General features: G+C 41.2%; 1 protein-coding gene and 2 long non-coding RNA genes across 3 annotated transcripts; 1 reads left to right on the forward strand and 2 right to left on the reverse strand.

The window, feature by feature from the left end:
* Window positions 1-17,069: 17,069 nt before the first annotated feature.
* EGFL6 (EGF like domain multiple 6) lies at window positions 17,070-115,787 on the reverse strand. Its single transcript, XM_067566168.1, has 15 exons — window positions 115,665-115,787; window positions 115,074-115,220; window positions 113,911-114,004; window positions 109,792-110,121; window positions 83,625-83,734; window positions 78,885-78,977; window positions 75,598-75,717; window positions 58,148-58,267; window positions 53,749-53,883; window positions 51,449-51,571; window positions 35,613-35,927; window positions 23,555-23,638; window positions 21,327-21,425; window positions 20,063-20,328; window positions 17,070-18,181 (listed from the first exon to the last, which is right to left on the reverse strand). Exons 4-15 carry the CDS (start codon window positions 109,869-109,871, stop codon window positions 18,071-18,073), a joined length of 1,656 nt encoding a protein of 551 aa, XP_067422269.1. The 5' UTR covers window positions 109,872-110,121; window positions 113,911-114,004; window positions 115,074-115,220; window positions 115,665-115,787; the 3' UTR covers window positions 17,070-18,070.
* Window positions 115,788-119,849: 4,062 nt separating this feature from the next.
* Window positions 119,850-122,826, reverse strand: LOC137165057 (uncharacterized). Its single transcript, XR_010923277.1, has 2 exons — window positions 122,755-122,826; window positions 119,850-120,678 (listed from the first exon to the last, which is right to left on the reverse strand). It is a non-coding gene; the product is annotated as an uncharacterized lncRNA (long non-coding RNA).
* A 556-nt stretch (window positions 122,827-123,382) lies between these two features.
* On the forward strand, window positions 123,383-217,810 carry LOC137165058 (uncharacterized). Its single transcript, XR_010923278.1, has 3 exons — window positions 123,383-124,066; window positions 216,002-216,116; window positions 217,246-217,810. It is a non-coding gene; the product is annotated as an uncharacterized lncRNA (long non-coding RNA).
* The last annotated feature ends 70,548 nt before the right edge of the window (window positions 217,811-288,358 follow it).

Raw genomic sequence — 288,358 nt, forward strand, 5'->3', positions numbered from 1 at the left:
TTCTTTTCGTCCATGGGTCCAGCTCACAATGGAAACTTTGTGCTTTGCTTTCCTTACAGTGTACACCTCGGCCTTCACCACAGCTTCTACTCCTGCAGATTACTACCTTTCCCAGATTAGAAGGCGAAAAAAAAACTCGGGATGACATGTTCAATGAACTAATGAATGCCTCTGTTCATTGAACGCTGACACAGAGCTCAGAGCCGGGAGGATGTCATTGTCAGAAAAACTAAACATGGACATGGAAAACAGAAAATCAGCCCAGTAGCAGGAGCATGCAATGCAAAAGGAGATGTTGCGTATTATGAGGGATCAGTCTGACGTGCTGAGGCATCTGGTAGAGCAGTGGCAGAACAAACTCCCTCTGTAGCCCCTGCAAAATGCTCAACCCCACCCCCAAGTGCTCTAGGAGGAGGTTGAGCAGGGTGCAGTATGTGCTCCACTCCATGCTAGTGGAGGGCAGCAGAAAGAGGCGACGGCCCCTTTAAGAACTGGGAATGTGCGTGCTTTGCTGTTTGCACAGTTACACTTTGCTCTGGATTCCCAAGCAGCCTTATGAGAATGTTAAATTACCATTCTTTCCCCCCCTGTAACGGATCACCAATAAAACTGTACTGCTTTAAAAAACATTACTCTTTATCCATTGAGAGCTCGGGATTTGCTGGCAGGGAAAGAAGCTGTGGCGTACCGAGGAGGGGGAGCGAAAGGGGGTCATGCATTACTGCAATTCATTGCAAAAATGCATTTTCAATGCTTCCCTGAGGCACAGCACTCCACGGTTGGCTCTCATCGTAGCACTGGTATCTAGCTGCTCAAAATTTACGGCCAGCCTATCAGCCTCCATGACCCAACCCTGTGGGAGCTAGTGGTAGGCAGGATCCCCCATGATGACTATTGGTATTTCAATATTGCCAATATTTATTTTTTGGTCAGGGAAGAAAGTGCCCGCCTGCGTCTTCTTGAACAGACCAGAGTTCCTAAAGATGCGCACATCATGCACCTTTCCAGACCACCCCACACTGACATCGGTGAAACATCCCCTGTGATCCACAAGGGCCTGCAACACCACTGAGAAGTATCCCTTTTGATTAATGTACTCTGTCGCAAGGTGATCTGGTGCTAAGATAGGGATATGCATCCCTTCTATCGCCTCACCACAGTTTGGGAACCCCATTGCGGCAAACCCGTCCACTATGTCCTGCATGTTTCCCAAAGTCACTATCCTTCTTAGCAGAAGTCTATTGAATGCCCTGCACACGTGCATCACAGCAACTCCCATGGTGGATTTACCAACTCCAAATTGATTCCCAACTGACCGGTAGCAGTCTGGAGTTGCTAGCTTCCACAGAGAGATGGCCACTCTCTTCTTCACTGTCACAGCAGGTTTCAAGCGAGTATTCATGCGCTTCCGGGCTGGGGACAGCTCTGCACAAAGTTCAATGAAAGTGGCCTTTCGCATATGGACAGACAGACCAGTGGCAGAGCCAGGAACACAACTCAAGTCTCCTGAGTACCAGTACAGTATGCTAGCCAATCAGGGATGGTGCTAGGGGAGATTTGCGGGTGCTATAGCTACCCCAAAATTTGCCTTAGCTTCCCCATAGCCACCCCAGTGCAAAGGTCATCCATTATGCAGAAGTTGTTACCAAAAAAGGGAAAAGCAGACAAACAGACCCAGGCCCTCCCAGAGCCAAATGGGCCTTCTCCCTCCCACTTAATCATTAAACTATCCAGATTTATAATAAGGACCCTTGGAGGTTTGAAACCCTCGGTATCTATCACCTGGGACTTACACACTTGGAGACTATAAACTGATTTAAAACAAAGTGAACAATTTCTCAATAAGACAAGGAACACAGACCAGACTCCCAATGGGCCTGAAGCCCCAGGACCCAAACAATACAGTGTACAATGAGGGGTTGGGATAAGGGTAACATGTAAGCAATTAGCAATCAAAGTCAATAACTCACCATCTCAGGTAAAGACACAAGCGGGGTGGTGGGTAACAACAAGGACAATTGGAGGGGAGGACAGGAACTACAGCAGGAGCTACGGCAGGAGACACAGCAAACAGGAACAGACAATGACTGGATACAGGAACACATTCAGATAAGGCCTTTTGATCTTCCTGGTCTGACGTGATAGGGGAGAACACTGGCTGTCACCTGGGAGGACAGCCCTGAGCCAGAGCTGTCCAAAATCTTATATACCCATAGTTGGTCCAATAGGGTGGCTGCGATTTCCCACCTGAGTACACTTGGAACTGAAGCTGCACATGGCACCATGGTCCTGTTGCACACGGCATGTCAATCCTGGTGCACACAGCACCACATAGTGCACACAACTCTAAAACTACACATCCATTCATCATTAAGGTTTCCATCTTGTGTTTACAAATTTTCCCACTATTACCGACATGTCATATTCCTAGCTTGAACCGAGTCTCTTAACGATGGTACAGAAAAATAAAAGAAGTTTGTAACAAAGTAAGAGTGGTATGGTATGTCAATGCCACCCTTACTTCTGTGCTGCTGCTGGTGGTGGTGCTGCCTATGGAGCTGGACTCCTGACTAGCAGCTGATGGTCTGCAGCCACCCAGCTCTGAAGGCAACATCTCTACCAGCAGTAGTGGAGCAGTAAGGGCGGCATATCAAGCATGGGGAATGGTGGGGGGCATGGAAATAACAACAAACAGTGGAGGCATGCTGGGAGAGAGACGGGGAGGTATATACAAAAAGGAGGGGGCTCACAGATGGGGAAGGGGAAGCATGCATAGAGGGGATCATACATAGGGGAGGGGGGATTGTCAACAAGGGGAGGGGGCATGGTTAGGGTAATGAGGAGCATGGACGAGGGGCAGAGAGCCCCAAATAGAGGGCGTGTGTATGTGGGAGGAGTCCCAGACAGGCAGGCACCATGTGAGGAGGGGACTGGCACACGGCGGAGCAGTAACATGCACGCTGCAGGGTCAGCACAGTGATGAGGGCTGTGACCGAGCTGGGAATGCACGGGACGCTGCTGCTCTGAGCAGGTGGGCAGGGGCCAGTGGACGCTGTGAGGGGTCCAGTCCTGATGCCATGGCTGTCCGAGGGCTGCTAGTGGCGGGACCTCCAAGTGCTGAGCTGAGCTGTGCTGCTGGGTGGTGGCTAGTGTGAGGGGCTGACCACAAGCCACAGGTCCGGAACACAGGGATGCTCTAGAATCCTTCCTGTGAAGAGTCAGAGAGAGGCCAGAGCCCTCATGCTCCTCCTTGGCCCTGTATGGGGGAAGGGGTGTCTCAGTGCTCCTGTATGTGTGCCCACAAGATGTATAGCGCAGCGCCCCCAATTTTCTGTCTAGCTCATCTCAGCCCCTCCACTGGGAAGAGGCTGGCACCTCCCCTGTATTCAATGGACTATCCTACCTCTCGTTTTATATAGTTATGTAGCACCAATCACTGTAGTATCCAGGATTTCCTTTTACGTGCTGGAGGTTCTAGAGAGCAAACTCTTTTGTGCTACTTTTTCTTTCTTCAGGCCTCGCCAATGCCTCAAGATATATGAATATAATTTTCTGCTCTTTACACAAGTTCCACAGTCATTCCCAGTGGGGAAGTTTTGGGAGTGGCCTTTGTGTAGAGAATTTCAAACAACACAACTGCTAAATGGGTTTATACTTTTAAAAATATGTTTATTTTATTTTCAGTTTAATGCCAGTGGAAATGATGTGTAGCAGTGACATTTTTACAGAGTACCATTTACGTTTGTAAGGTGTATTTTGAATAGATTTACAATAGAAATTATGCATAGTTTTGAGATTCTCAAAAAATACAGTCTATATCGAAGTAGAAGCTGTAGTATGGCTATATAATCTCTGCAAAGGTGTAAAACTTCAGACAAGTTTTGATGCAGGATGGACCAGTAATTAGGGCGCTGGTCTAGGACTCAATTCTTTAGTCTGCAAGTCACTTAGGCCACATATACACTACCACTTACGTTGGCAAAGCATATGTCAGTCAGAGTTCTGAAAAAAACACCTCCCCTGAGTGACATGAATTTCACCAGCATAAGTGGAAGTGTGCATAGCTCCTGCTGCTCATTGAGGTGCTTTTACTAAGTCGACAGGAGAGCTCTGTCCCATCAGCATAGAGCGACTACACAACTGGTTTTACAGCGGCGCAGCTACATCAGTATAGCTGTGCTGCTATAAGTACGTTAGTGTAGACATGGCCTTAGTCTCCCTGTGTCTCAGTTTCCCATCTGTAAAGTGAGGATAATAGCCCTTCCCTACCTCACAGAGGTGTACTGAGGACAAATACATTAACGACTGTGGAGGTGCTCAAATACTAAGGTAATGGGAGATGATATGAGTACATAGACTAATCAGCAATAAACAGCAGTAAGATTTAGATTTTTAAATTATTATTATAATGAATTAAGTTCTTAGTATTTAATGGATGATACCTGAGAACTCTGCCTAATTTTTATTTTTCCATGATATTTTTGTCTGTTACAGATTGGGCATGTTTGTTTCATGTTCTTATTACATCTCATATGGTTTTTAACATGGTTCCCTATATACACGTATCCCAAAACAAAACTAAACTAAAACCAAAGCTAACAAGTTTTATGACTGTTTGCATTCATATACATATAGCTTTTTGGAATTGGACCAGTGTTGCTGTAACAGTAATGCTTCTCTGACTACACAAGACTTGAGTTATTGCCTACTTGGTAAGGTATCTTCTCTGGCAAAAAAACATAGGCTTTACTCCTTGAGCTAAAGGAGAAACTCCCTACCAGCTTTTATAGTACTAAGTTTTATATTATCTGTGTACCATCTACAAGAAGGTAACACAATCACACACGTGAGCAGGTTTGGCATTCCATCAGGTAGAGGCATATGTTACAAAATGTTGATTGTATCATTTTTTTAAATACCGGTACATGTTTAATGTCAACAGATATAATTGTTGGCAAGTAATGTTGTGCATATCCTCTGGATGCCCTCTTTATCTGCTGAATACTTTGTTTTCCTCTTGTGTTTTCCTGTCCATTTGCTGAGAATTTATTTAAGGTATTATACATATTCAGTTTGCATTTACAGAGTGCTTTAAATGATGTTTTAATCACTGTACAAAAAGTAAAATCATTAAATTAATTATAGAGCTCATTTATGTCAATTAAAATGTTTGGAATAAATAGTCCAGACTTTAGCTTGCATTGAAACATAGAGGCAGAGGGCACATAGTTGATCTAATGTCATTGGCAACTCCATTATAAAGTCTTGGGGCAAAGTTAATGAGGTCTCTGGTGTTTACTTGCCACCACCAGTCTGTTTTTTGGAGTGGAACAGTTCTGCACCCTAGTAATATAGTCTTGGTTTTTAAATCTGTGTGTGCAAATTGGGATTGTACATGAATACAGAATAGATATGTATTTGTGCAAATTCTGAGTTGTGCATGAAAACAAGGTACACAGAGAAGTGCTGGCCAATGTTTCTGTATATGGGTTTCTAAATCTGACCCATATATGGTAATTGAAGGACGAGATCACGTAGATAGAATGGATTATAATTAGTTAGTGCAGGATCTTGTATGGTAGGTTAAAAATACCTAACTGAAGGATATCAACAATGTGATCAAGTTCCAGAGGGCCATGTTAGTCTGTATACAGCAAAAACAGCGAGAGTCGTGTAGCACCTTAAAGACTAACAAATTTCTGCGGGCATAAGCTTTTGTGGGCTGCAACCCACGTCGTCAGTTGCAAGCATCAGATCAAACATTGTCAGATGTGATCAAGCATTTTGGTTGGGTTGTGGCATTTTGATTTAGATATTTTGACTGAAAAAAAAATTAAACGGATCTAAATAAAGTCAAACAATAAAGAGTCAAAATGATTTATGGCAGAAGTGAAAAGGCATGAACAAGCAGTGTAATATCAGAAGGAGGGGAAGAAAGATTGTATGCAGTGTTGTTGCAGCTGTGTCGGTCCCAGGATATTAGAGAGACAAGATGGGTGAGGTAATATCTTTTACTGGACTTCTATTGGTGAGAGAGAGAAGCTTTCGAGCTTACACAGAACTCTTCTTCAGGTCTGGGAAATATACTCAGAGCATGACAGCTGCCAGAAGACGTCGTCCTTATCAATGGATTAAGTTGTAATTCAAATGTAAAATGGTGAGGCAAGAGAGGAGGAGAGTGTCATCTTTTTATGCTATAGAAAGCGAAAGCCATCACTGAAGGTGGAAAGTGCTATTGACAGGTGAGTTGTATTTTGTGCTAATGAAATGAGAAGCAGAGTTTTACCAGAGCCGAGACACTAAACAGTTTTGAAATACTGCATCTTGGATTTTGGGTTGAGCCGTGAAGTAGCAGAGAGATATTTCTGCTATTTACAAAACATTTTAAACATAAAATTATTTAAAACAAAATCTATGGGAAATTCTGCCTCAAGCTCTCTTTCATAATGGTTGCTTTAGAAGAGGAACTAGACTTTGTCTATCCTTCCTGCTCCCCACTTTTGGAATCCTATTAGTGCTGCCTCTGCACAACAGCTCAAAAACATTTCATTCTGATGGGAAAGGCCTATTCACAGTCATTTCCTGCAAATTCCCAAGACACATAGACAAGATGCACGATTCTGAACTTTTGTGCTCTACTGCACAGGTAATGATATAGCAGCTGTTTTCCATGGAAGGGGATCAGAGAAATTGCATCCTCCCTGAACACACTAAGAGGTGTTGACTGATGATTACTTCCTAGAAAACCCTAGATCAGGAGACAGAAAGTCAAGTTCTGCTCCGAATGCCAGTCTAAGTCCAGAATATCTCCAATGAACCCAATGGAGTTACTTCAGATTTACACCAATGTAACTGAGAGCAGAATTTGAACCTGTAGCTTTAACAGGGAAGACCAAAGGACAAAGTTATGATGAATGAGCTAGCAATACTGCACCCTTTCTGAAAATCACAGGAAAGGCAAAACTATAAAATGTCATTCTTAAAAATGCTGCAGATCTGTTATAGGGAGCAAATTCTTCACTGATGTACACCTCATGCAACCACTCTGAATGAGTTTGCACAGGGTGGAGGTCAGCACTGAATTTGCACAGGATGGAGGTCAGGATCTTTTAATTAAATGACATCATTTGTACAGAGGAAATGATAGGCAACAATAGTCCAGAAATACTACATTATCGGGGCTGGAAAAAAAGCAGCATTTCAAAATCACATTTGTTTCTGTAAATAATACCAATTTAGATGCAGGATTTTTACTCATCTCTTGTGGCTTCTGTGCCACAAGGAAAAACTACAGAGCAGGAACACTGAAAAATATCAAGAGGCAAGAATGGTTAAAACTAGACATGGTATAGCTTGATCAAAAAACCAGGGCCTCTAAACCACTCAGTAATAGGAAGGATATTCTGTTGGAGTAAAATCAACAAGAAGAAGCAAGTACTGCAAGTAATCTTTGGAGGCTGAGGGTGAGGGAACTGCTATGGAAATTTTTTGAATTGATTTGAAGACCTGTTTCCAAATATTTTAATTCCCCTTTAAAATATGAGGTCCCAATTGGCCAATATGTTTGTGCCTTAAGCTATCACTGGCAGGAGTTGCAGAGGGGGTAATTTCTTATTTTACAATTTTATCTGTTTCCCAATCCACCTGACACTAGCCAGATGAAGCATATGTTCTCCTGACAGTTAGAAGCAGTGTAAATCAATAAGAAGAAGGTACAATGATTCCTTACTAACACTTCAGCTCTGCTTCCAGTTTGAATGCAAGTGTGCAGTGCTACATAGCCAAGCACAGGCCCAACAAACCTCAAATTCACTTCCATCTTCTCCAGGGAGACAGCTGAACAATCAGAAGAAGGAAAAATACAAGATGATGCTTTAAATATAAGTTGATTATATTTTGACTCTTATTTATTAATTCACCAAATTCAGTAGTAAGAGAATACACCATTATAAGTGTTTGTGGAGTGATGTGCTCATACTAAGAACACATTCTTTATCATATACATGAATTTACAGACAGGTTACCATATTTTTCCCATGGTCCAATATTTATGACCATAATAGTGTAATTTCTTTTCCTGTGGATTCTCAGGCATTCTAAGTGATGAAGTTCTCCAATGTTTTGTTTGTTGTAAAAATAACCTAACAAGATTCAAGCAAATTAGTTAGTGCTTGATATGTTGTCCAGACTTGTCCTCTTTCAGCGTGAGTCGTCACCACTATGGTCCTAGAGTTATGATACGGTTATAGCACTGCTGGGAGAAACTAGAGTCCAAACAATGCCAGAAAATTTAGATAATTTTAATCTGAATTGGAGTAAGCATGATAGATATTTTGCACCTGATGTTACTGTATGCCCTTTATGGAACCAGTTCTATTTTACAATATTTAAAAGGACAAAAAGGAAGTTTAAAAATGCATGGATGCAAGTCTTGAGTTTATTTAGGTGTGTGATGTTTTGAAACATCTATTTCTTCCTGGAGAATGAAAATGAGGGACATATTCTTTTCTCATAGGGTACTTGTGATTCCCATTAACACCACAAGCATGCACATTGAGAAGAAAGATCTGCTTGGGCAAAGTATGATTTGCCATTAAAAGAGTTTTAGAGAAATTACAGGTAAGAACATGGAAAACACTTCCTCATGTAGTTATTTATATTTTTACAATTCACCAGGCCTCTTTGTTGTGGCATCCTTTGAAAAGGCATTGCAGCTGTTCATAACAGCAATGATGACAGGAAAAATCTTATCCTTCCTTGTAGTGGCTATACAAAGATGACAACAGAATAGAACTAGATGTGTCTTGGGTCCTGACTCCTGAAATATCCTGACTTCATGAAACAGAGTGGCTCAGGGCATGCTCTATAGCACATCTTACTTCTACTCAGTGTAATACTGTGTACACCTTGAAGTGCTTCCTGCAGACTGCACCATGCATGAAGTTGAGTCAGACTCCTGACTATGCCTTCAAGCTGGTATATCATAACCACAAGCAGAGTGAAGTGCTAACAGGTGTATAAACCAACCCCATTTCTAGCTCACAGAAGAGCACTAGGCAGTTATCTTGCCTTGCTGGTATGCTAGTGGACAACGAGGCTCCTTGCAACCTTTTTCCTCTTTGTCAGACCCATGCAACAGGTCACAATTTATCCTCAGCCATTGTGCGTTTTATATATTAATGGATATTACAGATTTCCCCAGGAAAAAAATAATTTACTGGAAGAGACAGTAGTTTACTGGCTACAATGAACTCTGTAGTTTACAAAGAGGTTTGAGAAAAATCAATAGAGATAAGAAGTTAACTTATTTTCCTCGTACATTTTTTATGTTGCTTTCATGTTTTCCATAGCAAGGAAGTCTGTTGAGGGTTGAGAGGCCACTCTAGATAGAAACTGAAACAGAGGGTGCAAAATCATGCATGAATGATATCTCAGTCAGCCAACAATTCAGTTGTTTACACTGTATCGGTTTACACTGTGTCAATTCTCCTTAGAGTAGGTTTGCAGTGAAGATAGCTTCAATAACTCATAGGCATAGACAATATTCAGAAGTAGTTAATTTGCACAGAGCTGCAATTGTACCTCTATTCTAAACTACATACCTACAGAAATCACATCACTGAACTACAGCCACCTCTGAGATGGACAATAGCAGGCAGTGCCCAACAAACAGAGAAGGGGTAGTTTTGGCCTGGTAGTCTTACAAAATATTCTATACTATGAGGGTTTTAATGTCCAAGTACAGGCAGCTGTTTTTGGGTGAGCCCATAGCAGCAATGGCGAAGAAGGCCTTTTTCTCCGTCTATGTCTGCCCTGTGATTATGACTTTCTTTCTTTGCTACCAAAATCCATGTTTTTGTCACCTCAGGGTTAGACCACTGCAATGCACTCTGCCTGGACCTACATCTAAAATCAAGGGACGCTTGTGCAGCAGGTAGCAGTTTGTCTGATAAGCAGTGTATCTCCCTGACGATATGTAACACCAGTGTTTTGGGATCTGCATTGGCTACTGCTGGTAACTGAGTGGAGTTTAAGAGGTTGGGTTTTGCTTTATAGAGACCTTAGTGGCCTAGGACTATATGAGAGACCACCATTTCCTCTGTGCTGTGTAGCTGCAGTTGCAGTTAGTGGAGATGCTGCAGCCGGAGTACCCTCGGCATTCTCTTCTCAGCTTTGTCACTCATTCCTTACCTTGGTTCAAAAAAGCCGAGATTTTCTGACCATTGGGACATGCTGCAAGGCCCATCTTTTCATGCAGACTTTTTGAGGAAGGGAAGTGGTTGGAACATGATAAGGGCTGTTCTTGGTGTGTGAACTCTGATGCTGTTTGATTTGATATTACTGATAGTTATTTGTTTTGGGTAAAGAGCAAGTTTCATGATACTGAATCTTTAAAATTATGATTAGGGTTTGTAGATCTCCAGATAAGCAATTTTTTCTTTGTTATAAATCTACCGTTATGGTCACAGCACACAAACAGAGAAATTAGATAAAAACATGAAATACTCTTTATGGAAGGTTGCAATATCACACTATTTTATTACTTAAAATGCAGAAACTTAAAACAGAAGACCAAAAACCAAGAGAGAAAAAGCCAGCTGCTCCATAAGGCAGAGATGCACAACTCAACCCACTTTGCTTGCTTTAGGCTGGCTCTTCGTAAACTGACTTTGATCACATGCTTCTTTCAGAGTAGAGCTGTAGAGCCCTGTGCAAGACTATTTTTTTAAACCCCGCTCCTGTCCTACCCCGCAATACCCACTCCCCACCTACTCCTGCATTGTTACTTGCATTTTTATCCTGATCCCACCAGCAAAAACCTTAGATCCCAGAAATCCCACAAGAGACAGATTCCCTCATGCTACTAAAAAACAAAACAAAACAGGTTGGTTAATATATTATATCTATAAATGGAATTCAGACACAATTTTTACCACTAAAAGAATAAAACAAATCTTGCTGAAACGATGTAAAAAAATAACTGTTATAATAGATATCACATCTCTTTCTATCCCTCACTTAAATGTAAGTATTAAAATCTTTATTTTAAAAAAATGACAACCTTGCTTTACATGGCTGAAATTCTATTTATGACAAACTGACGAGAGTTAGTATTTTTCTCGCAAATTACCACAGTCTGCTTTTTTTGCCCATTCAATCCCACCCACAACAAAGTACATTTTCCCTGCTCCCGCTATTCAATACATAACTTCAACTAGCATCGTTTGTTGTTGTTGTTGTGTTTTTTTGTGAGCTGAGGGGGAAAATATAATAAGAGAAAATGAAAGTGTAAAAATCAGGGCCAGGAGATTAGGACTGTGCATCTTGGAATCTACTCAGGAACATAACATTCTGCACACCCTTTCTTCCATTGTGCAAATATCAGCCCCATCCCTGAAATCCTATACTTCTATAGTAGTCGGCCACTCATATAAATAGTCTATGAATACAGAATATTTGTAGGGCTATCCCACCTATAATGCTAATGGCATAGCTTATGGTGTTTGGGAAAGCATTTTCCACCTGCTGGTAGATTAGGTTTTGTTTATCACTTTCCAGTAAGACTTCCCCATTGTGACACCTTATTTCTAACAGATGGCTCAATCCTGGCAAGGTAAAGAGTGATCCTGCAGGATCAGTCTCTGAAACAGAACAGGTTTCACAGCTTCCTCATTGTCACAATGCTGCTTGATGTTTGTTAGTATTGTTACTTGTCACCCTCTCCACTTCATATGTGTATTTTGCCACGTTTTTTTCAAAATCAGCTGATCTCAAACCTTGGTTTCAGAGGAATAAAATAGCACAAGGGACTACTCCTGTTTTTCATGTTTGTTAACTACATAGCAGAAGTCAGATTCATGGGCAGCAGATTTATTTTAAACTAGATGACTGGACACTCTTAAGAGGGAAACTCAGACCTAGCAAGCTATGAAAAGAAATGAAAAATGGCCAGTGGAAAAGGCATCCATATGGCAACATTTGCTTCCTAATCTAATGTCTTATTCAATTCTTTCTGAAGAGGTGTCTGGTATTATATTTACAATCTAGGGTTTTTATTCTGTCAGAATGATCTTAAATTCATATTGCTTTTATGGTTCCCTGCAGAAACAAAATCTGCCCATGATCAAGATATATGTTCTAGTTCATGAAAAAACTCACTACATTACTGCTAGCAAGTTAGGAAAAAGTGACATATTCCTAGCACCAGTGATTTATAATGACATTAAATGAGGACCAAAGTATAGCAGAAACTCCCCTCTGCTTATTCATTCTCCCTTAATGATATGTGTAACAGAGTCAGACAAATATCATTTTCATAGACAGTGAAAGTCCAAGGATTAGGCCACCCCGTCATACTCTGACAAAAGGATTTTGCCTGGCAAAAGCACCTCCATTGATGTCAACAGCTTCCAGGCACATTAATTCAGACAAATGGTTACTGGACAGCTGTTCCCTTCAAGAATAAGTTTTATGCTTTAGGTCCTGATCCAGCATTAATTGAATTCAATATGACTACATTGGGAATTGGATAAAGCCCTGTATTCCCCTAGTCTTACTTTGAATTACAGCTACATGTGTGATCAAATACAACTTTTAATGTGTGATATTACTTGATCACTGACATTATCTTACACATTTAGACTATTTACTGCCACATATGTCATCTACTAGAGGAAGGACTGTAGTGGGGCTCAATTTTAGCTAGCTCTAGAAATCCAGTTCAGATTATCCTTCCCCTTGCTGTAGGAGAACAAAGGGAACCTCTTCTAAACCGTCTGACCCATATGTGAACTTACTTACCACTTTTCCCTGTGGCAGTTATGAGTAAGGCTCAGATTTGATTAGTGTGCCTCCATATGAAAGTAATTATGCTTTTATTCTTGCTCAGTCTAGTTATTTATAAAAATAGTTTTCTTGATTGGCATATTTGGTACTTTGAAAGAGAAGTATCTTCAGTCTATAGTTACCAGAAGGTTGAACAAGGGCCTGGGTTAAGGATAGGATTAAAATAAATAAAATGTTAAGGATTATAAGAGAGCATTCCTGATCCTATTATCACTTTAGATTCTGCGAGTGCCCCATGGATATATGAAGTACACCTGGGAAAGCTGGGGTATAAAATAAACAAATGCGTTTGAACCAAGATACAACAAAGGAAAGGTTCACATCCTGTAAGTTCATGGTTTGGATCCATTTCTCTAAATAAAGTTGTTAATGAGAGCATCGATGAGAACAAAAAAGTTATTAAAATGGAATTTCAACCGTGTATTTCAAATCTAGGTTAAAATTCAATGTAGTATCAGTCATTCACAAACCTGTCACAAGCAGTTTGGGATTTTATTTTCAATTAGAGTTACTAAAGCTTTTGGGGGGTAGCCAGTGGGACAGTTCCATCATTTAGGACCCGACATAGCTCCCACCGAATAAATGGCATAACATTTCATCCTGCTGCAATGGTGCAATGACCAACCTCTGATTATGAGAATGTTTGGGAGACACATCACATCACAGTATGTATATAGCTAAATCTGCCATTCTATTTCTTACTTCAGACAACTACCCTATGTGGACACCAGTTAAAATGTTAAAGCAGATTTGTCAGATTTTGCTGAACAGGTTAAGCAGCACATAGCACAATTATACATAGCCTCTTACGTTGCCATATCACCTCTTTGTTCTAGAGACAAATGACTAAAATCCCCAGACTCATTCCACACAGTTTACTAAATAGCCATTATAATATTGTATTACCATAGCACCTAGAAGCCCTAATCCTGGACCAGGGCCCCCACTGTATTTGTACAGCACCTAGCACAAAACAAAACTTGGGTCCTTGCCCCAAAGAGCTTACAGTCTAAGTCAGTGGTTCCCAACCTGTGGCCCACGGGGTCTTTCAAAATGGCCCGCTGCTCCCTCCTGCTGCCTTCAGAAGGAGCCGCAGGCTAAGGACCCAGGCGGAGCACATTGCCATGGGGCTACAAGACCAGTGCAGGCTCCTTGCCACATCCGAGGGGACAGGAGATCAATGCTCCCCTCCCCCTGGCTGTAGCAGGTAGCATGGCAAAGCGCTCTGCCTGGGTCCCGAGGGGTTGGGCTCCCTTTTGGAGCCAGAGGGAGGGGAACACTGATCTCCTGTCCCCCTGGCTGCAGAAGGGAGCCACTGCCTAGACTAGGGATTCAGGTGGAGCGGACAGGGCTACATGACGTATGCAGTTTCCCTGCTGCAGCCAGGGGGACGGGAGATCAGCAAGGAGGCAGCCTCCTTGCTGAACTCCTTCTGTCTGGCTGCAGTGTGGGGGAAGGAGGAAGGGCTGCTGATGGAGATTGGTGGCCTTCAGAGTTATAAAAATGATATCTGTGGCCCTTCAGCCAAAAAGGTTGGGAACCACTGGTAAGTAAATCATATAGTAACAATGTAGTCATTCATTACCTGGATTAATTTTACTTTTACACTCAGGTCTCTGACTTTCTGTGGCCAATGAGGCATATTCCATTTAGAATACTGCTTCTGAAACCTATTTAACTATGATGCTGAACTGCCTGTCCATTGCCTGCCCATTTTGTACCTATTCTATGACTGGATTAATAATTTAAATTTTCAAGGCTGTCAAACAGTGATCTTTCACAAACACTATATCCACTTAAAAAGGGATATTGAACTGTTACTACCTGCACAGAGTCCCACTTCTCTTGGTTAAATTCCCAGCGCAAAATATGATATATGAATGCCTTCCTATTTGGCTACAATGTTTTTAAATGGCAAAGCATGGAAAACTCAGAACATGACAGACAAGTAAACTATTTTTAAAAGAAAACATTAAGATTCTCCTTAAAAGTACAGGACCTGTGAAGTTGAGTATATCATCAGATGTCTGGTTGAAGGAATGCCAACCAAGGTTATTAATTTCACAGACTTGAAAACTCCACAATGGCAATCTGCAATCTGATCAAGGCAGGATTTCAAATGTGAAACTGGGAAAGGAAACCTCAGTAAGGCCCTAAATAAGAGAAACCTACAAGTTACGTATCACAAGTGTGGTAAGTAGAGCACTGGTGGCTGCTGCAACAGTGTTAAGGTGTTGTGTTACTTCAGAATCAAAAGAAAGTAAATAAAAGAACTGTTCACCAGGCAATTTATTTGTGAGAACTTTTACCATTATTTATAATTTTGAAGCATCTCATTATAGATTAGAATAGAATTTAGCTTTCCACAGCCTCTTGCACATCACAAGACCTTCACCATAACCAAGACACCAGAAAGTGCTCTATAAATCTATTGGAAATTATTAGGGAAGCAATAGCATAAGAGTAGTTGTATGCACTCAGTAATGACTCATACAGCTTTGGATATTCCAAACTGTTTATTTACAGAAAAAATATTTATATGGAAGACCTGCATCATCTTCTATTCCTGATCTTGCGCCCAAATAACATTATGGGATCAGCAACTCAAGGGCAACTTCAGAAACGTACGTTTATCGTGTACAGTACATTGGAACTCATGACTCTTTGGTGGATGGAAAATTGCAACCCATTTTAGGAAGCTATTGAGATTGTAACACTATCCTTTCTGTTGCTCTCAGTGGATCCCCAATATTACTGCATAGGTTTACTTAAATGTCATCAACATTTAAAAGGCTTCTAGAATGACTGTAATCCCGCCACTTTACTAGATCTTATATTTTCCTCCTATATTTATGTCCATTTTAGGTATCCACGGAATATTTAATTGAGGGCAAGGAAAAATACACCATTAAGTAAGCTGAGTGTATTTAAAGCTTGTTAGCTTTGGGAGGAGAAAATTAACCTCAAGTGTTTGATTTCAGTTGGTTGATGCTAAAAAGAATGGTATGGGTAACTTGTAATGGGTGGATAACCCCATACTGGAGAGATAAGGGGACAGGAACAACTCTGGGCCCAGGAAGCCTCACCCTGACAGCTTTGCTGCTCATGCTCCAGTTGGAGGAGGGAATTAAAAAGGCTGGTAGGTGACGAGAGGCAGATCTGCGCTCATTGCTACAGAGGGATTACATCAGGAGGGCATTCTCAGGGGGAGATCTGCTGTATGAAGCTGGGGCTTCTAGTCTGCTGAGGCCCATGGACCAGATTGCCAGGGACAACCACAAGCCATGATGCATCCCAACCAGGGTCATAGCAGCACGAAGAGACCCAAGAGACAGCATTAGCCAGACTGCAGGTAGTGGATGCCTGCCTTCTGGTGTTCACAAGGGCCCCTGGGTCAGAAGCCATTGGAGGGGGAGAGCTTGGTTCTCCTACCCCCATATCATTAGGTGAGGCTGCTGTCACAGACTCTCACTGCTAGGCAGGGAGGCTTGCCCTGCTCACAGTCTAGGGTTGCCAACTTTCTAATTGCTGAAGACTGAACACCCCAGTCCCGCCTCTTTCCCCGAGGACTTTCCAATTGAAACCCTATCACAGCTCCGTAAAACTTCAGATGATACCACTAAAGAAATTAAGATGACGTTTACAAAAGCAGGGCAAATGTTTCATAACCTCATGCCAGGATTCCTTCATATCAGTTCTTCACATCAGCTGTAGAGTCAGGGGAAAGCCTTGAAACCTGAACCTTGCTGTCTTGCATATATTCTTATAGCAAAAACAATGAGAATTCTGTAGCACTTTAAAGACTAACAAATTTAATTTCAGCAGGCATGAAATTAAATTTGTTAGTCTTTAAAGTGCTACGGAATTCTCGTTGTTTTTGCTGTATACAGACTAACACGGCTACCCCTCTGGATATATTCTTATATATACGTTTGGCTTTAGGGCAGAGACTTGCTTAAAGGAAATCAAATTTGAGAATAGAGGACATGCATTTGTCACAAAGAAGAGCAATATATAATCAGATACTTGTGTTAGGTCATTTTTTGTTCTTTTTGTTTTGTAACATTTGACATTCCTTTTTCATGTATGTATAAACTTTTAAAGACGAACATATATATTTATAAATTAGAGGAAATACACTGGGATTATTTCCAGCAGCAAGGTCTGTGATGCAAAAACCTTACTCAAAACTAGCATACTTTTCACATATTTTATTAGCAATGAATACACATATAAAATACATTATTCGACTGGAAAACTTGTTTCCATCCATTAAAGGAAAAGACTGCTTCCCTCTGTCCTTATTGTAGAGCAGATTTTTGACCTACATATTAAAATATCGGAATTTAACTGAAATCTGTACAGTCTAACAAAATCAGCTATTCTCTCCTCCATGTTCATGTTAATTGCCGTCCATTTAGAGACAAATAAACATGTGAATGGAGGAGAAAACGGATGCCATATTTCCTAGATATATAAACTACAGACTTCCCATTTTTATGCCATGAAGCCATCAAAAATATTACTTCACTTGAAAAATACATTGAGTTTGATTTCTTCACTGTTTTGCATCTTTGTATAGTCATTTAAACCAGTGCAAAATGAGTACAAAGTAGTTGTAAAAATCAGAATGGTAGGGTTTGACACACTTTTAACTCAGGGATAAATGACTACACAAGAGGTAAGACAGTAAAGAATCAGGATCATTGAACTTCCTAAAAGCACTTTAAAAAGCCATATCAATGTTACACTTTCAGATAAAAATGTTATATTGTTAATAATCAGGACAAGGCACTTAGGGAAAAAGTTGTTATAGGGTCACGTAAATGTCATTAGAGGCAATAAATCTCTCTTAAATACTGCTCTGTGCTCTTTTGAAGTGGACAAAGTGGAATATAAGACATCAGGACATCATTCAAAAGGAATTTTATGTAAATAAAAGCACATATACTGTAGAAAAGCAAGACAAATAGTTCCATACTTTATAAACCTTACCTTGAATTATAGTACATAGTAGTGCTAGACTCAAAGCAAGTTTTAGCATATCTGATATAAAAATATGTACCTAAAAGCATTGTGCATACTTTGTGCATGTCAGTTTTTCTGTTTGCATTGTTGCATTAAGTTCAAGACATATTTTTCAGATTTATTTTTATCCAGGTCATGATGTAACAAAATACAGTACTATAAAGCAAATATTAAAATAGGAGTAGAAATAACATGCTCAGATATCCTTTATCAATTGATCTTCAGGGCATAAGCCTGAAACCAATTTTACAGTGTCCACTCCAATTTCTCCAGTTTTGCCCTTCCCACGTTCTGATTCAAAAATGATCTGATGTAAGAAAGAAACAACATTAATTATGAGGAGGTAGCAAATCTGAACATTTAACAACTGTTCAAGAGGAAAGATAGTTAATTAACTAGAATGAGATGATATCAACTGAAGGGTTGTATTCTTATCACTATCTAGGAAGACTAACCTCATTAAATCCCTGATCTTTTTATAACTCTTACAATATCTGAACTAGAGCAAGACTGATTGTCCTCTACGCTAATCTACAATACCAAATTGATTCTCAGAATGGAATTTACTATTGTTATAGTATAAACAAAGTGGTTTCTCTCTCTAAAAACCAAGAATATATTATAATAAAGTAACAAATATATCTGTTGCTGATATATGATGTTTGTGTATATTCTTTTCTCTGGGGATATTACAATTGTGAGTTTGCCCTCTATTTATATGATTGGTTACTGAGTCCAATATTTGTTTTAGGTATTTCTTAGTGCTTATCTATAGGTTATCTAAGCATTTAGGCCCAGATCCTCAAAGGTACTTAGGCTCCTAACTTCTACAGAAATAGTTCCACTGAAATCAATCAAAGTTAGAAACCTAAATACCTTTGAGGATCTGGGCCCTGATTCTCATTTACACTAAAGCTCCTTTACATTATTCTGGTAGTGCCAAAGGGCCTGGAAGTGGCCACCAATGACATTTATGCCCTTATAAAAGCCCTCTCCTCTTCCAAAGCAGTATAAAGGGACCTTGACATGAATGATAATCCGATCCAAAAGTGTCAAGAGGAAACTTTAATTGTACCTGTTGCAATCCTCAGAGCAGATTCTGGCCCCTGCTTGCCAAAGCAGCTGGAAACCCAGCTTAACTGGCTATCCACAGATTCTCCTTTTTTTTTATAAGGGAATCCCAGGGTGGTAAGGCCTGGCAAAGTGGCTTTGCACCATCCATTTCCTGTTCATATTGGGATAGGTGTGTATTCTGGTAATCCATAGCTGCCAGAACAGTCCCTTGGAGATGTGGACTTTGGGCTGCTCTAAATAATTCCCAGGACTATCCCATCCCCTGGCTAGTCCCAGCGACCAGGAGCTGCAAAGCAAGGATAAACTCACCTTTAAAGTCACATCCCATCTGGTATGGCATGGAACACAGCTCATATGGACCAGAGAATCTGGCCTCTAGTGTATTTGTGTCATATGGAGAAAGCAAGTCTTTGTGTATGTAATATCAGGACTGGAGGCACCACCACATGTATCATGAAGTTAACTAATAAGCATGTCAACACACATTGGATACAGGCTCTTGGCTAACAATGAGGATTGCATCTGCATTAGATAGCTTTGTTCCTTCTCTGATTAAAGGGCATTTGTGCAAACACCCAAAACCCAGGTTATTTGATGATGAGGATCATTCAGTACACCCCATCAAATTATCAGGAAACATTGCAAGCTAACCTGAAAGCTCTAATCCTTCACTACCTATGCCATAGTTCAATCTTTAAAAGCAGTTGTGGTGGAGGTAAAAAAAAAAAAAAGCATACTCTCTCAGTGCCTTTTTTTGCAATGAGACATATATCAGAGGCTTTGACTACTTGTGATCATTAAAGATCTGATAGAACTTTCACAAAATGATAAGATTCTTCTCCTTAACATCCTGACAGACTCAGGCAATTAAATTCTCTCTAGCTAAATTGTCCCTGAAGTTTCAACAGAATATTATCCTTTATTTTGTCTCCTCGAAAATTATTTGGTGGTGTTGCTAGCATAGAATGGCTCCCATTTTCTACTTTAGAGGTGGCTTTCCGTAGTTGGTAATTGGTATACCTACAAAACAGTCTATAGGATGCTTAAGAATCAGTGAGGATGAAATGCAAGCTGTTGTGTTAGTTATTGCAATTTGTTTTCTGCTTTTACTTACATTCTTAGTAGTCTCTTCTCCCTGAAGCATTTCTATTTTTCCAGTCCTCCACCTTTCATCTTTTCCTCTGCTCTGCTCCCAGGCAGGCACACTTCTGTGGCTGCCCAGGAACACTCTGAGTTTTCCCACCCTCTCTCCAGCAAGGCGATAATTGAAAATCAAACAGTAGCTGCCCTTCGGCTCGAGGCCAGTGAGGAGAAGTTTCAGACGCCCAACGTTCTTTTTGTGCCCCACAAAGGCTGGAACGGTCATGTAATATCCATCACCTTGTGAGGGGAAAGAAACAGACATCTTTGTGTGTTTTGTTGCATTTTGTGAAATATTTTTCTTAGTAAACTGAATATCAGTTTGCCAAGATAATAATAAGTGGAAGCTTCATCACTTAAATAAGTAAAATCTGGAAAAACACTGTTGAATATACTATGTAGGGAACAAGGATGGATTAGATAGTCTAATTTTTCATCTATAACTCCATCAGTTCTTTGAACAATCTTGCATTTTGTTTTCATTTCAAAGGAAATAAAGATTCAATACAGCACTTAAACTCTCTCTGCTCTCAGAGTCTGAAACATCCAAAATTTGTTTTGTGTAACTCAATATATTCTCCTTCTTAATACTATGGATTATATTTATTATGGTAATATCTAAGATCAGACAAGTTTGGAACTCCATTGTGCTAAACACTATACAGACAGTAATTAACACTCCCTGTCCAAAAATGCTTTACACTGGAAATAGATGACAGACAAAAAGTAGAGAAAAAGACAGAACACACGAGCAAAGCAAATACAGTGATAGCGAGCAAACATCACATTAGTTCCATTGTTTTTAGGAGTGTTTTGGGAGGAGGTGTTGCTGGGAGGGAATTAGATAAATGGAAAGGCACAGGAAGGGAGAAGAGACATGGAAGGGAAAAGGGTGAGGGGGAAAGAGGGAGGGAAGGAAAAATGAGAGTATGAAGGATAGGTGAAGAGAGGCTGAGGTGAAGAGAGTATAAGGGAGGATACAGGGGATAGTTGGACCAATCAGTGCAAGGGAGAGAATGTCCAGAGTGAAAATTGTGGAGTGCAACAGGGAGTACATCTACATAGCACTTAAACATCCAGAGCTGGCTCTGGTCAGCTGACTCAGGCTCGCAAGGTTGTAAAACTGCTGTGTAGACATTTGGGCTCAGGCTGGAGCCTGAGCTCTGGGACCTGTTGCTAGGGTGGCAGGAATAGAAACTATCCACTTAAATCTTAGCAACAGTATGTATTTTAAATACCATTCTCTCGATCAGCAGGATTCCAGTCAAAGTCATCGTCAGTGTCTTGTTTCCAGTTACAAATCCCTTGACTGAAGCTGCAATCAACTGAAAAATTTGAAAAACATCATTGGAGGAAAAAGAAAACAAGGCAATACGCTGTATTATGATATGACTCTCAGTTACGAAGTTATGTTTGAATAGTTAATAATAAAATTAATCAAAATATGCATTCAAATAGCATTGACTTAGATTAAACCCTAAATAGCATTTAGACTCAATGCAGCAATTCCTACCTTAACTCATAATATTATCTGCTGTGACTAGTTACTGCAAGAGCCTCCCACCTGGACATGATTTCATACTGTTTTTAGTTCATTGGCTGCCTGCTGGTTTCCTGGTGTAGTTTAAGGTGTTAGTTGTGAGCTGTAAAGCCTTGAATGACCTGGGAGCTGCCAATTTGAGGAACTACCTCTCTCCTTATATGATATTGCAGCAGTTGTGGTCAGCTGATCGGCTCCAGCCCCTTCCATTTAAAAGAGAGCCATGACATCCTTTGTGAGGGTCCCATGAGTTTGGAACTCCCTCCCTCCACAACACTTAGTTTGAAATAGCCCGAATCTATTGACTTTTAGGGCATACTGAAAAGACCCTATTGTTTGGAGCACAACATAGATACTAATTCTGTATTTGTGAAAATTAAAAGAAATGAAATAAATACTGCACTATACAATGCAGGAACAAGCACAATGGGTCAGATTAAGAATGGTGTACCAGCCATCCCTAGTCATCCTTCTGAGTTTCCCTTGCTTTTGTGACTTCAAACCAAACCATTCCAATTCTTTGAATGTACTATATTGTGGGGCTAAGATAAAGGATTTACATGGCATTCTATCGTGTACCGTTACTGTATATGTCCATTTTCACATGATTACAGCTTTCTGGAGGAAAAAATTATCCTTTGGGCTGAAATGTTTCATGTTTGTTCTCAGTTTTTGTTGGGGTTTTTGTTTGTTGTTTTTAAGATTTGGTAAAATGTCATTGGATCATTTTTGACTCTCATCCTACCCTTAAACTACTCAAACTTCAGCTAGCCCCAAATTCTCAAGTATGGTCCAAGTCAATGGCCCAAATAACCGGGCTGGGTGCTTAATAGCTCCACAGAAGACCTTTCCTCAGCTACAGAACAGGGGCCAGGGCAGCCCTGAGTATGTAGCTGCCCCTGTGCATCCCCTTTAATTCTACCACATGGGTTCTGGCTTTCTTCACACCTCTCAGGATCAGGCCCTTAGATACCATCAACTTCCTGAAGTTCCCACTGTGGCTCACATCATATTTCTAATTGATAGTTGGTTTCACCTTCCTCAGGAGTGCTGAACAGGTTAAAATCAGGTGGTCATATCACACATGAATCATTTTATTATACTTACAAAGTGAATGGGCCCTGTTGACCCTGGGGTCCTTTCCATCTTTTCTATGTTCTGCCTAGTGCAGAGTTGCAGTGCCATGGATTATAACTCCCAGCAGCTACTGTGTTCTCTGCAGCCACAAGCTTTGTTTGAAAAAGGAAAGGTAGGACATGGCAGACACACATATTCTTTGTTTAAACAGGTAGATCTTGGCCTTTGTGTAGTTCTTCTACTGTTTTTACAGCAAACTTTTCTTGAGACAAAAATTATGAATTTAGCCAACATTCTAATGTCTATAAAATGTAACAATGACTTACTAAACACCATTTATTTATAGTGGTGCTATTTCAGATATGTGACAAATCCTGATGTATTTACTCAGTCTTGCTTAGGCAAAACTCCTATTGAAATCATTCTGAGAATTGCCAGAATAAAGACCAAAAGTACAAACACTGTATGGACTTTGGGATTTGGTCATTCTGAGTGCAGTCCTCATCTTAATACTGTTTAATTTTCAAGATGACCAACATTATTCTACTTTTCAAGTTTCTTAAAGGTAAATGAAATGAGATTTAATTGTAGGTCAAGATTCAACCTGGAACAATTTTTTACACCTGATTTATGAACAGTTAAAAGATGAAGTTTCATAGAGGACACAATAACAAACTCGTAACTAGGAACTGCCAGAGCAGCTTAGCTAAGCACTGTCTCCAGAATGTTAATCAGACTTTTGTTTTACTTTAAAGACTTTTCAACTTGCTACGAAACTCAGCTAAAAAAGGGTGCCAAGAAAACACACGCTGCACAAGAAAATCAATACTGTAGCAATGAAAAATAATTTACCTTCCTGTTCTGGTTTTGATGATGGAACTTTTCTCTGTGCCAGGACAGGACCAAAGGCAGCTGCTTCTTTAACCTTAGGAACTAATTAAAAAGGCTTATCAATGTCAAATAATTTACAGGGAGCAGAGAATTAAACTGATGTTTCAGCATACCAGTTGTCATCATATAGGTATCATGATGTAACATATGTTTATCAGCAACACTACCGAACCAACATCTAGCCACCGGTTTGGTGCGAACTTTGAACTTAAAAAAGCCCCAATCTTTTAATTTTGATCAAGCTATTGAATGCAATTTGTTTAAACTGCTTACTACCAGCACCCTATATTTTATCCTATGTACAACGGAACTGAAAGAGCAATACAATCAAGTATCCAAGAACATGCAGCTTTTTGGTCATAATGATCAGTTCTCTTTTGCTGCAATGTTTAGCCCACTGATTTAAGCTCACAAGAAATGGAATACAGCAAAGTCAATGACATCATGATTTGGCAGCAAACTGTTTGAAAACAGTAGCCATAGAAAACTCAAGATATTAATAATTTCATGAAAGCCATAAAATATTATAAGCTCAGTTGTGCTTCGAATGCGCAGCCCTGCATTAGGGTCAGTGGGAAGTGCACTGCCATAGGAGGCAGAGGCACCACCTGTTAGCAGATACAGTATGTGTTCCCCTCCAGACCTGGCTGGCTCGTGCAGTGGGAAGGCAGGGCCATACCACTGCCTTCTCCTTGGCCTCTTTATGGTGTCTGGAATCAATGAGCAGGTGCAATCTGAGCTATTTTGAACTTCAGGGCTTGTAAACAAGTTCTCATATAGAAACTGGTTTTAAGCCAAACTTGGAAGAATTGGTACAGGTTTACTGCAGCATTGCGGGTAGGAGATGTGTTCTCTGTCAGCCAGACTAATGTTATTCCAAACACTGGCCAGACAACAAGTCATGATGCTTTTCTCAGCATCAGCCCAAGAGATCCATCCAAACCCTCTTCGACCTGTATGATCTACACTGGTCTGGGGAACTGGAAACCTGAGATTGTTTTCAACTGATTGTCAGCCTGACACAAGTATTTTTGACAGTTTGAGATAGTCTCTCACTTTTTTGCACTATTTTAAGTGATTACTAGAAGAGGAGCCTGTAGAAGACAGATAGCATAGAACTCTCTATATAGAAATAGTACAACTAACCACAAATGGCATGATGGAGAATTCAGCTTCCAGTGATGAAGGATATAATTCTTTGCAAATGCATATGATGACAATAAAAACTTGAATGTACCACTTTCCGGGGAAAAACCTTGATTTACTGCTTATTAATAGTGTTGGCTTGACAGTTCTCTAGGCGGGAGTCCACTATTCATCCACAGAACACATACGGCATAGTGAGGAGAAGTTCAAGTTTCCCTCACCCTGCCAGATAACAGGAGCTACAGAAATTATAAATGATAAAATCTCTTATCCATATCTCAGGATTCACCTACACTGTAATGTTTTTAAAACCATTCCTTTCCCATACATGAACAGGACCTACAGTTTAGCTGTGAGTTTGCTCCAAGTATGTACCACTAATTTAGGGCCTGTTTCAGCAAAACACACGTGCTTCAGTTTCACTGAAATGAGGATACACCACCTCCTTAAATGAGTGGAGCCCCTCATGCATTTAACTAGCTTCTGAATCTTTCTTTTACTGCCAAAGTTACAAAAAAGATTTTCCTGTACATAAGTCTGTTTGAGGTTTGTGAAAAGCTGTTACTAAAAGAACCAATCCCACAATCCTGGGCACCCAACAGGACACACACATGCACGCACGCATGCGTGCCCTCAAGGCAGTTTATAGAGGTGCTGAACTGAGCAAAGAAAAGAGACCTTTGAAATGCTATGTGCTCTTTGATGGATTGCCAAGAGCTTGTCTTCTCTTGTTGCACTTTTCAGCCTTTCACCAAGACCATTGCTTAAATCACTTGGATAATGAACTTTCCTCAGGCTAAAACTAATATATATATAATTTTTTTTCCTGTTTCTTTACATAGGAACAAGTACATAGAGACTGGGTATAAGGCCTGCAAAAACATTTTACTGTCATTCCACATATCTGGGCCCACCATTAGCAAAAGGAGCTGAGACTCTAAGCACACTTGCCGAACTGAAAAAACAACTTCAGTATGACCTGTTCTGGGAAGAGTGAAGTGATTTAACTAAAGACAGAAGCTACCAGAATGGTTTGTTTATTGAATTACATTATGCTTTCACTTGGGAGACATATATGCAAGTGTAACTGTGTGCTGCCAATGCTCCAAGTGAAGAACTGTCTTGCAAATACAGTGTAACAAGGAGACAAACTCTGTCTCTACTTTTGTTTCCAATGGCAAGTGCTACACTCAGGATCTCATTCTCGAAATGTCAGGTGCCTTCAGGGCATTACAAAAAGGTTTCTGACCTTCAGATATATTAGAGCAGTGGTTCCCAACCTTTTTGACTCAAGAGCCACAGATATCATTGTTACAACCCTGAAAGGCTATTAGTCTCCGCCAGCAGCCCTTCCCTTGCCCCACACTGCAGCCAGATGGAAGGAGTTCAGTGAAGAGGCTGCCTCCCTCCTCATTGATCTCCCATCTCCCTGGCTGCAGCAGGGAAACCGTACTCGTCCTGTAACCCCACGCGCTCCACTTGGGTACCTAGGCAGTGGCTGCCTTCTGCAGCCAGGGGGATGGGAGATCAGTGCTCCTCTCCCTCTGGCTCCAGCAGGGACCCCAGCACCTAGGGACCCAGGCAGAGCACTTTGCCATGCTCCCTGCTACAGATGGGGGAGAGAAGCGCTGATCTCCCGTCCCCTTGGCTGCAACAAGGAGCCTGCACCGGTCTTTTAGCACTCTGGAAATGCACTTCACCTGAGTCCTTGGGCAGCGGCTCCCTTTTGCAGCCAGTGGGAGGGGAGCTGTGGGCCACTTTGAAAGCCCTCATAGGCCACTTTTGACCCCTGGGCCACAGGTTAGGAACCACTGTATTAGAGCATGTAAAAGGAGAAGGACAAAAAGCTGCTTGCAAAACGTTTGTACGAATACAAAACTTACTAACTAACAAAACTCTGATAACTTACATGGCTGCTGTTATGTCAGGAGAATTTATCCTGAACCCTTTCAGGGTAGGTGGCAATCTCTGGAACCAGAAGAGAAATGGTCATGTTCTGCATATGCCCAGATGAATGCACATTCTTTCTGAAGTGCCCAGCATGGCTATTCCTTTTTCAAGGTCCTTGCAGCCCTCAGGGTAGGTGTTCAATGTTGTTATTGTCCATGACATTTTTTTTAAATACAGCACCCAATCTTGAGTAAGGCCCCTGTTCTAACAGGACACCATGGCATTGTAGAGATAATAGTATTAGTACATGAAGGACTCAGAGTTAAGAAGAATTATGATTTCTGCACAGTGGAACAAACAATCAGCTCCACCAAGACTTAGGCTATCCTGAGGATTTTATTTGATCAAAAATAGTAGGAATGACATAATGGAACACTGGAACAACTCAGAGAAATTGCATTTATGGAAACACCTTCTTTAGCAACCAATAGTGAGAAAATGGTGCAGCCAAAAAGGGAGATGAAACATTCTGCCATTGTATAAAAAGGCCTATACAAAGTCCTGCCAAGGGAATTTAGGAACCCTGCATGTGGTCAAGCAAAAGGCCATTTGGAGAAAGTCCTGGGGGTTCAGTGCTTAGTGGTGGTGTTGCATGTTATAGTGCAAATGAAGTAGGTTTGAGAGCCATCTCATAAGCCATTCTCTGAGGCAGCGGAGCTCTGAGTAGTTGTGTCAATGAAGGTGACAGGATGGTCCTCTAGAGCAGTGTTTCTCAACGACCAGTCCATGGACTGGCATTGGTCCCTGAGATCTCTCTGACACAGTTGAGGAAGGCAGCAAGCGGTCCCTTGTTTCAAAAAAGGTTGAGAAACACTGCTCTAAAGGGTTAATGCTAGCTCACTTTGAGCACATCCTTCATTCTAGTTCCAGCAGGGCCTTGGTGCAAACTTTAGAGACAACTTGGCTGGACACTTAGGGATCAATGCGATAAAGAAGACAAAAAGCAGTGGGGAATTTTCAGGACCCCATCTGGAAAAGCATAGGTTGCCCAAAGCTACAACAGGAAAAGGCCAAAAGTAAAATACCCTGGGGGAGGACTAACAGTCTGAGCCCCGCCACTGAGGGCTGACCGCCGAAGAAGTCATGGAGGTCCATTAAAGTCACGGAATCTGTGACCTCCATTACAAAATTGTATCCTTATGTATAATATATGATTTTAAAAATATATATATGCAGTTTTTTAATTTGATCTTTTATTTAAACAGAGTATCATTTTTATTTTTGACGGCAGCATATTTTGTTACTGTTTTGTCACACTAAGATCAAATAGACTGCGACTCTGACTGTGTATTTTGTATGGTAGATAGAGGAAACATTTATGTTAAATACACATTGGGAGTTAAACCAAGAACAAACATATGAGCAAATTATGACCGGAAATATACAACCGAATATGAAGGCCCTCGACCAAAGCCTCTAAACTGAGACTTTGAGGGGGCAGCCTGGAATGTTGATGGCTGCTGGTTTGATTGTCTATGTCGCTGAGGTCTTTGTCTGTTATGAGGTGCATCATGTCGCCTATATTGTGGATGATGATAGTATCTATAGTTACAAGGTTGATACCTAAATGGATTTCTCCTTGTCACAGATGTATATATGCCGAGGGTGCAGAGCGCAGCCCTAGAGTCTTTCCTGGTGTGCATGACCTTGTCCATTTTCTAAGTGAAGAGTTTCACCTTGTCAAACAGAAGATCCTACATAATGGCCTTCAGCTGTTTGGGTAGGGCTTGTGGAGTGGAACAACGATGTCCTGCTCATAATGACAGCGGTTGCGACGGTTCTGGCTGCGGTGTCCGTGATGTTGAGGGAGGCTTGTAATGCACTCCTCGCAACCAGTTTTCCCTCTTTTATGAGAGATTGAAATTGTTCCTTCTTATTAACCGGAATGTGTTTGTAACAGGGTGCTGGGGGGGTGACCCTCTGGCCAGCCCCCTGTCACTCCAGCCTCTATAGCTGAAGGGCAGCAGAGCTGGTTAACTGGGTGGTGGCCTGATTACCTGAGGTGAGACAGCTGTCCTACGCAGGCTGAGCAGTTGCCCAGGCTTGATCAGGCAATGGGCAACAGCTGCCCCACTGACCCAGCAGGGTTTATATGCTGGGCCAGAAGGGATGAAGAAAGGCAGAGAGAGAGAGGAAGGAAGTGCGGAGGCTTCTCCTGTCTCCCTGAACAGCCCCAGAGACTGCTAGCTGAAGCAAGGCACTGTAAGGTGGTGGGAATTCACGTACACCTTGTAAAAAAAAGCACTGGTTACTGCAAATCGAAGGGTCTTTGAGTCCTTTGTTGGCCAGAGGGGAAACGAAGCAGAGAGGCTCAACAGAGGAACCCCTTACACTGTTCAATAAATTCTGACATTTTTGTATAGCTGTTGTGGTTGTAATTGAACAGTAATGCCACGTAATTTGCCACTCTTAACTGCAGGGTTGTTGAAGTGTATACCTTTCTGCCTAGTAAGTCCATTCTTTTTTCATCCTTATCTTGTAGTGTCGACTTTTGATTATGTTGCTTACTCCTCTGATTAGCTGCCTCAACAACTAGGGCGTTAGGTGCTGGATGAGTAAAAAGGAATTCCGTGCCCTTGGAGGGTGCGTAATATTTTTTTTCAGCCCTTTTGCTGGTGGGGGAAATAATAGCAGGGGTTTGCCAGATGTTATCGGCTGGTTCCATGGGGGCATCATCCCTGGGGAGAGAGATCTTTAGCAGTTTGTGCTGTGATTCAGCAACTTCCTGGAGTGGGATCTCTAGATTGTCTGCCATTCTCTTAAACAGGTCCCGGAACTGCTTGAAATCATCAGCAGTAGTGGGAGATGGAGGGATTATGGCCTCATCTTGGGGGAGGAGGAAGAGTTATGTGCAGGTAGTGTTGTTTCCTGCTGCATACTTTCCTCCCTGTCCCCCAACAGTTCAAGTGGTTCAGCCACTGTTGGGATGGATCTTGCTGGTGACTTAGTTCTGTGTCTGTGAGAGTCGATGGTCTACTGTAAGATATAGAGTATGTAGACCAAGTATCCCATCTGGGCCACTGCATACGGTAGGGAACTAGTGGCCCAAACCATGGGGGTCCAAACCATGGATGTATTGGAGGTCTAGGATGTGGCTGGTGTTTGGCTGTCTGTGCCTTAGGTGAAGAATATTGGGAAGAGAATCTAGCCTCTTCTCTGTCATCATCATTGTCGCTAGAGAACAATATGGGAGAGATGGACTCATCCTGGGTGAAATGCCTTGGGGAGGTATCCATGCCGCATAGAGGGGAGGATGTTAGGAATTCCTCCTCTTGTTCATGGTGCCAATGCTTTTCTGTATGTTTTCTTGGTGCCAATGTCGTCGGCGCTGAAGTCGGCATTGGTGCCAAGGTCAGCTCCATGCAGCACGGTTGTCAGTGCCATCGGTACTGAGGATGTCATCGGTGCCAATGTGATTGGCTTGGCAGATGCTGGTGCCATAACTTTTGTCGATGCTGGGGTTTCTATTGGTGCTGAGATTGTGGTGGTTTTTGCCATTTTGCAGACCGTTGGTTTTAATAGTGCCATCTAGGAGTAGGACTATTTAGATTTTCCTCTTGGCTCTGTGCCAGAGCAATGAAGATCATTTGGTGTTGCAGTAGCTGGTGTATCTGAGGAACCTAAAGCCTCTTTGGTACTGGGTATTTTACCTGTTGTGGGTGGTGACCTCCTCTTCTTGCCATGGTCAGTGTCAGGCGGAGTTGAGTGTCTTTTTTCTGCTAGGGTTTTCCTGTGATGAGGATTTACCTTGACCAGGATCAGAAGCAGGTCTAAATGATCTCTCCATGAGCATGAGCGTCAGCTGCAGGTCTCTACTGTGCCTGGCTCTGGCTCTTAAGTTTTTTCAATGGGAATATTTATATGAAATGTGTCCTTCACCCAGGCATATGATGCACTCTGTGTGCCTGTCAGATGATGGCATAGTGTCACTGCAGGAGGTGCATCATTTGAAAGCCAGGCATGGCATAGGCGCACCGTCCTGGGGCAGGGGGAATACTAACTTAACCTAAGGGGAAAGGTAAGTGGAAAAAAAATATTTTTTTTAAACAGGTAAGAATTAGAGCTAACTAGACTAACTAAGAGTAAACTAACTAAAATTTCTATAGAAAACTAACTATTAAGGGTTCGATGACAGAGATAAGAAGAACTGCTGGAGACTCCATCTCGGACCATGGATGGTTGAGAAGCAACTGAGGGGATCGGGTCACGCACGCCAAAAAAGGGGCCAACAGCACCATGAGATGGGGACAGCGCATGTGCGACCCAGATGAGCACTGGGGGTAAAAATCTCCAATCAAGGACGTGCGAATACCTAGAGTGGATCACCCACAGGGACACTACTTGAAAAAGAACATGGGCATTTGCAGTCTCCATATCTGCTCGATGCTGCATGGTGAACACAAATGGCTGGAGAGTGAGGTATCACCTCATGAGCCACTTATTGATGTCTTTCATAGACTGGAGCCACTTGAGTGGTGCATGGTCTGTTACCATGATGAAGGGGCCCCCCAGGAAGTAATACTGCAGGGCCTCTACTGACCATTTAATCGCTAGGGCCTTCTTCTCGTTGGTAGACTAGTTCCGCTCCTGTGAAAACAGCTTTCAGCTAATGTACAGGAGTGGATGTTTCTCTCTGTGAATGGTCTGGAAGAGGACAGCATTGAGTCCTACTGCCGAGGCATCCATCTGGACACACAGCTGCTGGTAAAGTTGGGGCTGCATAGGATGGGTTCATGACACAGGTAGTTTTTCAGTGTCCAGAAAGCCGCTTCGCAGTCAGATGATCAATGGACTCGCTGTGGCCAATCCCTTGGTAAGGAGCTCTGTCAAGAGGGCAGCAATCAAAGCAAAGCTGGGAATAAACCAGAGGTAATATCCGACCAGACCCAGGAATTGCCTTAGCTACTTCTTGGTGGTCGGAGTCAGATGATTTTGGATAGTCTGAACCTTTCCAATTAGCGGGTGTACCTTCCCTCGTACAAGGACGTACCTCAGGTAGGTTGTTTCTTGGCAGCCAATCCGACACTTCTTGGGGTTGGCCTTCAGACCGGTGCTCCGGAGGGCCTGCAGGACAGTTGCCACCTGATTCAAGTGGTCCTCCCAGTGGCAGCTTTAAATCACAATGTTGTCAAGATAAGCCATGGCATACTCCGTGTGAGCCTGCCGTAGTCTGTCCATCAACCACTGGAATGTTGCAGGGGCTCCATAGAGGCTGAAGGGCATCTGAGTGAACTGGTAAAGCCAGCAAGGGGTGGAGAAGGCTGTCTTTTCCTTTGAACCCAGCTCCAGTGGTATCAGCCAGAATCCTTTAGTCAGGGCCAGGGTGGTGATATAACAGGCCTCCCCTAAGCGGTTGAGGAGCTCATCCACCCGAGGCATTGGGTAAGCATCAAACTTTGAAATGTCATTGACTCTCCGAAAGTCAATGCAGAATCAATGGGTCCCATCTGGCTTGGGAACTAGCACTATGGGGGCGCACCACTTGCTTTGTGACCTCTTGATGACCCCCAGGCCCAGCATCACCCAGACCTCTTGTTCCACCACCTCCCACAGCCAATGCAGGAACGACGTGATTTCATGGTGGATCTCCTCTCCCCGGTTGGTCTGGATGACGTGCTGGGTCCCCCATGGCCTGTCCTGGCACAGCAGTGAATGTTCTGGGGAAGGCCTCCAGCAACCACCAGGCTTGTCTCTGCTGCTCAGTAGTGAGGGTATCCCTGAGCAGGGGTTCCTCTGGTTCAGCAGTGGTGGGGACCTGGAGCCCCAATTCTGGCTTGGGGGGGTATGGAGAAATCAGAAGCTCCTTTCATTTGAGCCTTATGTGGTAGACTGGGTGCTTTTTCCATCAGTCCAGCTGGCGGACCTTGTAAGTAACAGGGCCGATCTGGTGGTTGACCTCATATGGACTTTATCACCAAGCCAACAGCTTGGACTCTTCCAAGGGGAGCAAGATGAAGATCAGATGCCCTGGCTTGAAGGTCTGTGCTCAGGCTCCCCAGCTGTAGGCTCTTGCTTGGGTCCCCTGGATGGCTTGCAGGTATTCTCCCATGAGGTTCCTGGCCCGGGTCAGCCTCTTGTACAGTTGTGTGACATACTGGAGGTTTGTAGGCATCACCAGCTGGCATTCCAGGCAGGAGGTGCAATAGTTCTTGACATCCTGGTGCACCCCTGGCTAGAAGAACCAGGCCAGAACCCGGGCTAAGGTCTTCTTTTGCCCCAAATGGCCAGTGGCTGAGACGTCATGAACCATTCTTAGTACTGCCCGCTGGTGGCAGCGGGGCACAATTAGCTGGGACTGGGGCTCTTGGTCCAAGGGTCTTGAAACTCCAGGTGCAAGTGCATCCTGGTTAGTTCAAAGTGAGGCCACTGCATGGCATGCCGTGACTCTGTCGCTGTCCGATCAATACAGCCCAGCTGGTCATAGGCCCAACTAAGGGTGGGATCCTCCCTCTGGTACCGATTGAAGTTGACCTCCTCATCCTCCGGTCAGGCCAGAGCAGCCTCCCAAGGTTTGCTGAGTGCTCGGGACAGAGGCTGGTGAGTCTTCCAGATGACTCCCCCGCAGCGCCTCGTCTTTGCCCTAGGGAAGTTCTCCCTCAAGGACCATCTGCTGGGATGGGTCCCAGAGTGTAGGACCTGGCTGAACTCTGGCCAGTCCTGCCTGAGGATGACAGGGTACGGGAGAGTCTTGGGGTAACTTCCAGGGTCATCACCCAGGTTAACCCATCTACGGTTAATGTTATTCGGCCACTCGGGTATGTCCTCACATCCCTGTGGATACTGTGCAGCCGGATCTGTCCCCGGTCGGGGAGAGCCGCTGATGCACCAGAGTCTGCCTGCAGCCGGAGTCGACTAGGGTGTGCACTTGTCCCCCATTGAGGCCTACAGGGATCATCGCTTTGGTGTTGGTATGGAAGTGGGCTCAGATCTCTCTCATGCACACCTGCCCAAAGGAATAATCCATGGTAGGACACTGCCACTGGAGGTGCCTGAAGTGGCCACAGCTGAAACAGGGCCCGATCTCGGCAGGATCCCTCTGATACCAGGATTCAGATACCTCACTGTGGTCTGAGGGATCCCTTGGCAAGGTTGCTCTCCTCCCTCCATTGTGGTTAGCCTGTGTGCCATGGGGCTTCAGGGCAGGTCGTGGCAGCCCACCGCTACGACGTCCTCCATCGCAACCCGATGTCGGGCGAGGGGCAGCCTTAGGGCTGGAGGGTCTTCCACCCACCAGGAGAGAATTCCGGGCTGTGGTTCCCAGTGCCACGGTAGTCTCTGAAGCCAGGAAGTCCTCCATAAGTCTGACGGCCACCTTCAGGGTGGTGGGCCAGTGTTGCAGACTTTATGTTGGCTCCGCTGCACAATCCTGTGTAATATTTGGGTTTTATCTTCTGACTGAGCTGAAATATCCTCCAATTATCACTGAACCTTGAAAAAGGGTAATTTTAGGAGAGTAGTGCCTTCGGCAAGCAGACTATTATTCTTAAATGTATTCCAGGTTAATAAACATATTTGTACTTGGCTTTATTGCTACCGCAATAAAATACTTTTTGTTCTGGCAGCAGTAAACATAATCTTTTCCTTAAAAAAAAAAGCATTAATATTATTTGAAAGGGTTTCTTTGATATTTTATCAACATTTCCAGTGCTGGCTAAACTGAATATGTCTTCATAAATAATAGCATGGGACATAAATGTATAATTTTAATCAATTTGGGACATCTCTTTTAAGTTACTATGTCCCCACACTTGGGAGCAGAGAAAATATGGATAAGCTAACAGCAAGATATGATTTTTATAACATCTGTTTATTTAAGCCACCAGCCTGAAGAATCTGAGCTAGAGATATTATTACAAATATTATTTAAAATGCATTTTAAAGCTCCTTCAACAAAGAAGATGAATTTCCACTTAAATAGTGATGGGGGGAACACTTGTTTTCCAAGGAAGTAACTGAAATGAAACGCTTTGAGTGCTTGCTGAGGAAATATATTCAAATCTCCCTGATGTCTGACTAGTGTTAGAAATTCCCATCCAAGCACTACCAATGTCTTCAGCTGGTCATCATCCTTTTGATAAATTTCCACATTCAAACTAAAGACCTCAGAAATTCTGTGATGTGTAGCTAGCGACTTTTATATGACATGAATAACAATGATTCATGTTGAATAAGCCTTCCTATATGAAACACAAGGACTGGGTTTTTTTCTGTTCAATGTCTACTCACCATCTAGGATGACAAACATGGATATTAGGAAGCTAAGTTAATTTAGAATTTATTCTTAATAAAGCAGCACAATTTGCCAGGGGCTTTTGCAGAGAGGATGGGGGAAAAGCTACTAAACTGCATTCCTTTGTTAGTCTGCTTTGGCTGGCCTTAGTTACAGTGGGAGGCCATAGACTTACTGGTTATCTCTAAAAGGAATTATACTATATAGCTTTGTGAAATAGTCCTACTCAAGAAATGTATCAATAAAACAGCATTGCTCCATGAGAACTCACTTTCTCATTCTTTCTTTCTCCTCCGCTCCTAACCTTTGTCTCTCTCACTGTGCAGCCACCCTGGTATATTTAAGTTTATCTGTTTCCCTGAGGCATTCTTAGAGCACTCATCACTGCAGTATGTAGATGCCAATGTGCAACTAGTGTCACTAAAGCATATTATTAGTGCCATTGATTTATGTCTCCACTAATAGGTCTATTTTTAAACACCTAATTGTCTGATACCCTCTAATGGAGATTCAAATTTTTAATCTTGAGATTATGTACCAGTTTACTTTTCCTCCTTTTCAGGTAAACACATGTAAAAGTATATAATATATATAATATTTGATTGTAATCTTGTTAATATTTATATGTAGATTTAAATGAAAATCAGTACAGATTTATTTACATGAATAAGAAATAATAGTAATACTTACTAAAGACATCTCCTCTAAGGCTTTGTTCATGGCCAATCTGGTTTTCAAGGTCCTCCTGTTCTTCCGCCTCCTCTTCCTCCTCCTCTACAGCATCTTCAGTTTCTTCCTTATAGGTCCTTCCAATATAAACACTATCTTCATAGTCAAAGGATGGCAAGTGAACCTTAGAAGCTGGTGTTGTGGCTGGTTCTGGGATCACATTCTTGATCTCTTCATGTTTTTTCACACTGCTCTTGTGTGCAAGAAGTTTCTTGATTGTGTCCTTGATGGTTCCAGGGATTCTTGTGACTTCCTTCACTGACTTTTCAGGGATAACTAGAACCAACAATGAAATGTAAAATATATGCCTGAAATAGCTAGACCACCTCAGAACCTTAGCACTTTTAAACAGATACCATATAATCTATTACAATTTTCAAAGAAACTATATGGCCAAATTCATTCCTGCCATATGCAGGTGGAACAGCATATACAGAGCTGAACCCACATACACTAACAGTGAACTTGGCCCATAGTACATACAACCTTTCCCTCTTGTTTGATTACATTTTAGTGAAAACTTCTTAGGCTTATCTGCTGCAATTTAAAAAGCAATACTCCATAGTGATGGGTGAACCTCACCAAAGTTCAGTTCAAATGGGCACTCAGAAGTTCAGGAGCCCTCATCTAGATTATCTTAACTTCTTGCTTTTGCAGGAGCAGACTAGAAGTCTTACACAAATATTCTGTCTCCTAGGATTTCCAGTATTTCTGCTGCCAGCTGGCCACAAAATACCACAAGAACATCCAGCTTTGTGGTATTTTGGAACGTCTGCCTTTGTCCAGAATCCAATACTAATTCCACTGACTATTGGAAATGAAAAGACATGGGAGGGTGAGGGAGTGAGAAAATGTTAACCAAGCTTTTTCAGACCTGAAAAAGAATAAATGGGATTTGAATTTGGGGTGGTTATGCCCAATCCCTACAGAGTAGATTATAATTAAGCCAAATATCATCTATACCTAGACAGAAAACTACAAAGAACATCACTGGTAGAATTCCTAAGAGATGCTTTTAAATTTAAGCAGCAGCCCAATTTTTCATGTAATGTTTTTCTTGTCAGTGTTTTGACCAATAAACAGCACTATAATTTATTTCTTAATTTTTCTTTGTACATTTTATTCTCTTGTCTCTATGACCCCCAAAATATGTTGGGATTGCACAAGTAAGGGGCTGCTTCCTTAAAAGCCCTCTTCTGAATTTCCAGGGGAAGGAGCAGCCAGGATTGCTATCACAGTGATGGTGGGTTGGAAGAGAAGGGCATATATTTTCCTTTTGTGAGTGATGACAAAAGTGAGAAGCAGGATTATGATAGAAGGGGAGGTTGGGGAAAGATTTTGTCTCGGGGTGGAGTGGGCTGGCTATTGTATGTACACCTGTGGATTTGTTAGGTTTTGTGTGGTGTTTTTTTGATTGGTTGAGTGTCTTTTTTCCCCTGTTCAGATATTAGAGATTACTGTTTTCTCCACCTTACACTAATTAATTGCCTTTATTCCAACCTTGGTGACAGGGGGGTTCTAATGGATTAGCTGACATCCCTCCTATGTATGTGTTTACCAGGTAGAGGAGCTTTCACCTTGCCTTACTAAGGTAGGTTTTAGATGTTAGATCTCAGAATAGAGTGTCAGAGGGTGGGCCTCATCTTTCATTCATATGGTTAAATTAAAGATAGGTTCTATCTAAAGTACTTATATGGCCCCTATTACTGCAGCATCTGAGAACTTCACAATCTTTAATGTATGTGTCCTCACAACAGTCCTGTGAGATAGGACACTGCTATTATCTCTATTTTACAGATGGGGAACTGAGGCACAGAGAGGCTAACTGGCTTTTCCAAGATCACAGAGAAGTCTGTGGTGGAAGAAGGAATTGAACCAAGACTCCCAAAGGCTAGGCTAAAGCTCTACCCATCAGGCCAGTCTTCTTACTTGATAATAAAACCTTGACTGTCCATGATTTGACAAAGGATGAAGCTCTGACTTTGCACATATGGAAGAGACATGGCTGTATGGCAATGCAGGACCAATGTTGGCTTGCTGATCCCAGATGGGTATATGATACAACATGAACTCAAGGGAATAATTAAGGAGATGGTGTGGGCTGCACTGTTTACATCTGTCCAAAAGTGCAGGAAACTACTGCCCGAAAACTAGTGTTTCTCCATGCAATATGCAAGTTCCAGGAAAGAATTAAAATGAGAACAGATCTGGTGATGTAGATCACTCACTGCACCATGAAGTTCTGGCACAGGCTAAGGAAGTTCCTACTTGTGGCATCAGAGGCACGGAGGGAGACAGTGCCTAAGGAGTTTTAAATTCCACACAAGTCTTCTAAATCAGCTCAGGACTTCATGGCTGCCATGACAATCATAGGGTTATCCCATGTCATTGTATGCTCTATTTACACTGCTGGCCCCACTCTGAATCTGTTTGGGTTAGGAACACATGTTGCAAGCTTGGATGTTATTTCAATGACATGCCTTCTCTAGTTTGAGTTCAGGGCCCATCTCTCCTGTTGGGATGGGGGATCTGTTTTCATGCTCCGCCCCTTAGAGATTAATGAGACCCCTGAACATTGTAGGGAGCTCTAAAGGAGAAGATTTTCTTGCACACAGAACATTATCATTGGGTTAGCAGAACTTTATTATGGTCTTTTAAGGCATTGGGGGGGGGGGGCGGGGGGAGGGGATGAAGTTTCTTTTTGGAATTTGAGGAGCAGGGAGAAATGGATATTTTTCCCTTTGTTTCTGCAGCTTAGTGGTTGTATATCTGGGGAGGAATTTTGGGTTTGCTGTGGTTTTGGGATTGTAATGATTTTTAATTGTGTTTTTAAATTGATGGCAAGGACATCTAGAATCTGGGACAGGTTCTCTTTTCTATGTGTTTCTTTAAATAGTAGCAGCAGAAAAATCAGCAATTAAAAATAAAATAATTAAATGTGTAACATGGATAATAGGGAGAAAACTACTGAGATCACATCAGCTCCCGTTTAGCACAGAACTGTTAGTTTGAATTTGTCCCTTTTTCTTTAAACCAAAAGTGGCTACATTTTCATTTTCAGTGAACTGTCCCGTGTGAACAAAAGCAGCTTCTCCTGGGGGTGCTTAGTGGCATATTCAAGTTTTATGAGGCTGCAGTTGCAGGTATAAAGCAAATCAGTGCCAGTAAAAATAAATCAAAATCTCAGATTTTATTTTTCTTTCCTTTGGATAATACTTTCAGGTTCATTTGCCAGACATCTGCACGTCACAAATTTTTAATGTGCTGCTTAGCAAGCCTTCCCTCTAGAGGATGGAGCTACAAAGAATTCACGGTATAATGTAGCCGATATGGTTCATTGAATCTTTACTCCGAACTCAGCAAGAAAAATTAACAGGAAAACCTCCTTCCCAACAAATTTCCTCTCAACAATCAGTAACATGAAACTCCAGGCTTTTAATAAAGAGGCTATGGAGATTTTCAAACCAAGTCTGACTGCCCAGCAAACCTGAACATCTGCTTTCAGTTTCTGCTTTGAAGTTTTCCTATTGAAATGAAAAATTCTTATAACTCAACCTAATAACCTTTCTGGTGCCATAAAACCAACCTTCCTTATATTTGCAGAAGAAAATAGGGGTAAGGAAGCCAGCCTATAGCTGTGATAAAAATATGGGGATAAAGGTGCACAGTTCACATACCTTTTTGGTTTGTAATCGTATTATGAAAATCTGCACGCTCTCATTTTGGAATCCTGGGTGGATGGAGGTTGGGCTGTGGGCAGCTTTTTGGAGATATCACTAATCCTTTTCCCATTCTGATTCCTGTTTTTAAGTAGTCTAAGGTGCTAAATTTAAGCCTTCTTAAGTCTGGATGTCAGCAACATCTCGGGGGGTCTTCCTCATACCTAGCTGGAAAATCTTATGCTCTGGCAACATGTTCTTGTATAATCCACTGTCATCAGAGTTTGCTAACTTCCACAGGTGGCCATCACAGGAAGAAACAGCCTGAGCGTCCATGAGAACATGGGACGCAGTGGAGGAAGCCAAAGGCCAAACTGCATAAAGCTAAGGTGGAGAGGCTGGAATTTTTGAGAAAACCCCTCAATATATAATCCTATATTTATTGAACTCAAATTTTCACTTATTTATCTACTTGTGATTTTAGCGACGCTTTAAAACAACAAAAACAAATTTGATCCATTTCTCCCCTGCCATTCTTTATAAACCTCCTATCTGGCAGTATATAGATTACTACATGTCTGTCATTCTTTTACAGTGTGTTTATAAAGCCCATATGAAAATGTATCAGCTTTCAAAGATACTTTAATTCACAGAGAATTAAAACAAAAGAGCTATGCAAGCAAGAGAGCCAGTGGAGGCCAAGGGCTAAAAGTAAGTCTTTATTATCAACAGTTTCTGTGCAAGATTAGGAGACCAAGAAATTGGTGGCTAGTGCTGGAGTTAAGTAGGTTGAAGTGGAAAGAACTTAGAACAATTACTAGATTCCAGCTCTTCATGCACTGTGCTATACAACGGGGGGATGTTGTTCTTGAGAGCAAGAACAAAAAGATTAAGATGTAAGTTCCTTTCTCTCACTTAGGCCCCTGTGAGCATGTCTGAGAATCGGTACATCGGAACCAACTGGTCCCAACAGAAGAGTGATTCCCATCAACTCTTATAAACTATATATTGCTTCCACTTTGACACCTAACTTCATGTTAGGATTATCATCTGCCAGGTTTTCTAAGAAGTCAGTTTATTAAACAATTACACACACACACACACACACACACACACACAAACAACTATAAATATATAAAAGTGAAAGAGTGACCATGCACATGTGAGAGCATATATCCATTTCCTAGCCTTATGGAAAAATCCTATAGAACTTATTAGGGATGCAACCAGTAGAGTTCCAGAGTAATAACTCTAAAAATCTATTACATTTAGTAGAGAATGTTGCCTATACAATTTTGAAACTATCCTATAAATTTATAAAATTACATAGGTTAGTTTACAAATCCTAAAGAAAGATTACCATTCTCCTTTAGGAATTATTGCAAATAGTCTGACAATGTACAAAAACTTTATATCATTTCATAAACTCCCATTAAAACATTTCAGGAGTTGATCCAAGAGCTAGCTGATTTAAATTTTAAAATATATACAGTTCTGACTGAAAAAAGATGTTGACAACCCAGATGAAAAGATGGTACAGGGATTTGGACAAAGAAATTGATCTGTGTGAGTGGGTCTTTATATCATAGAATCATAGGGCTGAAAGGGACCTTGAGAGGCCATCTAGTCCAGTCCCCCGCACTTATGGCAGGACCAAGCATGATCTAGATCATCCCTGACAGGCGTTTGTCTAATCTGCTCTTAAAAATGTCCAAAGGTGGAGATTCCACAGCCTCTCCAGGTAATTTATTCCAGGTCTTATCTACCCTAACAGTTAGGAAGTTTTTCCTAATGTCCAACCTAAACCACGCTTGCTACAATTCAAGCCCAATACTTCTTGTCCTCTTCTCAGAGGTTAAGGAGAACTATTTTTCTCCCTCCTCCTTGTAACAATCTTTTTATGTAGTTGAAACTCGTTATTATGTTTGTTCCTCACTCTTCTCTTCTCCAGACAAAACACAATTTTTTCAAAACTCCCTCGCAGGTCATGTTTTCTAGACCTTTAATAATTTTTGTTGCTCTTCTCTGGACTTTCTCCAATTTGTCCACATCTTTCCTGAAATTTGGCACCCAGAACTGGACACAATACTCCAGTTGAGGTCTAATCATCACAGAGTAGAGTGGAAGAATTACTTCTCGTGTCTTGCTTACAACACTCCTGCTAATACATCCCAGAATGATGTTTGATTTTTTTGTAACAGTGTTACACTGCTGACTCATATTTAGCATGTGATTCACTATCACCCCTCATATCCTTTTCTGAATTTCATCCTGTTTACTTCAGACCATTTCTCCAGTTTGTCCAGATCATTTTGAATTTTAGTCCTATCCTCCAAAGCACTTGCAACACCGCCCAGCTTCGTATTGTCTGCACACTTTATAAGTGTACTCTCTATGCCATTATCTAAATCATACTGAACAGATACTAGAACAGACAATACTGAACAGAACTAGACCCAGAACTGATCCCTGGGGGACCCCACTCAATATGCCCTTCCAGCGTAACTGTGAACCACTGATAACTACTCTCTGGGAATGGTTTTCCAACCGGGTATGCACCCACCTTATAGTGTCCCCATCTAGGTTGTATTTCCCTATGGGAAAGGAGATATACATCTTCAGTGTATGTAGCACATAAAGAAAAAAATGTATAAGTTTCTGTACAGATAGCATCTGACTCCAATTAAGGTACATAATATTTTTGCTACCAGGGAGGTGTTTTCTTGGAGGTGCTGTGGGGAAAGGGGAACATACTTGCACATATTGTGGATGTGTCCAGGAATTTGGCAGTTTGGGTAAGAAGTTGTTAGAAAGGTTTATTTTATGACAAAATGCCAGCATTCTAGAGATCTCTTGACCTGCTTACCTAATGCTCCAGTAAAGGACCTGCATTTTAAACAGAACTACAAATTAATTTCTTTATATTAGCAGCTAGAATCTGTTTTGCACATTATTAGAAAAATGTGACCTCTCCTCTGGAATTGTGGTATATTAAAATATGGACTGTCCTTGTAATGGAAGAGCTTTCACCCCAAGTACATATACAAGACAAGTGCCAAAATGAGGATAAGGATTTAGGAATTTGGTCACACTTTCTAGTGTATTCAAGGAGCAGGGGACACAGCCAGTATGCCAGAATCTTTAGTCAGGTTCTTTGAATATTAACCTGATCCTGAATAAATAATGTAGTATGTTAATTATAACTTCCCCTTAATAAAAAGTTTCAAAATAAATAAATTCCCATTAAAAATCTCACCATCTCAGTTGGGGAAAGACAGTGATACCTAGAGAAACTGTGACATTTCCACAATACTGGATTACATTTAATGTATGCCTAAAGCAAGCAGCAAGACATTCAGCAGGAAAGACATGAGAGAGCAAATGGATCAGAGTTACTGAATAAAGGATGGTATTAGTACTGGGTTCCATTTTAAACTGAATTATAAGAATCTCACAGTGATAGGGTTAGAGCAGCTTCTTAAGCTTTTGGCAATCAGCCTGTGCTTTGTTGAGGATTGGTGAGCTAGTAAAAAAACAGAGCCAGACTTGGGTTTTACATGTTCTGAGATGAGGAAAATCACCCTGAATAAGGTGATATGCTAGACAGAGAGGAGACAGGGAGAGTTGTGTCCATGTGCTACTATTTAGCAACCTAACAAAGAACAACAAGACAAGAACCCAGAGGTCTCAAGCTGGGTAATACAAAAAAAGTACCAGGACTGAACTCTTTTCTTACAGCGCATGACAGAATGCTGTATGAAACTTCTAGTTTCAAAATTAGAATGGCCTTTTCCTTACTACTTTAATAACTTCATACAAAGAGTGAATTAAAAGAATCAGTTTCTGTTTTCCCAGGAATCCTTATTGCTTATGTAAACTCTTGGGATCCTAGTCTCAAATAAAAGTCCGAAGCGCGCACACAAAAATGTGTGATGGAAAAAAATGTACTTTGTCAATACACAATCAGAGGTCAGGAAACACAAGGGCCTGACAAAAGCAGTGGACTGGAGTAAGATGAAGGCCAGATACGGGAATGGCTAACACCCCTTTAGGGAAAGGTAAAAGGGTTACACCTTTTGTAGGTTCTCAGAGGTAGTTCAGAAACACACTCTAACATGCCTTTCAAATCTGCTCACTGAGAGGCAAAAATAAGCCTGAAGTACCACAGACAGTATGTGTATATGCAGTATTCTGTATGCACTTGTACTAGCTATTTTCCATTCTATCTATTGGTTAAAGTAACAGAATCCCACATCTCAATTTTACATTTACTAATCTTTTAAATTATTCAGTGATGTTAGGAGGTTTAGCCACAAGATTTGTTACATTGCTTTGTGAATTGGGAGCATTTAGCAACTCAGTATAAATCTGTCTAATTTGCAGTCAGTTGCTACCCAAGTCTCTTTTAGCACCAATGCTGCCTAGGTTTTCCCTACCACTGAGTATACTTTAGATTATTTTTCTCTATCTAGAGTTGCCTCTATTTTTTCAACTGAACTCTTATTTTATTCCTTTCTGCCCATGTTTCTAATTTCTCTATTTTTATCTGTGTTATTTATCTGTTTTCTCTGGTGTTCACACCTCCTCCTAATTCACTATTATCTGCAAATTTTAATAATGTGCTACTTCCCCCATTCCCCTTCTAAATAATTAACAAACTTCAGTAAGTTAGGACAGAATATTAGAAATTGTATTGTAGTGAACAGTCCCAGACTGGCAGAGAGATAGAGTGGATGATCTAACAGGATATTTTCATTTCTAACATTGATAATTCTATACAACTAGCCATTGTAGTATGTGCAATAAAAGACAGTTACTTACTTTTTTAACTGCTGTTCTTTGATATGTGTTGCTCACGAGCATTCCAATTATGTGTATGCAATGCTGCGTGTACTGCTACCAAAAGGCTTTTCCCCTAACAGTACCTGTAGGGTAGAAGTAGGTGCCCCCTGGAGTGGCACCTCCATGGTTCAGTATATAGGGCCCTGCTGACGCATTGCCTCCTCAGTTCCTTCTTGCTGGAATGCTCCGACAGAGGGAAGGCGGGTGGGTCTTGGAACGGACATGAGCAGCACATCTTGAAGAATAACAGTTACAAAGCTAAGTAACTGTCTTTTCTTCTTCAAGTGCTTGCTCATGTTGATTCCAATTAGGTGACTCCTAAGCTGACCCAAGGCGGAGGGGTCGGAGTTCACGGAATCGCTGACTGAAGCACTGCTTTGCCAAATGCTGCATCATCCTTGGCCTGGTGGGTGGTGGCGTAGTGTGTGATGAACATGTGAATCGATGACCAGTAGCAGCCCTGCAGATCTCTTGTATAGGGACGTGTGCCAGGAATGCTGTCAAAGAGGCTTGTGCCCTTGTCGAGTGTGGTCAGGGCTGGGGCTGGCACTTTAGCCATGTCGTAGAAAGTTCTGATGCAGGAGGTGATTCAAGAGAAGATCCTTTGGGACAATATAGGTAGCCCTTTCATCCCATCAGCCACAGCAATGAACAGTTGGTTTGACCTTTGGAAGGGTTTGGTTCTCTCTATATAGAAGGCCAGTGGCCTCCTGACATTTAGGTAGTGTAGGCTTCGCTTCCTACTATTGGCGTGTGGTTTCGGGAAAAAAACCCAGAAGGAACATACCCTGACTTTTATGAAATTGGGACACCACCTTGTTTAGGAAGGCCAGATAGGGTTGTAGCTGCACTTTGTCTTTGTAAAAGATTGTGTACGATGGTTCAGATGTTAGCGCTTTAAGCTCCGACACTTCTGGCTGAGGTGATTACAACCAGGAATGCTACCTTCCATGAAAGATACAGGAGCAACAGGAAGCCAATGGCTCGAAGGGAGGTCCCATCAGCTTAGTAAGCACTTACTTAAGGTCCCAAGCTGGTATCGGGCTTTGGACCTATGGAGAGAGTCTATTCCAGCCCCTTGAGGAAACAGGATACCATCAGATCAATGAATGCCCAAATGCACCTAGGTGGAATGCGGATATTGTTGCCAGATGTACTTTTATAGATGATATTGTCAGCCCTAGCTGTTTCAAGTGCATCAGATAGTCTAAGATGAAAGGGATCGATGCCTGCACCAGGGAGGTGCCGTTCTACACTGCCCAAATGGAGAACCTCTTCGACTTTGCTAGATACGTTGCCCTAGTGGATGACTTCCTGCTACCTAGAAGGACCTCCTTACCCAGTTCCGAACATGAAGGCTCCCTGGGGTTTAACCATGGAGCTTCCATGCTGTGAGATGCAGAGACTTGAGGTTGGGATGCTGCAGCCGGCTGAAGTCCTGTGTGATAAGATCCAGTACCAATGATAGAGTTATGGGAGTGGCCTGTGACATCTCCTGGAGCTCCATGAACCAGTGCTGTCTGGCCCCGGTTGAGGCTATCAAGATGACTGACGCCTTTTCCCTTCTGATCTTGAGCAGGACTTGTGAACCAAAGGGAATGGGGGGAACGCGTACATTAACCTGTGTCCTCACAGCAGAAGGAATGCATCTGTGATCGAGCCTGGGCTGTGGTTCTGGTAGAAGCAGAACTGCTGACACTTCCTGTTGAATTGAGTTGCGAATAGATCCACTTGGGAAACTTCCCACTGTTGGAAGATATTGTTCAGAGTCTCTGGGTGGATGGACCACTCGTGGCTGTGAAGTGACCTGCTGAGACAATCCGCCGGCACATTCTGGAACCCTGGAAAGTAAGATGCTTCCAAATGAATGGAGTGGGCAATGCAGAAGTCCCACAGCTTGAGGGCTTCCCGACACAGAGAGAGGAGCACGCTCTGCTCTGTCTGTTTATTTTATCCTTTGGGTAACAGACAGAGTCGACTTGGGCACATTTAGTCGAAGACCTAAGTTGTTGAAGGTCAAGCGCACTAACTTGACTTGCGCATTTACATGATCCCTAGAGTAGCTCTTGATCAGCCAATCGTCCAAATACGGGAATACTGCCATCTCCTCAGGAAAGTGGTGACCACTGCCATACACTTGGTGATCACTTTAAGGGCTGTTGACAGACTGAATGGGAGGACTATGAACTGGTAGTGGGTGTTGTTTGTGAACCTGAGGAACCTCCTGTGGGATGGGACTATTGATCTGTGAAAATAAGCATCCTTTAGGTTGAGAACGGCATACCAATCTTCTGAATCCAGGGAAGGGATGATTGTGAAATTTTGTTTTCTTCATGAGTTTGTTGAGGTTTTTCAAATCCAGAATGGGTCTGAGCCCCCTGTGGCCTTTGGGATTAGGAAATAATAATCCCGCAGGACCTCTTCCACAGCTCCCGATCGTAGCAACTCCTGTACTTCCTGGACCAGGAGTTGCTCGTGAGAAGGGTCCCTGAAGAGGGACAGGGAAGGGGGGGTTGGGAAGGTGGGTAGGAGGATAATTGGAGAGACTATCCCAATTCTACCATGTGCAGCGCCCATGCATCTGAAGTTATGTAAGATCATGCTCAGACGATTCATAAAACATGGGGATGAATCCAGGTTGCTGACTAGTGTGTTGCCCGCGGGTGCACCTTCAAAATGACTGTTTTGAGCTTGATGGCTGTCTTGCTGAGCTCCAGCCCTGGTTATGTTGAGGCTATGCAGTCCTACGCCTATTGCTCCTAGCCCTCTTCCTAGGGTAGTCCTGCCTCTGTGGCTGGTAAAATCGTGGGGTGGGTTGAGGTTTAAAATATTTCCTCTGAGTACTCGGAATGTGCAAGCTCAAGGATTTCAGGATCATGCTAGAGTACGTTAGGCTACGCAACCTGGAGTCAGTCTAATCCCAGAACAACCTGCGTCCTCAAATGGTAAATCCTGGATAGTCTGTTGCACCTCTGGAGGGAGGCCAAATACTGGTAGCCATGAGCATCTCTGCATCGCAATCCCTGAGGCCATGGTGCGTGTGGTAGAGTCTGCCACATCCAAGGCTCTTTGCAGTGATTTTTTTTGCCACAGCCTTTCCCTCTTCAATAATTGGAACAAACTGCTGCTTGGAGTCTTCTGGGAGCAACTCCTTAAATTTCATAGCAGCCTGCCAGGAGTTGAAATTGTATCGGCTAAGGCTAGCCTGCTGTTTGTCTGTACAAAGCTGGAGCCCTCCAGTAAAGTATACCTTTTTACCAAAGAGCTCCAGTTTTTTCGTGTTCTTGGACTTAGGCATTGCAGCCTGTGTCCCTACCTCTCTTTGTCATTCGCCGCTGCCACCACTAGCGAACCTGGCTGTGGGTGTGTAAAAAGGTAGTCATATCGAGTGGATGGAGTCAAATATTTGCGCTCTATCCCCTTAGCCATTGGAGAGATAGAAGCAGGAATCTGCCACAGTGCCTTGTCATGGCTTGAATTGTTTTAATTAAAGGGAGGGTTATCCGAGAGGGGCCTTCTGGAGTTAGGATGTCCACCACTGAGTCCTCCAACTCCTGCACCTCCTCATCCTGGAGACCTAGGTTTTTCCACCCTCCTTAATAGCTGTTGGTGGGCTCTATTATCCACCAGAGGGAGAGTAGCTGATGTCCCTGCCACTGCCTCATTGGTGAAGATGAAGAGGATGCTCTAGGAAGGGATGACTCCTCCTGCTCCAAAGAGCCCTGTGTGTCCCTTGCTGCCTCCCTCTCAGTACCGTGGTCCTCCCCAGTACCGGAGTGCATGCTGGGATCTGCTCTCTCCTTGGTGCTGTGATCTTCTTCCCTCTTTGTGCCTCAGGGAGACGGTCTTGGTGCCCATGGTCTCAAGCAACTCGCTTATGAGGCGATGGAATACAACTTCCTTGAGGAAGATCCCTGGCCCTGATGATAAGCCCAGGGAGTCCAGAAAGGCCACAGGGGGAGGGAGAGCTGCCACTGGGCCTGCCAAGGTCCCATAAAAGGGTTTTGCCCTTGCTTCTGCCAATGGTGGTGTCTTTGTGACCTGTACCAGCTGTGCCTGGATGCATAGGACTCTGCCTCTGAGCCCAATGACTGGGACTCTGACCACAGAGACCACATCAGGGCTGAGCAGGATGGGTCTGAGGCGCAGTACTGAAGTGATGGCAAACAGTGCTGAGCCATAGCGGGTTTGTTTCTGGATGGCACCACCGTGGGCTGTGGTGCCGGAGGACTTACTTCCTGTTCTTCCCTTTTGGTGGGGGACAATTGACCCATCATGGCTATTAAACCCCAGGCACCTCAAAGGTATCCATGGTGGACAGAGAGTGTAGCTCCCTCACATGGCTCTCCCTATCGGGTGAGTCCAACGGCACCAGACTCAATGGCTCCCCTTGCGGGCCCAAAGTTGACAATGCCGGTCCCAGTGGAGAAGGCATGGGATACACCCAGGTCTATCCCTTTCTTGTGGTCTTCACTGTCAGCAAATGTCCCGTCAGACTTCTTCCGCGGCACCGGCGAATGAGAGTGGTGCTGGAGCTCTCTCGGTGCCGAGTCCCTTTTTGGTGCTGTAGCCTCTTTTAAGGAAGCTGGTGCACCCCACACTGAGGTGTTGGGTGCTGAGTCAGAGTTCGGTTGAGGAAAAAGTGCTGCCTTCATAAGGAGGTGTTTGAGTCTAGCACTTTTGCCTTTCTTTGTTCTTGGCTGGAAGCTCCTGCAGATCCTACACCTGTCTGCTTGGTGTGCATCTCCCAGGCACTTTAAGCAGGATCTGTGTGGGCATAGACTTTTGGCAGGTCCCAAGGTACAATCCTTGAAACCAAGGCATGCCCCAGTCCCAGGGAGAGGATTGGGGAGGAGGGAATCCCCCTAAATGAAACTTATCTACAGCTAATAGCTAACTCACAACTATTTACAACTATTTCTTTTCTTTTTCTGCTTGAGGAAAGCTTACCAGACAGAAAGGCAAGAAGCTCCAATGACCATCATGGGCAGTAAGAAGGAATTGAGAAGGTAATGGTCAGCAGGGCCCTATATATAGTGCCTTGGAGGTGCCTCTCCACGGGGTGGTCTGATTCGACGGGAATTACTAGGGAAAAAACCTTCAGTAACAGCGTGCACAAACCTACTTGGAATCAACATGAGCAAGCACTCGAAGAAGAACCACCGCATAAGCTCAAAATTCTTCCTTTATTCTCATTTAAGTAACTTGTAAAATGTAACAGGGCGATGCATATTTATAGTTGAAATATTTGTTTAAGTAAAAATAACTGATGCATAGACTTGGTAAGAAAATAGGTTCCCCCCCATGAAAAATTTCAGCTTTTCATAGAAAAATTGAAAACCTTTGATACAGAAATTTTCAGTCAAAATGAAACATTTTGACATTTCTGTGTCTATTTTTTAGTTTTGTTTTGTTTGTGGAACCAAATAGAAGTATTTTGCTTCAGTTTGGTTTGATGTTAAACTGTATTGTAAGCCAGACTATGTCTCCCATGATGCACCAAACTATCCCTCTTGCTGAACCACTGTGGTGCATCATGGGAGATGCAGTCTGGCTGGGGAACCTGGCCCATAGGGGAGAATGCAGGCATGAGGCACCTGAACTACAACTCCCATGAGAGACTGAACTTCCAAATCTAAGTTTTCAGGTTTCGGTTAAAGAATTTTTGGATGTTTGTTTTTTTGATAAAAAGTCAATATTTTCTACAGAACATAGACACTTCTCATAAAAAATTTAATTTAATCAAAACCCCAATTTTCTGTGATAATAGTTTCAATGGAAAATTTTCAGCTAGCTATATTTATGCAACAGTGTCAATTTTACTTTTGTCCTTGTATTCAATGTACTAAAAAGGTGCCCAGTGCTACTATGATAGGTACTAGGCATCATTAAACTATTAAAAGTGTATGAAAACTTCCCATTAGGGTGGTCACATGTCCTGCTTTTCATAGGATTGTCCCAGTTTTGAGCCATAGCCAGCAAGCTATATTTTCACTTTATTTGTACTGCATTTTGATCTTATACTTAGAAGATGTTGCAACTCTCTCTCTCTCTCAAACAGTGATGACAAAGCAGGAATAATATTAACACTGTAATCTTAACACTCTTTCGATATTGATTACATTCTGATCATTTACAACTTTAAAGATGTAGTTAGTGTATAGTGTTCACTGAACTTGAAAACTGTTCTCCATGGTCATACATCTTTGTGCGAACATTAAGAGCCAAATTCAGTCCTGAAATAGTGTTGTCTTTATTGACTTCACTCATATTGGGTCTGAATTGAGTATTGGATGCAAAAAGAATTCTGGTGCATAAATTGTCATTATGTACGTCATCTAGAACATGATAGATGCTAGCCATGCTTTTTAAGGCACCATTGCAAGGTTTCCAGATGCCACAGTAATGAGAATAAGAACCTGGATAGACTATCACAGAACATTTTGGGGGTGCTAGTATAATATAAATTAATAATAGTAATTACATAGAATCATAGAAATGTAGGGCTGGGAGGGACCTTGAGAGGTCATTTAGTCCAGCCCTCTGTGCTGAGGGAGGACCATACCCAATCGCCTAAAGTTTAAAAGGATTAATTGAGCAGGACCCATGAAAAGGATTACCATGACATACGAAGTAGATTTACAGTAGATAAGGACTTGTCAAATATTTTCACAACTTTCTTCCTCTGATGAATGGAAACATTTTCAGATCTCCCATGAGGAAGATATATTGATTTAAGCTGTAGGAGAAACCTTCCCCAGAAAATAAAAAGGTGCACTTTAAACAAAGACAGGAGCAGTCTTTTTATTTTCCCTGTTTTGGAGGGTCATTTTCATTTAGGAGTCATCATACACATCTCTGTGGACAGATAAGCTACATGACAAAACTATAAACAAAAACAGTTTAGCACAAAAGCAGGATCTTCCCCCCTCACACACACACAAACTCATTATGCCTGAACTTGTTTGCCACTCTTCTAGAAAGGTCTGAATAATCCTTCAAGAGGTCAAGCCTTTGAGAAAAAACTGCAGCAGACTTCTTTACAGAGACAAGATAGATAAGACCAAATTCTGCTCACCATTTCTCCTGTGTGATCCCACTGGTGCAACAGAATATAGTTTGGCCAAAAGAATATTTTTATTATATATGCAATAAGAGTTTACTCTTATAATGTGTGTGTGACTTCAGTGGGAGTTTTGTCTGGCTAAGGAATGCAGGACTGGGTTCTAATAATCATCCCTTAGTTACCCGAGAAGAATAAAAGCAATGCATCTCCTGGGATCAACAGTTACTTACCAGAACATTCAAATCCACTACGTCTATAGCCCTGTTTACATTTGCACTTGAAGGATCCCTGAGTATTGAGGCACTCTGCATGGACGTTACACTTGTGTGTACTTGCAGCACATTCATTTATATCTAGAAAACGGATGCTTCAGTGAAAATTTCATTCAAACCATAGTTTCATAACAATCTGCCTGTTGCAGGCATCTGTTTTCAGACAATTTAAGTACCAGTATTAGAACAAGAATGTCCTGAGACCAACAGTAACAGAAGAATCCACCCCAGATTTTTGCTTCCCTCTCAGGCCCACAACTTTTGGCATGTGTGTCTAAGCATAATCTGTAACACAATAAATTTAGGGCATGATCCTGCTCCTGGTGAACTCAATAATGGTTTTGCTAATAACTTCAGTGAGCGCAGGATTGGGCCCTGAGATTGTAAATGTTGCTCTGCTAACAAAATACAAAGGACCTATGAGAATAAGCGAGACTGTGATGAAAATCAACTATTTAGGACCTAGTTCTGCCCCCTTTGCATGGAATAGCCCCTCACTCCAAGAGCAATCCATTGCAAGTAAGAGTGGCAGAACTGTGCCAGTAGATTGTAAGCACCACAGGGCAGGGACCTTGTGTTCAGGTATTTGTTTGAGAAGTGCCAGGCACGTACGTGATGCTGTTGGAAATCTAATTGATATATTCAGTAAAGCATTGTTAAATTAACATCAGAACATTTTAAACAGTGGCAGTCACTGATTTAATTGTTTTGTTCCATTTGATTTTGCTGCTGAATGGCACCAGAGCTTTTCTGGTTTCTCCCACGGAGGGAACTAAGTTCTTATGAAGCCAAAGTTTTGCATCCATTCATACGTTACCCAGCCATGATTCACACCCAGCAGGTGAAAGGTACAGATGCAAAGCATGGTGCAGCAGGGACACACGTGTAATAGAAGAGAACTCTGCATCAAAAGGCTGATATATTTGTCGATGAGATTCGAACCCGCAAGCTTTAGGCCAGGTCTACACCATCAACTTAGATCACTATAACTACATTGCTCAAGGATGTGAAAGATCCATACCCCTGAGCGATTCAGTTAGACTGACCTAACCCACTGTGTAGAGAGCACTATGTTGACAAAAGGGCCTTCCCTGTTGACATAGTTACCACCTCGTGTGGAGGTGGATTAGCTACACCAAACAGAAGAAGCTCTCCTGTCAGCATAGTAACATTTTCACTGAAGTGCTACAGAGCCACAGCTGCACCAGTACAGCTGCACCACTGCAGCATTTTAAGTGTAGACCTTCCCTTAGAGAGTTGTAACTATTAACCAGGTCCATTAGACCTCACCATTTTCCCTATGTACGTACATATGTGGGAGAAAAAAAATAAAAGCTATCATTTTCAATTTTAAGGCTCCTGGGATTTGAGTACAACAGGAAACCAAGACTCCACTCTCCTAAATCTGCCTTAAAAAAATCACTCAAAAACAAGACAGAAACATTAGTTCTCTTTTGTATGTGCTCAGTGTAATTCCAATTCTCTCAGGCCCTGATGTACTTAGAGCAACATTTTTCAATGCCTGCTACATCAGCTACAATTTTGCTCTTCTTACACAAGATGTGGGACCTCTAGTTAATGGACTGCAACAGGGGACTAGGGATGGCTGACATTTGTTTTTGCATCTGTATATGTTAAGATGACTTAAGAGTATTTTCAGCTGTATTTGTCTCTGCATCTGAGTCTCAGAGATGCAACATGGATCTTCAAAGTAATTAAAACCTGCTCTTTCAGCCAGTTATTTTTCCTTATCTGTGCTATACAAACAAATCTCTCTTTCCATTGTGTGGCAACTTAATGAAAGTGTAGGAAGCTGAACCTCACTTTGCTGATCAAAGCCAAAAAAGTGAATTTACCCCATTGATTTTAAGCCAAACAAGTGAGCTTTCAATTAGCATCCTTAAATCAAAAGTGAACACTCCCTTGTTCCCTTGTTGCAGACTTGATTACAAATGATTGGACATCTTTTCTAAAAGTGTCTAGAAAGGTTGGCAAGATAACACAATATAAATTGCAGCTGCCATTGTAAATTTTCATTGATATCACTATATATAGTTTTTCTGTCAATAAGTTGCAGAGGTTAGTCAATGTCCCAAAGAAGGTTCTAAATGATATCTTATATCTGGTTCTGAGCTGCACTCCCATGCAGAATCCAATATACATGTTTAAAGCAAAATCCACTGATCATCATGCAATAACAGGAAAGAAATACATTGGAGAAAGGGAAGAGATAAAGCAACTGAGCACCTAAATCTTACCTACACAGTCATAATGGCCACGGACATATTTCAGTTCATAACCAATCTGACACTTGCAATAGTAGCTTCCGAATGTGTTGACACATCTGCGGTTGTAAGAGCAAATAGCTTTGCCAGTAGAGCACTCGTCAATATCTAGGGCATAAAAATGGAAATTGGTAAGATCAAGCAGAAGGCAAAAGGAGGAAGCAAATGCTAGCTATTACTTGCACAGGTGTGCTTTGGTCATGGCTGTCACTGGAACCACACATTTCAAAATGACCATGTTTTTAAAAAACATCCCAGGACTTTTATATTTGGGGATTTCTTTGCATATGGTTAAACGGATGTGATGGTAACAGTTGAGCCGTGTTCACTGAGAACCTTGAGAGCGGCCAAGTCAAAAATTTACGTTGCATGAAAGGCTGGTAGACAGCAGGAACCATTAAAGGCAATGGGTTGTCACGTGGTCATGGAATGTGTGTGTGGGGGTACTTCACAAATTCTGATATTTCTCTGCTTTAGGGGGAGTCAAGAAGGAAACAACAGAGGACTCTTAAGTGAAGGCCTTTTGCAGAGTTGGGAAAGCATCAGTGAAATAAAAACAGCAGCAGTTTTCTTTCCTGATTTCCTGCACTGCTGCTTGCAGGGGTAAATCCTTTGGCACTGGCAGAAAAGTTCTAAATATAGGTAGAACTCTCCCATATGACTCCCAGGGGGTAGCACACAGCTGTCAGGGGCATGTGACTACCCTGCCATTACTGATAAATGGGAAAGGAGTCCTGGGGTGGAAAATGCCTGAGAACCACTGTTTGAAAGGTACTTCAGTGATTTGGAGTAGTTACATGTTAAGTTGGTTTTAATATTTTTTTCTTAATGCAACATTTTCATTAAAATAATGCAACTGGTGACATCTAGCTTTTTAAAATGTATGATATTTGCTTTCCCTCTCCATCAGGCAACCCCACATGACCAAACTGTGACTTTAAATAGAGTTTGCCATGACAATCCACTATCCTTAACTATTATTATTACTTATGTAGCTTTGTGAAGTGTTATACTACATGTATCTGACTCCACAGTCAAATATCCAAACCTGATGGTGTAGGCACTTGCTTGCATGTGAATAAAAATCAGAACTGCAGAGTCTCTGAACAAGTCTCCTGGTAGAATACGTTTTACACAGTCTCTGCGAAGAGTTTTGGTGGAGGAGTTTTAGCTGCGGGAATTGCACTACAGTCAGTTTTGGATCACATTGTTAAAATTCTTTGCAATTCTTTAAATATCCCCATTTTATGTCCACTTACTAAATTTTCAAACTTGCTTAAAGTCAAAATCTTCCTCTGAGCTACACTGTGAATTCCTTGCTCTTGCACTCTATTGCCTAGTCGGCATGCAGAAGACCTACTGACAACTGAGAGAGTACCAAGTGTAGAATAGCCACAATGCAGATCAAGGAGGATTCTTACATTATGGGAGTAATTATTATATAGCTCATTATCTCTAGATCATTTCCAGCCTTTATTCCTTTGGATTCTTGGGTAGATGTTGCCAGACAACTTGCAGGTTATGGCCCAGTTTTTCAAAATGTGGCCTACACAGCTCAGGTAAAGCTGGTATACACAATTAATTGTGAATTCAAACATTAGCTGGTAGATAGATAGCTACCTGAATTGTGGGCACCCCTTAGGTAGTTAGCTGGATAATTGCTAATATTGTACCTGCAATGAATTTCTGAGGGTCAAAAAAAAAAAACCCCGAGTGCACTTTAAGTGGTTACCGACTGTACATCCAAAAATGCTGCGTGGAGGCCTAAGTGCAAATCTAGCCCTATAGTTGCTAGATATTTTTAAAATTGTGGTCAGGTCATTATGGCCAACTAGAATGCGTGAGATGTGCTTGTTCTTCAGGTCAAAAAGAGTGCAGCATTTTCAATCCATTTTACTTATTCTAAACATTTCCTGTTGGGCAGTTTGATAAGGGGGATCGTCAAATGCTTGTCTACTGTAAGTACTTATATGACTCCTATTTACTTTGGTATCTGAGCCCCTCACAATATTTAATGTATTTATCCTCACAATACTCCTGGGAGGTTGGAAGTACTATTATCCCCATTTCACAGATGGGAAACTGAGTCACTGGGAAACCAAGTGACTTGCCTAAGATCACTCAGGAAGTCTGTGACAGAGAAGGGAATTTAACAGAGGTCTCCCACATCACAGGTTAATCCACTGGACAATCCTTTCTTTTGCCCACTCCTTTTCTATTGGAGCATTAGCACCTATCTAACCTCCTCTTTAGTGTATTAAGTTGTACACTGAATATACCGAGGTACTTCTTAAGCTAAACAAACATACGAAACAATCAAAATGGATGTGTGAATAACTTAGAAAAAGATTTAGGAGACGCTCTAGACTCGTCTGTTTTATTTAAACAGATGCTTCCTGAATGTCTGTCTTCAAATAGCTCTTAAATAATTCAAACAAACGTTAATAACAAAACTACAGTGAGAGGGTGGTTAGGGAATCCTGCTGATACACCCAAAGCAGGACATTTACAATCACATTCATTTCATTTTCAAGGAAAGAAATAGTATTCCCATCACGACATGTTTATGGTTTGGAAGCTGAGCCAAATGTCCATATGGGTTCACTCTATAGCTCATAAAAATGATATAACACTCAGGTCATACAAAATTTGTGTATGGCATGCTGTTGCAGCTGTGTGTCAGAAGGACAGCTCCTATGGTAACTGTCTCTCCTTAGAGAAGTGTCTCTAGGTTGATGTGCTCAATGGATCTGTTGCTTGAAAGGTTATGCATAATTTTTTTGCCAATACAGTTAAAATTCATTTCCTGTGTGTTTGACATGTCAGACCTCTCCAAGATCCAGAATATTCTTTGGGCTGTAGAGTTCATTCCTACAAAACATATTCCTCAGCAACAGCTGAAACTGAATAGCTGCAGTATTCCCCTGCTCTTCTGGGATATTTGTCTCCAGAGCTGTTCTATATCCCAACCCAAACCATTTGTAGTGTGATCAGATACCATTGTGATGGGAACTGTGTAAATGCACAAAATAATCATTATCATCTATATGCTAGAGACATTTTCACATGTAATATTGTAAGTGCAAGAGGAGGTATTTCCATTGTACTTTAGTCAACCACAGGAAATACATGTTTTGAGTAGAGCTAGGTGAAGTTTTTTTGAATGAATAGTTTATTTGACAAAATACGCAGTTGTAGTCAACCTGAAACTATTCGTAAATGTCACACAAATAATTTCAGCCATTCACAAAATGGCCAGAGGAGGAAGAGGAGAAGAAGAAAGAGGAAGTAGGCTGTTGCTTACTCTTCCCCTCCTCCTATCATAGTCTTTAGCCCACTGGTTAGGCCTATCCCCTGGGATATGGGAGATGCATGTTCAAATCCCTCCTCTGAAACAAAATCAAGCTGGATGGTTTTTTACCACAAATTCCAAAAAATTCAGATTCAATTTGACCTGAATCAAATTTGTTTTTTCAATTTTTTGGAACTGCCACCTAACTGAAAAAAAAATCAGTTATTGCCCAGCTCTAGCTGTGAGTTTCAATCTTCTAAGTTGTCTGACTGGAATGGAAGTTCACAAACTCTCTGTGCATTTTGGTGATACACAGAACTAGTCTTGGAATGCTGAGTGTATGAAATTGTAAAGTTTGCATATGCCTGGTGCATCTAAATCCTCTTGTGGGAGTTTGCAAATCAGTTTGTGCACCTAATGATTTTTGTTTATTGTGTGAAATGAGTACAGTGTTCTGAAAATAAGTTTATCTGATAGTCTCAAGCCAGTGGCACAGACAGACCTGAAGGAGTTCTTTTGCCCTCCCTGTAAGTGGCATATGTATGAAGCTTAAGATTTCTGCTGTGTATCTAGTGCTGGCTGTTGACTTTATGTTCCCTCTTAAAATGAAATAAGTATTGTTAGGGTTACCTTAAGTGAAATAAAATGACCTTTGAATGCATGGATAGCCTAACTGAAACAAGTGGTGATCTTCTTCAGACTGAAACAGTGCGGAAGCCTAGCAGTCAGCTCTCAATATGCTATGCAACTAGCTTTGCCTGAGCCCTGAGCAAGGAGCTGTGCATCGTTGTGACAAAGTCACAATCTGCTTCCTATTTTACCCCTGCACTGTGGATCATTCATCAGGGATGAGACTGACCTCTGCATCTTAAGCACACTACTATTGTGTGCTATGTTCTGAAAATAGTAGGGATAATTTCTTTGTCACACACTGGAAACAAGAGGCCCTAACCTTGAGCCTTTGGGGAGGGGTCAGTAGTCTAACCCCAGCCCCTATACAAAGTTTTTTAAGACTCAGGACTCCATTTTGAATCAGCCCTGAAAAAAAAATTGAAAGTTGGAAAAACACACCACACATACCTATACATGTCCTTCCATTTGGTCCCAATTGGAGTCCAGTTGATGGACACAAACACCGCACCTCCTCTTTGACTTCTTCACATCCATACTGGCAGTTCACCATAGCACATGTCCTGGAATCTGAAGACAAAAAGATACCCTTGTTGGAATCTAGACTGGAACGAGACCAGCCCTTTTACTAACCTAGCTGTGCCATACATTCAGCAGAACAGAATAATCTCACTCACTGTTCTCTGTATCTGCTAATCACATTGTTTAGTAAAAATAATACTCAGTGGGTACATTTGCACAGGAAAACCTCCCATTGTGGTGAGTCTTAGAGCCTGGGCCAAGTGATTCAGGCTTACGGGACTCACACTATATTGAAGGGCTAAAAATAGCAGTGTAGATGTTCAAGCTCAAAAGGTTTCAGAGCCCGGGCTCCAGCTCAAGCCTGAATGTCTACACCGTTATTTTTAGCCCCACAGAATGAGCTGGGCAAGCCTGAGTCATTTTATCTGGGTTCCGAGGTCTTTTTTATTTTTGCTGTGTAAATGTACTCAATAGGTAAAAGCGTTACCTAGGTGTCTGCCATAAGAGTATAACCCATTTTTTTCTTTCCTCTTAATTTCTCTTATTCCTCCTCTCCTGCCCCCACCCCATGTTTTGCAATTTCTCACTTATCTCTTTTAAATTGTAAGCTGCTTGGGGGGCAGGAAACATGTCTTATTACTTGTCTGCACCGTGTTGTGCACTACAGAAACAAACAACTCTACCCCAAGGAGAAAGTGCTCCTGAAACGAATGGAAAAGTCTCATTTTTAGCAGTAACTACTATAAATGCATAGGAAGTGTTGTTATGTGGGGGGTTGAGTGAAACCTCATTGAAGCAACAGCTGTCCTTCAATCACAATATAATGAAAGAAGCAATTGAGCTGCTTTATGGAATACAATAGCTGAAACAATCGGAGTCACTAGGAGCAATAGGAACCCAAAATACAGCCACATGCAAGGCTGGTCAGGAATCTGAACTATAGGGGCAGCGGGATTTGAGGAGGAGCTGAGTGTAAATGCAGGGGGCGGGCTATTGCTTGAGGGAGCTCTGTGTATGTGAAAAAAGTAGCAGAAACACACCACAGAAGCACACAGAGAAGGCAGCAAGGAAATGACAGAGACAGCAATAGAAGCAGTGATATAGTTACTCCATACACACTGTGGAAGTTCTACATGGACCTGATTTCTTTTATTAAAACTCTTCAGACACTTTGCATCAAAAGGAAAACTTGAGGAGCCACACACACCCATGCAGGCACTTACTAACAGGCCAACGCAGCCCACAGGTTTTCAAAAAACACGAATAAGTGCCAACTCCAAAGATCAAAATGCAAAATATATTAAGTACAGAAAAATAAACCAAACGTCATCATCTCAGTAATGAAAAGTTCCAGAGGGGTAACCGTGTTAGTCTGTATACAGCAAAAACAATGAGAGTTCTGTAGCACTTTAAAGACTAACACATTTAATTTCTGCAGGCATAAGCTTTCGTGAGCTGTAACCCACTTTGTCAGATATTACAGATGTTACAGGACTCCAATTACCAAAGGACATCCTGTCTCCCCTTTGCCCAACAAGATCAGAACTTTATTTAGGGCCTGATTGAGCCCCAGTTAGCGGTCTAGCAAACAGGTCTGGAAAGGACTGGTATAGCTCATTTGTCAGACCATCTATTCCTGGAGAAACTCCTTTCTTCAAAGCTAAATTGCCTCCACCACTTCTGCACAGGTGATTGAGGCCTTCAGACTGCCCTCCTGATCTGACCCATGGTATTGCCAGAGAGTTTAGAGGCCCTAAAATAAAGTTGATCTCCGCTCATCTCTTTTGCCTGTTGTCTTGGCCTTCAGCTCCTGTGACCCCACTTCCTACTGTCCCTTAGAACCTCCTTCCCTCCTGCTCTGAAAAAGTTCCGAGTAATACTAAAAATTGATTTTGAGCATAACATCAGGATCTGTCCTTACATACACTGGGCTTGAAAGACTCGAAGGGGTATCTCAAGCTACCCCTCTTTCCTTAGTGTAGACAAAAAGGTCACACCAGGCAGCCTTCCATTTTCCCTGTTCAGTTGCTGATCTCACAGTTGCCAGCTCTCCTCCCATGACCCAGAGTCTGATTGTCCCCTTCCCCACCGGACTCTCTTCTCCCTTAATTCATTCCCTTAATTCATTACAACCCTCTGTCTGCGAAATCTCTCATAGCCTCCTTCAAGGCACAAATCTCTTTTTCTACACTCTTACTTCATCACTTTCCTCCGATCACTGCTTGAAGAGAGTTTGCAATCTCTTTTGCTGACTTCTATAGAGCTCTTCCTTGTCCCCTGGAATCCACCTGGAACATGTAAAAAAAATCCCTAATCTGTCTTCCTTTGCTTCCACCATGCTGCCAACAAAGGATAAAGTCCCACAATGGTTTCAGCACCTCCACACTGAGACAGGAAGGCAAATGCCCAGGCACTATCCTGATTTCCCTCCAAGAGTCCTGGGTTTAGCTTCCATAAACCTCTCCCATTAGCAGTGGAGGAATCCACATATGGAGTTATACGAATCAGACAATGGTCGGAGACTTCCATAGGTTGCACAGAATAGCCTGCACATTGCATCCCATCCTTTATATAGATCCTATCATTTCTGAACCCTCATTGCCCTCAAAGTGAACCCGCTGCATGGACCAGTCTTGCCTGACAAGGGCCCTTTCCCACCCACCCCAATCTAGGACTGGAACCACTGGATGACAAGGCGTCTGCCCTGCAAAAGAACACATCTTTCAGACCTGCTTGCTGGATGAGCTGCTGTAGCATCTTTGCATTTTGTCTTTCCCTATCTGTATCCCTCAACCCTTCTCCTTCTGTTCCACCCTTCATTTAGAAGTTAAAATCCCCTCCCGGTATCACTAACTTAGATGGAAACAAATAGGGACTCACATCTTTGAGCAACAAGCCCTTTTCCTTTAGGCCACCAGGCTTCCCATATACATTTATTAGTCTGTAAGAGATCCCTTCTTTCACAAATTTCACCATTATAGCTCTTCCAAGATGAATCCCTCTTGCCTTGGGCTTGGCCATCTTAAATGTAAAGAAAAGAATTCCTACTCCATCTGTAGTGTCTTCACCAACAGACCAGAAGGACCAGCCTTTCCTCCACACCGATGGGATGTATTTGGAGTACTCAACTGTGTGGAGCCTCGTCTCCTGAAGCAGTAAAACCATCAATGCCTTGCAAATGGGGAAGGACAGCCGGCTTTCACAATCTGGAGTGATGGGTCTGGATACTGTTCACTTTCAGAGTTGCTGTTAACAAAGGGGCCTTCTGTTCACTCAAGCAAATTCAACTCAGAAACTGAGGCCCAAGAGTTTGTAATGGCTAACAATCATATTAATTAAATTCAAAGCCACTAGTGAGAGGAGAAGCTCCCCTCCCCCCATCATCATCTTCATTTCCCTTTCCCTCCCCTCCTACACACCCCATAGCACCCAGGGATGCAGCCTTGGGAAACCTAGTTGTTCTTTGCACTCTAATTTATGGTCAGTATTCAAGGATACCCTCCTTTTCTCTGGAACCTGGGAACTCCCTATCTCAATTCCTTCCCCCCGTTGGACTTAGTTCCTTCCTTATACCCCCTTCTGAAAATCCAACCTCTCCGTTGCCCCCTAGTCCTGCCCATTTGCCTTTGGAAATTTGTCAGTGCTTTTGATTCAGGAGACATCAGCAAATCCTCTTAAAATGACTGCTTTGGCTCTAAGGAAACTGATATTTCCAACCCACCTCCCTTCCCAAGTGAAAGCATAAGACCAGGAAGGGATAAAGGAACTTTACCCAATTCCCCTTGTGGCAACACCTTGCCTAGAGCTAACTCTGCTTGAAGGTTCTGACTGTCCTCAACACCCTCCAGTTCATGTCCACTAAGCTTACAGTCGGCCTGCTGATTCATTGCCTCTGTAGGACTCTTTTCAGCACTGGCATCTATACATCCCTTAGCTGTCTCCTGGGCCTCCATTTCCTCTGCCAAACTGAGCAAAGTAAACCTATTTCCCAAAGTTAGGTGGGCAGAGGGAGAATAAGACGGCACAGAGGCTAGTACAGGAGGGCAGACCACTGAGCCAGTCCCCCACTCACTGCCCTACTCTCAACCGTCATTAGACACGGAGATGGCTCCATCCCTTCTCTGTCAGGCTTCCCCCACCCCACCTTTACCAAATATCATGAGGCTTTAGGAACCTTGCCTCAATCACTGTCACCACTTCAGAAGCTACAACCCTTTTCCGTTCCTCATCTTTTGACAACTGTGCCACTCCCTGAGGCCTCTCCAATCCCATGCCAAGGTCACCTTTCTGACCTAGTTTCTTCTCCCTCTCCTGGTGTGGCATATTCTGCTGCTTCCTGTGCTTAGCCCATGCCACCTTTATGCTACAGTACCACCCTCCTCTAGAACGGGAGGATCTTTGGCAAGTTCTTCCCCTCCTCCTCTAATTGCAAAAAGGGGGTGGGGGTGGTACCATTGCAGTAGCACTGTTTCCCTTCCCCTCTTCCTTTCTCTTGTTCTCAGATGGCATATCTTGCCTCCTATTGACTTCCAGAGGCAAACTGCCATCCCCATTTCTCTACTTCTCTCTATCACCCACCTCCAAGCACTCCCTTGGGACATCCCCCAGATGTGGGAGGGTGGGGGCACAGGGAGGCGGTAATGTGGACACACAACTGCTAAGTAGCCAGGCTTGTGACAGGTTCACGGCTGCCCCACATAACTAATGTACCCCGATTTGTATGCTTCCATGACAGAACTGGGTGAGTGGCTGTACAATGATCTAGACAAGCATACCTGAATCTGTATTCCTCCGCCCAAAGTCCCAGTCAACTCAGTACTCTCTCTTCTGGGCCCAAGAGAGTCATCTGTCTATTTAGCCAGTCCATGACCAAGTCATTGGGCACTAGATAGTTACAAAACGTTATGGTGACTTTCTTAATACCTGGTCTCATCGGTGAACCACTACCACCTGCTGCCACTCCCCCTTGCCCTGCACCCTTGCGTACGTCCTCCAAACCCTTTCCATTATCTCATTTGACCAGAAGCACAAATACATTTCCCTGTACCCAGGGAGTTGGATCATTGCTATCATGTGCACTGGAGAGAACTGCATGCCCCTCAATATCAGAGTGTTCACCAATATCAGAGTGTTCACCCCTCTGCAGCCTGGGGATGACCCATCGCTGTGAACCGTAACCGCACTATGTATTTCTCCACTATTTCCACCCTGTCACTCCCACTTGTTCACCCCAACACCCTCCCCGGCCTCCCCACCCCCCAGATCAATCCCAAACCCCGCACTCACCTCACATCACCACCCACAGCAGCAGTGTAGGATTCAAAGGGCTGTTTGCCAGCCACCACAGGTCCAGTCTGTAAACTGGAAGCTGCTGGCTTTTTCTTCTTGGGTGGCTGCGCGACTGACAGGGCTTGCCCTTCCTGCTGCTGCCAACGTTTTGGTTTGGGCATAGACACTGCCGTGCCAGCTGGGCCCACCGCACTTCCTGTCGATGACCACAGCTATTTGGTCCGGTTCTCTGGGGATTCCTGATCTGCAGAGTCCAACTGCTGCTTCCAAGTCTCCTTTCCTCTCCTTCTTGTCTGATTCTCCCCTTGGACATCTCAAGCTAACTGCTGCACACTCCACCATAGCTCTCTCCCCTGGAGCGGGGCTGGGCAGAGACAAAGTAGCACTGTCCTGAGGTGCAGATCCCCTCTCAATCCCCAGTCCCCCATCGTCCCCCGCACCTGCTGGTATCTCCAGCTCCATGCAAAGGAGAGGCCACTAGAGCTTACTCCTCAGACCCAGCAATACTCCAGGGTGAAACTGCACCGTCTTCCTCTTTGCCCATTACTAAACTCCACACCCAATGCCAGTCTCAGAAACATGTACTGGGAGTCCCAGTAAGGAAACTATGCTACCTTTTCCTTCTAACAGCGCTTGTTCTGCCTGCCCCATATTGGGAACAGCTGGGTTCTGCCCTCCTTGCTAGTGCCTCATCACCTTGTGCATGTGACAATGACTCTGCTGCCCCACGCGCCTGACTCCATATCACTGCCCACTGTTTGGTGATCCCTCTGGCACGGCCAACAGTGCCTGCCATCTGGGTCTCTACCAGACCGTTATGGGACCGTCACTCCTCTTACTCCTCCTGAGATATGTCCGACTTCCACTCTGGGCATCAGCCATAGGCAGGTGACTCACCTTCCTTGCTACCCAGTGCATGGCTACCAGTGCATACTCTGCCTTGGCCAGCAGGTTTCCCACTTGGCACTCTAATGTCTGGGTCACTTGCAGTCACCACTGCACAGTCCTCCAGGGCTGCCTGCTGCCCATCTGGCTGCTACCAACCCTCCTGCTACTCTTGTTTCTACTCCCCTACCAGCCATTACTAGAGCTCCCTTTGGCTGCTCACTCTTCCTCGCTGGCCCTACCCTAGGCACACTCTCCTGCTCCTCCCTGGCGGCTGCAGCTTTACCTGCCATTCTCTAATTCCAGCAGCCACTGTGTCCTCTACTTCCCATATCCCTTGCTCACTCCAGGCACTCCAGGGTCCCCACTATCCCCTCCTGCTCCAAACTATGGCAGGATTTTAGAGAAGCATGCTGCTCTCTCCACCTCCTCTGCTTCTCCTATTACTAGAGAAATTCTCCAGTCTCTACTTTGTATTTCTGATTTCAACTCTGAATAAGCAAAAATCACTCCCCCCACCCTGCAAGATGGATGCCGCAAACCCTGAGCATGCTCAATAAGAATTTAGGATTTTTAAATGGTGTGTTTGTGTGGACTAGCAGAATCACAGCTCCAGCTTGGTCAATGACAACAGTGAGCATGTACAAGATCGATGGCTGGCTACTGAGCATGTGCAGTAAGGGGTGACAGAGAGGTCAGCTAGCTGGTCAGAGCCCACTCAGACCAGTCACAACTTGTTTGAAAGGTCAGAGCTGTCCGTCAGAATTCTGAGGTAATGGGCAAGACTGAGCATGTGCCAGCGAGGGAATTGCTTCTCAGAATAGCAAGGTACAAAAGAGAGAGCAAGAGTCATGATGTAGTATAAAAGGCCAGCTGCCAGCAACTGTTTCGGCGTCTGAGAAAGAGAGAGGCGTTCAGGGGGAGCCGGGAAGCCAGCAAGAGAAGACAAAGAAAAACTGCTGAGAGAGAGAGAGAGAGAGAAGAAAACTGGAGCAGAGCTGCCTGATCAGGAACTGAACAGCAGCAACAGTGATTCTTTAAGGAAACATCAATGGACTGAGGGCTTGTCTTCACTTACCTCGGAGGTTTGGCGGTAGTCGACCGGAGTTACACAAGCTACGCAAAAAACGTGCGTAACTGCTGTCGACTTCTCTGCTTCTGTTCTGGGCCCCGTCTTCACTGCACTGTGCCGACAGGAACCGCGTTCCCGTCGATGCGCGCTACGCCACTTGAGAAGGCGGTCTTAATATGTCGATTTCTCGATCGACTGAGCAGGTCTTCACTGACTGCTCAGTCGATCCAGGGAAGTCGATCTGATGGCGGCAAATTTGCTGCCGTCAGTGAAGATATAGCCTTAGAGTAAGCTTAGTATTCTTTTTAATTATAGTTTAGTGTAAGTATAGGATAGTATATAGGGTTTGTGTGTGTGTGTGTGTTGATAAGAATGCATAAAATTCTGTTATTAACTGCAACGTATCTATGTAAACTTTAAAAAACACTTTAAGAACCATTGTCAGCAGTTTGTTGCAAACTGGCTACTTGCAATAAATTGCTTCGTTTAGAATCACTTAAACCATATACTATTGTAGTTTAGATGCTCTTTAACTTGCAATAAGGGATTGTCTCTCAGGGGTTTTGTGCCTTGTTTAGGATTTTTAGATCCTATTGTAGTACAATTAGTTACACTAAAAAGATACTTTGTTTTGGAAAGAAAACTGTCCGTGTCAATTATTTTCTCGGAAGATTATATCCATGTCCTTTAGTGTTTCCTTTAACAACCCTGAAACATTTCTCTTGAGAAAAACAGACACAAAGGACAATGGTTAATATATCAACGTCCCACAATTCAGCTCTCTCTGCACAACACATGAGACACAGCCCTCACCTGCAGAGCAGGAGAAGCCACATAGACAGCTAAGTGCCTTTCTGCAGAGCCAGCAGACTTCAACATCAACTTCCTCCCAGCCAAAGGCAATCATGTGGGCCTGAAACCCATTAACCCACCTGCTTGCACCTGTTTGGGAGGGCCAGGCCTAATTAGAGACAAAGCTCAGCTGGGGAAGAGCTAGTTTAGTTGGGGCTTTTTGTCCATTCCCCGCCAGTGTAGAGCTGGGAAAGCCCCATCCCTCTCTCCAAAAACTAGACTGAGAAGAACAGACAGGCTACTCAAGGGGTGAGTTGGAAGCTTAAATAGACAGAGAGGGAGCTGTAGCCTGTCTGAACTCCTGAGTGAGATGAGGAGTGTGCCAACCCCCAGGGCTGTAGGGTTAGTCAAGTAGCAGAAGCCTGTGGTTAGATAGGATGGCAGGCAAAAGCAGCAAAGACACACTTATGGTGAGATGGCTGCCAACTGAGCTCAGCCAGGTTGAAGGGTTGGTTGTCTTCATATTTCTGTTAGGCTTTGGTAAAGGACTCTCTGGCCCCAGAAGGGCCAGGATGCTTCTACAGCTAGAGAAGGCCAAACAACAGTGAGAGACACTGAGGCATAAGTTGCTGCAGCACTGAATCCAGCCAGGAAGGAAGCATGTTTCTGTTACTCAAGCTATGTCTACACTGCCGAGGGAAGTCAACTTAACTTTAAGTCGATTTTCAGCAGCCAATTTTTAGAAATCGCAGCAGCGTGTCTACACTACGCTGTTTGTGCAGGTTTCCTGTGTTTACACTGACCAGCCTTAATTCAAATTGCAAAGCAGTGCAATGTGGGTAGCTATCCCACAGTGCAACTAGTCACAGTGGCTGTTGGGGCGAGTGTCATTGTCCCATGATGCAATGCTGCTTTCCCCCCCTTCCTCCCCCTCCTAAGCAAACAGGAAAAGTATTTTCGCACTGTTTTTTACTCCCCGCGACCACCATTGCAGCAGAGACATGGAGCCAGCTCAACTCTGCACTATTATTGTGAGTGTGACAAATACATCGCGGCTTATCATCGATTATTTTCTAAATAGAGCAAGAAGCCGAAGCACAGACAACACTGATGCCACCGAGGCTGCCCTGCTAAAAGCCATCGAGGAACACAATTCCTGGTTGTTGCAGGCTGTAACGAGTCATCTGCAGTCCATGGAGCGCCAGTTCTGGTGCAGGGAAACAAGCATAGACTAGTGGGACTGCATCGTTATGCAGCTATGGGATGATGATCAGTGGCTGCAAAACTTTCGTATGCAAAAGGCCACTTTCCTCAAACTGTGCTCAGAGCTGGCCCCGTCCCTGAAGCGCGTGAAAATTCGCTTGAAACAAGCTCTGATGGTGGAGAAGAGAGTCACCATCACTCTCTGGAAGCTGGCAACCCTCAACTGTTACCACTCGGTTGGGAATCAATTCGGAGTCGGTAAATCTACAGTGGGCACGGCCGTGAATCAAGTGTGCAGTGCCATAAATAGACTTCTGCCACGAAGGCTAGTGACTTTGGGAAATGTGCAGGATATAGTGGAGGGGTTTGCCACGATGGGCTTCCCAAACTGCGGGGGGAGGAGGGGCACTGATGGAACGCACATCCCTATCTTAGCGCCTACCCACCTAGCAACAGAGTGCATAAACCACAAGGGGTAGTTTTCCATGGTCCTGCAGGAGCTTCTGGATCACAGGGGTCATTTCACTGACATCTATTGGGGTGGTCTGGGAAGGTGCATGGGCTTGTGTATTTTGTAACTCGGGACTGTTCTTTAAGATGCAGGTGGGCACTTTCTTCCCTGACCAAAAAACTCACATTGGGGGTGTGGAAATTCCAATAGTGATCCTGGGGGATCCTGCTTACCCCTTGCTCCCTTGGCTAATGAAGCCGTACACCGGTCACCTTGACAGGGACAAGGAGTGTTTTAATAAGAGGTTAAGCAGTTGCAGAATGGTTGTAGAATGTGCCTTTGGGCGTTTAAAGGGTAGATGGAGGAGTCTCCTCACTAGGCTGGACATGAGTGAGAAGTACCTCCCTTCCATGATATGTGCTTGCTGTGGTCTTCATAATGTGTGTGAAACAAAGGGTAAGAGGTTCCCACAGGGTTGGACTGTGGAGGCAGAAAGACTGGCCACCAATTATGAGCAGCCAGATGCCAGCACTACGTTGAGAGCTAACCGCGGAGCGCTTTGCATTAGGGAAGCTTTGAAAACCAGGTTCTGCAATGAGATGCAGGACTGATTTCTGTTCCTGTATGTTGTTTGCCTTTGGTGAACCCTCCCCCTCGATATCTATGCGCAACAAATCCCTCCTGAACAAGATATGATTTAATAAAGAAACGTGTTGAAATTATGCAAAACTTTATTTCTTAACATTCAAGTCATGGGGGTAGGGGGAGTGTTCAGTCAATATCTCAAGGGGTAGGGTGGTAGCTTGCTGGCCAGCTGTTAGTGTGGCCGCTGCTGCTTTCTGCTTGCCTCGACCGGGGTGGAGGTGAACACGTTCTACAGCTTGGACAATCTCCTCCGAGACCTCTTGGGGGCAGGGGACGGGGAGGGCGGCAATGCCCTTGGTTGAGGAGCATTATGGAGGGGCTGCAATGGGACTCTGTTATGCCTCCGCTCCTCCTGAAGCTCCACAAGCCACTGGAGCATCTCTGCCTAGTCCCGCATGATTCGCAGCATTTCCTGCGTGGTACTGCGATCATGCTCCATCATTTCTTGGCGACTCTCCCTGTCCATGTCCATCTTCTGGGACAAGGTCAGCCTCCATGCTCTTTGCTCTGTCTCTGTGGCAGCTGAGGTGCTCATGAGCTCATCAAACATGTCATCTCTTGGTTTTTTTTCCCTCTGTCTAATCTGTGCTAGTCTTTCCGCAGCATTTCTTGAGGTAGCCACTGTTAGCATAGTGAAGAAAATGATACAACTATAACAATGTAACAATGTAGATAATGATCCCCTGATACAATATAGACAATGATCCCCTGAAAAAATGTAGAAAATGATCCCCTGATACAATGTAGAAAATGAACCCCATGATACAATGTAGACAATGATCCCCTACTACAATATAGGCAATAATGGCTATGTAGTGCACAGGGCAAACACAGAGCCTCATTCCATTCCTGACGTCCCAGAAGAGTCTGCTCACTGTGCCATTACAGAGAGGATCAGAGGACAGCGTAGTGGTGGTGGGGGGAAACTCTAATGGTCTTTTAAACACTTACAGAGAGAAACTGCGGAGAGTGTGTGTGTGTGGGGGGGAGTCTATGCTTAAAACACAGATTTGCTGGACACAGTAGGGTACCAGCAGTGTTCTGCCATGGTGCAGGATCCCTTGAGATGATAAAAGTAGCATTTCTCATCACATAAATCAACTGTTCCTTGGCTAACACCACAGTACAGTCACCGAAAGTGCCTGAAATCCCCTTCATGCCCCCACCCCAATGTAAAAGGACAGAAATGCTAAGAAGAAGAAAAAAAACTCACCAGATGTGCCTTCCCTGGGATCATTAGTGCTGTCCTGTGTGCTGCTGGACTGCTCTGGGGATCAGGAATATGTCCTAAATTTCCGGGAGAATGGACACCCCACTCTCCTGCACCCTGCTTTCCTCAGCCTCTGCCTCGTCCACGGAGTCCTCATCATTGTCCATGGACTCTGACCTAGTGGAGGTATCGATGCTGCGGGGTGGCACCATGGTGGGATCACCACTGAGAATTGCATGCAACTCATCATAGAAGCGGCATGTTTTGGGTGAGGAGCCAGAACGGCTGTTAGCTTCCCTGGCTTTCTGATAGAATTGGCGCAGCTCCTTGATCTTCACTCTGCATTGCTGAGCGTCCCTCTTGTGTCCCTTCTCCAGCATGCCCTGGGATATCTTCCCATAAATGTCCAGATTACTTTTGCTGGCTCTGAGCTGAGCCAGAACAGACTCCTCGTCCCACAGCCCGATGAGATCTAAGACCTCTGGTCGACTCCATGCTGGAGCGCGTTTGGACTTTGCAGTAGCCATGCGAAGGACAATGACAAAGCTCTCTCCTTGCTGGCAGCACAGGAATTGAAAATTCAAATCTTCCTGGGGCATGAGGGGAGGGGACTTTTCCTGGTAGCATGACCACTGAGCAGCACAGCGTGACTGTCCAGAGGGGTCAAAACATTGCATTCTGGGATACATTCTGGAGGTCAATAAATTTGATTTAAGTGACGTTGTGTCTACACTGACACTAAATGGATTTAACAAATTTGATTTAGGCGCAACGCCAATTGCAGAGGTGGTCTTATTAAGTCAATTTTCCAGGCACCTTAATTTGAATTAACAGTGGTGCCAGTGTAGACATGGGTGTAAGTAGGTCGATGTAAGTGACTTTAAGTCAACCTAAGTTGCCAGTGTAGACCAGGCCTCAATGGGGAGGCGGGCAGGGAAGGGAAACAATAACAGAAAATGTGGAAATGGCAGAGATGCTAAAAGACTCTTTTGTTTCAATTTTCACCAAAAAGGTTAGTAGTGATTGGACAGCTAACATAGTGAAAATAAGGTAGGATATGAGGCTAAAATAGGGAAAGAACACGTTAAAAATTACTTAGAAAAGTTAGATGTCTTCAAATCACCACAGCCTGGTGAAATACATCCCAGAATACTCAAGGAGATGACTGAGGAGATATCTAAGACATTAGCAATTATCTTCAAAAAGTTATGGAAGATGGGAGAGAGTCCAGAGGACTGGAAAAAGGCAAATATAGTGCCAATCTATACAAAGGGAAATAAGGACAAACCAGGGAATTATAGACAAGTCAGTTTAACTTCAGTACCCCCGAAAGATAATGGAGCAAATAATTAAGCAATCAATTTGCAAACACTTTGAAAATAATAAGGTGATAAGTAACAGTCAGCATGGATTTGTCAAGAACAAATCACGTCAAAACAACCTGACAGCTTTCTTTGACAGGGTAACAAGCCTTGTGGTTGGGGGGGGAGGGGGAGTGGTAGATGTGGTATATCTTGACTTTACTAAGGCTTTTGATACTGTTTCAGATGACCTCATAAACTAACTAGGGAAATATAACCTAGATGGAGCTATTATTAGGTAGGTGCATAACTGGTTGGAAAGCCTTTCCCAGAGAGTAGTTTATCAGTGGTTCACAATCAAGGTGGAAGGGCATATTGAGTGGGTCCTGCGGGGATCACTTGGGTCAGGTTCTGTTCAATATCTTCATCAATGATTTAGATAATAGCATAGAGAGTACACTTATAAAGTTTGCAGATGATACCAAGCTGGGAGGGGTTGCAAGTGCTTTGGAGGATAAGATTAAAATTCAAAATGATCTGGATAAACTGGAGAAATGGTCTGAAGTAAATAGGATAAAATTCAATAGGGACAAATGCAAAGTACTCCATTTAGAAAGGAACAATCAGCTGCACACATACAAAATAGGAAATGACAGTCTAGGAAGGAGTACTGCAGAGAGGGATCTGAGGGTTATAGTGGATCACAAGCTAAATAGGAGTGGCCAGTGTAACACTGTTGCAAAAAAAGCAAACATCCTTCTGGGATGTATTAATGGGAATGTTGTAAGCAAAACACGAGAAGACACATTCTTCCGCTGTACTCTGCGCTGATTAGGCCTCAAGTGGAGTATTGTGTCCAGTTCTGGGCACCACATTTCAGGAAAGATGTGGACAAATTGGAGAAAGTTCAGAGAAGAGCAAAAAAAATTATGAAATGTCTGGAAAATATGACCTATGAGGGAAGACTGGAAAAAATTGGGTTTGTTTAGTCTGGAGAAGAAAAGAGTGAGAGGGCACATAACGGTTTTCAAGTACATAAAAGTTGTTACAAGGAGGAGGGAGAAAAATTTTTCTCCTTAACCTCTGAGGACACGACAAGAAGCAATGGGCTTAAATTGCAGTAATGGTGGTTTAGGCTGGACATTGGGAAAAACTTCCTAACTGTCAGGGTAGTTAAGCACTGGAATAAATTGCCTAGGGAGGCTGTAGAATCTGAATCATTGGAGATTTTTAAGAGCAGTTTAGACAAACACCTGTCAGAGATAGTCTAGATAATGCTTGGTCCTGCCATAAGTGCAGGAGACTGGACTAGATGGCCTTGTGAGGTCTCTTCCAGTCTTATGATTCTATGTGGGGGTAACGATTTTGCCACAAAAGCACTTGCAGTATGACCCTAGGAAAAGCTAAGGGAAGAGCTCTTAGGTAGAGGGCTGGCTGGAAAAGGTCTTGGAACTGGGAGTAAAGACACCATTTCCTCCAGTCTGATTCCTATGCAATCAGTGAAACAAGACTTTAGGTACATTCTTTATCAATAAATAGGATTGCACTAAAGAAATACCTGATTCTGTCATCAATTTCTCTCCATAATGTAAACAAACTGAAAGACTCTGAATGTTGGCTAAGTGCTTGGGTCAAAAAGGGTACAGTATGAATAAAAAAAGCTTGCTTACTGGCATAAGAAATATTGTCACTCTCAGAACTCTTTGCAACAACACAATGTGTAAACAAGGCAACTGCAGTATATGGGCATATGTATACCTATAAATATATATCCAATATATATATTGCACATGTTTGAACAAACCACATTAAGGAGTGTTTTGTCTGTGAAGATAAATGATACGTAGGAAGAGCTTGGTGGATTCACAAAATTATTCAACATTTATATGGATGAGAATATGCATAGCGGCAATAGATAGATAGGATAAAAAAAATTGGATGGGTTACAAGTCATTTTACTTCAGTACAAAAGCTAACCTCGTTGTGACACAGGATTAGGAATACATTTCCTAATTGTTTATTATATTTTTTCTTCACCTTCCTATGAAACAGCTGGTACTGGTATGTCTCAGACAGGAAACTGGATTAGATGAACTGATCTAGTATAACAATTTCTATTTAACTCTGATTACTTAAATTTAGGTACTAGGTTATTAATTGTTTAATGCATAGGTTCTCTGACTTTTTTTCTATGGATCACTTGATTAATTGATAGATTATTTCATACTTACCTTCCCCGCCTACCTCCCTAATTCTTGGATCCATCTGGGCCTGTTTCTAGTAAAGAAAATGGACCCAATCCATGAAATTATGGAGGTTTACACCAGTAGAGGATTTGTCTCAAAAGGAGGAGGATTATGATAGAAATATTTCCTTCCCCAGACAAACTGGGAAGAGCTTCACTGACAAGTGACTCTGTAAACCTGCACTTTGCCAATGGTACCCGGAGTTCAAACTTAACTGATGTAACAAGTGAATATGACCCTAAGGCTTTACAATCTTGGCTTTGAGCATAATTGTCTCACAGAATCAATACTTCTTTTTATAAACATAGTAGTTTCAGTTAAAAAATGGCCCAGTGGAACAGCAGAGGTGAGGTAGGCTAATTAGGTGTAGTGGAGGACAAACCGCAAAGATTCTGCAAATTAAAGATGAGACACAAGTTTTGGATGCTTGCTTGAATTTCTCAAGCCTATAAAACTGGACTGGATAAGAACAAACTGTCCAGCAAGCACTGACTTTACTTTTATGAGGAAAATTTAAAAGAATTAGTTAGCGGTATTAGTTTGCTCAAACAATAGCTGAGGGTACGTGTTACAGGATGGCTGGCTCTTATGATTAAAAATAGGTCCAGCTTCCCTGTGCCAGAGTAGGTGCTCCCAGTTGAGCAGGTTACAGGAATGGGGCTGCACCTGAGCTGTAAAAAGTCAGAGGTTGCTCAGTGAGGGCAGAGCTAGAATGGGGAACTGCAGAGAGAGAGCGTCTCCAATAGTGGTCTCCAAAGAAGGATGTTGGGCCAGGGGAAGAAGACCCAGCTAAGACACTACTTCAGAGAAACCAAGGCTGGGTGGAAGATTGGTTTTGGGATTTTTTTTTTATGTTGTAAATAAAGAAAACAGACACCAAGAAAGGCTGTGATTGAATTAGAAACTATGTGGAGTTTGTTCAAGGCGCCCTGAAGAAGAGGAAAACCAGGGCAGGGCACAGCAGAGGGGAGCGACCACTGCATTACAGTATGTCTACTCTGCAGCTGGGAGCACGCTTCCCATGTTGGATTGTCAGACATGTGCTAGCTTGAGCAGAGTTGGTGTATGAAAAATAACAGTGTAGCACTGGCGGTGGCTAGGACTAGTTGCTAGGGAATGTATCAGGAATTCTGGCTGGATTTGTACTCTGGCAGCTAGCCCTAGCCTGAGCCGCCACCCGCACTACCCCTCGCTACGCTGCTATTTTTAGCTACTTGAGCTAGTGCACGTCTGTCTACACAAGCTGGGAAGCACACTTCCCACTTCAATGTAGACGTACCCTGAGAGTGTAAACACATGATAATTTATATGAAAGGTGTAAACACCAGGAAAAGAGAAATGATGCAAAGTGATACAAAAGAATTGAACAAGGAGTAACAGGATAAAATTCCGCATTTACATGGGGAAAATGTAGGCCAAATATTAGGAAAAGTTTCTTAATGGTGGGATATATTGGCATGGAAGTGTTCCAAAGGAAGTACTGTGAACCCCACTGCTTGGGTCATGTCAGACAGAACTAGAGAGAGCATTAGATGGTAATTTCTAGGATATTAAATTGTCACTTTCACTTTGGGATGGAAAAAGGCCATTCTAAAGTGAAAGGACATAGCTTTTCCATGTTTTAAGAAGCTTAATGAATCCTGCGAAACTCACTAAAAATTCATTTTGAATTCTGGACAAATATTTATAGGTATAGTTTACTGGAATACGTTCACTCATCCTAAACAATAAGGTGCACTTTGCAAAATTGTAGTTCTGTTGCTCCCAGGATATTAGAGACAAGGTGGGTGAGATAATATCTTGTATTGGACCCACTTCTGTTGGTGGGACAGACAAGCTTTTGAGTTTTCATAGGTCTGTAGAAGAGCTTTGTGTAAGCTCAAAATCTTGTCCCTTTCACCAATGGAAGTTGGTCCAATAGAAGATATTACCTCAACCACCGTGTCTCTCCAATAAGGTGCACAGGCAGGGTTGTGGACAGAAGCTGTGCAAGCTATCTGACATTTGACCTAGCACAGGTAGAACTGGCTAAGGCTTTTATTTTCAAGGACTAAAATTCCCCTAAAACACACAACTGTGACCTAATTTAGTTTAATCCACCTGTTTAAAAATGCTGTCACAGGAGAGTACATCCTTTAGTGCTGACAGCACTAGGGACCCGAAGGATATACCCTGTCACAGATAAACTAGCTGCCCTCCATTATTACACAGAAGTAATTTGTGATATCGATTGGATAATCTGTGTATCTAATTTACTACCTGTTCTGTCATAGTAGTTACTTACTTGCACACGTGCCATCTGGCATGAGCATGTAGCCATTGAGACAATAGCACTTGTAGCTGCCATGGGTGTTCATACATCTGTGCTCACAGGGACGTGGTTTCAATCCACATTCATTTGTATCTGCAGAAACAATTTGAATGAAATGAGTGCAGGGATTTTTATTGTTTTAAATATGTGATTATAATATTGCTTCATGCCTTAAATTCCCCAAAGTAAAAGCCCTGGGATAGAAAATGAGCCACCCTTTTGCAAGAAAGGAATTCAGCAGATCATCTCACTACGTGAGTGCTACAAAAACTAACATGGAGAGCCTGCTGCAAAGGGGAGAAAGGAGAGAGAACAGCAATTATAATATTTGCTAAGAGCAGGGTTTTTATTATTCTAGCTAGAGATTTTAGTCTCCCATCTGACATCCATACCAAAAAAAAAAAAAAGTGAAAACATGAATAACTAAGGATGTCAAGTCAGTCACATAGCATGGGATGAAGATGACTAAAAGATTTCATGGGACAAGCATCAGCTGTTATGTCATGGCAAGAGTGAATCTCTAAGGCAGGCAGATGTGATTGCATGTTATGAATTCTTTTTTTTTCTTTTTAAAAGAAGCAGCTCAATTCTTTACCAGTCTTCTAAATTCCATTCCCAAAATCCATTCTGTCAATAAAATCTGAAAAGCAGCAGTGTAGCTGAGAGTAAACAGAGTTTACCACTTCTCATTTGGGATCTGGGAAAAATGGAGCTTAGGTTAGTTTATCTACTTCTTTTTCTTTTTTGCTATGCCTGAAAAGGGCAGGAAAGAAACAATATTACTTTTGAATTGCCTGGTAACCGGCTTTTATGTGAACAGCATCTGACAAAGTGGGTTGCAGCCCATGAAAACTTATGCCTGCAGAAATTAAATTTGTTAGTCTTTAAAGTGCTACAGGACTCTCATTTTTTTTTAGTATCTGTTCTTGTGACTTTCAAACTATTTGGCAACTGTCCCTCTTTCACTATTTTGAAACTTGTTTATCAAATACTCCACTTCATTAACAAAATACATGGCTGCACATAGTCCATTCAACATGTGTTTAATGATACACATGCCCAGTAATGTGATTTCAATAAAATCTGTAGCCTTTTATTTAATTTTAAATGATTATATAGGACAGAGCATATGAGTTAATTATAACATCACACAATAAATGAATGATGAAATGAACCAATTGGCTACAGGACACAAGTCTCAGAGGGCTGAGTGTGCTCAGTTCCAGTTCTAATGGTTTCAGCATCTGTTCATTGTTAGTATTGCCTGCAGGCCAGAGGTAAATCTCCAGGGCACAAAGAACAAACAGTTTGGTAGTGATATGTCTGCAAAAGTATTTGTCAGAGCCCCCCCAGCAAAAAGAAGAAACATGACATTACTCAAAATGTTATTTTTCATGCATTTTAAAGAGGGACACCCACTTGGAAATTACATATGAAAATGTTGTAGCTACTGTAATTCCATGTAACAGCCAAGATTACTGTAAAAAAAGATTATCAGAATTTTTTTTATTCAACTAGACAATGGAGACATATTTCAAAATCACTTAAGTGATTTAGGAGCCTAAGTCCAATTGCCTTTCAATAGCCTCCCAAATCTCTTTTGAAAAATAGGACGTAGGTACTTTTGAAACTTTTACCCATTATGTATAGTCAATTTAATTACTTCCTCGGTATAGTCAGTTTTTCTATATGGAATTTTCTGAAGGATTTTTAAAGTAACTTCAGTAGATTATTTGAAGAGTGCCATCTCAGCAATTGGACTGTTTGAATATTAACCATCTGCAAAAAAATTAAAGTTGTCAGTGTCCTTTTAATTTGATTGCTTAACATTTTAAAGCAGAGCCTAAAAACACTTGTGAAAAAGTAACAGTATATTGTCTCTGTTCAAAATTTTAAAAGGCAGCATGTTAACTTATGAAGCCAAATCTATGCACTCAAGTTTCTGACTGTACAACTTTGGATATCCTAATTTTTGAGTTCTCAAAAAATTCAGATTAGCATGTACAAATAAAAGGCATTTGCCCATGTCAATTGTGAAGTGTTTATCAATTCAGTTTGGAGAAAGGCTCATGGTCTGGAGTGGGATTTCTGAATTCAGTTCCTGGTTCTTCCAAGGAGTTCGTGTGTGACATTGGGCAAGTCTGTAATCACTCTGTGTCTTGTTTCCCCTTACATAAAATGGGGAAGATAATTTATTTAAATAATAAAAAGATGCCTATACAAGACTGTAGGAGCCCTAACCTATAATATAATAAAATCCCAGCAGCATGAAAATAATTTTGAACAGGAACTTAACAAGCCAACCATCTAGAGAATGCATTTCCATCCTTTAATTGTTGTGGGAAGCATACTCTCAGCCTTGTCCCAAAATTTTCTCAAACAGATGTCTTTTGGCGTGTGCCTGGAAGGTCACCAAATATGTGTTATTTTGGACAAGTAGGGGAGCAAATTTATAATGCTTCCTTTCTCCCATACTTTAGCTATTTTGTCTATTCTAGCTGTAAGCTCTTTGAAACATTTTTTACTATGCTTAAGCACTGTGCCCAGCACAATGGGATCTTGATGAACTACTGTGTTATAAACAATTGGAAAGCTGTTTTCATATGTCAGATATTCTGAGTGAGCAAAAATACAGGTCAGCCGACAATGCACACTCCAAATCCTGGATGCACAAACTGAAGAACATTGAATATCATTTCTTCAATATCTTTACAGTATATAAAATCCACTTAAAGTGGAAACACAGTCCAATGGCTTGGGCATTAGCCTAGGACCAGGGAAACCTAGGTTCAATTCCTTGCTGTGCCACAGATGTCCTGACACACCGTGGGCAAGTCACTTAGCTGTTCTGTGCCTTAGATCCCCATCTGTAAAAGCGAAGAGCACTGCCCTGTCTTCCAAGAGTACCCTCAGTATAAATACATTGATTGTGAGGCATTCAGAGACTAAAGCGATGGAGGCCGTGTAAGTACCATAGATAGATAAGCACAGTATCTAGAAGAAAGATGCTTTCTTTAGTGTTGAGGGAACAGATAAGTGGAATATTTTCATTGACGATTACCCACCTGTTTTAGTTTCCACATTTATCCTTTAATCATCTGTGACAATTCAGAATTCCTAAGTCAGTTAAGATGTACCTGCAAACAAATGGCAGATCCCCCCCCCCCACACCCCTTTCCTTAGGGAGCTGAAGACAAGGAGACAGACTGTCAATGATCAAAGACTCTCTTTTTGGAGAAGAAATTATAACGTGTACACACCTTGACTGCAGGTTTTCCCTGTAAATCCAGGAAAACATTTGCATTTGTTTGGTCCCACACACTCGCCATACTTGCACCCATGTTCACAGGTGGCTGGAGGGCAAAATAGAGAGAAGTTAAAGGTGTTGTTTCTGGGAGATAGAGACATTTCTGCAACACACGAGAATCTAATGTGAACTAAAGCTGTCATCTTCTGCATCCCTCCCTAATACCCAGAGGACATTTAATTGAAAAGGACAAAACTCAAGGCAGCACAAGTAGCTTGCTTTGTCTGCACTGGTAAATTTTTGTACCAATCTCACAGGAGGAAGATGTTGACTGAGCATGAGTATGGGAGGGTAAAGAAGGAATTTGGCACTGATGTGGAGTAGAAGAGAATAGCATTGCTGGGAAGTGGGTTGGTGCTGGCTAGGATGCCCAGATAGCAAGTGTGAAAAATCAGGAGAGGAGATGGGGGGTAATAGGCACCTATATAAGATAAAGCCCCAAATATTGGGACTGTCCCTATAAAATCGGGACATCTGGTCATCCTAGGGCAGTGGCTTCAGGGTTGAAGGGAAAAGAAGGGGAGATGGTGCTGCTGCCGCCATTGCCTTAGGAAGAGCTGGATGCACTGAAAGGAAGTCCATAGCTTTTTTACTTCCTCCCCTCCAGAACAATCCCCTCACTTTCCCCCTGCCAAAAGTGGGCTTGCATCAGTAAGAGGCTGTATCAGTTTCCTCTTCTAGCATGTTCCCTGTTCCTCTGCATAATGGAGCTTGCCAGTAGGCGAGTGTGGAGCCACTGGAAGAATAGAGCTGCAATGTAAGGCAGCTGCCAGGGTTCTGCTAGATCATAGTACACTTTTCTGCTCATCCATTCAAACAGTTTACTTGCTCTGGGTGAGCAGGTGAATGGCAATATGTAAGGCTGGTAGAAGCTTGGAAATTTGGAACTAAAATGAGCATCCTCTCTTTAAAAAAAAGTCAAACTCATCCATACTGGTGCATTATCTTAGGACTGTTCATAAGCGCCGTACTATTGATATATATTTAGCTTTTTAAAACCGAAGATTCAGTTGTAATGTCTATTATTTATAATAAATAAGTCTGAGCTTTTCTCCCTTTTTCTCCCTTTTCCTCTGAATTCCCCCTCAGTGTCCTTTGTCCATGCCCCTCCTTCCTTCCTTTTTCCACCCATGCTGGAGTTCCACTTAAGAGAGAGAGAGGCTTTATTTCTATAGTTCCAGAGGGGTAGCTGTGTTAGTCTGTATACAGCAAAAACAACAAGAGATCTGTGGCACTTTAAAGACTAACAAATTTAATATTTGCAGACATAAGCTTTCGAGAGACTTCAGCTCTCTTCTTCAGCTGAAGTCTCTCGAAAGCTTATGTCTGCAAATATTAAATTTGTTAGTCTTTAAAGTGCCACAGATGTCTTGTTGTTTTTTTTATTTCTATAGAATACTGCTGAATTATCTTATTTTCTAAGCCATTCCAGAGCAGCTTCAGGTTACCGTCGATATGGAGGATCAGAATCTCTGCCTTTAGATCTCAGACAGGTCGCTTGGGAATCAATGAGATTACACAGAGATTGAACTGGCACAGAATTTCCCTGCTGTATCTGAACAATTTCTAATTATGGGGTCTGACCTGCCACCTGAGAATGGCAGTGGCTATCTGACAATGCCCATGAAGAGCAACAGTAGCCAGGTGTTTAAATACTGTTTGCTTTACCATTTGATGTTAAAGTCTTCTCCCATAGTATGAACATAGTGGAGAAACTAATTATGTCAAGATAGCTTCAAATACACTTGTGCATCCTGGTATGCAAAAGGAGCAGAAATCCAGGCCTGGATTCTAAGTTACTAACTAAATGCTTTAGTATGTCTTTGGAGTGGGCAGTTGCCTGTCCCATCTCACGCTGAGGGTTACATTTTTCTTTTAAAAGAATTTGGCTAGATTCACTGGCAGGAGGAAATTTAAAATGACTCCTTCCATTAGCAAAGTCCTCCACACAAGAGTGACTCATCATAGGTCAGGCCAAATAGCTCTAATTCCTGCCAGGAACTCCATAGAAGCTCACAGGAAGGAATCATTGTGGGGTGGTAGTAGTGCAACATTATAACCACCCTTGCAGTATGGGAAGCCATCAGAGACTCAGGAGTAAATCTAGAGTAAATCGCCTCTAGATTATGGCCTCATCTTCATCTATTACCTTGCCTCTGGCTTGCACATGGTGGTTACTAAATTGTGCTTTATATCTTTTTCTTGGAAGGGGCTTCTTTTTGGAGAAACATGAAGCTCACTAGAGCGGATTAGAAATTACTGTACCTCTTCCACCCATTAAGCCTGAACATATTCATGAGTTTAAGCCTTTTAATTCATAGCCCATTATTTTACTAGCCAGTAGATAAGTGACCTTCTTTTTAATACTTCCAAACTGTTCTTAGGGCTTGGCACTTGTTTTTTAAAACCTGCTCACATGAGCAGGAAATTCAGTGTGGTTACTAACATCAGTAAGTGCTACAGAACATGCATAAGGGTTGTAGAATAAGACTGAATGAACCAGTACTTTAATATACCAGTACTTTAACTGTTTGTAATATTTCACTAACCATTATGACTTAATTTTCAGTGCAATCAATATACCATTAAGCACTGCAGAAATGGATTTTTGGTATGCATGAACTACTGGGTTGCAAAAATATGTCAATTTTTGTTGTTCACGGTCTAGATCTCTCCAATCTCCCTTTTTACTAAAGCAATAAAGAGAGAACATACATTTCAAATGTGTGTTCAACATTAGGCACCTACATTTTTACTTAGACACTTAAATAAATACCTTGATTTTTTTCAGAAGCCTGGCGTACCAGACTGCTTAGGTGCCTAAATAAGATTTAGATGCCTAACTTTGGGTACCCAAGTTTGAAAATTTTGGCCTAATTAGTACTGTGCTCAGGAGAGTGGTTATGAGTAGTCTGGGGGATGCAGCTTTTTGTTCTGTAATTCCTAATTTAACCAATTTGTCACAACTTTATTGTAAAGCACCTATTTCCCCAATGCTTTACAGGATTCTTACACTGCTACAGAGCTGGCATTTTATTTTCCAGAGGAGCTCATAAATGATATTTAATAATCAAGAATCAGAGCATCATATCTTGAACATGACACCCTAAAATATTTTACAAAGGCAGATATTCTTCAGTATGACAGATCAAGATTAAAAAAAAAATCATTTAAGGCCGATACATAGATACAAGTAACTCCTGCTGAAGTCAGTGGGAGAATGTTATTATTTGCATTACCATAGCACCTAGGAACCTTGGAGAGATGCACGTGTGTGAAGTTTACAGGATTTGGCCCCAGTTCTTTTGTTTACCTGTATTTCCAGTTAAAGTCATAGGAAAGCCACAGTTCAAAATTTGCCAGAATTAGCACAATGAAATTTAGGTATCTTTATTAAGTTCTTTTAAAATTTGTTAAACATTTATTAAATGTATTAAATCACTTTCTACCTCAAATTAATGAAGAATTTCACTACACTACCTAAATTGACATAAAGAACCCATAAATGAAAAGTTGCACACTGTGAAATCAAGTGAGTATTAAAAAAAAAAAAAAAAAACTCACCTAGAGTGAGGAGCCACTGCATCTTTATTTACAATTTAGATTTACATCATGGTTGACTCAAACCAGAAATCTGCCAGGTGAAGAATTTCAAGAAATTGTGAAAACTGGAGACCACTAAGAGATCATCTGAGTGCTTCTGGGGAAAAAAGTGACTAACTGCATTTGCTCATCCAGATTACTTTGCGTATTGTCATTTTTACCTGTGTGTATGCTTTTGCACCTGAACTAGGGTTATACATAGAATGCAAAATTTTTAAGGAATCCTTCTGCTCAAATGTTTTTTAAACTGGCATTGCTATCTGAAAAGCATATTCATGCAAATCTAAGGAGAAAAGGCTTTTTGGCATCACTCCCTTTTAGACAGAAGTCTACTGAGTTTTACCAATTATATTCTGAACCTTTATTAAACTTCAACAGGTAGTCAATGTTAAGCTTATCTGGACAATGGATGGAGCAGCTGAGAAACTGACTCTACCTAAAGTTCAAAGTTTTATGAGTTCACTGTGCTTTGCCTAAATACAGTGGTGGAGATATTTCATATTACCCTTTCCTTAACATTTGTGCACCCTTAACAGATTGCAAGTCTCTTAAAAGCCATGGATCCTTCAGTCAGCCAACTCCGCATGGACTAGAATAATGGCTGGCAACAGAAGTTATATTCAGATAGACTTGTCACTTGAATTGTATTCAGTTTTTAGAAGGGTGAAAACTATTGGTTCCCAGAGAATCTGAAGATAAAGGATGCTACTTAATGAAAAGCATCTGCCTGTAAAAATAGCTTTAATAGCTACAATCTGCATTTTTTTTGGATCTTGTTATAATTTTTGATGGCTGTTATCGGTACAGGCAGTCTCCATTTCTTATATTTCAGTTTATGTTATGCAGAAGGTCAGGCTAGATAGTCCTACTGGTCCCTTCTGGCCTTAAAAAGTTATGAATCTGTTTTATTGGGTGACTCTGTTTATCCAATTCTGCATTTTCTCTAAAATGTATTTTCTTCATACTCCCACAGTATATTTAATCCCCACATTTCTGCTTCCTATGATCTCTAACAGACCCATGAGGATCCACATGATTAAAAGCTATGCACACAGTCATGAAGATGTCAGTGTTCATTTGCTAATGTTACCTTCACAGTGCCCTTTGTTCTTTTTCCAGCCATAGCAGCACTCGATCTTAGAACCGTAGAGACAAATCCCAGGCTGGCTCACAGTCATCAGCTGCCTGAAACCTCTCGAGCTGTGCATGAAGCATAACATTAGTTGCAGCAGAGGAACACATTTGCATCTACTGTCATACTGCTTCCTTTGCATGTTTTAATCAAATTTCATCCACGCTCACACATTTTAAAGTTCCTGACATGTTTCACCTCAGCAGGGTCGTGGAAGGGAGGCAGAGTAGATGGTTTGGGGGTTTTCAAACTAACTAACATACAGCTTTTCTATTAAAATTGCAAGGTAGAAAATAGGGCCAGATTCTCCACTGGCATAAGTCAGTGTAGCTTCACTGGAGTCAATGGGGCTATTCCATTTTGCACCTGATGAGGAAATAGCCCACTGTGACTAATTCTACAAGGCTACTGACCAAATTCCATTACTTATGGAAAATCAGTGCTGCATAAATCCTTAGTTAACCATGCAGCAATGGATGACATGATCCTTTGGGGTTTTGGGTTTCCCCTCCGCCCATTAACTTTCCTCCGACCCCTGTGTTTTTCCTCCCAGTCTTGTCCCTAAAGCCTTCTATCATTTAGCCACCTATGCATGAAACTCTCTCTCTGACCTGAAATCCAGATCTCTACCCCTTATTCAAGCCCCTCTTTAATACACTTCTTCAACAAGGTCTATAAATGTTAGTTCTCTCTCACAGAAAATGTTATCTACTTAGAGGGAGTTCAGTAGCTGGAATTTCCAGGTGTGTTTGTGGGTATTTACAGGGCAATTTGTGGGAACATACAAGTCCTATACTGATAAGTGGACTCATGAATTTTTATACTTCCTCTGATACATATTAATGTCATTGCTTTATCTCCTGATGATAGTGTCATTACTTCCTGTCACCCTGTATTGATTTGTAATCAAACTTTTATTAGAGCAACAATGGAATTACAACACTCATTACACATTTCTAAGGCATTCATCCCCATGGGAACCATTCACATAAATTCAGAGAAAAAGTATACTTCCAAAGATAGGAAATGATATTTCCCTCAGCACAACTGCCTGCTGAAATGGAACGGTCACCAAAGGGAGGCCAGCTAGGAGACAGGTCACCAAAAGGAATCCAAGAGCTCATAATTATGAGAGATCCTAAACAAAGGGTTGCATCTCAGAGTATGTCTACACTGCCGGCAGTGCAGGATCGATTCTGCGGGGATTGATTGAGCGGCAGTGGAAACCTGCTCAATCGAACCCAGAAGTGGATGCCATCAATCCACCCCCACAGGAAGAGTAACACTGCGTCAACTGGAAGGCGTTTCCGATCGGTGCAGCATAGTGGAGACGCCGTGGTAAGAAGAAGTTGGGAAGTTGACTGCTGCTGAAATCTGCCAGCAGTGTAGACCAAGCCTCACCCTGAATGGGGCAAGATTTCAGGGTCTGATAGAGCTCTGTAAGGTTTATTCTATTTAGGTTTTTATAACATGCTCATCATTATAGTATCTGAGTGCCCTCCAGCAGTGCATTAAGGCACGTGACTCATCTGTCATGTGGTGTTTGTTCTCTCATCTTCTCCCCACAGGAAGAAATCTGTGCAATTAAGTGTCTTCATTTGGTAAGGTGTATCTTAAAATATTACTATACCTGTTGCTACATGTTTATTAGAAAAGGAAGATCACAGAAATGTCTTGTTGGTCCTTAGTTCTTGGAAGGTCAGGTTTCATTGAAGCTTAATACTATAATGGCAGTAGATAGTAGCACCTGTGGCTAGTTGCCGTTATTAACTTCACAATTTCACGTTAAGGTTTCTGATGTCATTCCAATAGTCAGTTCATGATTCCTAGCCTCCAAATTTGGGGCTGTTTGATTTTCATTCAAAAAGCCTTTGCATTTCCCTTTCTTTAACAAACGTTCCATTGTAAAGCACCAGGGGCAGATTCTGATCCAGTGTACATCAGTATGGTTCCATAGACTTCACTATTAAACAATAAAAACTATTTATAAAACTGGAATGCAATGTATATCAATGACGTTCTGTGCCTTAAAACTGAGGGAAGGCATTTTACGCTGCGGAAGGTAGAAGAAATCCTGTTGGGGGTATAATTTCCATTTTAAAAAATATTCTTTAATTATGGGTGAAAAGCTTTCTGTTAGAGAAGAGTCTTTCAGAATGCCCTAGGTTGGTCAGACTTGGAATTAATCCAGTCTTCCCACAGCAGTCTGACCACTGAAGTTCTCCTTAAACTCTTTCTCTCTTGTGCTTCTTCCTTTTCTTTATTTGCTGATGTCTCTCACAAGACACCATTCTTTTGGCTTCTCCTGGATGAAGATGTAGTAGCTGATGTTTCCCATTCATTTCACTCTACATTGGATCTGAGCAATTGTGGGTGGAAGTTCAGAGTATGCACAGAAAGATACTCTCCAAACAAGGTTCTCTCTAACCGAGGCTGGGTAGAGTGCCCTCCCTTCAATCCGAAGTTAATTGAACTCTGCTGGTTTATGCTGGTTCAGCATCTGCCTTTAATATAAAAGGGAAATGCAAGGTACATTGAATGAAAATCAAAGAGCCCCAATTTCGAGGCTAGGAATCACAAACTGATTACTGGAATGACAACTGAGACCTGGACATGCATTTTTAAAATGAATCGAATCTTCAATATTGGAACATCTAATCCCAGTAAAAAGTTATTTCTACAATAATACATCTCTTTGGCCATATAAAACTTGATGGGCATTTGTGAAGCGCTTTGAAATGCTTAGTTCAGAGGAAGCCTCAGATAATCCACCATGAAAGTTATAATTATACCTGTTCGACACTAAGGATGTAACAGGATAAACATTTAAACAGTGAGCAGCAGACTCACCGTTTAGCAAGTTCATCAGACGTTTAAATGAGGGGGGAAAGGCTCATCCTTGAGAGCTTGAGCTCCCCCCCCAGCTGCAGCAGCTGCTTGTGTTGCAGGGGTGGGGCACGCTGGGCTGCCTCATCCCCGAGAGCCCAAAGTTTGTGTGCTGGGGAGAGGAGCCCCTGGACTCAGTAACTGAATTATTTATTCATTAACTGAGCAACTCAGTCATTAACACATAAATCATCAACTCTTTAATTCCCCCAGTCATCAACTCATTAACACATCAACTCAGACTTTTTATGCATTTTAACCATTCTATTTTAACTTTTAAACAATAAAAACTATTTATACAGCTGGAATGCAATGTGTGTCATTATTTAAACTTACAAAGGTAGCAGGTCATTGCAGTAAATCAGCAAACACTTAACAGGCTGACCTGCACACCTTTCGGTCTCCCCTCCAAGAGCCAAATTCACATGATTCTGCCCAGCTTCCCTTCCCTCCAACTGAATGTCACAATGGAAGGAGCTCACAGGTATTCTATATTTAGAACATTTAAATTGATTGCTCATTAACCAAAATTTTACATCCATATTCCACACTGAAGTTAATGGTGGCATATTAAGGTGAAGGTTAGACAGGGAGTGATTGGCAGAGTCAGAAAAAAAACCCCAATAGTTAGGATTACTCATGTCAAATACTAACCTCTGTCTTCTGAAGCCTTCTGGACACTTACCATTCATGGCTTCCAGATATGTCACTAGCCTGAGAGTAACTCTTAGAGAGACACATTCTGAAATTTTTAAAAATGTTGTTTTGATGATTTTTTGGTTAACTTTTAGATGAAATATCTTCTGATTTAAGTGTGAACAATGATCAACCATTGAGAGTCTTGCAATTCCCTTTAACTCCTTTTATTTGAAGGTGTTGGCTTAGTGGTTGGTATTTACACTTGAGCAGACAATATTGTCTTGTACCAAATTTTTTCCCGTTTGAATTCTATATTGAGATTTTTATTTCTATACTACACATGAACAAACTTGAAATGTATACACTTGTAATTCCTTTGGAACATTATTATCCTCATGTATAAAGAGGGCAATGTTAAAAAGTGAGATAACCTACCCTGTACCTCATTTCGCAAAACCTAAAAGAATGTGTTGCTATTACAGTGAGTCAGAAAGGGTTAAGAAACCAGCAGACTAAAGCGCCCTAAGATCAACCTTTTAGAAAACATAGTAGAGAAGTACTGAAATGGTAAACAGGACCATTACTTGTAAATACTAACAAAACCATGTTAGATAGATCAGAGTGTTTGAAATGTAAGTCTGTATTATCAGAGAATTAGAAGCAAATACTAATTATATGTGCCTGTGTTTACCTATATCTGTTAGAAGCTTCACAATGCGATCTCATTAGCTGGTAGATTATAAACTTCTATTCCTGTCTGTTACTACATTCTATTGATTCAGAGATCGAAAGGGAATATTAGCAATTAGATGAAAGGTATGGTGTAATAATATCATTGTCTTTATTTCTCTTTGAAGTTCGTAGTGAACTACCTGTGAATCTTTGAATGGTGAACTGCCTAATGCAAATCAGTGCAACTAATTACCTGTGTATACATAGGAAATAGGACCTTTACGTCAAAACAACAATGTATATTACCCATTCTTCATCCAAAAATGTCTGCTATGTTGTCTGCTGTCAAGAAACTATCATAGTCTACCAGAGATCTATTAAAGAACTCTAGGGCCTGATCCTGTCATCTCAGATCTGCTTGAACTTTGCCAGTCAGAAGGCTGAGGTCTTCAGCTCCATTCTGGATTACCCAGCAATTTCTCATGGAATAATTTAAACAAACTCTACACATAATCCAATAAGCAGTCTAATTAACTGATTCTGGAAGGATTTCTTTTCTTTCTTTCTTTTTTTTTTTAAACAGATCAGCAGCTCACCATCTCTGCTATAAAACTGACCATAGAACTTTATTCATATGTGCATGTATAATGATCTTTTAACCATAACTTTTCTTTTTTAATAAATCTTACGTTAGTTAATAAGAATTGGCTGTAAGCGTATATTTAGGTAAAATCGAAAATATTCATTGACTTGGTAGGTACTGTGTCTGATCTCTTGGATTAGTTGAACTTTATATATGGTGAATAAGATTTTAAGTAATCCTCACCCTATTTGACTTGGCTATCTGGGTGGGAGCCTAGGGTTGGATTGTTTTAGGGGAGCTATATTTTTGCCTTCTGGGTAACCAGTAAGGTATTGTAGATTGTAGAAGCTGTTTTGTTATTGATTTGGTGAATCTAAATTACTAGAATAAACCACTAGTTTTGGTTATCATCAGCTCCGTTCTTTGCAGTTTGGCTTGATTGAGCAATGATAGTGAGGCCCCTCCAGACACCATGGTCACTGTTACTATTGGGTTATTATGACACAATAGCGAGATGTATTTCCAAGGAAAGAAAACATAGTACACACAGTGCACTTGGTGACTTCATCCCAATGGGTGCTATGACATAAAGCAAGTTTTTGATGTTTGAATTATATATTGAGATTTACAATACTACCGCACTTACGGAAAAGATAGAAATTGGCAGACTTGTAACTCCTTTGAGAAGTGTTATCCTGATGTATAAAGAAGACACAGTTAAAGCGGATCATAACATTACCAGTTTTTTATTGTTGATACTTAGATCCAAGGATGCAAATCTTTTTTAACAAGACATGTTACTAACCTTGTCTTGAAAAACAGCGTAACAGGGATCAACCTAGTGTTTGACCTGTGGTAGGAGGAGTCAAAAGTATTGGGTTGTAGTTCTGTTTCTGCAACTGACCCCCCGTGAGACCTTCACCTCAGCGTGCCTCTTTTTCTAGGTCTATAAAACACAGATAGTAAGGATGTTAAGGCTGGAAGTTCTTCAGTGTTCGCAGAATTTCAAAGCACCTCAAATACACTCATTGGTGTTTCATACACGCAAAGGGTCGTATTCTTAGAATATTAATGAATTGTTGTTAGAGTTAGATGGCTCTGCACTGAGTAATAGTCGTGTTAAAAAAATGGAGGCCAAGGTCTCTCATGTCATTCCCTAATCATATCACAATTTGGGGCTGTTTCATTTTCATTCAAATGTAGTTTTGCATTTGGTATTTTTTTTTAAAATGATTTTTATCTGAACATGTAGCTCTCGGTGTAAATAAGCACAGCTGCTTCCACTTCAACGAGGTTCAGAGCCTTAAAATCAAAAGAAGACACACTTCTGCCTTCTTCCTTGGATAGGGAACCCTCTCTTCGGGATATCTTTTACACTTTAAAACAACATCCTGGTTCTGGCAAGAATGTTTTCTGCAACACACCCTATGGCTGGTCAGACTTTCTGTCAAATTTTATCCCAGAACCATCTTCTCCTTCATCAAGCAGGCATGATTTTCATTTTTTCCTGGGCTCTCTTCTTCTTCTTCCTTAGTCAGCTGCATTGTCTTACAAGACCTCAGTTTCTTTGCTGCTCATGGATGGAGAGATGGTTTCCGATACAGTACAGGTTCCAAGACTTAACTCAAAACCTTTCTATAAAAGAGCACTGCTTCCTTTCACTCTCTACCATCCTTCCCCTTGACCCATGAACAAAACTGCTCTAGGCAGTCCTTTGAGAGAACATTGGTGACAAAAGTGAAGGTCCAATGTTAGGTCAAGTATTAATCACTGTACAGTGAAATTCACCCCTAGACACAGGGCCATCACAATGTGAAGACCAAGACTATAACGGGGTTCCAAATAGAACTAGATAAGTTCATGGAGTATAAGTCCATCAGTAGTTATTAGCCAGATTGGCAGGAACTGCTGTTTGCTAGAAGCTGGGAATGGGTAATGGGATGGGCCACTTGTTGATTATTTGTTCTGTTCATTCCCTGTGAAGCACCTGCATTGGCCACTGTTGGGAGATGGGATACTGGGCTATATGGACCATTGGTCTGACCCAGTATGGCCATTCTTGTTATATTAGGAGGAAACGTTCCCATATTAGTCCAGAAAGGGCCAATTCAGTGGTCTTCTACATCATTCTGAAGCAGCTGTTACTCATCACCATTGGAGACAGGAGAATGGATTAAGCTGACAATTGGTGAGATCCAGTCTAGCAATTGCTACATTCTTAGGAGCAGAAATATCCATTTAAGATGTTTATCTTCTAATGGTGTAATTTGTTGTCACTCCATGGAAGTGAACTTGAACCCATTTTACCCCAAAAGACGATCTTGTCCTTAGTGATTTGTTGGAGAAAAGAAAAGTTTCTGTTTATTCATCAGCAAGTATTGATGCCTCACAAGGTTTGGAAAACTAAAGAGCCACACTCTGATGCCGGACTCAATTGGTTTGCATGCAGAGGTTAAATCCTAAAAGGAAAAGGATATGACTACCATTATTCCAGCCATATTCTCTTTGAGAAACGTCTAAAATGGATACAAAATCCCAACATAAAAATATTTACGCTTATTCTAGTCAGTGTTTTTCAGACAAAATCATTCAGAGGGGCTAAAAGGGGCCAGTTGGGAGAGAAGTTTAGTGTGAGTGGACAAGAGGCGTAGAAAGAAGAAATAGGAACAAATACATAGCCATGAACATAGGGACTAATTCCATTCCTCCTCTCTCTCTCTCAGGTCCCACGTAGACCTCACTACACTAGTAACCGAGCTCTGAAGCCTTTCTTCCACGGGCACCTGCACCTTCTCTTTATTCTATTCTCCATTGTGTTTCAGGTTTACCTCCATCAAGAATGATGTCTTGCTCCACGCTGTGCAAGTCCCTGTGCTACCCAGAATGCGGGGTAGCAAAGCCCAGGCCATGTGCTGACAGCTGAAACAAGCCATGAGTTAGGCAGTACTCTGCCTCCGAAGTGGTGATCAGACCATCACCAGTTGTCATGACCCTCCCAGGACCAAGTCTCAGTAATTTCCCTCAGCTGAGTGACGTGGGAGCCGCAGGAGCAGCTGTGGTTGGACCCAGCTTTGGGGGCTCATTCGGTTTGGGGGGATTGTAGGCTATGGAGGCTGTTATGGAAGATTATATGGTTCAGAGGAATTAAGTGGTTATGGGAGCCGTTATGGTTATGGGGGATTGTGTGGTTATGGGGGACATGGGCATAGGTATCTCATTGGATACTGTGGGCCATGTTAAACCGGGAAGCAGGAATATCTGTGGAAAAAGGAAGAACCAGGAAATGAACAGCAAGATACAGATTCACACCTGAACTTTTGGGCATGGCTTTCAGAGGTGCTGTGTGATATTCTTGGCAAACTTGAAGAAATGCAGTAAATCATCTCAGTCTCCATTTGCTCTAGAGTACTGCAAGCACCATTCTGTCCGTGTCACCAAGAGACACGTCTCAACTCATCCCTCTCCTTTGAGATTCGTCAGGATCAATAACCAATTTAAAGTTGCAGTATTAAAAGACCTGAACTGCTGAGAAATAAAACTTTTGCCATTAAGCAATAAAGCCTTTCACCACCAGATCACAAGCTTCATTGAGAACAAATGCCCTAATATTGCCAATGTTCCTTTCTAAAACATCTACTTAATACTTTTTTCTTCTCTCTTTTATTTTTAATTGGAAGGTCTAGCAACTCTGATCCTTTGAATTCCAGTGACAGCATTTCATGTAAGACTCCAGACCTAACAGAATAGGAGAGGCTCCAGGCCTATTTTTCTGAAGTGCTGAGCACACAGAACTCCCATTGAAGCTAATGGGAGCTGTTCATGCTCAACATATTTTGATAATAGGCCACAAGCTTTACTGAGTTGTGCACCAACACTGGAGGATACTTTTGGCCAAGCAATGTGTAAGCTTTTGGTGATATTAAAAGATAATGAATGGAAGAGCAATTAAAGCCAGAAGACCAATAGTATGATGTCCTATATATTTGAATTTGAAATAAAAGGGAGTAGAAAATTGTCTAAACAAAGAAAGCAGAGTAGCAAGACTATATCAGTAGTTTCATGAAGGGCCACATCCTATCCCCAGCTCCAAAGTGATGTATTTCTCACACAGTTGTCTTACTTCTTTATTGCAGCTGTAGAGTCTGACAATCAAGTCTGCTCGCCAACATTTTTAAATTACTTGTTTCACCCTGGTCAGTCTCAACTAAAACAAAACACAATAAAAGCAGAAGTTCAAAAAGCTTCTCCGTCATGCAGTTGCTGTTAGAAAGTTAAAAAGCAGAAAGAAATGATACGTATTCATGGATTGGAGATAACAGAGCCTAATTTTCACTGACACTAAAGCCTTTTCACACTCCTCTTGCACTGGAAAGAAGCATTAAAGTCAATGTAAATTTAAGTAACATATATCTTACGGCTTCTACTCCATTTACACTTTACAGAGTAGTGTAAAAACCCATGGTGTAGTTAAGAATCAGGCACAATGTACTGATAATTGGGGAAGCACATAGACAGGAAGTCACTAGAAGAAAGACCTATCAAGATAAAACTTGGGAAACATTAGGAATGTTTGCAGAGGTGCTGATTAAATGCAGCTCTCTCTCTTTATTTCATATAGAGTTCAGTCTACTCAACATTTCTCAAAACCAGGCTTATGTGCTCAGATGTGAATCTGTATCTTGCCATTCATTTCCTGGTTCTTTCTTGGATAGGCCTGCTGGGTTTAACATAGCCCCATGTGACCAGATAATCTCCACAACCTATGGCCCCTTGTAATCACAGAACGCCTCCTAACCATATGGCCCCATAACCACAAAGACATGTAGTTCTCCATGATGTTATAAGCCTCCCATCATGTGTGCCCCCATAACCACCTCCGATGTCAGCTGCTCCTGAGGATCCCACTATGCTTTCCTGAGGGAAAGAGCTGAGACTTGGTCCTGGGAAGGCCATGATAGCTGCTGGTGTTTGGATCAGCACTGCCTTACTTATGTCTTGCTGGAGCTGTCAACATCATGCTTTGTGGAATATCATGCCACATGTTTGTGAAGCAAGACATCTTTTTGCAGTGGAGATAAATCTGAAACACACAGCAGGCAAGACAGTAAACTTAAGGTACATGGGTCAGTGGAATAAACATTTTAATAATAAGCTCTTTTTACAATTGAGGTTATCTGGAGACCTAAAGAGAGAGATAAGGACCTAACAAGCTCTTTTGAATCCTTGTTACTCTCTTCGTCCTAAAAAGTCCTGTCTCTAAGAAATATAAATATAAAATATTTTTCTATCAATGCTTGTGATTTTCAGTCAATTAAAAAAAATAACAGAACATGGCTGGGATAGCATTAATAATGTTAGTGTTCTTGTTAGGATGTAGCTTCAACTTACAAATGAATTTAGTCCAGCATCAGAATGTGGTGCTTTGGTTTGTAAACCTTAATGAGTCACCAATATTTGCTGATGAACTAAAAAGTATTGTTTTTGTTTTTTAAAATCAAAACATTAAACACCACTTCCTCAAATGGTGTAAATTTGTGCTGTTCCACTGACTTCTCTGGAGATACGCTAAATTATACTAGATAAGGATCTGCACCTATAATTACTTCTGCACATGAAAATGTAGTAATTGCCATGCTGGAAGAGATGAGTGGCCCATCTAATCCAATATTCTTTCTCAATGAGTATGGCCAGTTGCTTCAGAAGAAAGCAGAACAATGAATTAGTCCTTTGTGGAGCAAATATAGGGAGTTTCTTCCTAAACCCTAAATTTAAAATTTGTGGTGAGATTTTACCTAAGGGATTTGAATGCCCAAGTTCCAACTAAAAATCAATAGGAGCTAATGTCCCAAATGCACATTTTGCTCTGAAAATCCAAACCTAAACTGTTTAAACATGAAGAAACCAATGCCTGCAACTCAATAATGGGAAAAAAAATTGAAAAAACCCCAAACTCTTCACATTGTTAAGAATAGAGAGTGTAAGAGCAAGATTCAGTCCTAAATTAAAATGATCATTAACACATCATCTGAATGGTTACAGAGACAGAGAGTTGAATAAGACTTATCTAGTTCAGATAGGAGAATAAGTTAAAGTAGTTAGAAGACCCCTGAGTCATGAGTGTGTTTAGACAGTTTTTTAGACTGCCTGGAGGACTTGAGAAGCCCTTTGTTCCTGAAGGCCTAATTAGTTACAAAATAAACTTTGCCTAACTCCTTCAAATGATGTAATTTTTTTCCTCCATGTTTTTGACGATTGATCTGTTCTTAACTTTAAACGGTAATACATGCACATTACACCCTCTTACATCACATCTTACATTACAGTAGTCTTTCATCTTAAAACTTTATGGGCCAGCTACATTCCTGGTATCATTCTACTAACTACATTGGTGCCGTAGTGGGATATTCGGAAGCCTTGAATGGTAACTGTCCAGTGCAGTTCAGGAGCAACGGTGAGCATGTGACGTGAGCAATCACTATTACTGGGTTTTATTTCTGACTCTGCCACGTGCTCCCTGAGTAACCTTCATCTCAATGTGTTTGTTTACCTCCACGTAAATCAGATATTATAATGATATCATGCTCAACGATCAGAGGCTTTCTCAAATCAAAGGACTTCAAAGCACTTCAGGCTCATTAAAGTTGTATGTGTCCACAGTGTTGAGTTATTTTAATAGAAGATTTTTTGCCTGGGATTAGATACCCCAAATTGTGAGGTTCTCACAACAAAATTTTTTGGTTATGCAGGTGACTGATCTCACAAACCCGTCTCTCTGTCCCTGCCTCCTGTGGGCCTTCATTGAAAGCCTACCTCAGGGAAAGTGGGTCAGGAACGCACTGGCCCCCTGCAGAATCTCAGGCTCCCCAGGCCCTGGCTGATTGGGAGTGGGGGAGCTGCCCATGCGAGCAGCCCGATTACTGAACACCCCAGCCGCCTCTGGTGCTGCACATGCCAGCCCCACATGTCCCCAGAGGTCTGCCCGGAGCCCCTGAGGAGGCTGTGCAATGCAGGGTGCCGATTCCTGCTGGCGGGGCCAGCACAAACACCAAGGCAGTGCATCCCGCTACCCTGGGTAACAGTTATTCAGGAACAACAACTGGGTGCTGCAGGGAGGGGCCACCGCTTTGCCCTCTTCCCCCAATCTCTGCCCATGCTTTGGAAGCTGTTGTGGTCACAAAAATCCACTGGTGGCCGCATTTGAGAAACACCGTGCTAGATGCGAAGTGGCATTTAAGTAAGTGCCAAAGGCTTTAGGTGGATGAGCGCCGGGGGTGGGAGTGAGGGGGTAGTGGGACTCTAATGGAGAAAATGCCATTGAAACGCAGAAGAGTTAAATCATGGATTTAACCACTGGTAGCTACTAACTGGAGGGAAGGCTACAGGAAACCACCTTCTGCACTTTATCCCATGAGTGGGTTGCAGCCCATGAAAGCTTATGCCCGCAGAAATTGGTTAGTCTTTAAGGTGCTACAGACATGACTCTCTTTTTTGTTGTTTTGTTTTGTTTTTATCCCATGAGAACTATCATGGCAGAACAAAGGCAAAGCATTAATCCACATACGGTGCGAGACAGTGAGACCTCCCCGGCCAGAAAACACAAGTTATTTTAGGAAGGAGGTTCTAGACATTTAGAGAGCAAGTTATGGTTATGATGGTGCTGTATCAAATCCTTTGGGAAGTATCATGCCTGATCTTTGCACCAAGGAAAAGAATGATCCCTGAATTTTCATAAATTAGATTAGGAACATGAGGCATTTGTATGAAGGGAAGCTTGCCATTGTGTCCAAAGAATTGGAAAGATGTAGGATAGGTGTGTGGACTCTCAGAGCTGTGATGGAATGGTAGGGGTCAACAAAGAATCTGAGAAAGGGAGAGAGGAAATGGGGTTACATTTATCTTATTGAAGGAGTCATCCAAGTGTGTGCTTGGATATAACCCAATCAGCGATAGAATCGCTACAGTTTGCTTCCAAATGAAGCTAGTCAATGTGTCTTATTATACAGGTTTATGTTCCTATGATAGCAGCTGATGAGGATGTGATCAAGTCATTCACAAACTCGAAGAGACACTCAACACACCAAGCAGAGATCATCATTGTAATTGGGGACCTGAACATGAATGTTGGAAGCATAAGTTCTCAAAGAAGTAATGGGAAATGACTGTTTGGGTTTACAAATAAGAGAGGAAGGCATTTAGTTGAATTCTGCTCTAATTACCTGGTCATTATAGACTGGATCTTCACCCAAACAGCCTTGACATTTATACACATGGGAGTCACCTTTCAGAACAAAAAAGAACTAAATAGACCACATAATGCTACAGTAATGCTGGAGAGAGTGTCCATTGGACACTGACTTTCCTTAGTGAAGGCTGAACCTCAGACCATCAACTGTTAGCCTCAAACATAAAACTTAAAAAGATAAGCCAGGCAAGCCCACTGTGTCTAGACTTGTCCAGAATTAACAAATTACATGACTTCTGTCCAGAATTGGTTTGAGGAACTGTCACAGGTGAAAGAGGAGAACGTGAATGAACTTTGGAAAGAAGTGAAAACTCTCATGGCTGGAACCACCAAAGCCCACATTCCAAATGATCAATGTCTGACCACGCCATGGTTGACTGAGAAGGTATTTTGAACTGGCAGAAAAATGATGCAGCGTGAAGGAGATAGTTTTGGAGACTGAAGAATGTAGGACTGAATAAAAGGAATTGAGCAGATAGATCCAAAGTCTAGATTTGGATCATAAGAAATATCACCTAATTAGTTACCTTAAAAGAAAAATCTGGGCCTATTTATAGAGAAGACAAGTTGACTTGACGTGCAATTTTTTTTTTTTTTAATTAACTAACTCGTTCACTTTTTTTAAAAATTTTTTTTACAAATCCCCAAAGGTTCCCAAAATCAACATGTCAGTACCAACTGCACCTTATAAAACTGGGAAATATTCTGTGATTATGCAAATAAAATGCATGCAGCTGATCTGTTAAAGATACCACCTTGGACAAGATCTTTCATTTATTCTGACTTCAGAAACAGGACTCAGATGCAATAAGCATTTGAATAGTTAAAGCATATTTCTGATGATGGAAGAATGCATGAGTTTGATCACTGAGGTCCTCACTGTGTCCCTAAAATCTGTGAGCAGAGGGACATCCTGGGGCAGAACTCTCCCTTCCACAGAGAAGAGAGGCTCAGTCACCAGCTCTCCATGCGACTGGCATTCTGTGTAGCATACTTTGTGAATGTCTGTAGTTTTCAATATTCCTCACTCCTCCTATCTCTGTATTCTCACATTTATTAACTTCAGAATTTCATCAGTCATCCATGGTTGCTTAGCACTATGTCCTTTCTCTCCAAATACCAATGTACTGGTTGTATGAAAAGTTATTAAACTTTTTTCCAGTTTTCCTCTACCGTGTCTTCATTGGTGTATTCGTAGGAGACATCAAGTCTTTGGTTGACTTTTGAAATTTATTCCATGCATTTTTGTTGCTGGAGTCCATCCACATCAGTCTGTGTTCTTGTGTGTCTGCCAGGTAGTTTACATACTTTTTTAAAGCTTTAGTCTAAGCCTCACAACAAGCAGATTATGATTACTATTGTAGTCTGCCAATGGGAACATCCTAGCATCTAAAACCAAATCAAAGTATTTTTATATTAAAATATTATCTATTTGATTGCTTCTTGTGTAATACTGAAACCACAATATTGCAGATGAATAGAACAGTTCCTGCTTACGAATTCAGTTCGAGAGTCTCCTCTTTCATTCTTATGTCCTACTACATGGTCTTCAACTATGTCAGCCACTCCATTTTTTCCTATCTTAAGCTGAACTGAAGCTTTTTCTTTGTTTTATTACTTTTTCCAATTTGTCATAAAAAATTTGTCCAAACATCTTTACAGTCTTCTGTGGGGATGTAAACTTTTAGCATTCAAATTCCAATGGGTGAGATGTTGTGTCTCCCCAAAAGTATTCTATTGGATACTGGCCAAATTCCTGATATGCTATTAGCTAGGTTTTTCTTTAACATTATTGCAATTCCTTCTTCAGGCAGTTCTCCACCAAAATAAATCATATCCATCCTGGAATTGTACGCCCACTACCTATCCATCTCACTTCACTAATTCTAACGACATCAAGTTTCAAGGGCTTAGCTTCTTCTAACATGTTTTGAAGTTTGCCTGCTTGATACAGTGTTCTTACATTCCATGTTACAATTTTCACTACTCCAAAAAAATGTTTCTCTCTCAATTTTCTGGTAGTTGATTTTATATAGGATACCCACCACCCATATCACTATACCCAATGGTACATTTTACACTGTCTTGCCTGGGTACAAGGCAACATTGACTGCCAGTCAGATCACAAGGCTTTCATTACAGACTTATTCATATGATTTTCCCTGTCTAGTGGTGATTTACTAGGGGATAACATTTCACAGTTAAGCTGCCAACTCTCTTGTGTGACAATGTGATTCATCTACTTTTCCAGCATCTCTTCTGGCAGGGTAATTGAGTGCCACTGCGGTTTAATGGTGGGCTCAATTTGCCATTTCCAGTACTGTCTTTGGGCTTTTGTGGTATTTTATAGGGGCACCATGTTAGTACTGTCTGCAGATTCTCTGCAACTGCTTATTTGGCAGGTCTCCCTGTTTGTATCGTAACCAATCTCCATATCTGAAGGTCATTCCATTATCCACAAACTGAGGATGTGGTTGGTGGCAGATGATGATGCCTCTGGGATGATTACTCAGACCTGAACAAATTAAAAAAAAACATGAAAAGAGGCAAAAGAAAAATGGCTAGAACAAAAATGCAATGGAATTGAGAATAGGAAATCAGACACCACCACAAAGATTCATCTTACTGTAAAAAAGAATTATGAGTCAAAATGAAATTAACTGCATTAAAACTAAGGAATGCAGAATGTCTTGAAAACAATAGCACCCTGGAAAGATGGTTGGAATACGTGAAGGAACTTTTTGATTATTCTGAAAAATTGGAAGGTATAGACATTGAAATGGGAGAAGAAAAATCCCTGCACATTACAATGTGGGAAATAAAAAGATCATTAAAAAGAGTAGAAAGCAAAGAAAAACACCTGGGGAAGATGGTATGGTGGTTGAAATGCTACAGTTTCTGAATGAAAAGATGGAAAAGTCTTAGCAGATAAGTTTTAAAATTAAATATATACACAGAAAACTACTAGAGGACATTCCTCTCCTGAAGATGAATAATGCCAGGGAATGTGAACATCTAACTAAGCCTGATAAGCCGCATACACAAAGTTTTTTGAAAATCATGGATTAAAACTAATTTAGTTTCCATGCAGATAGCCCTGTCCTCCTACTGCCCCCTCATAGAACTGTATGAAAGGCACAATAGTAAACTATTCCAATGCTAAGTAAAGCTAGGAGTAGCCTATTTGGTTCTAGCAGGTTCTATTTGGTTCTGAAAGTCAAAAAGGAATCCTACAAAAAATGGAAACATGGATAAATTGTTAAGGATTGATACTAAAGAATAAAACAGGAAGTTAGGGACAAGAATCAGAAAAGCTAAGGATCAAAATGAATTACACCTAGCAAAGGACATAAAAGACAATAAAAAAAGATTCTAAAAATACATTAGGAGCAAAAGAGAGACAAAGGGAAGTGTAGGTCCTCTACTTATCAGTTATTAGCTCTCCTTTCCTTGCTGATGTCAAAGCGGCTGAGGTGTTTTGTGGCTATTTTGCTTTAGTCTTCACTAAAAATGTAAATTGTGACCAGACATTTAACACAATTAATATTAAAAACAATTGAGAAGGAACAGGTTAAAGAATATTTAGATAAATTAGATGTATTGAAGTCAGCAGAGCCTGCTGAAATTTTCCTTAGATTACTTAAGTAATTAGCTGAAACAATATCTGGACTGTTAGCAATATCTTTGAGAGCTCAAGGACGGTAGGTGAGGTCCTAGATGACTGGAGAAGGGCAAACATAATACCTATCTTTAAAAAGGAGGGGGGAGAAAAAGAGGACCTGGGAATTATACCAGTCAATCTAACTTCAATTCCTGGGAAGACACTGGAACAAATTATCAGGCAATTGATTTGTAAGCATCTAGAGCAGGGGTGGCCAACCAGTCAGAGACGAAGAGCCCAAAAATAGCTATAGATACTGCAAAGAGCCACATTTACCTTACCCTCCCTTGAAAATTCATGCTGCTCTGTCAATTTCGGTGGCAGCTTGTCAATTTCACTTTTGAAAGTAAAAAATGTTTGGCACCCAATACAATGCGCGGAGCCGCATTTGATAGAACAAAGAGCTGCATGCGGCTCATGAGAGCCGCATTTGTATGAGCAAACAGCCGCATGCAGCTCGTGAGCCATGGGTTGGTCACCCCTGATCGAGAGGATATTAGGGTTATAAGCAATAGCCAGCATGGATTTGTCAAGAATAAATCATGTGAAACCAGCCCAACTAGTCCCACATGATATTTTCACAAGCAAACTAGAGAAATGGGTCTAAATGAAATTACTGTAAGGTGGGTGGGTGCAAAACTATTTGAAAGGTCATATTCAAAGAGTAATCAATGGTTTTCTGTCAAACAGGGTGAAAATATCTAGTGGGGTCCTGCAGGGGTCAATCTTAGGTCCAGTACTGTCCAGTCCAGTACTGACTTTTAAAGTCATTAATGACTTGGATAATTGAGCAGAGAGCATGCTTATAAAATTTGTGGATGGCACCAGGCTGGGGGGGAGAGGGGGTCAAGATGTTGGAGGACAGGATGAGAATTCAAAATGACTGATGAACTGGAGAATGGATCTGAATTCAAGATGATGACATGCAATAAAGACAAGAGCAAAGTACACTTCACTTAGGCAAGAAAAATCAAATGCACAACTACAAAATGGGGAATAATTAGCTAGGCTAGACTATGAGTCAACAGTGTGATGTAGTTGCTAAAAGACTAATATAGTTCTGAGGTGTATTAATAGGAGTGCTGTATGTAAGACAAAGAAGGTAATTGTTCCACTGTGCTTTGGTGAGGCTTCAGCTGGAGTGCTGTGTCTAATTCCAGGCGCCACACTTTAAGATGTGGAGAAACTGGAAAGAGTGCAGAGTAGAGCTACAAAAATGATAAAAGTTTTCATAAAATTGAACTAAGAGGAAAGTTTTTTTTTTAAAATGGACATGTTTAATCTTGAGAAAAGAAGACCAAGGGGGAACCAGATAAGTCTTCAAATATGTTAAGGGCTGTTATAAAGAGGACTGTGATCAATTGTTCTCCATGTCTACTGAAGTAGGACAAGAAGTAACAGACAATCTGCAGCAAGGGAGAATTAAGGTAAGTATAAGAATAGTAGGCATTGGAAAAATCTTCCAAGGGAGGTTGTGGAATCCTCATCATTGGAAGTTTTTAAGAACAGGTCAGACAAACAGCTCTCAGGGATGGTCTAGGAAAACTTTGTCTTGCCTCAGCACTGGGGTCTGGATTAGAGGACTTTTTGAGTTGCTTTCCAGTCCTACATTTCCATGATTCTAATATAATATATATCCAAAATATATAACTGTCTAACTTTTCACATGTGTAGAAGGGGCCTGAACTATGGATGTTGTAAGACAGTTGGATTGTAACAGAACAAAACTCAATCACACAATACCTCTGAAATTGTAAGAAGTGACCTCCCCACAAAAAGTCATTGTGATCCACTGAAATATAGTAGAAAAACTAATCAAATGTTTTTAGAAAAAATAAAACTTTGAGAGTTCACCTGCTCCCCTAAACAGATAGCTGATCTACCACTTTTTCATTGAGCTAAGTTGATTGATATGGTAGGACAGACACTCCCGATAGGATAAATACAGCAACACTGATCAAGGGAAATACTCTACATACAGTAGTTGAGGGATGAAGGCGAGCAAAGCACATCCTAATTTTAACGTAACTCACCCCATAGACACCCCTTCTCCCAATATTTTTGTATTATTTCATACCAGTGACAAAGGAAAACAGCAAATTCTACATCTGAAATTGCATCCGTTTCTCATAAATCATACGCTGACAGTGTGAAACAGAAGCCTATTTGTGGTCCATTATTCTATGTCAGCAGCTCTTGTCAGGCCTGACGTACTCATTATGTCTAACACACTGTTGTCATAATTTGTATCACATATAAACTGGTCACATGCTGGTCCCAAACATTTTTGCATGGTTGTCAACTTCTGGCATTCAACTCAGATCAGTGAGAGGTTGTGTCACCATCTGCCCTGTAAGCCTGAGTGCCTTAAATGCTCTGCGACTGAGGCTCAAAGACTGAACATCAACAACCAGCAGACAAGCATGCAGTTCCCTGAGTGTGTGTGCGCATGCATCCATGGTTCAGCACTCCAACCCAGCAGCCCATCTACAACCCAAGAGCCCCACTGTGGTCTGTGCCAGCCAACTGGCCCAAACACACTCCAAGTCCCGAATTTTCCCAAAACCATTTGACCTGAGGAATCCTGCCCTCTCCTGGAACACTCAGATAATTATTAAGGTATTTTGCTCCTTAAAGAGGCAAAAGCACATCACTTAATTACTTTAACTGGATTTAATGTTGCTTCAATTCAAACACAGCACAGTCTTGGTTTAGATTAAAAGTAAAAAGTTTATTAACACAGAGAGGTTTTAACTGAGTTCAAGTACAAGACAAAATGGTTGCAAGCAAATAAAAGTAAAATACACTTTCTAGTGGCTAAAATTTTAACTCACCAAGAGACTTCAACCCCCTTAGTTGAAGGATTTACCCTTCTCAGCTTGTAAGAGCTCTGGGCTCCTTGTGTCTGTCCAGTGACAGATGCCAAGTTGACATCTTCTCTCTCTCCTTATATCTTCCCAAACAAACATACTATTTTTGCTCAGGATGACCACATGCTGTTCTTCCCTTCCTGTGGGCTACCCATTCCTCTGCTGATTCATCTGTAAATAGGGCTTCCATTGTTTTTGGTCACACCTTGCTAAATTTCACTGGTAACAAGTAGTGAGCTACCTTCCCTCCTGTCTGGGAGAAAACCTGTTTCTCATTTTGTTTGATCATTGACTTTAAAGCATAATATCAGGGAGTATCCATAATTCCTCATATAGCATTAATATTTACATTTTACAATATTAATCAGCTGTGTGTCATGAGCTTTTGTAAGAGACCTTACTTGATACACGTTAATAATACAGTAATATTGTATACAATAAGTTGATTCGATTACTTATATTTGAGATTCAGACCCCATCTTTATAATTAAGAGGCTATCTCCTCCACTTGCTAACCTGATGGATTTGTTTACTTTTTAACATAAATGTGCCTTCATTGTCTCTGCCTGAGGATTATGCTGGTCAGACAAATGACTACATATTCCTTTTTCTAGGGCAGTCTGGGCTTATGCATTGCTTGCCAAACATTTTAAAAACATAATTCTATCACATATCCATAATGGAGTACACAATCCACATATACATCATGCGAGAATATTAATAACAATTATTAGTTTTCCACTAATGTATTACATTCCACGTTTTGGGTATATATCATAACAATGTGTTAGATATAGTGAGTATGTCAGGCCAAATGAGCTGCTGACATAGAATAGAGAACCACCAATGGGCCTCTGTGTCACAATGGTGTGTACAGGATGAGTACAAAGTTATAAATAGGTGCTATAATTACATTCTGAAACGTGTTTGGCAAGCTATACACAAAGGAATGTGTTTACACTTGTCTGACCAGCTGGTCCACAAGTAGAGACAATGAAGGTATATTTATATATAAGGTAAACAAAGCTAATAAGGCAGGGAGAAGACAGCCTGGCTTCTACACCCCATCAGTAGAGAGAAACTTCATCTGGGCTTACTTCTCATATGTATTCTCATTAATACATTTCAGAAGTTTACTGGACTTTAAAGGGGAGAGAACCCCTAAGTTATCCTTTTACCTGAGGAGTCGAAACCAAGCACTTTGAGCTCAATGTGCTGGGTCATGGCTAAAGAATGGGCCAGCCATGCTGGGAGAATGACTGTGGTGAGAAAAACTTCTTTGAACAAAAGACTCTAGTTTGTAGTGTTGAGTTTCAGCCTTGGAAGTGTATTTCTATTTTTATTCCTTATATTACTTTAACCTATTTCCTTTTGTCAATAAACTTACTTTACTTTTACTATAAACCAGCTCAGCGCTTTGATTGAAATCGTGTGCTTGTTAACACTAGCTAAAAATAATAAGCTGTGGTGTACTGTCTTTTTAATGGAGCATCAAATTTGATACGGTTTTGTGAGCATTACAGTAAGAAGGAAGTGTGCACAGCAAAGAGAGACTTTATGGGGGAGAACTCAGCACGGGAAGTGTTGTTGAGGTCTCCTGCAAAGAGTAACTGGATGGTGGAAGACAGGATGTGAACTGCATGCCTGTATGCTGGCTGTTGGTTCAGAGCTGTGAACCATAGCAGCATAGCATTTAAGGCATCCAGAGTTGCAAAGCAGGTGTTGACTGAACCCCTTACTGGCCTGAGTGCACTCTATACCATCACAGACAATATAAAACAAAGCTAAACCATTCAAAATATTAACGACTATCACCTGAGCAGTCAAAAACGTTCTTCAGTACAAGAACTTTGCAAGACTATAAACCTGGCAAGCAGACATTTTATCAACAAAAAGAAAAAACAGAGTGAGAAAAAGTGAAGACACTGTCATTTATGATCTACTGATCACCAATTCAGCATAATGCCTGTTTTCAGAGTCATCTATCCTCTGGGTTAATTAAAACAAACAGTTGTTAAAATGAACTAAACAACAGAATTTGTTCAGGAATAAATCCACCTTCTTTAAACCATAATTGGTCTTGATATTTTGATAACAAAACCAATTAAAATGAGCTGAGATACTGTGCTTCAAAACATAGCTGCTGATCAGATTTGGTACATTATTTCCCCGAGATCTCTTAAAGACAGTTATGGCCTGCATCTGCACGCACAAACACCAACTTCTACTAAAGAATCTGGGGTAAAATCCTGGTCTCCTTGAAATTAAAGGCAAAGCTCCCCTTGACTGACAGGAGCAGGATTGCACCCCTGGTTTTTAATTTTCCCTCAAAAGTGAGCTATGCTGCTACCAAATAACTCTGATTTTTTTAAAAATAAATTCTCAAGTTTAGTAGCAAAACTCCCAGTGACTTCGATAGGGCCAAGATTTCATCCAAGGTGAGGAGAAAAACAAGTTGTCTAACAAAGAAGTATGGGTGGACTACGTATACCAAGACTGAAGGAATTATAAAACCAAAATTGAACTATGCACACAATGAAAAAATAAGGAAAATCACGCCAGACCAAATTCATCCCTGATACAAATGTACCATGTATTCCATGGAAGCCAACGGAATAGTACCTGGGATGACTTTATATACAAGGAAAAATATTAGAAAACAACATTTAAAAATTGACTGCTTGTCTTTATCCTCATTTCTAAATGCACATGGCAGTGCAGTCCCATCGACAGGTTGTGCTTTTTGTCGTATGGAGGAATATATGCACACGTGATTAACCTTGTGCTGAAACGGCTCAAAGTTTTAAAATGCAAATGAATGATTCTGATTAAACTGTAGAACTCTGCAGCTAGAGCGTTGTGCAACTGAATCTATAGGTAGCACTGCACACTGAGGAAGTGACCCAATCAGTGTTAAGGATGATATAAGAAAAGAAAAAAAATAGAGTTGGCTCTCTTACCGAAGACTATGTTGCTGCCTTGCAACAGACACTGTAAAGCATACCTGTTATTTATGGGTGTATCTACTGTATACATACACTTAAGCTCTGTATCATATGAAGGCATGTGTTTGTTTTTCATGAGAAGTCATAGCTCAAACAAATCTGCAAAAATCCCTGTCATTTATCTTCTAGTGATCATATTCCCAATTTTGCCCTAGCCAACTCTGGCTATGAAGTACGTGAAGCTTCTGCTTCAGCATGAGCACCTTCAGAGCCCCAGCAGGAGTTCTGGCTGAGTCAGCAAGAATTTGCCTAAGGCTTCCATCACTCCCCCCCCCCCCAAAAAAAAAAAAAAAAAAAAAAAACCCAACAACCACCAACCAACCACCCTCTCTGCAGCATGATTATGCCTCAAAGGCACAACTCAGCCCTGGTTTTTCATCCTTTAAATAAATTGTAGATTGTTTTCATGCTCATCTCCCACTAATCACATTATACAAATCTAGTTCTTTTAATTCTTTCCCTAATGTCTAGCCATTCTTTTCAGCGCGTAGCCATTTTTGTCACTGTTCTCTGAACTGTTTCCAGTTCAAATATATTTCCTGGTAATGAAAGACCTAGAATTGAACCCACTATTCAAATGGATTCATTCTACAGTCCTTTTGCAGACAACATTCCTATCTAAATCAATAGGAGTTTTTCCTGAGTTAGTACTGCAAGACCAGAACCTAGGGTGAAATCCTGGCCCCACTGAAGTCAATGGCTAAACTTCCATTGACTTCAGTGGGGCCAGAATGTCATCCCAAATGTGTGGATTAACCAGAACTTTAAAGAAAGGAACTATTTTAATCTGTTCCACAATATGATGCCTCTGATCACACAGCGCAAAAATCTTATTGGTCTTTCCTTCTTGTCTTAGTTCTTTGCAGAGTTGTCTCTTAGCTATTGTCCATTATGACCTGTACATTTATTTTGGTAGCACTTCTTCCCAGGATTCTCCCTTTTCAGTGACTGATTATTTTTCCTTTTATATTTCCAGTTTTTCAAAGCTGATTTGAATTGTTATTTCCTGTCTCTATTTCTAAGATCTCTTGGACACTTGGTATTTTTTGTCTTCTTAAATTTAGTATGCTCTGCAAAATGTATTTAACATGTAGTTTAACCCTTCTATCCAAATGTTTAAAGTCTCTTTTTTTCATTAGGACAAGATGCAACTCTGATCTTTGCCAAAACCCACTTGGAACTGCCCATATCAACCTGTCTTATCATACCTACGTATTGGCATGGAACAAGTATCACTCAACTTAAAATGTCCTGGCTTAATGTTATATAATTTAGTTTTATACAACACATCACTGGTTCAGCTAAAAATCAAAGAAACTTTGTCTATTAAAATAAGATAGTGCTTTCATTTTGCAATTTCACGCCTCTGAAGAAGCTTCAAACACAAATGCATAAAACCTCAAGAAATAACTAACATGAACATAACACTTGTTATGAGTGCTTCACTAGAAGTGCAAAATGTGTTTTCTATGAGCAGATCTGGAGTTTATAAACTTGGGTCCCTGTGCAGTTCCTGAAAAACTGAGCACTTGACAGCTCTGGACATGCTGGAACAGCATACTTCCACTTGCTGATAAGAAACATACCAGTTCATGACCCTATTATTAAATAAATAAACCATGTTACATCTTGAAAACTTATCTCTAATTGCTATGAATTCTCCTGTTTAATAGTTATTATTTTATTGTGATCTTTATGGCTTTTTACTTAATTCTGTAGCATTCGGAATGTGAAACCCTGGAAAAGTTTGTCTGATTAGGACTAATTTTGTTAATTCCCTCTCAAAATTGTATGCTGGATCTTACCTTGTTGGATACCTTTTTGTTGGATACAAATGTTTTAAAACTTTACCATATGGTCATTAAGAGTGTTTATTTCTACAAGCAAATAAAGACAAGGACAATTTATATGCCCTTCTGTATTTTGCTTACCTCCTTTTTATTCATCTATATTTCCTTGATTTTTTTTAAGTTTTAGAGCCAGAGCCATCCCCAGTGTAACCCCATTGACTTCAGTGGAATTACTCCAGGGAAAGTTTAGTCTATAGTCTGTAAAATAGAGGGAAAGTCTTAGTAATTGTATCTTAAGTAGCGCTATACTCAGCTTTATAAAATCAGAGCTGTACCAACAAGCAGTTCTGAATTTAACATGCTGCACATCTATCTGCATCAACCTACTGGAAAATGTTTGAGGGTTTGATGCATCCAAAGCTTTGGAGAAAAACACATGAAGATATAGATTCCTATGGAAGTCTATTAAATCTACATCATAGGACCATGCAAGAATCTCTCTGGCTAGGCAGGAAGAGCATGAACAGGAGAAGCTGATAGCTACCACCACACAGCTGCTTGCACCCTCAATCAAAGATGAAGAGGATCATTGCCCTCCAGAACCAGTTGTTGCAACAGCCACTGATAAGAAACTGGTTAAAGAAGGAAAAAGCAAAATCAGGTGTTCAAATCTGAATTGAATAACATATAATAAAGTTAGTGATGGGCTTGAAACAAAACTCCAGGTCTGACCACCCATGATGTTGAAATTCCTAACTAGAATCCACATTTCACCAAACACACACACACAAAAACCATAACACCCACCCCATTAACTTTATAACGGATCAGTCTGCAACTCTAGACTCAAACGCTTCAAAACTTTGCAGTACTAGGAATCTAATTCTAAACTGTTCAACTTGCAGTTCTCTCTAATTGCAGCTCATATATAATATACGTTTTAAATTTATGCCTAGATAGACTGTTACACTACAAATATATGTACCTTTGTACTTGCATTCACACACACATAACAACACACATCCAATAAATTGATGTATGTTGTTAATAAGGATCATCATATGGAGGAATTGGGTGAAAACAAATTAATATACATTTGAGTAGAACTGGGAAGATACTGCAGAAAAAAATTGCAAATATTCATTTAATTTAAAAAATCCATAACCCTTTTTTATTAGTTTTCTGTGATCATTAATATAAGTGATTTTTTCTTGCTCTCAAGAACGGTTGCAGAAAGTAAAAAAAAAAAAAAAAGTCTCACGAGGGACAGGTGTCTGTGCCAATGTTCACAGGAAAAGCGTTTCTATCGCCACCTTGAAATCTCTGATTTCCCTCCTCCCAATTTTGAGAGAGTCACTCACCCATCAGAGCAGAAACAATAGGGTGACCGATCGCGCATCCTCGACAGCGACCAGCCGAAGACACAGACAAAGCAAAGCAAGCAGCTGGTGTGGACAACCCGCCGGGTGAAATATGCCCCTGGAAGCGTTCATCAACCAACACATCGGTAACAATCTGCGCCTGGTCCCTGATCACAGGCAAGCCCAGACAAAGGGCTGACACTGGTTGGCACATCCCGATTTCTGCTCCGGCCACTGCAGAGAGTTTTGCCCCGCTCCAGCCCGGGGTTCGAGCCGCACTCCTTCGCTTTGAAGAAAGGGGGCACCGGACAGGCGGATCATCCCCCAACTTCACCCTCCCCCGCCCTTGCCTTCGCGGGGCTTCAGTGCAGTGAGGAGAGGAGAGCGGTGCCCCGGCCAGGCGCGTCTCTACTCACCTGGCGGCTGTGTCCGCGGATCCACGGGCAAGGAAGGGCAGCAGGGCGGCGAGCAGAGCGCTGCAAGCGACCGGCCCCATGGCTGAGCTGCCAGGAGAAGGGACTGGGAGGGAAGAGAGTGAGGCCGCCCCGCGTCCTGCTGCCTGGGTGGCTTCGATTTGCCTCCCCCTCCAGCGCCGGCTCGGGATCCCCCGGCCAGGGACAGCCCGCCCGGGCGGCTTAGCGGAGTGCAGAGAGGGACTGCAGTGCAGGGAGCTCCGCCGGCTGATTGCCAGGGGGGCCAACCACGCTGCTGCTGCTGCCCCCCTTCCTCTCCAAACGCTCCGGGATCTGGTTAAATAAGACATAGAGGTAGGCAGGGGGCGGGTCACTCGCTTGCACGGGGGGACCCGCCTACAGCCAGACACATCTCGGGCTTTGCACGCTGCCTTGCTGCCCGCTTCACAGCACTGAGCTCTGGACCAAAGCAAGTGACATCAACTGAGCTTGCTGTGCAAGAAAAGCCGGGCCCGGGTTGGCTTGGGCCCAACCAATCAATGAATTAAAAACCAAACCAAAAAACCCCACAACAGTGACAGCCGCACAAGACATTCCAGGTCATTGCATTCAGATAAGGATGCCCAGAGGAGGGGAAGAAAAAGAAAGGCAGGCTGTGTTTAACACAACTTCAGCTGTGAAGTGGAGGCTGCTGGCACCTAATCCAGGAGGTAAAACAAGTGACATGCACTGACACAACCCATTTACAAGAAGCGTTTAATGATGAATTGTTAGAGATGGACAGAGAAGTACCAATCCCCATAAACATTCCCCCACCTTTCGGAAGAATTTCCCCCACTCGTCCTTTTCTCTTGCTTGTGTTGGCACCCTGCATAGTGATTGATTTTACTGGTGCAAACAAGCCAGGGAAATGAATTTCAGGCATAAGTGTATTTACGAAACGTGAGTTGCAGGTTTGCATTCGTGAGTATTCTTACCTCCAGCTGCCCCCCATCACTCCTGCCATGGCAGACATACTTATTGTTACTGAACATGTTTATTATGGCAATGCATAACCACCAGACAAGAGCGGGACTTCAAAGTGGTAGGTATTGTACAAATAGAGTGCTAGCTGGTCCATGCCCTGAAGAGCACTCCTTTCTTAACACAGCCCAGATATTTCCATTTTCTTTTCTGGATAACTTTGGAGATAAGAAGCTGTTGAGCTTTCTAACAAATCTTGGCATTTGTTATGTATCTAGTATTCTCCTGAGGCATTTTTTTTTCTTCCAAAGACATTTAGACACATGTCTATACTTTTGGTAGATTTCCAGCTTTCAGATTCCTATGCTAAGATGGAAATAACATTTAAATTAAGGCATGGTAGTTTGGTCTTTAAATTGTACATTTTCAACTACCAAATCTTGTTTAAGCTAGTGAAAGCAGCTGCCACCTTGCCAATTCATGACCTTATTTCCTTCTTGACATCCCCTTTGGCTTCCGTGTTACTGCCAACGTATGAGAATTGACTATCCCCAGTATTTCTTTGCCTTCTAACACAATGCGTGAGTTGAGAGCTGCTGGAGTTCTCACTGGATTTATTTTTTTCATAACTGATTATTGGCCCTGACTTTTGCAATGTGTTCAGTCTTGACTTGAGTGTTGGTTGAGCAGTCACTTAGAAGAGCAGTGTTGTCAGCAAAATCTAATTTTTCTAGTGTCCTGTTGTTGATCCATGCAATGCCTATGTTGCAACTTTTCCATAGTGGAGTCCCAAGTTCTCATTTCCCCCTCCCGGCCCCACCCCTTCCCGTCCCACCCCTTTCCCATGTGACGTGAGCCCAGCGTGAGTGCCGCTCAAAATCATCTTGCGTGCCATGTTTGACAAGCGTGCCATAGGTTGCCAACCCCTGTTCTACACTTTCTCTCATAATGAAGTCAATGACAATGCCAAACAGAAGAGGTGCGAGAACACATCCTTGTTTGATACCAGTATCTGTGTTAAATCATCAACATTCTTTGTAAACAAACAAGTTTGCATCAAAGAAATACCTGCTTCCATCATCTATTTCTCCTCCTTATAGAAACAAACCACAAGATCCTGAATATTGGCTAGCCACCTGGTTCCAAAGGGACTTAACAACATAGACGACACAAAGAGCAGTCCAGGAGAGACAGGGAGGGTGGAGCCTTCATAGAATCATAGACGATTAGGATTGGAAGGGACCCCAAGAGTCATCTAGTCCAACCTCCTGCAGGACCAACCACAACTAAATCATCCCTGCAAAGGCTTTGTCGAGCCAGGCCTTAAAAACCTCTAAGGATGGAGATTCCACCACCTCCCTAGGTAACCCATTCCAGTGCTGCACCCTTCTAATGAAAAAGTTTTTCCTAGTATCCAAACTAGATCTTCCCCACTGCAACTTGAGACCACTGCTCCTTGTTTTGGCATTGGCCACTACTGAGAACAGCCTAGCTCCATCCTCCCTGGAAGCCCCTTTCAGGTAGTTAAAGGCTGCTATCAAATCCCCTCCCTCAGTCTTCTCTTCTGCAGTATAAACCCAGTGCCATCAGCCTCTCCTCATAAGTCATGTGCTCCAGCCTTCTAATCGTTTTCATTGCCCTTCACTGGACTTTCTCCAATTTGTTCACATCCTTTCTATAGTGTGGGGCCCCAAACTGGACAATATTCCAGATGTAGCCTCACCAGTGCCGAATAGAGGGGAATAATCATTCTCTTGATCTGTTGGCAATGCTCCTGCTAATGCAGCCCAATATGCCGTTAGCCTTCTTGGCAACAAGGGCGCACTGTTGGCTCATGTCAAGCTTCTTGTCCACTGTAACCCCCAGGTCCTTTTCTGCCCTAAGCAACATTTGGCAGCATGGGAAGGATTCAGATTCAGTTTCCTTACCGGCAATATCTATGTACAGGTTTGGTCAGTGAACAGAAACAATGGACTATATTCTGATCCCATTTATAGCTGTGCTAATGTAGAGTTACAACATTAGGTATCTTGAGTAACTGATGCCAGAATCTGACTTGATGCAATGTGACTTATTTGAGTAACCACAACAGCTCAAACTTTAAATAGCCAAGTGTATGCAATGCTGTTCACAAACAATTCAGAAAGGTAAAGTATTCTCAAAAAGATGTGTGAAATACATTCATACAGCAAATTCAAGAGAATTGTAATCCACTATGAAATTTACAGAACTGAAAACCACTCCATAAATTTGTGGAGTAATTTATTCTTTGTGAATTATTCACCCATCTCTAATCACGATAATGTATCTGACTCAAAAGAGGGTAGGCAAAGCCCTGCCTTAAGGACCTTGGCCAGTAATAATATTTTGCACTTGTATAACACCTTCCATTCAATGATCTCATAGCTCTGTATAAACAATTAAGTCTTGCAACAATCTGGGGAGCTAGGTAAGTAACATTATCCTCATTTGACAGAAGGGGAAGGTAAGGGACATGTCATTTAACTTGTGCAAGATCCAACAGGACATCTGTAGCATAGATAGGAATAGAACCCAAATCTTAATAGCAACTCCTGTTCCTTAACCACAAGATTAGCCCCTTCTACTCTTTGTAAGTACAAGCGTTTTAAGCAGAAATGCCTGTTCATCTCCGTCTGCCCTCTAGCCAGAGTGATCATTAAGTCTCCCCACCATGCTCACATCAAAACTTACCAAAAATATAATATTTTATCCAAACCCCATAAAACTGTCAGACATTTTTCTGTATCCAGTCTTGATGCTAAATATCCCCTGGACTCCCCTGCTGATTTTTGTTTTGTCTCCTGTGACTGCAGACTTCCTCCCAAAATAGCCTTGTGCAGACTCTATATCATTTCATCATGGAGGGGCAACGTCAAAACTTTAGAATTCCTTATTGAAAACAGTATTTGTAACAAGATGTAAAATTGAGCCCCAATATAAAATGATCCATAAGTGTTTTAAAATGGGTAAATGTCATTTGTTGGGGAATGTATAGGACTGGTAATGGGGTACAACCCTTTCATCTCTAGGTCACTGGTTCAAATACAACTCTGGACAGTTCACATTTGATAGCTGGTCAGTGGCCATTGTGAAGTGTATTGACATCCATGTTGATTGAGTGTATGTTGATTGACTCACCTAGGAATGGTTACTTCAGGTCAGGTTTAAGGTACTTTTGGTGAGACAGACTGGGAAAACATGCACTGCCAACATGAGTGTCTTACTTGGGTGCCTGTGTGGTTGACAAAGAGAGGAATTCAGTCAGTTCAGTACTGTTCAAGGGCACTACATTTCCTTAAAATATATATTATAGAGACATTTCATCATGCATGGACACTTCTACACTCAGTTAATGCAACCTTTGACAAGAGACGTACCATTAAAATAATGATCTGTATTTTACTGACTGAAGGTGAATTTGATTCTGAATTTTAAAATTACATGGTGAGTTATGCACTTTAATTCTTCCCTTCAAAACCATTTTAGATTAGTATAATCTATTGATAGGTAATAACCAGACTATCCAAAGGTATGTTTTATGCTTAGTAAAATAATTAGAGAAACTGAAATACTAGATTTCACATAGGATGTTGAGCTTTTGCCAGTACATTAATATTTGCAATCCTGTCTCTTTTTAAGGATTCAGTCCCGGAAGGTGCTGAGTGCTTCCACTCAGCATGTGCCAGATTAAGCCCAAAGGCAGGAAATCATCAGAGTATCATCCACCTCTCACACTTTCTTAGGACAGGGTTAAAATGAGACGGTTTAAACAGTGAAAGAACCCAGTGAAATGGGACATAGATTTTACTCATGCTTGACATCTGAGTTTGGATTTACTCTAGGCCTCCCTTATAACACCCATGTTGCAATGGCCTTGCTTTTGAAGCGACCAAAGCCCCATCTACATTGTTGTTATCTTTATTGAAACTATAACTAAGTCAGAGAATTAGGTCACAACATATTTCTCCCTTAACTGGAAGTGGTATGGTGGTAAAAAAGAAGTGAGTAAACTAACTAAACCAAACTCCATATTCCCCAAATAAGAAGTAGATAAACTTTGTTTATCTGTGTTTACCCTCAGCAACACGGCTGCTAATCTGGTTACAAAACATGATTAACAATTGTAGGAGGCTACCATGAAGCCATGTCCCTTTAATATGTTCCGCAGTACCACCTTAAAATATGTTGTAACCAGCTCCCCGAACTCAGTTATAGTTGTACTGTAGACAAGGCCTGAGAGTGTGACATCCTCAAGCCATCTGTCCTCTATTTGGCCAAACACTCCAGATCTAAACACAGACCTCCTGCTTTGCTGTGGGGCCAGCCAGTCAACGAGTTTCCTTTCAGTGGAAGTCAGAACTCACACTCCTCCATAGTAAATGTTTACTCAGCTAACCCAGAGATTGTTTGGGGCCTGTCCATATTGTGAAATCAGACTGAAGTTTATTCTGAGGACAAAAGGAAAAAGTGAGAATCCAGCTTCCATCAGCTCCTCCACCTTTTCCTCTTTCTTCCTGTATCCCCCACTCAAATGCCTTGAACTAACAAAGGTCAGCATGAAGCAAAGGGCAATTTCCTTCCAGGGATTTGGGGCAATTGGTCATCTGAGGAAAACTTTCTGAGTTTTGGCATGCATACTGCAATGTCATTTCAATGCAAATGGAAAAGGTGACAATATTCTGAGAAACAGGGGAGCTGATATCAGTCTTCTATCCTTCCTATTTAGGATGATCTCAGATGATTCTACCATATCTGAGCATTATATGTGTAACAGGTGTGCATCTCTTTGGAATTGTTCATTAATGTCGTTACAGGAGTAACAGGATGTTTAATTTCCCCCTTGGATGGATTACTAGCCCATCAAAGCAGAGCCCTTATATATAAATACTTACCCAAAGCTGACTATATCCCTGTCTGATTTAGCCAGGATGTCTCACTCCACCTCTGTCTGGGCTATTATTTCTTGTTCCTTCCTGACCTTCCACACTGTTGAACTCTAAATGGTTTTAATCTCTGGTGTATAGAAAGCAAGAAAGCTGAGTGAGGTGATGATGATAAAATCTCCACCCAGACCTTTCACTTTTTCCTCTCCAAACAAAGCACACAGGCATAATGTAAGTTCCCAAAGTGACAGATTTACACTGCTTACACATTCTATGGTTTCCTTCCTTTGAGTAACAAAAGCATTGTACTGACAGCATGCAGAACACAAGAATCGACAATACTGGGAGGTTTTCGCAATAAACATAGTATAACCGTCTTAAATAATTAGCACATAAAATGTCCAACCCAAACTTCCTGGATTCCAGCCAGCTCCACAAACAATACACAAGACACATACATTTAATAGTCTAGTGCTTAAAAAGGCACTATTAGTCAAGTTTAAAATGATGGGACAAATTCTGCACTTTCAAAATTTGGCTGTATGATTGGGCAAAATTGGAACTAATTTACAGCAAATTCAATTAACAATGTTTCCTTTTCAAATAGTTACAAAAATAAGCGATTTTTTTCGCCCCACAACAGACATACACATTCCGTTTTGTACCAATGGCAGCATATAATTCTAAAATTCACTACTGACGGTCAGTAGGATCAGCTGTTGTAAATGCCCAGCGGAATCAGCCACACAGAAAAAAAGCTAACAAATAATACATATTCATTTTGGCAAGAAATTCAGTGAAAGATCTCCTACACCTACAGAGGTGTGCGAAGGAAGTTTCTCTGCAGCAGTTATATGTGGTTTTTTCCCCCACACTGCAGGTATCCTTAGTTAAGAATGTCCTATTATACATTATGAAATGAACCCTGGACACAAACTGAACTTACCAATTGGTGTCAATGATGTCATACCCATGCCAATTACACCTAATAATTGCTCACATATGACCTTTTTGCCTTATTTTATAAAATATTTTCTAAAACAACAATAGGACATGACTGGCAATATCTTTACAAAGGATTAGGGCACTTCTGGGGCCTCATATGTCTATCAGTTCATCCAAGACATGCACTAATCCCTGGGTAACAAACTATTTCTTAAGTATCCTGGCCATCTGATGGGTCTCTTTCTCCTCTCCCAAACATCAGTTTTACACCAGAGTATCTCCATTGATTTCAGTGAAGTCACTCCTCATTTACACCACCAGGTTCAGAGAGGAATCAGGTCCAGGGTTTATTAGGCACAGACCCACATTGTGGAGTTCAAGGGAGTGCACTCTGTGGCTATACCCCCTTCAAGGGATCAGCATGAGCTCTTTTGCCTGGTCAGTCAGCTCTGGTGGTCCAAGCTTCATGTACACTGGAAGATATGACAGGCCCCATACCTTGCTTCCACATGTTCCAGTGGGCATTAGCAGGGAGTACTCTGTCTGCTAAGGGGAGGCAACTGTGGGACTGAAACTGGGGCTGGCCCTGAGTGAGGAGCTATGGGAAGGCTCTTTGGATGCTTCCTTCTACCCTTTCCTTGGTACTCACACAGGAACCATTCACAATACAGACCGGAGGAGAGTGGTCCATAAGGTCATATTTAATAAGTCATCCAAAAATCTCTCTTAGCTTTTCTTTATTCAGTGATAGAGCCCATCTTTCCAGCTGCAGTTTACTTCTGCCCCAGGGCCCTACTGTTAGCCCACTTTTCATTGATCTACTTTATTGGAATCAGCGATGGCAAATCAGGAAAACATGGTCATGGAATGAGCTCCTCGTTGTTTCCTGAATGTTATTTATGACATTACTGTGGACTTCAATGAGAAGACTCACCTGTGTAAAGTTAAACACATGCATAAGCCTTTGCAGGATTGTGACCTATAGTGCCATTAACTTCAGCGGGAGTCATGTCTCTATAAAACTGCAGCATCAAGCCCTGAATCAAGGAATATGAATAATTGCTGACTGAGCTGCAGTAGTGCCTATCCTGAAAATGGAACAAATTCTACACTTAAGGACTACAGCCTGCTCATGTTAAATCAGTGGGAGTTTTGCAGTTGACGTCAGTGGTGTTCATGCCCCATTACAAGAAATCTCTTCTCCCAGGTCTCTCTGAGCTGTAGGACCTCACATGAAATGAAAACCTGCTTGCCTCACTGACACAAAGTTGTCCTGGAGTTCAATGGAGTCTTGCATGAGTAAAGCAAACAGTATTTGGCCCATGGGATGTGGCATTAACTTGATTTCTCACTAACTACTGAATAATCTGTCTGTGTTTCACTTGTCAGTCACATACTGTCACTACCATCTTCATATACATAAGGTTGCATTCAAAGTGGGCTCAGAAAAATTCCCTGGTCAATACACTAATGTAATGTGAAACATGTTTTCATTTGGCTTCTCTGTGATAAAATTTACAAGTGATTTAAAATACAGAGAAGCTTTTTATACTTTTCTCTTAAACATTTAGAAAGACATTTAATCCATAAAAGATTTAAAACAATTTTTAATGTACAGATATTTCATTGTGTCTAAATCCACAATTCTCTCACTGCAGGAATGCCACTTTACCACACAGTTTTTATACGCCACAGGCCAATCACCAGAGCAGTCCCCTTTTAAGAATATATAAAACTGCTCCTGTGAGTAAGGCAAGCAGTGTCAAACCAAACATTATCCTCAGCTAAGTATTATACTTGATTTTGTTTCTCATGACAGTGGCTGCCAGCAACAATCCCTGCTGAAATGGTTTATCACTAGTGGAGATGGGACACAATCGTTTTCAGAACCATTACAGAAAAAATTCTTGAGACTTCAAGAAACCAAGATCACTTTAGGTCCAAATCTCAATCACACTTTCCAAAAATGTCCTAGGGGAGATTTTGAGAGGTACAAATGACACGCAAGGTTAGATTCATAAAGGGATTTAGGCAGGGCTGTCCAGGGTGAGGCAAAAGGGAGAGTTTGCCCTGGGCCTCCCCTTTAAGAGGGTCCCCAAACCAAGTGGCGTTGTGACCTGGCATATGGCGCTGCAGTGCTACTGCCTGATGGCCCCTCCATTACGACAGCTTCCCAGTCACTTCAACCCCCTAAATCCAAAATTTAGATCTTCAAAATCCATGCTCATTTGCCATCTAGCCCTGTAGGCATCTAAATTCTCTAGGTGCCTAAATTTCTGCCAATATAGTCCGAGTGCCTAAAAATCCGCCAGTAGGAATGTGCACAACTACCTAAATCCTGATGGTTGGTGCCTAATTAACACCTACTAAGCCCCAGCAGCATCCTCAAACTAGGTAAGAGAGAATGCCTATCTTGCCTGATTGAGTAGGCATGCCTTAGATCAGCAGTTCTCAACTGGTGGTACACGTACCACCAGTGGTACTTCGAAGAAGGCTGGGTGGTACGCGAGCCGTACTGCGCCGCCGAATCTGCCGCCGGAAGTGCCCACCCGCAAAACCCTGCCGCCGAAAAGGGGCAGAAGGGTTTCGGCAGAGGGCATTGTTCCCCCCATGTAACCCGCTGCTGCAGAAAGTCCCCCACCCTTCCCCCCCCCCCCCCCCCAGAGTGGTACTCGGGTCAGGTACAGTCAGGTCAAGTGGTACGTGACCTGACTGTACCTGACCCGAGTGGTACTCGGGGAAAAAAAGGTTGAGAACCGCTGCCTTAGACTATGCCCACTGGAGCAGGGCTTGCATCAACACAGCTAGAGAAGGCGGTGCCCCCTTTTTATCTAGTAATTCAGGGGTTAGAGCATTCACTCAGGATCTGGGCAAACCAGGCTGAAAAGCCCCACTCCACCTGAGCAGAACAAGGATTTGACCTCACCCCACCCTCCAGCTAAGTGCCCTAATCACTGGACTATGAAAAGTTCTGGGTCAGTTGACACACACTCAGACTCGCTACTACAGTTTTTTCCTTCCCACCTCCCAGTGTAGACATTGTGTATCTAGCCCTTAGGTGCCTAAACTCCTATTAACTTTCAGTGAGAGATGGGCACCTAGAGTACCATTTGTGCCTTTAAAATCATCCATCTACCCTCATCTCAAATAGCCATTGGTTCATAGGAACCCTTTCCTAACAACCTTTCCCAGAAATTGGGAGGTTTCCTTGTGTAGATAGAGCCTAACTAGCTGTGCACATTTTACCATTTACCATACTTAACTTAACAGGAGGCTGGACTAGATGACCTCCTGACATCCTTTCCAACTGTAACATTCTATGACTCAATGTTGGATGACAGTGACAACATAGCAGAGGAAAAGCAAAAGAAAAATAGCAATTTTTAAAAAGTAGCAAAAATGGCTCTAAGACCTTCCAGCACTCAATATTCTTATTATAGTTTACCATTGTTACTTTTTATTAAAAATTGGCTGTTTTAAGATTCCATTAAGACAGATGGGGGAAGTTCTCATGTCTGTTAGAATACCATACAAGTACTTTCAGCAGAGACAAAAAAGCGCATGGATTTACCACAGGATGGTGTTTTCCACAGGCTGACAGGCCCAGAAACTCAGGGTCCAGTGATTACCTCTGTGGGTTATTCTGCACGACACTAGGAAAGGTAGTGAATTTGTACTTGCTTAGTGTTCCCCCCAATTTTCCAGCCCTGCTCACTCACAGCAGAAATGACAGAGAAATTTCTCTCTAAACTGACAGACTATGTCAGAAGCTCCCAAAAGTAAGGGCTATTCAGGAAGATATTGTATGACACTACTCTCAGGTTCACCTAGCTCAGTGACATGGTGCAACGGTTTTGACTGAGCTATGCTTTTCTGTTCCTGACTGTCCTCTTCTACTTCTTTGGAGCCCATAGTCCACAGAAGTGCTTCATTGGGTCTGGGAGGAGGTGGGAATGGAGTCATGTGGAGCCAGAATTCTCCCCTTCCTTGCTTCTCCAGTCCAGGCTGCAGCTATCCCTTCCACATTCACAGGACAAAGGGGAGCATTGAGGACTCGTTATTTTTCCTCTTGTTATTCCTGAAAAATGCAGCAAGTTCAATGTGAAGAACCTAACACTAAACATTCAACATATAAAGCCCCACATTTGAGATATCTCCCAACAGGTTTTAAAAAAATTGATTCCTATGCAATCTCTCCAGACAGCACAGATTGCCAGTTCCAGCAGCTTTATGAATGAATGTAATAAGAGACGGCTAGGTGGTTTTGACTGAGAACTTTTATGAGGCTAAATTTCTGGCTTTTGACACGATTCCTTGGTTTCAGCTCCTTTTGCCAAAAAGCTGTGGACTTTTTTTGCTATTTCTTTACACATTGAAATGTAGGTCTTTTGCTACTTGACTACATACATCTGTAACAAGAAAATTCAAGTACTGTTGATCTTTTTATAAGAGTTTTTCCATATGTTAGTCTAATTAAGTAGAATCTCTGTCTTAGGCGTCTTCTTTCCAACAGAAGATGATGTCTAAAGCCCATGTAGTGAAACTACACCTTTAAAATGAAAGGGTGAATAACATACACCTTTAGGTTACTTTAATGTGTTAAAGAGTAAATGATTGCCCTGTAATTCAACTTCTGGGAGCTTTAAACTTTAACTTACCTCCTTTTGATGTTTTGAAATCAAATGGGTAGCACAGCACATGGAAGAAAGGTGAAATTCACCCTGCCCCACAAGGAAGCTGGGTTTTGTACAGGGACTAAGCAAGGATTGGCTAGATGGAATTTACCCCAGGGGTCCTGCAGGCAACATGCCACTACAGTTGCTGCTTGTTCAGTGTACTGGATGAAATAGCCACCATGGCCCAGAGTGATCCCTAGAGAGCAGGGGTGGCCAAACTGTGGGTCAGGAGCCACATGTGACTCTTTTACAATTAAAGTGCAACTCACAGAGCCCTCCTTTCCACCCCCCACCATTCTCCACTTACCAGGCTAGGGTGGGGAGCTCAGAGCTTCTGCCCTGCAGCAGGGTGGTGGGGCAAGAGGATTCTGTCCAGCAGGAAGGGGGGTCTTGGGGGAGTCAGTAAAGTTTGGCCACCCCTGCTATACAGGGTTTGGGCCACCATATCTGTGTGAGCTTGCCTCCTGTGGACACTTCTCAGTGGCCAGGGGGCCCAGCAACTGAGCAGCCAGACTGCTTACCAGTCAGGCAGCCCAGGAAGGGGGCCAGCTGCTGCCTGGCTTCTTAAGTAGCCTGTCAGCCAGGTATCCCGGAAGCTCTAGCGCTGTGGCAACCCACCTGACAGGATACAGAAGAGCCAGGTGCTTTGAAACTTGGGGAGCCCCACTTCATGTCCGCCACCCAGTAGACTGCTGGGGAAGTCAGAGAAAATAGTCTGGTTCCCATCAAAAGTTTTAATGGAATAAACTTGTTGTTCCCAAGGAACATTCTGATTCCAGCATGTCAGCATTTTCCGTCAGAAAATTTCCAACCACTTCTAGTTATGGTTATGGGACATGGATACTGGAGTAGTACCTAAAGGCCCCCTCAGGCCCCATTGTAATAAGCACCTCTGAAGGGGGTTCCACTCACCACAGGTGTGCCTCCTCAGGTCAGAGACTGGGAATTAGCTCTCACCCCACCTGGTGCCCCCCTTCCATCATTTGCTCACACTGTGACCCCTCTCTCTATCTGTGCCTCTGGGTGCTCACGCTTCATGATTCAGTCCTCTGGCCAGATCATTACATAGTTGTCCTCCCCACCCCTTCTAGGATAGCAGCATACCCCCCCCCCAAAAAAAAAAAAAAAAAAAAAAAAAAAGCTGCCTGCAGGCCAGCTGAGACAGTTTTCTCTTCCAGTTTCTCAGCCTATGCCACCACCCTGGCAGCTAGGAGGGAAACCTAAGCCAGCCTAGGGACCCTATGATTAGCAACATCAGCATGCTTACTCATAGACCCTGTTGATGTTTCTTTGGGCTCCTTCCTAATCCTCTCCTCACCCATCTTTGGGCTTACTGCCAGAGCTTCCTCTACTCCCCCTTGCTGCTTCACTCCTCAGGATCTTTTGTAAGTCTCCCTAGCATAGGGAAGGACCCCCAGGCTTCAGATCCTGATCCTGATCCTCCTCCACCTCCACCACCTTGTCTCTAACCAACTCACTTTCATTCTGAGTGACTGTAGCACTCCTCCTCATACTTCTTTCCTGGCAAATTATAATGCCATACCAGCATCTTCCCCAGCTGGGCTTCATTTGCCATTAGGCTTTATCAAGCCCTAGTTCCTCTCCAGCTGAAGCATCTAAATCTAATTGACTCATGCTGGCACACATTAAGCCTGTCACAGCACCATAGAAGCATATAATAAATGACCTGCTTCCAAAATCAAGACATTTTAAACAATAATAAAAATATAATCTTTTTGTTTTTCTTTTGTTCTTTATAAATATAATTTCAAGCTTTTCTCCACAGCTGAGGGTTAGATTTTTTTTTTTTTTAAATGAAAGCTGAGATACTTAGTCATCTGACTTCAGGAGCTGGCACTTTAAGAAAAACAAATGTTATTGGGGTTGCTGCACTGGCATGGAAAGGAAACTCAGCTAGGATCTATTTTTGCAGCAGAAGACTGGCGAGCTACAGGTGCTCCTTCCACCAGACTAGAGGTGGTTGTTTTTTTGTTTTTCTCCTGTTTTAACTAGAGTTGATTGCTAATTAACTCCAGGTAGCTAACGTCTTTGTAAATGTCACTACTTCAACAAAAGTTTGATTCAAGACAACTAACATAAACCACAAATGTTTGTGGATTATCTAGATTATCATTTACAAAGGTCTTCACTAACTCCAGTTAACTGGCAATCAATTTGAGCCTCAACAAGAGTAAAACCTGTAGTATAGAGTAAACGTACTCTGAGCCTGGGACAGAGGTGACTAGCTTACACGCTGTAGATGCAATTGCCCTTGTTTCCTCAGATGTTATTACACTCCTTTCCTGTGATCTCATCTTCCCCCATGACTGTTAGGAGGACTCAGATATGCACCCCCATCTCTGCTCTCATGCCTAGTTAGTTAATCCTGCTGCAAGGAAAGAGGGATGAAGCTGTTACCACCTTGAGTAAGACTCCTACAGCAGAGCACCCTGTAGTGCTTGTGCCTATCTGGATCTTGGAAAGTTGGGATTGGGAGAGCATCTGGAGTTCCTCTCCCCAATACCATTTATCAATCAAGAGAAACCAGTTTCTCCACCTATTTGTGCCAATTAGAGACTAGTCAAGTGAAACTGATCCACAACAAAAACTAAAGAAAAGGGAAAATCATCCCCAAGCAGGCACCCAGCATGATACCAGAGACTTGTTCCTCATCAGAGCAGCCAACCAAAGCCAAAGATTACCTGTCTACCACCATTGCTGCTGAAACATACTGCACTGCAGAGCAACTTTTTTGCTGTCACCACTGCTTCCGTGAGGAAAAGCTGTAAGGTAAGGGAAAAACCTACCAGTAGTGAGCCAGAGGTGGTGGGATTGCTTTTGGAGAGGGCCGGTGGGGGACTGAAGGTAAGAAGAGTATAGAATTGATGAGGAGTTGGTAATTTTATTTATTTTTAGATAAATCCCTCACCAATCTATCTTACCTTTAGAATATTTTATGTAATTGCCAACTAGCATTCCTGATTGGCCAATTTGGTTTTGGAACCGATGGTTCAGGTACAGGTACAAAGGCTGCTAGGACAGCTGATTCTCAAGCAGAAACAACCAAACAATCTAACAGAGTTAGCTAGATTTTTCCATTCAAGTTAGCAGTGAAAAGGGTCATTGCAGCAGCATAAATATATTCTCATTTACTTATCATACAAGCAAAATTGAATCCAAATAAAATCTTCCTCTGAGATAAAGTTTTGTGTCCTGTGTGTAGCTGTCAAGAGATTTTTTTGGAGACATGCCTTTACTTTATACACAGCAGGATACATTCACCTTGAGGCTGGCCAGAATTGGTTTGTTACAACTGCTAGTGTGCATACTCTTGTATGTACCACCTTTTTGAGGATACATATGTTTTCACACAGGGGAGGTAATATTTGGTCCTTCATTCTTATTGTGTTTTGGTTTTTTTGTAACTTGGATGTTAACTGCAAAAGAAGGAAACTATTTTTCCTTTACAGGGGATATAATTGTGGATTCAGTTGTGGATTCTCTTGCTCTCATTTTTTAACTGGGCCTCACTTTTACTCTTCACAGGCTTTTTCTTAATTTGGAAATATGTTATATAGCATCTAATTAGAAATATTTGGTTGAAGTAGAAATCAGTAAAATTGCTCCTTGACTGTGACAGTCTATGCCAAGCTTCTGACTAAATTAAAAGTTTACAGCTCAGGTATAATGTTAGTGATGGAAATATTGATATAACTTCAACCCTACCTATCTTTTTTTAAAAAAAATTATTGCATGTTGGGTAGCTACTAATCAAATCAGTTTGTGAAGTTTTGTGCAATACAATAAGTGTTCTGATGAATAAAAACAAGAGCTCTTTGTCCCACATCCCTTATTCACATGAATAGTGCCATTACTTTAATAACATTGCCAGCCGCAAGCATTCGAAAGTCAGGAGTCAGTTCCAAAAATATCAAGATTGTTTGTTTATTCTTTATCATGATTTTTAAGTCAAACTTGGGTTCTTTTTATTTGCCTTGTTGTTTGAGCTTTGAGTTCACATTTAGAAACTTTTCTGTGCATTCATAAGGGCTAGAAATTGACACTTTTTAAAATGAAAGCTGAGATTCTCAAATAATCACTTGACTCCAGGAGCTGGGGCTTTAAGTAAAACACCAACTATCACATGACTTGAGAGCAGACAACTGTGCTCCACTCAGACTGTTCACATGAGTAAAGGCTGCAGGATTGGGCTCTTTAAAATAGAAGCCTTAACTGTTTTATAGCATTTGTAAGTTAGTCACACTTAACAGAATCTTAACCTTTTTGTATTTAGTTTCCTTTTTAAAATATCCCCAAACTAGACTCTCCAAGTATAATTCCTCCACAAATCTTTCCTTTGACAGTATTCTGCAGACCCAAAAAAGTGGGCTAAATTCTACTCTCTGGTGCGTGAGTGCAACTCTCATTAACTTCCAGGCATCAGAGGCCATGACTTGTCACAAACAGAACCACCATAGATCATTCATTAACATTGTAAAACTTCAGAGTTATTCTGGTGTCTGCCTTTTGTCAGGATCATGATGTATGGGTATTGCAGATTCACATATAATTCTTAAAACTCTTGAGGTAAAATACTATTGTGAAACTGGTAATGCAATTAACACTATTTATTTGTGTCAGTGTTTTGTATTCTGGAATAGGAATACTGAACCAAGTATCACAACATATGGCTGCTAAAATAGTGGCAATAAAGAGGGTCTATTTTTTTTGAAGGTTAAGGGTCAGATTTTTATATAAATAGTTGAAACACCAATTCAACGTGATCAGCACTCTAACACATCATTAACAATACCCTTAAAATATAAAATCTCAGCAGCATTACATTTATGTCAATACAAGTGAAGAACTTCAAGATTTAGATTTACATCTTACAAGTGGGAATTCCAAGTAGAGTAATAAAGTGCATTGTCTTCCTTAGTAAATGTTACACTAGTTAATAGCAAATAAGGGTGGTGCCTGGGGTTGTTTTGCTTTTCAAAATTAAAATAAAGGTTGGCCAAATTTCGGGATGCACCTATGCATTTGATTAACTGTTCAGGGCAATGACTATAATAATTCAATGGCTAGCATAACTAGAAGCTAAATCAATTAAGTTTTAAAAATATGGGGGGAGGGTAACCTCAAAAGCAGGCACAAAAATATCAGGTTCATTGTTTCAACTTAGTTGCAGAAGAATGAACAAAAATCAGGGTATCAGGATTTATAACTAGTAAAGTATTGGCAATAAAAAAATGCAGTAGCTGATAAGTTAATTAGGCAAGCTTTCTAGCTATATTTCCTTCAGAAGACTAAGCAAACTCTTTTAGTTACAGTTTTTTCAAGTTAAACATAGTTCAGGTAAGTTAAGAAAGCAAGTCAACATGGATGTGATGAAGCAAAAGGGCTGATTTCATAACAGAAGGGAGTAGAAACCATGCCCTTCCATCAAATCCTGAAGAAGAAAGTTGACCATTATTTATTATACCCAAGGCTCCTTATCTAAGCAGCAAAGGGAACTATGCAACTGACTTACACACTAGAACAACAAGTGAGAGTTTTCCAGGCACTTGGTTACAGTCTGTCATGAACATTAGCGGTAGTATAATCAATGTCAGCTGAAGCAGACTGATGTTCTTTAAAATAAATGATTTTCCCATTGATCTCCTTTCAAACCTCAGTTTTTGCCTCCTGCCTCCCTATCCTTGTGCTATGCAGGGGGAGCGCATGAGAACCCCTGGTGGGGCACAGAAGGTGTCCCTCTAAAAGTGGTGGAATTTAAATGCCTGCACGTGCCCCTGTCCTGATGTGGCTTTCCGTAGTACTGAATAATCTGTTCTTGAACAAGAGGCTGGTGTTTCCAATACTGTCGTCCTGGCTTGAACCTAACTCTTTTATATTTCTGATTCTTTTAACCCTTTCTCATTCCCTCTGAAATGGAATATTTCAAGGCTCTTCATTTGGCTCTCTCTATCTTCTGTCATCTTCTGGAATGTCTGATAGCCAGACTTTCACTGCCATGCAGAAGACACTTGCTGACATTACTCTTCTTAATCTGTCTCTCACAGAGCTGCCTATTCTCCAGGTCTGCTGAGACTCCTGCCAGAATTGCAGATTTTTCTTGAGATTTTTCTCCTGCTTACTGCCTATAATTTGGTATCAGCTCCTCACTATTGGTTCAGGTCACTTTTTACTAATTTCCTTTCAAACACATGGCCAGAATAGGACGTATAAGGCCAGCCAGAAGTGTGGTGCTAGTGCTCAGCTCCTTCTTCTCATGTGATTCAGATAGAACAGAAAGTCTTGATGCTTGGGCAGACTGAGAGGGAGGGGAGACACTTGGCAGTGTGGGGGAGGGCGGAGCTGTCACCAGCAGGGTCAGAGGGTAGTTGTGAACCATGGGCCGTGACCAGATACAGAGGTGGGAAAGGGTAGAAAAAGCAAAGCCGATCTCCCTCATGCTTCTGACTGCAGCTTAGTTAAAACTACCTGAGCTCCTGAGTATACAGTTACTCCCTAGTGCAGAATGCTTTATAATAGCATCCTTCTGGTGGCACCTGAGGTGCAATAGGAGGTGGAAGACTGGTTAATCTAGTCCACAGCTCACTTCCTACACAATATATAAAAAACGAAGAGATGAGAACCAGGCAAGGATTTTCTAAATAAATTCTACTTGAGAAGGAAGGGATGTGCTCAGAGGTCTTATTCAAATGCTTGAGCTACTGTGCAATTAGTTGAACAGGAGTTATTCAAAAATCCCGTGATGTCAGATTTTGCGATGCCAAGTTATGGTTCTGTGGAAAGATTATGTCCTTGCTTTTCAGCTGAGCTTTGTGAACCCTCTCATTTTTTGTTCAGTGTCCTGTAAACAGCTTTTCTTGTGATGTTTTTTTTTTTTTTTTTTTAAATGCATTGCCCTTCCTTCCTACAAATCTTAGGAGAATCAGGAGCATATCCAGAAAAAATACAAACATTCAAAAATTCTCACTCAAATGAATAAATATGTGATTAGACATTTATTAAATTAGACATTTATACAGTTTCTTATACAACTTGAATTCTTTTAGTAAAGACCATTCCCATGAACAATCTATGCCATTACCCACATGCGCGCTCTCTTTCTCTCTCTATTCAGTCCGTGCCTCTGAAACTGTTGTTGGTTCCAATTCTGTGCTGAGCTTCAAACAAGTGACCGCCTGGTGCAGCGTTCAGTGCAGGATCAGGGCTAGATCTCCAGTTTGCTCCCAAGGCTAGAAATCTCAGCAGTATCTGAGTTCAAAAATTACTTTTCTTCCCACATTTCCTTTTGTCCGTGTAAGTGCCTATGATCTCAAAAACACTGTTGGGACCTGTTCTTAAATTGATTCTGTCCTCTGCTGGAATCCTCCTTTAATATATTAACTAATACGTTGTAATAAATCTGCATGCAATATCCTAGGGCCTCGGACATCTTAACCTAATTAATAATGAATCAATCACACAGTTAATGCAAGGTAATACATCTGGGAACCAAGAATGTAGGTTATACGTTCAGGGTGGGAGGCTCTATTGGAGAAAGCAGTGACTCAGAGAAGGACCTTGGGGGTCATTGCACAGATTGCCTCATCATCATCTCTCAGTACAGTCATCTTCTTTTGTATGGCATTTGAAAAGTAAAGGGCTAGGATTATAACTGAATTTTGAGATTTGAAAGCCATTCTAATGCTTCTTGGATAGCTAGATAGATTCCCCCTTGTGCCATCTCTGTAAGGATGAATGGGACAGTTGTCCATGATGTGTCGCATGGTTTGTTCCTCACCACAGTTACAATTTGGTGATTCTTTGATTTATTTTTCCATTTGTGGAGGTGATAGCCACACCTGCTGTGAGTTGTCTAAACGTGGTTAAGTGAAGTCCACTGCATACAGGGAAGGCAGAATCCCGGGACTACTTTTGTTGGATCTTCAATCAGGTCTTTGTTTGGGACATCACAAGTGGCCCATGATTCGAGCCAGTGAGTGCTGGTGTCCTTTCTGTTGGCCAGTAACATTGACTCATGTACCCAGAAAGGCTTCCTGGATTTGATTTGGGAGAGTGACAGTGAATTGAGGTCTTGGCATATCAGTAGGTCTGGAGGAGCCAGGATCTTGTTGTACTCTTGGACCACAGTAGGGTCTCACCTGATGTTGGCTGGTGAGTTGCCCACCAAAACTGGAAGCCACGGTATTGGCATTTATTTGAGAGAGCTGCTAACAATCCTGAGTGTGGCATTAATATCAGTGTCGATGAGATTGGTGTGGGAGCTATTGCACTGAACTGGTGCACAATATTCTGCTGTTGGCAAGACCCAGATTTGTCCTGACTTTCAAAGCATGTGTGCATCACATCCCCAGATGTGCCAGTGAACTTCTGGATGATGTTAACCCTTGTCTTTATCTTCTTTTTGGTGTTGTCAAGGTGTTGGTGATAGCTTAGCATCCGATTTGAGGGTAACGCCAAAGTACTGTGGATTGTGGTCCTGTGAAAAAGGCACTTTGGCCTCATGATTATTCAAGTGGAAGGCAGAGATGAGGGTTTTTGAAGTGCTGGATTTCAGTTGCTAAGATTTGAAATATGTGTCAAGAATCTGGAAGTTGTTCATGACTTTTTCTGTAATCTTCAGAGAGGATGCTTGTATTGCTAGTGCAATGTCATCTACATAGATGAATTTACAGTATAATGTGACTGGAATGTTGCTGGTTTAGAGATTGAACAGTGCAAGTGCTATAATGTGGGAGGCTGTTGTTCAATCTTCATGATTTATTGGCAGGTTCACCAAGGTATGCAGTGAATCTTCTGTTACTCAACATCTTGGTGATGAGTCTGATGGTTGATTGGCATGGAAAAGCTAATGATACCGTACGGTGCAAAGGTCACCTGCTAAAGTTATCATATGCAGAACAAATACCAATGAATGCTGCTGCTGTTTAATTTTTTTCTGGTAGCCAGATTCTGTGTAGCTGGTTAAGGTAAGCACTTGGTCCCATCAATTGCAACCAGTTCTAATCCAACCTGCTCTTTGGGGACCAGTTGCTTCAGTGTCAGTTGTAACCTTGGACTGCCGCTCCAATGGTTTGTAGCAACAGCTCAGGAGGGAGATGGGCTGGTAGCTTTTTGAGTCCGTGGCTTCTTTTCTGGGCTTCACAATGGCTATGATCTTGGCTACCTTCCACTCTTTTGGTATTATGCCAGAAAAGTGGATGTGGCTGAAGACATTTGGCAGCCACCTTCTTGCCTTTGGACCAAGATTCTTTGGGAATTCTTTGTATATTCCATCCATTTCTGCCACTTTCCCAGACTAATGTGGGAGAGACCCATGTCCACTTCATCAGTGCAGTGTTGTAGCAAAGAGGGCCAATATAATCCTTGGATGTATAAATAGGGGAATACCAAGCAGAAGTACAGAGGCAAGACCACTACCGGACTACTCTGTCCAGTTCTGGTGTACACACTTAAGGAAGGAAGTGGAAATGCTGGAGAGAGCAAGAGAGGACCACAAAAATGAGCCAGGGACTGGAAAATGAGCCTTATGATGTGAGACTTAAGCAACTCAACCTATTCAGTTTATCTAAGAGAGGGTTGAGAGGTGACCTGATGACAGCAAGTTGTTACTTGCACATGGAAAATATATTTGATGGGAAGGGGCTTTTCAACCTTGCTGACAAAGGCATAACAAGATCCAATGGATGGAAGTTGAAGATACACAAATTCAATCTTTAAATAAAATGCAATTTCCTAGCTGTGAAGACAATAAAACATTGGAACAGCATACCAGGGAGGAAACCATCACTTGGTTTCTTCAGAAAGATATGTGATCTTGCCTTACATGGTGTGCTTTACTGCAGCTTTTCAGATACATTCTATGGTCTTTGTGTGCCGGGGTTCAGACTGGATGGTCATCATGCTCCCTTCTGGCCTTGGAAACTATGAACCCCTCTGTTCATCCCCTTTCTTCCTGGGTCATTGGAGAAAGGATTGCTTGCATTATCCTCAGCATGTTCACAACACATGCAGTGCTGCATTAAGACAATATCTCTAAACCATTCTTATGCTTCAGAGCTTCAGCCAGTTACCTGCAGGGATCAGGAAGGAATTTTTTCCCCTGATGCAACAGTTGCCCAGATATATTCTTGGTTTTCCCCCCACCTTCCTGAGAAACATCAAAGTGCGGCCACAGTTTGAGACAGGACACCAGACGGGGTGGACCAATGCCCTGAGGTGGTACAGAGAACTTTCTTTCTTAGATGCCTGATTGGTGTGTCTTGCTCACATGCTCAGGGACAGACTGATCACCAGACTTGGGAAATAAAAAGAATTTTAACCAGGTCAGATTGGCATGGACATCGGGTTTTTTGCCTGCCAGTGCAGCATGGATCACGTTTTAGGATCATTTGGACATGTCTCATCTAAGTAATTCCCTGTCATTGCCAGGGCATTGGGCACCTTATTCTCTCTTGTTCTCTGCCTGTGGCACTTAATAGTTTAGTCTGTTGAGGACTGAAATGCATTAGTCTAAAGTCATTGGGCTCACTCACGAGTAAGTGGGTGAAATATAATGGCCTGTGAAATACATGAGATTAGAGTTCTGGCCTTAAACTCTGTAAAATAATTTTCCATCTTGATGATCATAATTCCCTCTTTTATGGCCGTTCTGAATCCCTATGCTCTTCTTGATACACAATTCACAATGCTGCAGCTAGGTAAATTTTTTCCCTGTAAGAAGTAAGATGAGGTCACTTGTATTATCCAACACTTTCTATTGTCACTCCATTTTACCTCTCGAACCACATATCCACCTACTTCCCCTGCTCCTTCAGTTTTGGCATTCTCTCTCCTCTCCCTCTGATGCTCCATTGCTGAAAGTCACTTGACCAATCCATCTTGGAACTTTTTCCTTCAACCCTTCAGTTATTGTCTCTCTTTAAATCTCACATTAGCCATTTATTTCTCATCAGTATATATTTGTGTCTATGGTTATGTATTAAGAATATTTTCTCACATGCATCTTTTAAAGATCTATCTGTTTCTAATATCCAAAGTGTAAAACTAGAGCTAATGGCAGCAGTTCTTTTTGCAGACCTGCTGCAAAAAAGTCTTTTAAATATGAGATCACCCCCACTTTTTTTGCTTTCAGCTGTGTACAGACTATAAATAAACCATGTTTCTAAACCATGCTGTTTGCTTCCTACTGCCTCCCCCACCCCCAATCCATTCTTGTCCTCCACTCCTAAAAAGTGGCTGCTCTGAGACATCTGCTTTTTATTACTCTCTGTGTCAGACATAAAACAAATTACAGCACTCATTAAGGAGTTTCAATGCTTAAGTGCGGCACCTTCACAGAAGGAAGACCTCCCTGCTCTTTCCATGAAGAGCCTCATTATTTTCTCACCATAAACTCTAAAAGGCTTTAAGCAACTCTTCCACGATGCTTGGTAGATTACCCACATGTTTAGCAAATTATAATCTCTCATTCATAAGCACTACAGCCTTAAAGTTATGATGTGTGGTGTATTTGACACAGTAAATGGCAAACATTTGTTACTAAAATAAATGTTACCCATACCTTTTATGTGTTTTCGGAATCTCCTTGTCCACATCCCCAACAAGCTATTCCAAGGAATCCATAGCATTCCTCTGAATGACCACCACCATTGTATCCTCTAGAACAGTGGCTCTCAACTTTTCCAGACTACTGTACCCCTTTCAGGAGTCTGATTTGTTTTGCGTACTCCAAGTTTCACCTCACTTAAAAATGACTTGCTTACAATATCAGACATAAAAATACAAAATTGTCACACGACTACTGACAAATTGCTTATTTTCTCCTTTTTTCCCATATAATTATTACAAATCAATTTGAATATAAATATTATACTTACATTTCAAGCCATTGTATGTATGAAATTTTAGTTTGTACTGACTTTGCTAGTGCTTTTTATATAGCCTGTTGTAAAACTTGGCAAATATCTAGATGAGCTGACGTACCCCTTGGCAGACCTCTGTGTAGCCCTGGTTGAGAACTACCGCTCTAAAAGAAGCTGTTTTTCAGGCCCTCCTTTTGCTCATATGTAACTTCTTGTGACCTGGATTCAGGATAATTGGAGAACCTGTGCATAGTCAAGGAACTGTTGAGAACTTTATGAACCTAAGAACCTGTTTGTAGTGAAAGTAGAGTTGGCAAAATAAACTGATGACCGTTATATCCTCACAGATTTTATTATTTGTCACAAAGTTTTTTTTAGACTCTGTAACTCTTCCAAGGGCATGTCACCTTTGAGGACCTTGGTTCAGTCTCCATGTGGTGGAAATTTGTGCAGGTAACTTTTTTTCATTTGTGGGAAGAATGGAATTAGAACAGTACAGGACTTGGGGGAGAGAAGGTCTTAGTTATTTATGATATCTACTAAACTCCTGCTTTTGCATCACTTAGATGCTAAAACCACATTGTAGAGACACTTTCAACTCTCACTTGTAGAGAGGAAACTAGCTCTAGAATGCTTGAGAAACTAGAATTTAACTAATTAGAGCACCTGCTTCGAATCATGGTCTAAAAATAATCTGTGCCATATGTGAGGAGCTACAGGTGAAAGCAGTATTGGGCAGGGAAAGTCCATCTCCGATAGGTCCTACCTGAGCAGTGAGAGTCTGTTCCTCCTTCCACTGCTATCATGGCATGGCAGGTGGAGCTGAGAGTGGGTAACCATGTGAGGTAGAGAGAAGACGTTTCCAGCAAGTCCCTGCCCTCAGATTGAAGACTATCTTTTTCCCCCCCAAGGAACAGGGCTCATTCCCTTAACTGCCATGAGCATGTGATCATAAAGACTCCCAGCAGCCTTTGCAGCTCTTCACGTTCTTATCTTTTGTATTTCAGGCTTCCGAGCCAGCCAGGAACTAACTCCTTTGATCTTTGCTGTAGGATCTTCTATTTGTTTCCCTTCTCCTTTCTTGGTTGTAACCGCAGTGTCTTAAACCTCAGCTAGTAGTTCTTCTACTTTATATGGTGATGCGTGGGATCCTATGTACGGTTTCACTTTATTTCTGCTGAATAAGCTGTGGGATTTGGAAAGCCCAACATGTCAGGATCCAGGCCCCTGCCATAAAAACTGAGGAAAAGAGAAAGAAAGTGGGTCAACAGCAGAAGGCGATGGTGACTGGTGGAGTGGCAGAGAACAGACCTGTGTAGCTGGCATTTCTATTTGAAAGGAAGAACTCCACTTGTGTCTGTTTTATGCTTAAAAATCTATCAGAGCTTCTCAGTTTTTATTTTCTGACAGTGAGCCAGATCCTCAGCTGGTGTCAATGGGAGCAGCTCCACTGAAATTTGAGGGTCTGGTCCCGTATGTGGATTAGAATGTAATCATCCATCCCTCAGTGGTGGATGGATTTTCGTGCTATGTTTGGTATCTTATTTCACTATAGTTCTATCTGAATGGGTGAGCGATGAGTGGAAAGTGGGAGGTACCTCCACTGAATGGCTCACTGTGATGCCAGAAGTGAGATCAATATTTTTACATCAGTGCTAATATGGCAGCCTGGAAATAAGCAGCAGTACTCAACCGTATTAGTAACACAAATATATTCAGATCCCTCATCTCAACACCAATGTTGGAACAAATGCCCTAGGATGATGCTAGTGGGCATCATATGGTTAGAGCTGCCAGCTTTTTTTGCTTTGTAAAACATGGATCTTCACCAGGGGTAGTAACTATCCCTGTCCTCTCACGAGGGAGTGATGGTTCATTTTGATTTCTTAATCAAATTTCAGTTTAGGTCGGCTGGAGGTAACAACCTCTCTTTTCATCTGTAATTTCAGTTGGCTAGGTCCTAAATTGTAGCGTTGTTCTGTGCTGTTTAATAGCTGCCATGTTCTTCACAGAAGTGGCTGAACTGCAGCAACAGGAATAGGGATTTCCTGTTTACAAATTTTGCCCATAACTGTACAAAAAAATCAAAGTTCCTTGGCTCTATCTGGGTGAAAGGTGTAAAGCAAACAAAGATCATTCACACTCTTAAATGTTTTCTAATGCTGCCACCTGCATACCTGAAATCCAGAGCCTTAAAACAAGTAAGGTGCACACGTAGATTTGATGAAAATCTTTTAAAATATAACTAAATATTAAAGTTTTTAGGCATGTTAGCTTTATTATCATTCTTCATATGATTTGGGTTCACTGTTACTCTTAAAATGTCTGTTTCAGTGTCATGTGTTTAGAGGTAATCGAGTCCTGGGCCCTGACCTTGCTGCCACTTCAATCAATGGCAATGCATTGCAATAGGATTGATTCTTATTGTGTGTTTCTCTTCTCCCTTTTCTCCCTTCCTCCCACCTCCATCTTTGGATAGTATAAATTAACTATTGCAATTGGCTCACAAAAATCCAAAAGCAAAAAACCTTTGTCTTCTATATAAAGAACATATTCCTAGTATCTTGGCCTTTTAAAGGCTGGGTAAAGAGAGAGATTTCCCTCACGTCAGGATCTTTAATACCATATATCTATGCCTTTCTAATGTTCATTTTTCTACATGAAGAAGTATACTAAGTATACATGCATAACCCGTTACTATCTGTTACAAGATACTGGCTTTTCCCATGGCTAATACTCTCTCTCTTTTTTTAACCACTATAATATAATCTCAATTTCCTGCATTTGTTCTGGGAAATTCCACTTGTGGGAGAAAATTTTTCATCCTCTGATCATTATCTTGACTCTAAGTGCTTTAATAGATGATGATGAATGCAAACTGCTAGCCTCAAAAAAGCTGTTTCAATCCTTTATCTTGCTCAGTAATTTGGAACTGAATTTCTGTAATTTAAGATTCAATCAGCACATCCAAAAAATTGACAACCATGTTGCTAAAGGCAATGGAAAATGTAATAACATTGTTATGAGTTATATTAAGATAGCTGATAAATTCTTTTAGGTTTCTTTAATTCTCATGCCACAGTATAAAGAGGCCATCTGTATTATATATCCAAACTATCTCCTGCAGTCTTCCTTTAACAATAGAGTTATCAGTGGAATGGATGTACTTATTACATTTTAAGATAAGAAATCTAATACCATATTATTTAGGAAGCTAATAAATGAAAGTAATGGACTGAAGCTAGCAGTTTTCATCCCACTATATATTTTGTGTGTGTGTATGTATTGCACATGTATGTGCACACAGTGGAACCTGAGAGTGAACTTGGATGTAGAGAAATTTTGTTCTCCGTGAAATACAATGAAGGACCTGAAAAGTTTCAATATTTTGTAAGGTGCACATTTCAAATTCAGCCAATGCAACGTTGCTGCTGCAGTTGCTATTTTTGGGTGGATACTTCCCTGTAGGAAATTCCACTTTTATGTGCACATAGGGTTAGAGTTTCAAAAGGGCTCAGCACCCTTGAGCACTAATAATTGGCTATTTATTTTGGCACCTAAATGGGAGCTGACTTCTTTTGATGATCTGGTCCATGTTGGGAAAGAGGTAAAACCTAGGTCATAGGTTAGTCAGTAGAGATTTTTTTCCCCCAGCATTGATGATGGTTCAGAAACTATGATACATAATGTAACAGAGAGCTTGTAGTAAACAGCTGCCTTCGGCAAAAGTACTTCAGGCAACAGTCAATAAATATGACGTTACCAAGGAAGACAGATGAATCAAAGAATAAATTCAAGGCACTAGATTTGTTTCTGGAAGAAAGCACTGCCCTTTCCTCTGTGATGGTGGAATTCCCAGCCTGGTTAGTGTGGGGACAAATTAAATTTCCCCTGTTGGATCATTCATCAGGCGTGTTCTGGCCCACTGGAAGTAACAGGCCCATTGGAGGAAGGGGAAAAAGTTATCAGCTCTCTTGAAGAGGGAAGCTGTCAGCTTGGGCTAGCTATGCAGTGAGTATTAAGGAGTTGAGACTTGAATCATATCAGCAGTCTGAGAGTTTGTTGAACAGAATGTCTGACTCCCAGGGATAATACATTCATATTGCTTGGATTACTGTGTTACTGAGTGACAGTGATGTTTCACCTAGAACAATCAATTAAAGGATGTGTTGGAAAAAGGAGTGGGATTAAGGTGAGCCAAAAAAGGCAAGCATGTTCAACCAAACGTGTGCGAATAAGTATATTATTTGTTTCAATCTGAAGCCAGGCTGGATGGGAGATAGGGGAAGGTTCTAGGTAGAAGCTATGCAGTGAAGCAAGAAACAGAGGCATAGACGTGTTAGTGATCAAACTGTTAAAAGAAAGTGACTCTGTGATTCTTATCATTGTTAGATGCTTTTTTCTGTTTTTAAAATTGATGATGCTGTAAATAATCTCCAGCAAGGCAGCAGCATATTTGCTTCTCTTGGAAATGAATCCCAATTTACAGTGTTCTGGTTCCTCTCTTGCAGCTTGTGCAAACACAGCTACGGTGTTTTTTAGAAGGCTGCTGTCATGTGGAGCAAATCTCTTCCCCAGGTGCAGTTCTCTTTTTGGTTTTAAATCATGGGTTTTTTTAATCAGGTTCCAGGAATGGCATTTTTTTAATGAACAAATACCAATGCCAGTTTGAACTGAAGTTTGTTTTTTTGACTGAACTTTATTTGCCAGGTGTGCTTGTAATTGATAAAACAGCACTGTATGAAGAATTACAGGAAACTGGGAAATGTAAAGTGAATAAATCCAGGTCACTTTCCACCTAAGCTTACTCTGTTTTGTGCCCTGCACAATAGGCTGAATTCTTTTCCTCCTTCAGGAATGTTTACATTTTGTTTGCCTGGGATGGGGTGCTCCTTTTGGCGTTTGGCAGGTCAATCCCTTTAATCTTGTCTGAGAAACTCAAATGGGTGGAAAGCCTTTCTTTAAGCCACAGCCTGTGTGACTGATAAAGTATGGACTTGGCCATTCATGTCTGCCTGGGAAAATAAAGCTAGATTTCTTAAACACTGAATTGAGTTACTATGGGCTTTTGCATGGAGAGGAGAGGTTCCTCCTGGAGTCCCACTAACTTCTTCCTTAATTTCTTCCCCTCCTCCCCAAAGACCAGAGCACTGAGCTGAGCAGTCCTCCGGCTGAGGAGTTTGCATGGCTACCTTTATGAGCTTGTTAACAGAGTTCCTGGGTTTTGAGGGAACAAGATGAGGTATCCTGCCCCCTCAAGGAATGAGCGTGCTTTCTCTGCTCAGCTTCAGCTGCCTTTCTGGGGTGCCCTTACTGCCTTCTGCAGAACTTCGTGCTCAGCACAAAACAAAGCAAATTCTGTGGTGAATTCAAATTACACAAACTCAGTCAGGTGTTTCAGATCATTCAGACAACATGTGCTGCCAGGTTTTCAGCTGCACTGAGTTTGGATGTGGCACAGATGAGGAGAGCAGGGGGGCAAAAGTGTCTTTAAGCCCCCTTTCCACAACTGATTCTGGGCCGGTGCACTTAAGGCAGTCCAAAGGCTGCTCTAAACGATGCCTGCTGCTGTGGTCCCACAGTGACTGTGATGCTGGGCCAGAATTAGGATGCAGGGCACGGCTGTTGGACCAAGTAGCCTATGGGTTAGTGTTCTCTACAGCACAGTGAACATACTTCACAGCACAGGAAAAAGGCAATGAGTTGAATTCTGCTCTCCGCTACGGTGGTGTTAGTCTGGAGGAATGCACTTTAAGTCTACTGAGTTATCCAGACTTACATTAGTGTAAATGAGAACAGAACTGGGACCAAGGTCTCAGACAAATTTGACTAACTAGGGAAGAGATCACATATGGAAGGGGGGAGGGAGGGCAGGGCATGGCACCATTATGACAAAAACAGAGACTGTCTCTTGTATCTACCTGGGGCAGAAAAGAAAGTGGTCACAGTTTCTGGTACATGTGGTCCTTTATACAATGATCCACAGCTTTTGCCATCTCAGAGAGAGATTTCTTAATACACGGTAAAAGGATCACAGACCCCCACCAAAAGAATATTTGAAAATGTCAGTTGGTGCAGAATAGGGAGTAACTCACACCTACTCTCTGTGCGCAGCCTGCTGGCCAGGAGTATAAAACCACTTGAGAGAGTTTGCACGATTGTCCAGTTTGTTTCTGGGAGAAGCTGGTATGAGTCTTTCCATTGATTTCAATAGCCCATAAAATCCCAAATGGTTTGGGTCATGGTGACTCCAAGAACTGCATCTCTGTATGATAAAATGCCAGTTACAAACTATGGCCCTTGAGTTTACATCCCTCCTCTTCCTGTTTAAATATGATGGGGACTGGTGGCAAGGCCTTTTCAGACAGGTGTCCTCAACTCTGATGTTCCCCTATTTCTGGTCTGATAAAGCCTGGATCTGTTGGCTTTCAGGAAGTTCTGCGAGGACTGCATATTCTCTCGGGCTTTCCCTTCGGGGGTGGATTGAATGTGTCATGAGTGAGTGGAGAAAGGAGAGCTTTATTTGTGATGTGTGGGGAAACTCTTTCTGTACTCTGCTCCATATGATGTAATTTTTGTATTAATTTCTCTGAAAGAATGTGTGGCACCTAGAATAGTAGATAAGTGCCATTAGTAAATCTGATATAAAAAGTGGTTTGTTTTAAATGACCTGTAATAAAGAAATCACACGTCTTCTACTTAGCATTCCTTGGCTAATAAGGGAATCATAATATCATTCATTCATAATAAGTCATAAGTCCTGACATGCTAGAACCAGCACGTGGAGTTACATTAGTGACTGATGAGCCAGGTGATGCAGAACAGATATCACTGAAACATAGTCAGAATGTTCTACTATCAAAAATACCATCATGACAGGCATGGAGCTCTAAATTCCTTTACAGTATCTTCAAAACCACTACATATATCATCAGAAAGACTGTCTCGCTTTCCAGTGCTATGAAAGCCCTGAGTTATTACTTCGCCCACCCCATTCTTTAATAATAGTCATGGGAACAAAGAGGAGTAAAAATAAAATAAAACCCACTGGTGAGCCAGCCGTAGCATAAATCACATCTTTCAGTTACAGTAGCCCTTTTGGGGGGAGGGGAGAGAAGGCAAAGGTAAATTAAAATTGGGAATTTAGGGAATGATTGAATATCACTCTTGTGTGCCTTTCAGGAGAAGAATTTTTATTGCAAGTACCTATAGTAATCTCCAGCTTGCATTCTGAATGGAACCTATCTCTTCTCGCGTCTTCTCTCAACATACCTTGGATATCCCAAATATTAACACAGAACTGTTCGAATATGAAATGTCACTTTCTGGGGTCTCCTCCGTAATCACCAAGTAAAGGGAGTGCCAATGCTCAGAGTTCGTTCTTAGGCTATGTAGAAATTTAGAACAACCAAAGTAAGTGAAAACTTTTCCTGTTCCCATAGCTTCTATCAGTCATGGCCAGGAGATCAAGGTAATTTGCACCTGATTGTTACTTATCATTGTTTCAAAGTGGAGTCAAGGGACTAAAATCCTTTAATTCCAGTTTGGAAAAATGATATGTTTTAAGAGATTAAAGCCAGAATGTCAGTGTCTAAACACTCTGACTGGCCTTTAATCTTTTACCTATTGAGCCAAGCCTCAGGTCAATGTCCTTACAGTGTGTATGTGTAGTATACTAACTTTCTGGGCTTGGTTGAGTCCCAGGAGGGAGCTTTTCTTTCTTTCTTTCTTTCTTTTAAATTATTTTTTTTTTTTATTTTATTAGGTAGGACTTTACTAAGTTTTTGTTGAATGATATTTTGGCCTATTTTTTTGTATGCAACCTAAAGCTTTGGGGGTAGCATTTACTATTATTTTTGTTAGGTTTAATAGGCTTAGGTGTGTTAGGGCGCTAATATATTTTTAAAGTAATTTTTTCCATATTTTAAGGCTGAATGTGTGTGTACTAGGGGATTTGATAGGACTTTAAGGCTTTTGCCTAGGATATTTAATTTATTTGTTAAAACTTTTTTATTAATTGCATTTAGCACTCCTGCTGATGCTTTTATATTTTTTTAAATATTTTTTTTTAATGTTTTGCTTGGGATGTGCATGTGTGTTAGTGTTGTGTGTTACTTAGGTGTTTTTTTAGTGCAGCTATTTTTGGACTGGGGTGTTACAAATGGTGCGCAAAGGAGATGTAGGCGGGATATGTTAATATTTTGTATGCTTACATGTACTTTTACAAGGTGTACCTTTTGGGGTTTTTAATACTTGGCTTTTATAATTTTTTAATAAGTTTTTAAAATTGTATTTTTTGGCTTGGGAGCACAATGTACAACTACACTTAGGTGTTTATGTACATTACTATACTTGCAGGGGGATTTACTTAAACTTATTGTGGATAGTATATTTTTAGTTTAGTAACAGGTTTTTTTTTTTTTATTAGGTGGAATATTTTTATGTAATAATAGCTAAAATTGGCTTTGTTATACATTATTTTAGACCAATTTTGACACCATAACTGTGTGTTGCTTTGGTGGTTTTTTTTTTTTTTTTTGGGGTTCAATTTACTTTGTGTAACTAAATTATATTATCTTGGCCAGCTTTTTTGCGGGGAGGGGGTACTCATTTTGGTAACATTAACTGTGAGTTGCCTCTTAAAATTACAGAAAGTTGCTATTTTAAGCTTTAAACTATTTGCTTTAGCCATACGCTAGTGGGCAGGGGTACTATTTTACAATATTTGTCTGAGATTGCACCAACAGACCCCAATCCTGTATTCCATCCTTATGTGGTGGCTGCTTTGCCTGGTAAGTGACAGGCAAACTGTATAGTCTGACATCTGCATGAGGCCTGGATTTCACAATACAAATGTGGAAAACAAATTTCAAATTGTACTGTGTGTGGGATCAGGGGCTACCAGCTGACCTGACTCTTCACTAATGTCTAGGGTCTGTTTAGTGAGTGCAAGAGATTTGCACTAGCTCTATTTCTGTACCTTAACTTAGACAGAGTCGCTTTAAATAAATACACCTCCCCATCATTAATTTTACTTCAGTGGCTGTTGTGAAGATAGCTAGTCCATAAGGGGGGCAGAGAGGAAAGAGGGAAAGCTGTCTTCAGTACGGTGCATAATAAATTACATATGCAACTCCCTTTGTTAATGGGGAAATTATGCACTTAATTTCCCACATACCACACTGAAAATGTAATTTCTTATGATACTCCTAAAGGTACTTTTTTGTAACTAAATACACTTGAAATTTGAGAGACTCTAAGAGTGAGTAAATTTTCACTCCCTTTTTTTGTTGTTGTTGTTGTTGTTGCTTATCCTCTGCTCAGGTTAACAGTAAAAGGAATGAACCATGTTCACTCAGCTTTGAAAATTAGAAAGAAAACTCTGAAAAGGACCTGCCCTGCAAGGATACACAGTAGTTATTGGCTGTTGCCTTCGTGGAAGTGGCGGTACTTTCTAACATCAAGGTTTGTTTGAAATGTAAACTTGAGATCATCTTTCTACTAAATCACACCTTTAAATGTTCATTCAATCTTCCATATTTTGGCAAGCAGTAGTTAAAATGTGCTCCTGATCAATTGCTTGTCTGTGTGTGGGTTGTTTCTGAAAACAATCCTGGGCACAGACTATTGAACTTTCTAACTCAATAGGCAAATTCACAACTTTGTTGGAAGCTGTGAACAGACTCGTCAATTATCTAGTTCTTTGAACAAGAGTTTAATTCATGGAGGATAGGTCTATCAATGGCTATTAGCCAAGATGGTCAGGAAGGCAACCCTGTGCTCTGGGCATCCCTAAACCTCTGACTGCCAGATGCTGGGACTGGATGATGGGATAGATCACTCGATAATTGCCCTGTTTTGTTCAGGTGTCCTCTAAAGCACCTGGCTTTAGTCATTGTTGGAAGACCGGATACTGGGCAAGATGGGGCCATTGGTCTGATCCAGTATTGCCGTTCTTATGTTCTTCAATCAGTCACACTCCTCGCCCCAGTCCCCAATTGCTTTCAGTGTTAAGATAGGCCTGAGCTGCTAAGTTTTGATCAGGAGTCAAAGTCCGGGGGGTTCAGATCTGGGATATTGATTAGGCCTGTTACAGAGATAGGTGAAAACTGTGAAGTTTATATCCAGATCTGAAGTATAGGGTGACAGAAGGTTCAGACCCATTTCTAGATTGGAAGAGGAAGGATGGTCTTGTGATGAAGATGCTAGACTGAGACATGGGTGAGATCTGTTTGGTTTTTGGTTCTGCCATATGCTTCTTGTGTGATGCTGGGCAAATCATGTAACTTCTTTGTGCTACTCTTCCCTATTTCATGGAGGATATTGTGAAGATGAACTCAATAATGCCTTTAAAGTGCTCAACTTTTATGATAGGGGTCAAATAAATATTTAATGATTGTGCAAAAGTGTTAGTGAAAATTTGGAACACAAAAGTCCATTCTGTAGCTATAGCATTTATAAGGAAATAGATAGCACATGTGTGTTTCTCCACACTGCTAGCTCAATATGCCTCAGATCTATTTATATAAACTGGCAATTAAACTTTGGTCCCTCTGAGGTTGCTAAAGTCATGCCAGCTGTGGAGTTGTCTTTTGTGACGTGGAAACCAACAGTATTGTGAGCAGTGACTCATCTTATAATGGCCACAGAACAGCCTTCCAATTGTTAATAAGCGTGGCTGAACTCAAAGTAGTAACTTTGTGGTGAAAGGCTTGGAGTCCATATCTCATTACCAAATCCCTTATCATTCTTATTAACAAAAATATGCTACAGTAAAAATGTGAACGATAGTTACCAAGTTATGGGTATTTTCTGGAAATATAGAAAATGAAGGCTTCAGTAAGATTTTATGTGTACAGACAACTCTAGATTATATACCACCACCTGTAGGACTTCTTTTTTTTTTTTTAAATGGTATAGCAATGAAGTGACACACTGGAATACAGACTGGTTCAAATCCAGTCAATGTACTTTGCATGGGAAAGTCTGTGTTGGGAAAAGGGCAATAAGGGTTCCCCCACGCTAAAGATTGTTCATATATCTTTACAGTAGTAGAACTTCTCCTGCAGCTCATGGGCTGTAGTCATCTCTGTGCCTTGAATCTCCTTATATGGTTGGAGTGGGGATAAATGGCCAAAAGATCTGTGTGGTTCCAGATTCACTGGCCACGTCTACTCCTCTCTGAATCTGATCCAACTCTGACTGGAGTCTGTAAAGAGTTGGATGAAGCAGGCTGTGAACTTGCTGAGAAAGCTGCCATGAAGCTATCCTCCATAGTGTGCTGGAAACTCAAAGTGTGGCTTCTCTCTGCCTTGTCCCTCCCTGCTAAGTTGGACCACACTGGCTCTGATGCATTCAGGACCTTCCATAACTCTTAAGTGGCCCAGAGAGTGTGGCCCTTTGATTGTAAACAGAGAGATGAGTCTGCTTTATTCAGCTGCAAGAAACACCATGCAGCATGAAAATTATCAATATATAGGCCTGTTGTCAAAGTGCCTAAGTGTATATGCACTTATATGTGCACCCATTTTGAAGTGTGTGTTAAGGTACCAATTTCCTTCTCTTCCCACCACTTCCTGCTTTGACACTGGTGGGTTGCTAAAGATGCCCAGCAGTCTTGACAGGGATGTAGAAACCAAATAAACAAATTCATCCAAGTAAATTTACACTGTTCTGAGCACTGCGGTTCTAGAGCTGTTTATGTGGCACTTTAGTATCATATTAGTAAAGGAGGGATGTGTGCTTCACTGAATAAGTGGCTACTTTGTAACAACCTTGTAAGTGAGCAAAGAGTGTATTGAAATTGACCCTGTTGTAATGTGTTAATTTTGCACAGCAAGTCTAGCCACTGAATGGGAATCTTTGCTAATTGGTAAAGTCCATTCTAATTTTAGCTCATTGGTTAAAAGCTATCAGGAGCCTTTGAGAACATAAAGGGTCAAATTATATTATTGGATGTATGCATACAATTTGCAAGTCAATGGGAATCTACCATGTCTTCAACGTTAAATTTGGCCTTAAAGCAAGATTTTTCAGGCCTAATCCTATATGAATAGCCCCCAGAGAATGACAACATAAACCCTGCTGTGATTGTTATGAAACCATATTTCTTGAAGAAGCTACTTCTCTCACTCCACTTCTCATCTGTGTATTTATTGTTCTCTGCTCTTAAGAAAGAGGGTCAGGAGAGAAGGGAAGAAAACTGTGTGAATACTTGTCTTTTGTCTCAGATGCTTTTCCTCCTCCACACTAGATATGTTGTACTGCAAAATTAAAACCATATTTTGTTTAGCTCTTGAAATACCCCAGGCTATTTCAAATTACCTTCCATATAGGGTGACCAGTTAGCAAGTGTGAAAAATCAGGATGGATGTGGGGGGTAATAGGCGCCTATATAGGACAAAGCCCAGAATATCAGGACTGTCCCTATAAAATCGGACACTTGGTCACCCTACATACACTACTAGTCTTCATAGAGTAACAGGATTCATATATGGAGAAACTGTTAAAAAGAACTGAAGAGAGTAGGGACAGCTCTGTCTCTTGGGTGTTTCACTTTCATCTGCCTGAGGCAAAGTAAATATCCTGATTGAAAGAGCATTCTCAAAGACCATCCACTAGTGCAGTAAAACCTATTGTGCAGGGAGATCAATATGATGGATTTCCTGTTATATCTTTGAGAGAGTTGACTGAAAGCAGCTTCATAATATCTGGCTTTATTTTTGAGGTGGCTATACGTTCCATGGAATGCAGGCTGGATTTGGTTGGATTTGTGTTTGTGTTAGAAGTTATTGCATCTGGCTGTGGTACAATGCACATGGAAAGAGCTTGCTTAAATGTATCACTGGTTCTCAGGCAAAGTCAGCATGATTGCTACTGGGGACAAACCACAGCCCTAAACTCCTTGAAGTAGTTTCCAGAAGGTAATTAGATGTGAACTGTTTGCAGCATTCCAGGTAGCATGTCTGTTTCAATTTGTGTAATAGTTTATCAGATTCTGCCAGGCTTGTAGTCTTGAAGTCTGATACATACTTATACATTACCTTTTCCTTTGTCTGAAGTATGATAGTATGCTGCACAAACACTGACTTCAAGCAGAACATGAGTTGGAGTTTATAATTCACGGTCATTTCATTGAGTTTAGTCATTCGCACTCCAGGATCTTACTCTTAAAAAGATGCCTGTCTTCATTTATATCTCAGCACCTTTGACATAACCCTATTGTGGTAGACTCAGATAACCATGCCTTCACTTTCTGCACATTATTAAACTAACTAGATGATCTCATCTAGTCTATTGGACAAAGTCAGCAAAGACAGGTCTACACTGCAGCAGTGGTAGCTTGCTTAACTTGCAAGTACTTTTTAGAAAGACCATCTCTACAATAAAACCCAGTTAACTTAAATTGATGAACTACCTTTGCACCACAAAGGGGCCATTTGTCAGATGCTTAAAATCTGCACCTAATTTGAAATCCTAAGTAATTTCATATGCAATCAGCCATGAATAACCCTGTTTTGTTTTTTTCTTTTCTTTTGATGGCATGTTGCAAGTGAACATGGTTATTGCAAAATACCTAAAGGGACAAAATATTATGCTGAGAGGTATTTGGATCATAAAACTCTTTGAGATTTGGGTGTGAACGCACCCTTCAATTAACTTAACTGTCAGGATGAGTTAATCTGAAGCCCCCCACCTAAAACAAAAAGGGTTGTGAACCCACCTAATTTGGACTGAGTAGGTGGAGGGGTTTTGCTGAGAACTCAGAGTGAGAGCTAGTGCTCACTAGCTTGCTAGGTGGAAACTGAGAGAGATTCTGAGGCAGGAAGAAAAGCAAGCAGCAGCCTGTAAGAGTCATCATGGAAATGCTAGAGAGAGAGCTTTTGGGTCTGTTGGCTAAAGAGACATGGGGCTGTAAACTAGTTCTTGGTTCCTCCTGTGTTCAGAGAAGCAGGGCTTTGTACATTCTATATAAATAAACAAGACACACAAAAGAAAATACCAGACTCCATTGATTTATATTTCCAACCGGAACATCCCCAGGGTCCAAAAATTTGACTAGGTGCTTAGGTCAAAAAGGGCAACAATGTGCTTTGAGGGCTGCAGACTGAGTTAGCATTATTAGAAATGAGGCTGATGCTGCATTAGATCTAGTATTATGTTTGAGGTGATTTATGTGTGTAATAAGATGCAGGCTTGCTGTGTGTTGCTTTGATTTATTCAGAACTGTAATAGCAAATGTTTACTTATAAATGTAAATAGTCTCTATGGAAATATCACAAATGCTGTCCCAAACTCTGGATTTGTCATACTGTAGGCATTTTACTGAGTCTTTGTCTCAGCTCCTGGGGGCAGCTGTTGGAAACTTTCTGCTGTATATTTTGTGGGGACCACAGAAGTTACATTAGGAAAAGTTGCGTTGGGGTGCATGTATGGGTGAATCTAACATTTGATTGGGAGAGCATTAAACAATTGCATCAATCTCTGCAACCCAAGGAAGGTGTGAAAGGGCTCAGAGGATTTCTCAGGATTTGGTGGTCTTAAGAGCTGCACAATTATGTTGCATTATATGAGTGAAATGTGATTGTGTAACTAAATACTACATTGTAATGCATGCCCATGTTGGTGAAGTTAAAGTTTCATGGGCAACTTTCAAATTTCGCACTTCTGACTGCTGTCTCTGGAACTTCAATACTCTCAATGTAGTTTTTATACTAAATGAATACACTGCTAAAGAGAGCTCTGATACCACAGCTATATATGAGCAGAGTCTAAAGTGAGGCTTCAGATTATTTGAAAAGCTTGGTTTCTCAGGATATTTACGAAGTGTCCTATGGATAAGAAATTCTTGTGGCCATGTAGAGACATTGTTCTTCACCATTAATTGCCGAAGACTGAAACTTCCATGAAAATGAAAAGGCAACCAGATTGTTTTAGGAAGTGACTAACAAAAGGTGTCTCAAACTGGCCTCCAATTCTCCAATTTTATTCCTTCAATTAATAGCAACCACAATTACTTAATTATATGCCACTTGACTGGTGGGAGCCATAAGGTGAACATTTCAAGTGCAAATAGTTACACCCACCATTTATTCAAACCCAGTTTAATTGATGGTGAGAAATTATGTCCATGATAACTAACCTCATGTTTCAAAATCAGGCCCATAGACCACATTGTGTTTAATGCTTCAGATATGAATTGAACAGAACTTCACAACCCAAACTAAATTTTTTAATTTAAATTGAATTTCAATGTTTTTTGTAAAAGGTGCAGGAATGTGGCTCTGGACAAGGATGCCCTTTCTCTATCAGCAGGGAAGGCACCTGTAAAAGCACAGCGCTAGGGATAAGTCTATACCTACCAGTCTATACTGCTAACTCTACTTGAGATAGCACACTGAAAAGAGCAGTGGGATCATAGCAGCTTTGAGCAGGGGGTTGGACTAGATGACCTGGGCTCCCTTCCATCCCTAACCTTCTATGATTCTGTGTGTAGTGGTATGGGCTAGCAGCCCCACTATGGACCCAGGGGGCTGGGCAGGCTTATACTCAGGCAGCTAATCTGGGCTACCACCTGTACTCCAACAGCCACACCGCTCTTTTTAGCATGCTAGCTTAAATAGAGGTAGCTCAGGTCTGCCTAATCAGGCTGGGAGGTACAGTCCCAGCTGCAGTGTAGACATACTCTAGTAGTGCAAGCTTGCACCCTTGCTGATGTGCTTCAACTCTGAACCGTCTTTAGGGTATAATTCTGTAGCTCACTTTCCATGTCTTTCTGCTGACGTTGTAAAAAGGTACCAGCTAATGCTATTTGGGATGCAGTCCTCTGTCCGTTAACAGCTGGGCAGAGACCACAGAATTTATTTTTGGTAGGTTACCAAACAGCCATGATGATTTTTGGCCATAAGTTTATCTGTGCCATATTGGAACTAGTGGCATTACGTATGTGGTGTCTTAAATGTACCTGGATGTTTACAAAACATAAAAAATGTGGTAGGTTTTGTACTCTATTACCAGTTTCCTGGGCAAAAACATCTTCTCTTGCAGTATTTTTGGTAAAGCCTCTTCCGCTCCTGATCAAGTTTATGGAGTGTGATTTTGGTTGTATTTTATTTTGAAAAAAGAAGATACCCACATTTTCTTAAATTTCCAATAGGATGTTTTTGCCCATGTGAAAGCAAGAATAAGTGGAAACTTTAGAAGAAAGTTTGAACTTTCTGAGTGACTACTCCAAAGAATTTTGGATAAATATCTGACTCAGACATTTTGAGGTTCACTTATCAATATGGAATACTTGCAGACTTCTGTAAACCTCCTTTACAGGTGGCATATTTTCATTAGCAGATACTTCATTTGTTTTTTGCAGTAGTGGTGAAAGCCAGTAGCTGGTTAAGGATATGCATGGGTGAGTAATCTCAGGAAATATGTTTTTTGGCCTGTTTCCAGTCTGAACTGAAATAGGACATACCAGTGATCTGCCAAGATTGGATAATTTTTTTTTCTATTTTACAGCTGGGGTTACCTAACTAGCTATGAGGGTGACTTCTTGTACTTTACAATGCATATCTCTTATTGTGAAACTGTAAGGAAACAGATTTAGTGTGGTAGAAACATTAAGAGACCATTAAACTAGCATTTTGAACAGCATTATCATAAATCTTCATGTTTAGAGTTGGCTGTAAAAGTCTGATCCAGGATGAAACTAAACGTTATAATATTTTATGGATGGAAATTGTACTTTTTAAATATTCTGATATTGTTTACTTATGTTTAATTTTATAAAGCAAAATAATTGAAACAAGTGGGTATTCTTAGTCTTCTTTGCATTTCTGTAACTTATATCAGGTCATAGTGGTTTTTGAAGCTGGGTTTTGTGATTTTTATTACTACTGGGCCTGAGCTGAAGCCCATTATAGGGCTTGTCTACAGTTAAAATGCTACAGCAGTGCTGCTGCAGCACTTCAGTGTAGATGAACGGGAGGGACTCTGCTGTCTGTGTAGGTAATGTAGCTAGGTCGATGGAAGAATTCTGTAGTAGGTTTCATAGAATTCTTCCATCAACCTAGCCCTGTCTACAATGGTGCCTAGATCGGTTTAACTGTGTCACTCAGGGGTGTGGATTTTTCACAACCTGACCAATGTAGTTAAACCGATCTAATTTTCTAGTGTAGACCAGGCCGTAGTCAGCAGAAAGGCTCTTGTGTAAATTCAATGGCCTTTCGATCAGGCTTATTGTCGGATTGCAACCTTGCGGCTCACACTCCAACTTGGAAACCACGTTGTTGTGTGCCTTTGTTGCACTAAACTTGACCAGTGGCATGTTCCATCTTGCTCCTTCTTGACTTCAGTTAGTGAAGAAAGCGGCTTGCCAATGATAGAACTTGTATGTACACAAACCCTACTGGGGTCTGCCAGATACTGACTTCTATTGTACAGTCAATGGTCTATCTAGCACAAACAGCACATCTCTTTTGGGATCAGTGATTTCTTCCCCACCTCCTCCTTCTTGCATGTAAAATTTTGAGACATATTTTTTTTATTAAATTATTTCTGGTAGCGTCTGTATCATATATTAGAGTTGGCAGGGACCTCAGGAGATCATCTAGTCCAACCACCTGCTCAAAGCAGGACCAACTCCAACTAAATCATCCCAGCCAGGGCTTTGTCAAGCCAGGCTTTAAAAACCTGTGATAAGTTAAGTAACCCAATGTTAAAATGTAACGGAAAAGCCTGAAGAAGGCATGCTACAAGGGAGTGGTGTCAACATTAAACTCTAAGTCAACTTCCCAGTTTTTCCCTACAACCACTTTTTTCTTAATATATTGCTTTTTTTTTTTGGTTAGGTGCTAAAGCTACACAGAATAGGAATTCAGAGTTAAGGCTGAAGCTTATTTAACTCAACCCCTTTATGCATTGCAGCTCACAAGATATAGCACACCCATTCTTTAGAGCAGGGGTTCCCAAACTGTGGCACACGAACTGCCAGTGGTATGCAGGCCACCTCCCAATGGTGCACATCTAAGCTGCCCAACTCTCCATTTGCCAAGGTAGCTTAAGGACCGTTGGCAGTGCCTTAGCCCGAAGTTCTGCTGCCGACGCTCCGCTTAAACTACCTTGGCAACTGGAGTGTCGGGCAGCTTAGTTCCTCAGCTGGTCGCTTCCCGAACTTCCGGCTTCTGGCCACATGACTGGAATCGGTGATGGTACTATAGGTGGTGGCATTTTATGTTGGTGGTACGCAACATGGTAGAGTTTGGGAACCTCTGCTTTAGAGATTCTGTGTGATCTAGCCAGAATTGGGTGAGGTAAGACATTTCTGTTGTACAGTGCAGTTTTTGTGGCTTTACTACAGTCATGAAGGTGTCACTTCACTTCCACTAAAAAGCACTTTCAAAACATTTTTTTTATATTATACCGCCCTGCATAAATTTAAGGGTTTTTTTTTTTTTTTTTTTTTTAAGTTAAAAGGTTGTGAAAATTTCATAACGGAAATAATGGAAGTAATAACACCAAAAGGCCAGATTCAATACACTTACTCATGTTTAATAGTATTCCTTGAGTACTCATCTTCCTCATTGCTCCTTGAAAGCAGTGAGTAGGATACTACTCAACCTGAGCAAGGATGGCAAAATTGGGTCTAGAGTTTTCCATTCACTTTTTAGAAACACCAACAGTTCCTAACACTTATGTTTTAACATCCTAAATGACTCCATGCTCTTTGGCACTCTGGGCTACATGGGGGGGAGGATTCATTCAGTAATACTTCTGTGGTACAGTTATAAATGATGCATTGCAATGCTAATGGCACTCTTGTGCTTGCATCTAGGGGAGGATTTACTAGCTAACAATATGTGGTTAAATCTAAAAATAGACCTGGAAATTCATCATATACATTGAAATATAAATGACAGTTAAGTTGGAAAATTACTTTTTCTATAACACTGCATGAATGTCATCTTGAGGATTCCTTTTGCACTATTGCCTAACTACAGCTTGTTTACTGAGAGGATTAAGAATATGCTGATTAAAAATTTCACACATGAAAATGTACAGCATACATTTCAACTTTTAAAAAAAAAAAGCTTGCAGGCACACAGTTAGTCTGTCAGTGGCTTATGGACGTTTTCATACCTTTTATAGTTATCTATATCTTCTTGAAATTTAAAGCCTGGAGAAAATATCACTTGCAGCTGCCCACATCCCTGCAGCTGTAGGTATGGAGTTGTTGAGTCTGAGAATATATAAAATTGGGTGCTTTTGATACTGCAGTTCCATTGCCTTAGTGAGGATGGATGATCCAGGTGGCTAGGCTGCTACCCTTGGCCTGTGGGAGACCCAGGTTAATTTCCTGCTCTGCTACCAACCTCAGTGTGACCCTGGGCAAGTCACTAAGGCCTGGTGTACACCAGAGGGTTAGGTTTATTTAAGATGTCTTGCATTCACATAGCTGTGGAAGTGTATTCACTTAAATTTGGCTCCTGCCAATGTCAGTGCCTCTCTACGCTGATTTAGTAACACCACCTCCCCAAGTGGCATAGAGTCACAGTCGATGTATTTAGGTCGATGCGGTGTCCGTGTAGGCACAATGCTTCACACTGAAAATACAGTTGATACAAGCACTTCTGGTGAGAACGCACACTGCTGTCACAAGGAGTCAAGTGTGCGCACACAAGCGATTTTATACCTGCGATGACTGTATGATCACATAAGTTAGGTTGACAATTTTGTTGAGTAGACATGGCATTAGTTCTTCTGTGACTTCTCTCTATAGAAAATGGGGATAATAGTATTTCACAGGGGTATTTTGAGAATAAATGAGAGAGACTTATTAACCTGATTCAATCATGAAGACAAAAGGTCTCTGACAAATTCCAAAGCCTGCTAAAGGACCACAGCACTCTATGCACAGGATGAAAAGCTAAGGACATGGTGAATCATCATTACTATTATGCACTGGCCTTGACTATTGACATGCTGACTTCCAAACAGCTCCTTCGCTCACACAGATCTCCTTGGTTTTCTGACACCCTTCAAAAGATGGAAAGAGGGGGACTGAAGCTTGAATGCTGCTGGCAGGAAAAACAAAGGCTAATTCAGATAGGATGAAACATAATGAATTTCTCAAAGCCTATGCTGAGGCTGTACTAGAGACCAAGAGAACCTTTTATTAACCTCCACTGAGACTGCAAAATCCCTCCCCAGCAAGTTATCCGGGGTGGTGAACTGCTTCATTAGTCCTGAGTGCCTAGAACCTGCACTGGAGATGAGCACCAAGTGCTGTGAAGAACAATCATCCTACTTAGTTGAAAAGATCACACACATTAGGTAAGGCTTCTCAAATAGCATGAATCCACTCTTCCTAAACCCATCAACCAACAACTCACCTGCTTTCCCGGAGTTCTATATTTTCACTCATCAAGAATTTCTGGGCAGCCTCATGGAGACTCAACGCAAGCCTGCTGAATCTGACCCATGCCCTTCTTGGCTTGTGAAAGAGTCAAGAACAACAGGTGCCACTCCTGACTGAAACAGCCAACATCTCATTCAGAGACAAAATCTTCTCTTTCTCATTCAAACATGCAAGAGTCTGATGAACACTGAAGAAAGCCACCCTGGATATTTCAAGCCTAACCAACCACCCCCTAGTGTTGCCCATTCCTGGGCAAGTTCATAAAGAAGCAAGCAAAAGACCCGTTACGAGCTCATCTTACGGATGCCAATATTCTACATCTGGCATAGTCTGGATTCAGCCCAGGACACAGAATTGAAATGGCTTTAGTGCCAGGATTGGATGATCCCCCTCCTGCCAATAGATAGAAGATAGACATCCATTCTCATCCTGTTGGATCTCTCTGAAGCACTTGATACTGCTGATCAGGAGATTCTGTTGTTTCACCTGGTGAGAGTTAGCAGGGGTTCACAGTAATGTGCTAAAATTGTTTGAGTCCTTCCTGGAGGGATGCATCCAAGGAATAGTGATGGGAAACTGCACCTCCTCCGCTAGATACCTCAATTGAAGAGTTCCATGAGGATCAGTTCTCTCTCCAGCACTATTCAACATCTACACGCAACCAATAGGTGAGCTGTCAAAAGATATAAAGACTCAAATGCCAGAAATATGCAGATGATACACAGCTCTACCTATCCTCCATCATATATGTCCACAGAACTACCACTAAGGTGGTTCAGTACTTGGATGAGCTTAGCTCTTGGATGAAGAATAACTGGCAGCAGCTGAACTCAGCCAAGACAGAGGCGATGCTGGTGGAAAGAGGAAAGTATTTTGAAGAACTTTGAGGCCATGGCCCAGTTGGTTGACGATACACACCCAAAATTGGTCAGTCAGTCTGTGGTCTGAGTGCTTTTGGATGCCTTGCTGCTACATGAGAGCTCAGTGTCAGCATCCATGTGTGATGCTTTCTACCATCTTCACTTGGCGAGGGAAATCTGACCCATCCAGATGGACAATGTTATTTATGCTTTTGTCACCTCTCTGCTGGATTATAGCAATGCAGTATATATAGACATGAAGCCTTCAGCACTTACGAAACTCCCAACTAGTACAGAACACTGCAAGTGTCTCTCCTCAGCAGCACAGGCAACTGTGAACACATCAGAACCATCCTCCTCTCTCTACATTGGTTTCCCATAGAATTTTGAATAAAGTTCAAGATCTCAGTCGTTACCTTCAAAGCACTTCATGGGCTGGGCCCAGGATACCTAAAAGATTGTCTAAAGCTCCGGGACAAAGACTAAGATTGACTACTATACTTTTCTCTGGCAAAATGGGACTCTCAAAAATAAGAGCAAAGCTAGTCTGTGCAGGACACAGGATCTTTCCTGGGTGCAAATCCAAGACTGTGGAATGATCTCCCCCTGGAGCTAAACCTCACCAGCTTCCGCTCCAAGTGAAAGTCATGTTTCTTTTGACCATGTCTTCACTAACATAAACGTGTAACAACAGGTGTTAGATACATAATTCACCCCTCACCCCCCAAACCTAGACACTCTACTGCACACACTTCTCCTTCTGAGAACAGAATGAGATAACAAACAATACATGACAGATGTGTAGTCAGGTGGCTTAATGTGCTACTGAAAGGCTCTCAGATACTACAGTGATGAGCATAGTGTATAAAACAGTTATATAGAATAGAATGGATAAATACATGGTCGATTATGACATGCTCAGAGACTACATTGAAGGGGACCATTTAAGCACCTAAACCAGATTATCCACTCTTCACACTAAATAATATTGTGTAAGCTTAGACTGAGAGAGATGGGATATCACACACGGTTTTGTATAACTTTGCTCAATATTAGAACTGGTACATCTTTTGAAATCTTGTCATCCTTATTTTTGATCAGCTCTACTTATTAGGCTTCAGACCCTCAGCTAATGTGCATCAGTAGAGCCAGTCAAAATACGGTGAGAATGTTTCAAAATTTCAGCTGGCTCGAATACTGAAAGAATTTGCACATCATCAGAGCTCTACTGATGCCAGCAGAGCTATGCTCATTTACATTGGCAGAGGATCAGGCCCATAGCTCTAAATGTGATTTACATAACATCACATATCAAAAGGACGCTTGTGTAATACTAATGCCCAAATGTAGTACAAACCAGGAATGCTTTTTTAGATTAATTAGCACAGAATTTTCATACTTTTTCTTTTTCTTTTTTTTTTTTTTTCCCCACCTTAAAAGGACTAGTAATAACAATACTAATAACCAAGACTTTTTTTATTCATAGACCTTGTTTTTAGGTCTAAAGACAGATTCACTTTTTATAATGATCTTATCTCAAAGATTTTATTTTCCATCTCTTTTTCTTTCAAAGTGAAACATAGGTACACTTGAAATGCTATAGGATAGCAGCTGTAGCTCTTCAGTGTAGATGCAGCCTATGCCGAGGGGAGGGGTTCTCTCATTGGTCTATGCAATCCTCACCAAGAGGTGGTAGCTAGAATGATGGAACAATTCTTCCATTGACCTTGTGCAGTCTGCACAGGGGGTTAGGTTGCCTTAACTATGTCTCTCCGGAGTGTGGATTTTTCACGTAGCTGGATTGATCTCAATTTTTAGACTAGGCCTATGTGGAGTGAATTTGTGAGTCTCCAGGGATCTTCTTGTCCCACAGGAGTCCTGGTGTCTTTCTTATGCTGCTCTAAGGTCTAAATATTTTAAACAATACAAGATTAATTAAGTAAGAGTGAAAAAGAGAGAGCTGGAGTCACAGTGACTATGATATACATTACATAAGTATTACAGCTGCTTTAAAATTGTCCCTCTAAAACAATTTTTGACAGAAAATTGGGTTTTCAGCAAAACAAACTTTTTCACACAAAGTCTGCTTTCTTTGGAAAATTTTCATGTTGTTAAAAACTGAAATATTTGTGTCAAAGCTGGTGTTTTTGATATTTAATTTCAGCTGAAAAATTGACATTTTCTGTGGAAAACCCATTTTAAAATGTTTGTGTGTGTTTGGAGGGGAGAAGGGGACTCCAGTTTTTTTCAATCAGCTCTATTCAGTATGGTGCTGTCATTCGTGTCTGTTAACATCACTCTTATGAATGGTTATAATCTCAGTGGAATTGCACAATAAAATATCATTGACAGCCTTCCCCTTCCCCTAAAGCCCTGCATAGAGTTTACAAAGAAAACCATGGTTGTGCAGTGGAGATTTAATTCACTTACATTTCCAGATCAAACTTAGCATAGGTCTTATTACAGCTGACTTTCAAATCTTCAGGAGCTGGCAGTGACAGTACTATTATAAAGAATAGAAAAACAATGGAAGATATAGTGGGCTAAATTCAGCTCTGATATAGTTTTCGGAATAATAACAAGGAAACCAAAGGATTTACATCAAGGATGAATTTGGCCCACTGCCTCTTTTATAATAACATCTGGAATATCCCTACTTCATCAAAAATTAGCTCACTTGTCCAAGGACAAGAAAGGTGCTATTTAGAATTGACTAGAAAAAGTTATAGATGCTGATATAGTTTTGTGTCAATAGATTCAAAATTCTGCAGTTCAAAAGGCCTAGTTCTCAATATTGCCAATTTAGAACATAGTAACCTGAGTAACTCCATTTTCCGAGGTTTATTGCTCCTTACTCTGATTACTAGTAGCACTTATTGCATGAAGAGGAAATTGCCTTGATACAGTTATGCTGATCATATATTTTTGGTATGGTTTATCAGCATATACTTTTCTCTTTGTATACTGTTTGTGGGTTCATTTGCCTGCTCATAATACTTTCTTGGGAATTCTTAAAGAATTCATAGCTTATACCAGCCTGTCTGCTTCATCATCAGACATTACATTTTTTTCCCATTAATGTCTTTTGAAGCACTTGATTTCCAGCCAAGCATCTGACAGTGGAAATCAGTATGAGGCATTGTTGCCATTTCTAGAAATTGGTTAATTAGACTCCCTCAGGGCCCCAAATGAAAAGCCTCTTATCTTTAGTCAGTTTAATTTCTGCTGTATCCATTTGTGTTAGTGTGCTGTGAAAAATATTTCTCTTCTGTTCCTTTATTGTTTAGTTTATTTTTTTCTTCGGTCCTGTGTGTTCTTCAGTGTCAGAAAGAGGATTAAGGCACATCCTCAAAGTTCTATGCACCCTAGGAAGTTGAATGCAGTTTTAAAATCTTGTCTCTTTTTAGTTCTTCCTCTTTCACAAACTGCCATTTATGCATATTTGAAGCCATGTTGGGGCTATTACTTTCCTAGTAGTTCCAGGGACTAAAGCAAGGGGGTAGCACAAAGTCTTCCCATTCTTTCAATCAACTTTAGCCACAGACTAATTTACAAAGAAAATCTGAAGTAGCATGAAATATGAAAAGACCAAACTGTCAGGAAGGGACAATCTAGAGGTGTGTGTAGGTCAAGTAAGTAATAAATCGAGCAGTACCCACTGCAATGGCATATTGTTTATGACATACTGTATAGTCTCTTCCTGTGTATGTTGCACTAATCATAATGATATCCAGGTGCTAAATTAGTAAGGAATTTTTTTGATGTTGGGAATTTGATTTTGTGCATGGAAAATTAGAGGTTCAACCCCGTTACCATAAACTGATAGTTCAGTGACAAATGCTGGGTTTAATTCCATGGAAGTCAATGATAGCTTTGCCATTGACTTTGAAGGAAACTGGACTGGACGGGGCTGTCGGTAAACATGGAGTGCAATATAGTAAACGTTGCATAATGTTCTGGGGTTTCTCACTAGTGGCATATTCTGTTATCATTCTTGTCATTTGATATAAATCTCTCTAAAAGATTTTGGAGCACACCTTATGAATGAGGGGCTAATGCATTGAGTCTCTTCTCTTTTGTGTGGGGAGAAAGACAAACCAAGAATGGCATGAACAGTAACAGATTAACGCAGGGGCCCATGCCCAGAGACCCTGGCCAATTTGGGGGTTCCAAGAAGAATCGCATGATGCTCTGCTGGCCAGGCTGGCTGTGCTTGATGCAAGGTGACGAGCCAGTGGGGGGAATCAGACAATGAATGCAGCTGGAGCGAGCAGCAGCAGCAGCCATCACCTCTTTCTGTCCTGCTTGTTGCTTTCATTACTGCTGCTCATGGCTTCTCACTTCAACTGGTGACAGGCTTACCCTGCATTCTCCCTCACCTGGCCGGGTGGCTGGGGCTAGGTGGCGAAGGAAGATAGGGAACATCACCTCCTGCTATATCTCCTCCAGCCCCAAGCTGTGCAGGAATACCCACTCCTGGCTGGAGTCCTGCTGCCCCAAGCTTCAGGTGAGCCATGAGGACATGGGCTGCAACCTGCAGCACATCAGCACCTGAGAGAACACAGATGGTAAGGGGGGTGGAGGGGCTACTGGGATGGGGAGCTCCTTGCAGCCAGGGGAGCCAGGGAAATCCTCCCACAACCCTCCCACGGCAAGGGAAATCCCTGCTACCTCAACCTACAGGGGCAGTCCCCAGGGAAATGGAACCCCCATGAGCACAGGGGAGACAAGGGGAGGAACTCTGCTGTCCTGCTCAAGGGAGAAACATGGAAACCCCCAGGCCTCCCTCCTCGCCCCATACCATGGATGACCCCATTGCCTCTTCCTTGCCTCTCAATGTTCAATTACTTCTCTCCTTCTAGGTGTGACCTATCCTTTCCCCTCCTCTTCCAGTTTTTTTTTCCTGTGTCTTTTGGGGATTGCAAAATATACAGTGAGACAGAGGTTTTGTTTGGGTTTTTTATGCCTCCATCCACAGTTTCAAGGTCTTTGGATGCCCCTATCCCTGCATTTCACAATACAGCTTTATTTACCCCATCCTAATATGTGAGGATGTAGCCCTTTTTATCCCCACCTGCACCCCTGAGGCCTTTGTGGATCCCACCTCCCCATACATGTGGGTCACAGCTTTGGGATCTTAATGTAGGTTCTTGCCATGTACATTGTGCATTATTACCTGCCTGCTTAGCTGATAGGAGGCCTTCCATAGTATAGTTCTCTCACCTTAGCATTGGATGAAAGACTATAGTGCTATTTACCTTTACGTTTAAGGTCTTTGTGTGTATTTTCCCCCTCACCCAGCGTGGACTGATGTGGACCAGTGTAAACAGTGCCACAGATTCCAGATTCAACTCACTAAATTGAATTTCACAAATGAATTGTGGCCCACCCAAATTTACTTAACAAAGATGGTCAGTGGAATCAACTGTTGTCATGAGCTAATGGTCATTGGCTCTATGTGAATGCTAAAGTCAAGTCTGGTTGGGAGATAAAACATAAAGGACAAACCTGGATAGTTATAGAGGTGGGAGAAATTTATCTTGTTAGGACCTTCAGTTCCAGTGACTTTTTTCCCTCCATTACACTGATGATGAGGCATTGATATAATGGAATGATGAATATTCTCTCTGCAGTATTTCTGGAAAAACCAAATTCTCATTGGTTTAGTAATGTCCGAACATCTATTGTGTGCTCTGGCTAATCAGAACCTGGCCTATTCTTAAAATTGTGATTTTAATATATACGTATAAACTAGTTTTTGATTAGCTGAAATAGTTAGTCCTAAAATGTAATTAGTAAAATGTCAACCTTCTCATGATTTGACATGAATTGCCTTTGGCAGAAAGCCAAAAGAGTCACTTTGGCACACATCAGATTATTTCAACATTTTTTCATAGATTATGTGATCAATTGCAAACTTTATTTTAAACCACTTCTCTTCACAGGCTGAAACCTAAAGTTCTTAATAATAGAATAATTTTACCTCAGGTTAGGATTATTTCTTTTAATTAAGTTATTTTCTGGAATGATGACTGTTGTCTTTCAGACATCTTTGCTTCCACAGTAGAATGGATTGTGACATGATCAATAGGTGGGAAAAGGTTTAAGAAAATTGGGAGAGATGAAAGAACTTGATTTGTGAATGACTGATTCTTGTAACACCAGTGTTGGCCAGATTAGCAGTGAACACCTTTGTGTAGTGGTATGGATAATATCTAGCCATATTCATTTTATATGTGGAAAAATTGAGCAGTTAATTTAGGCATAATGATTTGCTTTATTATTAATGCAGTGTGTAAACACTGAATGGAGTCTTTGTATTAATGCATTATGATACATTCGTGGTTTTAATGGGCTGTGGGGAACCCAAATGTTCTATGTGCCCAGGGCCCCAGTAAATCTTAATCTGCCTCTGGGTATGAAGGAGGAGTCGATGATTAATGATCTGGAGGATGGGGTGGATTGCACCCTCAACAAGTTTGCTGATGACACTAAGCTGGGGGGAATGGTAAATATGCTAGAGGGCACGCATAGGATACAGAGTGGCCTAGACAATTTAGAGGATTGGGCCAAAAGAAATCTGATGAGGTTCAACAAGTGCAGAGTCCTGCACTTAGGACGGAAGAATCCCACGCACTGCTACAGACTAGGGACCAACTGGATAGGCAGCAGTTCTGCAGAAAAGGATCTGGAGGTTACAGTGGATAAGAAGCTGGATATGAGTCAACAGTGTGCCCTTATTGCCAAGAAGGTTAATGGCATATTGGGCTGCATGAGTAGGAACATTGCCAGCAGATCGAGGAAAGTGATTATTCCCCTCTATTCGGCACTGGTGAGGCCTCATTTGGAGTATTGTGTCCAGTTTTGGGCCCCCCACTACAAAAAGGATGTGAACAAATAGGAAAGAGTCCAGCAGAGGGCAACAAAATTATTAGGGGCTGGAGCACATGATTTAGGACGAGAGGCTGAGGGAACTGGGTTTATTTAGTCTTCAGAAGAGAAGGAGGGGGGATTGATAGCAGCCTTTAACTACATGAAAGGGGGTTCCAGGGAGGATGGAGCTAGGCTGTTCTCAGTGGTAGTAGATGACAGAACTAGGAGCAATAGTTTCAAGTTGCAGTAGGGGACGTCTAGGGTAGGTATTAAGAAAATCTTTTTCACTATGAGGGTGGTGAAGCACTGGAATGGGTTACCTAGGGAGGTGGTGGAATCTCCATGCTTAGAGGTTTTTAAGGTCTGGCTTCACAAAAGCTGGGATTATTTAGTTGGGGTTGGTCCTGCTTTGAGCAGGGGTTGGACTAGATGACCTGCTGATGTCCCTTCCAACCCTAATCTTTTATGATGATGACTGCAATAACCCCTGGTTCATAGGTCCTGAGGACACTGTAGTGATTCTGTAGCTGTGCGTGATTCCATCACAGGACAAAATAGCTCCTGAGACTGAGCAGCACTGCACTATGGTCACTTCAGAGTCAATTTTGAGAAGAAAATTCTGCAGGAACATATAAGAATGGGAAGCAGAAGAGAAGGAAGTGCATTAATGTTGGCAACTCACGTAATCCACAAATGTGTGTGTGATTCAACTTCAGAAAATGTCATTTTTTATTTTTCTTATTTATTCAGCTGTTTCTGGTTTAGCTGAAGTGGTCATTTTGCCTAAAGCCAATGCAGACAAATTGGGTGTAATAGTTAAAATATATGTGTGTGTGTGTGTGTATGTGTGTGTGTGTATGTGTATATATATATATATATTTTTTTTTTTTAAAAAGGAAAGTCACTGAAGTTGAACTCTTCCATTTCCTTATTCCAAGGCATGCAATTATTTGACAAATGAATGGACATCTGTACTTGTAGCTTTCCCTAATTTAGGGAATAAACACTTTGCTACATTGGAAAGGTTTAGCTTATATTTATATGTGAAAAGATATAGTAAAGAAATGAGACAACTGAGAAAAAAGTTTAGGAAAGAGAAACAAATATCATCTTACTTTCCTACCCTTAAATGTATATAAGTATAATAGTAATAGTAAATGCAAAGTAATGCACATTGTTAAACATAATCCCAACTATACATATAAAATGATGGGGTCTAAATTAGCTGTGACCACTCAAGAAAGGGATCATGGCGACATTGTGGATAGTTCTCTGAAAGCACCCACTCAATGTGCACTGGCAGTCAAAAAAGCTAACAGAATGTTGGGAATTATTAGGAAAGGGACAGATAATAAGACAGAAAATGTCATATTGCCTCTATATAAATCCATGGTACATCCACATCTTGAATACAGTATGCAGATCTGGTCACCCCATCTCAAAAAATATATATTAGAATTGGAAAAGGAACAGAAAAGGGCAACTAACATGATTAGGGGTATGGAAAAGCTTCCATATGAAGAGAGAGTAACAAGACTGGGACTTTTCAGCTTAGAAAAGGGACGACTGAGGGACAATATGATAGAGGTCTATAAAATCATGTGTAGAGAAAGTAAATAAGGAAGTATTATTCATAACACACAAATTGAAAATAGAATTATGGCATTTAAATCTTTTAAGTAACTTTAGAAAGTCTCTTAGACATTTTTCACTTAGCTATGTAACACAAGAACTAGGGGTCACCAAATGAAATTAATAGGCAACAGGTTTAAAACGAACAAAAGGAAGTATTTTTTTCACACAACGCATAGTCAACCTGTGGAACTCCTTGCCAGAGGCTGTTGTGAAGGCCAAGACTATAACAGGGTTCAAAAAAGAACTAGATAAATTCATGAAATATAGGTCCTTCAATGGCTATTAGCCAGGATAGGCAGAGATTGCTCTTTGCCAGAGGCTGGGAATGGCAGACAGGATGGATCACTTGATGATTATCTTTTCTATTCATTCCCTCGGAGGCACGTGGCATTGGCCACTGTCAGAAGACAGGATACTGAGCTAGATGGACCATTGGTCTGACTCAGTATGGCCATTCTTATGTCCTTAGTATAAAGTTCAGTAAATATTTTTAAAACAATGTAGAAAAATGACTGCATAGCCAACAGCTGTAGGGAAGAACAGACCTATAAGAGATATGGTGAACAATAGGCAAACAGGAGAACTATCCTCTCAATCCCCCAAACTGCACTGGTGGCACAAGAAAACATAGTGTGCAATCCTCAACTACCCCTCACCTCCTTACCCTGAAAACACAGCATATACACTATATGAAATTTCACTGTAACAAGAATGGTGGTCTTCACACTGCAATGCATTGAGCTTTCATTCTACTTCATTATGCACAAAGTTTCACTTTATCTCAGGTCACTAGGGTCCCTTTATTTGTAATGGAACCATTAACCCTTTCAGTTCCCTACGGGCACATGATTTCATCCAGTGAAGTGCTGCTTATATGGCCCTAAAAAGTATCAGGAGTTCTTATATTCCATTCAACTCATTGGCATAAAGTGGCCTTGAATGGACACAATAAGTGTATAAATTAAATTCCCAAATGAAGGTTAAAGGGATCGGAAAGCACAGTTTCTCCATCAAAATGTTTCCAAAGTATAAAGATAACAGCTGCACCACTTCCCCCCCCCCCCCCCCACCACTACATTTAGCAAAATTATATTTTGTTAATCAACACTTTAAAATGAAGAGTAGCTAACATCTGAGCTGAATGGTATAAGCTTTTTGCATGTTTTTTGTCTGCTATGCTTCCATTGTAAAATAACTAAAAATCACAGCATATATTTCTGTTATCAGGCAAATAATAATATCATCTAGATAAATGGGATGAATATGCAAAAATGCTCCTCAGAACCCACCTAACACTATAAAACCTTTGATTGATGGGTTTGTGATATTTGCTGAGCTATTCATGATTCTTGTGTACCTTTATTTTTTAAGAATTTAAATTCCACTCAGATTTGAAAATCCTCAAGAGCAGGAAAATGGGGAGGGAATGCTTTAGATGTACACATTTGCCAGTCTCTGTCTCAAAGAAAGTATGAGGAAAAAATTGGATGAATAAGTTAAAGCAGCCACCAGGAATCTTTAACTTGTCTGTCACTAACAAAGCAAATTTCCTCTCCATCCTGAAGTCCCCTAACTTTGCTCACTTTAGAGTATTGCGTGGATCGGCATCTTTAGATCCATGCAATAAAGAGATGTCTTGGTTTTGAACCATTTTTACTATGTATAGATATATAATACACACTCAGGTTGTCTTTTTCTAGATCTATTTTCAGTAAAGTCAATGAAGATAAGATGAGGAAAAACCATTTCTGTTCCTTCAGGTCCCTGGTATTCCAGATGAAATACAGGACTTCATTTCACATCTGTCTTCCTTGTTTGTTTAAGAAATTCCTTTTTAAGGCTTCAGTGTTATTTAGAAATCTAAGAGCAATCTACTACTTTTCCCATAAGATTTCAGAGTTTAAGGAGTATAATTGGAGACTGGCAATCTTTACATGTGCTTATGGAAGTTTCGCATCTGGATTTCTTCACTCATTCTTGAGCACTTGCTGATGCACCTTCTTCAGCAGCAACTGCTTTGGGGGCACGAAAGGCCTGATACAAAATCCATTTGAAGTCCGTGCAAGCCTTCCTGTTGACTTCAATGGGCTTTAGATCAGGCTCTAGGAGAGTTGTAGAATCCAGAGCACTAGCTTGAGCTGAGGGCATTAAAGACATATACTACATGTTTTTGCACAAATAGAAATCAATTCCTGTCTGGTGAAGGTTGCCCCATTGTCAGAACACCATCTTAAGCATGCAACACACTGCTTTTGATGGCTTGTCCTGTGTCCATATGTGGTTAAAAAAGGGAATTTCCATGCCCTTATTTTAAATGTGGCCATTTCATGCCCTATGACATCTGAAGCAGCATTTTTGTCCTTCCCAGAAAAGACCTACAGGGGAAAAACATACACGCATCACTAAAAGTTGGACTAAAGCTTTGAAGAATCCAACACCGCAAATATGAAAGGCAATATATATATTTAGAATTATCAGAACTCTTTTTTTTTTCTTTTTTTTTTTTCTTGGAGCCAGATGTAAAATGATTTAGATACAATAGAGCATAGTTTCTGAAAAAGAGGTAATTATAACTGTCAGATCTGATCAGACTTGACTTATGGCCCCCAGAAGACATTAATAATAAATTAATGAAATTCAGAGTCAAGTTTAAGATAAAGTAAACCTTGAAGCAATGAACATAGCATTCTCCAGTTTCCTCTATTGTAACTTCTGTCTGTGATATGAAAATGACATTCAGCATAGTTGGAATGCATCTTAATTGGATCAGATTGAGTTCTTGGGGAAAGGAGATTTTTATTTATTTATTTATTTTACATGAATGAATTTATATCTAAATTTCTTATGTATCGTTTAGACAAATTTAACTTTGCCACACGGACATAATATAGCAGTGGAGAAATAAAGAGAAAATAGAAAGGGAGAGGAAAATAATGTAGAGAGGCAGCATGGTGTAGGGGAATGAGCATAGATCTTGTTACTGGTCTCAAATTTTCTAGGTGATCATGTGCACTTACTCTCTCTTGGCCACTTTCCATTTCCACAAAATGGGGATAATAAGGTTTAATCCACTACAGTTTACATAGTGATTTAAGATCTTTAAATAGAGTGATTTTCAAGACCTTCAAATGTAAGGTGCTATAGAGCTTTAAGTATTGTTACATTCATTGCTGCTTATAAAAATACTCCCTTTGTAAGGGATGTTAACATAGAGAAATGCTTAAATAATAAAAAATCCAATAAGATCCCGGTCTAAACCAGTGGCCTAGAGATGTCATGTAACACAAAAGTTTTGCAGATTTGCATGGCTAACACCACTTTTGCCCAGTTCTGAATTACAAGTCAACTTTCTTTGTGCCATCAACATAGTAGAATGTCAGCTGTGACTTTTCCTCTGCCCCTTTACTCTCTCTTCTGTTTCCTTGACCTTGAATTTGTCTCCTTTTTGGTGGCCCCATGTGTAATGGAGACCCCTGATTGTGAGCGAACTCCGGAGAATCAGATTAGGGAATTCTGTGGTACCCATACAGGAATGTGGACTCTGAAAAGCTTGGTTGTCACAGTTGCCTTTAACGTTGAAACTGGCCTGGTGGCTTACTAGTACCGCTGTGCAATGCCATTTGAAAGAATGACAGTGGCAGTTTTGGGCTCCTCACATTAGCAGGTGCTGCAGAGATTAATGCATTCAGCCCTGAGGAGAGCTTCAGATAGCTCAACAAGCTGCTTGACTAGAATTGTTGATAACTGCCAAAGGAAGTCTGTACCTCTTGTCTGCGTCTCTTTTCTAGGCTAGAAGGATGATGATCTCTCACTTCAATCTTAGTCCTCCTTGTTAGAGATGAGAGTTTAAGACAAAGGTGGGGGAAAATTCTTGAGTTTCCAACAGGTACATACACAAGCATCTCTCAGTATATTTGTTTCCAAAAAAAGTTTTCTCCCTGATACTTAACCATTTGCTGTGGGATCTCAGAAGTTTAGGTAATGGCTTGTGTGCTTTTAGTAACATTCTTGTATTTATTGCGGGGAGGGGAATCTGCACAGTAATAACTATCTGATCTATTTCAATCAGGCTTAGGAGAGGGAGAGAAGGTGCTTCATTGTCAAGAAACATCTAATAAATGTGTCAAAACTAATACCTCCTCTCTTCCACCATCACTACCACTGAAAGGAGCCAGGAAGTGCCAACAATTAAACTGGAGGACAATCAGGAAAAATGTAACTGGAATAACAGTAATAAAATCTTGTTTCAAATTCCTTTAATTTTTAACTTCTAAAATCCTCATTTTTCTGGCTTACAATAATAATGACTACGCTGCTGAGTTATGTCATTGTGTTGTGACTGACCACTTTACATCATAGCAAAGATGATATTCAGAGGGGATGACCGTTTGCTCTGGTAGATGGTCCCCAGATGTACAATATAGTAGTTTGACATGTGTCCATAAATTGCAGAAACAGTTTCTTTCAGGAATAAGAGATTTTTTCCCCCAAGTTTCTACTGGACAAGTCTGAATGTTGAAGCACTTCACCTGCAAGGACTGACCAGAGGGGACAAGGCAGTAGGTAGTCTTCCCTGTGTTTTCATTTGGTTGGGTAGATATGTAGAGCCAGAGTGGCTTAACGCTTATTGCCATAAATTAAGAAAACACTAAGAGGATTTACAAGTTCACAGGAAGGATGTGCAGATTCTAAAAACAACTCTCTGGATAGAAAGGAGACCTATTCAATATGCAGACTAGCAACCTAAAACGCACTCTAAAATACTCTGACTCTACTCTTCCAAATCTCAAATCTTGTAATCAAGAGCATGGAATGTAAATCTTATGTTCTGTTCCTATTCTTGCTATGTGATAGGCGTAAAAACTGCATGACCTTTGATCGCTCATGTGGCTAGCAGGACATGTACCGTCTTCCTAATGGGCCTACCATATGACTGACTGGAGAACTGTAGAAGGCTAGATACTATATATGATCCACTGAAAAGTGTGTAGTTACTTACAGGAAATGGCTAGCCATATAGTATAGAAAGACTGAGACTCTGTTGGTACAAGTTTTCTTTTGGCTTGGCTGTTTATAAATGCTTACATTAGATTTTGATGCTATAGTACAAATGCTTTTCTAAAGTCTGGGGGAAAAATGCAGCCAAGTTTCTCCTGGAAATATTTTATTATATACATTGCTGCGGTACCTACAATGTGCTGATTCCAAACATGTATGAAGGCTCTTGCCCTGAGCAGAAGAGCTCACAGAGTGAAATGTAACAATTTACAGTGGAGATACACTATGCACATTTAGCAAAAGAGGTATATAGTTGAAAAAACACATAGGTTTGCAGCTCAGCAAAAACAAGGTGAAACATTTCAAAGATGCTACAATATACTATTAAGCTATCTGCTTTTATGAAGAAAGAGTATTACCCTATTGATTTTTTTAAAAAATAAAAACAGGTGTCCCATTACTATATAAGGGTGAAAGAGAGGACAACAGAAGCGCTTGTGGTGCATTAAACTACATTTATTTGAGGCTTGTAGATTTTTATTCCTTTCGAACGTATGTAGTATTATGAGGCCTGATCCAAAGCCTATTGAATCAATGGAAATACTCTCATTGACTTTAATGGGCTTTGGCTCAGGTCGTTAGTTATTATTGCTAATGTACGTAGAACATGTGAAGAATGAGGTCTTAGCTCTCAGCAGCTGATCTGGGAGAGAAGAAAGGCTGCTGAATTGTCTTATTCAGTTAGCGGAGTCAGCTAACCCTGATACTCAAATCATCATTGAAAATGAGCCATATAAAGTGTGTCTCTTGAAGGGATGGACTTATCTGGAGAGACCCTTGGAGTAAGGAAGCCGGCAGAGGAAGCTACTTTACTATATAGAACAGTTTAAAAGAAACTAATTCTTACTTTTATTTACGTTTGCCATTTATTTGTGCACCATCTGAAGGAAAAATACCACCTGTGAATTGGAACCATATATTCTGTTTGAGCCAGTCTGGGGGGAAAGAAAGGCGAAATGTAGACTTCAGGAATGGGGTCTATTGTTCTTTCACCCCAAACCCTGTGATGTATGTCTATTTAATGGCAATGAGACAAAGACAAAGGTCATACAAAATAAAGATAAATCTGAGTGAATAGCTTTCTTTTGAGATTTGTCATATGTGACGACTTGCCCATGCTAGAAATACTCTCTTGTTTTATATGGTCAACTGTCCACACAGTGTAGATGTACATAAAATTGATTCAGATTTACTCTTTAGGGTAGGGTCTATGTTGATCTGTTTGTCCAGCTCCCAGCACAATGTGGCCTTGATACTGTTCAGGGCCTCTGGGTGCTATCATAATGTAAATATAAAAATACAAAGTTGTTCCATTGGATATGGCCATGATTTCTTTTCCCTTTACAAAGGAGCCAATCAGATACTTGAATGTGTTTTCCAATAGCACCCATGCCAGCACTCACCCATTTAACTCTACCTCCTGCATGTTTAAAAATGAATTTGATTGGATTATTAGTTTTAGATTCTGGGGATAATCTAAAGCTTGTTTGGGTTTTTATGTGGCTGTCACTTTAAACAGTATCTTCACTCTATTTGCTGCCATCTGAAGTTTCCTTAGTTCAGGGATCAATTAGCCTTTTACCTAACACCCAGCGTTTCAATTAGACAGACTTCTTTGCTGATCTCACTTAAGCTTTAGTGTTTTCAAAAGTCAGAGCCACTTAGAAAAATGGTGAGGTTTATAAAAATTCAGCTTTTCTGGCATGACCAGTTTCTTTTCATGCTACAGCAGCTTCAAAGCCTTCTAGAGATGACATGTCTACACAGCTTAAATTGGCTCCTTCAGTTGCAGTGTTGCTAGCTCTTAGGATCCTGCCATGAGTCTCCTGGTATTTAGTGTGTGTTCTTAAAGACCCAGCTCCTGGTGTCATGTGGTTACATGAGAATCTTAAGGAGTGTTCTCTCTCCTTTTAAGGAAGTTTCTAAACCTCGTGGTTGCAGGGAGAAGCTGAAAAATGTGACCCATAATGACTCCAACATTAGAAGGCATATAATAAGAATCCAAAATGTATTTTTTAAAATCTCATTTTTAAACCAGTCTCCTTTTTGGAGGGCCTTACTCATGATTTAAGAACATTTGGTGAAACTGCAAGAGCATATTCAAGTGAAGATAGACAAATATATAGGGGCCAAATCCTGTGGTCCTTACATGGGCAAAACTCCTGTAGAATTCAAGGATCTTGAGGAAGGATCACAAGGCTTGGCCCAATACTAAGAATAGAATAGAAAAAAATTAAAGTATTTTGTTTTGAATTTGCTGGTAGGGCAGAAAGTGATGTAGACAGGATCTAACTCTTATTGTTATATATCAAATAGCACAAGACTTATACAACCTGCAGTTCTTATGTCTTGTCCTCCAAGGAGTGCAGATGAGTGTCCAGGGATGGGTGAATTGGTTCAGGTAACAAAGAGGTGACAAAAACCTTCAATCTGAAAAGTTAACTTCACTTAACCTCGAACTTTTGAGGTTTGCAAAATTAACTTTTTGTAAAATTTCAGGTGCCTCCAGGCTTCCTATTTTTTTGTTGGTTTGGACTCCTAGGTACTGACATGAAGTATGAGAGTGAATTCTCATAGCATAGTCCAGCCTGGTCAAAGTCAGGAAGTACTGGAAATGTCATGAAAAAAGCTGATCTTGTGATAATTCATCTAATGCCTTAGATTTGGATAAACTGGAAAATATTACTAAATAGTTTGGAGTTGTTGTCCCATAACAACACAGGTTGCAATTTTCAGGTCTATTTCTGCAAGCCCACTATATTAGAATTTCCGTGGGAATTCTGTACATGAAGGATTAACATTTTCATTGTTTTCACAAAAGTAAAATGAATGCATAAACTGTGCAATTAGAAATATTAAGATTCAGCCACTTTGGGTTCATGGGTTTTGCTTGCTTTCTAAGATATAATAATAATAACCAGCATTGGAAACACTTTTCATCTAATGATCTGTCTCCATTTTTGCAGTCCAAAACAACTTTATTCCTAAAGATTCAGCTCTGGCAAAACTTCTCCAGTGTTTAGGAAATCTATCTTATTTCACTTGAGCAACGAGAATTGTCTGAGTACAGTTTAACAATTTTGCTTTGAACTCTAGACACTGCTATCTGTTGAAATCCAAACAGTTTTTTCATGTGCTGAACTTAATTTTACCATCCACTGATATGCCTGAAAAAGTTATTTGCTCCTTCATCTGTGCAGCACATTGTACCAATCTGTTGCTGCATACCGTTGTCTGAAACTTCAACAGTGAACAACCTTTTTTTTAGGATTTTTTTTTAAGTCCTACATCTGGGTGTATTTTACAGTATCAAAACCCACCAGATAAAGAGACCTATAATATTAATCACAGACACGACTCGCTGTATATGCATTCTGTATGTAATATCTTCAAGCTGTCCTTGGACAGGAACCCACAGAAACAAAAGATCCTGCAAAACCCAATGAGTGTTCCACACAAAGACTGAGCCTCAAATATCAAGCGCAACACTGCCAACCCTATGTGTTCATTTAAAAAGAGGAAAGCTGAAATTCTTGCATAATCCCATGACTCCAGAAACTGCTGCTGTGAGAAAGACACTAAATAGTATGAAACCCGTAATTAAAATGACAAGAGTTGGCAACACACCAAAATGCTTAAATGGGATATTCTGTAAATATACTAATTTTAAATATGTAATTGAGAGTACTTTAAATACTCGTATGCTTTTAGAAACAAAAATCCTTTAACTTAAATTTCAAAGCATCTTATTTTAAAACTCCCCTGTCTCCATACAAATGCAGGGCAGACTGGGAGGGCTGTCTGATGAATGTACATATGTATTTATACAGAATTAGGCTTGGCAGAATTAAATTTTTAAAATAATTTTGATGGATAATATCAATGTTTGTTTTTAAGCATTTTTTATTTTTTTAAACCAATTTACATTTTCACAGTTGTGGGAAATTATGGGGGGGTGTCAGACAATATTGTCGATTTTAATGACAGTAGATTTTGAGATTCAAAAAAGTTAAAGCTTTGTAACACACATTCTCAACATCATATGTCAAAATACACAGAGTAAATAGCCTTAAATCAAACTTCTAATAAGTTCTAAAGCAACATTTTTCATCCTTTGCCTATCTGTAAATTTTTATTATTATGGATGGAAATATATTTTAATTGGTTTGTATATGGAAAAATCAATCTTTATCAACATTCACTGATAAAAATTGAATCCTTCCCAGCCTATATATAATATAGCTGGTACATTGGCACAATGCTAATAAATAATAATAGACGATCAGGTTGCTGTTGTGTTAGACATTGTGGAAACATAAAGGAAGACTAATTCCTACTCTGAGGAGCCCATTAGGTTTACCAGCCTTGCCATATCTGTTTGGTTGACTTGATTATTTGGTAGGATTTTAAAGTTTGCACTGAAGGGAATATTTTCTGTTCTATGCATGGAGTTTTAGCTAGCCAACTCCCATTAATGGACTGACCAGGTAATGCAACCCTGAGTCAGCTTTCAACATGGCAGCTGGGTGTCGAACTCCAAAATACAAAGCAGTTCTCCCACAGGGTTAGCTAAACCCTCTCTCTTGGTGGGTGGTTATTTGCTTAGAGAGAGTTATTCTGAAAATCTGACTTCAGAGCTGGCTGCCTACAGCTCCTTCCCACATTCAGAGAACCATTCTCTATTTTTGTCAAAATTTTCATACTGAGTCATCATTTGAAAGACCCCTCTGAGGTGTTTTTATGGCTGAATTTAATCTCCCTGTTTAATGAAAGCAGTTGTGTGTTTAAAATTGCCTTAAATTTCAATGAAGGTTGGGGCAAATTATGAGTGACTGAAACTCAAGCAACCTATACTATACACTTAAAGAACACTCCAGCTAATTTGCATGGGTGTGTGCATGTAGTGTGTACACGTAGAATAAATGATGGTGTGGTGAGATATAGAGGTAAACTTCTTGGGAGGGCTGTGTGATTAACAAATAGGTTATGTCATCCCAAACAAGTGTAAATAACATTTCTGTAATTTATTGCATCTGTAATGTATGTGACTTATAAAATAGATGTGTATTACAGGAGAGATTTTGGAAAGGAAGGGGTGCTATGTAAGTCTAACATATGTACAGCATATTTTAATGCAATAAATTTGGGAAATAGAAATCCTATCCCAACTTTAATCTCCCGTTGTAAAGACTTTTTCAGGGTGGCCTAATGAAGCATCAACAGATCTCCATTAGCCCGTTTTTTATAAGCTATTCAAAGGAAAAGCACCTTGTCAGAGATAAGCATTTATTATTAGTTCACCTAGAGAAAATTGGTGAATGCTCAACTAGGGCTGGGATATCCTCCATTAAGTCAGTCAGTCAGATGTAGCCCATGAATCATTCATCATAGTATAGGAAATATTCTGAAGCTTAATCAATGATGTGTGAGAAACACTTAAAGATGATAAGATACAGCACAGAAATAAATATGCAGGTCTGAACATAAAGATTTTAACTGTTGCACACAAAAATGACTTGTCTGCATTAGAGTGCCAACAGATGGAACCTAAGTAATTTTACTGGGGGAACATCTCCTTGAATGCTCATGTGTAGAATAAGTGTTTATTTGTAATCCTTAATAGAATTTCCTGTAGCGGGTCTTGCCAATTCTTGATGGATCAAAACAAGACTTCTTCCTAGCTGGCAAAATCTTTGTAGCTCTGCTGATCACATGTGGAATCTGGAGAGAAGAAAGTGGAAGTTTGTTCAAATTTTAATGAGAAACAACTGATCTGAAATGCTGGTACTGTGGCTGATGGAATTTTTTCCTTTCTGGTGCATGGTTTTTAAACTGTACTTGTGTGAAGCAATGGTGACATCCAATGGCAGGTCACAGATTAGTTTTTCTAATGGCTATAAGACAGTGTGCTCCCATTAACACATCTCATTGCAAGCTGCTGACATTAGTACATTACTTTACCTGCTAAATATGTAATAATGCTCTGAGTGGGAATGTTAATAGATTTTAAATATATTTTTATTTGATGATCTGCATTTGTTTGAATCCTCTCCCTACCAGCCCCCTTCAAAAGCTTTCAACCATATCTACTTGCGTCTTACAGCTTTCCTAACTAAAGGGACTGGGCACAGAGATGGATTTAAAATCAAGCTACAAGATTTGGAGATTAAAATGAATCTCTAATGCATAGTGCTATATCTCCTCACTTTTGATAATTATTGAAAATGTTTTGATAGCAGTTTTAACATAATAAATTAACTGCTAAATGCTATACCACAGTGAAGGCCAAATTCATTTCTGGGCCTCAACTGAGATTGGCTCAGTGTAGGGACTAAGGAATGGGGGCCAGCATGATTTTACCTCCCCATTACACCTCCCCTATGCTGGGGCTATAATCAGGGATTAGTTTAATGCAGGTTGCAGCAGCCACCGGAGCTCCCTAATTGGCACCTGGCTGCCTTTATGGAGGTTTGACAGCCACTATGCCCTGGCAGAGTCATCATAAACTGACTGTATGTCAATAGTATAGTGGGCTTCTAATAGCTAGGCATTCTCTATAGAATAGCATTTTAATGCAACTTGATATCAAAGACAGTTATTTGTGAAATAAATTCTCAAAACCCATCTGTAGCAGGACAGGCTCTGCTCCTGCCTTTTCACACCTCAGAAACCGGCTTGAACCCTACAGGTAGCATATCTACCGTGCCACTTCTTTGGGTTCCTTCCACCCACACTTTCGCAGTCCCATGCAGTAGTACTATTTACAATATCTTCTGTGTTTTCATCCCTCTCCTGGACCTGATCTCCCTTCCCTGAGGCCTCTGTGAGGCTGGGCTCAGCTAGCCTTGTTCCTCAGTGCCCTTGGCACGTTTTCCTGCATCTCTTTGGCCCATCAGATCAAGATTAATAGTTGGCTTGTTAGCTCACCCAGCCCACCAGCCTGCTTAGCTAATTACCTGTAGTTACCCCAATCAGCTTTCCCCAGGGGAACTGATTGGTGACAGAGTGATCAGAATGCAGGCTCACCTGTTAATTCCCTGAACTCTGTTGCACCATGCCTGCAATCGGAGCAGAGAATTTACCAGTGCTCTAAGCAAGAAAGGGTAGTTTAGTTTCCATTGAACATGCAGTCTTTGGCCTTCCTACTCTGAATATCACTGTCAGTTGTGAGGATGGCATTTTAGAAACTGGACTGAGAGATCACCAGTTCCTTTCAAACAGGCTACTCCACAGCCATTGGACAGTGATGACTCCTGGTTGCTTCCAACCTGAGTCAGACTCTAACTGGCAAGGCAGAGATGAAAAGCTGCATAGCACATTGCTGGGCTTCTGTGGGTCAGCCTGTTCTTGAAGCTCCTGTTAACTTTTTTTGCAAAAAAGTTAAACTACTACATAGAAAAATTAACTCAAACGTTGAACCTGTATCAATAGATTGGAACTAAAGTGCACGTACAGCTGAGGTGACCAACGAATGATACCTGTACAGTTCTGATGGATACCAAGTACAGTGCTGTGACAGTGACTTCTGCATTCCTCATTTACATTAGTTTATAATAAAGATGCTACATTAAACACTCAGCAGCAAAGTTGCTAGGTAAAATTATTGCAATGTAGAGGGACCACCCGTGAGCCATGTGAAGTTGAAGTAAGACTCATTTTGCCATTCTGGATCAAACCCTCCTGGTCCAGTATCCTGTTCCTGATGGTGGACGTTACCAGATGCTTAAGAGAAAGGTGCAAGAAACCTTACAGTGGGCAGTTATAGAATAATCTGCCCAAAGATAAAATTTCTTTTTAAACCTGTGGGTTAGTTGAGGGTTTACATAATTGTACAAATGTAGGGCTGGAAGGGACTTGGAGAGGTCAGCAAGTCTAGCCACCCACCTTGAGACAGGACCAAGTAAACCTAGACCACCCATGAGAGGTGTGGTGACCAAATGTTCTTAAAAATTCCAGTGATGGGTATTGCACAGCCTCCCTTGGAAGCCTATTCCAGTGCTTAACTACCCTTATGGTTAGAATGTTTTTCCTAATCTTAAACTTAAATCTCCCTTGCTATAGATTAAGCCCATTGCTTCTTGTCCTACCTTCAGTGGACATGGAGCACAATTGATCACCGTCTTCTTTATAACAGCCTTTAACATATTTTGAAGACTGTTATTTGGTTCCTTGTCACTCTTTTCTTAAGATTAAATATGTGCAGTTCTTTTAGTCTTTCCTCATAGGTCAAGTTTTCTAAACCTTTTATCACTTTTGGAGCTCTCCTTAGGAGACTCTGCAATTTGTCCACATCTTTCTTAAACTGTGGCACCTGAAACTGGACACAGTACTCCAGCGGAGACCTCTCCAGTATTGAGTACAGTAGAACTTCATTGACTCATTCTCTTTTTGATCCACTATAGCCCCAGATCCTTTTTAGCAGTACAACTGCCTAGTACTCCCCATTTTGTATTGTACATTTGATTTTTTTTTTTTTCCTTCCTAAGTGTAGTACTTTATTTATTGAATTTCTTCTTGTTGGTTTTTCAAACCAGTTCTCCAAATTGTCAAGGTTGTTGAATTCTAACCCTGTTCTCCAAAGTGCTTGTAACTCCTCTGAGTGGTATTATCTGCAATTTTATAAGAGAACTCTCCACTTCACTATCTAAGCTATTAATGAAAATATTGCATAGTGTCAGACCCCAGACAGACCCCTGAAGAATCCCACTAGATACACCCTCCCAGTCTGACAGCAAACTACTGATAACTACTCTGAGTGTGGTTTTTTTTAACCAGTTAGTAATTTCATCTAGACCACATTTCCTTAGTTTGCATATGAGAATGTCATGAGGGACTGTGTAAAAACTTGCTAAAATTAAGATATACCATGTTTACTGCTTTCTCTCTATCCACTAAACTAGTAAGCCTGTCAAAGAAAGAAATTTAGGTTGGTTTGGCACGACTTGTTCTTTACAAATCCATGTTGGCTATTTTAACCTACTATCTTTTAGGTGCTTACAAATTGGTTTAATAATTTGTTCCAATATCTTTCCAGATATAACAGTAAGGCTGACTAGTTTATAATTCTCTGGATTCTCTTTGTTTCCCCTTTGAAAGATATGCACTATGTTTGCCCTTCTCTAGGCCAGTCCTCTGGGACCTCACACATCATCCATGAGTTCATGAAGATAATTGCTAATGGTTCCGAAATTGCTTCTTTATATAGCTTATGGTGACTTTCATCAGGCCATGCTGACTTGAATAAAGCTAACATATCTAAATACTTTTTAACCTCTTTATTCCCTGTTCTAGCTTATATTTCTTCCTCCTTGTTGTTAACACTAATTGTGTTAAGCATCTGATCATAATTAACTCTATTTTTAAAATGTATTATCTAATCTAATAGATGTGGATGTTCCAATTATCTATAGACAGTTCTAATACATTTTTTAATCCTACTAAGCTCTTGGTCCTGGCACAGTCAAGAAACTATGACATGATCGGAATAACTGAGGCTTGGTGGAGTAACTCACACAACTGGAGCACTGTCATGGATGGGTATAAACTGTTTAGGAAGGACAGGCAGGGGCGAAAGGGAGGAGGAGTTGCACTGTATGTAAGAGAGCAATATGATTGCTCTGAGCTCTAGTATGAAACTAGAAATAATCCAGTTGAGAGTCTCTGGGTTAAGCTTAGAAGCAAGAACAATAAGGGTGATGTCGTGGTGGGTGTCTGTTATAGACCAGGAGAACGAGGTAGATGAGGCTTTCTTCAGTCAACTAGGGAAAGTTTCCAGTTCACAGGACCTGATTCTCATGGGGGACTTCAATCACCCGGACATCTGCTGGAAGAGCAATACAGCAGAGCACAAACAATCCAGGAAGATTTTGGAGAGTGTTGCAGACAACTTCCTGGTGCAAGTGGTAGAGCAACCAACTAGGGGCCATGCTTCTCTTGACCTGCTGCTCACAAACAGAGAAGATTTGGTAGGGGAAATAGAAGTGGGTGGCAACCTAGGCAGCAGTGACCATGAGATGGTCGAGTTCAGGATCCTGACAAAAGGAAGAAAGGAGAACAGCAGGATACGGACCATAGACTTCAGAAAAGCTGACTTTGACTCCCTCAGGGAGCTGATGGGCAGGATCGCCTGGGAGGCTAATATGAGGGGGAAAGGAATCCAAGAGAACTGGCTGTATTTTAAAGAAACCTTATTGAGGGCACAGGAACAAACCATCCTGATGTGCAGAAAGAATAGCAAATATGGTAGGTGTCCAGCTTGGCTTAACAAAGAAGTCTTTGGTGAACTTAAACACAAAAAAGAAGCTTACAAGAAGTGGAAGTTTGGTCAGATGACTAGGGAGGATTATAAAAATACTGCTCGAACGTGCAGGAATGAAATCAGGAAGGCCAAAGCACAATTAGAGTTGCAGCTAGCAAGGGATGTGAAGGGGAACAAGAAGGGTTTCTACAGGTGTGTTACCAACAAGAGGAAGATTAGGGAAAGTGTAGGCCCCTTACAGAATGGGAGAGGAAACCTAGTGACAGAGGATGTGGAGAAAGCTGAGGTACTCAATGCCTTTTTTGCCTCTGTCTTCACAGACAAGGTCAGTCCCAGACTGCTGCACTGGGCGGCACAGTATGGGAAGGAGGTGAACATCCCGCAGTGCTGAAGGAACAGGTCCAAAACTATTTAGAAAGATTGGACATACACAAGTCCATGGGGCCAGATGCAATGCACCCAAGGGTGCTGAGGGAGTTGGCTGAGGTGATTTCAGAGCCATTGGCTATTATCTCTGAAAGCTCATGGCAACTGGGGGAGGTCCCTGATGACTGGAAAAAAGCAAATATAGTGCCCATCTTTAAGAAAGGGAGGAAAGAGGAACCGGGGAACTACAGACCCGTCAGCCTCACCTCAATCCATGGAAAAATCATGGAGCAGGTCCTCAAGAAATCCATTTTAAGGTACTTGGAAGAGAGGAAGGTGATCAGGAACAGTCAACATGGATTCACAAAGGGAAAGTCATGCCTGACCAACCTGATTGCTTTCTATGAAGAGGTAACTGGCTCTGTGGATATGGGGAAAGCGGTGGATGTGATATACCTTGACTTTAGCAAAGCTTTTGATACGGTCTCTCACAGTATTCTTATCAGCAAGTTAAAAAAGTATGGGTTGGAAGAATGGACTATAAAATGGATCGAGAACTGGCTAGAGCATAGGGCTCAATGAGTAGTGATCAATGGCTCCATGTCTAGCTGGCAGCTGGTCACAAGTGGAGTGCCCCAGGGGTCGGTCCTGGGGCCGGTTTTGTTCAACATCTTCATTAATGATCTGGAAGATGGGGTAGATTGTACCCTCAGCAAGTTTGCAGATGACTCTAAGATAGGGGGAGTGGTAGATACCCTGGAAGGTAGGAATAGGATACAGAAGGACCTAAGCAAACTGGAGGATTGGGCCATAAGAAATCTGATGAGGTTCAACAAGGACAACTGCAGAGTCCTGCACTTAGGATGGAAGAATCCGATGCACAGCTACAGACTGGGGACCGACGAGCTAGGCAGCAGTTCTGCAGAAAAGGACCTGGGGGTTACAGTGGATAAGAAGCTGGATATGAGTCAGCAGTGTGCCCTGGTTGCCAAGAAGGCTAATCGCATAATGGGCTGCATTAGTAGGAGCATTGCCAGCAGATCGCGGGAAGTGATTATTCCCCTCTATTCAGCATTGGTGAGGCTGCATTTGGAGTATTGTGTCCAGTTTTGGGCCCCCCACTACAAAAAGGATGTGGAGAAGTTGGAGAGAGTCCAGCAGAGGGCAATAAAAATGATTATGGGGCTGGAGCACAAGATGCATGAGGAGAGGCTGAGGGAACTAAGCGTGTTTAGCCTGCAGAAGAGGAGAATGAGGGGGGATTTGATAGCAGCCTATAACTACCTGAAAGGGGGTTCCAGGGAGGATGGAGCTAGGCTGTTCTCAGGGGTGGCAGACAACAGAACAAGGAGCAATGGTCTCAAGTTGCAGGGGGGGAGGTCTAGGTTGGACATTAGGAAAAAGTTTTTCACTAGGAGGGTGGTGAAGCACTGGAATGGGTTACCTAGGGAGGTGGTGGAATCTCCATCTTTAGAGGTTTTTAAGCTGTGGCTTGACAAAACCCTCGCTGGGATTATTTAACTGAGGTTAGTCCTGCTTTGAGCAGGGGTTGGACTAGATGACCTCCTGAGGTCCCTTCCAACTCTATGATTCTACCTTTTAAGTGGTTCATAGCCTCCCTCTCTTAAACCTTTGTGTGTTACGTTCAAGGCTTAAATTGGGTGCATAGTGTCTTGTGTGGGCCCTCTCCTTGGGGTGAATTCCACCTGCAATGTTAACTATTTCTGCCAATTTAATAGACCATTTTTGTAACTATCTAGCATGGATCTGTGTAACATACAAATGCATAATTTCTTCCCTACATTGTACTTGGCATCAATTAAATCTAGAGGCATGAACATATATGATCCTCTTAAAAAGGGACTGAAGTAGTTGCTTGTGTGAGAATGGAAGGTAATTTCCCTGATAGTGAGTACTTTGGGGAGTTTTTATTTTGTACAGGCCATCTGGAAACTCAAGGGATGTTTACACTGCACAGAAAGACCCGTTGCAGAGCCTTGGGTCAACTGACTCAGGCTAGTTCTCTGGGACTAAAAAGAGCAGTGTAGATGTTCAGGCCTGGACTACAGCCTGGGCAATGAAACCCAGTGAGCAGGGAGAGGGGAAGCTTTTGCAATCGGGATCAGTTAGTTAGTTACCTTTAGCGCTGATTAGTTTAAAACAAACAACTCCAGACCCACCCAAACACCCCCCACACGCCCAAAATAGTCTAACAAAATACAGTTCAATTGGAGGAGAAAATAGCTTGAAATCTCATGTGTGGTGGAGGTTAATGTCTGAACATAATCACTAGGTGGCAGCAAATAGCATTAATTATTGAATTGATAATACACTAAATAAACTGTCTGACTTCCACCCTCTTGTTCATTTTGCCTCCCTGGATTCTTCTAAAAGCACAAACAGGTAGAGAGTTTATCATTCATTGAGAATATTCTTGATATGCTAAAGTGCCCTGCACGGAATTTTATTATACCTCATTTTATAGGTTGGAGAAACCTGACACGCAGACGAGTAAAGTGACTTATCTGAGTAGTGACAGAGCTGGAGCTAAACTCAAGTTCCAGACTCCTAGTCCTAAGCACCTTTCTCCAGATCATATTGTCACATCATGTATTTTTGTATGTTTCACACTTTACCTCATATTCCATACTTGTGACTTATTTTAACACATCTAGCACAAATGCTGAATTTCTTTGTGCCTCTCTCTTTCTATTTTAGGCATGTGTGTGTTTATACAGAGGTAGACAAAGGAAAACAAACCAAATGTTATATATAGACGTGCACACATGTGCGCATGGGTGTATATGTTAAAAATTACTCTTTTTTTTTTTTTCTTACTTACCGGTATGTGTGTATTTAATAATTGAGAAGCAGAAAAAAGCTAAAGGTTTGTATGTAGATATGGAGTATAAAGGAAAAATGTCTGAAAAATTCAGAAATTCACTTTGGACAAAATTAGGAGCTCTTACATTAATGAGCTGTTACTCACATGAGTAGTTCCACTGAAGTAATTGGGACTGCTTGTCTCAGTAATAGCTCACTAATGCATATAAAGATCTCATCATCTGGCTATTTTTGCTATTTGGTCCAGTGGTGCAGCTGTATCACCAGTCAGAAATTTAACCGGAGGTGAGAATGATGGAGAGTGCCTATGAGGCTGGCCCAGAAAGAGTAGTAGACAGATGTTCCCTTTGTGAGATTCACAGTACTGAAGGGTAGATTAGGACTTTCACCTAAGCTGCTATTTGATACCCGTTTTTGCTTGTTTTAAGGTAATGTTTTTGTTGGCCTGCATAGAACAGGAAAATCTGTTCTAGTCATCATCATAAACATATTATTTATTTGCTGAGCTTGGCTTAGCTGCTGGATGCTTAAAAACTGACCTGCACTGGTGACCTACTGCAGTATGTTACCTTTGGTGAAGATAGTAGAGGAAAGGGACGAGTGGGGGCATTTCTTTGCATGTTTCTTTCAAACAAACTGTCAGATTGATATGAGTTTAGGTCAGAGCCGGAGAGATCAGTAAGATTGTTTGAAAACCCAAGAATCTTTCTCTGATATTTCACAGGCCTGGTAACCCATTGATAGGTGGCCATAACTTGTTCATGCTCTGCTTAGTAATAGCTGATGTACAGCAGTCCTCAGAATTGTTCCTGATCTAGTGGGTAAATTTCACATAGATGGAATGAAATTTAAAAATACATAGTTCCTACGAGATGGGAGAAAGTCTCTCTATGAAACCAGAGCTATAGGAAGTGTCAGGTTCTAAAAGTACCTATTCAGAGATTTCTCAGGGGTTAATGACACGTGTCTATGCAGTGAAATCTGGGAGTTCATGCAGGGCACATTTCAGATTCCAAATGTCTCCCATGTTGTCCTTATAAAGACACAGGGAGCTTGCATGTAACCGCTAAATTATTTTTATTGAAACATTATGGAACACAGTGATCGTGAGAACCTGCTGTAAGCAGCAGCCAGCCACAGTCTATCTGGGACTCAGCGGTCCAAAACCCAGCCTTCCAGAAATGGAGGATGACTTTTGCAGCCCCATCCTTATGTATTAGTGGAGCAGTTGTCATTGTCACCAGGTAATGGTAAGTAATGGAAGATCCTTGGCATCTGGGCACCACAGAGGCGGAGGTTCCGTATGCAGAGCAGCAGGTGACTGTGTAACACACAGCTCACTGCTGTTGCCTGTATGCCCCCTGGGCTAGGAAGGGCTGCCTCAATGGAAGAATATCAATGACTCAAGAGAGAAGCCCATTCTGTGGCAGCTGGGAGAACGAATGAGAAGTTGGATTGGCCTGGGAAGAGAGGACGAGCCTGCACAGTAGGAGCAAAAGTTGTGGAAGGTCTGAAACTTCGGTGGATGTAGGCCCCACTTCGCTTCGATACTGTTGATGCTCTGTGTCATACAGTTACTTGGGCAATGGTAAGTGTGAGTGTGTGTGAAAAGGGACGGTGATTTGCAGTAAAGATGAGCTTATTTGCTGAACCAGGCTTCCAGTAAGCTTTCCTTTCTTGAAGGGAAGCCTTTGTTGATCCCTGTGACTATGCTCCCTTAGGGTTCTTCCTGCACCTAGCTATGGCCACTTGGGGAGGTGGCTTGTCCCTTCTGTGTAGAAAGTGTCTCTGCTATGTGCTACAGTGACCTAGCTGCAGCTATGCTCCTCTAACCCCTGCAGTGTAGACGTGCCCGTGGAGAGCACACCACAGATGCCGCTCTTCTGAGCACAACATGGCAGCTCCTCTGAGCAGATCGCTCTCTATTTAAAGGTGCAGTGCGGAGCTTGTAATACAAGCTTCATAATGCAACAACTAATTTTGTGTGATTTTTAAATAACTGATGGCTAGAGACAAGGTGATGGGTGCTATTTAAAAAAATTGTCTCATTTTAAACTAGAATGCCACACACTTTGCAACTTCTGTTGCACACACCTAGGATCCATTCCTCCCACAACCTCTCTGTTTGCCACTCTCCCATCTCCCTCTATTCCAGGGCTTCCCTGCTAACCCCCAACTTCCCTGTCCCATCCCAGGAGCTCATTCCGGGAGCTCCATTCTCTACCCCCCGCAATTCCAGGGTTCCCCATTCTCCCATGCCAGGGGTTGTGCTCATCCTCATTTCCCTCACTCTTTTCCCCTTGCCAGCCACCTCCATTCTGCCCTCTCCTATACCAGGGTCCCCAGTCTCGCCCTCTGAGGGGTTCTGTGTGCCCACCATTTCTCCTTCCTTTATACCAGGGCCCTCTATTTCCCCCATTCCTGGGGCTGTGTGTATATCCCCCTTTTATCCTATCCTAGGGTTCCCCATTCTCTACCCCCTGCCAGGAATGTGTGTGCCCCTCCCCCCCATTATTATTTTTCTTCTTTATGTCTGAGCCAAAAGTCATTCACCGTGTCAAAATGCTAAATTGTATTGGGAGGATGGGCAGAGCTGAGGTGAGGTATTACCTGGTGTCATCAACCAGTTTTTGAATGTATAGACAATTGCAGGAGTGCCTGAAGCTGTGGCTCTGCTAAACGGATGGCAAAGTTATCAGGTTATGTCCAAATAGACAGAGAAATGCCATCAAGATGAGTTAAGTCACCAGTTCTGCCAGTTAGACCGTTCGCTTATGAAAGCGAAAGAATACAATGTGTGTACAGTGTCGTAGTGCCTGCTCCTGATTAGAGTGTCTGGCAGTTGCAGTAAAACAATGAATAAACATTCTAAGTGTCTCATTCCGAATGAGTGACATGTGGCCTATTTCACTGGTGGTAACCAGCATGTAGCACATGTAGTGCAAAACCAAGTATTCATTCATGAGGTATCGGCATGAAAGCAATGGGTTCTGTTCACTGATAACTTTTGGAACAAGTTACTATTGTCGTCTTCTTGAACCAGTTCTAGGTTTTCAGAGCTTAACAAAGGACTTTATTGGTATCACTGCAAATGACGTTATATCAGCAATGCTGTGCCATTCATCTGTTACCATGGTGTGTGGACTGAAAGTCAGATAGCAATAGTAAATTCCAAATCAAGGAATCCATATCTGTTAAATTAAGCTAATTAATGCTTGACATGTGAAATCACTTGATTCATGAATAAAATCACTTTTAAATAAAGCAGCTAGCGGTGAAGGAACGGGAGTATGTTTGTACATGTGGTAGAACTATTCTAGTGAGGTAAGGGTGACCTGCTATTTCCCAAAGCGGGGGTGTGGGGAAAAAACCATATACCGGGGGTGGCCAAATGTACTGACCTTCTCTGAGCCGCATTCAGTAATCTTCAGAAATTTGAGGGCCAGGCATGCCTCTTGCGGGGCTGAAGCCCCGAACCCTGGCAGGCCCCTCTTGCGGGGCAGATGCCTCTAGCCCCACTGCCTTGCTGCAGGGGAGAAACTCCGAGCTCCCTGCCCAGTCTGGTAGGCATAGAATGGGGGACCTGTGGGGGGCTCCGCGAGCAGCACTTTAACTGGAAAAGAGCCGCATTTGGCTCACGGTTCGGTGCAATTTGGCCACCCCGCCATGTACTGTATTAACTTTGTTTATAATCCTAAGGATCAGCTTGTGTTTGCATTGCCTTAACAAATCTTATTTTCTCTTCTTAAAAGGTAGGAGGCAAATTTGTCCCTAGAGTTACCTCAGCAAAAATACACAACGGATGACTTTGGCCGAAAGATGCTAACCTCTAATTGACTCCTCTCCCACAGGGATTTTAGCTATTACTGTTTTGCTGTGTAAGGCTTGAGGTTGTTTTCAGCTAACAAGTTGTAGGTTGAAACTCATTTAAATGGCTAACGAAAATACCTGAGCCTCAAGGATAATGGCTAGTGTAAACATCCGATGGCTCAGGAAGCCAGATGTCCTCTTAGTGATTCTAATTCCAACGAGAACAGCACATTTGCTTTTAGAATTTCTCTCATCTGCCATCTATATGTAAGGACCACCCCAACTTCTTCCTCCACCCTACCCTCTTCCCGAGTGTAGCCCTAGCATCCTTGATGTAAGTAGAGTGATTAAAAGTGTCTCTGCATGTATGTAACAACCATTATCACTGTTGTTCTCTCCGGATGGGACAGTGTCTGTATTTGTAAGTGAATAGATAAAGAATTTAAAACGTACTATGTAATCAATAAGAAAGCATATATAATTGACCACTGTAACACCATGAAGTTGAAGCTGATTTATCAGACTTCCCAGTATCGTGAATAAACCTCTTCAGTATTGTCTGTGCTGCCTGATTCTTGGAGAAAGAATCCTTTGTGCTTTACAACTGGTAGTAGTTGAGCTGGAAAAATATAGACAGTGCAATCAGCCAGTAGTGGTGTTTAGACATTGATTCCAGGCAACAGCCATCCTTGGCCTTTGCTTGGACTAGCTTCACTGATACTCTTACTTTGATAGGCAGGTTTCCAATGTTTCTCTTTTTTTTACTTTTTCTGTATGTAGTTGCATTGGCTGTGCAGTGCTCTTCTGTCATCTCTTGTCATACCTGCCACATTTCTGCACGGGGATTTCAGTGCTCATAAGGAGGCATTTCTTTTTTGTTTTTTGTCTTTCCCCTGGGATGTTTTTCTTAGATATTTATATGAGATATTTATTTGGCCCTGTGAGGTAGGAAAGTATTGTCTCCATTTTTTTTTTTAATAGACAGGAAACTGAGACAGAGACTCAGGGCTTGTTCACACTTACCCGGAAATTTGGCGGCAGTCGACGGGAGTTACGCAAACTACTGCCGTCGACTGCTTCTGCGCACTGTTCACATTGCGCAGAGCCGACGGGAAAAGCGTTCCCGTCGGCTCAGCGCTACGCTAGTTGAGGAGGTGGACTTATTAAGTCGACTCCCTCATCGATTGAGCCGGTCTCACTGACTGCTCAATCGATCATGAAAGATCGATCTGGCGGCGGCGATTTTGCCGCCGCCAGTGTAAACATAGCCTCAGGGAGTGTATCTATGGTGAGTTAGTGTGTGGCAAGCCAGAGTGTGAATCTACAGCTCGCTAGCTTGCTGTGCAGTAACTTACCACGTGAAGCCTGTTGTTGTACACTAAAAATTCTGTCAGGCACTTTGATGTGCTCCCATTTCAAAACATTTTGAGGGTTGCAGAATAGTCATACAAAAGACTCAAGTACTCTTTTTAAAAAGGACATGCTGCTGTCATTGCTGACAGTTTCTGACTCAGCAGCAACATGTGCATATTTCTCGGAGTGCAGGATTGTTTTCCAGTCCTTAGTATTCTGAACGAGTTGTTATGAAATCATGAACAAGTATCATTGGTGTTCACTTTTGAGCAGAAGAACAGCTTTGCTACTGTCTCCACTCATTTGACTCTCTTCTCTTTACTCCACAAACTGTTCATCATGCTGATGACACATTTTGCTGGACTGATTGTCCCTGGTAATCACAGAACAACTTCTACTTGGTATAACTGTATGATTCAACAAACATTTTTAACATATATATATTCTGAATTATTTGAAATTAAAAAGTTGAGACATATCAAGTTTGTAAAAGAAGTTTCTGCATACTGGAACATGATACAGAAAAACTGGTACTGTCCTTGTTCTACAAACAAAAGGTCCCTTTTATTTAGAGCAATTTTTTTTTTTTTTTGCCTAGAAAATATTAATGGGGATAGAGATACAGAGGAACCATTTAGTCTAAATAGATATCCAGACTTTTGGAAAGATGACCTATTATTATTGGAGACCGAAGTGCTCAGGGTATATAACCTTCAAGTTTCATAGGTCATCATTAGGTAGGCCTTATCCCAACTAAATTGAAGCTTCATTAAATAAGACTGTCTGGTTTATAGTAGACTAATAATTACTTCTACATCTGAGACAGAAAAAATTAGTCCTGCTAGTGAAAACGTTTTGAATTGTATAGCCTTTTTAGCTCACGAATATCCAGCTGTCTTTCCTTTTGCTTTATGTAACTTACCAGTAAGAGAGTATTCAGTGAAAACCAAGCTCCAGTTTTCAAAAGCCTAATGTCCAGCTGTAACTATGTGGCTTGTGTTGTGAAACAGGCAAAAAACCAGCTGAATATTTAGTTGCTTAATTTCCAGATTCCCAGGGGCATTATAAAGCAAACATTTGAGTTTTAATTACTGACTTACTATTATCAGCACAATCTATTGAAGTTCACCCTGTTGATATTTGCTTTTATTTGTAAGCCTTTAAAATGTAGGGAGCAGCAAGGGTAAATATCAAAGTGATTTACTATTTCTTTTAATTATAAAGAACTTCAATTAACTACCTTATGCAATACACTATAACCATCTATATGTGATTTTTTTTTTTGTAATTACTGTATATAGCACTTTGGTTAATACTGTAATGAGCACCTTATATACACCTTATATATATATTCGATCATATGTTGTGGTTTCATGGTGTGGATATAATACTTAATTTTTATATAATTAAATAATTAAAAAGTGCCCTTGGATTTTTGGGTGTCCTTGACATTCACTTAAAAACCAATACTAGATCTCAAAGCATTTTTAAAAAATGGATAAGCATATTATCCCCATTCTACAGACGGCAAAACTGAGGCACAGAATGGTGACATGCTCCAGGTAACAGAGCAAGTCAGTGGCAGAACTGGAATAGAGCGCAAATGTCTTTTGACATTCAATCCAGTGTCTGATTTACTGACCATTTATGTGCAGTTCCTTCTATAATGTCTCATACTGATGAACAAAAATTGGGGTAGAAAGAAAGTAATAGTACATTCAGAACGCTTAATCTAGACACGTGGCAAAAAGACTATGAGGTGATAGGGCCAAATTTGGCCCCGGGGACCTGTTAAAATTCCCCAAAATTAACAGCAATCCTATAACAACAACAGTTTTTGGTTGTGTCATTTGAATTCTATTAATGTGACTTCTGAGTTTACTGTACTACAATGACATTAATTAGCTGTTCTAGACAGCACACTATATCTCATCTAGTAAATTGCAGAGATTCATATACTGATCAGCCTAGTGTTGAGCATATGGGTAACTCATTGGAACTTAATTTTAGTCATTTTACATGAACACAGATAATGGTGGAAAATGTAATAGGTATAGTGAATGATGGGAAACAGGGAGACTATGAGCCTATTTCTTTTTTTTTTTTCTTTTCTTTTTTAATGATCTGATGCTAGACCATCTTTGGTTAACCCTGGTGCATTATGTGTCAGACCTGTCTGACTTAAGGCAAGATTGTACCCTGATTTTACACAACTGCACAGGGGAGTATAGCTCTCTTCCTCCTCCACTTTCCATGCTGCACAGCTGCAGAGGACCTTTTCTGATCACAGCTTGTGAACATGAAAGGAGGGAATGAGCAGTGTCTGTATGCCTGATAGCTTTCCCCACTTCTTTCAAGCAAGAGGGGAAGGGAGAGGTGGGAAGAGGAGGGCGTAATGATTCTGCCCATCCTATACACTGGCCAAGCATGAACAGGGAAGTAATTTGTACCTGAAACTGTAAGAGAGACTCCTTGAAGGGTGATGCAGCTGTATGCTGTCCCTATGGCTCAATCTAGCACTTTAAGTGTCTTGGTACAGAGATTCCATCTGCCTCTGTTTCGTAAGTCCTAGATGCTCTATGAACCAAATTTCCTTTTTGAGAGTGATTTTTTTTATGCTGATTTAAATTTATTTTATATGGTACTGAGTCCCAGAAGTGACTGTTTATGGCCTTCTGGGGCTTTGTGTTTAGCATGTGTCTCACTACAGATCAAATGTGCTCAGTTTACAAGTAAAAAGATGCTTTGCTACCTGCCCTCCCTGCAAACTCCGCCTAGGATTGGAGACTCCAACTGGATTCTTTGTTGTTTCATCATCATTATCCTTCTTTGAGCCACATCCTGTGTTCATTTATACACATGCAAACCAGATGAATCACCAGAGTTTTCAATGAGTTTATACCATTGATCAGCTTGGCCTATTATCTTTAGATTTATGCCTTCGTTCACAGCTGTGTAACCCCAGTGAGCTACGGATACAATTGATCAGTTTTGCAAACACAAAAAAGTCTGCCTTCTTATAATGTTTTAAAAAACAATTTGTCCTATCTGAAAACCTTTCCTCTCCTCCAGACTAGGATGACAAGAAGCTCAGGCTCATTTCAATTGAAAATATAAGCCAGCATTTAGGAGATTCTTCTAAAACCTGAAGGTGGTGCCACAATAGCTCCTTCTGCCTGACAGGGCTGTCCGACAGCTATATCTGTGTGCTGAGCGGAGTAGGGCTACTTCTTCTTCAGCTTCTGCTGGATGGATACGGATGCCCAGGTCAGTTCAAAGAGAGCACCACTTGCTGACCAGGAAGTGCAAGCAGGCTGGAAAGCAAATGATACACAAGGTGCTGCAAAGCCCGACTGAAGCAACTGGGGAGGAAGGTTGGTGTGCATCTGTTAAAACAGGCCTGAACTTAAAGAAAAGAGCTACATTAACTGGCAAAAATGACTTCTGAAATGGTCTTGAGGAACAATTGAAATAAAAAACCTGCATGATTTACACTGACTTTTACATCACCTAGCTTTTTTAGCTAAATCTGAGTACTTATATTTGTGTGTCTGTGTGTGAGATTAGATATGGTGATTTAAAATACTGTGTGTGTGTGTATTTTTTTTTCTAGTGATGTGCTGCAATTTAAGACAGAAGAGGGCGCCTTGAACTCTTCTTTGGAGCCAATGGTGGGTTTGGCTCACAAAAGCAGGAAAAGCTTTTTGTTCTTTGTTTCCTTAGTGTGACAGCACAACATTCCTATCTGAGATGCACTAACATTGAATATTCTGCTCTGCCACTTCTAAGGAAGGTTTACGTCATCATTTACCAAAGCTAATTAAAAGAATGAGGGGATACCTTGCTAAATGATTACCTCCAAATACGTCTCCTGCCTGCTACAAAATGACAATGGGATGTATGTTCTGTATAACAGAAATGCATATTTAGGAACCCTCAGTCAGGCCCCATTGTGGAACTCAAGAGACAAGGACTTGAACTCTGATGAAAAATAAATAAGAGAACTTTAAATAACATGGGATCTATTTTTGTAGCATCAATAATATTGTCTATTATCATAGCTTTGTAATTCAAAGTTTCTGATGCTAGGGATTTCCTGTGATGAAAATGAGATGATTTAAATGGAATGAAGGCATGTGTGAATGGAAACTGAAGGAGACACATGCTGATAAGGGATGTGTCTGGTAACAATGGGCATTTTTGAGAGGAATGCAAACAACTGTGAATCAGTGCACACAAATACCCTGGCGAGAAGTATTTGTGTGTGCACAAGGCGCATTTGTATGCAGAGCAGCAGAAGCACATATTCAGACAGGGTGATAAGCATAGCTAGCTAAGGTGGAGGAAAATGAAAGAAATCCGTAGAACAAAAGGGAATGATTTAAGGTATTTTCCAGGAAACGTGCTTTACTTTTTTGTTGTTAATATATAAGAGAGATGCCCAGGAAAGCACCAGATGTTGTAAATGTGCTATATTTATTCCAAAGGAAGAGTGCACTCCCACTGTGAATTCCCATCTGACATTGCTATTTATTTTTGCAGATGATAGTGTCAGATATGTGTGCTTCAGTCTGTTCTAGAATCAGTAGTTAGTTAGCTATCATCACAAGGAGTGCTATGTGGCCAAATAAGGTAGTAAATTCCTGTCTGTTGTCTTATGCAGTCATGGCTGGGTTATGTGTGAGTGAGCCAGAAAGCAGAAAACCACAAACTTCTTGCAAACACTCATACTTTTGCCTGCAGAGAAATGAGGATTTCATTGTGATTAGGTAATAAGCAAGCCAAAAAAGAAAAGAAAAAAGATAAATTACATTTGAATTTCTTTGGACTTTTAGGGTCTTTGGTCAAGCTATAAATAAAAGTAAATGCTTTACATGCTGTTGCTTAGGAAAAACAAACTTTAAACTGTAATGTACATCCAGGACAATTTGCATTTGTTATAGCAGCAGTAATTCACTAAAAAGTTTAAGAAGCACACTACACTACGTCTTTTCCCATCGCTGAAGCTATTACATGTCAGTAGCTTCATTTAGAGACCGGCTCAACCAAAAACCTCTACCCAAAATGTTGAGAAATTTTAGAACTAGAACCAAACTGCAGCTGGAGTCTGTTTCCAGTCTCATTATTCTCCATTAGCATTATGGAGCCACGTAAAGAGATTATGGCACTTGCGGGCACCTGTAGAACAAGACACTTTTCTAAGCAGAGGACCTCTTACATAAAACTTACATTTTCAGGATTGTACAGGATCAGACAGCTGCCCAGGAGCTGAAGAGGCCTGCAGCTGTCACACAGCTCATGAAGTGTACGAGGGTGTGGCTGGGTATAAATTAAAATTTAAAGAAATTTTTCAAGCTTTCTGTATGCGAAGATTTCTACTTAGTTAACTTTCATAAAGTGGCTCCAGAGTTTTCTCTCTAGTACCACAAAATGGTAGATGCTGGAGCATAATCCCTGAGCAGAGCTGGCCAGCAAAATTCGTGAGACCTAAAAATAAACTATTGAACATTTTTCTTGTATATGTTGAATGCATATATGTCTATGGACTTTGTCTCCCTCCCTCCCATCTAGATATTTACCTAGTTCCTATCATCATAGTAGCTGAGTGACTCATAATACCCTTTTAAGGTGGGTTGTATTTTCCCCATTTAGCTGCTGGGAGTGGAGACACAGAGAGACTAAGCTCACAGTAATTGTGTAGCAAAGCAAGAATTGACCTGGTGTCTCCTGAGTCTAGGCACCAGTGCTTGTCCCACACAACCATCCTGCTACTCTCTCATTTTGTCTAGCACCCTTCACATGATCTCACCATTGTTGGTGTGAGAGCCTTCTTGCTGCAGCAGCTGCCATTTGGAACAAACTTCCAGTATCTGTCTCCTTTCAAATCTCAGCTGAAAATGTATGGGTTGTTTTCCTTTGCTTATACCACTAATTATTTCTCTCCCTATGCTATTATGTATGTCCTAACATTGCAATTATTTTAGAGGTTCTTTTGGGACACATTCTGTCTGAAAAATAGCATGCAAAATGAGGGCTTGATCCTGTAAGCTCTGGCTTATGCAAGAAGTTCCCGTGACTTCACTAAAACTACTCATGTGAGGGGCTGGGCTCTAAACACCCATTGTATTGATTTGTGGGGCATTCAGCTCAAGAAAACAGGACTTTAAAGGCAAACGAGTGCAGACTCCAGAGCAGATGATAATGCTGAAAAATGGTGACCTTGCAACATTATCGTTTGGGGGCCACTTCTGAATCACCTTGTACAACAGTGGGGAAATAACTTATCAATACAGTCACTAGTTGAGGGAAAACCTTTTTAACCATGTTTTTTCTTTTCTCCCCCCTTCCACCCCCCACAACATGCTCAATCATTGTCAGTATCTCCCATGCATACTTGATGAATCTCCATTCTAGGCGGTTTATGGCTCATAAATACTTGGGTGTGTCAGACTGTAATAGATCCCTTAGGAATGGCTGTAGTGTCTGGATGGTGGCTGAATTGATCCCTCTAAGATCCTATCTTTCCAGCATAGAAAATGGATTTTAATGGTCACAAACAGATGGTGTTCATGAAAGGGGGAAATATATATGATTATAGCTCATGTCACACAGGGCGGAGAAAATAATCTGCTATATTTAAAGCTTTTTTTCTATTAGAAACAGAAATGTAGCCTCAAGCAATTCTTGTACAATGTGAACATGTAGCAATTATAATGAGCTACTAAAGATGTAGTGGTTCAATTCAGCCCGGGTAAGAACCCAAAGGTTCAGATGCTTATCTGAACTATCCAAACCTCCAGAGTGTATGGATTCACATGTGTGGTGTGGGATTTTACTGTGAGACTAGAAATAACATGAGATGAGCCTCTGTGGTGGCATTTTGACCCTTCCATCTGGTACCCTAAAATGAAGAAGGCCCCAAAATGTTAATATATATAATTATATATTTTTAAAATTCACCAACTTTTTTCTCACCCTCAAAGATATCTTTTGGAGTTTTGTTTGAGTCTAAGGTGAAAGTTTAGGGTTGTTCTATTATCCCAATCATTTTACCTTGACCTAATTATAAACTTCTGCTCTAAAAAATAAGAAGCCAATTTCTCTAATGTGATTCAAAACATGCCCAGGGGGCAGGAATTTCTTCAAGTTACAGTTTGCAGTGATGCATCGGGGGTGGGGATTGCCCACACTCTGTGGAAAGGGCAGAGGTTTTGTCTTTAAACTATCAGCTGATGGAGAAACCTCACAAGGTTTAGTGGGCATTGTGCCATGGAAAGCAGCTCTATCCTCAGCCATGTGTCCTCTTGGCTTGCTTTCCCCTGACTTCTCAAATCCAAACTTGTATCCCGATAGAAGGGTTTCCACTGGACTGTATGGTGGGGGGGAAATTTCCCCAAGCTAGTGATTCATTCCTTCTGAACGTCCATTCCTCCTAATGACATTTGCTGATTTTGGTTCAGTTCCATGGGGAGATTAAGAACCTGTGGGTCCATCCACCTGTCCTGTGGGTCCTGCCACAATACCTCATAAAACTGACACCTCCATTTATTGGCTGTATTGACAAGGGGAACTCCAAAGATTTTATATTACGGGGAATGTTTTGAGCCTTGATAGGGTGCTGAGGTAGTACATATTGGGGCTTGTTTGTGCATGGAACTCCTTTTTAATCTCTATGGAGAGTTATGGGTGCAATTCTACAGCACAGCACGAGAAAATACCCTGAACATGTCATCACTTGGGAGCTTTAGTCTTAAAAAGCTTTCTTTAAAAAAAAAAAAAAAAAAAAAAAAAAAAGGGCTTTCTTGAGTAAAAACCTGTTGGGCAGTACCTACTCTGAAAGCCCAGCACTAAGGCCTGGTCATTTGTGAGGGCCTGAGAGCCCTTAACTCCCATTGAAGTCAATGGGAGTTGATAGCTCTGTGCACGTCAGAGATGCTTCCTAGTTTTCTTGATCACACCCTCTCAGCCAGGCAGAACTTCATGACTCTTTTGATCCCAGCCAAGCAGAACTCCCAGTGAATTAATTGGGATCCCTGAAGTCAAATGGAAGTTTTGCCTCAACAAGACCTATGGGATTAGACCCTGGATCCGTCATTTATGGGAAGCAGGCTTGTTGTAATGTGCTCTGATCCCTGGCTTGTGTTCCAGAGTTTTTGGTGCTTTTTGTTGTGTTGCAGCTGTGTTGGGTGGCGGTCAGTTTTCCATTTTAGTCTGCAGGAATTGCAAGCTGTTTCCTTTGTGACGGGGAAAAGTGAGAGGAAGAGTGAATTAAGCTGCTGAAATGATTGATTCAGCTAATAGATGCTGGCTCTGGCTAGTGGTCAGCAGGTCAGGGGCGCTGAAGTGTGTGTCTGGGTCAGCAGGCTGAATGTGTAGGAAGTACGAGGATGTGGAGGAAACTGATAATGGGGAGACAAACTGAGTGGATTGTGTGAATATAAGTGAAGAAAATCATGTCAAGCCCATCCTACAGCACTTCTGAGAGAGACAGAATGCTCTCAGACTGTTGTTTGATACATTAGTCCTACCCAAGACTGGATACTGAAGCAGATGGGAAAATTAATTTTGAGAGTGAAACGGAAGGGTGAAGATTTCAGTTAACTGACCCAGGGAACAGTTCCACCTAGTGAGCAGAAAAGCTGAGTCTTCAATGGACCTGCAGTGATGTAAGAGAGGGAAACAGCTGAGACTGCAGTCAACAACAGTGAGTCAAAATCCCTTTACTGGGCTGCCTGTGGGACTTGAGATAGACAAAGTTCCGAAGCTGGTCTTTTTGGCCCATTGTGAATGATTCCCATTGACTTCAGCAGGCTTTGGATCAGGTCCTTTAGTTTCCAGGCATCAACTCCAGGGAGGCCTATTATGTAAGTCTCCTTTGAGCACCAACAGAAATGCTGATGCTAGTGCAGCATGTATGCTAATATGATATATTTTAAACAAACTGACAGTGTTGCCAGCTCTTGATTTTTATCATGAGTCTCATGATATTTAATGTTTTTCTTAAAGCCCCAGATCTCAGAGTCATGTGAATACATAAAAATCTCTTTTCATATTCTTTTAAAAAGTAAGTTCCTAGCCCTCATGGATGCAGAGAAAAGCTTGAAACTATGTACCCTAAAGGCTCAAACACCAGAAAGCAAATTTGGAGGGACTAGGAAACCCAAATTTTATATATATAATATATATTATGTAAGTCATGGTTTTAAAACTAAGCTATTGATTATTTTGGAGGCGAGGGGCTGACTCGTGATTTTTGAATGCTTGGTTTGAGTTTGGCAGTACTGGGATAATTGTAGAGGAATGCAGGCAACCTTTTTCTCAGTCCTGCAGAGAAGAGGGGAGGGTGAATATAGGGACTTATGAACAAAAGGAACATGAGGGTTTCTCTGAGTCTCTTTCACACTGGGTGAACATGGCTATCAGTTCCCGAAACAGAAGGCAGCAGTGTAACTTTGGTGTCCCTGCGAGCGTCAAGCCATGTGGACAATTACTGAATGACTGTGGCATCTGGGAGAGAACAGTATGTGTTGAGTAACAATTATGATGATGGTTTGTGTGATCTGGACAGCTGTTGTCCTCTACCGACAGGGCTGAGACAACCAACTCATTTCACATAGGTCACCGAAAGCCCATCAGATGGTAATGACTTTTAGTCTCAACCAATTGAAAATGGATTCAAATCAGTGACCTAGAGGTGAAAAGTGCCATATCCCACTCCAGTCCCCGGTGTCATCCAGCCTTCTATCACAATGATGTATCTGTGCTGCTTTGGGCAGACTTTTGTCTTCAGTATATGAGCAGGGCCAGAAAACTAGGAGTCCAAAAATAGTTTAAAAAAAGTATTACTTTCCCCAGTCTCTTTCCCACTCCCATTTATTTTAATGTGCATTGTGCTAAACTGTAGCACACAGATCTGTAGCCTATATTTTATTTATTAAAAATAGATCTTATTTTGGCTTTGCTTTATTTAGAGCAGAGAAGTGTGCTCTCTCTCTCTCTCTCTCACACACTCACACACACACACACACACACACACACACACACTCACACCCCCCCCCCCCCAAAATAAGATTGGTGAATTTAAAAAAAAAAATATATGGTTGTTTTTTTTAAGGCTAGAAGGGACCGTAGTGGTAATTAGTCTGACATTCTGCATAACACAGGCCATAGGAGTTCTCTGAATTAGTTCCTGTTTCAAGTCTAATACTTGTGGCTGAACTGCAGTTGATCAATATTTTGTTTCTCATTCCTTCTCTCATTTTTATAGCAAAAAAAATTATATTTTTTTAAAATGCTACTTAAAGCTTGTCTACACTTACAGAGCTGCAGTGATGTAGTTATACAAACGTGAGTTGGTAGTGCGCAACAAGCCTGAATTTTGATGCTATTTAAACCAGGCAAGTTATTTATATTTGAAAAGCAGCTACTGTGTAATATGCTGGTCTGGTTGCACAGGATTTTGTATCTTCCCTAAGGTCATGACCCAGTTTGCTGTACAGTTTGCTACTGTCTCAATGTAAAAAGAGTTCTCCTTTCGCTCAAGTGCTAAAAGCCTGTGATCTTGAGACCTGATGTTGCTCCCATTGAAGTCAATGGCAAAACTCTAATGATGTCTATGGAAGTGTGAGAGTATGGAACCATGGCTTCTTATATGTGCATGTACAGAAGCTACTTCACTATTGTCTGCATCGCTGTCCTTTTATAGGAGCTGTAGGATACTGCACTCACTGGACAGATACCAAGTGCTGTATCAATTCAGGGTAATCTTTTATGAATAATCTGCAGCACACAAACCTCCCTTAGAAGCAAGAGGAAGACCAAGGACAGGGTAGGCCCGTTATTCAGTGAGGGGGCAAAACAACAACAAAAAATGGATATGGCAGAAGTGTTAAATTACTCTTTTGTTTCATTTTTCACCAGAAAGGTTAGCAGCGATTGGATGTTTAACATAGTGAATGCCAGTGAAAATGAGGTAGGATCAGACACTAAAATAAGAAAAGAACAAGTTAAAAATTACTTAAACAAGTTAGATGTCTTCAAGTCACCAGGTTCTGATGAAATACATCCTAGAATACTCAAGGAGCTGATTGAGGAGGTATCTGAGCCATTAGCTATTATCTTTGAAAAGTCATGGAAGATGGGAGAGATTCCAGAGGACTGGAAAAGGGCAAATATAGTGCCAATCTATAAAAAGGGAAATAAAGAGAACCTGTGGAATTACAGACCACTCAGTTTAACTTCAGTACCCAGAAAGATAATGCTGCAAATAATTAAGCAATCAATTTGTGAACAACTAAAAGATAATAAAATGATAAGTGACAATCAGCCTGGATTTGCCAAGAACAGATCATGTCAAATCAACCTAATAGCTATCTTTGACAGGGTAACAAGCCTTGTGGGTGGGAGGAAGCAGTAGGTGTGGTATATCTTGACCTTAGGAAGGCTTTTGATACTGTCTCACATGACCTTCTAATAAACAAACTAGAGAAATACAACCTAGAGTGGGCTATTATAAGATTGGTGCATAACTGGTTGGAAAACTGTTTCCAGATAGTAATCATCAGTGGTTCAATCAAGCTGGTAAGGCATATTGACTGAGGTCCCATAGGGATCAGTTCTGGGGCCGGTTCTGTTCAATATCTTCATCAATGATTTAGATAATGGCATAAAGAATACACTTATAAAGTTTGTGGTGATACCGAGCTGGGAGAGGTTGCAAATGCTTTGGAGGTTAGAACTAAAATTCAAATTGATCTGGACAAATTGGAGAAATGGTCTGAAGTAAATAGGATGAAATTCAACAGGACAAATGCAAATACTCCACTTAGGAAGGAACAGTCAGTTTCACTGACACAAAATGGGAAGTAACTGCCTAGGAAGGAGAACTGCAGAAAGGGAATTGGGGTCATAGTGAATCACAAGCTAAATATGAGTGGCCAGTGTAACACTGCTGCAAAAAAAGCAAATCTTCTTGGGGGATGTATTAGCAGGAGTGTTGTAAGCAAGACACAAAGAAGTAATTCTTCCGCTCTACTCTGTGCTGATTAGGCCCCTACTGGAGTATTGTGTCCAGTTCTGGGTGCCACATTTCAGGAAAGATGTGGACAAATTGGAAAAAGTCAAGAGAAGAATAACAAAAATGATTAAAGGTCTAGAAAACATGACCTATAGGGGAAGATTGAAAAAATTGGGTTTGTTTAGTCTGGAGAAGAGAAGATGGTGGAGGAGGGACATAATAACAGTGTTCAAGTTTTCGGGTACATAAAAGGTTGTTACAAGGAGGAGGGAGAAAAATTGTTCGCCTTAACTTCTGAGGATGAGACGAAACAATGGGCTTAAATTTCAGCAAAAGCAAATTCCTAACTATAAGGGTGGTGAAGCACTGGAATAAATTGCCTAGGGAGGTTGTGGAATCTGCTTCACTGGAGATTTTTAAGAGCAGGTTAGACAAACACCTGTCAGGATGGTCTAGATAATACTTAGTCCTGCCATATGTGCAGCAGGGGACTGGATTAGATGACCTCTCGAGGTCCATTGCAGTCCTACTATTCTGTGATTAAGATGACAAAATTGAATACAATAACCCTCAATAAAACAATGTAAATTTTTTATTTAAAGTAAGAAGTGCCAAGAAATTCAGGACTGATCTGTCTAACCACCTCACCTTGTTCCATATAAGTAATGTATTATGCCAGCGGTTCTCAACCGGTGGTACGCGTACCACCGGTGGTACTCCGAAGAAGGCTGGGTGGTACGCGAGCCGTACCGTGCCGCCGAATCCGCTGCCGAAAGTCCCCCACCCCCCAGGCCGCCAGATGTCCGGCCTACCCACCCACCCCCGCGAATCCTGCCGCTGAAAAGGGGCAAATGGCGGAGAGTTTCGGCGGAGGGCATTGCTCCCCCCCTGTAACCCTGCCGCAATTCCCTCCCCCTTTTTTTCCCCGAGTGGTACTCGGGGGGGAAAAAAAGGTTGAGAACCACTGCATTATGCTGTTCTGTTCTCAGACCTTCTCACTTCCTTCCCCTGACATACAAGAGTTAAGCACTAATTGAGGTCTAGGGTGTGTTTGCTGTGATTGGTTAAAAACACTAATTGGTTCTATGAAATCAGTATAGAAATCTGGAAGGAGCTTTTGCCTCAGTGTCTTGTAACAGAGGTGAGAAGTCCTAGTATATGTGACTTGTGATATGTGACTTGTTAACAGTTAAATGATGTTCTCCCTATCTCCTGCCCCAAAATAGCCCATTGCCATTAGCTGTTGTGCAGTCCTCTCTAATATATGACTTCTCATAGATTCAAAGGCCAGACGGGACCATTGTGATCACCTAGTCTCACTTCCTATATAATAGATGCTATAGTACTTACCCAAAATAATTCCTAGAGCAGATCTTTTAGAAAAGAATCCAATCTTGATTTTAAAGCTGCCAGATCTGAAACATTTATCACGACCCTCAGTAAATTGTTCCAGTGGTTAACTACCCTCACTGCTAAAAATGTATGCCTTATTTCCTGTCTGAATTTGTCTCTTTCAGCCATTGAATCATGTTACACCTTTCTCTGCTAGATTGAAGAGCCAATTATTAAATATTTACTTACAGCCTGTGATCAAGTCACCCTTTAATAATCTCTTTAAGCTAAACAGATTGAGCTTTTTGAGTATCACTATAAGGCAGGTTTTGTAAACTTTTAATAATTCTCTTGGCTCTTCTCTGAACCCTCTCCAATTTATCAACACCTTCTTGAATGGTAGACAGGGTATTTCAGCAGCAGTCACACCAGTGCCAAGTGGAGAGTAACCTCTCCACTCCTGTTCAAGATTCCCATTTATGCATCTAAGGAATGCATTAGTCCTTTTGTCCCAGTGTGGCACTGGGGGCTCATGTTCAGCTGATTATTCATCATGACTCCCAAATATTTTTCACTCACTGCTTTCCAGGATAGTCCCCCATCCTGTAAGTATGTCCTGCATTCTTTGTTCCTAGATCATAGAATAATAGAGGTGTAGGACTGGAAGGGACTTCAATAGGTCATCTAGTCCAGTGCCTGCACTCAAGACAGGACTAAGTAATAACTAGACCATTCCTGACAGGTGTTCCATTTATATTTAACCATATTAAAACATATTGTTTGCTTGCACTCCTCTTCCTTAGTGAGCCTGATCATGATGAATCAGCGACCCATCTCTTCATTATTTACCACTCCCTAATTTTTGTGTCATCTGCAAACTTTGAGTGATGATTTTATGTTTTCTTCCAGGTCATGGATAAAAATGCTGAATAGCATAGGGCCAATAACCAGTTTCTGCAAGATCCCACTAGAAACACACCTGCTAAATGATGATTCCTCACTTACAATTACATTTTGAGACCTATCGCTTAGTTAGCTTTTAATTAATTTAATGTGTGCCATGTTATGTTTATAGTGTTCTAGTTTTTTAATCAGAATGTGATGCGGTACAAAGTCTAAGTATATTACATCGACACTATTGCTTTTATCAACCAAGCTTGTAATCCATGGGCAGCAGGTATAAAAGGCTCGGGGAGGCTAAGCCTCCTCAAACAGAAGCGGAGCGAGAGTGTGGGAGGGGAGGGGGAGGGGGGCTGAGAGGAGTGAGCAGACTCGGGTGGGGCCTCAAGGGGGAGGAGGCAGAGTGGGGGCAGGACCTGAGGGTGGAGCCAGCCTCCCCAAATTCAATAGGCACACCCTGCCTATGTTGTAATCTCATAGAAAACAAGATATCAAGTTAGTCTGACAGGGTCTCTTTTTCTTTTTCCATAAGACCATGTTGATTGGCATTATTATTTTACTCTCCTTAATATTTTATTAGTCAGGTGCTGTGTCATTATCTTGACTGGGACTGATGTCCGACTGACTGGTCTATATTTACCTGGGGTATCCTATTTGCCCTTTTTAAATATTGGCACAACATTAACTTTCTTCCAGTCTTCTGGAACTTCCCTAGTAGTCCAAGACTCACTAAAAATCAAAATTAATGGTCTAGGAGATCCTCAGCCAGTTCTTCTAAAACTTTTGGATGCAAGTTATCTGCACCTGCTGATTTTAAAATGTCTAATTTTAGTAGCTGCTTTTTAACATCTTTCTGAGTTACTAGTGGAGTGGAACCAGTCTTATCATAAGATATGACTACATCATCTGTTTTTCCCAAAATATAGAACAAACTATTTATTGAACACTTCTGCCTTTTATGCTTTTTTATTGATAATTCTACCATTTCCATCCGGTAATAAACCAATACAGTTACTTACACAGCTTTCCTTTATGTTTTTCATTGTTGCTCTCCTCTTTAAAAAAGAGATTTTGTTTAGTGCATTTGGGGTCAAAGATTGCTTGCCTATATAAAACCTATATAAAAACATATACCCCATCACTGTATGCTATGAGCTACAAACAACGTGGTATTGCTATAGTAAACTTTAATGCTTTGGATCATTACTGTAGGAATGTACTTTTTAATAAGGGCTTTTGCAAAACTATGGCTGATGTCAATGGAAGTCTTCTGTAACTAGTATGAATAAAATTGGGTGTTTGCACACAAGGTGGAATCAATTTTAAAAACAAACTGTTGTTAGTTAAAAGAATCAGATGATTTTTTAAAAAAATGATTTTGAATCCCTGTAAATAAAATTGTACATCAGGCAAATGTGATAGCTATGGGCTGAAGATATGTGATTTTGGTGTAGTCTATAATGCCATAGCTGTGCATGTAACACCTCCTATGCAGTAGTGAAGTGCTGTCTTTTACAATCATCTTGCCAGAGATTTTTAACTTGGCTGTAATCATTAGCCATGGTGAAAAGTTGATCCCTTAGAATGGATTTTCTTTAATTCATCTATGGCTGTGATTAAATAAAATATGCCAGATATGGTAATTAGCTATTAAAATTATTATTTAGTGTAGGAAAAAAGATTTGTAGTTTCAGGATTTTTGCATTTCATTGCTTGTGAAATTTGAAATTCATTAGTATTAGCACATGATTTATTATTTGCCCATACAGTAATTTTTTTAAATCCAGCACTATTGTGAATAGTAATAAAACTGGCAGATGACTTCAAAAAAGTTCCTTGTCTCTTACTTTTGCCTTCCCTGTACTATTTTTCTCTGATGGTATTAATCTGTGGTAACACAAACAGAATAAAACACGCCAAGCAGCCAGGATAATCATTAGGCATGTTCAGTAACTCCTACATTTTTTTATCATTTTTACTACACATACTGCATTATGAATTATTACCTTGCATATTCAGGGTATATGCAGTTATACAATTAGAAATCCACAGTCATTCCCATGCTATGGCCATCATGCTAATAACCCACCAATTAAAGATCACCATATATGGATTCATACAATAAGCTATCACTACTTTGCAGAAGCAATTATGGGTTAATATGTGTCAATTATTGGAAGATAAAGGGCCCCATACTAGCACAAAGAATTGAGCCCCAGTCCTTATGATCTGTCATGTCCGTAGCTCCTGGATTAATGGCCACCTGAAATCATGATTTGTGCAGGAACTTTAATTGTGTGAATGACAGAACAGCCTGTTGCATAGGGGTCGGGCATGTATTACTGATGATCCAATATTCAGGGAGCTGTAGGGGGGACTCTGTTAATATACAGGTGGCTAGGAAGGGGTTAAAAAAGAGACCATTTCAAAACTGCTTAGTTCTATTCTAAACAGTTTGCGGCCTTCTACAAATATTTCCTTTCCTTTCCTTTCCTTTCCTTTTAAAGAACAAAAAACCCCACTGTGTAATGGAGTGAAATTACTGTTCATCTTTAGAGACTTTTGGTTCATTGGGCAAACTTATTAATAACATTTTTGTAATCACCAAGGGACAGCACATGTAGCTGAAGAGAAAACGAGCCATGTTTCAATATAGACATGTTTTATTTAATACATATCATATTCAGTCCTAGACAGACTAGAATATCTGCTCTGTTGGATAATCTCATATTCAAAGTTCAGGACTTCGCTGCTATTATCTGTCATCTAAATACATGTTCTAGTATACAAGTAAGGATATAAAAATGTTTGTTATAAATCCATATGAGGTGCACTTAGAGTACTGTATAGTCATGCAAGCAGCTTTCAAACCCTGACGTATATTAGAGAGACAAGGAGAGTGAGGTACTATCTTTTATTGGACCAAGTTTTGTTGGTGAGAGAGAATAGCTTTCGAGTTTACATAACTTGTGTCTTTCACCAACAGAAGTTGGTCTAATAGAAGATATTACCTCACTCACCTTGTCTCCCTAATATCACGCCATCAACATGGCTCCAACAAACCCTGCATACAACATTCTGAAATATATTGGGCAGTTTTGGAAGTGAAATTATGCTGAGTAAAGTGATTCTGTAAAAATGATGATGTAAACTCATATTTTTTCTCTCCCAATAACTCCATATCAAATCTGCCCAGTTGAAAAGTCAAAAAGATAACTTTTCTTTCTGCCAGTTCTGCAAACTCAGCCTGGGATTGGAAAATCAATCGGTTTGTTTTTCTGCGTCTTATAGTAGTTGATATAAAAAAGTCAATCTTTACCATTAGTCACTAATCACAGTTACTATTTCCTCCTCACCGTATAATACAAGCATTCCTGGAGCCAAATAATGCAGGATTTAATACACAGAGAGTAGATATAATGATTAGAGTTGGTCAAAAAAAGATTTCTGCTAAAACATTTTCATCAAAAAGTAGGGTTTCAATGACAATTACATTTTCTTTGATGTTTTTTGTTTTTCAGTAAGACTTTGAAATGAGAAATATTGCCAAATTTTCATAAGAACAAAAGAATGGTGATACTGGGTCAGACTGATTGTCCATCTAGCCCGGTTTCCTGTCTTCTGACAGCCACTGGTGCCAGATGCTTCAGAGGGAATGAACAGAAAAGAGCAGTTGTCAAGTGATCCATCCCCTGTCAACCAGACCCATATTCTAGCAGTCAGAGGCTTAGGGACACCCAGAGCACAGGTTGCATCTCTGACCATCTTAGCTAATAGCTAATGAACTTCTTATGAACCTCCATAAATGTCTAATTTTTTTTTAACTCCGTTATACTTTTAGTCTTCAGAACATCCCCTGGCAATGAGTTCCACAGGTTAACTGAGCATTGTGTGAAGAAGTGTTTCCTTATGTCTGTTTTAAATCTGCTGCCTATTAATTTCAGTGTGTGACTCCTGATTCTTGTGTTACATGAAGGGGTAAATAACACTTCCTTATTCACTTTCTCCATAGACTCATAGACTATAAGGTGAGAAGGGACCATTATGATCATCTAGTCTGACTTGCACAACGCAGGCCACTGAGCTTCACTCCACACCACTCATGATTTTACAGACTTCTATCATATCCCCTGTTTAGTCTCATCTTTTCTAAGCTGAACAGTCCCAGTCTTTTTAATCTCTCCTTCTATGGAAGCTATTCCATACCCCTAATCATTTTTGTTGCTCTTCTCTGTACTTTTTCCAATTCTAATTGTGAGATAGCAGGGTTAGGGGGCAGCCAGAGAGTGATAGAAGGGAGATATATAAACTCTAGAATGATCTGGGCCTCCCTGTGAACTGAGGGAGAGGTTAATTTAGAGCACCGGAGGCCAATTAAGACCCAGCCAGAGGCTTGATTAAAAACCCCTGCTCCAGCCAGGCAGCTGGTGAGAGGAAGGAGAGCTGGTGAGAGAGTTGGAGGAGTGTGGTGACTGATGAGAAATACAAGAGAACTGGGTGAAGGAGAATGCTCCTATTTGCAACCCGGGGAAGTGGGTGGGCGCAAGCCCGCCCACTGCTAAAGACCCCTCCCCCAGCCTAAGGGGAGGAGTCACTGGACCCGGGAGACAACTGACATCGGGTGAAGGAGAATGCTGGGAGGGAGGCTTGCCTGCTGAAACCCAGAAGCTGAAAGGACAGGGGGGAAAGTAGCAGCTGGAAGCACTAGTAGCAATGCAAAGCTGCTTCTATTAGGTCTAATATTAGGTCTCCTGGGCTGGAACCTGGAGAAGTGGGCAGGACTGGGTCCCTTCCCCCTCCCCCTTCCTTGTTGCCCCACAGGGTATTACTGGGCTTGCCAATGCCTGGAAATATGGGCCATGTAGGGCACTCTGATGCTCCATGAAAAAGAAAAGTGCGGGACCCACAGTAGCTGAGCTGGCAATTTGTCATATAATGTATTTTTTCTGAGATAGGGTGACCAGAATTGCACACAGTATTCAAGGTGTGGGTGTGCCGTGGATTTATATAATGTCATTATGATATTTTTGTTCTTATTATCTATCCCTTTTCTAATGGTTCTTAACATTTTGTTAGCATTGTAGATTGCTACTGCAGTCAAAAGATTTTTCTGAAATTGTGGGAAAAGTCCCTCTCTCTATTTTTCTAGTGGGGAAAAAAGAGAAGTTTTCATTTTTTTTATGTGTGGGAAAATAACACATTTCTCTTTAAAAACTAAATTAAACTTTTTTTTTTTTTAATCTTTTTCCAATGGAAGACAAGGCAATAATGTATATGATTTTGTGCTTGATCTTGCTCTCCTTTGCACTCACAGCTCATCTTGGCTTTAGTGGCAATTTACAGCATGCAAGGAATGCAAGACTGAAGTCTAGATCCCTAGCAAAAGGAAAAAGTCAGTCCAGTCATTCTGCCATGAACTATACAAGCAATGTCAGTACATTAGCAAATATATCTGATAGAAAATATATTTCATATAGAAATTGCATGTAATTGAGTGATTGCTATGATCATCATATAGCCGTAACTACAATATCAGATGTAATATTATTTACTGGGGTACTGTTGCGGAAGAAAGGGAGGTGTGGTCCTCTCTGCTCTCCATGCTGCTGCGGCTGCAACCCTCACCAGGAAAAGTGGAATAAAGGAAAAGACGAAGAAGAAGAAGGGACAAAATAAAGCAAATACAGCTAGCAAAAAAAGGACAGGGTCTATTTACACTACTTGGTCCATAGAAGCAGAGTCAAGGAAAAGGTGCATAGCTTGTCTGAGTGATAGACCAGGTGGTTAGTGGGTGTGAATTCATTTACCTTCATTGCCTTCAGTGGAGCTGTCAATTTATACCAGCTGACCTGACAGTAAGTCAGACAAATGTAGCCCTTTTTTTGGTTGTGAATGATCTGTGAACAGGTCATATTTTTGCTAATTTGTTTGTAATTTGGCCAATAGTTTATGTGAATAAATTTTAGCTCATAATTTGTTTGCAAAATGACCATTCACTGTTCACTGATTATTTGCACCATATGATTGGTCATCAAAATCACATGGTATTGTTTTGGTGGGATTTGAATGATGTAAACCGTCTAAACAGCGGAAATCATTCTTCTGTTCTCGCATTTTCCACCAGCATTCTTAATAGTCTAATTTATTTTGCCAATGACAAAGAACTTTTCAAACGGTCGTGAAAGCACTTGCAGGGCTAAGGGTCTCACAAGCATTTATTTGTGCTAATATTCATTGTATTAACTCTTACAAAATGCTCGTGAGTAAATAGAGATGTAAATTATTGACAAAGTAATTTGGGAGGTTTTATTTGCAAGAATATAAGCAAACTTCCTCGGATTCCTTTCATGCTTCTTATACATTCATCTTTCTCAAAGAAACATAATGTGTTGATGGGACAGGGACAGAAGAGATTGGTAGTAAAGTCTTCAAAAAGGGTGCCTTTGAGTTTTTCCCTTATTGATGTGGTATCTGTCTTTAATGATGCTTCTGGAGAAAAGGAACTTAAAGCTCCAGGAACAGCAAGGTGACAGGTCAGGAAAATTCCACCCACAGGCTTTTACAATGATGACAAATATATCAATATAGCATCTAATCAAAATAGACCTGGTACAATGTGCTGGAAAACAATAAACTTTTTTTTTTTCTGTAAATGGCTGGAAACTGAGAGCTCTGATACTACCAGAAGAGTAGGGCATTGAACAAGCTTTTTGACCTTTAGTTAGCAAGTGTTCATTCTCTTTGACCTAGTCGACACAAAAAAGTTAGTTTGACCCAGCCGTGTCACTAAAGGGTGTTAAAAGTCCACACCCTTGAGTGATGCAGTTAAATTGACCTAACCCCCAATGACCTAGCTACTGCCTTTCGTGAAGGTGTATTACCTATGCCAATGGGAGAACCCCTTCCGGTGGCATTGGTAGTGTCAATACTGCAGCATTGCCGCTGTAGCGTTTCAAGACAAGCCCTGAGAAACATCACATCCGGAGCTCATGCTCAACTAGTTACCTACCATGACCCCTAAATTCTTTTCAGTGTCACTGTATTCCACGATACACTCACCTATCTTGTGAGTGTGACCTGCATTCTTTGGTTCAAATGTATGAGCTTGCATTTGGCTGTATTAAAATGTGTGTTGTTCAAATGAGCCAGCTGAGCAAGCAATGTAGTCAGTCTGTATAACTGACCCATGTCTATCATTATTTTTGTCATCTGCAAATATTACCAGTAATGAGCTTATATTTTCTTCCATGCTGTCGATAAAGTGATTTGAATAGTATTTGGGCAAGAACAGACCCCTTTGGGAATCTCATGTGGGACTAAGTCAAATGTCTTACAGAAGTCCCAAAGGTGATATCATTTTTTGATGAGATTGCAAGTTTATTTCACAAGACTCATTTTTCATAAAATTATATTGGTTAGTATTAATTATGCTGCCATCATTTAATTCTTTACTAATATCATCCCATATCAGCTTTCCATAATTTTGCCTGGGATAAAGCTCAAGCTAATTGGCTTATTGTTTCGCAGGTTATCTCATATATACACATAATGCTGAACACTGCTGCCTCAGGGGCCATTGACTGGCTCAAGACTAGCTGTTTTTCATATATACATACCGTGTGTGTGTGTGTGTGTGTGTGTGTGTGTGTGTGTGTGTGAGAGAGAGAGAGAGAGAGAGATTGTGTAGTGTGGGCAAGAAAAGGCTAGGTTGAGAGAGAAGGGAGGACAAAAGGAAAAACTGAGCCAGTCGGTCACTTACAAATTACAGTACTTACAAATAATTTCATTAGATGAAGTAATTCAAGACTATATAATTACAGCTATATGCAAAGAGTATATTAATGCAATATCATGGCTTAAAATTGTAATACAATAATTCTGGACATTCCAAAAGCTTCTCAAAGTTGGATCACATGACATATGTGATGTGCTTTATTTAGCATTTCTGATCACTGTTAATGCCATTGTGCTGTTAGCATGTATGTGTGGCTAACATTGTTTGGGGAGGGTTAGGGTTACACAGATATAACATGTTAGGGTGGCGGGAACAATAATAATATTAATAAAAAAGAAATACACAAATAGGCAAAAAGGGGAAGGAAAGGACTGGCCAGGAAAAAGGATGCAAAAAGTGGAGAGGTCAGGTGGAATGGAATCTGGCATCACTTTGACCTCTTTCAGCATTCTTTATCTAAATGTATCAAGAAACAGGGTCCAAATTTATTCAGATTTGTATAATTTTCTCTCTACAAGGATAAGCTATTCTTTCTTGCGCTGCTAACTCAGGCACGTCCAAACACCACTGCTCTATTCTGAGCATAAGCCTACTCCTCCATTTTTGTTAAATTATGCCCTCAGTAATCATTGCAGCCCTGGACCTGAAGTCTTTGGTGGTGTTAAACCCAGTATATTAGGTACAGAACTTAGGATATAATTTTCAGTTGAGGTTTGGTTGCTGAAGCCAAGCACCATTTTCACCGGCGTGCACCTCGTTTCACAGCTGCCTGTATGTTGGATAGTCCCACAGCATACGCATCAGGCTTTTATTTTTCCTTTATTTTAGCATCAACGAACACGAGAGGACAAGGTCCCCATCTTGCACTACCTCTGTGGTGTCCAATACATTTTGAATAGAATTTTTTGCCTGAGGTCCACAGAAGCATTTTTCATGTTCCATAATATGCTCTGCCATTGGGGTTCTTTTAAGGGCTGTGATAGCTCCCCTTCCCACACTTTCACAAGGAACTCCAGATCATAGGAATTTCTCATCTTCAGTGAAGCATACATAATGGACATGGCCTGGGGTGTTTATGAAGCATTTTCAAGGTTCCCAGTAGCCCTGGGGCCTCTGGCATTCTGAGGGTATCCAGACCAAATTGATAGTTAGCAAGTGTTTTAGTTGAAAATACTGCCACTCCGCTGAGGGTGGTAGGTCATGCAGTTGCTTTAATGTTAGAAAAAAGTCAAGGATGAGGGCTGTATCTAACCAGGAAATCCACATGATGCCCTTGCTCAGCCAGTTCTTCCAAATTATAGGTTTTTTTCCCCAATTTGCAAGTCTGACTTACCCCAGGTACGAGGATGAAATTAGTACCTCTTAGGTAGAATAGACTCTTTGTGCAGCCACAACTGTAGGCACTATTTTTTTTCCCCACTGGACAAAAAAGAGGAACCAAGCAGCTCCTCGGGGAATTGCATGCATTAATACCCCTTTAGTTTCTACCCATATGAATATAAGGGTGCAGCATGTTGGAACCAATTTGACATCTGTGATGTGATAAAAGCATCTTTTGTAGGTCTAGAGTCCAACCCTTGTCCCTTTTCCCCCTTCCCCCTGGCTGTAGGGAGCTGGATTGCTTTACCAGGGCTCTATGCCTCCTCCCCCTTTTAGTTTACAATCAAATGTTCAGTTTTCATTCCCCTTATTAAGTAGACATACAGATAACAGGAGAGAAATTGAACTGCTCACCCAAACTGTTAATTACTGCTGCAAAGAACACAACAAACAATCCAATTGAACAAGTGACTTTTCTATATTAATTTCATGTTCATGTACTCAGGAATTAAGCTTATTGAAGGTGCTGAGTGGGACAAGGGTCTGAAAAAGTTGAGGGGGATTCAGGGCCAGGGAGCAACAAGGGGAAAGAGATTGGGGGAATAGGATGGGGTAGAGGGAAGACATGGAGGTGGGGGGAGAGGAAGGCAGGGGTTGTGGGAAAAAGACAAGCAGGGGCAGGGTGAGAGGGTGGAAGTGGGATTTAGGGAGGGTAGAAAATCACTGTCCAGGTAGCTCAGCAACAGGTGTTAGCCATCTCCTCTTCCCAGTTGGCCCCTAGGGGTTGCGCAATGCCTATGCAGCTTTCCAAGACATCTTATAGGGAGGAGAGCTGTCTCTCGAACATCTGGCTCGTGGGATGTCAAGCTGTTGGGCTTTAAGGAACCAGCAGTAAGGCTGCAGGGAGCTGCACTGCTTCCGGTGATCTCTTTGGTGTATGTCGGTGCGGAACTAACACACTGGCCAAGTATAATCCACAAACGAAGGCTGCGTGTTGATGTGTCCATTTTGGAAAGCTATCAAATGTTTGTTTAATTCCCAGCACAAGTACATGAGCAATGGCACTTAATGTTGCTAATACACCATTTAAATAAATCCTTTCCACAATCAGTTCACTCTCATGGGATCAATTTGGGATGAGGAGTTCCCTTATCTCCTTTGCTGGTGTGCTTCACATTCAGCCATTTGATGAGAATTGACATGTGTCCCCCAAAGTTAATAAAGTATAAGCATGGAGCGGAAGAGAGAACCCAAATTAGTAAGTCAGTCAGTTAGTCACAGTAACTGGATCAGTTCATAAGTTCAGGCTGGGGAGACATAATAACTGGGAAGTAAACTTGGTATAAAACAGAACTGGTCCTCATTTCACTGCAGGCTATGTAAAAAAACATTCTGCTTCTTTGTGGCTTTTGGAACAGATACACTTCCGCACCAACCTTGACATGAAATTGAGTTGGAAACTTTATAAAATATTTGAGACCTTACTTCTTGGCAAGTTCCCTTGCTCTTTTAAAGGCTGAGCTCTGTACAACCACATCTTTTTGCAGAATCTTGAAAAATCATTCTTATTTTGTGCCATTCCCCCCCAAACAGTATTTTTTTTCATGAGCTAACAGCATTATTATTTCTTTTACACTAAATCCGAGAAATCTGACAATCCGTGCATGAGGTTTGGTATTTGAGGCTGGCTTTGGAGTCAGGAATCTAGGCGCGCTCTCTAAATCAAATTTAAGATCATCCGGCAGGCTGTGCACTTCTGAAAGGAGCCGGGAAACACATTCTAAGGGGCTGCCTATCTCTGCTCCTTCAGGTACTCCTATAATTTTCAGATTATTTTGGTAAGCCCTTCCCTGGAAGTCTGCCACTTTAGATTTAAGAGAAGATAAATCTGTGAGGCTTCTCCCCCCCCTGGGCAGAGAGTCCTTGTCCTTGAGTTTCCACCAGTGATATTTACCCTTCCTGTCAGAGCTTGCAGAGAAGAGTTAATTGAAATAACAATTGGTTATATCAAGGTCAAAATGGCCATGATATCTACTGTGTCTGCTGTAACTTTCCCCAGAAGGACCATCAGCAGCTGCCATCTTGTTCAGGGAGAAGGATAGGAGCTCTGTTCTCCTTGTTTGGGCTACTTCTAGAGCTCCCAGTAGACAAATCTTTGCATGCTGACATTCCAGAGATTTTTTGGGGGGATTGATCCTGAACTCCAGATGGAAATAGATATTAGTGGATGGCTTTGGAGCTCAAGGAATCTGCTCCTGTGTGCTGCACAGTGCCTTCCTTCTTATTAACCTTAACTTTACTGACCACAGATGTTTCATAGATTCCTTTAGTTTTCCTTATCAGTTGCCTGCATTTCCTAACTGCTGATTCCATTGTCATCAGCATTCCCGTTTTTCCATTTGTTATATATGTTTTTAATTTTTATTGCTGCTTTCACCTCCCCACCCTTAGTTAGGATGGGTTTTTAGCCATAGAAACTTTCCTTCATGATCGTGGAGGATGGGAGCAGAAGTGTGCTGTATCTTGTGTGGCTCTTTCTAAAGAGGCACTGACATTTGAAGCACAAAGCATGTGGGTTGCTTCCTCTTCAGACCTGCCTTGTGACCCTATCTCACAGCTTTCTACTGCAGCTGAACTCCAGCATCTGGAGAGCTCCTGCCCTGTGTTATTGGGAGGCTGCTACTTTTTTCTAAACGGGCTCTACCATCTTGTGGAATAGTTTGGCTTCCTACACTACTGCTCTTCAATCAGTCTCCAGGTGTGGGTAGCTCTTTCTGATTTCACTGAAGTTTCCTACCACCCCCATGGCCTGAAACTTGGCCTTTTCCTTGCAGCCTTGCTGGCTGATTTTTTCTCTATCTCCATACCATCAACTCCAGGTCTCTCTTAAGACCTTACCTGCTAACCTTCTGGCTTTTGTTCCTCAGTCCATTGATCTGAGGTCAGCTCCTACGTCCACTGCAGTCATGTAGCTGCCTCTTCCAGGTCCTCAGTTGCCTGGCCCACTGTTCATAGGTGGCAACACAGAGTTGCAGTCCTTTCCCATCATTCTCCCAGCTGGCTTTCTACTGACACACCTCATGACAGATGCGGTCAGTGGCAAGGCTGGTGTAACTCAGGCCTAACCTGCAGCTGCTGTTGACGTCCCCGGTCGTGTTTTGGTACTTCCCCCCTCTGTCTCTTTTGTCTTTTCTGCTTGCTTTACTATCCTTCTGGATCCCCAGCCACACAAGATTTTCAGGTAAGTTATAAAGGAATGGCTTACCTGTCTGCAGGTTAAATTAATAGATTCATAGTTTTTAAGGCCAGAAGAGACTATTATATCATCTAATCTGACCTCCTGCATAACACAGGCCAGGCAATTGCACCCAGTTACCCCTGTATGGAGTCCAACAACTTGTGTTTGTGTTTGGCTAAAGCGTATCTTCCAGAAGTGCATACAGTCTTGGTCTGAAGACATCAAGGGAAGGAGAATCCACCACTTTCCTTGGTATTTTTTCCAATGCTTAATCACCTTCACTGTTAAAATATTGTGTCTAATTTGAATTTGTCTAGCTTCAGCTTCTAGCCGCTGATTCTTGTTATTCCTTGCTCCGCTAGATTAAAGAGCCTTTTAGTATCTGAGATAGTCTGCTCATGAAAATATATACACCATCATCAAGTTACCTCTTGATCATCTTTTTGATAGGATAATAAGATTGAGCTCTTTCAGTCTCTCAGTCTGGGGCATTTTTTCTAGCCCTCAAATCATTTTTGTGACTCTTTATTTCAGCTCTCCCCTCCTCCCCCCCAATTTTTCAATGTTCTTTTAAAAGTGTGCATGCCAGAACTATATGCAATATTCCAGTATCAGTCTCACCAAAGCTGTATGCAGAGGTAAAATCATCTCCCTACTCTTAGACACTACTGTCTAGTTTATGCTATTCACTACTCCCCTTTTTATACATCCTAGAATTGCATTAACCCTTTTTGCCACAGCACTGCAGTGGGAGCTCATGTTGAATTGCTTGTGCATTATGACCCCAGAACCCTTTTCTGAGTCACTGCTTTCCAGGATACAGTCCCCCATTCTGCAGGTCTGGCCTGCATTCCTGATTCCTAGATGTATTATCGCTTTGCATTTGGCTGTATTACAACACATTGTGTTTCAGTAGGCCCAGCTTCCAAGTGATCCAGATTGTTCTGTATGGCTGTCCTGAGCTCATCATTATTTATGCCTTTGCCAATCTTTGTGTCATCCACAAATTTTATAAGCAGTGATTTTTATATTTATTTCCAGCTCATTGATAAAGATATTGAATGTCAGGCCTATATGACATCTACACCATTACCTTTATCAATCAAACTTGGAAACTCATCAAAGCATGAAATCAGATTTTCTTGACAAGATCCACTTTCCATAAAACTGCTCCTGATTTGTAAAGGCTCCCAGAACGTCTGCCAGCCATGCTTTCCTTGGGTTAATACACCGGCCGGCCTGGTTTCCTGCCTGTTCCTATGGCCTTTGGAGTTACCACAGGGGTGTAGGAGAGGGGACAATTATTTTTTTTTTAAGTCAGTGTTTCCAAATATTAGTTCTTTTGTCCCCCCCCCCCCCCCCCCCCCCCGTTTGGGGGGAAAGGGCTACTGAATGCAACAGAATGAATAGTATCTAGGGGCAACAGAATGAATAGTATCTAGGGTTTGGTTTTTTTTTTCACTTTTTCATTTTTTTTCATTTTGCCTTTTGCCACTCTAACCTTTTTTCAAAACTTCATCTTTTGAAGTAACAGAGTAGCAATAGGGAAAATTAAAGAGCGGTGAAAAGCAACCCTCGCCCAACAAACCCTGGATTTCATTAATTCAAATGCATTCGGTAAAGAAAAAGAAGGAATAACAGGGACAAAGGGTAATAAAGCAAAAATCGACACTTCTAGCTATGACAAAAATATGGAACATTTTGATAAAACAGGAGCTTTATGCAAAAATTTCCAGTTAAAAAAAATGTTTTGAACAAAAAATTTCAACCATTTCTCTTAAGCAATGAGTCCTAAAACATGTGTGTGTTGTTAGACCATTTGTGCAAGCCTGAGGTATATTAGTGTGGCATTTAGAAAAATGACTTTCTTCAATCCATTGCTCAAGCTGAGGAAAAGTGTACTACCAGGTTCTCTTCGTTAAATGTTTACGCATATTGATGGCCACATGAGTTATGAGCATAGAGAAGAAAGATACTAATGCCAGGCGCCACTGATAACTGCTCTCTTTCAAACCACATCCTCCAGCTAGAACGCTCTTTGCTATTCCTGCTGCACACAGTCCAATTACATGCAATGCATATCTAAGTAGGTCATTTGGAAGGAAGGCAGGTCACGAGCACAACCTCATCATGCAGCAAGTTCTCATGTTTTTGTAATGAATTCTTTGCAGTTCATTCTAAATTTAAATACAGTGAAACCTGTATAAGAGACCCCCTTTACGACTCCTGTCTTAAATGACAGCCCTAAATGTACTGAATTTTACTTTGCTCCACCTCCTCACTGAAGGCTGCCATAAGTAGTTGCTCCCTCTAGTGATCTCTTAAAACAGGTTTCTATGTTCTTAGGTATGTACCACAAATAAAAATTGATTTTCTGCCCTCCACCTCCCTCCTCCACAGATATATGGTCATTGTAGGCCTTGTTATTTGAGATTACAATAAACCCTATTACATTTAAATGCCTATCCACCCTCCCTATGTTACTGTTTCCTTTAGAAAGACGTATGTGTCATAAATATATAGCTAGCATTATTTGCTTTCCTTTCTCTTCCTTTGTGCCTTAGCAGTGCTGCTGCTGTCCTTCATAATTTAGCAGCCAACAGCATCACTGTATGACTGTAAGAAGAAACAGCATCGTACAATGATTTTCTGCTCAGACACTTATTTTCCTCTGGAGAGGCCTCGTAAACATGCTGTGTTTTTGCTTGCTCCCATGGCTTCCCACTGGCATTTCAACCAGGGTGAGGCAGATGGGGGAGACCATTCCTCCCCTCCTCCCCCCATCCCAAACAACAACAATATTTTGTTCAGCTAAATATAACTCTTACCACCATATAGATTCAGAAGGGGACATACTGTACAACAGCAGTGTGCTGGGAAGAGATGGCAGGAACCCCAGGCTCCCAGGCTTCTCCACTAAACTAATGAATGATCAACACAGTCAGAACAGAAGGTAATGTAGCAGGTTCCACTTTTAACATAATTCTTTAAAAAAAATGACTCTTCTTCCAGTGCTTTATGTTAATTTTCTCCATCAGGCAGGTGGCATGCTGGAACCAGAGAAGCAAGCTGCCTCGTCTCCCCGGTTACCAGGGCTATGTCTACATGAGAATAAAAGACTTAGGGCACAGCTGCAACTGGCCCATGTCAGCTCACAGGGCTTGCGCTGTGGGGCTAAAAATTGCAGTATAAATGTTTGGGCTCAGGCTGGAGTTCTGGGACCCTGCGACAGGGAAGGTCCCAGAGCTTGGGCTCCAGCCTGAGCCCAAACATCTGCACAGCAATTTTACATCTCAGCAGCCCGAGCCCCATGAGCCTGAGTCAGCTGACCCAGTGTTTAATTGTTAAGACTCCCAGGGTATGTCTACACAGCAATGTTCAGATTCAGAGTTATGGTAAAGAACAAACTTGCTTATTTGAACCCACCTGACTTTTCCAGTCATCTACCTGTGACCTGTACATGTCTTTTCCCATCATGCTCTAGTTTGATCTAAAAACCAGGGCCTTACTACACTCTGTCATGCTCTAAAAACTCATGACAGAGGGCTCTGGGAGAAGCAATTTCTGTAAGGAGGGAGCAAATATCCCTCCTACCAATTGCAGAAAGAACCCTCCAAGCACAAATCTAAAGGGGATGGATTTGCCATAGATTGCCCATTTTGAACATTACAAACTCCTCATTAGGGACATGGAGTGTTGTATCTTCCCAAGACATTACTGGCTACCATCCATGAGTTCCAGATTTGGAGTCCAAGATACCCAAGACACATTGGAGAAGTGATATGGTTGAATTCCAATGGGTTAAGAGTAATGGTGTGTGGGAAAGGGATGGATGCTGTATTTATTAACAGCTTCTCCTATTTACATTCTGTAGCTGCACATGTGAGCACTTTGCTGGTAGAAGGCAGGAGTGAAAAGGGTTTTTAGGTAGAAGAAGTGATGACTTGTATTGGCTTTGTTCTTTTTAGCTGATGGTGAATGATAGAGATGTTTGCTTGTTTGCCTCCAAGAGGGGCAGTTATATTAGCTGGCTCTTAACTTCCATCTCACTGTTGTAGTTATGTATCTTTGTCCATTGATAGGTGAGGGATTACTGATCTGCAATGCCTTTTGGATTTGATGGGAACTAACCATGTAAACTCTCTGCATGTGAATGGAAGAAATAGTCACTAGGACTGTTAAAACTCCATGTCATTACATTTTTTTCTGTCTTCTGCTAACTTGCAACATCTGAGAATTCTGCTATGTTGGATTCAAGTGATCCTGGAATGCATGAATAAAATGGAAGAAAGTCAGTCTCCTTTTCCTTTTCCATCTCTCCCTTTTGCATGTCAAGAAGAACCATGTGCCATTGTGCTTGAAATAAAGAGGAGTGCCTCTTGCAGCTTGTTTACTCTGATGAATGTGATGCAACACAAACCAAAACCAAATTGTTCATAGCTGATCAGCCCCTCTGAGTATTTTGAAGAACTCTATTTAACTTTTGTGTTGAGTGAGAACCTCACTTAAAAAAAAAAAAGACTCCTAAACCTTCTTCCGATTAAAATGTTTGAAATTCTATTTGGGAGGATAAAGAATGGCATTTGGCAAAGGTCACAAGAAGCATTTTCATATGCATTTATCTGGAATAAATATGGATTTAAATTGCTCTGTGCTAGCTTATTGATATTTGTCTTTGTGACTCCAGAGTTCTGCTTCTACAATAACTAAAGGAATTACTTACTAGTAGACTCCAGCCTTATTCCCAGCCTCTCACCACACACTCAATATGTGGCGGTGCCTTTATTTTAGACTGATTGACCCTTCTGAACTGATCTTTCCTGCTGTTTTTATTTTTTTAAACCCAAAGCTCCTTTTTCTCTCTGCCCATACAAGCTCCATTTGCAGTCCATCTATATCAGACCGAATGATCAGACCTGTGCTGTAGAAGGAATAACATCTATCTTTCCACTAGAGCGACATCCCTGAATAGCTGCGTAGGGTTCTGTTCATTAGAAACTATCCTGCAGAAGCTGCAAAAGATCTGAGCTATTGGCACCATTGCTTGGCTGACCTATCAGTTACAGAGAAACCTATGGAAGCTTGTTTGGTTTATATCTTTTTTTCCCTCTTCTAATGTTATATATGCAGTGCTGGATTACAGGATGGAGAATTCGAGCTCAGGAGCTTCTGTCCAGGCTAATTCACAGAATGTTTCACATCCCCTTAGTAGCCATTAATGGAATTCTTGTCAATCCTGATTACCCCGGCCTAAGGCTGAACAAACTGGCCTACATGTCACTGACCACGTGACAGGCTTGCCTGCCCTGTCCCATTACAAAATGCAATTGCAACCAGAAAAATGGCTACATAAAATGTCACCTTCATCATAATCCTCCGCCTCCAGCATTCCAACTTAAATACCCATTTAGACTCCTAGGGAAAATTTTTCCAATGGGTGCCTAAAGTTAGGAATATGAATCCATATTAAGGCATCTAAATAAGTGAGCTAATTGATTTTCAAAGGTATTGTACTCCTCTGGCCTCTCTAATTTCAGTAGAAGTTGCAGATGCTCAGCACCTCTGAAAAATCAATTAGGCCATGTGTTGGGTCCCTTTTATGTCTTGCTTGAAACCCCAGGTGGTTTGCAGGATCTTTCAGAAAGGAGGAAAACCTGCTCTCCCTTGTGACACACCACCTGGATTTGGACAAAATGGCACCTACAGAGAAGCATGTTTAAAACAACAATTTAATGTGCCATTTCCCTACTGAATATTTTATAACTTTTCTTTTTCCAGCTATCTCCTAAACTCTTGTATATAAGAAGGGAAGTGGAAAATCTTTCTTTTCTCTTGATAATCTTTTCCATTAAGACAATTTCTACTATGCAACACAGGTCCGATTCATCCTCGAAATGTTCTCCCCTTCCCAGTAAGAGTATGCAGTGACCATGACCATGGTTTCTTATTCCTTAAATCCCAACATGGAGCATGTGAAACAGGGCTTTGATAGGCAACTTTTTCCTTGGAAATTATCATAAAACTAGGCTTAAAATGTTAAATATTTTGTTATGTAAAGTCCTTTTTAAAAGTGTTTTTATTACTGGAGAGAAACATTAATAATTACATTAAAACACCCCCTCTTCTATGTACAATATAAAGCCACATTCATATCAGAAAATTAATTGCACTTTTTTTTTGCTGCATTGCATTTTAAGGGAATATGGGGGGAAAACCAGAGAAGAGAGAACCAAACCATAGGAAACTAGGGAATGATGACAAATATAACATAGGAGATCAAACAAGAAATTTCATGCAGAGGCAGGAAATTGTCCAAATGCAGCAATAACCTCAGTCTATGGCCCAGATTATTAAGCATATTTAGCTGGTGTTGTGCTCAACTAAGTGCCTAAATCCCTTTTGAAAATGAGACTTAGGTTCCTAAATCAATTATTGCAACGCTGAGTGCAACAACACCTCAATACCTTTAAAAATCTGTGACTGAAATTCTTTCCATCATTAATTTACCATGGCCGTCACTAGAGGTCAACAGTCCATAAAGGGCCCAATCCTTCCATGGAAGACAATGGGAGCAGGATCGGGCTTAACAAGTCTATTCCTTTTTGTCTTTCCAAGAGTTCCAGCCCCTCAGCCTAAAATACAATGTAGTTTATACAATGTATTCATTCACATGAACAAAATAATATTTGACAGTTCAGAATGGGCTCTCTTCTTCCTGCCCCCTTCTGCCCTCCACTTGATTTTACTGGTCTCCTCCTGAACTTATTAGAAAGACACAGAATTCAAGACTTAAAATTGAAATCACACCTTCCAAAATGTTAGTTCCTTGCGGGCTTCTTGTGTGTTTCCACAATATGCCTGTCATACCTGTAGTTATTTCTCCAGTGCACTTTCATGTTACAGTGTACCTCAGTTGTTGAGTGGAGACACACCATTCTGGGTCCTCTCTTCCAGATGTTCATTCAATATCTCCTCTTGGTCAAGGTTAGGCTGATGGGGCCAGATTGCTAACTAGTGGTTTGCCTTACTCAGCTTGTTTGACATTTTCTTATTAAAAAGAGCAGAAAATGTTTTTCAGTCACCGTTAGTGATTTCTGTTTAAAGTTAAAAATTAAATAAAATCTTCTGTAGAGACTAAAATTCACTCTCCCCAAATGCTCAATTTTCAGAAACCTCTTTGAATGTGCATAAAAGTCACTACTTCATCAAACCTTAAATGGTGCTGCTTCCAGGCATGTTTTGATTGCTTACAAAGGTCAAACTAAAGGTTATCCTAACTATTTCCAGTCATATAACCTTCGAAAGACAGCGAGAGCTTAAATAAATGGGCAATTTTACATAGCAATCAGTATGACTGGTGAAGAAATGAAAATGGATATATATACTTGTTCATAGCTGCTGTAGTCCAAATAATAACAATAATATTGGGAAGGGGAGAGGCATACAAACAATTGTTATGGTGAATTCTCTCATGGATGCATGCACTTAACATCTCTTTTCTAACCTGAATGGTCCCAGTCTTTTTAATCTCTCCTTGTGTGGAAGTTGTTCCATACCCCTATAGGTATTAGTGGCAGGGAAGGAATGAAAACCCCATTAGAAGTCTTGTCTCTCTATTTACATAGCGTAGCAGTGTCCTTTCAAAAAGTCATTATGTTAGGACTTCTGTAGGCATAGAGGCCAGATGAGCTGAGCCAGATCTCTAAAAAAACCAGGATTTTTAAATTAGTTCTTAAGAAAAGTACAAAGCCATTTTTTTGGTCAAATACATAGAATCCTAGAAATATAGGTGTGGAAGTGACCTCAGGAGGGCACCTAGACCATCCCTGACCGATGTTTGTCTGAACTGTTCTAAAAGTCTCCAATGATGGGGATTCCACAACCGCTCTTGGAAGTCTATTCCAGAGTTTAACTATCCTTATCATTGGAAAGATTTTCCTATTTTCTAACTTAAATCTCCCTTGCTTACATTTTCCTTAATTTTTTCTCTTGCTCCTAATGTATTTATTAATCTCTTCTTACTGCCTTTTTGACCCTTGTAAGATGTAACTCATTTTGCACTTTAGCCTTCCTGATTTAGTCCCTCCATGCTTATGCTAGTCTTTTGTACTCTGTAGCAATTTGTCCATGTTTCCACTTTTTATAGGATTCCTTTTTGATTTTCAGATCTTTAAAGAGCTCTAATGGAGCCATATTGGCCTCATGCTATTCTTCCTATCTTTCCTTCACATCGGGATAGTTTGCAGTTGTGCCTTTTGTATTATCTCTTTGAGAAACTGCCAGCTCTCCTGAACTTCTTTTCCCCTTAGAGTTTCTTCCCATAGGAACTTACCTACCAGTTCTCTGAGTTTGTTAAAGTCTGCTTTTTTTGAAGTCCATTTTCCTTATTCTGATGCTCTGACTCCTTCCTTTCCTTAGAATCAGGAAATCTATCATTTCATGATCACAAAATGCCTTCCACCTTCAGATTCACAAACAATTCCTCCCAGTTAGTCAAAACCAAGTCTAAAGTGGTCCTCATGGTTATTCCCTCCAACTTCTGAAAAAAGAAATTCTCCATTACATTCTGAGAATTGATTGGATATTTTGCGTTTTTGTCATATTACTTTTCAAACAGATAAAGTCCCCATTACAACCAGGTCTTGATAGAAAGGATGGTCTTGTGGTTGAGGCAGTGGATTGGGATTCAGGACACTTTTGTTCAACTCATGGGTCTTCCCCTGCTATCCTGTGAGATCTTGGACAAGTCGGATTCTGCCCCCTCATGCTCAATGCTATTTTAGTCTGCAAATACATAAGACTGGCCATACTGAGTCAGACCAATGGTCCATCTAGCTCAGTATCCTACCTTCCCACAGGGGTCAATGCCAGATGCTTCAGAGGGAATATACAGAACAGGGCAATTATTGAGTGATCCATCCCATCGTCCAGGTCCAGTTTCTGGCAATCAGAGACTTAGGGACACCCAGAGCATGAAGTTTCATCCTTGCTAATAGCCATTGAAGGACGTATTCTCCATGAACTTATCTAATTTTTTAACCCCAATATAATTCTGGCCTTCACAACATCCCCTGGCAATGAGATTCACAGGGTGACTGTGTGTTGTATGAAGAAGCACTTCTTTATGTTTGTTTTAAACCTGCTGCCTATTAATTTCATTGGGTAACTTCTGTTTCTTGTGTTATGTGAGGAGGTAAATAACACTTCCTTATTAAATTTCTTCATGTCATTCACGATTTTTATAGATCTCTATCATATCTTAGTCATCTCTTTTCTAACCTGAATGGTCCCAGTCTTTTTAATCTCTCCTTGTGTGGAAGTTGTTCCATACCCCTAATCATTTTTGCTGCTCTTCTCTGTACTTTTCCCAATTCTAATATCTTTTTTAAGCTGGGGAGACCAGAACTGCATGCAATATTCAAGGTGTGGGTGTATCATGGATTTATATAGAAGCATTATGATATTTTTTGTCTTATTTATCCCTTTGCTAATCTTTGTTAACTTTTTTGACAGCTGCTACACATTGAGCAGATGTTTTAAGAGAAGTACCATGAAACAGTAGTGCAATTGAGAGATGTGTGCAAAACAGGTTTTATGATTTCAATAAAATTTCTATTCTGCATCAGGATGAAACTGAGACCCTTCAAAGTTTTTTTTGCAAAAGAAGAGAGAGAGATTTCACCCCATTTCCAAATAGCACCTCCAACTACCAACCAGGGATGTGGGAAATCTAGGTTCAAGTTGCTGTTCTATCTTATTCAAAGCAGGGACTTGAACCTATGTTCCCTATTCCCATAGATTGAGTACCCTAAGAACTTGGCTATTCTTTCACTCTTGGTGTTTTGGCCAGAGATTCCATTCTGTACCTGAGAAACCTTCCCAATGAAAGTCCTCTTTAAAAGTTTTGACTTTTGACAGAACTCCAACAATATTTTCCACATATTTTGTCAAAAAATTCCAGACCAGCTCTAGTTCCATTCAAAGCAACCAAGCCTTTAATTTCCCTGTGTTTTAGTTTCCCACCTGCAGGGTGGTGGTACTAGTAATTCACTATCTGTGAAGATAAATTCATGAATATGTATTAGGTCCACTGATCTATTACAATATTGGGGCCATGAAAGCAGATAGATAGGCTACTTTAAGAGTTTCATGTGAATATCTGAGCACAGAGTTTGGCTCAAAGTCATTAATTGTTCTGATCAACATCCAGCAAAACTGATTAAAACTGGAATATAGAAAAAACATGTTACTGGTTTTTTTATTATTGGGCTAATTAGCGAAAATAGGCATGATTCCAAATATAAGCTTCTAGCTACATAGACATATAATGGAATCTGGCTTGTTCTACATTCTCCTTTTTCTGTCCCACAAGAGAACGTCTGATGCATGGTGAGGTCTGTGTTCCAAATCTCAGCCCATAGTAAGTTGTATGAACTTGGGGTTTGGAACATACCAGAGTGGACACTGTTCTGATATGTACCAACATACTCAGATTGTGATTTCTGGAGGTTTGCATATTTTTTATTAGTTCGGTGTAGGGATACCTTGTTCCCAAGTTCCCATCCTCATCTATCCCCTGCAGTTTAAAATACTTTTATAATTTGAGAAGAGAGAGAGCTCTTTAGTCTGTTTGATTCTGATGGGGTTTTAAAATGCTGGCACGCTGCCTCTGGTGGTTCTCTGGGATCTAGTGTTCCAATGGCATATGATAGAACAACATCAATGGTACTAGCAACTGCTAAAAAATACAGTTTTGTTTTGTATGGCATCTTTCATAAAACTGTATCGCAAGTTGTTTTACAGAATTAAAATCACGTGGGGAATATCTCAGTAGGAGCAGTTTTTTTGCCCAATATAGTTGCTGCTCTTTTAAAAATGAGAGACCCAAGTCCAAACCCCACACACAAATAATTTCAGATTTTAGTCAGGGACTAAATCTAAACTTAGGGACTCAATTGTAAAACTCAGATCTCATTCCTAGCTCTAATATTAAGCTAAACATAAACGCTGGATACAAGCAACCCTGAATTTTGTGGGATTTTTTTCCACTTTGAGAGTCAAAGGAACTAAGGCTCCTAAATGGCCAAGTGATTCTTGAAAATGAGATTTAGACTCTGGAGTCATTTAGGCACTTCTGAAATTTTACTCCAGTCTGATCTTCTGCGTAACACAGGCTATAGAATTTCATTCAGTAATTCCTGCATCAAGCCCATAACTTCTGGATGGATAGATTTTTCCAAACAAACACCAAAATCTGTTTTCTCACCTGAAATGTTCCTGGCTTTCAACATGACTGAATGTTACGCCTTCCCAATAGTTCTTAAAGCAAACTTGACCCTGACAATGCAATTCTCTGACCCATTCATGTACTAGCTTTTTGTGCTGCATGGAACATTAGCAGGTTTCTGACTGATTTTCAGTTTATTGCAGTGTTGGTCCCAGGATATTGGAGAGAGTTGATGGGTGAGATGATATATTTTATTGGATCACCTTGTGTTGGTAAAAGAGACAAGCTTTAGACATATACTGGGGTGGCCAAACCGTGGTTTGCGAGCTGCATGCGACTTTTTTACAGTTAAAGGGCTTCTGCCCTGTGGGGGGGTAGTGGGACTAGAGGCTTCTCCCCAGCATGGAGGGGGAGGCGCTGCAGGGCTTCAGCCCCATGGGGCACATCTGTCAGGGCTTGGGTCTTCAGCCCCATGGCGGAACGGTGGGGCTAGGGGCTTCTGCCCTGCAGGGATGGGGGGTCTCAGGGCTTCTGCCCCGTGGGAGGCACCTGCCAGAGTGCGGGGTTTCAGTGGGAGCGGGGATGATGCCCCGGCAGGTGCACCCCGTGGGGCAGAAGCCCTGTGTCCCACCACCCCGCCACAAGGATGAAACCTCGAAGCCTGGCAGGTGTGCCCCAGCTCTTGAACTTCTGAAGATTGTTGCATGCAGCTGAGAGGGTCAGTAAGTTTGGCCACCCCTGACATATACGCCGAGTGCCACAGGCATCCAATCAAGCCTAAACAAAGAGTCCTAAAGAGAGTCTGACCACACTCATTGTCCTATACTGACAGCAGCCTCTCTGTTCCAAAGCCCTTCAAGGCCTAAAGCAATCAATAATGATGAATGGGATTTCTTCCCTGTGTGGATCTGAGACAGTTGGAGAGTCACTGTGGAAAACAATAGCTCATGAGTGTGGGCGAGCAGGCTGACACGGTTAAATACACTTCTATAAGAAAGGCTCACATGAAACGAAAGTGCTATTTTTTTTCTTGCTAGCAGCCTTGATGACAGAGCCCTTCAGAATATAATAAATGGATTACCCTTGAGTGCCTATTTCTCTGCCCCAAGGCCACCTGCAGGTACTGTCACTGAGACACATTTTGTGCTTTCAGCTGAACGGCCTATAAAAATCTTTCCCTGTGAAAGAAATCTTGGATTGCTAAAACATCCTGGAAAGAAACCCCTTATAGATCATTCTTTCCTTAAAAGTCAAAATCCTCCCCGTAATCAAATATATTCATTTAGGGCCCGAACTGTGGAAGTTAAAGTGAAGATGTGCCGAGAGGTGGGAGACAGGATCCCTTTCCCTCACCACACGATTCACACAGGGGGCAACAACTATTTGGCTGCAGACACTAGTGAGTGTAGCAGAAGGAAAGAGAGTGAAGTCCACACTGGGAGCCATCCCCGAACTGTGTCCCCCTGATCCCCTGCATATACCGCAAGGGGAGTTTGCATAAAATAGAGTAGAATACAATGTAACAATGCCAGTGGGGGAGTGCTAGCTTCATCTAATGAACGGGTGTTGCAAATCCCATTTTCCATCCTGATCCCCCTCTTGCTTAAAATAATCCATCCCCAGCACTGATCTCCTTTTGGCACAATCAAGCCTATTAGCAATGCCAAAAGAATTGCATTCTGTGTGTATTATAGGTGATCAGAAACAGATTATTTTAATTACATTCTCTCTTCCTCTCCGCCCCCCATTTTTCATTGATTTTTTGTTTTGATGAACATTTTAAGGATACCACTGAGGGTATGTCTACACTGCAGAGTGAAGTCGATCACACCATGCTCCTTGCGTCGGGCTCTTGCATCCCCACTAACCATGTTTAGGTCAATGTTCAAACCAATGCACCGTGGGTAGCTATCCCACAGTGCAACTAGCTGCAGAGGCTTTTGGGAAGCTTGTCGTCCTCCCATGATGCAACGTGTTTCCTCGCCCTCCCTTCTTGTCCCAAACAAACTGTAAACGCTTTTTCATGCTGTTTTTCCTAGGCTGCGCACACACCATTGCCGGAGAGGCATGGAGTCCACACAGCTCTGCACTATCATTGTGAGCATCACAAATACCTCACAGCTTATCCTGCAGTATTTTCAAAGGCAAGACAGGAGCCGCAGCATAGAAAATAGCGATGTTACGGAGGCCGCCCTGCTACAAGCCTTAGAGCAAAACAATTCCCATTTGCTGCAGGCTGTCACACATCATCTTAAGTCCATGGAGCGCCGGTTCTGGTCCTGGGAAACAAGCACAGACTGGTGGGATTGCATCATTATGAAGGTGTGGGATGATGAGCAGTGGCTGCAGAACTTTCGTATGCGAAAGGCCACTTTCTTTGAGCTTTGCGTGGAGGTGTCCCTAGCCCTGACGCATGTAAATACTCACTTGAGACCAGCTCTGACAGTGGAGAAGTGAGTAGCCATCAATCTGTGGAAGCTGGCAACCCCAGACTGCTACCAATCAGTTGGGAATCAGTTTGGAGTTGGTAAATCCACCGTTGGAACTGCTGTGATGCAAGTGTTCAGGACCATTAATAGACTTCTGCTACGAAGGGTAGTGACTTTGGGAAACATGCAGGACATAGTGGACCGGTTTGCTGCAATGGGCTTCCCAAACGGGGGTGGGGGAGATTAGGGGGCAAACAGATGGCATGCATATTCCTATCCTAGCACCTGACCACCTTGCCACAGAGTACATAAACCGGAAGGGATACTACATGCTCTTGTAGATCACAAGAGACATTTCAACAACATCAATGTAGGGTGGTCAGGAAAGGTGCATGACACGCGCATCTTTAGGAACTCAGGTCTGTTCAATAAGATGCAGGAGAGCACTTTCTTCCCTGATCAAAAAATAAATATTGGCGATATTGAAATGCCAGTAGTAATCCTGGGGGATCCTGCCTACTCCTTGCTCCCTTGGCTATTGAAGCCCTACACCGGGCACCGGGACAGCGAGAAGGAATGTTTCAATAACAGGCTCAGCAAGTGCAGAATGGTGGTGGAATGTGCATTTGGGCGTTTAAAGGCCAGATGGAGATGTCTACTCACTAGGCTTGACATCAGTGAAGAGAACATCCCATCAGTTATATCTGGATGCTGTGTGCTCCATAATTTGTATGAAACAAAGGGTAGAAAATTTCCTAAGGGTTGGGCCGTGGAGGTGATAGGCTGGCCGCAAATTTTGAGCAGCCAGATTCCAGCACTATCCTCGGAGCCAACTGCGGCCTACGGGAAGCATTGAAAAACCAGTTTTGCAATTAACTCAGTAATGTATGTCTCTGCTGTGCCTTTCTCTTTCCCATCCCCTACCCTCACACCAGCAGCCCCTCCCCTTCTTTCCCCGCCCAAGCTATGAATGAATAAAGACAGATGTTTTTTAAAGGGGCAAAGTTTTATTTGTGACCTGTTTCAGTGGGGGGAAAGGAGGATAAGTTAACATTGTAAAGTGTCACTGTGCAAGCAACTGTGGTTGCATGCAGTTCTTAAAGGGACTGTCATGTCTTTCTGCTCACCTCTACCAGTGTGGAGTGCAGCACATACTGCACCCTGCTCAGCCTCCTCCTAGAGTGCTTGGGGGTGGGAGCTGATAACAAAGTGGTAGGTGGTGGAGCGTTTTGGAGGGGCTGCAGAGGGAGTCTGTCCAGCTGCTGCTCTTCCTGGAGCTCTACCAGATGCTTCAGCATGTCGGACTGATCCCTCATTATATGGAACATCTCCTGTTGCGTATCACGCTCCTGTGGTGATCTTCTGCGTTCCATGCCTAGTTTTTCAGACAAGGACATCCTCCAGGCTCTGAGCTCTGTGTCAGCAGTCGCAGAGGTGTTCATTGTTCGCTAAACATGTCATCCCATGTTTTTTATCCCCCACTTCCTAATCTGGGAAAGTCTTTCATCAGGAGTTTTGCAAAGTGGGCTGAAGGCCGAAGTGTTGACTGTAAGAAAGGCAAAGCACAAAGTTGCCATTGTTAGCTGACCCAAAGTAGTGAAAGAAATGTTACAATGTAAAAAGTACTCCCCTTCATATTCACAATGCTAAGCCCAGACCCGCATTCCAATCTGTAAATAGTGGATGAGTCGGAGTGGCGTTCCAGACATGGTAAGCAAGGGGCCCTTGCATCCATTATGGAGTGGTTTAATTAGCACTAAAATCCACAATCCACTCTTGAGCAAGGAGAGGGATCACTAGGCTTCCTTGTAACATCGCAAGGACTGGTTTGGGAGGATGTGGGCAAAACAGATTAGAGGATGCTGCGGGTGAAGTGTAGCTGCAGAAAACATAGGGCAACCAGTGTCCCAACCCATAAGCTCCATAGCAACAACACCAGTACTAGGAATTGGGACACCAGCCATGGCAGAGGAATAAAACGGAGTGACTGTATTGGTCGGGTATTTTAAACTTGTGCCATCTTCCCTAGGTGGCCATGTGTGATATCAGTCTCCTGAGGGTAACACAGGTGGAAAGGGAAGATTTGCTGAAAGCTTTGGGTACAGGCCTGGCCCTTATGCTGCTATGCTGTGTTCCGCGATGATGCCTGATCATTTAATAGCAGAGGGGCAGGGTATAGTCTCCTACCGTGGTGGAAGAAATAAAGCTGCCCTCCCCAGAAACCTTCTGCAAAGGATTACAGATTACCTACATGAAAGTTTACTTGAGATATCCACCAAGGATTCTCGAAGCATACCTCTGCACATAAATAGTCTGTTCCGGGAGTAAACCTCCACTGAAATTTGGCGACATCCAGGAAACCCATCCCCTCAAAAACACAAATTCATTTTAAGAAGCTGGACTGGGGACATAACTGCAAAAATTAATTTGCCACACACACTCACCAGATGTGCCTTCCCTGGCATCTCGATCAGTCCTGCTGTCCTGCGTGTGGCAGGGCTGCTCTGGGGTAACAAACAGATCCTGGTTCTCAGGGAGAATGAATACCCTGCTCTCCTCATCCTCATCCATAGAGTCCTCCTCATTTGTTCTGGACTGGGATTCTGCGGAGGTATTGACGCTGTGTGCTGGCACAGTGGTGGGGTCACTGCCAAGAATTGCATGCAGCTCCTCATAAAAGCGGCATGTTTTGGGTGAGGAGCCAGAAAGGCTGTTAGCTTCCCTAGTTTTCTGAGAAGCCTGCCTCAGCTCTTTGATCTTAATGCGGCACTGCTGCACATCCCTCTTGTGCCCCTTCTCCGGCATGCCGTGAGATATCTTCTTGTAGTTATCTAAATTTCTTCTGCTGACTCAGAGCTGAGCCAGAACAGACTCTTCGCCCTACAGACCGATGAGATCCAAGACCTCTGGTCGTCTCTGTGCTGGAGCATGTTTGGGCGTGCAGTCGCCGTGAGCGGTTCAGCTACAAAGCTCTCTCCATGCTGTCTAAACTGGAAACGGTAATTCAAAATTTCCCATGGTTTGAGGGGAGGAGCTATTTCCTGTTTACGTGGCCATGTTACAGCAAAACATGAATGTCCAGAGCAGTCACAACAGAGCATTATGGGATACTTCACAGAGGCCAATGGCGTTGATTTAGGTTGTGCTCTGCCTATACTAACACAAATGCAACCCATGGAATTTGACTTCAGTGCTATGCCACTTGCGGAAATGGTTTTATTAGGTCAACTTTTACTGTGATTTAGATTGGCAGAACTTATGTGCCAGTGGAGACACATACTTTAGGGAGTTGATGTAAGCGGCGTTAAGTCTATCTCCATTGCCACTGTAGACCAGACATGAGTAGCTGCTGGGAATGGCTATACAAAGATATGCAGTCATTAGTGATATTGATGAAAATGTTTGTAGAAATGTTCAAGTAAGAGAACTGGGCAGCTTACACAATGAGTAAATGTGAGTACTGCTAGTACAACAGAGTGGAATGTGAAAGCAAACAGAAGCCAGCAGGGCTGCATTTGGTCCTCTGGGAGTAGAGAAAAGCTTTCCTGTTCAAAAATTCAGAGAGCTCAAGGCAGCACACTAGCAGTTTTTCATTACAGAATATTAGTAATTCATCCTAATAGTACCTCAGTAGCAACTCAACATGGAAATAGATATAGTGCAGTACCTAAATAGGGTAATGGTAGATTGCTAGTAATTTATATGTATAGTTGGATGAAGGTCACAGAATACTTTAGGATTTTTATTAGTTTATAATTGGACTACTTGGTCTTGCAGCATGAGGGAGTTTTTGGTGGGCTTTTGGTATCTGAGAATGAGGGGAGTCCTCCCAATAAGCAACTGCATGCAATCTGTTCTTCTGTTGTCCTAAAAAGGATGACACACTTGACTTTTCCAGACAAATACACATGCATCTGTCATCTGCAAAATGTTGGTTAAACTATGGATCAATATTACATTCCTCATGCATGAAGGGAAAAGTATTGGACACAGTCCATGCCACACAAGGAAAAGGTGCTTCAGTTGTGTATGTGTTGGGTTTTATGGACTCCTGAAACCCAAACCCCTTGATGGACATCCCTAACCACCATTTCTCATTCCTCCCTCACTGCACAATAGCAGGTATACTGCTGCCCACTTCTGACATTCACATTTCCATTTCATTAATAAAGAAAGAAGAGAAAAAGCATGGCATTTTGAATAATTTATTCTGGTTTTCCTACTTGTGTGGGAAAACCAAACTCTCTTGGAATCAGTGGAATTGCACTATTGCAAATGAGGGAAGCATTTAGCTAAGTGTCTGTCTAATTCATCCCCATGGACAGCACTGGAAAAAACAAAAAAGCTTACACACAAAGGAAAATTGCTTTATATACACATGAACAAATGTGTAAAAAGAATGTAGGGGGTGGGGAAAGAGAAAGCAATTGGAGGCTTTTGGGAATAAACTAAATGAACATATGTGTTTTGTTACAGCAGAGTACAGATATTTTCCCAAATTTCCGTATTTTATTTAATGTTGTAAAAAATGACACAGTGATTCCATTGTGGTTACACTATGCTGGGGAACGTCATGAAAATATGGTAATTCTTGTAACCACCATGAGACACAATTCTTCATTTTTTCATCTACAAATGCATTTTTAGATGTTTTATGAGGATATTCTGTCTCTCAGCCATATAATTTGAAATAAGCTTATACCAAAGATTCCCATGCCAAGGCATCACATGATGTCAGTGGGTGTGTTGCAAATGGAACCATAGCTACCAAGCATACAAACATGTAATGTGTTGCTCTGTGAACAGATAGGAGGACAGGGATGGGCCTATCCCCATAGAAAAATGACCTTAAATATCCTTTCTATAGTTTGTTTCAGCATTTCTGTTTTTACAACAGGCCTATAGAAGCCTTTGTCTGAATCTGTTTGGCAAACTTCAGTTATCAAGTCCAACCCAAAATATCTGATTTACATTTCTAATCTATCTCTCTATTGATTGGGAAAAGATTAAGTAAGTCAGAGAAACTGGGATGGGCTGAAATGAGTCAATGCAAAATGATTTAGCTCTACTTTTTAACTAGATATATCTTTCCATTATTCCATGGTTTTTGTCCTTGCCCTCTCCCACCCCCGCGCATACATGAATGTTTGAAATGCTGATCCCTCTTATTTCCAGCACCAAAAGGAGTTGCCAAGAATCCCACAATTTAGTAAAAACTAAGGTTGCATTGCAACCTTCCAGCAAGAACATTTTTGTCTAACTTTTCTGTGTGTATGTTATGAACATAACAACATGCAAAATTTGACTGCATAAGGAAGCATCCTAACAGGCCTAATCCTTACAAAATACAGTGATAATCAAATAATAATACCCCATTCTCCCTCAGATTCTATCCCATTTCGTCTTACTTCTTCCTTCCCTCAAAAGCTTGGATAACTGATGGTCATGTTCTGAAATTCAACAGATTTGGGCTAAATGGGGGAGGGAATTCCAAAGGTCTGTTCCACAAGGAGAAGTGCTGGTACAGTCTGTTAGTAGCTCCCCTCCTGTATATACCTTTGGAGCTCCAGGTTAAGCACTTCTGCTGATTGCAACTGTGGCAACATTGCATGGAGAGAAGGGCAACATGGAGTGGAAGCTAACCAGCAAACAGTGCAGGTCTCTGATGTCCTGCCAAGACACCATTCACCAAACAGGTGACTATGTTCTGTATCAGTTTCAATTTTCAAATGCCCTAAGGTGCCTCCCCCTGCAGAGAGTATTGCAGTAATCTAATCTTGAAATAGCCAAGGCAATGGCATGAATAACAATAGCAAGGTTTGCATTTGAAAGGAAAGGACAACAGAGGGGAAAATGTTAGCCAAGCTACTACTTGGTGATCTAAAACAGCTGCTGGTCTAACCAGACCCCCCAAATGATGGATTTGGATAATGAAGTGTCTGCCTTGATCAAGGTGGTCAATATAATATCTGCAATAGCTTCTAGTTGCTTCTCGATTTATCAGCATAGGCTATGTCTTTCTTGGTTCAAGCCTTAGCCAGCTCATTCTCTAGCAAACCACTCCTGATGGATCAGCTGAGATGAGAGGGAGACATAAAACTGGATATCACATGCCCTATCGCTAACCCATTATACATACTGATAGAACCTTATCCTACGTAAGACTGACCTGTTAGTCAATGATCAATTTTCCAGCACAATCCAATGGAACCTCAAAGAAACTGGATGGGCACTCTGTATTTTATCCAGTTTTGATGTGGGAGACTTCAAGTAAAATGTAAGTAAGATAGGTGCATCACCTTCTTTATAATCCCCCAAAAACCTGGCCAGGATCAACTAAGACCAGACTGGTCCAGAAGTATCATCTAGACAGTACTCTGTGTGGTCTCATTCTCAGTTAAGTCACAAATGATAGCTGTATTGACTTTTCACATGCCAAACAACACAAACTGAAGATCAGGATCCTTGTCCTTCAGTGCTCCGGCAACCTCAGAAATCGTTAGAGCCAAGGACTATGGAATTGAAACAAAACAGCTCAATCTGGGCCTATGCCTTACTCTAACTACTTTCCTGTCTTCTTGTCCTCTGCTTACTACCACAGGGATCACACTCTCCTATGAACCCTTGCCCCCTGGTTCTTCATATCCTCAGCCTACAATGATGTGATTTCTCAATCATCCTAACTTGGTGCCAAGGTGATGCAGCTGAGCACCTGCGTAAGGCCCTCCAGGCAAACCACAGGAGCTGTCTGTGCCCCCTAAACCATTATACACCATTATATCCCACTACCCAGAGACCTCCATAAGTAAGATACCATGCTCACGTTGACCATTCCTAGCCGCAGTAGTTCACTCATCCTTCCTGTCTCTGTTTTGCTTAAGGTGTTGCTCATCCAACTTGGTTTCCCTCATGCTAATCATATCCAAAAGAAATATCTAAACTCCAGTGAGGGTATAGATACCTAAGAGAGTATTTATAACTCGTGACTGCCTATTTTCATGCTGTCCACTACAGCTGGAACAGCCTCACGGTGCATGTATGCAAGGTCCTTCCTTTCCTTTTTTACTTATAAAATAAAAAAGTCTGAAAACCTACCTGTCCCATGACCAATTCCAGCTAAAAGGGCCTCATGCCACTCCATAAAGAGCTAGATAGTACCTTATGGAATTGTTTGTGCCATATTGTACCCAGTCATTTCTTTTATACTGAAAGCACTATGGGACAGGGATTATATTCTTTACTTGACATGTTCTACCTATTATAAATTATCTGGTCCACCTAAATGCTACATAAGTGATGAATAATAACGGCATAGCACAAACTCCTGCTCCCGAGTATCTCCATGCATCATTTGTCAGAGAATCAGGACTTATTGCTTGATTCCGCTATTGATCTCAAAGATGCTTCATATAAAGTAAAGCACTTTTCCAGTCTGACTAATGATATACATGGTGATGGACATGCACACTAAGCAACATGGTGTGGTTACTATACTCTGAATTTCATGTTAATTCCAAACCATTAAGAAAAGGCTTGACTGCGAACCCCTTACTCATGTTGCTGAGCAGTTACTTGAGTAAGTAGTCCCACTGAAGTCAGTGGAGTTATTCATGTGAGTAATTGGTCACCAGTATAAATAATCCATTTTAATATATTTGATTACTTAAGGGAGTAATTTTGTTTCTTATTCCTAATGAAGGAATGCCACTAAAGACCTCCTTATGGCAGAAGTTTGCCAATGTCTATTCGTTACTCTAGTAGCGGCAAACTGACTCAATGACACAAATTTTCTTTCCCTCATCCAAAGTCCTAACCCTTGTCTAGGCTAGTCTGAAAACTCAATGTAACTGCTGGACCTGACTAGAAGTCCCAGGAATCAAGAGAGCTACTTGGCAGATAGTAATTGTGCAGTATTTTTTTTTCCTTTCCTTTCCTCACCTACACACAAGTTAGTTGAGAGAGATGACAAGAAAAATAATGTTGCAGCTTAATTGTGCTGTGTGCATTGTTTAATGACATTCATGTTACAATGTTCTTGTGAGTGAAAAGATGGAGTAAACTGTGTTGAAGGACTACATTAGATAAGGGCTCCATCATATTTTTTCTTTGTCTAAGCTATAATTCTGAGAGCATAGAGCATTCATGGCCTACGCTAATGTGCTCTGACCAGAGGAACTACTAAATGGGTGGGCTTCCTTTTCTGATCGGTGTACTCTGGAGAATATAAATAACACCTGATGGATGGTCCTGATGACCAAGCTGATGTTGCTAGACAGTCCAGTTCCTATTGAACTAATATCCTCCTTTAAACTTGTCACTAGATTGCACCCTACATGGCAGCAAGAACTGAATGGGTTTGGAGGCTGAACTGGTTACTGTATTGGTCCAGTCACGTTTACAGGGAAGCATAGGGAAGCCACTTCCCATGCTGTATGCACCTTTTCTATATATAGAGGGCTAGACTGTGACTTTGGGCAAGCCCTGAGGAAGGAGCAGTATGTGAGAGGCGCAATCCCAGAAGCAGCCCTGTTAGGGATTGTGTGACTTGGACACCCTTGTGAGGTTCAAATCCTTCACTGCTTCCTGCTTGCTCTTGTGGAGGAGTAAGTTACTTTATTCTTTTCATGGAGAAGCTCACATCCCCCAGCATAGCTGGTGAGCTAGTCTGTTCAATGAGTAGTAGGGGCTGGATCCAAGGTACCTCCCCTCCCCCATTTCCCCTTCTCTGCTGTCCCTCCCCCCGCCCCCACCCCACACATACTTGTCACAGCTGTTTCAGACGAATAGATCCTGCTCTCCCTGGCATGGCCACAATACAAATCTGAGCAGGACTGAGCAGAAGTGTAATGGAGGCCTTATTTCCTCTTACTTTCCTGAGCAGAGGCTGTGATTTCACTTTCCAAGGCTGTCAGTTAATCACCTGTTCCAGTACTAAACAAACTAATAAATGGGGGGCGGGGGAAGAAAATATTTCTTCAGTGCAAAGTATCACCGGATTTCAATCATATTTCACAAAAAACAACCATCTTTGGGCACTGGTTGTTATTTTCACTCATCTTCCCAATTGCTTTGTGAATTTCAGTCATTTACCATAACATTTTCCTGAATTTCCTCATTTTCCACAGCAAGTCCAATTTTTTTGCTGTGCTGATACAAGCCAAAATTTGTCAATGGCAGGACTGAATTTTTACAAAATGCTTGTGGTCAGAAAGTAGAATTGACTATTTCCAGGTCATAAGGTATAGCACACTGGTGCCCCCCCCCTCCCAAAATAATAAAAAAAATCTGTCCTTTAGGTGAGCTTTCTTTGTGATGTTAACTGCTATGTGTTCATCAGTCTTGTTGAGAAAAGTGGAACAAATTAGATTCTCATGGACTTTGTTCACTTCTATGAATCATTAATGGTCTAAGAGTTTCTATGGAAACAGAGAAATACATTAATAACTGGGCTATTTTCAAATCAGTTTAGTCAGTGGATCCAAACGTTACACAATGTCCACAAATGTACAAAGAAATAAAATATTGTTGTTTAGATTTCATTAGTTACTGTTACTGTTTTCACTTTATTTTTTTAAGTATGTTATGTATATATCAGTTGCATTCATATAAAACTGAAGGCACAAACAGCCCAGCTGGCTGCAAGTTCAGAACAATGAACTCACTTATTTTTATTTGAGAGTTCGACTTGGATGCATGCCATGTAGCACAAGGAAAAACTGCTTAGTGCCTTTTCTCTCTTGAAATGATGAGGGCATCTGGATTCCATTTTAAACTACTAATTAAGCTTCTTTACAATTGACATGGCTTGACCTAATTAAGGCTTTGATTGCTGTGTAGTCAATAAATCACAACGTGATCCCAAAGAGATGTTCCTGCCAGGACATCAATTGAGGGGAACAAGAACATACCCACTGACTTTTGGGTAGCTCAACACTTACAGCTAGTAAGTTATTTTGGATATGAATCCATATTTTGTATGCAAAGTTTGTTCAACTTCATCTTGAACTCCCACTGAAATCAGTGTTAAAGCAATACAGGAGTGGGTTTCAATTTTAAGCGAGCAAGTGTTTCCTGCAGGGGGTTCCATTCTGAGTACCTTTCAGAGATAGGTCGGCTAACATGTCCTCCATCTTATTTAAATATTAACTCGAAATATGCAGCATCATGGGATCTCAACAGTATGCTTTTAAATGTAGATACCAACAATTCTCTCTCACTATCACCAGCCCAAAAAATTCTGTAAACTTGATTCTTCATTGCCTTATACCTTGTGTAGTTGGGTTCTTGTGTGGTATTGTTCTGAATTCTCAGAAATAAAGTAGTGTTATGCTACAGTCTTTCAGCAAGAGCATTTATGTTTTTATCTACTTCTCTGTTTGAATGCTTGTGAAACATAACATTCATTGTCTTATTCACTTGTTCTTCACAGTGTTAATTGCTGTTATCCAACAGATCAAGACCTATAATCGTCCTTAAAGGCAGTTTGGCTTGACTTCAACAATGGGGAGGGAGAGGCCATTTTGAAAAAAGGCAGTTGTTCTTGAATAACTACTGTAACCCAAGGACAGCTTGATGCCAACTGTCAGAGGGCAAGGGAGTGTATAAAGGTTACAGGGATTACTGAGTCTGGTATTTACATTCTAGTTCACCAAAGCGTGTTGTGAAGTTTCTACTGAAAACCTGTGTCACTCTGATCATCATAATCTTTGTGAAATGTATGTGTGTGTAGCTCAAGATCCAGTGGGATTCAGAGATGGGAACTACAGGGTGTGAATTACAAACTGCTGCATTGAGTGACGGGGCCTAAACCTGCCACCTCAGGAGCAATTTCCAGCCTGAGCTGTTGAAGAGCTTAGACTGGAGTATAGCGACTGCCATTTATCTCTGGACCCCATGGCAGACTTTTATGAAAGACGTCAATGCCTTAGAGAAACAGTCTCATCCTATGCCATCAAATTAGGGGATGTGGTCAAGCTACCCCTAATGTTAGTGTCCATATTGCCAGAGGCTGTTTCATATGTTTCTGTGGTGGACAAGAAGACCACATAATGGGGCTGTCATCAACCTGCTCAGCCCAACACCATGGGACTAGGTTAAGCTGAGGTTCCCTCTTCTTTAAACTGCTAAGGCTTGACACTGAGGGTCTGGGGAAGGGCGTAGAGTGGTTGAAAAGTCTCCCAATAGTAGCAGTGCACACAGCTTCCCAGAGTACTCTACCAGTAGCAACCTGGCCTGGTGGGGCCCCTGAATAAGGAAACTTTGAAGGTCAGTGGTATCCTGTGCAAGGTCCTAATTGATTCAGGGTCACAGGTTACAATCACAAAGAGAATTTCTGGAGAAACCACCCTACCCTGGGCAAGCTGAGTCCCATGTCTGTAGCTATATTAATAGAGGGAAGTGGGGTAACCAGCCTGCAGTCAGCTTCCTTCCTCCCCGTGCTGCATGGACACATGGTGAGTGCTGCCACCAGAGGGAGCTGCTGCCTCTTCGCTGCTGGATGTCCTGGCAAGAGGCAGCCCTAAAAATCTGGAGGGGCATATGACCCTGTGTACCCCCTACCACCTCTCACATGGCTTCTTAACAGCTGTGTGCTGAGAGAACTTCTGGAAGGAAGTGCCCTCTGCCCTCTGAGCAGGAAGTTTTAGCACTGAAGCTGGGGCAAGCAGAGAGAAGGCAGCTGGACTGTAATCCCTGTTCTGTGTTTCCTTACAGAATAAAACTATTCCCGGTAATTAGTCTGAATGGGTCTGGTGTGAGGTGAATACGCACTGGCCCATGCAAAGCACATTGAGTAACCTCAGGCCCAGTCCCACAAAGATGTATAAAAAGCCACAAGGCAAATTTACCTTGTCTTAAACCATCTCCTACTGGAATGGTGAACAGCAGGGGGGTTACATGTGTCTAATATGTAAGGAAACACATATGTTCTTCAAGCCTTGAAGTTAAATTATTACACAACAACTACGTTTAAATAACATTATTACGGTTGCAAAGTCAAGCACTCAAAAGGTAGGAAATGCCAGAATTAAGGGGGCAAGTGGTCAGACTATTTTTGCCCATTTCCCCCCTAGCTTAACCCCTTCTGTCCCATCCCCTCCAACCTGTCCCTATCCCAGTCCTGTCTCTTCTCCACTCCTCCTCCTCCCAGTCCCATGCTCTTCACCTAGCCAGTTCCAGTCTCCATTCCTTGGACTTCTCATCCCATCTTGTCTACACTAGAAATGCTACTGCGGCACAGCTGCAGCTCTGTACACTTACTACAGCCACAGAAGGGTTCTTTTACTGTAGTAAATCCATCTCTCCAAGGAGTAGAAGCTCTTCAGAAGAATTCTTCTGCCGACCTAGAGTGTCTACACCAGGGCTTAGGTTGGCTTAATTACACTGCAGAGGGTGTAAAATTTTTCACAGCCCAGAGCAACATAATTAAGCTGATTTAACTTCGTAATATAGACCAGTTTCTAGTCTCACCTCTCTGGCCTCTCCACCCTCTCAACTCATCAATTTCCAGTCCCAGTTTTCCTCTCATTACCTTCCAACTTTCAAGTCTCTGCTTGAAGACAGCAATGCTAGAATTTTTTCAATTTTTTCAAAGAAAAGGTTGCCAGGATTTTTTTAACATGGGCAAAACAACACATTTTTTTTCTAGTCTTGTTCTCAGAAACATTTTCACTAAATTTTTCAAAGTTGGTCTGAGGCCTGGTCTACACTTAAAACTTGTACTGGCTATATCAGTCAGGGGTGTGACAAAACCATACACCCTAGCAACATAGCTATGCTGAGAAAATCCCAGTGTAGACACAGATATGCTGACAGAAAGGGCTTCTACTGGCATAACTAACATCACCCAGGGAGGTGGTTTTTCTATAGCAGCAGAACTCCTTCTGTTGGTGTAGGCTGTGTCTACACTAGGGGGCTATGCTGGCAGAGGGTATGTCTACACTGACAGCGGCAAAGTCACCACCGTCAAATTGACTTATCTGGATCGATTGAGCGGTCAGTGTAGACCCACTCAATCGATCAGGAAGTCGATGCTAGTAAACTACCCCTTCAAGTGGCGTAGTGCTGCGTCGTCAGGAACACAGTTCCCGTCGGCGCAGTGCAGTGAAGACGCTGCACAGAAGAGAAGCACAGCAGTCGACAGGAGTTACGCAAGCTACTTCTGCGTAGCTTGCGGAACTCCTGTCGCTGCTGCCGAGTCTCCAGGTAAGTGTAGACCAGGGCATAAGCTCTGTAGTGTAGACATAGCCTGAAGTAGACAACCAGCATGGAAAATTTCAGCCCAAACAGTTGAAGTTTGGCAAAGTTATAAGCAACTGAAAATAGGATCTTTAATAGGAAGTGTTTACCAACCTTAATAATACATAGTGCTACCCACCCCAGGTAAACTAAAATAGTTCAGCCTGGCATGAAATCAAAATAGCACTTGCTCTAGAAATGATAAAAGTTCAAGTAGCAAATTATGGGGTACCTTAAATTGTTCAACAGATACTTCTATATACTTATTTGGAAGGCTTCTTAGATCTGAATGAGCCTTCCTTATAAGGGACTAGCTCCACTTCCCAATTAATGTCGTTGACCTATAACAAACTATGTGCACTATTAAACACAGGCAATACGATCAAAGCATTCTTACAGTTCACAGTTATGGTTTTAACATAGATTCATTTGTAAGTCTAGAAATACTTGGATACATTAGCTATCCAAGAAATATTTAGATTTAGTGTTGTTTTGGATCCTAAGAACTGGGCTATATCTCAAATTTTGCATACCCTCTCCGACTTTGTTTATGTCTTTCATTGTTATTATTTCTTATGACAGTTACATTATTTGTGATATAATGGAACCTTAAGCACTCTTCCTTACTGTGAACATTTGAGTCTTCAGCTAAATAATTTTCAGGCCATCCAAAACTTACGTTTGCATTCTGTAGACCTGATACATCTCTTTATTAATTTTTGCTACTTTTAGTCAGCCTCTACTTATGGGACCTTATAATTTCCCTGTTGAGAAATACTTTGACTGATTTGACTGTGTACAAAAATTAAAATGGTTTACTGTGTTTATACAACTCACTGTTTGCCTGCTCTTGTAATCCCTTTAGTTGTGTAAATTTCCATTACCCACATGAGTAGTCCCACTGAAGTCAAGGCAACACATGTAAGTAAGGATTTGCAGGATTGGGCCCTGAGAGACGTGTTAACTTTAGAAAAGATCATCACTGTCTTTCTTCCATTCAAGAAAATAATAATAAAACTGAAAAGAAAGTTGCCACTAGAAAGAATTACATCAGTACTACCCCACCTGTAGGGTATGTCCTCCAAATGGATGGGGTGCACTCAGATCAGCCACATGTGTGTTGGGGAAGGAGTGGAGAGCTGAGAACCAGATGCATATAGTAGAGCAGGGGTTCTCAAAAAAAGCAATGACTCCCTCAGGTCATGCCACCCCTCCATGTCATGCCACCCTTACTTCTGCACTGCTGCTGGGAGGGGCAGTGCTGCCTTCAGAGCACCTGGCCAGCAGCTGCTATTCTCCGGCCACCCAGCTCTGAAGGGCTCTGGCTGTCAGCTTTGTGCAGGGCTGACAGCTGCAGCCCCAGCATACACGGGGGCTGACAGCTCATGACCACCCCAATAACTTTGTGATCCCTTGAGGGGTTCCAACCCCTGATTTGAGAATTCCTGTAGTGGAGAGAGAGACACCCAGCAGGAAGAGTGAGCAGCTATTGCGCTGCCACTGAGCAGCTTTGAAAGGAGCTTGCACTCAATATATGGGATAAAGAGCTCAGTTGCCACAGAGGGAAGGAAAGGGTGAGCAATGGGGGGGAGGGCAGCTGAAGGGGAGAGAGGCAGCTAAGGGGGTGGAAAGTGAAGCAATGTCATTTTTAAAGGACAATTTTTCAAACCAGCCAGTGATCTGTGGGGCTCAGTAGGGCTTTATGTACATTCTAATGAGTTGTGTACTACAAGGAGAGAAATGGTAGCCAAAGGCAAACTTGCAAAATTAGGGTAGTTTTTAATGCCCTGTGACTTTTTTTTTTTTTTTTTTTTTTTTAAAGTTTCAAGTTTAAAGAAAATTCCTCATTCTCCTTTGCTGTCAGAGTAAATGAAACAATCTTCAGGTCAGGCCAAATAATCTTCCCAGCCAACATTACAGGAGAACAGAAAAAGGCTTAATAATGGAAGTAGATTGTTGCAACCTTAACTACTGCTTCTCCATCATATGTAGGTCACATTGATTCCGAAACAACTGTACTCCCCATTTCTGCCTGGTTAGCTTTAGATATTTCTAGACATTCCCAATTGCCTTCATGCTTCAATTTTAAACCTATAGATCAGTTAGCCGTTGATATGGAGGAGGGGGAGATGTGGAACGAACATTTGAGAAGTCGCATAAGGGAAAGTTTTGTTGTAATGATTTGAAGTGAACCTGTCAATGTCAACCTGTCAACGTACAACTGTGGTATGCAGAGTAGTTGTAGCCGTGTTGCTTCCAGAATACTAGAGAGACTAGGTGGGTGAGACCATATCTTTTTATCGTATCACCTTGTCTCTCTAATGCACAACTAACCAATTCCTGTTTTGAGGTTATGAACTCTCTGTATATAGCTTTATCAAGCTGCAAACTGAATTTTGATTATAAAGCTGGTTACCTTCTTTGTTGCCTTTTTTTCCTCCACATTTGACTGAAATTCCAAAGGGTGGTGTACTAGGAAATTAAGACTGTACGTCTGTCTATCTTTGAAGAGACTGTCATTAAGAGCTATTAACTATTGAATAGAACAGGCCTAGACAGATCAATAGAATGACTGGAGAAAGCCAGTTTGTTCCAACTTCTCTGAATGGGGTAGGGAATGGAGAGTGGAAAATCCCCAGCAGCTGAACAAAGGAATCAGGTGTTGGTGGTAGGACACATAAACTTGAGGGACTAAGCGTGGTCTACACTACAGAGGTAGGTTGACATAAGGCCTAACTAAATTCCTTTTACTGTATATAATGGAATAAAGCAGAGATTTTGGTGCTGTGAGGATGCGCTCTTGCATGTGAGCAAGCTGCATCACCCCCTGGTTACTGCTTTTATAAAATAAATGAGTAATTCTGTGAACTCCCTCTTGAAGTTCAAATATAATAAGCCAGGTTACTTATTTCTTTTAACCTTTTACTTTGTATGGACAACTTCTCATGGATTTCCTAGCGGTCTTGAATAAAATTAATGACTTTTTAAAACCTGCTTTCTGGGAAGACTTAATTCTTTCCATTCACCAGTGAAATATTCCTGTCATTGGACCAAATCCTTTCACTCTTAAAAACCCGCTGCCTTTTAGGAGAGAGATTTCACAAAGACACCAAGGACAATTAAACACACCACCCATATTTGTGCCTTGAAAGATTCCCCGCCCCCCCCCCAATGTCTAATTTAAAGATGAGGTGGTGATAGTCTTACTGATGATGAATAGCATCTTACATCACCAGTACTATTGTGGAGTAAGATACTGGTTAACGTGAATAAGGCTATCACATTCTGGCCCTGAGTGACTTGTAGCTGTTGCTTAAAATTGAGTTTATTAAACATCAGTTTACAGATACCTTTACACTTTCAAGGAAGCTAAAATTCAATTATGGTGGTGTGTACTAATACTGCCATTCATTTAAGTAGCTCCTTAACTTCAAGGATCCCAATGTGTTTCACATCACCATGAATTATTTAAACCTTGGTTTTATGTTCAGCCACTGGAAATTTACAATAATGTTTATCTTGTAACTGTCTACCTTTGTTTTGCTTGCAGTGGTTGTGCTGCTGTATGGCTGGTAAGGAAGTTTTCAATGAAAAGATTTTTTGTTTTGTCAGAGAGAGAGACTGCAGAATATAGCCAATAGCTCTGCCTTATTCAGAGAAGGACTTGAACTGGAATCTCTCATGTTCCCTAACCACTAGGCTATTGGCTGTTCTATGTTCTAGGGTGGCTGGGTGGGTCTCTCACTCTCAAAACAACGGTGGGCCTGGTTTAAACACATGGACTTCAACATAAGCCCTAGAGGGAATTGTTATGAAGCTCCATTTCCAGTGGAACTAATCACCATAATTGCCTCCCACAGTCATTCTCCTGTTTCCAAATTGCCTTTCACTTTAAGCTCTTTTGAGGAAAGTGTTCTGCTAAATGTTGTAGTGTGCTGTAGTACAAGTAATGCAGCCACAATGGCTGCTAAAAGATCTGTGCTCTTTGTTCCCTGCTGCTCATTTTGCCTTTTCTCCCTGTTTTTAAAAATAAATCCTCTTCCTTTTCATCTATGTCTTCTTACTGATGAGGCCCTGGACACAGTGAAAATCCAGGAGAGTTTTTATGCTGTACAGTTTATTGTGACACACTCTGTTTTGGATGTTTAGGGGTAGAAAACAGGGTTCTCTGGTAGAGTCTGACTGGGTTTAACCTTAGTTCATAGGCGGTGTGTGAAGGCAGCTTTCTTTTAAGTTATACAGTCCTTTTGCTAGTAGAGGACTATATTTATGAAACAGCTGTGAGTGAGAAATTGGGATGGGGGTGATTAAAAGGCATATAACTTGAGGGACAAATGTGCAAGCAACACTGACTTGAATAAGTCAGAGAGTGGAAATACAAAGCTTTGGCTTTTATGCACTGGATGTGTGTGGCCTCCCTTAGCAGCATGTATGGGTGAGAGCGAAAGAATTCCACACAATTAGTTTGTGCCCTGTAATAGACGCATAGACTCTAAGGTCTGAAGGGACCAATATGATCATCTAGTCTGATCTCCTGCATAATGCAGGCCACAGAACCTCACCCACCTACTCCTGTAATAAACCTCTAACCTATGACTGAATTATTAAAGTCCTCAAATCATGGTTTAAAGACTTTAAGGTACACAGAATCCACCAGCAAGTGAGCCATGCCCCATGCTACAGAGGAAGGCAAAAAAAACCCAGAGCCTTTGCCAATCTGCCCTGAGGGGAAATTCCTTTCCAACCCCAAATATGGTGATCAGTTAAACCCTGAACATGTGTGCAAGACACATCAGCAGACACCCAAGAAATAATTATCTGTAATAACTCAGAACCCATCCCATCTAACATCCCATCACAGGCCATTGGGCATATCTACCACCAGTAGTCAAAGATCAGTCAATTGCCAAACTAGGCTGTCCTATCATACCATCCCTTCCATAAATTTATCAAGCTCAGTTTTGAAGCCAGCTAAGTTTTTTTGCTCCCACTGGAAGGCTAATCCAGAACTTCATTCCTCTGATGGTTAGAAACCAGTGTCTAATTTCAAGTCTAAACTTCCTAATGGCACTTGTGTCCACATTGGCACTGAACTTAATAATTCCTCTCCCTCCCTGGTACTTACCCCTCTGGTGTATTTATAGATAGCAATCATATCTCCCCTCAACCTTCTTTTGGTTAGGCTAAACAAGCCAAGCTCTTTGAGTCTCCTCTCATAAGGTAGGTTTTCCATTCCACCGCTCATCCTAGTAGCCCTTCTCTACATCTGTTCCAGTTTGAATTCATCTTTCTTAAACATGGGAGACCAGAACTGCACACAGTATTCCAGATGAGGTCTCACTAGCGCCTCGTATAATGGTACTAACACCTTCCTATCTTTACTGGAAATATCTCGTCTGATGCTTCCTAGGACCGAATTAGCTTTTTTCACAGCCACATCACAATGGCGGCTCATAGTCATCCTGTGATCAACCAATATGCACAGGTCCTTCTCCTCCTCTGTCACTTCCAACTGATGCTAGCTTATAGCAAAAATTCTTATTAGTCCCTAAATGCATGACCTTGCACTTTCCATTATTAAATTTCATCCTATTTCTATTACTTCAGTGTACAAGGTCATCCAGATCTTCCTTTATGATATCCTGATCCTTCTCTGTATTGGCAATACCTCCAAACTTTGTCATCAGCAAACTTTATTAGCACACTCCTACTTTTTGTGCCAAGGCTAGTAATAAAAACTTTAAATAAGATTGGTCCCAAGACCGATCCGTGAGGAACTCTACTAGTAACCTCCCTCTAGCCTGACAGTTCACATTTCAGTATGACCCATTGTAGTCTCCCCTTTTACCAGTTCCTTATCCTGTTAAATGCTCTTGTCCTCTGTGCAATGATTGTGCTATTTCCAAAAAACAGTTATCTGGTGCAGCTTTCTTCTTTCCCTGAATATAAATAAATTATACTTTCTTTATTGATAAGATTTATTTGTCCTGCTGAACTTGCCAAACATACTATCTGAAAACATAACCTACAAGTGGGGCTAGAATCGTGGAAATATCATGACACAGTAACTTTGTGTTTAAAAAAAATGGACTTTTAAAAAAAAAATTTCATGTAGTTCTGAGAAGCATACTAATAACTGCTAGCTATTTTGGTTTATCTCATCCAATGTTAGTTTAACCAGTCACGAAAAATAAAAAGCAAGTTATTTCACCACTTGGCATTGAAGCATGATCCAAAGCCCATTGAATCCAAGGAGTTTTTCCATTGACTTCAGTGGGTTTTGGATTAGCTCCTTAGCGCTTATTCTTCTGAGATTAAAATGCCTTCCTAATTTAACATACCCTTACACGCCATGAATTTAACAATCTATCCAGGAAAATGTAGATTGTGTAATATCTAGCATAAAATACCATTATATACATTTGAAATCTTGTATTACATTTTAAAAACACTGTTAGAATGTGGTCCAACTGTGTCTTTGTTTCTTTTACGGTCCTTTTTTTAAGGAATAAAGATTTGAATTATTGAATTCTTTTCCCAAAAGGATTCCTTCTAATCCAGTTTACCATGGCAGTATTGTACATATTTAGGCAAATGAAGACTAAAGAGAGGCAGTCCAGAATGGATTAGCAAATATAAATACTCATTGAGACTCTGCAGTGTTAATTTGTGTGTGTGGGATAATGCAAGAATACTTATCTAGAATCCATAAAGGAGTTGGTCTGGGATAGAGCTAATGAGATTGTCATTCTTTGGCCTTTTGCAGCAATTTTGTGAAGATAGGCCTGTTACTCTGTGTGTGTGTGTGTGTGTGGTGAGTGAGAGAGAGAGAGACACTCATATTTATGTAGATGACATTATATTTATGGAGATAATTCACTTAGGTTTGCCTGAATGAGTGAATAGAGAGGTTGATATGATTAAATAGAAGTTCTCTACAATTTGTCCATCGAATGTATCTTATCCAACTTGTTTTATTCCTCTTTGCTCTGGTTCACCTGTGAAAATGAAACACAGGATTTACAATATCAGATCAGACCAGCCATTCTTCAAGTCCAATATCCCGCCTCTAGTAGTGGGCAATAGATGGCAGGTGGAAGAAGAAGGTAGAAGCCCTTCTAATGCTATTTTCTGCAGTGCTGAATATGCCGGAATGTTTTTTGTTACTTTTTGCATTGTGTGCAACAGTATGAAAATGCTCATCACTTTTCTCTGTGATCAACTGTTCTGAATGACTGTTACTGGAGTTTTCTTTGGATGCTATTACAGGGTGAACTGGCTCTTTAAAGGAAATGGGCTCAGCCTTACCTGTGCCTGGTTTACCCTACTTCCCAGGTGATGGGATGAAGAGTCCAGGGGTCACCCCTTGGTTTAAACAAGATTGCACATATGACTAAAAGTATTCACGTGAATTTGCATTTGCATGACTGGAACCATTATATGTATGTGCATGTATTATGTATGTTTCTAAAATATATTGGTTTTTCTTCAATATATTTGTTTACAATCTATATACTTAGTGTTTTTCACATTCAGAAGAGAGTATGTAATATAAATAGAATATAATAACTGTAGCAAACATAAAGCTATTTCTTAATATTTACAAGTGGCACGTATAATCCAACATCAGAATGTAGCTGTCCCCTTCTGCAAAGAGACTAGACAGAAAATGTGTCCGGTTTTTAGTTGAGGATTTTTTTTTTTTAAAAAGCAAGATTGTTCTATTGATCCTTAAACACCAAACTATAATGTTAAGATCTTTTATTGGTATCCATCTCTGCAGAACTAAATTTATGGTGACTAGACATGACCTCAGCAAATCTTCTTCCTCCTGCTCCTTATTTGTTTCTAGAATGTCCTTCAGTATCTAGAAGGGTCAGTCTAAAATCATGTTAGTACTTTTTTAGGAGTAGACCAACTTACAGTTACATAGACTGTGGATCTGATTTTCATTATCAGTTCCAGTACTTGTTGCTTTTGGTCATGCCAACTGTTTCTGTTTGTGTGGGAATACAAAACCATAGATCCTTAGATCTGGTGGAACTCTGCTTGGTGCTATATGCATCCTTTACGCACTCTGATCCTGAAGCTGCAGGGCCCTCTTTGGTCCCTTGTGCAACCTCGAGACAGCTTTGGGGCCATGCTGTGATGGTCCCCACAGAATAGTGCAAAGTTGGCTTAGCAAACCAAGGATCTTCTTGCTGCTTCTACTTCAATGTCCTGTACATGTATGTATGTTCTTGAAAAGTTTGCTTCACTACTTAACTATGATGTAACTCTGCTACTTGCTTTACGAATTTAGCTATCTTGCCTTTAGTCAAGGATAGAATATATTTGTGTATCTAGACTGAATTGTTGTTGTTGTTGATCTAGACTGGATCTCTGAGGTGTGCAAAGTGGAGGAAAATTCCATCCAGAATATTTCAATTGGAACTTATTTTGGGTTTTTTTTTTAGTTCTTGTAGGTTTTTTCCTCCTGAGTAGAGTCCTAAAATCAGAGTTAGACAGGTCAATTAATAAAAGAGGGAGAACAGCCTTATCCATTGGTATTTTGTGTATAATGGACCTGATTCTCCCCTCACCTACAAAAGTGTACATCTGGAGTAATACCACTTAAGTCAATACTCAGGTGTACACATGGTATGACAGTAGATTGGGCCAAATAAATCCTGTGAAAAGCATCCAGATGTTACCATAAAAGACTCTACACAAATGGGTACATAACAATAAAATGCAATGGTCTTCATTATCTTTATCTAAACTGCCTTAATTTGAAGAAAAAAAAAAGTAGTGAACCTGTCTGTGTATGCCAAACAGACCTCACTCCTTCATATCTGTGCCTGACAGGTACATTGGAGATCAGCATGTAGAAAGGGTATATGAGTTGGTGTCAGCTGTATCATGAAATTTTGAGAGGCTTCTTTGGCTTAGTTGGTGTACTCAAGTAGCTATAGCAGTTTGTGGATTTAGATTCTCCTTTCCTTTTCACCCCACTTGTTTTCTGGATCACATTAGTGATGAGTATCTTGACCTGAAGAGTTAACCATTTAGATTTAATAATCAGTTCGTATTATTTCCATTTGGTGCATTATCGAATTATCAGCTTCAAAAGTTTCAAACAGTTTTCCATGTTGAACAGATGAATTCTAGGTAGTAGGGGGGTGGTTTTATTTTTGCAAATAGAGCAGTAGGTGCTAAGCTGGGTTGTAAACTGCTTTGTCTCATCCATGGTGTAACTGAACTGTCATATTATATTAAAAAAGAAGAAAGATGGCGGCCACTAAGGTCCAGAAAGTGCAGAATGTTGTTCAGAAAGGGCCTAAAGTCTATTGAAGTCAAGACTTCCACTGACTTCAGTGGTTTTTAGATTAGGTTTTCACAATGTTAAGGCCAAACTGGAATATTTTTATTCACCCTGAATAGCAGCTTACTCCACTGACTTCAGTGGAGGGAGGTACTACTCGTGAGTAAAGGGATTAGAATCTTGCTTTTACTGATCAAGGGCTATTTTAAAGAGCTGTAAAATAATCTTTCTTCCCACAGGCACAGCTTTTACTTACTCTGCTATGGTTGCCAGTGCCTTCCACACATGGTTGAGCCCAACCCTGATTCCAAGTGTGGCTGCTGAAGATGATACCTTAGTCTACTGTTTCCATCAATAGAATGAAACAAAATAGGCAAATAAATTATAACAATAATTATACCTTTGTAAAACAATATTAAATTGCACTTTTAATTTGGCTTTGGTTTCTTTCAGGTGTTACAGTCGTAAGCCTTCACATCACTGGTCTAATAGGTCATACTTCAACTACATGAGTGCTTCTCCTGTTCTGGAAGGGCTCTCTTAGTGATCTAAGCATCAGATGGGGATATATAGAATCCTTGGAACCACATGCTGAAGTTCAAGCAGGGTTGATACATCCCTTCATTTTCCTGAAGAAGTAGACTAAGTGAGTATCACTCAGTATCTTATTGTGTGGGTCATTCACCTTAAAACAGAGGTCATGTTTGCTCTGCATAGACATTAAAGTTCCCATAGCACTTTTCGAACTGTGACACAGGCTAGCCACCCTGAATACGTACCCCAGGTTCTGGCCAGGTTTGTACTCTGGGCAGCTACTGCTTGCCCTGGCCTGTCCTACTGCAGTTACACTACTGTATTTAGCACACTAGCATGTCTATTTAAGTGGGAAATCACACTTGTAGCTCCAGGTGTAGGCATAGCCTTACATGGTTTCATTTTCTGTAGCTTTTTTTGAATCTATATTTTTAATAATATTAACAGAAGCACTTGAAGATTTGAAAATCATCATACCCATTCACGTAGTAACAAAGTAATAGATACACCATTATGTATTCTGATATGCATACATTTTAAGTTACATTGCTTGTGGCTATTCTGAATTCAAACGTATGTTTGAATAGACTGAGAAATGGGAAATCCATAAGAGTCTTTAGCAATTCTGTAGATGCTGACATGGTTGGAATGGAGTATAAGTTCCCATCATTGGAATACAAAAATCATTTTATTGCTCAAGAATTCCTGTCTCTTCTCCCCCCCCTTTTTTTTTTGGTCTCTGTTTTCCTGGCTAGATTCAATATTTCAGGGCTAATGGATAAGGATGCCTGCTGTTTCTGACTAAAATGCTGACCTCTGCAATCAATACATTTTAGCTCAGGGCATTTGTGATGTCAATTACTATGACAATACTTTAGCATTTACCGCCTGCAAAATATCTGGATTTATTAGGTTAGGACTTCCCCTCCATCTTATTCTTCCATCTCCCCCACCCATTATACTGAGTATCTGCTGGAGACGAAAGGCCTCAAGGGCACAACTGTTTTAAATAGTTATTTTAGTGCTAGTTGTCTCCAAGTTCGTTTAACATAACACCTTTCCCCTTTCAGCCCGTTGTTTCATCTGAACTGTTTACTATATAGAGCTATTTTCTTATCCTTCCCTGAGTGCTAAAAAGTTGACTGTGTCATTATTTCCAGTACTGTGTATATTACATACACTGGGCACAGCTCTGCAACCTCTGCATCAGTTTGCATGGGTATAACAGGTCTTAAACTTTTAGTATCGACTCAGTGACCATGAAGGTTCCAGATAGACATAAAGGCCCTACCCGCATAGAACTAGGTCTACGATGAATTTGGCCCACTCTGTGTATAAAAATAATATCTATTCTAAATTGCAGGCTTTGTATAGCAAAGTGTGAAGTCTTGAACTGTAACAATATAATATATTTTTAGTAAGTCTTTCAAACGATTAAAGAAGTAATCGCGATTAATCATGAAATGGAAAAAAATCATTGTGATTAATCGTTAAATGGAAATTTTAGCTTATTTATTATGTGCCGTGCAGGTTCCTGGGTGTCTGAGGAGGTGCTATCTGCTACTCAGCTTCCCGGGTACCTTGGACTGCCCAGGGAGATTACTCAGCCACTCGGGAACCTGCCTGGCACATGATAAATAAGCTCGACTCCCAGGAGGGGTGGAGAGTGTGAGCGACGAGCCCTTTTAAATCGCTGGGCCTCTGGGCAATAGCTCCCCTTGCACACTTCCCACACCCCTGTTGGTGGGCCTGGTGATTGCTGCTTATAATACTAATACGATGTTTTCAGCTGTCCACACTCCACCTCTCCCCAGCCCCCCGGCCTTTGTTCTCTACTTCTGTGCTCTCATCAAATACTAAGACTGTAAGCTTTTTGGGACAGGGACTAACATTTTTATTACAGGTGTGTACTGCACCTAGCACAATGGGGCCTTGATTACTGACTGGTGTGTCCAGGTACTACCACAAAACAAATACTTTTCCCCTAATTAATGTAGTATTCTTAATACCTACATGCCTCACAGAATAGAATAGTGATTATGAAAAAGCTAATTACTCTCCATAATATGAATAATTGTAATACAGAGTAAATAGAGGTCTGAATATTTCAATTATGCAGTTACCACTGACTCAGAGCAACCCAAGCCAACCACTCAGTGCTCAGCACAGTTCTGGAAATTATTCACACAGGATGAGCTTTTATCTGTTCTTTGGGTTTCCTTAATTACTGCAATGCCGTTAACTATGCTTAAATAACAGCATTGCTGTAGGAATAAGAAAAGTTTTTAAAGATCAGCCATGGATCTGAAACTCTCATCTGGTATTTAGAAAGCTGGAGGTAAGCCGCTTCTCAGTCTTCCAGTCACTTGTCTAGCTCAAGAAATGCAACAGTCTTCTCCAAGACAATTATTTAATAAGAAAAACTGATTTTTTTTCAAAAATACACACTTAGTAATATTTTGAAAAATTGTATTTAAGTTAATAAATAAGTGAGCCAAATTCAAGTCCTATTCCACTTTGTGAGGCAAGCAGGCATATCTCAACATTGCGCAAACAGCATTAACAAAAGCTGTATTCTGACTTGGTTACAGCTAGTACATGTGCATAAACCATGGGGTAGCAAGGTCAAAAGACAGGACATGCAAAAATACACGGATCATGCTCCCTTCTCATAAGAATGTTCTTCCATGGCTCTAGCAATGGAACATCTATAGATTGTGAACTCACTGGGAGTGGAGGGTGCGGGGGCGGGAAGGGAGAGTGGCATACAAGAGTTCCCCACTTTCTCATACATGTAAGCTTAAAAGTGGTGATGACCCGCATATGCCCCCGAATATTTTCTTTCAGGAATAACTTTAGCACAGGTGATGATGCAATGAAAACTGGAAAACTGTCTACCAAAATCTGCTCCAGCCCTTCATAGAATATGGCCAGTAGCACACAGATTGACAATGGACATTCACTTATCTATGGACTTGATTCGAATGTGGGTTACAACTTTATTTTTGCAGAGCACCCATCCTAGAGTACCCCAAAACACTTTAGAATTGAACAAAGTTACAAGGAAAATTATTTTTATTTAGAGACTCATTCGTTAGGAACTAGAATGAGGTCCCAAATTCATAGACTACAGGCTAAGCATAACATGGAGGTAACTTCAAATTATTATTCTACAAGTTTTCAGAAGTGGCCTTTTAATTCTGGACCCTCAATTTAGAAATTTAACAGACCTAAGAAAGATTTGAACTTCAGTGGTGATCAAGCACTAAAAGACTCCAACGCTAATTATCAATGTTCTTAACCAGCCAGTCTCCTTGCAGGTTTCCTATAAGTACTGGAAGCTGGTCGTTTTCACTTCTGCTTGTGCTAAGCAGATCTCAGTGTCCTGTTAAATCAGTACACACTCACTAATTAGTTTTTGCTTTTTATAGTTTTTAAAGTAAAGATTCTTGCCTTCCCAAATATTTCCAAAGACACAGGCCTGAAAGTACACAGAATATTGGACAGTGCTACAGAGCATGTCCTTAACTTTAATCTTTTGACCATTTAATTTTGGCCAACAGATTTCACAAACACTCATTATATATAGTTTCTGTTTCTCTGCTCATTTGAGGCCTGTTCAGATGTTCACTGAAGTCAATTACAAAACGTCCATTAGGCCACATCCTCAGCTGTGCTAACTGAAGTCAATGGAAATATGCTGATTTGTGCCTTTTGAAGATCTGTCTCATTGACTTTAATGGGAACAGGATGAAGAGCTTAGTTAGCAGAACAGATGTGACCTCTTCATGTAATCCCGGTCTAGTGACCAAGGCATAGTGTAAAACACTTTCAGTACAGTTAGAGCAGAGGCTCAGATCAAATAACCTGGAGGCCAACTATTAAACAAAGAAAGAAAAGAGAAAAAAAAACCTCCAAAGAAAATAGAATTCAGAAAAAGAACAATCAAGATGCTTTCTGCAGCAGCCTTAGGGCTATGCTATAATTGGATGAAAACAATTCCCATGCTTTTCATTGGGCCCATTCCTTAAATTCCTATTGATTTCAGTGAGAGTGCTGCTTAGCTAAAACTTTCACAGTGGTGCCCAGTGGGTAGAAGATTTGCTCAAAGCATCAAAACATTTCTTGACATTAGTCAGCAACACCTGAACGGGAAAGTATCTTGGATCTGAAATCCTCACTCAGAGATTTAAGATGTGTTTGCAGGAGAGATTTCCTAAAAAGGAAGGAACTCTCATGGATGAACTGTATGCATCTTTGAATTTGCACTATTACCATGGTGACTGGACGCTAGTAGATTAGATTGGATAAACACTTTGGAATATACTGGTATGTGAGATGCACAACTGCCTCTCTGGATTAATTTATAAAGGATACAGCAAAGTCATCAGATCATCCATAATCACATTTTTACTGCTTTTGAGATCTCTGGCCTGTTGGCAATGTATTTTTAGCTGAACTGTGGGAGATGCTAATATTTAATGAAGGCTTGGATCTTTAATTCAATATCTAAATAGTTGTTCCCTGCATATTTAAATGGCCATTGGGTGTTGATATCTTAATTTCTCTATCACACACATAAAACACCTTAACTTCTTTTAAAACATGCTGGCATAAATTTTCATTGAGTTTTGATAGATGTGTGGCTAGTGGACTATGCAATTAATTGAAAATACGCCCTGAAAAATGGAGGGCACGAGTAGTCTTATGGCAAGAACATAGAATTGAGGGTAAAGTGACTTGGGATTTTTATCCTGCCGCTGACTTCCTGTCATTTCACCTTATCTGTGCCTCAATTTCTCCATTTGTAATATGGGGATAACAATACTTGTCTAATGGGTTTTGAAGATTAAATTTACTAAGGACCTGATCCAAAGACCATTGGAATCAATGGAAAGACATCAAAGGGCTTTAAATGAAATGCTGAATGTTTGTGAAGCATTTCTTGATCCTCTGATCTGATAGTGTAATATTAGCGCAAAGGATTATTAATTATTATTATAGTGTCAGGGAAGAAGAGAAGTGCAACTCAATCTTATTTTTGTTTCCTTGTAATTTTAGTAATACTGTAGTCTAAAATTATTTAAATCTTAATTAAAGGCTTATTTAAATCTTTCCTGCACTAGGCTTTTTATTTCAGTTCTCAGTCAAACCTTAGCTGAGCACATTACAGGTTCAAGTTTTGTTTGGAACATGCTGAAATTTTATAATGCATTTAGGCAGCTGCCTTCCTAGAGGAGACTGGAATGTCTCTGGTGTAAATATATTTTTAAATTATATGTGTACTTTCGGTATTCATTATCTAATAAGTGCTACAGTCAATCTGAATTTCAAGACATAATTACAGTCCTTGAATATATTCAATTTGGATATATCTTGTTTGTTATCATGCTGGAAAAATTCCCTCCCTGACCCCCTCTAAAGGGGCAAATATAGCAAATTCTAACACTTGCCAACACGCTTTATAACTCAATGTATTTGTTCGGTTCTCTCTCTTTACTCTGAGAAAAATTGTAAATCTGAGTACTTATGTTTTTATGTTAAGGAAAGTCAGCTACTATGCTTCATTTAAATGTCTTCATAAGAATGGCCATACTGGATCAGACGAATGGTCCATCTAGTCCAGTATCCTGTCTTCTGACAGTGGCCAGTGTCTGGTGCTTCAGAACAGAACAGATAATCATCAAATGATCCATCCCCTGTCACGCATTCCCAGTTTCTGACAAACAGAAGCTAGGGATACTTCAAAGTGTGGTTTTGCATCCCTGCCTATCGTAGCTAATAGTCATTGATGGACTTATCCTCCATGAACTTATCTAGTTTTTTTTTTAACCCTGTTATAGTCTTGGCCTTCACAACATCCTCTGGTAAAGAATTCCACAGGTTGACTGTGCATTGTGTGAAGAAATATTTCCTTTTGTTTGCTTTAAACCTGCTGCTTATTAATTTCATTTGGTGACACCCTAGTTCTTGTGTTATGAGAAGGAGTAAATAACACTTCCTTATTTGCTTTCTTCACACCAGTCATGATTTTATAGACTGCTATCATATCCCCCCTTAGTCGTCTCTTTTCCAAGCTGAAAAGTTCCAGTCTTATTAAACTCTCCTCATATGGAAGCTTTTTCATACCCCTAATCATTTTTGTTGTCCTTTTCTGTACCTTTTCTAATTCCAGTATATCTTTTTTGAGATAGGGCTACCAGGTTTGCATGCAGTATTCAAGATGTGGGCATACTATGGATTTATAAAGAAGCAATATGATGTTTTCTGTCTTATTATCTATCCCTTTCCTAATGATTCCCAACATCCCATTAGCTTTTTTGACTGTCTCTGCACGCTGTGTGGATCTTTTCAGAGAATTATCTACAATGATTCCAAGATCTTTCTTGAGTGGTAACGGCTAATTTAGACTCCATCTTTTATATGTATAGTTGGGATTATATTTTCCAGTGTGCTTTACTTTGCATTTATCACCATTGAATTTCATCTGTCATTTTGTTGCCCAGTCACACAGTTTGTGAGATCCCTTTGTAACTCTTTGCAGTCTGCTTTGGACTTAAATATCTTGAATAGAATCATAGAATATTAGAGTTGGAGGGGACCTCAGGAGGTCATCTACTCCAACCCCCTGCTCAAAGCAGGACTAACCTCAGCTAAATCATCCCAGCCAGGGCTTTGTCAAACTGCATCTTAAAAACCTCTAAAGATGGAGATTTCACCACCTCCCTAGGTAACCCATTCCAGTGCTTCACCACCCTCCTAGTAAATATTTTTTTCCTAATATCCAACCTAGACCTCCCCCACTGCAACTTGAGACCATTGCTCCTTGTTCTGTCATCTACTACCACTGAGAACAGCCTAGCTCCATCCTCCCTAGAATCCCCCTTGAGGTAGTTAAATGCTGCTGTCAAATCCCCCCTCATTCTTCTCTTCTGCAGACTAAACAAGCCTAGTTTCTTCAGTCTCTCCTCATAAGTCTTGTGCTCCGGTCCCCTAATCATTTTTGTTGCCCTCCACTGAACTCTCTCCAACTTGTCCCCATCCTTCTTGGCAATCAGGGCACACTACTGACTCATATTCAGCTTCTTATCCACTGCAACCCCCAGGTCCCTTTTCTGCAGAACTGCTGCCTAGCTCGTCAGTCCCCAGTCTGTAGCTGTGCATGGGATTTTTTTGTTTTAAGTGGAGGACTCTGCACTTGTCCTTGTTGAACCTCATCAGATTTCTTTTGGCCCAATCCTCCAATTTGTCTAGGTCACTCTGTATCCTATTCTTACCTTCCAGGATATCTACCACTCCCTGTAGGGTCATCTGCAAACTTGCTGAGGGTGCAATCTACCCCATCTTCCAGATCATTAATGAAAATGTTGAACAAAACCAGCCCCAGATGTTTTGTAACATCTGCAGATTTTGCCACCTCATCGTTTATTCCTTTTTCCAGATCATTTATGAATATGTTGAACATTACTGGTCCCAATACAGACCACTGGGGGACTCTACTATTTACCTCTCTCCATTCTGAAAATTGACCATTAATTTCTACCCTTTGTTTCCTATCTTTTAACCAGTTACTGATCCAGGAGAGGACCTTCCCTCTTCTTGTATAACAACTTACTCTGCTTAAGAGCTTTTCAGCAATTTATGGTCAGTATTTTTAAAACTTTATGTGGGGTTTCAGCTCAGTGACTCCCATTAAAATGGATGGAAGACTTGCAGCTAAATTTTCCAAATTTCTGGGGGAAAAATAATCAGGTTTTAGCACTTCAAGACTCACCTAATCATCCCTAATAATTAAACTATTAAATAAGTTAACTATTAAAAAAATCATGATTAATTGCAATTTTAATTGCACTGTTAAACAATATTAGAATATCAATTTAAATTTATTATAAATATTTTGGATGTTTTTCTACATTTTCAAATATATTGATTTCATTTACAACACAGAATACAAAGTGCACAGTGCTTTATATTTTTTTATTACAAATATTTGCACTGTAAAAAAGTTATACAAAAGAAATAGTATTTTTCAATTCACCCCATTCAAGGACTGTAGTGCAATCTCTTTATCATGAAAGTGAAATTTACAAATGTAGATTTTTTTGTTACATAACTGCACTCAAAAATAAAACAATGTAAATCTTTAGAGCCTACAAGACCACTCAGTCCTACTTCTTGTTCAGTCAATTGCTAAGACAAATTAGTTTGTTTACATTTAAAAAAGTTAGGTAGTGCAGCTATAATAGGTTAATTAGCCTATAAATAGATTAGCTATCCTAACTTTGCATAGCTCTTTGAGACCTACAGATTAAAAGTACTATATAAGTACAAAACCTTGTTAATGGTCACATTTTCCGGATGGGTAACTAAAGTACAGAAAAGTTCAATGACTTTGCTGGGAAGCACTGCAGCCTACTAGGTCAGGCTCTGACTATCAAACCAAAAGACTTAAGCTCCATTCTTGTGTTTGACATTTAAGGTTTGCTAAATACTTTTTTAAATTACTTATTACCAATGTTCAGAATGAAGGAAGGAGGTACTGCATGAGTATGCATGGTTAATTTAGCTGCAGAGTGACCATATCTATCTTTCCATATCTTCTTGCTTGAGTTAATTAACAAAGCAAACTCTGATTGCAGACGCACTGCTTGGTGTCTGCCCTTTTAGACTGTGGCACCACTGGGCCTGTGGAGCCTTGTGCTGCATGTAACCCTGTTTTACCGCTCTCCCTATCTTCCTCCTATTGTTTTTCTTCATTCATCCCACTATGAATAACTATTTCCCTTTCTTATATTCATTGTACTCTTCCGGTATGTGGAATAGGTGCCACTGGGGTAGAAGGGACTTTCTCTGCCGTGTTCCTGCATCCGCCTTTTCTTGGCCAGACCTGTCTGCAGAGCAGCCTCCATCCTGGCCATGAGGGTGCTAAAGTTACATAAGGGTATTGTGAACATTGCACTATCTGTGGACATTAACACTTTATTCTTATCAAATATAAATAAAAGTGCATTTCATCATGAAATAACAGCCTTATCTCTGACCAAAATATAAACTGCTTTTTCATTGGATTGTAAGCTCCTTGGGATAAAGATTGTCTTGTTTGCTCTTGTTTGCACAGCTACTAGTGCAGTTGGGTCCTGGTCCGTGACTAGGGCTCCTTGGCACTATGGTAATAAAATAACAAATAATAATTCTTTCAATCTATGTCTCTCAAGGGTGAAGCTATTCTTACCTAACCTGTGTAGACAGCACTAGGTCAACAGAAGAATCTTCCATTGACCTAGTGCTGTCTACACAAGAGGTTCCGTTGACCTAGCTACTGCCTACAGACAATTTTTCTGTTGACATAGCTATTGCCTCTTGGGGCTGTTGATTAACTACAGCAATGGAAGAACTTTTCCCATTGCTTTAGCGAGTGTCTACACTGAAGCACTACAGCAACACTGCAACTGGACCAGTGTAGTGATTTAAGTGTAGACATAGTCTCAATGTCTGAAAAAGGAACATGGCCTTCATTCTTAAAATACTCATGAAGGAGAATAGTCCCAAATTCAATGTCACTACTCATGTGGAAGCATTTGCAAGATCAGATCACATGTTAATGACACCTCAAATGTATTTCTACATTTATGAATCAGCAGTCTTACGTGCTTCTCCTTTTGGACATGTTTTGTAGATCAACAACTTTAATCGCAAGAAATGTCAGTTATAAATACTATACCAAAACATTTTACTGTTGAAAAATGTGAAATATTAGCCTACTATATTTAACAGAAAGTAAATATTATAAGAAAATATATAAATACTGAAATCAAGATAACACAAATAGTACATTAAAAATGTCCGTGGGCTAGTGATGAAATACATGTCTTTTGTACTTGATAAGAATAATAGGGCAAATTCTTTCCATAAAAAGCCTCAGTTGTCACACAGAGAGGCTGGGTGGGGTGACACGATTCTAGTTATTGTTGTAAATTATTTGATAGGTGAATAAAGGGTATCACTTAGCAAGCCTAACTGTTATTTTTAATAAAGGCTTTTTATTTTCAAATTCATATGGTCTACACACTAGATAAAGAAATACTGAAAGGCTACCCTACATGTACAGCAGGTGATGGTAGATGATTTATCCCTTCAAATTATTTTATTGTGGTTTTATTTTATTTTTGTAGTCATTTCCTCTTGCTCATATTTTTTCTTAGCTGTATGAGGTAGGAAGAATACCATTAGCTTTGATAATTTCCCTGATATACTGTCTTTTTTACCATGCTGTCAGCCTCCTGAAGGAAATGACAGGCCCCCTATCTGGGTGGTTAAATTCTTTAAGCTTGCTGTGTCTTGCAGGTAGCATGTTTCTGATTACACCAGCAGCATAGACATTTGAGCCTGCAAGTGCTGCAGTGCTGTCAGAGCAACACACCCACAAAGCACAGCAAACCTTTTGTTTAGGTTCAGAAATTGAATTTCCTTTTTCTCAAGGGAAATCTGTACAGTGAAATCTTCCAACATGAAGTAGTTCCTCTTAGAGCTTCACTGAAAGCTATGCATTTATCACTAAATTCAACAAAGAAGTAAGAAGCCCTTATATCTAGGCGACAAAAAGGGGCTTCCCCATTTCAAATCAATGCCATTTCTCTTTCTCTTCCCTCCCTCCCACACACTACCCAGAATCCACATGTGCAAAGGCACAATGTGTGTTTCTCTTTAGGTTTGCTGATTTCTATACAAAATAAAATGACCTCCCCCCTCCCAACCTTTAGAAGATGCACCAGTTTGGGGCATAAAAATGTCAAAGAACAATTATCCAGTGCATCTCCACAGTAACCTATTTAGTCCAACAGATCCTGATAACCTTGGGAGATACACTGTGTACTGGAAATAATTCAGATGCAATTTATTGATAAAGCCTGAAGCCTGACTAGGTCAGCAGGCACCATGCTAAGGGTTTTTTTTGTAAATGGCTGATGCCGTTCAGTTTGTTTTCTCCTCCCTTCCCTCTGATATGGACAGGCTAATTTTCTTTCCATCTGCAAGAATGCTGAGCGTTTAGTTTTGGTGTTGCTCTGCTGGACTCATTAGCTCAGAAATCAAGTCAGTGTAAGGAGATGATGCAGAGAAGGGACCACACATAGAGCCTTGTGAAGAGGAGGTTAAAACCACTCTCCCCACAATGAGCTGCCCCAACACTTTAATATAAATGGCTGGATTAGTGGGTGATCCTCGCAGGTATGCTAATGAGTCTCATTGGCAGCAGGCAGTTTATTCCACAAGGATCAGACAATACAAATCAGCAGGAATTGAGGGCCGGATCCACATAGGGACTTAAGTATTGTGATGCTGAGCATCATAATGGCTAACTTTTAGGCACCTAGAAAATCATAGGAACATCAATGGAACTCACAAAGCCCAAGTTAGATGCTTAGACTCCCTGTACAATAAATGCGGAGAGGGATGTGTTTAAAAATAAGATTCACAAAAGCTAGCATGCTAGGTGGGGAGCTGCCTAAGCCAGTGGGAGATGCCAAGGAGAGGGGCATATGCTAAGCCTCACCTCTCTCATGGCGTTCAGCACCTAAGTCCGGGCTGCAGGGAGGCACCTATCTGTGCTTGTGATCCACAGCAGACAACCCATCTTCTGCAGTCAGGCAGCTTAGGTGCCTAAACTGTTTCTTGTGAGAATGAGTTAAAGGGGGCATGGTCACAGTGTCAGTGAGTGGTGCCACGCTTGGCATTGGAAAAAAAATGGCACAACAATAGGAAAGGACAGAGGAGATTTGAAGAAGCACTGAGCAGGCTGAACAGGAGATAGGAGTTGCATTAGATCCTCTGAGATGGATCTGAATAATCTGCTGGTGCAATGGGGCTGCACAGAGAAGTCTGTCACAGTTGCAAGGTTAACTGCACCTTTGACCCCTCCCCTGGGTCTCCTCAAGGGCACCCACTTAAGTTCTCAAGCTTCCCAGCCGTCACGTCTCTCTGGCAGAGAACGGTGTCTGTCCTTCCAGACCACGGTTTAGTCTTGTAGTTCCTCTGCACCTCATTGTGATTTCCTCAGCATATCTGACCAGGGTCCAGCACTTGTAGTTCACTCTTTCTCAAGGGGCTACAACGGTGTATCTCGGTTACTAAGCAGCCTTCACAAAGCAAAGTATGTTTATTCTTAGGGCAAAAACATCACAGGGCATGTCTACACCGCTGCAGCGCAGGCAATGATGCAACGGCATCGATTGAGTGGGCCTGTGTAGGCCCACTCAGTCGATGGGACAGTGCTTTCCTGTCGAGTGAATTAGTCCACCTTCCCGAAAGGTGAAAGGCAGCATCTCCCGTTGACGTAGCATTGTGAAGACTTGGCAGTGCGTAGACATAAGTACGTTGACGTGAGATACACTAGTTACATTACATAACAAGCATATTTTGTGTCGACCCAGCACAGCAGTGTAGACCAGACAAGTGTAGACAGAGAAACTGTAGACAAGTGTAGACGAGAAAACCTATAAAAACAATCACAGATTCTACACTCAGTCATCCATCAGTCCTATGGGGCATGGAAAGCCAAAGTCCTTCCAACCCTTCAGCAAGGTTTGGAGCCCTCTTAGGATGAAAGGTCCTGTCCATTTGCTGAATCGAAAGGATTTTTTCAGCCTTTATATCCCAAGGTTTTTTTGTATGTCTTTTTGTATGTCTTGCCTCTCCTGTGGGACTGCCCTAAACCAGAATATGCAGACCACCCCAGTGGATGGTATGTCTCTGGAGCAGTTTACAATTTCATGGACTGAAGTAATCACCCCTGGTTGTTTTTAGTTCCTGGAGGAGCTGTGGTAACCCACACCCGATAAAGTTACATACAATCCCTGGGCCAGAATGTGATATAAAATGTTCATAAACTTAATAAAATATGGTCCCCAAAGAAACTGCATGTGGCTGCAATATCTATCGCAAAGCCTTCGGCCATCAACATTTTTAAATAGGAGCAAAATGTTTTGGCTCTCTCACCACCTATATGTAAGCAATACAGATAATAAACAAAACACATCTTAGAGTTGGCACTGTAACATTTTTTCTAGGTACAAGTCCATGGACAGTTACTGAAGCCCAAATAATTTGTCTGAATCCTTTCAAGTATCTAAAACTTCAAGGAGGCAGCACTATCTAGGACCCTACGGGATGCATGGTCTCAGACTCTCTACATAGGGAAGTAATAGTTCTACTTTCCCCCTCCCCCATTTCAGCCTCTGATGATTTGAAATAAACCAAACGCAATAATGCTTTTCAACTTTCACATATTGTCAAAGATAAATACCGCAATCCCCTTTTTAAGGCCCTTGTTCAAGTTTCTGCTTTGTCATTGCAGTGAAGCATCCCATCTGGTTATATCACATTGCATGACCGTACATAACACACAGCGTAGCTAACATTCAAGATGGGACCCATCATGGTTTGTTCCCAAATCACTCTGCCAAAGGCCATAGCCTTTTAGTCCAGATTTACAAACAAACTTAAAAAAAAAAAAAAGTTGCAATGTGGAGACAATCCCTGCCAAAGCCTGTGGAAGGTGCAGTGCTTAGAAGAAAATATTTGGCTATTTAAAAAGCCATGCAGACATTTGAGAGCAAATTTTCAGAATAGGTGCCTAAGTTGTATGCCCAAAATATGTAATTGGCAGTTTCCTTGTGGTTCATTCACAATTGCATATAAAATTGCCAGCTTTGCATGCACAACTTAGGGCACATTTTAAAAAAACAACCACCCACAATGACTTATATGCACAAGATTACATACCTCTGGCCTACAGCCCACTACTAGTCTGTCTCTATCAGACAATCTCTTAAGTGGCCAAAATTGCAAGATTGGCTCTTGAGTTTCCAATCTGGAACGTTCCTCAAATATTTTCTTGTTGCATTTACACTCACGTGGAAGAGGAATCTTTCATAGCTTTCATTCTTTCTATGTACACAATAAGCTTCCAGTTATGCTAGGATTCTATCAGAATCAGCTCTTTCTGTGGACTTGAGCTAAAAGTTAATTTAGGAACATTGCACCACTTACACTTAATAATAGGGGCACTTTACTGTACTGCTCACTGTACGTGCATTCACTGCAGTCATATACAACAAGAACTTTTGTTTGAAAAGCTTCCATGATTCCTCCACATTGTCCCCAAGCCTCAATTTTGATGGTTTCAGGCTGTCCGTCCTTGCTGGTTGTGTATATGGATGCAGTTCAGACATCTGCAATTGCTGTGAAAATTCTTCTTGGTTGCTCTCAAATCCATCCACTTCTGGGACCCATGTTGCTTTTCTTATTAAGGGATGGAAAGCTGGTATTTAACAACTAAATTCTTTTTATTTAAACATTACATAACATATGAGAGTCTTCTGCAAGCTTCAGCCAGTCACAGTCTGGGCTGCCCCTTGCAGTCAAGGCATCTGCCTTCCAAAATGGAGAATGACATTTCATCTCTGCAGCCACACCTACAACTTTACCTAATAATTAGAGTTGGTCAGAAAATTAAGACATTAAAAAAAGTTCTGAATTGGAACAAAAAGTTGAAATTTCCTATGAAATAAAAATTCTGACAAATTTTGATTTAGAACCATCAAAAATGTGTCATTTTGATAAGGCAAAAGCATGTAATTTTTAAGTTAAAATATTTCGTTTTGACTTTACCATTTTGAATTTTGTATGATATTAAAATGAAACAAGCCAGAATGAAAACGTTGACACAAATTACGTTTATCTGATCAAAATGAAGTGAGTCAACACTGAAATAAAATGTTTTGACATTACTGAAATGAGAAAGCCAAAACAATTAATGTAGACTTTTTCCTGCAGAAAATTTCATTGAAATCATCACATTCCCGCAAAGTGTTTTGATTTGGACAAAACTGTATTTTTCTACAGAAATCTGTTCTAGCAAAAATGTTGAAACCAGTGGTACTGACAATGACAACTACTCCACACAGGTGTGGAGTACATAGCTCTATGGGAAGTAGGTAGCTGGACTCTGGCAGAAGCTCATTTGACACCAGGCTAAAGTTGGTTCCTTTTTCAAAGGTGCTTTTAAAAAAAATATCTTCGCTATAAGATTATATTTTTAGCAATGACACCAAAATAAATTAGACTGAATTTTATAGCAATACATATTTTGTTTTTTAGGAGTGTAGTTTTCTGCATTGGAAGAGAGACTTCAATCCCACCGGGTGCAATTGCCTCTTAATTTGAATATGTAACTGACATTTGAGGAAATGACAAAATACTTTTCAGGTTACCTCATGCATCATGTCCTTGTAACTGTTATATGGTTCTGAAGTATACTACTCCCTGACTCAAAGCTTTATTTCTGTACAATATGCTGTAACATGTCACACCCTCACCCTACTTTCATTTTGCAGATGCTCCTTGAATAAGGAACTGTGTTTTGACTGGTTCTAAGTGACGTTCTTTTCGGGTCATCCCAAGCGACATGTCCCTATGACATCCCAAATTCAGCCTTATCCAATATACATTATCTGATCCATTGCTTCTAGTAATCAATATTTAATGTTTCAGCTGAAAGTGCACTCCTGTCCATAATGTACACTAATGTACCCAGCCAGTCCTGCAATATGGTACATGCAGAGGGAAATTGCTTCTGTCCATCTATGCAATATGAAGTGCAAGATTGGATTTACTGTTATCTTAGCAACAGATGTAATTACAGATGTTATTATTGGTCCTAGGTGGGATATATAGTGAGAACTTTTTTTCTCTTTGAAAATTCCCTTCTAAATTACACCTATAAAATTAAATCCAATTGGACTGATAGTAAAGGCAACTGTTAGTAGGAAACCCTTAATCATTGTGCTTAGTGACTGGTTAACTAAAAACAGCAGTAATGCGAAGCAATTGCTCTGTCATTTTAAAAGAAAGCCTTTTGAGTGTCTGGAAATGTTAAGTTTGCTTTTGTTTTACTAATTTGCATGTCTTCAAGGTGAGTTGCTGGTTTTTTATATAAGTTCAGTTAAGCAAAACTTTAAATTTAAAAAGGACGACGAGAGCTTGTCTATAGTTTCCAGGGAGCAAGAAAAGCTTAGGAAGGCCACATTGTTCTGTCCCAGAGCTTATACGTTGAGAAGAGCCAGCTCCTTGTATGCTCATCCTAAAATAAAGGCCTTCTCTAAAGTGACTTAGTACTACGAATGAGAGGGGCCAGTCAGCACTCTTGGCAGCTGACTCATTTGATGGGGGCACTGCCTCATCAGGTACATGTGCACTGCAATCACAGGGAGTGACTGCAATTTGTGTAGACATGCCCAAGTCAGTTTTAATCTAGCCAGCTCAGGTACTGGTCGCAGTGAAACCACAGCAGCATGGATTGCAGTGGGTGCTGTACAAGCCAATCCAGAACCCAACTGGGTAAGTACTCAGGTGGCTAGCCTGCCTTGAAGCCTGTGCTGCCATGGCTTCCCTGCTACCGGTACCCAAGTTAGCTAGATTAAAGCTAGCTAAGGTATGTCTACACAAGCTGCAATCACACCCCATGATTGACGAGAAGACTTCGTTTTTGTTGCTCTTGGCTGGTTTCTTTCCAATTTGTCTACATCTTTCCTAAAGCGTGGCACCCAGACTTGGACCCAGTACCCCAACTTAGGCCTCACCAATGCTGAGTAGAGAGGGCAATTGCTTTCCATGTCTTACATATAACACTCCCGTTAATACACCTCAGAATATTAGCTTTTTTTCTCAACTGCATGACATTGACTCAGGTTCAATTTGTGATCCACTATAACCCCATATCCTTTTCATAATTCTACCGTTTAACCAATTATTCCCCATTTTATAGTTGTGCATTTGATTTTTCCTTCCGAAGTGAAGTACTTTTCATTTGTCTTTATTCAATTTCATCTTGCTGCATTCAGACCAATTCTCCAATTTGTCAAGGTCCTTTTGAATTTTAATCCTGTCCTCCAAAGTGTTTACAACCCCTGCCATGTGGGTGTCATCTGCAGATTTTATAAGCACACTCTTCCTACATTAACAAGCCATTAATGAAAATATCGACTAGCATTGGACCCAGGACAAACTCCTGCAGGACCACACTAAATATACCCTCCCAGTTTCCCTAGCTTGCTTATGAGAATGTCAGTGGGACTGTCACAATCCTTAATAAAAATCAAGATATATCATGTCTAGTGTATCCCCCAGCACCTTGCCAGTAACTCTATCAAACAAATAGTTTTACCTTATTCTAGATGGTTTTTAGTGGTTGGTTAGTGTTAGCAGAGGTTTGGTGGCTTCCTCCCCGATATCCCCACTGTTCACTCAGTATTCCCGAGATCCCCCATTTTAAGTCCTGCATCACCTCAGAGCTTCCTGGTTAGTGACATCCATGGCACTTGTTTATATTGCTTTGGGGAGCCCCATATTCCCTCCAAGTGCAATATCTGTCATTCCTTTCCCCTCTGAATCCTGCCACCTTGAGAGTCCCAGCTCAGAAGATTCCTGATGGAGTGCTCAATGAAGCCCCAGTCTGACCCTGGGCCATCAGACCCTCTGAACATCACCAGAGACACCAGGAAGGGTTTCTCTGAGCAAGGTGCTCTTGGCTCTGGATCATCTGAGGGCAGAGCTAGAGGCAGAGCAGATGGGAGGAGGGTAAGAGCAAGCATTCTCTCAAAAAGCAGAGGAATCCCCTCCCAAGCCTTCATTCAAGAAGAGGACTTCTTCCACTATATCCTCCAAATCTGCTGAGACTCCACAGTCTGGTACAGGTGTGTCAGGAGCTCAAGGCGAATACAAGTCTGATTTGATGGTACTGAAAGTCAGGAGTATTCCAAAACCACCGATTGCTGAAGAGTTGGGACTGGCCTCAAAACTGGTAAGGGAAAGAAAGTAAGGGTCACTGACCGAACTGACAATACTGTCCCACTGCGAGAAAGATTCAGTGGTCTCCACCAGCCTCCGTTACTACTAGTCAAGTGACCTCAACAGCCCTGGTCCTGAATTTCCTCCGAACTGTCTGCCCTGAAATGTCAAGCCTTTTCCTGGATCACTCAGAGGAAAAATAAGGTTTTCTTGCTCCTTTTAAGAATCAGTACCCAGCAGCTTGCCACACTGACTGGAGTTAACCCAATTCAAACACAGCACTGGGCTGGTTTAACTTAAAACAAAACAAGTTTATTAAGAACAGGACATAGGTTAAGTGATCCTGAGTAAAAGAAATAAAGGTAGAGATGGTTACAAGAAAACAAAAGTGAAAACACATCTAAAAGTCTAAGACTCAATCTAGCAAGATGCAGTCTTTGTTTAAGATGGTTTCTCTCACCAATTATTCTTTGTGCAGTATGACTGACTGTCTCTGTCAGAATCTTCTACGGAAGAACGAGGTGGTCATTTCCCTTATTTTAAAGATGGAGTGTCTCTCTGTCCTTTATATTTCCAAAGAATTGTTTTTGTTCTCAGAGTGAGGAAGGCATCCTGGAGATTCAGTCTGCTGTATCCCTCTAGGGTGCAGGAGTCATGTTAATGCTCAGTCTCTCAAATTCTGGTTTACCTTGATACCATTGTTTATGGCTACTATGTAAATTGAGGTAAACCCACATTCTTTGTCTAGGACAGACCTGTTTATCACCTTGACCTAAGCTAGACTGTCTTTGTCTTAAACTTGTTCTAGGAACATCATACAGAGGGAATTCATAACTACACATATACAGTAAACACATGCATTTTATGATGGTAGTAATTACCAGTGTGCTATAGTTTTCAGATGATACCTTACAAGGCATATTTTGTACAAAATCATTGTAGCAGTGTGTGGGGTGTGAATACAAGGGTGCCTTACGGTCTGACGTGGCTCCATCAATTGTACCAAGATGTAAGATTAGTCCTGAAATAGGTTCCAGAGTGTCTTGGGAACTCTCCTACTGCTCCAGGATGCACTATCTGGCTCAAGACCAGTGGTACTCTTCCTTGGGGTAAAATCTCCTTACCTATATGATCCTTCACATTGGCTCCATTAGGAATCCTGGGACCCATAGCTGAGACCTCCTGATTACAGAGAATCAGAACAGGAGTTCAGGATACAGGGATCACCCCACAGGGAAGAACCTCAGCCCACTCAGGAGCACAATGAGGAGAAGGAGCAGCCTGAACAAATGCTGCTTGCTCCAGCAGTGTTTTAATCTTCAGCTCCTGATAAGGCACCTGCCTCACTGTCGCCTCCTGAGGACTATACGCAATTCCGAGACCTCCTGAGGAGAATCATGGATGTGTTTCAGAGTCCCCTGTAGGAATTTTGGATATCACTCGCAACTTGCTCGATATCCTCCACAGTGCAGGCCCTCGCAAGGTAGCCTTTTCAATCAGAGAGGCCGTATTAGAGCCGGCCAACATGGCCTGGCACATCCCAGGCACTTGCAACCCCTGGTGAAAGGAACAGAGAAGAAATACTTTGTACAAGCTAAGGGAATTCTTCTTTTCACACCCCACCCCGAACCCTCTGTTGGTACAAGCCATAACTGAACATAACAGAGTACACCAACCTAAGTCCCTGCAACAAGGATGCCAAATGATTAGATCTCTTCAGAAGAAAGAGTTTCATCTCAACTAGCCTACAGTTCCGCTGTGTGAGTTACCAGGCTTTGATGCCTAAATATGATTTGGTTAATTATAAGAAGTTTTTTAAGTTCATCAACAAACTACTCTAGGACCTTAGACACCACTCTGGGCCATCGTCAACGAGGGTAAGCTGATAAGTTTGGAGGGACAATCTAGCTCAGTAGATGCAGTGGACCTGCTTCTCATTCCATGGTGACTTCTCTTGTCATTAAACAAGTGTAATGGCTCTAGTTCTTGAGTTTCCAAAGGAAGTACAAGCTGCTGTGGAGGATCTTCCCTTAGAGGGCAACAACCTGTTTAGTGGCAGAACTGATGAGCATTGCATACTCTTAAGGACTCACACAGCCATCTGCTCCTCAGTATAAATGCCCCAGCAACTCAGAGAAAATACTCCAATCCACCACTGTATAGGCAACGCCCTGTTGCTTAGCCCTTTAGGCACCTCTTGGTCTCCCTGGAAGACCGGCCTCTGGGTCTCCTAGGAAGAGCCATAGAGTGTCATTTGCTACCCAGTCTCAGCCTTCTGCCAAGAAATCATTTTGAAGGGATCCTGGAGAGCCACAAACCAGCCCTCCTATCATCTGACACCCACACTCCTTTCAGTGGCCACCTGGCCTGTTTCTTTCTGGTGTGGCATCATATCACTTCAGACAGTGGGTCCTAGAGAGCCATTGCCTGCAGCTATACAATTGAATTTGTCAATCCCTTTCACAAAACTCTCCTCGCTGTCCCTCTTCAGAAACCTGTCTCATGAGAGGACACTCAGAGAAACAGTAGACTCCCTTCTGCAGCCAAGAGCTATAGAGCTGGTCCCTTCTCAGCACAGCAGAAAGAGTTTTTATGCTAGATATTTCCTCCTTCCCTAAAAGGCGGGAGGGTGTAATCACTCTGGATCTCAGACAAATGAATATTTTAATCTGCCATTCAGGATTCAGAATGATCACCTGGTCTCTATAAACCCCTCTCTGAATAGAGATTTGCAGCTCTTGATTTAAAGAACACCTATTTTCACACAGGGAAAGCACTGGTAATCCTAGTGGCATCCTGGTGGCTGAGGCATGTGCTTCAAACTATTTCCAAACCTGTTGACTCAGGACAAAAGTGAGACCATCCCAACCTAGCCTCTGTCCATCTAACATCCAGGCATATGGATGGGTGACAATCTTAGAAAGGTCATGTTTGGAGGCGGTACAGGCCATCCTTAATAATAGCAGGAAAGTCTCTATGAGAAAATGTTGCGATGCAGAATGGAAGATATTTTCAACCTGGTGCCAACATTTTTGGATAGTTCCAGAGGGTTCAAAGACCTCTACCCTACAACTTTGAGGTTTTCAGAAGGCCTTACCAGAATCTTTCCCCTGGTACTGAAACCTCCTCCTCAGTCTCCCCTCAGTCTCATATTGTCAACACTCATGAATCTGTCTATCTGACTGCAATCACGTCCACCAGAACTGTCAGTTTGGGGCTCTTAATGTGGACCCTCCCTGTATGGTCTTCCATTCTTCTAGACTATTCGTCTCTTTTGCTGAACATATGAAATGGGAAGCTCTAAGTTGCACTGACTGCAGCAGTCCCTTAGGTCCACTCTGCCTGCTGAGGATCACACAGAGAGCTGCCTGCTCCATTCTGAACCTCCCTACCATCAGCATGACATCTCTATACACTTCCCCGCCCCCTTCTCATCTCCTACTTGGAGGAGAGGAAAAGCCTGTGGCACAGAGCCAGATATGCCAACTTGATGCCACCTGAGCATTTCCCTTTCTCGGGGGAATCCTTGGGCTGCCCCTTTAGGGAAGCTTTGCATTGCTGAGCCATGGCAAAAAAGGTTGTTCAAGGGCTAAGGACTGAGCCTATATTTAGGTATCCTGACCCAAACCTCCACTTTTCATGTTCAATGTTTTGGTTGGAAAGACCTGCAATGCATTAAAGTGTTTTCATCTCCAATGCTATTTGGAGCTATGACTCACAGATTTGCTTAATTACAGGTTGTTGGTGACTGGTAAATTGCATGACTTTGATAGTAAAAATGCTGCATAGAAAGTAAAGCTTATCAGACAGTTATTTTTAATTTCTGCACAGTATAGGAATAGATAATGTAAAATGGTTTTGTTTCACATCCACATCAGCATAAAGGTAGTCTGACTCTGTAGTCGTTAAGACTTTCACTAAAATAAAAGCAAGACATCCTGCATTAGTTTATATTAAATTGTCAATACAGTTCGTTCTGTATATTACTATGCTTTGCCTTTGTATTCACCTAAGAACATTGTGTTCTAGTGCCTAACCACAGAAAATGAAGTGCTTAGAGAGTTTACAGAGCTGCCTGAGGTAAATAAAGGTTGACAGCCCTTACCGATTTAGTATGGTCACACACTGTAGGTGAACGAGAAATCTTCTCTGCAGGGTTTCATTGGGGATTACACCCTCCCATGGATAATTTAATAGTCTCATAATCCTTAACCTATGGCTTGCTTCTGATTTTATCTCATCCAAAATTATTTAGCTTTCAAGTAATTTGGAATTTAAAGTAGAAGAACAAATGTGAGAGGTCACTTACATTTAGCCTCTCTAATACCTTTTAGCCAACTAAACAGAAGCAGTAGGGCAGGATATGGGAGGATAAAATATCTTTAATCTTTCTGCTGTATTTTTCTTACCTTCACCACATTCGTTTAAAAAAGCAAGACATGTCTACAGTCTAGTCAAACTTTACACACTATATTTGAAAGTAATGAAGACAGAGACATTTTAAAAAATGACATATTGACAAATTTAGAAATGGACATAGTTGTTTTAACTGGTATATGAGTTGAAATATTGCACTCAGCATTTTTGTAGTAAACCATTTTTTTTATGACAACATTCCTCCACAGGCATTTATTTGGGAATGGGTTATCGGCAATCTCACTTTTTCCTTCTTTCCTTTTTACATATCTCATGGTCATGACTACATTCAGGCCCTATCTATACTGTGTTCAACCATGATTTTGCAGAGTTCAAACACAAGCCTTCACCCTACTAGGTTTTTTCTTCAAGATTTTTAGAACTGGTTAATATTTATTTTTTTTCTCCAAAAAGCTGTTTTGAAAGAAAACAGTTTTCATTTCATTTCCTGTTTTTTTGTTTTTGTTTGTTTGTTTGTTTGTTTGCAGGGGGAGTATTGTAAAATGAAATTGTTTTTTTTTTTTAAATCAAAATTTCAGTTTTTTTCCTTTCTCACTTCCTAGTTTTCCACACTTTTCCAGTGGAAAGATGTAAAAAAGTAAGAGTGCTTTCCATTACTTTTTACCTTTCGCCTCCTTTTTACAGTAGACAAATGTTGCTTTTAAAAACCCAAAACTAATCTGAAAGTGGAAATTTTGAAAATTTTTACAATTTCAATTTAAAAAAAAATTAATTTAGAGTTTATTTTGGAAAACAAAATTTTGCTTTTGTAAAAATCTTTACTTTTTATGAAGCCCCATCTTTTTATTATAAATTTGTTTTTGGGGGGCAACCTTTTTTTTTTTTGACCAGCCCTAAATATTTCCCACCATTGGTACTGGGAGCGAGAGAACAAATATTTTGAAACTAGTGATAAATCACTGTGGACCTGTTCACATTGAGAAGCTAAACTAAAGCTTAGATCATCACTTTAAAATGTGCCCAGAGTAAAGGAAAGTTCATAGCTGCACTGCCCCAGCAGCAGACAAGGGAGGAAATAGTCTCCAAAAGTCAGTTCTTTCCCTAGCTCCCCTCTTGATCTGCTACTGGTACCCACACTGCACAGGCTCAGATGTGCTAGCTGGTACGTTTGCAGAGAGAGGGACAGAACCAAGGTTGCATCCATTCTCCATTTCTGCCTACTCAATGATACAGCAGGGGACGTAGCCATGCCCAGAGGTTGCTTTTCCCACCATTTTGGGACCTATTGAGCACATAGGCCACACAGAGGAGCAAAGAGGTGCCTTGCTCCTTCATGTAGGAATGTAGGGCAAGGGACTATCTTTCCAAATTTGGCGTGGCCAATGCACATTTGTTTTAATCACGTGGGGAAAAAATGTAAGAAAATGATCATGGTTTTCAAATCATTTTCAATAATGCATGAAGAAACGTGAAGGTAACGCAATTGTGCTAGACGATGGTGTGCAGTGTGGGTGGGCCAGATTTATTTAAATATAATTATTTAACATAATCATGAGTAATTTTCAGCCAACTGTTTTACTTCTGTTTGTTTTTAAAAGATTAGTTCAAGATCAGTTCTTGAAAACAGCCTCAGAACGTGGTCAATGTCTCCAGATTGCTACCCCTCCAGGAGACTCATTCAGAAGGAGTCTGCTTTTACTGCTGTCTAGGCTTTGGTCACTTTAATTTACGAGTAGTACCTTTTTGCTTCTCAAAGGCTTGAGTTAAATGCTTAGGGCTGCAATTGTTCTGCAGCAGTGCCCATTTGTTCAATGAACAGGTAAGGAACACCAGAAACCACAAAATACTTTTTGATCCAGAAGATAGCTCTTTGGGTTTTAAAAAGAAAAAAAAACACACTTTAAAGGAAAGAAAGCGCCTTCAAGAAACAAAAGGGAAAGGGATGAATTTTAGCTAGATCGTGAGGGCCATTTGAAATTGGAGTGGAAACCCAATATATTTTAATTTGTAACAATAATTGATTACTCTGTTTCTGCTGCCAAATGACCTTTAGCAGTGCACAGTTCTGGCTAGCATTTGCTGGATGAGACTGGTAGAATATATACAGAAATGTTTTCCTTTGGTTCTAGCTGGTGTTATATAGCTCATTAACCTGGTTCCAAGGCCTCTTCCTCCAGCTTTCTAAAAAACATATAATTCTATCATACAGTGGGGAGCTAATGGAAGTTTTCACTATCAGTAGCCATTGTGAGGGGGAAGCAAAGGTGTCATAAGGGTCAATACATTTTAAATCATGATATTTTTCCTATGGAAAATTCATCCCACTGGCTCAATTTTCCCCTCACACAACCAAATGAAAATTAGTTTCTTTTTCTATCTCCTCTTCCTGCCTCTTGTGTTCTTGTTAGGTAGGAAAAGCACAATAAAACAGACTTAGAAATGATCACTCTGGTTACAGGTCAAAAGGTGGATTCACTTCACCACTTTCTTGGCAAGAACAATGGATGCTTGTGTAATGCTGTTACTGAGTTGTAAAGGACTATCAGGGTATCTATTAAAATACTATTTCTAGTGATTCTGTTTTTCAGAATAATTTTGTCACAGTAGACTGAAACTTAGAAAACTGGCTTCATCTTCACAATTTGATTTAAATTGTTTTGGTCATTTTATAATTGGCAGAACCATAAAACACCAAGCAGCAGGATGAGCTTTTCTATTTTCAGTTTTGCACTGCTCCATGGAACAAATGGCTGAAATTTTTTATAATGAACTTTTCACAGAGAACTATATCCACAAAGCAGTTTACACTCATTTAGACTCTAAGACCAGAAAGGACCATCAAGATCATGTGGACGGACCTCCTGCCAGCTACTCTGCTGCACACCGTCACCTTCTGCTGCTACCTCCTTCTACTATGACCTCTGTGGGTTGGTCTCTCGAGATCCCACCCAAGTCTCAGTGATTTCAGGTCTCAGTGATTGTCAGCTCTTAGTGGTGAAACCTCAGTGCTGAAGCAGGCAGGAGCACTGTCCCACACTAGGTGATGTCAGCATCTAACAAGCACTTAACAAAACAAAAAAGACTCCTAATGGAATCTTAATAGTTCTATCTTTGAACAGTGGAAGGTTAAACCACGCCTGGGGCTCTTAGACAGAGCCCACACCTCCAGGTAGGAATACCTGTCCCCCCCCCCCCACCCATCAACCTTCACAGGGCTGTGGCATCCGAACCCCTTGCGTAGCCAGTTCTGTTCAGATGAGAGTGACCCTTCCATCAGAACAGGCTAAGCATAGTTCTGCTGTCCTTTATTCATACAATAAGGGGGGACAACATTTCATTACCTCTGCAATTAGCACTAATGTAACCCAGCACCAGACAAAATGATCACTCGGGCAAAGCAGTCCCATCATGCTGAGCACAGTAGGCAGGGTGGGTGTGCTCATGCAAAAACAGTCTGGTCCTGAAGACTGTTGCCTCCTGATCCCCACGCAACTAGCTTAGCAGGGGAAAGCTCATTCAGACCCTGCTTACACGGCACGTCACGGCAAATCACGCTCCGGATTATACCAAGCACATGAGTCTTCCCCAAAGGATCTGAGAAAACCTACTGTGGCTGCCACAATCCTGTGAGCTAAGTGTATTGCTTCTTCACTATTCAACCTAGATGCATCATAAGTTAACTTGTTTACTGGCCTTATAACCCTGTTGTGTCTATTGAGAGTGGGCATGGCAGGGGTAGAGGGGACTTCTTCTTGAACTAGGAATGGTGAGGATTCCCGTGAGGATCCCTCAGCTACTGACACAGGCCCCTGCATCTCCTGTTCTGGTACTGAAAGGTCCAGGGCATCAGGGACACCTCCCACCAGTATGTCCCTCACTTTCCAACAGCCTAGGTGTGTCATCACTGGTCTGTTGTTCTTCCAGGAGTCTGAGAATGTTGGTGGGACAAGCTCATTAACCCAGCCTGTTCCCACTGCTGATGTGGGTGTGCCTGCAACAGGCTTAAATGCTTCTGACATGGGGTTTAGAGCTGAAGAAGTGGAGCTCTCACCGGGTTTATCTGATCGAGGCTGGAATCTGGTCTCCATCATAGAGTACACCACGGTAGTTTCCTCCTCTTCAGACTCATTCTCAGATGTGCTAAGTAGGGGTGCGTTAACCGCAGGAGGCCCACTGCACATGTTGGATGATGGATTTGGTCCAGCTCCTCTTTTCCACCCAGGTCCCACATCATGGTTTATTTCATCAGGGACGCCTACCAATTCCCCCACAGGTAGCAAGACGTTTCTGTGTACTGTCTTTATTTGCCCAGGCCCCATCTCAGGTTTAATCTTGTAGATTGGTAGATCTCCCAGCTTTTCTATCACCAGGTAAGGTTTTGCCTTCTATCTGTTGGCTAGCTTGTGTTTGTCAGCAACACCCAAATTTCATAACAGAACTCTGTCCGCTGGCTGGAGCTCCTGCAAACGCCCCCTAGCATCATAGCAGTGCTTGTTACTATTTGAGTTCTTGTGGGTAACAGCCATAGCTAAGTGATAAGCATCCTGCAGCTTTTCTCTTAGTCCTGAAACATATTGCTGATGTGTCTCATAGCTATCTCCATCGTCTGATATGCCAACACACAAGACTATGGGTAATCTTGGTTCTTGCCTAAATATTAAGAGATATGGGGTGACTCCTGTAGCATTGTTCTTCATGGCATTGTACGCGTGTATCAAAAATGCAACAGGCTGCCTTTTGCTCTGGCTGTAAAGTTCCTGGCATAACCAACAGAGTTCGATTAAATCTGGCTGAGGATCACCTTGTGGACACTAAGGTGTTGTCCTGCCTTCCTCAGCACCTCCTTCGGAAGATGACTCTCAAAGTCCTGTCCTTGGTCAGAGTGTGTCTGAGCCAGGAATTCATATACTGAAAAATATTTCTCCCACATCACTTGAGCAATGGTGGTAACCTTCTCATCATGTGTGGAGTATGCCTGTGCATACCATGTAAAATGTCAGTCACTGCAAAATGTTCCCAACATTCCTCCTGTCCACTTCTAAAGACAAGAAGTCAATACAAACCATCTCCAATGATTTCCTTTTGGTGATATTCTTCAGATACGCCTCTCTATTGGGCAGAGTTTTCCTCTGAACACACCAACCACATTTCTTGCTAATGTTCTCAGCCATCCGGGGCCAGTACTCCCTGAATCAGTTTTCGTTTGCCCCATTATCTCAATAGTAGTTTATCCTTGGGGTTAGGTGGAATAATTACAGCAGGATTTTGACCCTTCCTTTTTGCAAGTAGTATGTCAATATCTTTCAGTTGGGCTTTTTGCCAGTCGGCAGCATTGAACATGGGCAACCCTTAGGGGGCAGGCCCAGAGTTTCCACCACACGACCATGAAGACTCTTATGGGCCCTTGGCTAGACAATTCCCACTGCAAATAGTTCTCACCCCATCCATAGGAATCACAGCAACGTCCAATGCCTGTGGACACTGGGACAATGCATCCGCATCTACATTGCTTCTCTCTGCTTGGTACTGAATGCTGAACTCAAAGCTGGCCAAGGCAGCCATCCATCTCTGCCCTGTAGCATCCAGCTTAACACTTGATAATATGTAAGTCAGCGGATTGTTGTCCATCCATACTTGAAACTGAATACCATACAAAAACTTTTCTGTGATGGTCCATTTCAAGGCCAAGAATTCCAGCTTGTGGCTGGGGTAGCGGGTCTCACTGTCAGACAGTCCTTGACTGGCAAAGGCCACAGGTTTTCATGTGCCCTTCAACTTCCTGGTATAGGACAACTCCTAAATCCTCCAAACTGGCATCTGTGCATGGGATAAATGGTTTACCTGGGTCAGTAAAGACCAGGACTGGAGCATGAGTTAGGCAATTAACGATTTCTCCAAAGGCCCTTTCACATTTCTCGTCTCATTGGGGCTCAAACGGCTCTAAAGACCTCCCCTTACTCTTGGTCTTGGATTTGTTTTTGCTGGATGAGTATCACCTGGTAAGTTCATTCAGATGCTTTACGATGGCAGCATCATTCTTCACAAACCTGCGATACTAGTCATTAAATCCAAGGTCTTAAGCCCTCTGTAATTACTTGGGTGCGGTCATGTAGTGAGTGCTTCTATTTTATCCGGATCAGTACTCACACCCCCCTGGGACCTGAGGTGACCCACGTACTTCACTGATGTTCTGCAGAACTTGCATTTATCAATTGAAAGCTTCCATAAGCCTCCAACCTATCAAGCACTTTAAGAAGTCTTTCTTCATGTTCCTCCAAGTTTTTTCCAAACACAATCAGGTCATCCAGCTAAACTAAGGCTATGTCTACACAGACGGAAGCAAAGTTGCTGCCGTCAGATCGACTTATTTGGATCAACTGAGCGGTCAGTGAAGACCTGCTCAGTCGATTCAGAAGTCGACGCTATTAATTCACCCCCACAAGTGGCGTAGTACTGCGTCGACAGGAACATGGTTCCCATCTGCGCAGTGCAGTGAAGATGGCTCATAGAAGAGAAGCACAGAAGTCCATGGGAGTTACGCAAGTTCTTTGCATACTTTGCGTAACTCCTGTCGACTGCCACTGAATCGCCGAGGTAAGTGTAGACCAAGCCTAAGACTTGCAGTACATTCATGTCTCCCACAACTTTCACCATAAGACATTGAAATGTGGCAAGTGCTTTTGAAATCCTTTGGGGCCATGCATTCAAACTGATAGAAACTGAATGGACAGATTAAGGCTGTCTTTTCCTTCTCTTTCGCTCTCAGAGGGATCTGGTAGTATCCACTCCAGAGATCCAATACTGAGAACCACTGGCTCCCCAGCAAACGGTCCAGTGCTTCTTGGATTCGAGGCATGGTGTACTGGTCGACTAAAATGTGTCTGTTTATGGTACGGTTGATACACATTTGGATTTTTCCACTCTTTACAGACCACTACAATGGGAGAGGCATATGGGCTGCGGGACTCTGTAATGATGCCATTCACAATCAACTCCTGAAGATGGTGTCACAAATCTTCCATCTCTGAGAGAGCAATCTTCCTAGATATTTCCTTGAAGGGTCATGAGTCTTGTAGTCTGATGTTGTGTTCCACTCTTTTTGCATATCCCATGTCCCACTCGTGTAGTGAGAATACCATGGATCTTTTACAAAGTTTCTTTCTCAGATGATCCTTCCACTCCTCAGACAATGGCAAATCTCTGAAGTCAAACTTTGCAGCATCTATTTCTGGAACTTCAGTTTCACACTGAGGTCTCACGATGGTTTCGGGCTCAAAGAGGGCTGCTATCTTCTGCCTTGCTTCACAACACATCAAGACTTGTTTCATTAGCAATCAGTATGATCACCTTTTCCTGGGCTTCAGCAGATAGGGTTATGACTCCACTGGGGACCAGCACTGCTTCAGGGAGCCCTCCTTCAGCCGGCTGCTCTACCACTGCTAATGCCCCTTTACTGTCTTTTAGGGAGGTACTCATGACAAGCACTTCTGACTCCGCCCTTGCAGGCACTACTAAGGGAGTCATGCCCATGTACCTTAGTGCTCCCATTGGTAGCTCAGACATCTCCTTCTTAGTGCTCTCAATTTTCCTATAGGCTTTAGCACAAAGCATATGGATCAGCAGGGTGTTCAGGTATTGGTCCCCAGCTTGTTGTCAGCAGTAATCAGCGAGTACCTTGAAGAGACTGGAGTTGGTCCCTATCAGCACAGACAGCACAGACACATCAGAGATTCCTTTAGGGTCAGGGCATATTAAGGCAGCGGTGTCCACCTCTTCTCTTACCCTGTCAACCTCCTCTGGAAATTCCAGGTGCACCATGACATACCCTTCGTAGGGGTATTCATCCATGCTGAGGTCACACAGGCCAAGCCGTGTCAGTGGCTGTATAGGTAGATGCCTAAGCATCTGTTGGTAAAAGGACTGAAATATGATGGTCACTTGAGATCCAGTGTCAAGCACTGCTCTACATTCTGTCCGTCCAATCCTCACAGTGACCTTGGCTCGAGACCCTATCAGTCCTGGTGGGATTCTGGCTGGACAGCTTTTTCCAGAGGAGCCTTTAAATCCTGAGGGCCTAGGCAGTTCCCTTCCCAATCCCTGTGACCATTTCCCAACTTTCCCCAAGTGCTCTTCAGTTTTTGATATAGCATTGTGCGATTTTCTTCATTCTGACACCTTGCTGCATTATGTCCTTGCTGGCCACATTTGTAGCAGAAAAAAGATTGTCCTCTCCCAGGCTGCTCTGTTGGGGCTGTGGTTCTAAACATGGTCTTCTGGACCATGGCAGATGGGGGCTCCTTGTGCCCTGAAGTCCTTGCCAGGCTGCTAGTACTCTGCAGTTCAGCCATTTGCTCTGTCAGGACTTGCATTCGTTGAGCCAGTTCCTCTTGACTGTTCACCATCAGTGCCTTGGATGGTTGTGTGAATGCGGCACCAGTGAGCTTAGAGGACTCGACTTCCCAAACCTCACTGGCTGCCTGCCTTTCTTCCTCCTCTCAGACCTCTTTGATTAACTGAAAATAACTTGGTGAATTTCCCTGTCATTCTCTTAACCAAAGGGGGAGTAGAATCAGGTTCTGATATTGAACTCCTCTCACAGTTTGGGCCAGTCTAGTCTGGTCCATTTGCTTGGCTGTCACTGCTCCCCTCATGACAGCTCTCTGTAATAGTTTTTCCAACCTCTTTATATAGGCTAAAACCTTCTCACCCTTTTGCTGTCTGGTGTTGAGAAACTTACAATAAATATCCTCTGACCCCTTGTTTCTCCCAAAGGTGTGACTGAGAGCTTCTCGGCAGTCCTTCACACTGACCCCAGGATAACCAGACTTCAGAGTACGGATCACATCTAGTGCTGGACTCCTAAGGCTCTCTACTAGATGTCTTCACTTCTCAGCATCAGGGACCGCACACTCCTGCAGCGTTTCAGTGGTGTATTCCAACCAGGGTTCAAACCCCTCTTCTTCAAGTATTGGGATGGGACCCCCCAGAAAATAACTTTAGCCACGGTATGGGTTTGACTTAGAGTGGGGCTGCACAACCTTTTCCAATGCTTGCCTAGAGCCTTTGCCCACACATCAGGTGAGGCTGTAGCCCCCTAGGGCTGATGGATCAAGACCCTATAAACTCGGCAGATCAGCCCGAGTCTTTCCTTCTTTTCCCAAGAATGCTGTCATCCTCTTCAAAACCTCTAACTCTCAGGCCGGGGCTCTTGGGAACTGGCTTCTGGCAGTTACTATCTTCCACGTGCTGCTGGCTACTGCTCTCACTTGCAACCTGCAAGCACTCCATGGCCTCTGACAGCTCACACAATACAGCAAAGATCCCCTCCTCCCTCTGAAACATAAGCTCACACGTTCTGCACTCTCTCAGGCAGGCTCTGGCTGCCCTTACGGCAGGTTCAGTTGAGTTCCTCGGGTATCCCTATTACTAGTAGGCAGTTCTCAGGGTTAATACTCATCCCCTTGCTCCAATCCTCTAACATGTGTACAGCCATTGTACAAATTGTGATTTCTCCAAAATGTAACAAGTTTGTTCTCCCCAAATTAATGATTTATTCAAGTTGTGCTTGTGAGGGGCACTGACCCAGTGATCCCGGACGAGCCCCTCAAAATGTAACCTGTTATGTTGGGTCTCTCATTATGGTCCTTCCCTTGCTACCCTGTGTCTGTCTCACCTGTTCAGATAGTAAATTCTTTGGGGCAGGGTCCATCTTTTACCATGTGTCTGTGCAGTGCACCATGGGGCACTAAAGCTGAACTGGGGCTTCTAGGTGTCACTCTAATACAAACAATAATGAAAGCTGGGATCCCCCGTGTAGTCCATAGCAATTAACCAGTTTTCCCCTCAAACCACTCTCCTTTCCACAAACATACAAAAACAACAAGTTTCCTCAGGGATTTCCAATACCTATGCAACTTGTAGGTTACGACATACCCATAGGAATCTTTTCAAAACAACTGTTAAATAAATGGTTTTCAAACAATCACTAATGATTCAAGTGCCCAGTTTTTTCTTAAAGTACCAGTCTTCTGTTGGCGCCAGACCCTGAATAGCTATTCAACGTGCACTATAGCTATTCTAAGTGAGTAGCATTCTAAGTGCAGATCAGAAGCATTTTCCCTGATTATTTGACCTGTCTTTAATTTCTCCATCTGCATACAGGATGTTACATACTTCGTACTGTGTTTTGTTTCATTTATTACTTTCGTACTATGATCTTCCCATGTTTTCTACAGCTTATTGTCAGCATAAAATGTTAATAGGTTTGAGTATTGTGTTTATTAGGTTGAGTTAGAAAAAAGGAGACCGTCTTTCAAATGAAGTTAAACTCTATTGGCTGTGACACAGGCCTTAGAGAATAATGTGCTGCTTCAAAAGAATCTTCTTACTGTTATGAGGTAAAATTACAACATATTTCTTAATACATGTGAAATACACTTTCTCTTCACCTCCCTTTCCCACAAACATACCTGGAATTGCCACAATCTAAGTTGGCTGGCACATTCTTGTTTTCCACTACCTTGCACATTAAAGCACCACAAACACACACACACATTCTTTTGTTGTTGTGGTAATTTCCCCTTTCAACAAGAAACACATACTGATCACACAGTAGAATTCATAGGTGAAGATTGAGGCCCAAGAGCTGTAGAGACTTGTGGCAATTCTTGCATGTCACTCAGTATTTCATTTTCTGGGATGATAATGTAAGATTGTCTTTCCAGTTGCCAATTCCTATTTTTTCCCCCCACCACCAAGGTGACCTGCAAATCTTTGTCTTAATTAAATCCTTGCTTGAGGCAAGTTTATATGACCTAAGTTGTGCACTATTGCCCTGCTGAACAGTCAATAGTCCTTTAAAAAAAAATCCATTAGCTGCCTGACAATTGATTTGAGACACAGTGACATTAATTGTTATCCAATGACAGCTCATCATACATATCTTTGGCTTTTGCTGTTTAAGGAAATGAGCCCCTCCCCCACAGCAACTCCCTCCTCCTTACACACAAGTCATGCAAATAAAAAAAATGAAAAATTAATTTATCCTCCAACACATGCACAAATCAACATTACTGTTAAATACATAAATACAAAATATCCTGTGTATCTGTGTGATTTGTTTTAGAGTAGTGTTTAGAAGGTCCAACTGAGGTTGCAGTTCTTTTGTGTGAGGCATTATACAAATCTAGTAAGAGACAGTTCCTGCACTGAACAGCTTACAGTTTAAATAGGCAAGAGTCAAGACAGACAAAGAGTAAAAGGGGAAAATGAGGTATTGAAGAGATTTGCCCAAGGTCATACACGAGGTCAGTGGTGAGCTCGGAATAGAACCCAGGACTCCTGACTCCCAACCCTGTAACCTACTCATTGGATCCAAGCATAATGGTGTTACAAGATGGGTTGCCTTATGTCATGTGATTAACTCTAATTATATGACTTGAAGCATTTCATTGAATGGAATGCAGTGTGGTCATTTAGGGTTTTTTGTTTGTTTGTTTGTTTGTTTTTTGAAAGGCTTAGAATTACAGCTAAAAAAATCTTTTAACATTCCATTCTTCACTGGGGAACTAAATCTGCTATTTGGGGTAGAGAGTGTGATCTATGTGGATGCCTAGAGCCAAATGCTTCCACAGCCTTCATGCTGCATGCATACACCCGAGTCAGAATCCAGTGGAGATTAATTCTGATTCCTCATCAGTGGGCCCATCTGGCTCTGGAACAGCAACTTGCAGAAGCAATTAATGTTCTAATTTGTTGTATTACCCTGGTTCCTTTGACCCTAGAATTGGCTAATTATTGCCTTTATTTGTGGGCTTTAAACTTTCCTTTCTCTTCCTCCACACTCACGTATTAGAAACCAGCCTTAGTGTAGACATTCTAAACTGAGAAACAAACTGATGCTTCATATGTAATCCTTCCTTTGTATCACAGAACTTTGCAAAGGGCTGAAGTTGGGTGGAGTAGGTTGCAACCAGGTGGCTGCTAGGAAGTCTTGTATACAAAGGTGGGGTTGTTGCCTGATCACAGGTGAAGCGGGAGCTGGTTTGGAGCCCCTCAAGCTTTATATTGCATGGAAGTGAGAAAACATATCACTGGCCATAGCTCAGGGAGTAATTTTTCAGAATTGTTTCTCCAGCTGCAGAATTGGGGAGTATTATGGTATTGAAGTAGCCTTTATACTCCTAGCAACAGTCTGTGGAACAAAGATTGTGTGCTATACAAACCGATTTTGTTATAACTAAGTGGATTATTTTTTACAATTAGGATTAATGTACTTGGGAGTCAAGATACATTAGCCTTAGATGAGAAAATCTCTTTTTGATGTCAGTAAATAATAGTCTTCCACAGAAGTTACTGTTCTTGTATGCTTATTTAATCATCATGTTGCTCACAGAGAAACCCTCATGAGATATACATATGAGTGTCCCAACACAATTGCAGTTATACTATTGAGTATACTTCAATACAATACAAAAATATTATGCAGGAGTGGAGGTGAATGCAATTTGGAATTTCTGTCCTGCTGACATTGGAACACTTGTTTACATCAAAATGGGACAAAAGATTGAGATTTTAAAATTTTCCATTGAACAGAATTCCAAAAAATTGGGAAATATTGAAACATTTTTGTTACAATATTATTGATCAACACAGAGTATGTCAGTATTCCCAAAATCAAAATGTTTCATTTTAGTTTGGTGAAATGACCCAAAATTCTTAGTTTCAAAAATGGTAAATCAGTAACAGATGAACATTTCATTTCAACATTATTTTTCATTTACCTATGGCATACTGCCATATGGTAGTTGTAATTCTAGCTCCGTTCTCATGTATTGGTCAAACTTCCAGGCCAGACTACATCTCCCATAATGCACCCAGAGTCATGTGACTCCCATGATACACCATGCAGTTCCATCAGCTGGAAATGAGAGCATTGCTTTATGGGAGATGTAGTCCAGAGCCTGGTCTGCAAGAGACGAGAATGTGGGCTGGAACTGCAACTCCCATAATACAATGTGCCACAGGAAACTCCGTTAATTTTTTTTAACGGATTAAAAAATTTTTTAGGTCAGTTAAAAAAACCAAATATTCAGATCTGGGTCTAAGTTCCAAAACTTTTGAGCAAAATCAATATTTTTTGACAGAACCTCCCTGATCAGCTCTATGCAGGATGCAAAATGCTTAACATTATATTACAAGATTGAGGAGTAACACAATCATTTATCTTCATAAAAAATCTGAAAATAAAATGAATTAAAAGTTTCTTAATACTAAATTATTCAGGAACCCATTTTAGTGAAGCAGAGAATTTATTCCTCTTCTTTGGACTGCAGCTCCAAAAGCTTGTCTTTCAGCATCAGGTTTATCTTTAGCTTCTTTAAAATAAACCGGCTGGTTTGACTAAATGGCATATCTGCAGTTTGCGTTGAAAACCCCACAACAATTTCATATTAATAAACTGATGCCAATTGAACATATTTAAGGACAGGTCCAAACCCTGCTTATCTTATTGCTGTTTGCCAGAGGCTGGGAATGGGTGATGGGATGGCTCACTTGATGATTACCTCTTCTGTTCATTCCCTCTGGAGCACCTGGCATTGGCCACTGTTGGAAGACAGGATGCTGGGCTAGATGAAGCATTGGTCTGACTCAGTATGGCCATTCTTATGCAAGTAGTCCCACTGCTGGAATGAATAAGGTAGGCTGCATTTGGCCTGCTGTGTAAACCAATGGGGGTTGTTTTTAGTCACTAGGGAGAAATATAGTCTGATTTTTCTTTTTTTTTAATCAGCATTCAGTAGTTCCCATGGACTTCAGTGCGTGCCCAGTACTTCTGAAAATCGGACAACTTACACAGGTGGCTAAATATTGCTTAGGTAAATATGTAACATAAGGAACACATTTTTGAAAATCATAGACTTAGTCAACTGCTTGTAGAGATCACATATATAACTGAAATGCTCCCCTGCCATACCCCAAATCTAGATTTCCCTTACCCGAACTTGAATATGAAGTAATTTGTGCATGTCGCCTAAATCATATTAACATAATATTTTATGCATTCATACCATCCTTTTTTGTTCTTTCTGAAATGAATGAGCCTTCTGATTCACACAGGAAAATTTCATATAGCCTTAACATTAGCTCTTCATGCTGGATCAGGTTCTTGCTTGATGAAGCAGGCATGCCATGTGTATTGATAAATGTGGTTGTTTTTCTTTTCAGAGCACAAGTTTCTGATAAGCACAGCAATCCAGGTGATCTGTTGCATTCTGCAGGAATGCAAAATCCTAATATTTATGAGGGTGCCATTGGCAGATAAAAATAATCCTTCTATGGATAAGAGAGATCTGCAAGGAATGTACAGTTCTAATAACTGCTCCCTTTGACAAATACCAGCTGCAGCTGGATAGCTGAGATTTCAGACACACCATGCTGTCCTGAACCTTATAATACATTTGATATAAGTAGGTGAGGCAGGCAAGTAAAAGAGTGATTATCTCTTATGTCCTGACCTGACTTAGAAAATGAGAAGTGAAGCACACTATGATGTCAGCCTCGTAGTGCAGTTTATTATCTTGTGATGTACTATTTGATGGGACTGCATGTTTTGCAAATGATCTTAGTAGCCTATTATATGAGGCAGATGCAAGATTATGTTTGGATATGTTAATTAATACCTGGGGCTTGCAGAGGATGATGAAAATGAAACAAGATGATAAAATGTAATAGACTTTGGGGGAGGTAATGTAGGGAAATGTATTGTAATTTAAAATGTGCTTGCTTGCTTGCTCTCAAAATGGTGTACTCCCCTCTGGTTTCCCCCTGTATTGTCACCATATTCCTTCAGTGCAGCCACCAGGTGCACAGGGCAAAATGCATTTTTATTGTCTCCCCATGTGTCCCTGTAAAAGTGCCACGGTTCCAATGGTAAATGCTATTCTATTCTGTTGCTACACAGCAGCTGCAACAGTAAATAATAGAACATTAGTATATACCCATCAGCCTCAGACACACAGAATTCCAGAAATCCACTGTCTGCCTCTTTTCACACAGGTGCTATCTTCTTTCTATATAATGAGTCTCATTGCTGTTTGGCTCTTTGGTTTATTGTGAAAGGCACTTGCTTAAGAAATTTCTTCCTTTTACTTAGTGTGGCCGTTAGCTGCCATAGTGTTAATCTATAGTATTTTACAATGATGTACTCTGTAAATATGAATTGCTATAGTGCAAAACCCCCTCTGTTGCTAGAAATATTGTAGGAAGTATAGATCGGATGGCTGATCTTGTGGTTGAGGTAATGGACTGTGACTCAAGTGGACTAGGTTCAGTTGCAGCTATCATAGACTTCCTTTGTGACTGAGGACAAATTGCTTAATTTTTCCCCTCCTCAGTTACTAATCTTCTGCTTGTATGTTGTAATCTCTTTCTCCCACCCTTTCTCTATCTTTTCTACCTTCAGTGTAAGCTCTTTGGGGTAGGGGCCATCTCTGACTATATGTTTATAGAGTACCCAGCACAATAGGGTACCTACATGTTGTTTAGAACCTCCAGGAACTCCTCTAATATAGTATAATAAATACAAAATACTGTATTATGTGAGTAAGGATTGCACAATCTGGCCATTTATTTGCAAGTCATACAGGGGCAGAAGTTTTCCTTGTGCCATATGTTCTTTTATAATCTGCAGAGCCACTTTGGCAATTTATTCTGGAGCTGGATATTTCCCTCTCCACAGAAGAAATATTGAGATAAAATGAAGGCCAGTGAATTCTTAATTACTGATACTAAACCATCTTTCATGTATATACTATGAACACAAAACATATTGAACAGAGCTTCTGTCTGGCACATTTTCATAATATGTGAACTAGTAGATCAGCAGCAGATGGAAGTGCTAAATGTTAGTAGATTTGCTCTACTTCCTAATTAACAGGATAACAAGGCTGAAGATTAGAAATATTAGGATTCTGTACAAGTTCATTTAGTCAGAGTTGTCTCAGAGCTAGTGCGGATAGGATGGAGGTAAAAAGCATTGTATAATAAATAAAGTATGACAGAAATATCTTAAAATTAGGTATAAAGTGCTGTATTACTGTATTTCAAAAACTTTTATAGAAAAGGAAATATTAAAAGCCAGTACATTTCTCTATCCTTAGCATCTACCCATCTGATATTTCACTCTATTACATTACATACCACAGTACAGAACCAGTGTAAGGGAGAGGAGTTGTCTTGAAAAA

Source organism: Emydura macquarii, unplaced genomic scaffold, assembly GCF_026122565.2.
Source record: "Emydura macquarii macquarii isolate MOO-44397 ecotype Brisbane River unplaced genomic scaffold, CSIRO-AGI_Emac_v2 contig_2734, whole genome shotgun sequence".
Classification (NCBI taxonomy): Eukaryota; Metazoa; Chordata; order Testudines; family Chelidae; genus Emydura; species Emydura macquarii.

What these genes read in the sequence shown, in the direction of transcription:
- EGFL6 (XM_067566168.1), bottom strand. Translation starts at nt 109,871, where the DNA reads ATGGGGCCGGTCGCTTGCAGCGCTCTGCTCGCCGCCCTGCTGCCCTTC. An exon ending in AAATGGAAGGACATGTATAG is followed by an intron (nt 53,884 to 58,147) that starts GTATGTGTGGTG and finishes TTTATGCCCTAG; the next exon opens with ATATTGACGAGTGCTCTACT. An exon ending in GAGAAGAGACTACTAAGAAT is followed by an intron (nt 18,182 to 20,062) that starts GTAAGTAAAAGC and finishes TTCTTACATCAG; the next exon opens with ATCATTTTTGAATCAGAACG.